The sequence below is a fragment of the Protopterus annectens genome, chromosome 10.part0, assembly GCF_019279795.1.
Source record: "Protopterus annectens isolate FY-2018-M chromosome 10.part0, PAN1.0, whole genome shotgun sequence".
NCBI lineage: Eukaryota > Metazoa > Chordata > Ceratodontiformes > Protopteridae > Protopterus > Protopterus annectens.
Window position 1 is genome coordinate 53189417 of NC_056744.1, and position 288358 is coordinate 53477774.

The window sequence follows — 288358 nt, forward strand, 5'->3', positions numbered from 1 at the left end:
ATGGGGAAGGAATTGATAATTCAAAACATATTTTGGTGAATGTAATGAGTTGGCAAATTTTAGAAATTCCATACAGAGTACTCTGTCAGAAATGTTGAGGGAAGCAAATGTCTGTAAATAAGGAAATTATTTTTTTGAGCTATGACACAAAATCTGAGCTGCCTAAGCATCACTCTTGTCCATGTGTTCAGCACATGGAGCAACGAGCACCCCTAGAAGCACTCTTTACATAGTAGTTTTGAGGTTTTATGGTGTTAGGCTGCTAGCTCTGCAACCATCCCTCCTCAGGGGGTTTACCACACACTCACACCTAGGGCCAATTTAGAGTGTCCAATCCTCCTACTGCATGTTTTTGGAATGTGGGAGGAAACCAGAGCATCCATAGAAAATCCATGCCAATGCAGGGAGAACATGCAGACTCTGTACAGAAGGTATACCAGCAGATAATTGAACTGGAGAATCTCTTGCTGTGAGGCGACAATGCTAACCACTGCACAACTGCACCACCCTTGCCTAAATGTAGTAAGGCCTTATTAAGCTTAATTCTGTTGGCTGCCAAAAGAAGCAATTATTATTAAATGGAAATCAAATACTAAACCAACTATATTTGAAGTTCTGACTATTCCAAAAGGGTAAGTGAACTGGAAGAGGATTCTTCAGAAATGGAAGGAGCAAGTTAGAAATTAATGGAATCAGTGGGAACAATACATGCAGAATATTGCTCAAGGAGGAGGAGTGCAGTTTACAGCAAGTCAGGAACTGAACGATGTATGTAAGGTACTGACAAGTTGTCATAAAGAGAGAAAACATGTAATGTATAATGTGTGTAAATGGAAAAAAATTTAATGTGGTTGGTTTTCTTTTGTATTAATGTATGTGCGCAACATTCCATCTCTTAAATGAGGAGCACTGCCTCTCACGATGTGGAACAAATGGGTAAAATGTGGAACACCTTCTGACAGCTTACTAACAACTTCAACTAGGAAGGTCGCAGGATGGTTAAAATGTGCTACTTTATACATATAAAAAGTTATTTTGTTGCATTAATATGATTCAATACTACTTATTATGGATATTGTGTGACAGACCCTTTCAACGTGGAACTTTAAGGAACATGGACTTTTTAAAACCTAAAATTAGGAATGCTCCTCGTAATGAGGTACACTTGAGCAGTGTGGATTGCACACCTTCACCTTAGGCAATAATTGCAAAAATGGGAAAAGGGTTTGAGGATGGATGAAAAAAATGTGAACCTCTTAGAGTAAGAAATCTGGACAAAGTCATGAAATAAAGTGGTACAAATAGGGACAATTTTTAAATATTGCTCTTACAATCTTAGAAAGTTGATAGAATAACAGGTTTTGCATTAGCATGAATTTTCTGAAGGGCATGGTCTAAAACTCAAATGTCTGTCATTATTTTCTAACTTTAATGATTTGCCACTAATTTGCCAGAAAGCAACAATTCGGACCAAATATGTAAGGCAAAAATCTGGACATTCTGCGAAAATCTGTACAGTTGAGAGGTATGATAAGGGACGCAAAGGATCAGACTGGAGGACAGTTTTTAAAGTGTTGCTCTATAATTTAGAAAATCCAACATTTTGCCAGGCACAGGACAAAATATAAAGCTAAACCAGGGACGCTCTGCAAAATAGGGAACAGTTAAGAAGTATTTGTAACTACGTGACGCTGCCAGCTACACGCCCTGCCCACGACTGCAAACTTTGTTCCAATTTGTACTGGCGTCACGTGGACGTCTTGAGGCGTCTTTCCTCCAGCCTTTTCCCTCCTAAGTCTGCTGTATGTCCGCATGTAAAAAAAAGGAAGCGCGAGACACCCGGAACTTGCCTCGTCTCTCATTCACAGCGTGACAGCGCGCCATAAGACGCGCATCTGTAACTGCGGGAGTAGAAGCTGTAACTGTTTTTATGGTGGTAGAAGTCTTGTAAACGGTCTATCTTTTTGAGGTAGGCAAGCAGATGTTCTTGCCAAGTTAGACTCTTTCTTTGTGTCGGAGAGGTATTCCCTAAAAGTAATTTTGACCGAAGGGTGCTGGGGGTCTTTAAACTGCCCACAGCTAATCGTCGGGCGGTGTCACTTCCCTTTTCTGGTGCCCAAGATTTCACGGTCCTATATAAACGCATACAGTTACAGGTGGGTATAAGGTAAGCTGAAAATGCTGTGTGCTCATTGACTGCTTTCTGTTGTTTGGCGCTATCTGTTGGGTTAGCTCGTGCGCACATTGGAATCGCAGTTGTCCCTATACTGAAGCTAAGAGCTCGTCTTTATGACAATGAATCATTGCTCTTTTGAGATGAATGTTAAACTGAATGGCGTTTGCTTTGAGTAACATGGTCCATGTGTACCGTGGAGGTGGGAATTGCAACATAGTATTGCAAACTCAGATTTTGCATTAGTCTTTTTAAAGCAGGATCATTGTTTTACGGTTTTTAACAGTGTTATAATGGCTGTTTTCTTCACTGATGCAATTGCCCTTACTGAAGCAAACACAAGCCTGCAGATATACACATTAAGACAGCGATGCCTGCAACGGCATTACTGTACCACCCTGGTACTCCATCAGGGTAGCTTTACACACCCACCCTGTGCGCATACCCAAGTAACTGCTGTGGTCAGGATTGATTTAGCATAGTGACTGTGGGCTGGAGTTAATGAGGACAGTTTTCCTAACCTTAAAACAATATATGTGAATGGTGAAAGTATATGTTGTGGTCTGTGTGTAGTTTTGCAAGGGGTAGTGAGTTTTCTCTTATAAGGAGCTGTCTGAAAGGGCAGCAGCCATTAAAGTCATCAGTTAATTCACAGCTGAGGAAGAATTATGTGCACTAGGTATTTGTCTACTTTCCTGTTACAATTTATTATTTGTATTCACGGATGAGGGGCCTGATAGGTATAGAGTTGCTACCTTTTCAAACGCCCAGAGTGGGACATTTTTTGTAATAACGTGAGATTTTGCAGGACAAAACATACATAGGGCCAGTGCAAGTACAGGACTTCACTTTTTAGCCCAAATAAAAGTTTACTATGGTAGCATCTGAGTTGTGTATGCTATTTCATATAACGTTTAGGAGTTTCAGTTACATATTATCTGTTTTATGCAACTACTAAAGAAGACTTGCGAAATACTTTTTGACCTAAAATCTCAGGACATTTGCCATTTTTTTTGTTTTTCTTCACAGGATACGATCTGTCCAAAGAATAGGTATTGAAAGACTACTGATTTATTTTTGTTCATATATTCTAGTTTTTCCATAGGTACATTCTATTTTACTTAGTGTCTACTCTACTATGATACTAAGGACTGTTACAGAACTTAATGGTGTAAACTGTTCTAAAATAAAATGAAAAACAGTTCCCTACATTTCTTATTTGTAAGTAGCGGTAGAAAATACATTTGTAAATCAGGCAGTAATGGGTGGGTAGATCCTTGCACACTTTTTTGCAAATTGGCAGGCGGTCTTTTCCAAGTCATGGGACCAGCAGATTGGTTTGGCAGGATCCCTTCAGGTGAGGGGACTGCTTACAGTTCATGAATTAGTTTGTTAGTTTTTTTGGCCCACCTGGTTGGTACTCCTTCCAAGCCTGGCCTTTCCACCCATCTGTTTGTTCATTCCTTTGGTGTTCTCATTGACAAGCCTCCAGTACAAATGTGTGATGTTTTTATTGGATAAGAAAGTGTTTATTCTCATCCTATTGGAATAGAAGAAAATTATGCTGTATAATTGTTCATATTGGCATATACAAAATAGCTCAGTGTCAGCAAAAAGAAATGCTTCCTACTATATTGGTTGACTGTCACAAAAAGTGCCTTCAGTAATCCCTTCTGATATCTTTTTCAAAATTTAACTAAAGGCAGGTGATATATAATGTGTATGTGTCTCTCCCATACCAGCTTCTTCCTCTCATTAATGAGCCTCACTGCATTCCCCTACTCCACAAATTCCTTAGGCCTCAATAAACACTGTTCAAACACTGGGTAATTGTGAACAGTGAGTGTTTTCCCCACTGGTCCATAACTGCAGTTGGACCTGATGAAAAACTTACTAAGTGATTTTTCTTTCAACGTCTTCAGCCATCTTAATGCAGTGGGTGGGGTCACCTGCCAATGTTTCTCTTAAAAAAGCTTCTGATTGGTGAAAGGGATGTGCAGGTAACTCACTATCAGATCTGCTAGTAGAATATGAAACAAAAGTCTTATTTTTAAAACTCTTGACAAATTGTGAATAAGCTGTCCTGTGTTAAAACAACACTGTGCCAACGAGGTAAACCACGACCATATAAAACACAAATACCTCTTAAAGAATTGCCCAGGAAACAACCTGTAGTAGGACAAGTTTAATGGTACTCCAACAGGTTCTGATGAAGGCCTGAATTTGTATGGACGAAAGCGTTTGACTGAAGATTTTAACTGTGAAGTACCATTAAACTTGTCCTACTACAGGCTGTTTTCTGGGCAATTCTTTAAGAGGTATTTGTGTTTTATAACCTGTCCTGTGTTGATAAACCCTCTCGGGCACCTTTTTTTTAGCTTCCTCTTACTGAGTCCACTGGTATTAAAAGGTGAAAGTACTAAAATACTACCACTGGTGATGTCTTTTTTCTGCATCTGTCCTTTAGTTGTGTTTTTCAAGTAAATTAAGAATTAAGTAGCCAGTGTGAGCACATATCACAGATGTTAAACTATGAAGATGCTACCCATAACATATAATCTTTTTCCAGCTGTTACAAAGTATTACTCACAAGCCTGTGTGTTATCTTCTTAACAAACAGTAACAACTGTTCTAGGTTATAAGTAGGCAAATGTTCTGAGACACGCTTAGCTGCATTTAAAATATGCTTCCATTATTCCATTTTGAAGTAGTCAAGAATTAAGAAAATGCTGGCAACCTGCCAATAGTAAGCATAGCATATTGCTACATTACAAGGTTTTATCTCCTGAGGATTTGCATATTTTTGCTATGAACAGTGAGTGCATGCATAACATTATGGGACTACGTCTCGGCAGCATATCCATTGGGCATTTAATGACCACAAAAGCTTACAACAACACACACACTTTTGTATGCATGATGAAGCTGTATCGTGGTTATTATAGCAATAACCCACGCCTGGGTGTGGGTAATGCTGGATTTACCCCCAAACAAAGCCAACCGTGGGTAAATACAGCATTACCCACACCCAGAAGTGGGTTATTGCTATTATACCATGACATTATTTAAGAAAAGAAACTATTACTTTTCTTAAATAGTGGCATAGTATAATGCCTGTTTACTGCCCTTCCGCAGATGTCTGGCGTCCGCGGCAGTTCTGATGTACTCAGAGCTGTGGGCAAAAGCAACGGAGAAAGCAAGATCTCCGTTGCTTTTTTTTTTTACTGTTTCGCTATGTTAAATGGGTTTAACATCACGAGACAGCTTTAAAATAAGCAACGGAGATGTCCGTTGCTTATTTTAAAACTGTCTCGCTATGTTAAACCCATTTAACATAGCGAGCTAAAAGCAACGGAGATCTTGCTTTCTCCGTTGCTTTTTAAACCTGTCTCGCTATGTTAAATGGGTTTAGCATAGCGAGACAGCTTTAAAATAAGCAACGGAGATCTCCGTTGCTTATTTTAAAGCTGTCTCGCTATGTTAAACCCATTTAACATAGCGAGACAGTGTTTTAAAAGTAGAGTTATACTAATGGAAAAAAATCCGGGCGACCGGACCTTTTGCCATTAGTATAACTCGATTTACAATGTGCACGCTGGCCAATCAGCGTGCAGGTTTTGGGGTGGGTCATGGTATAATTTACTTGTTTATTGATTAGCCGGTGTGAAAGTTTTTCTTCTGTTAATAGCAGTGTCTGCTAGAATGACAAATCGTTAAAAGTGCTTTATGTGACAGTAATCATTATGTTCCCGTTTTCTTGTTTGAAACTGGCATACTTCCTTGAAATGTTATTTATACATGAAATAGAAACTGAATAGTCTACAATTTTAAAATAAAATTTCCTTATGATAGTACATTTCTTAATATGATACAGTTATTTAAATTCTGTTTACATGGTAGATGAAAATGAAATATCCAGTCTGCAGTTTTAAAACAAAATTTCTATTAATGGTAATTTAAAAATGTTCATACGGTATTTTGTGTGTGTGCGTGTGTGTGTTGGGAAGGGGTGCATATATTCGTTGTGAATAATTTAATTGTAACTTTCTTTTTCTGAAAAATTTCCTTTATTGTTTAGGCACGTTATGAAAAGCAGGTGTTTACCTAGAATGGTAATTAAGAACGTTTGTCAAGATAAGCTTCACTGACTAATGCTTCAATGAACCTTGTGAAAGCTGTCTTTTTGATGGAAGACTTCCTCCACTAAGTGCATTTGAAAATTGGAGAAAAACATTTTTTTTGTCTGGGTGAATGTTTTAGTGCAAGTGTATATCTTAATATGTGTGTGTTTCTCAGTACTCTGAGACCACCCCAGTGGGACAAATGTCCCTTGACCTTTCAACATGGAGTGACCTTAAAGATGATTATACTGATTGGATGATGTCGCCACACATTAAATAAGTTTGATGCAATTATAGTGAGTATATACTTTTAGTGTAAGGGTCCAAGGATGCACACCTTCCAGCATGGGAGAGTTTAGAGGGGTCTCTGCCTCCCACCATACCTATCAACTCTCACCTACAGAGTTAAGGATAAAGCAGAAAAGAACTGTGATAAAGGTCACAAATTAGGCACAAATTTTAAATGCTGGTCCTGTTAACTTAGATTTTCCAAAATTAATTTTAGCAGGGGTGGGACAAGTGTTGCAAAAGTAATTAATGGTGACCCTCCAAAATCTATACAGTTGAGAGGTATGACGCCACCATAAGAATACTTTTGGCAGGTCAGTTTTGCCAGTGTGTGTTAGTTAATATTAATACTACTTTGGTGAAATTACCTACATGAAACCGGAGTATGATGTGTTGTAATTTGAATTTGTTTTCAAGTCATTACAGCACTATTGCGAGCACTTCTTTCTCTGACATCATGAGCAGAGACTATTTCTGGACAACGATGCAGTTGGTAAGGTAATATAAAGGTGAGCATGAGGGTAGAGACAGTTCTCTTTTCTCCCTTGTGGAAGTATTTTCCCGTACGTAGTGGCTGATATTAGATACCGTTCCACTTGGGCAAAAAATTGATGAAACAACAAAAATCATTTTGAAAGTCAGCGCTAATTTTCAGCACTTCATAAACATTTAACATTTTAATGACTCTCTGAGTTTAGAATGTGATGGTGAGCACAGAGGGAAGGGCACCATTAGTCAGTATAATTTTTAGAAGCATTAAGAGGCTGTTCATATTTTAACGTGACACACATGGAAGTTGCAACAGTCAGTGCAAGTTTAACCTCAGACAGGTTACATTATTTCCAGGCAATATAAAACTCCTAGCATGTGATATCTGCATTATGTACAGATTACTGCTCTTAAAATGTGGGTGACAGAAGAGAAAATTATAAGATATCTACAGTATGTACAGATGGATCTACTTCGTAGTATCGAAATTCCAAAACTCCAAGACAAGACTCACTAAAGTTAAAATGCCGAACTGAGTAATTATTCCCAGGGCAAGTAAACACTTGTCTAACACCACATTAAAACACACTGCAGTAAAATCCACCTAGGTGGGGGGCTGTGCACCCCACCCCCCAACTATATATACTGTGCCAACTCCAGGACTGCACTACAGTGGGGAAGAGGGAATGATTCCCCATGTTGGGCAAGTGTTTACTTGCCCTGGGAATACTTCGCAGTTTGTCATTTTAACTTTTGCGATTCTCGTCTCAGTGATTTGGAATTTCGCTATTCCAAAGTAGACCCGTACAGAGTACTGCTCTTAACATGTGGGTCACACAGGCAAGGTCCGCACTCTTATGCTGATTTCAGACGGTATAAAATAGTAAATGTAGTAGGAGAGAGGAGGGTAAGGGGCATAAATAGGAGGGTAAGGGGGTATAGATAGACCAGGTAGTTCATTACAACCTAGGGACATTCCATTTACAAGAGGCAAGGAAGGTGCAGCAGAGGCATGAGCCGAAGTACATCGGTGTAGAGATTTGCTTGGAAACATGGCGCTAGGTAATGTGGTTATTGTAGAAGCATTTGTATTTGGATTCTTTAAGTTGGTATCATTTGAAGTGTTGTCTGAATCACTGGTAGGGTCATATTTTTGAAACTCGTTGAAAGTAACACCATTGTATGGTTAAGGAGTGCAGAATACTTTTCAACAATCGGCATGGTATAAAAGGTGACTGTGCCATCCAGCCTGCTCCTAACTTCATCCAGATTGCAGCATGGATGGTACAATGTCACACAGTGAGACTTTTATACGTCTGGTGCCAGTGTGGTTTTTAATGACATGGAGATACTAATGCTTATTGCAATTAAGCAGAAATTACATGAAAAAATTAATTTGGGACACAAGATGAAAAGGAGCATGAATTTGTATTCCTTACCTGTGATTCAGCTTATCAGTATCTCAAATAATTTTCATGTATCCAACATTCAGGTTCCTTCAGGTAATAGGAAGCCTCAAATTTGCTTGCAGAATTTATTTATTCATTTTTTGTTTAGATCTAGTCCTTTGCCTATATTCTGAGTTCAGGTAGGTGGTTCAGAGATGTCATTTTCATGTATCCGTCATTTCAGGTGAAGCCCCATATTTGCTTGCAATATTTAATTTATTTTTATTTAAATCTATGTCTCTGCAGCCTGAGCTCAGGTAGGTGGTTCAGAGATGTCATGTAAGTAGTCAATTTATGTATTTCCTCCTCTTGGTGATCCACTGCCGACTCATAAGTATAAGGAATGCGCAGTGGTTTACCAAAAAATGTAATATTTCTATTACTGAAAACAAATTGTGTATTTCCTGCTAAACATGCCTTATTTTGTATTCTGTTCAGACCATCTATCCACTGACTAAGTTAGTTCTCAGGCTATGATCCCTAGTTTCAGTGTAATCCTATCCATAGCACTGATGTCACTTGTTGTTATTTGTTAGTTGTGCTTACGGTGGTGTACTTATTTCTTTATTTTTTTTTTAAATCAGGTTAAGTGGACTGATTATGCAAGGCACCAGGTAGAAGTGTAGCATGCATTTGCACGTGGGAGAAAGATTTAATACCCAAGAATACTGCTGTGGTGGTGGGGAAACATGCTGGCTCCACAGAAACACTGAGTGGAAAACTGGATTAAATCCCTGGCCTTGGGGCTGTGAAGCAGCAATACTAACTGTACAGCTGTGCTGTCCACTTCCTTTATTTTAAAATTTCATTTTTTACACATACGTTCATGCAAATCCATAGTTTTGTTACACATTTGTTACATATACCAAACAGATATAAGATCAGGTGGCATTATTAAGATCAGAGTTAGACTAGCTGTGCTTGTTTGTAGTGCATTTCATTGCACTGAGTGTTAAGGTGAATTTTAGAGGGTTACATGCCAAATAGGCTAAGTTTTTGCAAACTAGTTTACCTTTCATTCAAACTGGCTGGAGTGCATAAAATAAAATTAAAAAAATGTTTACTTCTCTGCTTAATTTTGTTTCTGTAGTATGCGTTGCTGTAATTCCACCATTGTAGTACTGTTGCAAACATCTGTATCATGTAGTGGAAATTAATATTTTGTAAGGAACATTGTCAGTTGTGGTAAACTGATTACATTGTTGAGAAGCAGAGTTGTACATTACAGTATTATAGCCAAGTATGTCAGGTGCTGAAAAATTGCTGTGATCTCTGTTTGGCTAATCAACTCAAAGTTTAGTAATTGATAACCTATAATCACCACTCACTGAACTGTTTGTTTGTATTTTACGGAAATAACATTTTAGTTAATTCTGTCCTTTCATGACTTCTACTTTCTTAATTTGAAATAACTGCATAAACAAGCAGAAAAAAACTTTGTTTACCTCTATTATAGAACTATTTTCCTGAATTTTTTTCTACACATTTTATTGCTATGCATTGGAAACACTCCCAAAAACAAAGGAATATGTTTTGGTTAGGAACATGGGAAACATCAGAACACTGTACTTTACAAATGTTTGCTAAGGCCTTTAATACTCAAACTATTTATTTAGAGCTCATTGCAGAAATAGTGTATTTAAATCTCCTCTGAACTGTACACAAAATGTATATTGACTTGTTTATAAACAGACGCGTATTTTTAATGTTGAATATGCTATAGGTATAAAGAATCTGTTTTTTAAGGAAACTAGAATAGAATGTAGTACACACACACACACACTCTCTCACTCTCTTTCACACACACACACACTAAAGTGGTATGAATATTTATGTGTTAAACTTTTTCTAAACTGCAGTCAACACTAATAAAATAACAGGTGCCTGTGCCTCAGTATAAGAAAAATTATTGTTGTAGCCTACCCAGAATTTAGTAATGCACGCAAAACTTGAAATCTGAAGTAGGAGATTCATTTGTCTGCAACCTGTGGGTTATGGATCCGATATCTGATCCGAACCGGCATGGTTTTCCAGCTATGGATCCGAGCTCTCAGCTCCTCCCCTCACCCATAATGCCCTGCTCTCACTACATGACCTTAGATCTAGTTTGCCGCGCTGGTGACCAGATTGGTTTTCTTGAGCTCTACAGCTAAGTGGTTTTATTAAGACTTTCTAGTGCTAAAATTTAACTTTTTTTGACAGTTTTGTGTGAAAGTTTAGGTTCCCCTTTTTGTAGTTAAAGTTGTTAGTTTTATTAATCGTTATATATTTAGTTTCCCTCCCCTCGCTGGTAGCGTAGTGTGTGTTTGGGCCTGTGTTGTGTGACTAGTTTACTTTTACTATTTTTAGATTAGTTTAAGTAAAAGCTAGGCTCTTAGGATGTCTGAACAACCTAAGGCTATTTTTTCGAAGTGCTCCGAGTGTGGCCATAAGCTTTCCCCTGCTGATGGCCACACTCGGTGCGTTCGATGCCTTGGGGTTGAACACCTCACTTCTGGATGTTCCATTTGTGCAGGGTTCAACACCAGGGCATTGAAGGAGCGGAGGTCTAAGCTGGTCCTGGCGGGACTTTTGCCCCCGGACTCGGCTCCGGCTTCCGCTCTTTCGGGGGGTACCGTGTCTACGGTTCCCTCCTCCTCCTGGGACTCAACCTCCCTGTAGTGGTTTGGAGGAGAGGGAAGCTAGAAAGAAGGACCGGAGGGAGAAGCACCATAAGCGGCGGGCCGAGACCTCTGTTTCGGCCCCGCCTGCCAAGCGGGCTTCTCCACCGGCCTCCTTGTCTGCTGGTTCTCCCCCTCCTCGGCTCCGGTCACTCGTGTGCTTTTCACCGGGACCTGAGGAGGAGGAGACCCGATCTCCGTCGAGGCTATCCAGGAGGCACTCAAGGCCTACCTCGGTAGCCTCGTCGAGATCGACTTATAGTTTATCGGACGCTGATCTGGACCGGATGATGAGAAGGTTCATCCAGGCCCAGATGCAGATGGGAGTGCTCTTGCCTCCCCACCCTCTGGGGGGAGCTCGACCCCTTTCTTTAAACCTATAGCTCCTTCTCCGACCCGCTACCCGGGTTCGGAGCAGTTGGAGCCGAGCAGCTTCGGAGCCGGGGGTGGGTCGGCGCCGATAGTACTCGGTACTTCGGATCCGACCCTGCCCTCGAGTGCTTCGGATCCGACCTCTCGGAGCCTGGATCCGAGCTTCGGATCCGGGGGATCAGTGCTCCTTCGGCGCCGTCTGTGTCGGAGCGCACTGTCCCCTCGGATCCGAGCGCTTCGGCGCCGGCTCCGATCCACTCCTCGGATCCCAGGGGGAGCCGATTGTCAGATCCTTTGGTCGAGGTCGGCTCCCCCTCGGCTTTTGATGTAGTGGAGAGGGCCCTGTTGAGGGTTTCCGGACCCCCGGCACTTGCTTCGGCTCCGTCCCGCGCTCCATCTGCACTGGGCCAGGCTTCCACCATCCGGCCATTGGGACAGCCCGCTCCTTTGCCCCAAGTTGTTCCTTTGGAACAGGTCACTGTTTGCGAGGAGTCCTCTGACAGCCCCCCGGAGGATGCCCCCCGCAAGCATACGTGCAAAAGGAGGCACATAGACTCCCCCGAGTCTCTCACCGAAGACACGGACTTGGAGGAAGGGGAAGGCTCCCCAAGATCACCCCCTGAGGATGTCTCATTTGGAGACATCATGGAAATGCTCCGCATAAGGGGGGGAGTCTGCCCCCAAGTCTTCCTCGGACGAGTCCGTGTTCTTGGAGGCATTTGAAGCGGGCCCGTCTACCTCTTGGGTGTCCCCTCCTGCCGACCCCCTGGTGGACCTCATTACCACCAGGGCGTGGAAGGAACCGGACACCGTGGAGCCAATCCCAAAAAGGCCCGACCGTATACTCAGTCCCCTGGCTGACCGTGCCCATTGGAGTAAGGGGCCTCCGGTAGATGCCATGTTGACGGCGGCTGCCACCAAGAGGGAACTTGCTCAGGAGAGTCCCTCAGTCCATCCCCCGAGCAAGGAGTCTCGGATGATGGACCGCTTGGGGAAGCGGATGTTTAGTTCAGCGACCTTCTCAGTAAGGGTGCTGAACTACCTGGCACATGTGATTAGGATGCAGCGCGATCTTATCAAAGAATACGCTGCATCCCCCAGGAAGTCCATGTCGGAGGAGGACAAAGTGTTGCACTCCACCCGTATGGCCACTCTCAGGTCCGTCACTAATACCTCTGTGCGGTTACTGTCCCATGCTACGGAAGGTGCCGCTAGAGCCGCAGGGGCAGGCCTAGTTACCAGACGTCAGGCCTGGCTCTGTCATTGCGATTTCACGGAGCCCTTCAAGGCGTCATTTGCGAATGCCCCCTTCGATAGTTCTGCCCTCTTTGGCAAAACTGTTCGTGATACCTTGACCCAGAGCGAAAAGGACGGGAAGACGCTGTCTGCCTTCGGAATCCGCTTCTCTGTGCCCCAGAGGCCCTATTCTAGGAACCAAAAGGGCCAGAAGAAGATGTGGTTCCGGAAGTCGCAGCAATCCCAACCCGCTCCGGACAACCAGTCCTTCCGTGGCAGAGGAGGACAGGGAGGACGCCGCCCCAGGGGCAGATGGGCTCCCAGGAACTTCGGGTCCAGAGAACCCTTCTCTGAACGGCCCGAGCAGCAGCCCTGAAGGGTTGCCCGGCTGCTCCACTCTGGAGGCAGTCGGGGACGTTCCGAGCACCTAGCGGCATGGGAGTCCATAACATCAGACCGCTGGGTCCTCCAAATCATATCCAGAGGATACCGTATCCCATTTCGTCACATGCCAAAATTGAAGTCCCTCCCCGACGTTCCACCCGGTCAGTGGGAGGCCGCTTTGGCAGAAATTGGCCATCTGCTAAAGAAAAGAGCCATCCAGCCCGTCCCCTCAGACCAGATCGGATCAGGGTTCTACTCCAGGTTCTTTTTAGTGCCAAAAAGACGGGGGATCTAAGACCAATTTTAGACCTTTCACTCTTGAACCTGGCAGTTCCCAAGGAGAAATTCCGAATGGTTACGTTGCAGTCTATTCTCCCCCTTCTGGGAGAAAATCACTGGATGTGCTCCATAGACCTCAAGGATGCGTACTACCATATACTAATGGACAGGCGCTCCAGGAGGTTTCTCCGCTTCCGGCTGGGAGCCAGTCACTACCAATTCCGGGTCCTTCCCTTTGGTCTCACCACAGCCCCCAGGGTGTTCACCAAAGTATTAGCAGTGGTAGCGGCCCACCTGAGGCTTCAGGGGGTGCAGGTCTTTCCTTTCCTGGACGACTGGCTTCTCACCGCCCCAACAAGGCATCTACTATTATTGGTGCGAGACTCCTTTCTCCATCTTGCTCCCCGTCTGGGCATCACAATAAATACAGAAAAATCCAACCTAGCACCCATGCAGTTCATAAATTTTATAGGTGCCAGGTTAGACACGAGACGATTAAGAGCCTTCCTCACTGCGGACAGAATTCAGAATCTGCAGCTCCAGGTGCGGGCCATTCTCCACTCCAGCTCAGTTCCGGCGGAGTTGGTCCTGAGGGCTCTAGGGTCCATGGCGGCAGCGATAGCGCTTCTTCCTCTCGCCAGGTTCAATATGCGCATCCTTCAATGGACACTCCTAGTTCAGTGGTCGTATCTTGCTCTTCCTATGCATCATCCCATTGCGATCAGCAAGGCTTGCAAGCGGTCCCTCCTGTGGTGGCTACACTCTCCAGATCTCCACGGAGGCCGCCCCTTTTGTGCTTCTCCCCCTCTCGCCACGGTGACCACGGACGCCTCCCGCCTCGGGTGGGGGCATTTTGCAGGCCGGACGGTCCAAGGCACGTGGAACGATTCAGAGACCTTACTGCATATCAACGTTCTAGAGATGAGAGCAGTGCTCTTAGTGTTGCTAGCACTTCAGGCCTTTCTTCCCTTGGGAACAACTGCGATTCAGTCGGACAACATGTCTGTCGTCTGGTATATCAACAAGCAAGGAGGAACCAGGTCTTACCCTCTTTGTCGAGAAGCCATGAGAAAATCTCCACCAACCGCTTTCTCATAGCAACGCATATTCCGGGTCGGTCCAACATCCTTGCGGACAAACTCAGTCGCACCATTCTCACCCCTTACGAGTGGTCTCTCAATACTCAGGTAGCGGAACGCATTTTCGCATGGTGGGGAACTCCTTGTTGCGATCTTTTTGCGTCTCCCTCAAACACCAAGTGCGACAGTTTTTTCGCTCTAATACCTCCTCCCGGAGGTACCCCAAGAGACGCTCTGGTGCATGCTTGGCCACCCGGTCTTCTTTATGCTTACCCCCCCCTTGCCTCTGATGCTCCAAGTTCTTCAGAAAGCCTCTCGGTTGGGGTGCAGAATGATTCTCATTGCCCCATTTTGGCCTCGACAGATCTGGTTCCCTTTCCTAAGGTCTCACTCAGTGAATCCTCCTTGGATTCTAGATCCCATTCCGGATCTGATATCTCATCCATCCCGCTTATCAACCCTGAATCTGGACAACCTGAAGCTGACTGCTTGGCTGCTCCAGTTCCACTCCTGATCAGGACTCCCGGTATTTCGTCCCCAGTTAAGGCCATCCTGGTGGCGGCTCATAAACCATCCACCAGGAAAGTTTACCGCAGCAAGTGGAAACGGTTCTCCTTGTGGGCGGAGCGGCAAGGTCTAAACCCCTTCACAGTTCCCCTTCCTCTGGTGCTTGACTTCTTAACCACTCTTTTTAATGATGGTGCCAGCAGTTCCATGGTCAAAGTACAACTTGCGGCAATTTCTCATTATCATATTGGGCACGACTCCAGTCCACTGATGTCTGCCAAATTGTGTAAGATTTTCCTAAAAGGTACTTTTCTTCTCAGGCCCCCTGTAAAGCAAGTGGTTCCTCCTTGGGACCTTTCTTTGGTCCTTCAGGCCTTGACCGCTCCCCCCTTCGAACCGGCGGCGACAGTAGATCTGAAATTTTTATCTTTCAAGACGGCCTTTTTAGTAGCCATTACCTCGGCCAAGAGAGTTTCAGAACTTCAAGCCTTATCAGCCAAGCCTCCTTACTTGGTCTTTCATCCGGACCGTGTATACCTCAGGACCAACCCGTCCTTTCTTCCTAAGATAGCTTCTGAAGCAAATATTAATCAATCCATTAACCTCCCTGTTTTCTTTCCTAAATATCAAAACAAGGGTGAATACAAGCGTCATTCCTTAGATGTTCACAGGCAACTTAGATTTTATCTAAACAGGACAGCTGGTCATAGGCAATCCGACCAGTTGTTTATTTCCTTTGCTAAATTTAATTTGGGCAAGCCAATTTCTAAAGTCTCATTATCACGCTGGATTTCACAGTGCATCTTATTGGCTTATCAAGCTTCTGGAAGGCCCGCACCGGAGGGAGTACATGCCCATTCAACCCGGTCAGTCTCTACCTCGGCGGCCTTTAAGGCTAGGATTCCTCTGGATGATATTTGTTCAGCAGCCACTTGGGCTTCATCTCATACCTTTATTTCCCACTACAAGTTGGATATTACATCTAGGGGTAGAGCATCCTTTGGCTCCGCGGTGCTCCGGAATATCCTTCCATGATGGCCGCCCAAGATTCAGGTAGCTGGGGACTCTGTCCCACAGGTTGCAGACAAATGAATCTCCTACTTCAGATTTAGAGGTTATGTACTCACCATAACGTTCCATCTGAGTAGGTGTATTCATTTGTCTGCAACCATCCCGCCCTCCTATCCCCCTGGCCTTTTCAGTTTCCTGCATATTATGTCTTACCCTTTTCAGGGTGTTCATGCTGTTGGCAAACTCGATCTGAGGTCATGTAGGGAGAGCAGGGCATTATGGGTGAGGGGAGGAGCTGAGAGCTCGGATCCATAGCTGGAAAACCATGCCGGTTCGGATCCGATATCTGATCCATAACCCACAGGTTGCAGACAAATGAATACACCTACTCAGATGGAACGTTATGGTGAGTACATAACTTCTAATTAATGCCTTGCATTTGATTTGTTTATTGGATTAGTGAAAGTCCACATTTGTATTGAGGTGTATTTTAAATGATGCAGAGAATTTCTACATAGCATGTGAATATGGCAAACTGGTGTCAGTTATGTTACACAGACTGACACTGCAGTCAGTTTTAGCAAATGTTGATAAGATGGTTATAGTATGTGTTTTTTTATTAAAACCGATTGCAGCATCAGTCTGTGAACTATGCCTGGCATCTGTTTGCCTTATACAATATAGTTTCTAGTTATGTGGCTTTTTCTAAATGTTTTACATTCATTTGGTTTCTTTTTTTATTAGTTACACAGTGCATTCCCGAGATGGCATACATGAAAGTTGAAAACCATTCTGGGTCAGTCCTTCATCTGAAAAGGTCTCCAGGTATGAGATCCTGGGCATTACTAGTTGGTAAGTTATTTCAGCTTTATTTCTCTTCCTTTAATAAATTAAACAATAAAAAATGTTCTTTTTTTTAAGTATTGTCTTCATTTCTTCACTTGACTTGGACATGATATGCAAAACCTTTTATTTCACAGAGTACACTAACAATAATAAGTAAAATGATAATAACAAACAACATTTCCTGGGATCCTAAAGCATTTTCCTTTTTTGTACTAAGAGCTGTGTGATCCTCATGTATATTAATTTCTTGTTGTGTTAAGAGGATTTTTTTTAAACCAGCCTTCTGATTTTATGCTGCTCAGTGATTGCTAATCCCTGGCCCTTGAGAATTTCTTTACTGGAAGGGTTACTGTTCCTTCCCCTGTTATTACATTAGCTTCAGTTTGAGATAGTGATGCATGTGGAAACGTCAATACATTTAGTATATTAATATATAGAGTCCACATGTAACAGAAGAATTGTTATATAAAGAACATTTTTTGCCCAGTGCTTGCATTGTTGTTTTAATTGTGTGGGCTGTTTGGTACGAAAGTGGCTTGAGTGATTGCTAATTATAGCACGGAGCCTGTGGTGGAAGTTAACTTTTTATGACTGCTTATCACTAGTGTTGCAGACGGATATATATTATTTTTTTCTGTGTATCTCTCAGATGTTTATGGCCCACCAAACAAAAAACAGTAATATAAAATAGTGTGCTTGATGTAGATCTGTATACAGTATACGTAGAGAAAGGAATACTATAAAATTTACTTTTATTGTTGCAGAAGGGAGTAGCTGAAAATTAAGTATAAATTTCTTAAGTCTGTAGGTACTGTAGATCAGAGGTGTGTTGTACCTTTAAGAGCCATTCCAGTCCGTGGGCACGTGGATATAAGTACTGAGCACTTGCAAGCAAGAGTGCCATTTTGAGTGAGCAGCCAGAGTGAAAGCATGTACGTGTATAGCAATCAGTTAGTCAGTTAACTAATTCATTTAAGTTTTATGTTCCAGTCATCCATCCTGATGTGTTTGTGTGTAAAAAAACTACTTAAATGAACACCCAAGCCTCATCGTCTTATTTGAATACACAAGACGAGCAACAGGTGGCAACATCTGAAGATATTAATTTAAGGGACCCCTTTTTTAAACTTTTGCAGTCTACTGTACAGTATCATTTGTAAAGACAAATGAATGTATCTAAACGAGGGGACTTGCACGTCAGCAACATAGTGTTCATCAAACGTGTATACTGCTTTCTGTATAACAAAATAACAAAAAACTCAAATATTTGCAAGACATCATTTGGGGGCAGCTCACAAGAACTGAAAAACATATATATATATATATATATATATATATATATGTAAACAGTAATACCACCCCCTTTACATTCTTAAGCTGGCATTAGCTAATTATATTCTTGTTGCTTTTATTTAATTAGCTGTTTTGGTAAAGTTTGTGTGTTTTATAGATTTTAAAATATATTTGCATTTATGTAGTGTTTTAATTTTCTTTATCATATTTTTCACCTTTACATCTTGCTTGGTGCTTTTATTTAATTGGGTTTCTGTGTTTTGTTTTACTTGTGCTGTATGTATGCAGTGTTATACTTTTGTGTACTGTTTGTTCAGGTTTACCACTTAGATAAAACAATGTCTTGCAGAGGCTTTCATTTGCATTTTTATGAATGTGCCATTGAGTGTGTGAGTGTGTATGCTTGCTTGCACTACTGTGTACACATGCACTCACTAATTGGGTGCATGTGTATAATTTGACTCCTAGATAAGAATGGCTGACTTTTTTTTTCTCTTGCAGTTGGGACATGGCAGTGGGTTTTTTATGTTGTTTCCTGTCCCTTCTTACATGACTTTGTTTCTTGTTTTTGGGCTTATGCTTTCAATTTCTTCAGGAGGTAGCATTTTTGTACTGTTCTCGATTCTTTTACGACTTCTCCGCATCACTAAGTTACTTTTCCTTGAATGTCATGTGTCTGAGAGACACAAGATACCAGAGAACAGAACACTGATCGTGATCACATATATTTAACATCAACGAGTAAGTACTTATGCTCAAAAGCTGTTATATACACTTGTTAAGGATAATTGCCCTGCTCTAATTACGTTCATCTTCAGCTCTAAAATAATAATGGTGTCCTCATCTTGTAGACTTTCAGCCACTTCCTGATCAGGGGTTAAAGAAAAATAAAAAGGGCAAAAGTGGATATTTTTAAATTTTGAGAAGCCCAAGTCTAGATTAACCCAAAAGATACAATTATTTCGGCCTAATAACATTTAGTGAGTTTCATACCTCTCAAACTCTAAGGGAAAGCAGTCTGGAGAAAGCCAAAATTAGGGACAGATTTTAAATATTGCTGTTATGATCTTAGAAAGTTGCTAGAATGATAGGTTTTGTTCCAGCAGGCATCTTCTTAAGTATATGAAGTCTTCTTCAAATAATGTCATTATTTAGTGACTTCATTCCTCATTGATTTTCTAGAAAAACACAGATTTAATGAGGAGCAGGCCAAAATATGAGACACAAATCTGGACAGGTGAGAGCTATGGTGAGTTAACAGGTTCTAAAATGGAAGCAAGATTTACATATTACTATTTTTTCTTGCCGATTCAGGCTACAGATATCAATTCACCAGGCACTAAATGAGTGTGCTGCCACCTTCAATCTATCTTTTTCAATATCCATCTTAACTATTTAAGAGTCACAGGAAGCCAGAGCCTTTCCCAGGAGACAATGGGCTTAAAGCAGGAACCAGCCCTTAATGGGATTCGGTCTGTCACAGGATGCATGCAGATTTGCACAACACACACATCTAGAGGCAGTTTGTGGCACTCCTAATTCACATGATCATTTCTTTGGGATGTGGCGGGGGAACCAGAGATTCCACTAAAAATCCATGCAGACATTCCTGGAGTTCATAAACTCAAATGCCATGGAACAACTAGTCACCATCTCCACAAGAGGTGAAAACATACTTGACCTCATCATCACGAACATGGGATCACAATGTTCAACACCAGAAGTATTACCCCTCACTGGTGAGATCAGATCATAAACTAATCTCACTGGAGGTCCTCATCCCGCCCCCACCTGAGATAAAAAAGACCACAGTGAAGAACTTCTCAAAAGCTGACTTCACACTTCTAAAGACTAGTGTGGTCTCCTTTAAGGCCCCCGAGCCGGCGGTAAACATTACCCAAGCCGCTGAATCACTTACAAACGCCTTCTACCAGCACCTACAGGACTGCATGGATCAGGCAATCCCAAACAAAACAAAGACTCTTTGTACCAAAGGCAAGCGTCCAGTCTGGTGGACCCCAGCCATAAACAAGCTCTACAACAAAAGGAGGAAGCTACTACAAAATAGAGCAAAATCCTTAAAAGGTAAGACACCTTTGATCACTATAAGTAAAAAACTAAGAGCTCTCATAAAATCATCCAAGGCAAATTTTGAGAGAAAAATCGCTAAGGACTCAAAAGACAATCATAAGGCCTTCTTTAGCTATGTTAGAAACCTGGGAGGAAACTCCCAGATATGCTCAGAATTAGTTCAAAATGATGTGAAAATTACTGAACCTACAGACATTGCCAATATACTGGCTGACAGGTTCAGTGCAAACTCTCCCCCCCCCCCCCCTAAAAGGAGAGATAGCTATACCAGAGGATTGTAGCCCCCCAAACATCTCTAACGCCCAGGTGAGAACTGCTCTCTCTAAGGCGAAAAACACAGCATCCATGGGACCGGATGGTGTCCCCGGCTGTGTGCTCCACGAACTCAACGAGGAATTAAACCCGCAGTTAGAACAGTTGTTTAATCTTAGCCTCACCTCAGGATACACTCAAGGAGTGGCGACGGCAACTGTGGTCCCACTTCACAAAGGCAGTGCCTCCACCGACCCTGGAAATTACCGTCCCATCAGCTTGACAAGCCTGATCTGCAAAGCCATGGAGAGGATCATAATGGAACTCATAAATAAAGACATAGGGAACTTGCAGACTTTGGATCCAACCCAGTTTGGCTTTGTCAAAGGCAGATCATGCCTTTTAAACTTGGTCGACTTTTTCGAAACAATCACCAAGGCCATTGATGAGGGAAAGGCAGTCCATACAGCCTACCTCGACCTGGCAAAGGCTTTCGACACAATACCCCACTCAGGTATCGTCGAAAAACTCATCAGCTTAAATGTAAACCCATACATCACAAGATGGGTTGCAAACTGGCTAAGTGACAGAACCCACAGGGTCAGAGTTGCTGGCGCCATGTCAGACTCAAAGCCTGTCACAAGTGGGGTCCCACAGGGCTCAGTCCTGGGCCCACTCTTGTTCGGCATCTACTTTTCTGGAGTACAAGCAAACACAGGAGGGCTATGGCTGACAAAGTTTGCAGATGACTGCAAACTGGGCGCCATAGTCGAAAACACATCTGACACAGATATCCTTCAGAAGGGTCTCACAGAAACGGATAACTGGTGCCAGAGCCATGGCCTAAAGTTAAATGCCAAGAAATGCATAGTCATACCCTTCGGGAAAAACAAGGTTACCCCTAGCTGCCATATAGGTGGCAATCCACTGAGCACAGAAGAAGTTATCAGAGATCTGGGGACTCAGGTTGACAGTAACCTATCGTTTGACACTCACGTTGCTAAAGTAGTTAGGAAGACCTTCTACATTGCCCACCTGATTATGAAGGGATTCACATCTAGATCAAGGGAGGTCATCGTCCCCCCTGTACTCATCACTCATCAGACCAATGATTGAGTACAATGCTCCATTCGGAATGTATCTGACCCGACACCTGCAGCAGCTGGAAAGGCCCCAAAAGTTCCTCACCAAAAGGATAAAGGGTCTCAAAAATATGTCTTATGCTGCCCGACTGAAAGAACTTCAGCTCTATTCAGTCGCTTACCGCCTGCTCAGAGGTGACCTGTGCCTGACATACAAGGCCATGTCAAACCCAGATTTGATGAACGTGCTTCACCTCAAAAAATCTAGATCCCTCAGAACTACAAGGGCGGGAGACTTAAACCTTGACACGGTCATTAATAGGACATGCTGGAGGGACAGATTCATCACCCAAAGACTCCCTATGCTGTGGAACAAAATCCCGGTACATGTGAGGCAGAGCACGTCGCTGGCCATGTTCAAGAGAAATCTTGACCAATGGATGGGAGATCGCAGATATACCCCAAGGATTACCTCAGTGTCTCTGCTTGACAGAGGCACAGCAAAACAATGGGCATAGTTTTCTTCAAACTAAAGGGGTGGCGAAAGCCACAAAAACTCTGGGCTAGGCTTATAAATGCCCTTGGGCAGATAGCCTAGTACGAACCTATGAACCTATGACAAAAGGAGGACATGCGAACTCATGTTTTTAATGAATGTTGTTTCCTTACTCCTTGTACAGTTCTTCTGAGCATATCTAATTTTCTTTACGATCATTTCTGCATTGACAAAATATTTTTGTAACAAAATTACCTATTAACTTTTTTAACAGATTATCCTTTTAAAATGCAGTATATTACATTTGTGCACATAAACAATTTTTACTCTGTTGTTGGCTACTTACAGTTTGCCATCAGCTGCATGCAATCTATTGGGTCTACTGGACCTGCCTTTGCCCCTGCCAGCCTAAACCTGACTCATGTCAGGAACCAGTGAGGACCCTGAGACAGTGTTGGACTGCTTTTGGGGGAGTGTTTTTCTCCTATAAGGCAGGTGCAATAGGTGTCAGTGCTGAACCTCTCCTCACTTCTGTACAGGACTGAAGTCAGCAGGATGCCTCAACAGCCTTCAGGTAGCACGTCATGGTTGCTTTCCCCAGTCTCCATCAGGGAAACTGAAATGAGACAGCATACCCCGAGTGTGACTGATACATGCAAGTGTTTCTTTGTGTGTTTATATATACATACATACACACATACATACATACACATGCTCAAAAAGCTATACCGATTGTTTGAAAATGTAAGTAAATTAAAAAAAAATAACTTACATTTTTTAAATTACATGTAAAGCTTGTCAGATAAATTTCCAAATGAATGTGTTTTCTCTGCTAAGACGTACAGTTAAAAAAAAAAAAATGTATGTGCAGCAATGAGACAAACTGAAACATATACAATGAATAATTCTGGTTAAAGAAACTCGAGTAATGGAATGGATAATGCTTTACTGTACTGTCATTGTATACTATTTGCCTAAGTAAACTTGAAAGTATTGCTTTGTGCCTGACCAATCAATTAATTCACACTGGTAAATTGTTTTAGCTACTGGTTTGCATAATGTTGAATTTCTAGTTGCCTGCTGACGTAGCTCCTGGTTAACTGCCAAGCTTTTAAGTACAACATATGCCTGACATATTTTTGGAAATTATTTTAAACTTAATTTGTATACTTTGAAGGTCCCTCGTTTATAATCATGCCAATGATTTTGCTGTAAGGCATTTAGTGCCGGTGTCCTTTGGAATAAGCTTCAAAATTATGCAGTCTGGTTGCAACTGAGTTTTACATCTAGAATCTCTTTTCCTGCTGCTGTTAGTGAGGGTGGAGCTTGCACATTTTAACAGCTAGCATCTGTTTCCTGGACTTGTTCATTTATCTTTTTTTTTTTTTTTTGGGGTTAAGTAGTATTGCTTCTGTAATTCACACACCATTTTTCCTTTAGATTCCTGTACCATTTAGCCATTTGCTAATATGCAGCTCAAACATAACTTAATGGAGAAATGTGTATGTGCTAAAGAACTTAAAATGTGCATTTAACGTCTTTAAGGAATGACAACTTATTTGTGCGTTGCATTATTTATGATGCTAGTTATATGAACTGCATTGTGGTCAGCCACTGTGCGAGTAAACTATCCTCAGGCCTTTTTTACTGTAATGATTTTTGGCATTTATATTTTGAAAATAACATGCATAAAAGTAATATAGTAAAGCAGCAGCAGTTCTAATGGAATAAATTTGAGCATTCAGATTCAGAGTGCACAGAAGCTGCTTGCTGTAAACCTTAAATAGCTTCAGCCAGTACTGTTGGGCTCTTTTCTCTGTTGTAGTAACATTAAGCAGTACTGCACTGAATTCCAATGTGATCAGTGGCTGTTATCTTGAAGTCCATCTGCATGGATGGATGTCCTGTTTTACAGAATTAAATTAATTTCACCCTTGTGCTGTTTCAGACATTTTCATTGTTATGTTTTTTCTTGTTTCTGCCCCCTATCAAACTGTGATCAGTCTTCATGGCATGTTTTATGTTGTGCTGGTGTAGTGGTTACAAATAATCTATTTACAAGAGTCCTAGAGGAAGCATTCAAATGAAGTATAATTTTCAGTACTTTTCACAGGTAAGTGATTATGAAAATGGAGTAGTACAGAAATGGCAGAACCTACTAAGGAAGTGTTTTTGAGGTTATGAACAACTTGTCTTAATTTGTCATAATAAGTAACAAATAAATGTTTACATATTAGTAGGGGAACATTAAAAGGTCCCAAGCTGTCCCCTAGCAGTTGATAGTCTTGACCTGTTAATGACATTTAGGGTGTCTGAGTTATTATTGTACTCTTTCAACTTAAGCTGTCAGATTAGTGATTTCATTGCACTTCTTTTTTCATTGCAGGGATATCATTCATAGGCTTGGCTGCTGCTTACTACAGTTCAGGTAATTTACACCTAACTTTTCCATACCTAGCTTGGCTACAGATGCTTTTATTCACATTATGATTCATTTTCTCTCTCTCTCTCTCTCTCTTATTTTTGTCTCCGTGGCTGTAAGCTATTAGATGCATCAGAGTCCCTCCTCATTCCCCCATTGTGGACTCTCCCTAACACCCATCTGTCTGACTTCCTCAGCCCCCATTGGAGCCAATGGAGAAGAGATTCACAGTGTAAGCAACTGGAGGAAGGAGGGCAGAGTGGAAATTAAGACATCTTGGTATGGGACCACTTGGCAGTCATATGGGGACTTGTGTATGCTAATTAGGGGAAAGGTAACCCTTACTGGGTGGAACTTTCTGACAATACATGCATAGCTGCATATAGTGTCAGATACCTTCAGCACCCCTTCCCCATGCTCATTTCACTGGTGTTCACAGCACTGCCCTCTGACCATTAGCTAGTACTTCTCAGTCTCTTACAGAAACCCCTGCCCTCCTTACTGGAATGGACAGACTGACAGTTGCTACTGATTATCATCCCCCACCTGGACCCTCCAGCCCATGAGCTGCTAAACAAATCACCTGGATCACAGTCGGTGCTTAATTTTTGTAAGCCACAGAATCGGACATCTATTTGGTTTTCCTAACTTTATTTTTTTCTCTTTTATGATACTTTTCATATTTTGGAGAAGAATCTTGCCCTCAGACTTGCAGACTTGACTTGTAGCAGTTTATAGGATCACAGGAAGTTACTAGGCTATTGGTCCTGAGACCCTTACAAGCCTAGGCAAGAATTTAGCCCATGTTCCAACAAGTCAGCACCCTATGCCACTGTCCAGCAGGGACACAGGTAGAATCCCAGGGGTGTGTTTTTTGTTCCACATTCAGTTATCCAGGTTGCACTTAAAAAGGGTTTGTTAAATCATTAATTACACAGTTATCTAATTCTGATATTTCTTATTTTGAACATGTTGATCACTACCAGAAACTGAAGACTTTTTATCTGAATCTAAGCTTTGGTAATGATTCCCCAGAATTTTTCTTGACAAATTATGTGTTATTTTTGTTAAGCTCCTGTTTCTGTGATTTTCATACCTATGGAAACTAGTGAGATAGTTTCCAGAAATGATAACTATTCTACAAGACAACTCTTGAACAGGGGCAGTATCCTGAGTTTTATTTATTTAAATTTGTTATCCAGGCTAGAGCACTGATCACAGATGACATTTTTCAGTCTCAGACCTGGGGAAATTACAGCAATAAAATGTAAGTATACAATACAGACAATGTGGATGGAATACAGTGTGTGTGTACAGTGCTAGCTTAATGGAACAATGAGTCAAGTACAGTTAAGCATTTAGTATAAAAATTCTTTGCATTATACAACTGATTAAAGTAGAAATAAGCTTATGTACTATGGAGAAGATACGTGTATACTGTGTACAAAATCGTCAAATCTTAAGTTAAGCAAATGTCAAGCAGAGTACCTTTCTAGCCCTCTTTAAGAGGAACCTGGACGACTGGATGGGAAACAGAAAATACACCCCTGGGATCCCACCTGTGTCCCTGCTGGACAGGGGAAACATGCTGACTTTGTGGGAACATGGGCAAAATTCTTGGCTAGGCTTACTAGGCTATTGGCCTCGAGGCCCTTGTATCATGTTATGAACCTAAAAGTATCATATACAGTTAGAGGGACGTAGAGATTAAGGAAAGTATTAGACATTTACAGAATGTGGCACCCTTGGGTAATGTGCCCAGGGACACACCTCTGCAATTTAGAGCCAGTTTTAGAAGATGGGTTTTAAGTTTTGTCCGGAAGACTGGGTGTGGTGATATTTCTGTGAGACTGAAAGGAACAGTATCTCAGAGTTTTGAGCCAAGAGCAGAAAAGTAGTGATTTCTGCAGTGAAGGTGAGTTTCCATATTAGTTTAGCTGCTAAGTGGGAGAATGTTTGGTTGTATACAAGTCTGAATGGTTAGGAGCCAAATAGGAAGTCAGTTCTTTGCTCGACTGGGAATCACTTTGTTTTTTCTAGGGTTTTTCAATGGTGTTCATCCTTGGAGGGGAGGTACTGCTGAACCTGCAGATTTTATTGATGACTCGTGGTATGCGTGCATGTGGCATTTGTCTTTGAAGCATATGCTACCAGGATGAGGCTGTAGAGGAGGTTAGCTTTTTACCATGGCAGATTTGGATGCTTTGGATGGACATGGAGACAGTTTGTTAACACAGAGTAACAACAAGTTGGCCTTTATCCTAGTTTTGTTGAGATGGAAAAGGAAGCTGAGAGACTGGTATAACTGTAGATCCAGGTATTAGAAAGTGCTAGTATAATTTTAATCCATTGTATGATGAACAGGAAGTCAGCTTTACATTCTTTTTGGAGCAATCTGAGGAAGTGATTTATCCAAAATAGAATTAATTATGTCATCTGCATAAAGTAGCAAAGGAAGATAAGGGAGGTTGAAGGGACATTTTTTGACAAAAATGGAGAATACTCTGAGAGGGGACAAGGATAAAGACTTGTGGAACACTTTTTTTAAGATTAGCTGAAAGAGAGAATGTGGACTGGACTGTGGCAGTAAAGCATCAGGCAGATATTCCATATACATTTCCATGGTTCCAAAAGTAATTTCTAAGTAGGTGGTTTAAGATAATATTGTAATCCAGTAAATTGTATGCTTTGGAGAGGTAAATAAAATGGTGCCTATCCGTTGGCCTTTGTTCATAGTTAAAAAGATATTTTCTGTGATAGTCAAAGCACTGGCACTGCACTACATCTTCAGCAAAAGCCATGGTTATGTGAAATAATGTTGTATTTGCTGATAGCTAACAACTACAGGAGCCTTCGCAAATGTATCCAACAAGTTTTGGTGCCCTTTAGGTTATTTTAAGGGGTATATGTAAGCTAGAGCATGGGTGGTCAAGTATGTACAGGCTGCCTTTGTCCATTAGAGACATAGGTGCCGGACAAAAGGAGAATTTCCGATTTTTTTTTTTTTTTTTTTTTTTTTTATCCACTGGTTCAGGTTACGCTTGAATAGGCTGATTCACATGGATGAGATGCCTGTACCAGAAAAAGGGTAGCCTATTTAATGTATTCTGTTAGCTGTGTGTACATGAGTTTCTCTTAGATTTTTCCTAGGGTTGGGAGAATGGAAATTGGATGGTAATGTGATGGCTGGGTGGAAATGGTTTGTTTTGGAAAGGGTTAATGGTGGTAGTTTCCAACTTAAGGGTATAGTTTGCCCTTTAGCCTTTCCTTTATCCAGTAATGTCTGTTGTCGTACTTAACTGAGGCAGCTCCCTCCCTTGTTACCGACTGTCATCACGTCAGAATATACACTGTAGTGTAGCTATCTGTTGGGGTCTGTGATCAACATACAGCTGTGTGTAGTTTGGACGATTTGGTATTTGTTTTTAAACAGGATCACATTCTGTTGATCTTCGGTGTGGGGGGGGGGACTTCTGAGAGAGGATTTACAGAGCTGAAGGCTATAGCAGTGTTTTCATAGGCCGGTATCGAGTATAACAAACTAGCACATGGACAAGGAAAGGAACAAGTAAATGAATGTTAAACAGAATGGTGCTGTGCTTTTCAGAAAAAAATTCTGTCAAGGCATGCAAATAAACAGCAGAAAAATGGGATTATGTGTTTTTAAAAGTGGAGATAATAAAACGGTATACAAAGGGCAGAAACAAAATAGAAAACAAAAGGAACATGATTTTATACGTAAGTTAGTGAGTGTAATGTCAATGTGTAAGGCTTAAAGTGACAGAACTGGATTTAGTGCAGATAAGGGGCTGATGATGAAAGAACAAAAGATAGGAAAACAAGGTGGAGAGACTAAAGCTAGCAGCCTTTAACCACACATTCTTTATGGAAATGTTTGAAGTCTAGTAAACAAAACATTACTGTGTCATGTCTGCTGTATATCAAAATAACAGGAGTTTGATGTTAGGTGTCAAAATACAAAACAGACCTAAAAGAACAGATCAGCAAGCTAAACAATCCCTACTTCAGAATGCAGAGAATCGGATTGTTGACTTTGAATTTAGTATGTCACATTTTTTCTCCCCTTAGAGAATCTTGCCCAAGTTATTAAACAGTTGACAGTTAATTTTCTTAACTTTGCAGAAAACTCTGCATCTCTCCTAAGGAAACTGGCTTAAACATAGAGTTTTAGTTAATTTCCTTGTGTTACTTTCAGCTTGTACTGAAACAATGATTTATTTGTGTTGTGTGCAGGGCACCTCTACCTGGCAGTTGGTATTCTGGGGAACGTTGAATGTCCTTTTTTACTAAAATGCATTTTTTGACACATCATTGTTTCACAGAATTATTTTCCTTCTCTCTTACTGTTTCAAACGTCACTTTGAAACAGAGCAAACAATCCCAACATTGCCTGATTAGTTATTGATTATGTCCGGTCTGACAAGTTTGACTTGAATATCTCTAGAATTTCGACAGTTCAAGAAAGGTCTCGTATATGGCTTCTAGAGAAACATTGTTTTAGCCAAGGACAGCTAAAAAGAGATCCCCCTCAATAAACACTTGGTCATTCTAAGGAAACTATTTCAACAGGGTGAAAACATCAAAATAAAGGACTGTATATTGTTGGCTTACAAGTCAAAAGGAAGAGAATTATTACAGTGTACAGAAATCTGCAGACAGTAAATTGATTTATTTACAGCTGTGTTGAGAGGCATTTTCAAAGACCAAATGTTTCTTTTCAAAAGTTCAGTGTTGTAGAATTAGCACTGTGCATTATAGTCTATGGAATGAGGTCAGCCCAATCAACATTAAACCACCTATAGAGTTGCACCAGTCAGAGTTGTAACCATGTAAATAATCTACTGTAACGTTCACTAGAAGCTACAGAGCATTTTTACTTCCTAGTTATAGCTACCAGTGGCAGGTGTACCTGTCACCTTTGAAGAAGTCCACTTTCAGCAGTTAAGAGGCAGACTTTTTCCGAAAGGTATGACAAGTCCTCCTTTGAAGCTCTGAGCAGCTGACAATGGGACTTAGAGCAACATTTCGGTCTGTTTGGTCATCTGAACTTTGTTCATGGTATGGCAGTTCATGGAGAGTCAGGAGTATTTGCTAACAAGTTAACATTTCACTTTTTACTTCTTATTTTAATACTTTCCAGACAATCTGACATCTTTTTTCACCCAGTGCAGTTCACAGTTCCTCTTACTTTAATTACCACAACAATGAATTTTAAGTTGAATCATTTGTATTTTCCAGAATTACTTTAATATGGTGTAACTACTTTCAGTACATTTAAGTGACACTTTCTACTTAGAATGATATTTTGTACAAATTATATTTTTTAAAGTTTTCATTTCATATGATGATGAATTATTTCAAAGCATGTAATTCAGAAGCCAATCTAGTCTTTAAATGTGATAGCCTTTTATTAACTCTGTGGACACATCAACATTCTTGGTGATTATCACATTGTATTTCAGAACTCAAAATCTCATGGTTCATAACTGTGAAGACTCTCTTAAAAATGAGCAGTGTCCGGTTACCTGTGATCATTTTTATCAGCATTAACTACAGGACATTTTACTTTCATAATACAGTACGGTTTAGTAGAAGAGCAAAGAATACCTCTTTGTGAATCTTAACATTTTCAAAAGTATACCAAAACAAATAAACAAGAGTGGAATTCCAGTACTGAAAGAAACAGACTAAGAACAGCAAAACAACCAGCAAGTCGGCCACAAGCCTGAATGCATGTCACAGGATGTGTTTAATGTCAAAAATAAAATTAAAAACATCCATAGTTGAGCTCTTTTGTCTTTACTACAGAGACATCATCATCTGATGTGCATTGAGACTCATGGCTGACTTACTGGTTGTTTTGCTGTTCATTTTCAAAAGTATATTTGAATCCAGCACAGATGCAGATGATCGCTGGTGTTATGTTATTTGTACAACTACCTCATGTACACAGAAGACCCTCTCCTCCTACCACTAAACACTAATACATGTGAGAGATGCAGTTATACAGCCAAACTGGGGGCTAAGCTCTCTCAACCCAAGACTGGACCAGACAGTCAAGAGGAGAAGGGAACTACTTACATCAGACCACCAGTCTCACATAGACCTATGAAACCAGCACCGGCAAAAAACACACAAATACATGAAAACGTACTTGGAGGCTCTAAATAAAAATCTGCAAAAGCAACAGAGACCTCCAAAGCAGACACCCAAGCAACCTCCACCTCCCAACACAAACCATGAAACACATACTTCACAAAACCAGTGTGCCACGCACTCACAGCCCTTAAGGCAAAATAACATACCCAACACTCTAGTAATAGGTGACGCTATAGTCAGGCACACTGATGTCCCACTCACTAGGCTGAACAAGGAGAAGGTTAACACAAGCACTCAGGTCACTCCAGAACAAGTACAAATACGACTGTCATTGTCCATGTTGGTGTGAATGACCTGAGCCATACCTCTCTGGACTACATGAAAAGAGACATGGAAGAGCTCTCTGATCACGTAGCCCAGGCCGTTATAACCTTGACCTTGAGTAGCATCCTGCCCTCACCAAGAATGATACCACGGTATAAAGAAAGAATTATCAATTTCAACAGTTGGCTAAACTTCTGATGTCATTCAAAGGGGATCCAGTGTCTGTCAGCCTGGGATGACATGCTTGACAAGCCATGCTGCTTCGCTAGAGACGGCTTGCACCTGTCACCCTTAGGCTTTCGAATACTGGCCAAGGCTCTTGCCACCCCCATAGTGCCTTTTTTAGGCAAGGCTCAAAAGACAAACCCACCACCGTAAATAGCACAAGTAACAAAACTGAAGGTAATGCTGCTCAATGCCAGAAGTCTAAACCTCAAAATGCTCGCACTCGAGGCACTCCTCAGTATGGAGAAAATCAGTATATGTGCAGTAACAGAAACCTGGTTTAAGGCTCCAGAGAGCACCCCAGCACTACCAGGCTACAACTCATGCCATACATTTCGGCCACAAAACCCGGATCGAAATACAAAAGACGGGGGGGTATCCATATTCATCAAGGATACCCACACCTCCAAGTTAGTGGCACAGCACGATGCTTCAGAGATCATCCACGTGCAACCAACAGGCAGAACTGCAATTCAAACTGCAGCTTGCTACAGATCACCCACCATTTCCCAGGACCTCCATTCCACATTTCTGGAAACATAAAGGTCCTACCAAACACCCTGATTTTGGGTGATTTCAGTTACCAAAACATTAACTGGGAGAACTACTCAAGTACTAACTGCCTTCCCCAACATTTCCTAGAATTTATAAACTCAAATGCCCTGGATCAACTGGTCAACACCCCCACCAGAGGTGACAACATATTGGACCTCGTCATCACCAACTTGGGCGACCGGTGTTCCGCACCGGAGGTCAACCCCTCACTGGTTAGATCTGACCATAAACTAATCACTTTGGATATCCACATTCTGCCCCCACCCCCGGTCAAAGAAACCACAGTGAAAAACATTTCATAAGCAAACTTCATGTTACTTAAGACCAAGGTGGAAAGTTTCAAAGCCCCCAGCTAAAAGGATAACGCTGCCCAAGCTGCAAAATCCTTTACTGATGCACTCTACGGGCACCTACAAGAATGCATGGATTGTGCTATCCCAAGCAAAACCAAGACTCCCTCCTCCAAGAAAAGGAAACCAGTCTGATGGACCCCTGCCATAAACATTCTATACAATAGAAGGAGGAAACGAGTACAGAAAAGAGTAAAATTCCAAGAAGTTAAGACATCCCTGATCAGTATCAGCAAAAAACTAGGATCCCTCATAAAATCATCCAAGGCTAGCTTCGAAAGAAAAATTGCCAAGGACTCCAAAGATAACCATAAGGCATTCTTTAGGTATGTCAAGAATCTAAGTGGCAATTCTCAGATCTGCTCGTAGTTACTGTAGAATGGCACAAAATACACTGAACCGACTGATATTGCCAACATCCTGGCAGACAGGTTCAGTGCAAACTTCACCCCCCTCTCACCCCCAAAAGGGCCTATAACCATACCAGAAGAATTTAGTGCCCCTGAAATCACAGACACTCTGGTTAAAACAGCCCTCTCCAAAGCCAAAAACACAGGATCAATGGGACTGGACGGTGTCCCAGGCTACGTCCTACATGAGCTCAAAGATGAACTAACCCCTTACCTAAACACACTGTTCAAACTCAGCCTCTCCACAGGCTACATGCCCATAAAGTGGAGCACAGCAACGGTTATTCTGCTCCACAAAGGAGGAGCCACAACAGACCCCGGGAACTATCGCCCTATAAGCCTGACTAGCTTGGTCTGTAAGTCTATGGCGCGCATCATCATGGGTCTCATTAACAGAGACATTGGGAACCTCCAAATACTGGACCCTACCCAGTTCGGCTTTGTTAAGGGCAGATCATGCGTCCTAAACCTGGTGGACTTCTTTGAGACAGTTACCAAGACTACAGACAAAGGAAGGGTGGTCCACACAGCCTACCTAGACCTCACAAAGGCCTTCGACTCCATTCCCCATTCTGGTATTGTAGACAAGCTCACCAGCCTGAACATAAACCCCTGCATCACGAGATAGGTTGCCAACAGGCTCATGGACAGAACCCACATGGTAAGAGTTGCAGGAGCTAGGTCTGACTCTAAACCGGTTACAAGTGGCATTCCCCAGGGCTCAGTCCTAGGACCCCTTCTGTTCGGTATGTACTTCTCAAAGGTACAGGCAAGCACAGGAGGTCTACAGCTGACCAAGTTCACAGACAACTGCAAACTAGGGGCTATAATTGAGTCTCCGGCTGACACAGACATCCTCCAAAATGGTCTCAATGAGACAGACACCTGGTGTCAAAACCATGGCCTCAAGCTAAATGCCAAAAAGTGCATAGTCATCCCCTTTGGAAAAAACAAAGTACCCACAAACTACCACATAGGTGGTAGCCCCCTAAATACAGAAAATGTAATAAGGGATCTGGGGACCCAAGTAGATAGTAATCTCTCCTTTGATAATCACATTGCCAAAGTGGTTAGAAAATCCTTCCACGTGGCCCACCTAATTACAAAAGGGTTTGCATCCAGATCAGTAGAGGTCATTGTGTCCCTCTACGCATCACTCATCAGACCCATCATAGAGTACAAGACACCTGCAACAGCTGGAAAGACCACAGAAGTACCTCACCAAGAGGATCACTGGCCTCAAACAGATGCCCTATGCAGCTCGACTGAAGAAACTCCAGCTGTACTTGGTTGCATACTGCCTACTCAGAGGTGATCTATGCCTGACATACAAGGCCATGTCCAAACCAGAACTGATGGACATGCTCCACTTAAAGAAAACCATATCCCCTCGAGCCACACGCTGTATGGATCTAAACCTCACCACAACAATAAATAGGATGTGCTGGAGGGATAGATTCCTGTCCCAGAGACTTCCCATGCTCTGGAACAAGATTCCAATCTACATTAGGCAGATCTCCTCGCTAACACTCTTCAAGAGGAACCTTGACGAGTGGATGGAAAACAGAAAGTTTACCCCTTGGATCACTTCAATGGCTCTGCTGGACAGAGGCACAGGGGACTAATGTAAGGGGGCGGTGAAAGCCAACACAATTCCTGCTAGGCTTATAAATGCCTTCGGGCAGATAGCCTAGTACCTACCTACGAACCTCTGAACCTATAAAAGAAAAAAACATTAATCAGAAAAAAGCGGCTAAGGCACAACCATTAAGGAGCCACAAGCAGGGAATAGAAAGACAGACTTTATTACAGTTGAATAAGCACTTTTGTCCTGCAACAGTTCAGGATTTCTTCAGAATGAAATAATTAAAACGGTCATAGGTCTGTTTAAATACTCTCTCTCTCCTTAAAAAGGCGCCAAAATATTTTAAAGACATATGTTACCCAAATCCTAAAATACATATCACTTAAAGATCAAGGTATAAATCTACTTATAAAAACGCTAATAAAAAGTAACGCACAGCATGTCTATTAATAGTGTTACAAAACAAAGTGCTTTAAAAAACAGATATATAAATGTAAAAAGTAAATGTAAAAAAAAATACACATTACTTTTAAACCCATTTCATAGCAATAACACAGTTCCTTGTCTTGTAAAATGATTAGCCAATAAACTCCATGCAGCCTTGTATGAATAATGTTGAATATCTTAAAGTTGCTATATGCCTATTTTTTAGTAATATATATATTGGGCCGGATTCACGAAGGCTTGCACGGAGTCTAAGAGTAGTGTAAGACTCCATGCAGCCTTCGCGATCCAGGAACAGCCCAAAGTCCGTGTAAGAGTCAAGCTAAAACGGCTCTTACACGGAGTGGGCGTGGATAAGCTAATCACCTCACTTGCAGCCGAATAGCATGCAAATGAGGCTGATTAGCGATCCAGGAAGCCCAGAACAGCCCGTGTAAGAGCCGTTTTAGCTGCAGAAATGTACTCAGTTGACAACTGAGTACATTTCTGCAACACGCAATGGAGCCATGTCAGCTCCAAATAAAGGGTGCATATGTGACAGGCAGCATGCCAATGGCCAAATATGTGGCCATTGGCAAGGTAACCCCATGCAAATATATTAAAAATATAATTTTTTTTTTCGGCGATTGCCGATGTTTAAACCCAGCGCAGCCCTCAAGCAAACGGGCTGCGCTGCATAGAACATAAAAACGAAGGTTTTAAACCTACAAATGTAGGTTTTATGCAATACATGGAATGTCAATGCAGGGGCCAGCAGAGCAAAACCAACATGGCCACCGTGTAGTGGTTGCTAAGGGGGGAAGCTGAGTCTAAGAGATGTAACTAAGCATTAGTAGGCAATCTGATGCAAATGAGTGTAAGGATACTGAATTCCACTGTCACATAGCAAATGAGCACATTCTGAGTAGTGTAAGAGTTACATAAGGGGGAGGAACAGAGTAGGAGATAGGTGACATCACAGGGGGGAATGGTAGAAAGAGATTCAGTTCATTGGAGGTTAGAGTTACATGACAGATGTCAAGACAGATATCAAGGAAAGAGGTGTGCCACTAAGTAAACATGAGAAAGTCAAGAAATGGAAGGTGTACACTGTTGCCTACACCAAAGTTTCTTGCTGGATGTGTATGCGCGCACGCACGCAGCATGAGTAAGGCAGTGTGCGCGCGTGTAAGGCAGACTGAGCATGTGGGAGCGTGTTGGCAGATGTTTAACACCGTTTGCGCGGGCGTGCACGCGTTTAAAACCGAATAAGCAGATTCTGAACTGTGTAAGTATGTGTGTGCGCGTGTAAGCCACTGTGAGCGTGTTTCTGCTGGTTTGCACACGGCTCCACCCTGAGGAAACAGAAAGGAAAAAGGAAGCAACAGGTGTAGTAGGAAGTTAGCAGGGAATACTGCTGGAGCTAGCAGGTGAAAACAATTAGATGCAGGCAATTACACAGGCAGAATACTGGCCCAGCCCAGCACTTAAAACTCTGCAAACAGCAGTGCAGAATGTTTCTCTCAAGAGACACTGCAAGACAGGAGTTAAGTTATCAGAAGTGAAAACTGAAAAAGCTGAATGCAGAGCAGAAATGCTAGGGGCTGCCATAGCTGTCATAATGAGACATAGGCGACTTGCTGAGGGTGGTCACAATGCAGATTGTGCCAGACAACCCGCAGTGAGGAGACGGAGAAGAGTGTACAGGCCCAGGGTCACCTACCACGGGTTACATGAGCTGGAGATAGTAGAGCGCTATAGAGTGGACAGAGACCTCCTGCAGCAAATAGTGGAGCTGTGCAGGCCACGCCTCACACACAGAACCAACAGAGGGGAACCCATCCCAGTGGAAACCAAGGTATGTGTTGGCCTAAGAATACTAGCAACAGGTACCTTCCAGAGACCAACTGGCGATTATGATGGGGATATCACAGGCATCAGCTTCCAGGGTAGTGCACCAGTTCCTGGATGCCATGTCAGCACATGTCGGTGATCATGTATATTTCCCCAATGCCCGTCAGGTATTGGCCAGCAATATGCGTCTCTTCCAGCAAATAGCGGAATACCCTGAGGTAGTGGGTGCAATAGACTGCACGCACATACGCATCAAAGCACCAGCCGGTGAGCGGGGTAGGGCATACATCAACCGCAAGGGCTTCCCCTCCATCAACTGCCAGGTCGTGTGTGATGCTCAGGGCATAATAATGAATGTGTGTGCTGGCTGTCCTGGGAGCTACCACGATTCCCACATCTGGCATTTGACGCAGCTGTACCAGACATTTGCCAATGGGGACATCCCGCACGGACACCTAGTGGGGGATGCAGGTTATGCACTGGAGCCGTGGCTGATGACACCCATCAGAAACGCACACACACCTGAACAGGAACGCCATAATGAGGCACACGCACAAACACGTAATGTAATAGAGCGTGTGTTTGGGCTGCTCAAGTCACGGTTCCAGTGTCTGGACACATCTGGTGGAGCCTTGCAGTACACACCAACTACATGTACGCAAATTGTCATGGTATGTGCTATGCTACATAATATGATCTTGCGAAAACAGCTGCAGCAGGACCAGCATAGGGCTGGGCCAAACAGCCCCCCACCATTGCCAAGGCCATCACAGGCACAGCGTGACTCGGAGGAGGAACAACCTGAGCCTGCCCCAGTAGGCAGAAGGAGGCGTGCCCAGTATGCCCTGGCCTTGGCAAAGAGGCAACGCATAGCACATACATTGGCTCAGTAGGAACCTTGGGAATGATACCCCTCTCTGACTCACTCATATAGTAACAGGGATGCCTAACGTGACACAACCTGCATCAAACATGTACAGGGAAGTGTAATATGCGCATCCGACAGAGGCAGCCCTGCAGCACCACCTGAGGCATGAATGCTATGTGTTAAGTAATGTAACACCAAGGACTACATGCACACCTGAGGACCCTGACTAACATCCTACCCTCACCAAGCAGCATGCCACAACATGACAACGAGATGATCAAGTGCAACAATTGACTGAAGTATCGCAGTTAGTCAAAGGGGACCCAGTGTGTGCCAGTCTGGGATGACATGCTGAGCATGACATGATGCACCACCTGCTAGGACTGGCGTGCACCTATCAGTGCAGGCCATATGGATACTGGCAAAGGCTGTTGTCACGCACAGTGTGCCCTGAATAGGTAAGGCTCAAAACACAAACCTATCTCCATAGGTACCAGAAGGGATAAGAATAAGATAAGGGATAAGTTGAAACAGCAAGATGCATGCAGTCTAAACTCACCCAGTATGGAGAATGTTGATAACTGTGCTGTAACAGAAAACTGAGGCAAGGCTCACAACAGCACCCTAACACTACCAGGTTACACCTCATACTGTGCTGTACAGCGTCAAAACTTGGAACAAGCTACAAAAGGAGGGTGACTAGCAAGAATCGTCAAGGATAACCACACCCCCATGTTGGTACCACCACAAAAAGCAGCATGGACTAGCCATGCTCAAGTAACAGTGGCTAAAACTGCCCCCCAGTTTATAGCCTGCTACAGACTACTGCCCCAACACCAGGAACTGCATCCGGCCTATGCTGGAATACATGAATATATCAAGTCCTCCAAACCACATTATATTGGGCGACTGCAAATACCCAGACATAGACTGGGAGCATTATACCAGCTCCAACAGTGTAAGACAAAAGTTCATAGAATCCACAAACCAAAAGGCCGAGGAACAACGTACCACTCCCACAAGAGGGTTAAGCATACTGGATGTGATAATCAGCAACATGGGTACGGGATGTCAAGATGAGAAGTGTATTGCTCACTGGTAAAACCAGACCATAGAGTAATCACACTGGATATACAAATCCTGACCACAGTCCCTGGCCGGAAAACCACAGTGGAAAACATGTGCTAAGCAATATTTGCACTCCTTCAAACTGATGTGGAATCCATTAAAGGTCCCGTGCAGGTGCAAAATATGGGCCACACCTCAGAACCTGTAATACAGCCATTCCATGAACACTGCCAGGAATGCTTGGATTATGCAGTCCTAAATTAAAACAAGACACAGTGCCGAAATCTGGCATGGTGGACACCAGCCATAACCAAAACATGCAAGAGAATGAGGAAGCTACTACATGATAGAGCAAACATGAACTATGAAGTAATTACTGATCAGTAGTATGGCAATAAAATCTGTCCACACATGCAATCCACTAAGGCCAGCCACAACAAGTGGAATCTGTGAATCCTGAGGCAATGTTACACCTGCCCCAAGTACACAGACAACCCCAACTCCACCCAAGAAATACAAATATATGTGAGAGATGCAACCATCCATCCAAACTGGAGGCTGAGCTCCCTCAACTCAGTACTCCCAAAACAAGTCAGTAGGAGAAGGTAACCACACACACCACAAACACATTCCCACATAGACCTATCACAACTGCAAACCAAACACATAAACACAGAAAAACATTCCCGGAGGCAGAAATCACAAACACAGCACACCAACAGAGGCCTCTAAAGCAGACACCCAATCAAACAGCCTCCAAACATAGCACATGCAACACATAGCACACAAAGCTGGTGTGCCAAACAGTCACAGGCCAGAAGGAGAAACAACATGCCTGATACAGTTGTAATAGGTGACTCCATAGTCAGACACACTGCTGTCCCGCACACCAGACTGAACAAGGGAAAGGGTACAGTAAGCTGCCTGTAGGCTGCCACAATATGCCACATAACAGAAATATGTAGGTCACTCCAAAGCAAGTAGAAATATGATGCAGTCATAGTCCATGCTGGTGTGAATGACCTGAGATGTACCGCCCTAGACTACATGTAAAGAGACACAGATGAGCTATCTGATTATGTAGTCCAGGCCGGTATGACACTCACCGTTCGCAGCATCCTACCCTTACCAAGAATAATGCCACAGTACAAACACGGAATGATCAGTCATAGCAAGTGGCACACTTACTGGTGTCATTCCAAGGGGATCCATTGTCTGTCTGCTTGGGATGTCATGCATGACAAGCCACGCAGCTGTCCTTGGGATGGCCTGCACCTGTTACCCCTGGGCGTCTGAATATTGGATAAGGCCTTTGCCACCTCCATAGAGCCTTTGTAGGCAAGGCTGAAAAGACTGACCCACCACCCTAGAAAACATAAGTGGGAAGAAACATAAGGGAAATGCTGACCAATGCCAGATGTGTACACCCCAATATGCATGCTCCCGAGGCCATCCCCAGAATGGAGAACATCGATGTCTGTGCAGTGACAGAAACCTGCTGCAAGCCTCCTGACAGCACACCAGCACTACCAGGTTATACCACGTATCATGTGTCATGGCCCCAAAACCTGGAACAAAACATAAAAGGAGGGTGAGTATCCATAGGCAGCACAGACACCCATACGTCCAGGTAACTGACAATGCACAAGGCAGTGGAGTTCACCCATGTGCAACTAACTGTAGGCAAGACTGCTGTGCAGTCTGTAGCATGCTACAGACCGCACTCTCACACACAATAACCCCACCCAACCGTCCTGAAGACACTGGACAGTATGAATGTCCCACCAAATACCAAACAAGGTACCACAAATTACCACATAGGTGGTAAACCGTTATGTATGGAAGGAGTAACCAGGGACCTAGGGACACAAGTGGACAGTAACCTGTTATGTGACACCCACATTGCCAATGTGGCTAGGAAGACTGTCTACATTTGACACCGTATCAGGAAAGGAGTCACATCTATGGCAACAGAGGTCACTGTGCCCCTATACTTTCTCTAATCACACCCATAATCTAGTACAATGCCTCATATGGGATGTACCTTACCTGACACCTGCAGCAGTTAGAAAGACCTCAAAGGTACCTCACCAAGAGGATAAAGTGTCTCAAATATATGTCATATGCTGCCTGGCTGTAGACACCCCAGCTGAATCCAGTCACATACTGCCCACACAGAGGCATTGCATGCCTGTTGTAGGAGGCCATGCCCAACACAGGAGTAATGGACATGCTCCACCCCAGAAAACACATATCCATTGGAGCTGTGAGAGTGAGAGATGTCAACCTCAACAAATAATGAAATAGGATGTGCCGGTGGGACAGATACATAATCCAGAGGCTCCCTACACCCTGGACCAGAATCCCACTCCATGTTAGGCAGAGCCCCTCACTGACACTGTTCAACAGGAATCTTGCCAAGTGGATAGATGATTGTAGAGTTACACTGGGGGTCTTCACTGTGTCATGTCCAGACAGAGGCACAGCAAAGCAAATCATAAATGGCCATAATATTCACATAGCAAGGGGTGTCAAAAGCCACACACACTCTGGCTAGGCTAACAAATGCCCAGGGTGGATAGCCTAGTATGAACCTATGTAGATACAAATTGTACAGGACACTAAGGATAATCCCAAGGCTTACACAACTGATGGTAGGAACCATGTTGGGAATTCACAGATATGCCCTGAATCACACAAATATCACAAACACACACACATATTGCCAACATACATCCTGACAGGTGCAGTGCAAACCCCGAATGCAGAATATCTATCCCAGCAGACTGCTGGCCCCCTGACATTGCAGATGCTGAGGTAACAGCCAACATCTACAAAGCAAAACACACAGCAGCAATGGTATGAGATGGTGTCCTGGGCTTAGTGCAACATGGACTCCAAGAAGAATGGAATGCCAAACCACACTACTGCTCAATGTCAGCCTTACCACAGAATATGTACCCAAAGAGCAGTGTACAACAACAGTGGTCCTTCTCAACAAAGGTGTTGCCTGAATGGATACTGAAAAGTACTACCCCAGAATCCTGAGAAGCTCGGTTTGCACAGCTATGGAAAGGATCAGCATGTACCACAGACATAAAGATGTTGGGGACCTACTGACACGGGACCCAACCCAGTGTGGCCTTCTCAAGTGCAGATCCTGCCCCTAACCATGTTTGACTCAATTGAAACAGTCATTAAGGTCATTGATGAGGGCAATGTGCTCCACACAGTGTATCTGCACCTTGCAAAGGCTTCTATACAATACCCTACATGTTCAGTATAGATAGGCTCACCAGCTTAAATATAAACCCACATGTCAGTAGAGGGGTTGCAAACCAGACCAAGGACAGAACAGACATGGTCAGACATGCTGCAGCCATGTCAGACTACAAACCAGATATAACTGGCATCCCACAAGGCTTTGTCCTGGGATCTCCCTCGTCTGGTATATATGTCCCATAGGTACAGGCAAACATGGAGGGACTGTGTCCGAACATGTTTGCAGAGGACTAAAAACTGCTCACCACATATGATGCACCAGCTGACACAAGCATCCCACAAAAGGGCCACATAGAAACAGACAACTGGTGCCATAGCCATGTCAGCAAGCTAAGTGCAGAAACGTGTATAGTCAACCCCCGTGGATATACAGTAAGTGCCCACCAATTACCACATAGGTGTTAACCCATTATGTAGTTAACATGTAATGAAAGACCTTGGGACACAGGGTGATAGATATCCTGCATTGGACAAACATGTGCTGTAGTGTTTACAGAAACATAGCATATACCCACCTAATCATGAAGGCTGTCAGATCTAGATAAGGGGAGGTCATTGTGGCTCTGCAGTCATCGTTCATCAGCGGTACAATCGACTACAATAGCCCCTGTGGGATGTACCTCAGCAGACACCTCCATCAACCGTAAAGTCCCCAACAGTACCTCATCAGGAGTATCAAACAGCCTGCACAGATGCCATGTGTTGCCTGTGTTGCTGGCATCAATAAACATGCTGCACCTTGTACAATCTGAATGGCAGTGAGCTATGCACATGAGAGACCTGAACCCCAGCACTGACTTACATAGGACAAGCTGTACTGCGTGATCCATAACACAGAAGCCACTCCCACCCATGAGTGAACCCCAGCACAGGCTACCCATAGAGTCACTTATCAATCTTCCTCAATAGGAATCCTGATGGGTGGACGGAGATGGTAGATTTATCCTGGGTATCACTGTCATGTCACAGGTAGACAGAGGCACAGTATACTAACCATGACATATGTCATGGCAAACTCCTCTTACAATGTGTGTTGAAGGACAAACACACTCTCCAACTAGCATTAGACATGGACTAGGGCACATCGCTAGTGTTTGCAATTGTACACCTATGTTGTGGAATACACTACCAATGTTGGACAAGCCTGGTTTAAGTAGTTCATGTCTGAACAGAATGCAACATGGTCAGATGTACACAACTGGCCCCTAACCAGGCTGTTGTGCCCACTATCGAAATGTAAAGCAGTGATAGCAGTAAAGCCCAGGATACTGTCCACCACAGTCAAAGTACTACCAGTACACTATACAGTACTACAGTGTTAGGTCAGTGTGAAAGGATGTTGACAACTGTATGCAAAGTATCCCATGCAAACGCTGCAGGCACAGTATAATCCTGTTGTGTTCACACACAAAGCAGTTGTACAGTAACTACACAACATGACACACAACACACAACCATAAACGGGTGATAGTTGTTGAAGTTCACACTCATCCACAAATGTGGTGGGCTGCAGAGTCCAACATATGGAATGCTCACACTGGGCATGCTCACACACTGACAACATGCCATGGGAAGGCTGAACTGGGCATGCTCACACACTTAGGCCAAATCTCGGTTTAGCAGTTGGACACACATATCTGGTATTGTTATGTGTTATGCCAGGAACCAACCACATTACAGCAGTCTGCCCAGTGCACACAGTTAAATGACTACAGAGACATACGTGATATAGTGGATCCCTCCCATATGCAAACATCTTCCACAGATGCACAAGTTGTTCATACAAACAGGGAATGCTATGGCAATAAAGATATGCAAACAGTCTATCAGCAACAAATAATGTGCATTTGACAATTAAACATATGGGTGTAGAGGTCAACACTAGGCTGTTTGCCCTAGGGAATGACAGCTTAGCCATAGTGTGCTTGGTGTCTGCCTCCCCACAGGATGCACATTCCCCTTTCTAAACACAAATGATGTCAGCACCCTATAAGTACATCAGGAGAAAAGAAACTTCCCAGTAATTCGAATAGCGCGCTCTGCTAATGCGTCCGTCTCAAGTGTCATAACATAGTTAGGTAGGGGTTTCAAATCCTGCAAATTCTCAGTGTGTGTGTGTGTGTGTGTGTGAGTGGGGTTGGTGTGTGTGTAAGTCTGTGTGAGGGAAATGTCCCTTTTGGCAAATAGGAAAAGACACTACAGGATGCACATTCCCTTTCTAAACACCGATGATGTCAGCACCCTATAAGTACAGCAGGAGAAAAGTAACCTCTCAGTAATGCGAATAGCGCGCTCTGCTAATGCGTCCGTCTCAAGTGTCATAACATAGTTAGGTAGGGGTTTGAATCCTGCGAATGGCAAGTGTGTTTGTCTGAGGGGGGTTTGTGTGTGTGAGGGAAATGTCCCTTTTGGCAAATAGGAAAAGACACTACAGGATGCACATTCCCTTTCTAAACACAGATGATGTCAGCACCCTATAAGTACAGCAGGAGAAAAGAAACCTCCCAGTAATGCGAATAGCGCGCTCTGCTAATGCGTCCGTCTCAAGTGTCATAACATAGTTAGGTAGGGGTTTGAATCCTGCGAATGGCAAGTGTGTGTGTTTGTCTGAGGTGGGTTTGTGTGTGTGAGGGAAATGTCCCTTTTGGCAAATAGGAAAAGACACTACAGGATGCACATTCCCTTTCTAAACACCGATGATGTCAGCACCCTATAAGTATAGCAGGAGAAAAGAAACCTCCCAGTAATGCGAATAGCGCGCTCTGCTAATGCGTCCGTCTCAAGTGTCATAACATAGTTAGTTAGGGGTTTGAATCCTGCGAATGGCAAGTGTGTGTGCTTGTCTGAGGGGGGTTTGTGTGTGTGAGGGAAATGTCCCTTTTGGCAAATAGGAAAAGACACTACAGGATGCACATTCCCTTTCTAAACACCGATGATGTCAGCACCCTATAAGTACAGCAGGAGAAAAGAAACCTCCCAGTAATGCGAATAGCACGTTCTGCTAATGCGTCCGTCGCAAGTGTCATAACATAGTTAGGTAGGGGTTTGAATCCTGCGAATGGCAAGTGTGTGTGTTTGTCTGAGGGGGGTTTGTGTGAGTGAGGGAAATGTCCTTTTGGCAAATAGGAAAAGACACTACAGGATGCACATTCCCTTTCTAAACACCGATGATGTCAGCACCCTATAAGTACAGCAGGAGAAAAGAAATCTCCCAGTAATGCGAATAGCGCGCTCTGCTAATGCGTCCGTCTCAAGTGTCATAACATAGTTAGGTAGGGGTTTGAATCCTGCGAATGGCAAGTGTGTGTGTTTGTCTGAAGGGGGTTTGTGTGTGTGAGGGAAATGTCCCTTTTGGCAAATAGGAAAAGACACTACAGGATGCACATTCCCTTTCTAAACACCGATGATGTCAGCACCCTATAAGTAAAGCAGGAGAAAAGAAACCTCCCAGTAATGCGAATAGCACGTTCTGCTAATGCGTCCGTCTCAAGTGTCATAACATAGTTAGGTAGGGGTTTGCATCCTGTGAATGACAAGTGTGTGTGACTGTCTGAGGGGGGTTAGTGTGTGTGAAGGTTATGTCCATTTTGGCAACTAGGTGAACAGACTACAGGATGCCCATTCCCTTTTCTAAACACTGATGATGTCAGCACTCTATAAGTATAGCAGGGGAAAGGAAAACTCCCAGTAATGCAAATAGCGTGCTCTGCTAATGCGTCCGTCTCAAGTGTCATAACATAGTTAGGTAGGGGTTTGGATCCTGTGAATGACAAGTGTGTGTGACTGTCTGAGGGGGGTTAGTGTGTGTGAAGGTTATGTCCATTTTGGCAACTGGGTGAACAGACTACAGGATGCACATTCCCCTTCTAAACACTGTTCAGCAGACGGCCATGGCTCTGGCACAAGTTGTCTGTTGCTATGATGCCCCTTTGGAAGATGCTTGTGTCAGCTGGAGAGTCGATTATGGTGGCCAATTTGCAGTCATCTGCATATTTGGACAGCCACAGTCCATCCGTGTTGGCCTGTACCTCCAATAAATATATACCAAACAAGAGGGTCCCAGGACTGAGCCTTGTGGGACACAACCCTTAACTGTTATGGGGTCTGGCATGGCTCCAGCAATGCTAACCATGTGGGTTCTGTCCTTGAGCCACTGTGCAATCCATCTAGTGACATAGGGGCTTATATTTAAGCTGGTGAGCTTCCCTAGAATGCCCAAGTGTGGTATTGTTGCGAAGGCTTTTGCAAGGTCCAGGTAGGCTGTGTGAACCACCTTCCCCTCGGCAATGGCCTTGGTGACTGTTTCAAAGAAATCAACCGGGTTACGCCCGGTAGTGCTGGTGTGCTCTCAGTAGCCCTGAACCAGGCATCTGTTACTGCACAGATATCGATGTTTTCCATGCCAAGGAGTGTTTTGGGTGCATGCATCTGGAGGTTTAGACATCTGGCGTTGGGTAGCATTGCTCTTAGTGTCTTATCCCTTGTGATACCTATGAAGGTGGGTTTGTCATTTGAGCCCTGCCTAACATAGGCACTATGGGGGTAGCAAGAGCCTTTGCCAATATCTGAAAGGCCAGGGGTGACAGGTGCAGGCCGTCCCTAGCAAAGCAGGTAGTTCAACAGAAGATGAATGTGTGAAGGTGTAGTGCCTGTGATTAGTTAGCAGTAGCATATATGACTGCTCACGTGGACACATGCCAGGCAGGTCATATGCACTGTGTCACAGGCAATGTACATGTGAACAGGACAAACAGTGACAACCTGTCAAGTGGGACATGGACATACATATAGTAGGCTATGCAGATGGCACTAGGAGTCCACAGAAGCTCTATAACTATGCATTGCAGGTGTGATCAGTATTCCAGGGTAATTGCAAGCAAACATGCATGCAAACAAAGATACAGTAAACAGGGCTGCATGTAGTCCATTGTACAACAAACAAGATGTACCAGTTCCAGTAGGTAACACTGCAAATATGCAGGCACTATGCACATGTACATGGAAATACACGGGTCAGATGGCTAGGGTCCAGTCTCAGTGCACACAAGTGTACAGACCATGCATGTACTGTCAGGATGTACAATAACTGGATAGAAACCCATGTGCTCATACCTGCAGTAATACACATGTCAAATAACAGACACTGAGCCTTCACTCAGTGATTCCATACTTAGTAGGATGTATGCTCCCTGGCCTGCCACCACAGTATCCCTGACATATATGGGGACTCTCCCTCCTGTGACAGTTAGTTATGTGTGTTGGGGCTGTCTAGCATGGTATGGGATGTGAGCATGCAGTGCTAGGGTGCTCCTGTGTGTCCTGTACCAGTCGTGTAGTACTGCGCACATATCAACATCCTCAAACATCCGCAACGCAGAGTCTAGTGTGGGCAACATGCCACTTGCAATTTACATGTCCATCATTGTGTATTACTACATTCATTACCCTATCCCCTGTGCTACCTATGTATGTAGCCTTCTGTTGACATCATTACCACCAGTATGCCAATATGTGCAGATGATACACTATGGTACTTACCATGGGTGTAGACAACAGGACATGACAATCACACACTTACTGCATCAGGCATGCTGTGATATACCCACAATTATTTCAGCACACAGTACTGTTAACAACATGATACTATTACTACACATCTATGTGGTCACCCTGTGCATCAGCAACATGTTAACCTGTACCTGCACAGTTACAGATTGCAGGAGGTGGCACAGTTTCATCATATGCACAGGGTGTGAACCTGGTATGCCTGAGTCAGCCACCCATACCACCAATTGACATATATGTGTATGCGTGTTGGTGAGGGACAGCAGTAGAAGGTGGGGCAATGTTGATGCAGTGTGTGCATGTATGCGGTAGCCCTAGGTGTTGTCAATTTGCATGTGTGTATGGATGCACACAGTTCCACCTCATGGCTGCCATATACTGGTGTTTGTGGACAGCCACAGACTGTACCTGCCAGGTCATACAGATCAGTGTCTCTGGCCACGGACACGGTACCTGTGCCTTGCAGGGGTGCTACGGACCGTATCCAGTACCAACCCAGACTGGGTACTGTCATCAGAAGCAGGTGTTCGTTGACTGGACACAGATCCCTGTCGGGCCTGGCCAGAGCCACGTGCACGTGGTCTCCTGGGGCGGTCTGATGACAGCACAGACCCAGCATTGCTGGGGCTGCTGCTGGCACTACGGGCGGCCGGCCCTGTTGTCGTCCGCGACGACTGCCAGCTGCTGCTGTTACTGGCATACAGCCACGTCGACGCCTCAACCGCCCACCATCGCCCTGGCTCATGGACATGTAGTTGTGGAACCGGTCTAATATGTCCCCACAACGTCTGTCTATGACATCGGTGAAATCACGGATGGCAGCCGCAATGTCACGCATACTGTCAGTCATGGCTGTGCGACATGCTGCCAGCTCCCTCAGACCCTGTCTGGTGTACCGTTCCATACGTGACTGTGCCTGCATGACAGTCCGAAACATAGCTGAGGTTGTAAGACCTCTGTGGGCACGCCTGACAGGGGCAGTACGCCCATGGATGCTCCCACGAGAACCCCTGGACATCTGTCTGTGTGGTACCATCTCTGGGCCATGCCCATGGCTGCTGTGTGGGGAGGCATGTGCCACAGATACCACATTACCCTGGTCAATGCCCACTGTATGCTGTCCATCACCTAGGGACAGTGGTGACAAGGGGTGTATTGGCAGGATAACTGTGCGCATTGATGGGGTCGACAGCTGTGTACTGTCAGTCGGCTGACCAATGGCGGACCCTGGCATACCTTCCTGTGCCATTACACCGATGTCATCATTATCAGTACCCACGGCACTTGACTCAGGTTCCCTGCTACATGACACCAGAGCAGCAACAGAACCTGTGGGAAGGAAACAGGAAACACAGTTTACAATGTCTACACATTACCAGCGATGCACACATGCACAGGTGCACACATGCACACATGCACAGGTGCACACATGCACAACGTGCACACGTGCACACATGCACAGGTGCACACATGCACAGGTGCAGACATGCACAGGTGCACAGGTGCACACATGCACACAGTTTCATACAATTGTACAGTACTCAGTATGCGTGATATCAACACACAGACACACCTACATGCATACAAAGAGCACTACTAAGTGAGCCAAATGGTACTATTACTATCAACACTATTACAGGAATTGTTAATACACACTCACCAGCATGGATAGGCTGCATTGCTGTTATACCAGAGGGTCCTGCAGACGTGAAGAAACTAATGTCAGTGGGCACAACTGTGCCATTGTTACTGAGTATGATACAGGTCAGGAGTACAACAGTCGCCTTTCACAGGTCAGCAGCTAATATTGAGGATATCACACTTGCACATTAAATACTATGGTGACAGCTACAAACCAAGGACACACCTCACACATGCATTAACTACCAGTGTACACAACAGTCAACTATACATATGACATATTACCTGCACGTTCACTGTCTTGCTGCTGTGTGGCTCCAGCCTCCATCATGATGCATGTCTGCTGCTGTTGTTGTTGCTGGTGGACTGGAGCCACTACACTCAGGAGTAGTCCCTCCAGTCTGGTGAGTGGGGGATGTGTAGCCACCCCACCACCTGTGGCGACCTGTTGCCTGTGGATATCTGACGCACGCTGACGGACATGTCTGATTAAATCACTGCAGTGATGTCGTACCTGCTCATATGTCCTATTATGCGTGCCTATGTCATTTACCCGACGGACAAGGTCTTGCCACAGTGCAGCCCTCTCTTGCTGATTCTGGCTGGTGCGGGAAAAGAGTATTGCATAGTCCCGCACCAGGCTCTGGTGTATCTCCTCATCCTCAGCTGTGGAGTAGGTGGGGTTCCGGGTGGGCCATGTACCTGAGAAAGAAAATAACCTGGTATCAGCAATATATGTCAGCAGAATTTGGCACACATACTACACATGCTACCCGACTGTTATGATACAACATATCTCACATATGTAGCATCTGTCTGTCTATTGGTGGATACACATGTAGATGGCCAGGTATCAGTGCTCGGCCAGCAACTGTGCAACAGTACCTGGCAGACTCCATACGACATACTACCAAACCCCAGCAGTCAGAACACTGATTCAGGTCAGAAGCACCTCCTCACTCTGGGGGTTTGTATCTAGGTACTGTATGGCCTACATCGGCAACTACTGTGAGCTGACCACACACTGATTGCCCTGGATAAACATATCCCACCTCCACCACCAGCACAAACGACTATAGTGCATAACATTGCAGATACAAACTTTACACTTTGTTACAGTGATATGGTATCCTTACAGCCCACTGGGCCAGTGGCAGATACAACCCACAATGCTGACCCCTACACAATTGCTTTCTACAGACATCTCCGAGAATGCATGGATCATGCAATCCCATATATGACCAAGACACTCTCCACAAAGGGACAGCATCCTGTCTGGTGGACCCCAGCCATAGACAGATTGTATTACAGAAGATGGAAGCTACTGCAAGACAGAGCATCATTCACTAAAGGGAGGGCATGTCTGAGCAGCACTGGTAAGGATCTATTTCCCATCATACAAACTACATGGGCAACGTTGAGAGGGAAATCAAGAGTGACACTACAGATGACCAGGAGGCCTTCTTCAGTTATGTTAGCAACCTGGTCAGGAGCCATCCTCTATGCCCATAGGTAGTACACAACAAATATTTCACTGACACCACAGATATCGACAACATTGTGGCAGACAGGTTCAGTGCAGGTGTCACCCCGCCGTCTCCCCTGAAATAAGGCATAGTTATCCCAGCTGACTGTAACCTCCCCGTCATCACAGATGTCCAGGTGAGGGACACCCGCAGGACAGCAGAATACACAACATGGATGGGACCTGATGGTATCCCCAGTTTCATGCTACATAACCTCTGACAGGAGCTAAACACACATATAGAAGTGCTATGTAACACTAGCCTGACTACAGGATATGTACCTGTACACTGGCGCACAGCAGCAGTGGTTCCACTCCATGAAGGAGGCACCTCACCATACCAATACAATACAACACAATACATTACATTACAATACAATACTATACAATATGCTATTGCCCCTGTGTCTACAGCAGCGTACTGTTCTGCTACCCTGACCATTGTGACACATGTGGTGTGATGGTACCTGCTGCTGTCACACAGTTACACAGGGTGACTCATATGGCATATTACCTATCTGACTAACATTCAGCAGGGGTATGTGTGACATGTACTCATGGGGAGTCTTGCTTCTTAACACTGTGTGGTTTATTGCAGGGTATGTCTTATCTGTGGGTAGGGACTCTTACCTCCACATGTGCACACTATTGCAGTGGCACGGACGACACACAGCAGACATTTAGGTTGTGGATGGTGGGAGGTGTTACTATGGTTGTTGGACATCTGTCATGGGTGTGGGAGTGGTAACCTCTATGTGGGTAGCATATGTGTACTCTGTGGTGTTGTCAGTCACTGTGCATTGGTAATGTGTTTGAGTGCGTTGTCACAGTGTTGTACATGTCACTGTGTCCTTCTCCATATCTGTAGCTGTCATGTGAGGTCCATACCATGGCATCCATTATGTGGTGTGGAGGGGTACACCGACCTACATGTCCATACCTGACTCACCATGTCCGCGGACACATACCATGTGCAGGTATTCCAGGGATAGTGTGCCACTGTGACTATCATTGGGGCAACTATTGTACACATTTCTGACCCTGCTCACCCCTGACACATGCAGTGGTGGGCGGCCAATCACATATCTGGTGGTTACTGGTGTAGGTGATCTGGAATGTGGTATGGTACTCCGGATTTGACACTGGTGTTCACTCCATGCCTTTGTCACCAGGCACCTGTTGCAATACATCTGTACACATGTGCCTCACTCAGACTTTATATACATCTCTCTCTCTCTCTCTATATATATATATATATATATATATATATATATATGTATGTATATATGTATATAGATATATATATATATATATATATATATATATATATATATACATATACACATATATATATTGATGTACATATATTGCTACAGATGTGGGGGGGGGCACAGAGGGGGTGTGAGTGACAGAGGGGGTGGGACAGGCTGTGTTGCAGGTCGTCATATACAATCATACCTGTAGGTAGTCAGATCAGTCTGTCTATGTATATGTATCTACATATATCTATATCTGCATGTGTGCATTACATAGATATGTTGGTACAATATTCTATCTACATCTGTTTATGTATTCCTACATCTCTCTATGTATGTATACATATATGCATATCATATATATATATATATATATATATATATATATATATATATATATATATATATATATACATATGTTGACATACATACATATCCATATGTTAGACAGGTATATCAACATATTTGTCTACCATACTGTATACACACACTAACATACTGCTAAACATACATAACTGTGTAACCTAATTTGTACATGGCACTACAACCTACAATCAAACAACATTGATATGTGCACATAGATGCTCTCACATACAAATGTATGTACAGCCTTCACTGATAGTTGCTGTATGTCTCCTGCCCTTTACACATCTTCATATACATATGGATACAGACCAATGACACATATGGAGGGTTCACAGTATGTAGACCTTTATAGTATTACTTTACATTACCTGTGTTTGTCACAGCTGCTTGTGCTGCTGTCTGGTTCTCTGTCCTGCTGCTCCAATTCCCAGTTGTCAGCTTTCAGGTAGCTGTTGCTGAACAATTTGTTTCTGTCTGCTTAAATGCAGTTTTCTCTGTCTCTCTCTCTCTCTCTGTCTCTGTGTGTCTCTCACGTCCTTCTCAGGGTGCAATGAAAGTATTGCATGCGTGGACATGGAGTACAGCATACTTTTGTAGGTATCTGCATATGCCCATGTGATGGCCTCTGCACCAATTGTTAGCCAGCATTTGCTAATTGCATGCAGCCAGTTGTGTACTGATTGCAGTTCTCACTGTGATTTCAGAACAGTGCTATAAAAAGGTGTGTGAGAGGCGTAGCCCTTTCAGATGTTAAGGGCAGGGACCATGCTGTTATGCTGTGGACAATGTTCTGTGAGTGTAAAGGTTGGTATCTCTCTCATATTTCCAGGTGTGTTGTAGATTAACATTCCTCCATTCATTTCTCCAGTTTCCTGTACTAACTGTGTATGTACACTGACAACTACAACTACTACTATTGTTAATGTGTGTGTGTGTGTGTGTGTGTGTGTGTGTGTGTGTGTGTGTGTGTGTGTGTGTGTGTGTGTGTGTGCTTTCCTTTCACTTTTGCTTGCACTCTGTTGCTAAGGCTTCAATAGTTGCCCTTTACAGTCACTACTTGTATGCCTGCTAGGTGTCTTGACTGTAGTGTGCTGCTGTAGCTTTCCTATTTTCCATGTACATTCACACCTTGGAATGCTTGCTATATCTGCTAGGGTGTTACAGCATGCAGTGTGGTCTGGCCATGGTGTGGGCCTTGACATCTATTAGGGTATTTGAGTATGTGCTGAGCAGGCCCCAGAGACTTTCAGGTTCATCAGTTATGTGCCTCATGGAATGGTACATATCAGTGGGGTACACCCATTAAAATGTCTGGTATGCTGCAGTTGTGACTGTGGGTTAGCATGAGCATATGTATTACTACACTTTTTCTGCCATGCAAGTGGTGAATACTTTCCGGACTCCATAGTTACCATTGCATGTGTTACACCTTTCTGCGTACTGTTTGTACATTTCACATGGGGTCGGTGGGGCATCCCTGTAAGTCATTCACTGTTGCTATGTCTAGGCTCTTAACTATTCAAATATGGTGGTGTTGAACCCGTCATGTGTACAGATATTTGCAGGCTGTCCACATTTCTGCCTCATAATTTGGTCAATATCTCATGCACACCTTTATCTGGCAAGTCACTCTGGGCTCAATTCAGAATATGTTGACAAACATTCAAGTTCCAGACTGCATACCCTTCCAAACATCCCACAAAGTGTAGACCCTGTTACTTTCTGAACTGTCTGCGTTTGTTGTAACTTTATTTGTAATGTGTCCCTGGTTTTGGGCCTTTGCTCCACATATTTTATTACTTGGTCCGGATGTGTTCCTGTAAGAGGTTGTGGGGTATGGGCAGTGCTTATCCTGCTGTGAGTATGTGTGTGTCTTGCAAGGTGCTATGGTGACATTATTACCTACTAGCTTCCAACTAGCATGGCTGTTTGTGTTCACACACTACTATTATGGAAATCCACCAGTTTTGTTTGTAATTCTAAATGTCATGCTTTGTGTACTACACATCTATATTCCCTTTACATTCATTCCTACTGTTACATGATATATTTACTTTAGCACAATGTTCTTATATATGAGTCATGGCTTAGTGGTAAGTCATGCAGACTACAGTTGCCAAGGTCCTGGGTTCGGGACTCACAGTGGGATTTTATTTTTCTTTTGAACTGAGTACAGGACCTGTCAATCAAAGTGACTAAGGCACTTTTAAGCAGTTGTAACCGGGCTAGCGCTGGTTTGCGCAGAGCTCACGCATGCGCACTGGCGGTTAGCTCCGCACACACAAGCGCACACCTGATTACAACCACTTAAACGTGCTTACTCTTGCGCACAACCGCGCTATTTTCCTTGAAAGAAAAGAAAAATGGGGAGACAGGAAAGTGGTGAAAAAGGGGTCACAAAGAGAGTAAGACAGTAGGGAAACAAGCTTGGGATGTGCAGGAGGGATGTAGGTAAGGCCCATAGCTGCCCATTTCTTCATCAGCAACAGCTGTGCATATATATGTAATTTGGTGTGACATTTGAAACCTTCCACCCCTGAGAGAGGTGTCAGGACAATAATAATACTTGTTGTACAGCCAATTGGAATTGATAGGTTCCATGTCCAGTAGACATGTGTGCGGAATGGGCAGCTATGTATGGGGCGTAATTTTTTTGTGGGTACAGAGTGCCCTTTTTTGTTTTTTTTTGAGGTGAGAGTGGTATGTCAGGTGAAGGTAGTCGGTACAGCTGGGGAGGTAGGTTGGGTAGGTTAACAGACAAGACAAACAAGACGCATACAGGGGCGGTGTATGACATGTGTGGGGGGGTTACACAATTGACGGGACGGAGGTTTGGATATCCAGAGCCCATGAGCCCACAGATGGCAACAGTGGAACTGATATCCCCACCCATAGGCAGTTGCCACTGTTCCTTCACTGCCCAGGATGGGGCTGTGCTGGGTGCTGTGTAGGCGGGGCAACGGGCATGCCCGTTAGTTGCGCCACCCGTGCCTCGAGCTGGCGTAGGGGCTCAAGGACAGAGTCCCGAATCTCCCTACGCACCACAGTCCGGACGCTACGGAGGGTGAGTGGTGGATCTCCTCCGGCCACACTTGCAGAGGGGGGGGCGAGCCCCATCCCCTGCAGCGCTTCCACCCGCAGGTGGCACGGTCCGGACTCGGCACTAGTGCCAGGTGCACTCGCCAGCTGAGGTGGGAGAGGTGGGTCCGCTGGAACCCGCCTTCCCTGTCGTTCTATGTTTTGCATTATGTCATGACAGTTTGGGTTAGTGACATATAATACCATTCACAATTAGTTGTAACAGCATACATTAGTATTCCCATTAACCAAACACCCAGATATTCACACCATTGAACAGCGTGCATAACACATGCATAATTTGAACAGAAATACACAGTCCAACAACATGCAGGGTTAATTGATGGCAACAGGCCATCAGGTGTGGATGTATGAACAGGGCAGATGCATCAACAGACATGCAAATATATATGACCCAACAGGACAAACGTCCAGGGGTGTTAATTGTGATTGCACATACCATTTTCACGTGGAATGGGTTATATGTAGTTATAGGTTGGGGTGAAGAAAGTAATATTAACACCTTGAATAACAATACATATGCTGTACATTTCTAATAGCTACAGTTATATACACACTACTGTTCTAACTACAGTTTCCTATATGTTAACTATTTCAACTTGGTGATAGGACTGTTAATGCAACATCAATATACATTCTATGGTTCTTCATACACATTCATATCTAGCTTTGTTCAGCTACATCTAGGGTACATTTGCTTTATATGGCTGTAGACAAGTGTGGATGTATGGTATATCAGACAAACATCCTATCTGCATATTGCAGACTGAGAGCAACATATCCTGATTTTGGGATACACATTCCAGATGCAGCAACACTTTGAACAGATTTAGCTGTTTGGTTTTGAATCTCACATGCATTTCATTCTGTCTTGACTGCAGTATACTTTATTCAGGGTTATTACTACTGTATTGCTGGATTCATGGCACTTTCTCACACTCTCTCACTTGCTTTCATTTTACTATTCAGGATGGTACATCTAGGCTTTATTGACATGTTTTAACAGTAGTTATCACAATCCTTTCCAGCAGTCTCACTTCTGTCATGTTTCAGTATTTCCACAGGGATATATTTCACACATGTGATTTATCATCTTCTGCAGCTATACTTTTCAGCCTGCTGCAGGTTGTGTACTATTTTCTTACAGGCAGGGCATTTTTATTTCAGGATATATGTCAGCACAGTTTCATGTTTAGCTTACACTTACAGGCTGCAAACTATTGTGATCAAGCAATACTTGCATACACTTTCACACTGTTACTTGCAGATTTTATTCCTTACTGACTACACTGCACTCTTATGCTGACTGTCATACTTTGATATTTCTTTACAGTTACTGGTAGTGGATTACTGACCTGCCTGGTGGCAACCGCACCAGCCTATCGCCATAGGCTCTGCGGTTCGCAGAACGGACACCTGCAGCTGTAATATAAATGAAGTAATATTGGAATACACATCTCCATAATATCAGCTAGTTTAACTTTTTACATACATAATTAAATGTTACTTACTCAGTGGTGGGCGTTGGGTGTTTGCCGGGCCTCCTGGATCCAAAGGTTCAGTTGGTCCTGCTTGCGTCTCTTCAGGTCCGCATGGTGGTGACGGACCTGCTCACCTGTCCTTGGAATCCCTGTGGCACTGGTGAGTTCATGAGCCAACCGGTCCCACGCCTCAGCCCTGTACGCTCCCCAGAGGACCTGGCCCTGCATGAGTTGGGCCTCATGATTGTGGACTAGGAGCCAGGCCATGTACCTGGACTCCTCAACACCCCACCTCTGCGCCTGAAAGCGACTACCCTCTCCTACTCCTGACATTCTGCCTGCAGGTCTGTTCTACAATCGTTTATGCTGTGTATTCCCACCTATGGGGCTTATATAGTCCGTTTTTCCCGCACATATCTGTGATTGGCCATTTTGGAATTGTATCAACTTCAGTAAACCTGCATTGTCATGCTCTAGTTTGTATTCATTCCTATATATGAGCTATTATTGCATTTCTAGGTACTGATGTCATGGCTTAGTGGTTCTGTACCTTGACTATGGTGTATAGTATCCTGGGTTCGAACCTGGCCACTGCTTTTCATTTTTCATGACTGTCTTGACATGCTGAGGGGTGTGTCTGTGTAAAGGCAGTTTTGATACGGCTTGCTCAACGTTGCCCGTCGGTTAGCTTGTTTGCGCGGTGCGCAGCTCCGCGCAAACTGGGTACGCTGGTTTAAGCCTCATTTGGCTATCGGCACGCATATTACGCTCAGCTCAGTTAAGGGCACGTAGATTTAGCGTGTTAAACCACTGCTCAGCTACGGGCACTCATTTTGCACCAGTTAAACCACTGCTTATCTACGGGCACATGCACTCACCCTGTTAAACTGTAGCTCAGCTATGGGCACATCTGGCATTTTTTATTCTTTTGTTACCTCACATTTCTTCAATATAAATGGGCTATTTCATTACATTTTACATATATTGGGGTTTTATGTGTACATATTTGTCAGGGACTCGTTTCCTGCTTATTTTGAAAAAAAAAATTGGTGTTGTGGGGCTCGAACCATGAATGCCTGCTCTTCAGCCAACATCTCTACCGCTACGCTATTGCTTCCTGGCTTATTTTGCATATTTAGTTCTTATATGCTTTCCCACTGACTGCTAACTGTAGCTGCGCTACGGCACGCATAAACGAGCGCACTCACGGTTAAACATCTTTACAATTTTAAAAAAAATGACATGTTCATTTATATTTCTTTTATGTTTATAGTCTGTAGGGGCATGTGTTGTTTTGTGTTTATTCACATTTCCGTGGACTCTGTTGTGGGTGTCTACTTTGGGCACTTTTACACTTCTGGGGGCGTGTCCGCTTGCAGGGCTCAGCCTACGGACACGCCCCCTACTGTCTTACACGGACCGTGTTAGACTTAGGTGTGATTCAGCATGCTCTCATGAATATGCAGAGCATGCTGACATCACTCCGTTTAACTGCAGCCTCCGTGTAAGAGTTATAACTCTTACACGGAGGCTTTGTGAATCCTGGGGATTATTTATATTTATTTATTATTTATATATGTATACGCATTTATTGAAAGGTAAAACTATTCATCCTAAATATTGTCATATTAAAGTTATAATAATGAACCAATAAAGCAGTAAAGGTAAGAAAGGTGAACAAGGCAGAGTAAAAATCAAGTGGAATGAAACAAATAAATAGATAGATATTCAAAGCTTTAAAGCTCTGCATTTTAAAATGGGTTTAATACAGACATAGGACTTTTTTTTCCTGGTCTAAATGATCATTATAAGTGGGGGTTCTTTTGTCCTTAAGGGACATGATGTAATGGGAAGTAGAATTAATTAATTAAATTTATATAAATGTCTGTGGTATCTGTCACTATGGTTTGTTCACAGAAGAAGGCAGGAATGCCGAAACCAGTATGATGGTGGAGCCACTATTTTAAAATAATAAATGATTGTGTGCTTCAAACACTTTGGTGCTGGCTGTTTTGTTGGATTTCATGATTTACCTTTTTGGCCGTTTGCACCTGCCATACCTGCGAGTGCTTTTTGGTGATTTCAGTTGTTGAGCTTGCTGTTGGCTCAGTGTTTTCACCGAGTTTATCAGTGGCTGAAGCTTCCTTCTCTTTGTTTCCTTTTGGAGTGTTTTTTTTTTTTTTAACCAGAGCTGTTTTGGACTGGAGCTATTGTTGGAGTGCTGCCTTCCCTGGGATGGGTATTATTCTTCAGGATTTTGGTGGATGTTAGTCAGAACTTTTTGGGGCTGTGCCTTCATACATTTTTAAAGTATCTCTTGGGGAGTTTTTCATCGCTCTGGGACTTGATTGCCAGGTAATGTAGCATATTGGAACTTTATTATAACATCGGAGTGGACTGGTGGACTTTTGTCTGTTTTTGTGCTGGAACCATTTTTGGATTTGTCCTACTGTGACGTGGCTAGTTGTGGGCCTACATGGAAGGTCCGTTTGGTTACATCTGTTTTGGCACACGAGATGAAGGCATTTTGTACTGGCCATCAATGAAGGTCTGTATATTCCCTATTAACGTGTTTAGTGTTCCTGATTATAATACATTTTTGGGGCAAGATTTTTGATCTACTTGCAGAATTCATTACTGATACGTATTCTAAAGGAATTGGAAGTATTGGAATTTTGTACGGATATTTTTATTATTGTGGGCCTATGGGGAAAATGTGCTTTTTGGCAAAGTTTTCGACACACATTTGAAGAGATTGAGACTGGGACTTTTACAGTGGATGGTGCGTTTTCATTAATGTGATTGGTGTTTCTGATTGAACAACATTGCCTTGGGGCAGGACTAAGGATTTTATATCTATCAGCACTATCGTATGTTAACTAATACAAGGGGCTCGGAAGTGCCATCTATACCGTGCATCGGATATTTCGACAAATTTAACTGTGAACTAAGGATTACATATTGATCTATTAGTACCATCTTATTTAACCAATACAATGGGGCTGGGAAGCGCTGTTTATACCGTGCATATTTTAATAAAATTAGTTGTGTTGTGTCATTGTATTGGTTTCTTGAGTACAGTCCTGGAATTATTTTTTTCAGAACATTGAAATTTCCCTTTTTTGTGTGTGATTTGGAACAGAGTGGGGTGTATTAACATCTTAACGTCTGTTCATGCTTGAATTTACAACAACATTATTGGTTAGAAAAAAAGCACTTGGCTAGTTTGATTGTATGTCAGCAGGGATATAATTTTTAATTATTCTTATGATATTGAGTTATTTCATGGGTGTTGAGTGAACAGAGCTCACAACAGTGTTTTCAATGACCTACGTGGGCGGATTGTTTCATTGGTGTAATGAGAGTTCAGTTTTGGATGGTGGGTTGATCTTCATGCAACTAGCTGGTGGGATTGTTCCTGGATGGGAGCATTGTTTTGTGGCTAGACTTTATTTGATTTGACTTGGGACCTTTGAATGGGTTGGGATGCCTTTTGGTCTTTGGTGGTTTTCTGTTCCATATTATGGCCAAATTGAACATATTATTGTAGTGTGATCTCTTGTGTTACTTTAGTTTTTTTGCTGTGAATTGTGTGGAATGCAGTGAAGATTGTGAGCTTATTGTCATGGATCTGAATACGATTTTGCAAGGCCTTTGTGCTGATAAGAATGATATACAAGTCTTTGGTTTGGCAACACCGGAAGATGGGGTAACCAACAGGAACAATATGGATCCGGTTGACAGCTGCAATCAATTGTTTAACAAACCTGGGAAAAATATGAGAACACTACATACGAATGTATGGCATCTCAAGCTATTTAAAGCGTATCAAAATAATAACATAGCCCCTAGAGGTTTGAGGGTGAAAATACAACCACTGGTTGGAAAGATGGATGATATATTAATGAATGAATGGGGTTTAGTACAACAGACTGCTTCCATGGCATTTGTTAATATCCTAACCTCTTATTATGAACGAATGATTGATCATAATATTGGAGGGGGGGGGTTAAAATGGTATGTAAAGAACTGAAGGACAACCCCACTATGCTACTTGTTTGAGGAAGCTCGCTATTGATTGGGATTTGAGAACCAAACCCGCTAAGGACTTATTGGGATTTGAGAACCAAACTAAAGATAAAAAAACTACGCAAATTTAATAGGGATTTGGGGGATTAGGAGAGGGGTAAAACATTTGAATAGCAGAAAAATGTTAAATTTTTGGAACCTGATAGATTAGTGGCAATATCCATGAGGAAAATGCCCCATTCTATTTTTAAAAAAACAGGCATTGGGTATAACTGCACATCAGGGGATAAATCTTCAGCCAGGGATACAGAGGGTCCCAGCTCACAGGAATTCCCCCACCCCCAAGAAGCAGCGTAGCTCTGACCACCCTTTAGATCTGGCAGGCATACGGGTGGGAGAAAACACAAGAACAAACACAGTGGAACAGTTATTACAAACACTGATATGCTAGTGCAGTATTATAATATTCATAACATTTGTTCCGTTGTATTAACGGATGGGCAGAAACTACTGCTTAATAAAGGACTGAACTATGTTCCTGGTTTCTTTAGTGTTGAAGATGACATTGTTAAGAATGTTCTGGCTTTTTTTTGTAGACTTAAACCTCAGGTTGTTTTTTGGTTCTAGGGAACACTCTGAAAGATCTACTGATTTCAGATTTTTGAAACCTGATTTCATGCCACCGATGAACAAACATGTATCTATCTTTCAACAAGCGGTGCTCAAAGATCTACATTTTAAAATGTGTCAATCTAAAATGTTTGGTCATAACTTAACGGAGTCTGAACAACAAGCCTTGAGGGAATTAAGAAATAATACTAATATTGTTATCTTACTGGTGGATAAGGTTTGGGGCAGTGGTGATAATTGATTCAGATTACTATCTGGCTGAGGGAAATAGACAGTTGTCCAACTCTCAGCATTATATGCATATGCCTAATGACCCCACCAGTAATTTTTAGAAAGATATTTATCTGTTTCTTAAATTGGCGGTTGAGGAGGGGATCATTAAGGAGTCCGTTATGCAACATCTAATGGTCAGTGATTCCCAGGAAACAGTATCTTTATTTACTGTCCAAGATACACAAAAGTTTGGATAAACCCCCTGGTAGGCTGATAGTTTCAGGAATAGGTTCCTTGACGGAACCTTTGTCCGTGTTTTTGACACTATTTGAAACCCTTGTTGAATTTGATAAGAGCTGGATTACAAGACACTACACAATTTTTAAAAATCATATCTGATACAATTGGAACCAACTTGGCTTCTTTGTACTTTGGATGTAAAGGCACTTTACACCAACATTCCTCATTGGGAGGGTCTACAGGCACTTGAATATTGGTTGGAGAAGGCCAACTTGTACCCGTCGGCCTTCAACACTTTATTAGTCTGCATGGCCAAACACGTCCTAACCAATAATGTATTTTATTTTCAAGGGAGCGTTACTGGCAGACACAGGGTACGGCAATGGGTGCATCATTTGCCCCTATTTTTGCGGACATATTCATGGGGTATTTGGAGGAACATCTAATTTGTAATGATTCCCATAACATCTATTTGAATGAGATTGATATTTGGAGGAGGTTTTGGGATGACTGTTGGTTGGTGTGTTGGGGGGAGAGACAGTACCTATTGGAATTTAATCAGTACCTGAATGATAAGTGGGGGATTGAGTTCACACTTAATTGTGATATTCAACAAATAAATTTGTTAGATGTTATCACAAGGAATCCAGATGACACTTTGAGAATGCATGTCTTCAGGAAGTACCCCCAGTATAATAATTTACTGTATGCCTCCAGCTTACACCCATACCACATAATCAAAAATATATCCAAATCCCAATTTCTTCATATTAAAAGAATATGTTCCACACAGGAAGATTTTGATTACTATCAGCAGGACCTGACTCATAGATTCTTAGTCAGGGGTTACAAACAGAGTGATGATGTGTCTGCCAGTAATTGGGCCTCTAAGCAGGATAGGCAGCTGTTGTTGGGGTATAAAGATAAATCACTTCATGATCGAGATATTATTAGGTTTGTTACGACTTATGGGTGTAATATAAATTTGGTTAGAGATTTGGTGGCCAAGAATTGGAACATACTTTTGGCCAATGAGGAATTGAACTGAGTTCATAATTCCAGGTGCCAATTCTTCTTTCGAAGGGGGAGGACTTTGGGTTCATATTTTTCATATTTTAAACATGACAGCATCAGGGGTCCCTCTGGTCATCAATTAACAATCAAAAGGGACAAATTATTGGGTTCTTTTCCTTGTGGCCACTGTTCATTTTGCAGGTTTATGTTGAAGTCGAAACAATTCTCCAGTAAAAATACGAGCCAGGTTTATGACATAAGATTCTTTGCCAATTGTGGAACGGACTGGGCTATTTATTTGGCTTGCTATAACTGTTTGGCCTTTTACATAGGTCAAACATCCCGCCCCTTACATATACGCATAACTGAACATTTTAGTGATATACGGAATAAGCAATTGACTAATGCTCTTTATAGAAACTGTACTGTTCACAATTCTGGTAAGTTTAATTTCATGGCCATTGACAAAATTCGGGGGGACAGACGTAATAAGCTTGGGTGGCATTCTTATTTAAATTATAAAGAAAAGAAGTGGATAATTAGGTTAGGGGTACTTTTTTCCTCCTGGTCTAAATGATCAGTTATAGGAAGTAGAATTAATTAATTAATTAATTAATTAATTAATTAATTAATTAATTAATTAATTAATTCATATAAATGTCTGTGGTATCTGTCAATATAGTTTGTTCACTGAAGAAGGCAGGAATGCCAAAACCGGCATGATGGTGGAGCCACTATTTTAAAATAATAAATGATTTTGTGCTTCAGACACTTTGGTGCTGGCTGTTTTGTTGGATTACATAATCATTTAACCCTGGACTAGTGAAAGCATTTAATTTAAACTGCCAACATGTCTCTCTATAACAAAGCCAGTTTTCTCAATCACCCCCCCCCCCCCCCCCAGGATCCATAGTAACCTGTTCTAAAATACCAAAAGAGCATTCTATATGTGTGGGTTGTGTTAAGGAATGTTTAAACAGGGCATTGTTGGGATTTTTCGTCCTAATACTGTACATGTGTTCATAGTTACATTTATCTAAAGATCTCCCAGTCTTTCCCACATTTTTGCTCTCCTTTTATTCACCTTTCTTACTGGTTAATCATTTTACAAGACAAGGAATTGTGTTATTGCTATGAAAAGGGTTTAAAAGTAATAAGCATTTTTTTTACATTTACTTTTTAAATTTACATATCTGTGTTTTAGAGCACTGTGTTGTGTAACACTATTAATGGACTTGCTGTTCATTATTTTTTTATTTTTATAAGTAGATTTATACCATGATCTTTAAGTGATATGTATTTTAGGATTTGGGTAGCATATGTCTTTAAAATATTTTGGCACCTTTTTAAGGAGAGAGTGTATTTAAACAGATCTATGAGTGTTTTAATTATTTCATTCTGAAGAAGTCCTGAACTGTTGCAGGACGAAAGCGCTTATTCAACTGTAAAGTGTGTTTTTCTGTTCCCTGCTTGTGGCTCCGTAACGGTTGTTTGCCTTAGCCGCTTTTTTCTGATTACTGGTGTTGTTTCAGTGGTTTACACAAAAGAAAAAACATTGGTCAGACCAGTATTATTGTCAAACATTTATTCTCCTTGTTCTTCCCAAACAAATGTTGCTATTCAGTTACATAAAATATTTAAAGAAATTAAAAACTACTGCTTAGTAAATCTCATTTCCTCTCACATACAGCAAAGGAATCCTCCTTGCAGACCTTGAGTATGGTCTCCCCTTGTGTGCATTGACTTCTGTCAGAAACACTACCACCCTTCAGACCTTCTCCAGTAAAATGTCAGCTCATAGCTAACTCACTATAAAAATGAACAGTACATGCTAGATCAAATCTTCCTTGTTTCTTACTCTTCAAAACACTAAAAACTTGATATGCCCTCCCCTCTCTCTCTCTCAAACTTTTTACTGCCACTCAAACCTATAATCTAAGACACTAAGCTAGATTTGCTCCCTCCCTACAACCCCCTTTTGTCAAACTGTATTCTACTAACCAATGTGTCTCTGTACTGGCCCCAAAATTATGTCAGTCACTTCCTGCTGATTTATCTGATCACACAAAGTGCTACCTGTTCAGGCCATAATTCAAACAATATTTACTAAAATGGTTCGAATGGAACTGTCCATTTAAGAGCATTTCGTATAAACTGATATCTCAAGCTGCTTAGTACATTTACCTTCCATATATTTGATCCACCGAACCAAATAATTGGAGAAACAAACCCCGCAGAAAAAACTAATTAACAGGCTGTTAATGTCACAGGTTAGGATCACTCTACAACACAGTGTAATACAAAAAAAAAAAAATCCAGTGAGACTTCAAACCGGACAAATTAAAAAGTGCTTAATGTTAAGCACTTTTGTCCAAAAGGCGCAAAAGGAACTTCCATCAGAACATATAAATATGTTCTAACCAGCCATTTAAATAGAAGTAAAAAAGTCATGTGACCAATTTACAATGATGACTAGAGATGATTAAAAGAACCACCCATTAAGTGCATTTTATAATCTTAAGATAATTCTAAAATCTTCAAATATTCGGACCATTCATTAATATCATAAATGTCATGTATATTCATGTAACAAAAAGATTAAATATAATCAGAGCTTAGATGCATAAAGTTTCAAAACACTACTTAAAGACACAGCATCACTGAAACCAGGCTGTGCACATGGCATTTAGACCCAGTTGCCACAACATTTCCCAATACTCAAGTCTAAGCTGCCAGGGACCACCCCTTGGATTAATTAAAACCTTTTCAAGCACGACAAAATAATGTACTAGACTAATGGACCTGGGGCCTTTACAAGCCTAGCCCATAGGATTACCCTGGCATCGTGCCACCCAACCTTAGTTCCCAGTGCCTCTGTCAAGTACAGCCACTGGAGTGATCCCTGGGGTGAATTTTCTATTTCCCATCCACTCATCAAGATTTCTCTTGAAGAGGGCCAGTAAGGTGCTCTGCTTGACATGCATGGGAAGTCTATTCCATAGTATGGGCAGTCTCTGGGTTATGAACCTGTCCCTCCAGCATGTTCTGTTGATTGTGGTAATGAGGTTGAGCGTGTGGTGCAGAGGGATTGGGATTTCTGTAGATGTAGCATTTCTAACAGAGCTGGGTCAGACATGACTTTGTAAGTCAAGCAGAGATTGCCTCTAAGTAGGTGATATGAGATGGAGAATAGTTAGTTTTTTGAGTCTGTCTATATAGGACAAGTGTTTAAGGCCTAGTATTCTCTTTGTGAGGTACTTTTGTGGCCTTACCAGTTGTTGCAGGTGTCTAGTGAGGTACATAACAAATGGGGCATTGTACGTGATGATTGGCCTAATGAGGGAAGAGTAGAGGGAGACTATGACCTCTTTCTTCCTGGATGCAAAACCCTTAGTAATGAGATGTGCCACTTTCTGACCACAGTGGCAATGTGGTTGTCAAAAGAGAGGTTGCTGTCAACCTGTGTTCCCAGATGTCTTATAACGCCATCTGTGTTTAGTGGACTACTATCAATGTGGTAATTCAAGGGAACCAGGTTTTTCCCAAGTGGAATGACAACACATTTTTTGGCATTGAGCTTAAGGCCATGGTTCTGACACCAGTCGTTGGTCTCATTGAGGCCTTTCTGTAGGGTGATAACGTCACTTGGGGAGTTAATAATAACTGCCAACTTGCAATCGTCTGGGAACTTTGTCAGCCAGAGTCCCTTCTTGTTGGCCTGGACTTCAGAGAAGTAGATACCAAACAGGAGATGATCCAGGACCGAACCCTGTGGGACACCACTTGTGACTGGTCGGCAGTCTGACTTGGAGTCAGCTACTTTCACACTGTGGGTTCTATCTGTGAGCCAGTTTGTAACCCACCTAGTGATAGAGGGGTTGATGCCTAGCTTAGTGAGTTTTTCTATGATTCCTGAGTGGGGAATGGTATCAAAGGCCTTGGCCAGATCAAGGTAGGCTGTATGAACCACCTTGCCTTCATCCACAGCTCTGGTGACTGACTCAAAGAAGTTGAGCATTCATGATCTACCCTTCACAAAACCAAACTGTGTAGGATCCAGAGTTTGGAGATTCCCTATATCCTTGTTTATTAGGTCCATGACGATGCGTTCCATAGCTTTGCATATCAGACTTATCAGGCTAATTGGGTGATAATTCCCGGGTTCTGTAGTCACTCCTCCTTTGTGGAGAGGGATGACTGTAGCAGTGCACCATTATGTAGGGACAAAGCTTGAGGTGAGGTTCTAATATTGTAATGTCATAGATCCTATTTTTAATGTATGTTCTGTTTTCCCATCATAGTATGAGTGGCGGTGGTCACAAAAAGCTGTCTTGCAGCCACAATTCATTCATTTTCAATTTTAACTCAATAGCTTGTGTTTTTAAGCTTAAGACTTTGATCCTCAAAAATGTACTTACAATAGCTACATGCTCCACACTTCCTCATTCCCATATTTGTCTTACTATTATTGTTATAACCTTGTTCAAGTTTTTTGCTTAATATTCATATGTCTCTTGTATATATATAAATCAAGGCTGATCCCCTAATATTTAACTGCATGTCTTGTCATGTTCTATATATTTCCATTTGTCTTTCAAATTGCATTTCATTTGGTTACTTTCTGTCCCATATTTAATGACCGTAGTATGGCCATAATTTACATTATTGTTATTATGCTCACTGTTTTTTTTAGTAAGGAACAATATGTCTCCCAACAGGGGCCAGTGTATGTTCTGCTTCCTTTTCTCAATAACCTCCATCTTAATTTGATTTAATTCACTCATCCTAAACTGTGATTCGGCTTACCACAACAATACTGCTAGCAATCCACTACACATAATCTAATACCCTCTTTTATCTTACTGGTGTCTCATGGCCTTCTACCTAGCGTCTACTGCCATATCACTATTAATCCTACTTCTACTTTGACTTCTGTTTTAAATCTTTCCCTTTTTTATTCAAGTTATGTAACTGTACATATGTTTGGCTTGTTAGATTTTTTTGTGTGTGATATATATATATATATATATATATATATATATATATATATATATATATATATATATATATATATATATACACACACACATATACATATTTGCATGAATTTGATCCCGCTGTTCCTATACTGAATTTGATCCAGCTGCCCCTATACTGTTAGCTAACAGTTCTAACAGATTTACTTTCTTCTCTCTAGGCCATTAAATATGGTGTTGAATTGTTTTCTTCTTGTTATAAAATACAATTCCGGGGACCAAAGTTAATTTCAGTATGCATCCCTGCTTTTTTCTATGATCATTTAAAGATATCTGTAACTCTTTGATGGGATACTGTGTGGTTTAGGAAAACATTTAGTAATAACTAATCCATCAGTAATAATTGGTCCCTTAATCCTAATGTACCTTACCTGATGATGAAGTGGAAAAAGAAATGGAATCCCTACTAAATCATTTTTATGATAACGTACATAAAACCAGTAGGCAGCCAGATATGCAATGGGAAGCTCTAACCACCTGGGTAAGGGGCCAATTAATAAATAAAGCTTCTTATTTATAAAATTACATAAACAGAAACTAACTTAAAAAAAAATCACTGTACCGGATGGAAAACATCTTAATAAATAAATGCAAATAAAAAACTCAATAAGGCAAATACTCCAGAAGGAACTGAACCTTTTATACATGAAATACTATCATGATATGAAACTTTATGAGATTTTAACACAATGTTTTGAATGTGTCCAGTTGCCTTTCATGAAGGTACCACAACACCCATGTGCTCCCTCCCCAGAATTTCCTGTACATGCTGTGCAACTCAAAACTTGTCTAGTCCAGGTACAGATTTGCTATATCCAGGACTCTTTGTAAGCTTCTGAGCCCCCCAAGATTTTCTGTTTTGGAGGGAAGCCTTCTAGCTTATCAGTGGGAATGGTAAGCATTAGGTAACTTATCTACCACAAGAGGAGTGGTTCCTGGCCCAGAAATTGTAGCTATTGGCCATTTGGGCAGTTTTTTCCATCTCTTTCAACTTTCTGGTTTAAAAGCTGCACTTGCGCTTGTTTCCCACCTTTCCTGTAACCAGCCTAGTCCAGATACAGAGTTGCTGTATCCAGGACTGGACTGTTGGTAAGCTTCTGAGGCCTGCAAGCAGTTCTGTGTTGGAGATAAGCCTTCTAGCTTATCAGTGGGAGTGGTAAGCACTAGGTAGCCTGCCTACCACGGGAGGAGTGGTTCTTGGCCCAGAAATTGTAGTTTATTGACCATTTGGACAGTTTGTCCGTCTCTTTCAACTTTCTGATTTAAAAGACCACATCTGTGCTTGTTTCCCATCTTTCCTGTAACTAACCTACTGGGTAAAACTAGAAAGCCTTAAACTGATAGAAGCCTTCTAGCTTAGAAGAGAGACTTTGGAGTGATTAAGTATTAGTTTTCTGTACTTTATTGCTGTACTTAACTGTTTTCCGCCTAAACACAGATTTTCCAACGTTTATTGTGATTTAAAAGCTTGTTTTTTTCACATATTGTACTTATTCGACTGCCTGCACTTTTAAAAAGTTGTTTTTGTTTAAATAATTTAACTGTTGTAGGCTACACACTAAAGTGCAATAGCGTTTTCTGATAGTTTGTAGTCATTTAAAGCTGTTTTAAGTGTATTTTTTTTTTCTGTTTTTGCCTTATCTTTTGTTTCCCGCCTTTCTAAGCTAGTATAGTCCAGTTTTCAGGCTAGTGCTGAATTCAGGGCTGTGATACTAGTTTCTGAGTTGCCCATACCTTACTTGGATAGAAGGAAGTTTCTCTGTTCACCTGTGAGAGAGGGGAGCTTTGAGCAGCCTGTCTGTCCCTGGAGGAGTGGTTCCAGCCCAGAAGTTAGTAGTTTATTGGCCATAATTTCTATCTTTCATTCCCCTACTATAAAAAACAAGTTTGCATGGTTTTGCGTGCCGGTTAGCTATGGTTAAATTATTCCCGGCTCCACTAAGTCTCCTCTTCAGTTTTTCCCTTGAAACTAGTCTCTCAACATAAACACTCAAAAAGCATCCTACAGCCCAGCACTTGCTCAGACCTAATAGCAAGCACTAATATACCCTGACACTTGATTGCCAGCAGGGCAAGGCTCTTTATTCACCCCTCACCAACCAAGCGACTAAGCAGCTCACCCTACTATTCAGGCATGACCAAAAGGCAACTTCAGGTGTACTCTCCATTCCAGCTGTTGAATCTGGGTATCCTGAGGCAATGTTACAACTGCCTCATGTACACAGACAACCCTCTGCTCCTACCACAAAACATTAACATATGCGAGAGATGCAACTATACAGCCAAACTGGAGGCTAAGCTGTCTTCACCCAAGACTGGAACAGACAGTCAAGAGGAGAAGGCCAACACTTGCACCACACCTCCAGCCACACATAGACCTACCAAAACAGCACTGGCAAAAAATACACATAAATACACAAAATCATAGTCAGAGGCTCTAAATAAAAACCTGCAAAAGCATCAGAGACCACCAAAGCAGACACCCAAACAACCTGCACCTCACGTCACAAACCAAACAACACATAAAACAAAATCAGTGTGTTGTACAATCACAGCCCTTAAGGCAAAATAACATACCTAACACACTAGTAATAGGTGACTCTATAGTCAGGCACACTGACGTCCCACTCACTAGGATGGACAAGCAGAAGGTTACTGTTAGTTGCCTGTTGGGAGCCAGAATCCACCACATAACACAAGCACTCGGGTCACTCCGGAACAAGTACAAGTATGACTCTGTCATTGTTCATTTTGGTGTGAATGACCTAAGATGTACCTCCCTGGACTACATGAAAAGAGACATGGAAGAGTTCTCTGATCATGTAGTTCAGGCTGGTATGACCCTGACCCTGAGTAGCATCCTGCCTTCACCAAGAATGATACCTCAGTATAAAGAAAAAATGATCAGTATAACAACTGGCTAAGCTTCTGGTGTCATTCAAAGGGGATCCAGTGTCTGTCAGCCTGGGATGACATACTCGACAAACCGCGCCGTTTCGCAAGAGACGGCTTGCACGCATCACCCCTAGGCTTTCGAATACTGGGCAAGGTTGTTGCTGCCCCCATAGTGCCTTTTTTAGGCAAGGCTCAAAAGTCAAACTCACCTCCATAAACAGCCCAATTAACAAAAAACTGAGGGTTATGCTACTCAATGCCTTGAGTTTAAATCTCAAAATGCACGCGCTCAAAGCACTCCTCAGTATGGAGAACATCGACATCTGTGCAGTAACTGAAACCTCCAGCACTACTGGACTACAGCTCATACCACACGTTTCGGCCACAGAACACAGACCGAAACACAAAAGGAGGGGGTGTATCCATATTCATCAAGGATACCTACACCTCCAGGTTAGTGGCGCAACATGATACCTCTGAGATCATCCATGTGCAACTAACATCAGGCAAATCTGCAATGCAAATTGTGGCCTGCTACAGATCACCCTCCATGAGCCAGGACCACCACTCCACCTTTCTGGAGACACTGGAAAACATGAAGGTCCTAACGAACACTCTGATATTGGGCGATTTCAATTACCCTACCATTAACTGGGAAAACTACTCGAGTACAAACTCCCAGGCCCAGCGCTTCCTGGAATTCATCAACTTAAATGCCCTGGATCAGCTGGTAAACTCCCCTACCAGAGGTGAAAACATAATGGACCTGGTCATCACCAACATGGGCGACAGGTGTTCCACACCAGAGGTCAACCCGTCACTGGTTAGATCAGACCATAAACTAATCACTCTGGATGTCCATACCCCACCACCACCCCCAACTAAGGAAACCACAGTAAAAACGTTTCTAAAGCAAACTTCATCTTACATAAGACAGAGGTGGTAAGTTTCACAGTCCCCACGCTAAAGGATAATGCTGCCTAAGATGCAGAAACCTTTACAAATGCACTCTATGAGCACCTACAAGGATGCATGGATCATGCCATCCCTAGCAATACCAAGACTCACTCCTCTAAGAGAGGGAAACCAGTTTGGTGGACCCCTTCCATAATCAGGCTGTACAATAGAAGGAGGAAACTAGTTAAGAAAAAAGCAAATCCCGAGAAGGAAAGACATCCCTGATCAGCATCAGTAAGAAACTAAGGTCCCTCATAAAATCATCCAAGGCTACCTTCAAAAGAAAAATAGCCAGGGATTCAAAAGATAACCACAAAGCCTTCTCTAACTATGTTAAGAATCTAAGTGGCAACTCGCAGATATGCACTAAACTAGTGCAAAATAGCACAAAATATACTGAACCTACTGATATTGCCAACATCCTGGCAGATAAATTCAGTGCAAACTTGACCCCCCTCTCACCCCAAAAAGGGCCCACAACAATACCGGAAAAGTGTAGTGTCCTGGAAATTACAGACGCACAGGTGAAAACAGCCCTTTCAAAAGCCAAAAACACAGCGTCATTGGGGCCAGATGGTGTCCCAGGCTGCGTCTTGCATGAACTACAGAACGAACTAACCCCCCACCTAAACACGCTGTTCAACCTCAGCCTCTCCGCAGGCTACATGCCCATAGAATGGTGCATAGCAACGGTTATTCCTCTCCACAAAGGAGGGGCCACAACTGACCCTGGTAACTATCGCCCCATAAGCCTGACTAGCCTGGTCTGCAAGGCTATGGAGTGCATCATCATGGAACTCATTAACAAAGACATTGGGAATGTCCAAACACTTGACCTGACCCAGTTCGGCTTTGTTAAGGGCAAATCATGCCTACTAAACTGGTTGACTTCTTCGAGACAGTCACTAAGGCCATAGACAAGGGAAAGGTGGTTCACAGAGCCTACCTTGACCTCGCCAAGGCTTTTGACACCATTCCCCACTTGGGTATTACAGAAAAACTCACCAGCCTGAAAATAAACCCCTACGTCATGAGATGGGTTGCCAACTGGCTTACAGACAGAACTCACACGGTAAGAATAGCGGGCTCCAGGTCCGACTCTAAACCAGTCACAAGTGGTGTCCCGCAAGGCTCGGTCCTGGGAACCCTACTGTTCGGCATATACTTCTCAGAAGTACAGGCAAACACAGGAGGACTATGGCTAACCAGGTTCGCCGATAACTGCAAACTGGGAGCCATAATTGACTCTCCGGCTGACACGGACATCCTCCAAAAGGGCCTTACTGAGACGGACACCGGGTGTCAAAGTAATGGCCTCAAGCTAAATGCCAAAAAATGCATAGTCATCCCGTTTAGGAAAAACAAAACACCCACGAATTACCACATAGGTGGCAGCCCCCTTAATACAGAAGAGGTAGTAAGAGATCTGGGGACCCAGGTAGATAGTAATCTCTCCTTTGACAATCATATTGCCAAAGTAGTTAAGAAATCCTTCACATCTAGAAATAAAGAGGTTATAGTGCCCCTCTACTCATCACTCATCAGACCCATCACAGAGTACAATGCCCCATTTGGGATGTACCTCACAAGACACTTCCAACAGCTGGAAAGACCACAAAAGTACCTCACCAAGAGGATTAATGGCCTCAAACATATGTCCTAAGCAGCCCGACTGAAAAAACTCTGGCTGTACTCAGTGGCATATCGCTTACTCAGAGGTGATCTCTGCCTGACTTACAAAGCCATGTCCAACTCAGAATTGATGGACATGCTCCACCTAAAGAAATCCAAGTCACTGCGAGCCATGCGTTCTAGTGAGCCATACATGCTGGATGGATACACATCACAGTCACTTCACTCCCATGCTGGGGAAAAAAATTCCAAACTACATTAGGAGCCACTCTAGACTACTCTTCAAGAGAAACCTTGACCTTGGTGGATGGGATAACAGAAAATACACCCTTCATCACTCACTGACTCTGCTTGACAGAGGATCAATCAATTTCAAATCAAATGTGTGAAAGCCCACACACTCTATAATAGCCCTCGGTAAATGCCCCTAGTAGAGATAGCCCTCACCTATGACAGGACATTCATAGCCAGTCATCATCAATGACAAGCCCCACAAAGTTGAGGTATGAAACATGGCCAAAAGGCATTGACTTCAGGATGGAGATGAGGGATGGGGAACCACCATGGTGGGGACAGATCAGGGTCAGGGACGTGTGTTTTGTGTAGTTGTGTATGTGCAGAACAGTCACTGGGGAGGAGAAGCCAGTGTCTACATGAGCAGCACTGCTACCTTGAGGTCCAGGTCAGCAATGATCAGAACATCGCAGTAGTAACAGAGATTCAGAGACATGCAAATTAGACAATAATGATGTCTTACCTCATTGCGGCTTATGTGTCTCTGAACTGCATAACACAGCTTTATGGGAGCAGAGCCTTTCTAGTGCGAGCCATTCAGCATGTGCTAGGCCCTTTAATGAATCCTGAGGATGATCTTAAATGAGATCTTGGATATCTATTTAAACAGATGCAAACCTATTTTAATTCTTAAACCTAATCAACACGCCCTAGATCTTACTTTTTTAACTTCTTCTTTTGTCTTTTTCCCGGTTAGGGGTCGCCACAGTGGATCAGCTGTCCACTCATGATTGCCAGTGGAGTTTTTATGGTGTCAAGTTGCCAGCCCGACGCCCAACCTTCCACAGGAGGCACACACATGCACGCACTCACGCCTATGGCCAATTTAGAGTGTTCAATCCAGCTACAGCATGTCTTTGGGATGTGGGAGAAAACCGAAGCAACCGGAAGAAATCCACGCGACCACAGGGTGGACATGCAGACTCCGCACAGAAGGCACCCCAGGCGAGGATTGAACCGGAGAACCTCTTGCTCTGAGGCAGCAACGGTAACCACTGCACCACCACGGCCACCCTATATAAACTTATTTCTTTAACTATGATATAAAAATTTAAAGCTCACTCCTGGCTAACAGCAAAAAAAAAGCCATTCCTGTCTTATTTCCCTCTTTCAAATGGGATTCATAAAATCAAGAGAGATTAATTATCAAACCCCTAATACTGAAAACCCTCAAAGCTAAATTCTGAAGGAAATAAAATGTATTAGCTTTGGATGCTTCTGTGTCATTTGATAGAATCAATATCTTATTTTTAATTGTTGATTAGATTTGGGGTTCCAGCATCATTTCTTTTTAGCATCAGTTTGACAGCCCCTCAACTCAAGTAAAGGCCTGTCAAAGCAGATCATAAGACAAGGGGTACATCACAGTTGTCTATTTTCACCCTATTTTATCTCTTTCTCTTTTCTATTTTATATATATATATATATATATATATATATATATATATATATATATATATATATATATATATAGATATATATATAGATATATATATATAGATATATATATAGATATAGATGTATAAATATATATGTAGATATATATATATAAATATATCTATATATGTAGATATATGTATATATATAAATATATCTATATATGTAGATATGTGCATATATATTTATATATATGAAATATATAGCTATATATGTATACACGCATACATGTACACACATATCAATTTATATATATATATATATATATATATATATATAAATAAAATATATAGATATATATGTATACACACACACACACACATATATATATATATATATATATATATAGATATATATATATACACACACATACATATACAGGTCGCCTACAGATGATCGAATTTCCAAAAGGCCGACTTTCATATGGTTGGGACTATATGATCGACTTTTGGAAGTTCGAATGTTCTGAACGGACAACTCCCTATAGCACGGAAAGGGTGAAAATTTCCATTTTCCGCAGTGTAGTGCAATCTCAGAGTTGGTATATTTAAATTGCAGTGTGTGTGTGTGTGGAGGGGGGGCTGCAACGTGTAGGTAGTTTTTGTTTTTTTTTTGACATGTTTGAAATTTCAAAAGTCGAACATGTGGTCTCTGCCATATGGGTTTTGGTTATTTGAAATTTCGATCATGTATAGTAGACCCACATGTATATATATATATATATATATATATATATATATATATATATATATATATGTGTGTATAATATATGTGTATATATATATATATATATATATATATATATATATCTGTATGTATGTGTATGTGTGTGTGTGTGTGTGTATGTATATATATATATATATATATATATATATATATATATATATATCTATATATATATCTGTCCCTGAAGGAGTGACCTCAGCACAAGAGCTATAGTAATTGGTTGTTTTGGACCATTTCTAGCTCTTTTGAAGTTCCCTGTTTAAAATCCGCCTCAGAGCGTTTTTTTCTGGCTATACTACTCAGAGACAGCTCCACGTGGTCCTGCAGAGTGGTCCTAGCTACAGAGAACTGAGAAAAGCGACTACTTTCCAGATTTAAGTATTTTTTTCTGTTTTTTACTTGGAATACCTTCTCTTGCTTATTTTAAACAAGCTTATACTGTTTTTTTAACTGTTCGCTGCATTTTATAGTATCTGCACTTAAAAGTTTACCTGGTCGAAAATTAATCGAAAATCTGTTTGTTTAATTTAACTATTGAGGCTGCCCACTAAAGTGTGCTAGCCTGTGTAACTGATTTATTGCTGCCTTCTGTATTTCTGGGTGTTTTCTATCTAAAAACAAAAAAAACAAAAAAATAATTCTTGTTTTCCCGCCTCTCCTCGACTAGTTTAGACCAGTTTACAGGCTTTGCTGTATTCTGGGCTGTGGTGTAGTTCCTCTGTTGTCCATTACCTTACTTGGATAAGAAGGAAGTTTCTTTGCTCACCAGTGGGAGTGGGGAGCCTTGAGCAGCCTATCTGTCCCTGAAGGAGTGACCTCAGCGCAAGAGCTGTAGTAATTGGTTGATTTGGACCATTTCTAGCTCCCTGTTTAAAATCCGCATTAGCGCGGCTTTGCGCGATTGTGCGCATAGCGCAGTGCCGGTTAAACAGGGTTAAACTTTTGATGGCTCCGCCAAGTCTGCTCTTCAAATTTTCCCTTAGAAAGCTGTACTCTTAGAATAACCAGTCTACTCGTTATATTATAAGCATAGCACTTGTTCTCAAAGCTTCTCTTCTAAGCAAGCACTCTCAAACTCAAGTAGCACTACATCCACCTACCACTCCAACCACTTCCCTTAAAGGCACAGCACTCTCTTATAATATTCTAGCATGTCGAGTGGTAGATTGCTAGCATCTTCACCTGCTCATCTGGTTAATCTGGGAATCTTGAGACAATGCTATAATTGTCTCATGTACACAGACAACCCTCTCCTCCTCCCAACAAACACAAATACATGTGAGAGATGCTATATAGCCAAACTGGAGGCTGAACTCTCTCAACTCAGGACTGGCAAGACCAGACAGGAGGAGAAGGTAACCACACACACAACAAACCCAGTCACACATAGACCTACCCCAACTGCAAATCAAGCACATAATAACACAAAAACATACTCGCAGGCTCTATTAAAAAACTTACCAAAACAACAGAGGTTCCCAAAGCAGACACCCAAAAATCCACCACCTCAAAACATAACACATGCAACACATACTTCAATAAATCGGAGTGTCAATAAATGACAGCCCTTAAGGCCAAACACTATTCCTGGTACACTAGTGATAGGTGACTCTATAGTCAGACACACTGACGTCCCACTTACCAGGCTGAGCAAGGAGAGGGTAACGGTAAGCTGCCTATCGGGGGTTAGGATCTGCCATATAACACACGTACCCGGGTCACTCAAAAGCACATACAAATATGACTTTGTCATTGTCCATGCCCACGTACCTCCTTGGACTACATGAAAAGAGACATAGAGGAGCTCTCTAATTATGTAGCCCAGGCTGGTATGACCCTGACTCTGAGCAGCATCCTGCCCTCACCAAGAATGATGCCACAATACAAAGACAAGATGATCAGCTTTAATAATTGGCTCAATTACTGGTGTCATTCTAGGGGGATCCAATGCTTGTCTGCTTGGGATGACATGCTGGACAAGCCACGCTGCTTCGCAAGTGACGGCTTGCACCTGTCACTACTGGGCGTCCGGATATTGGCTAAGGCTCTTGCCACCCCCATAGTGCCTTTTTTAGGCAAGACTCAAAAGACGAACCCACCTCCTTAGAAAACAAAAATGGAAAAAAATTAAGGGTAATGCTACTCAACGCCAGAAGTCTAAATCTCAAGATGCAGGCTCTCGAAGCACTCCTCAGTGTGGAGAACATTGATGTCTGCGCTGTAACCAAGACCTGGTTCAAGGCTCCTGAGAGCACCCCAGCGCTACCAGGCTTTACCTCGTATCATGCTTTTCGTCCCCAAAACCCTGGCCGAACCACAAAGGGAGGGGGAGTGTCCATATTCATCAAGGATACCCACACCTCTAGGTTAGTGGCAACTCATGAAGCATCAGAGACCCTCCAGGTGCAGCTAACCGTAGGCAAAACTGCTATACAACTGGTTGCATGTTACAGGCCACCCTCCCAATCTCAAGAACCCCACTCAGCCTTCCTGAAGACATTGGAAGATATGAATGTCTCACCAAATACCATCATATTTGGAAACTTCAACTACCCTAACCTAGACTGGGTGCACTATTCTAGCCCTAACACCCTAGCCCAAAGGTTCCTGGAATTCATAAACTCAAATGCAATGGAACAGCTAGTCACCTCTCCCACAAGGGGGGATAATATACTAGACCTGATCATCACAAACATGGGGACAAAATGCTCCACACCCGAAGTATTGCCCTCACTGGTGAGATCTGACCACAGACTAATCACCCTGGATATACATTTACCACCTCCACCCCCAGCACAAAAGACTACAGTGAGAAACTTCTCAAAAGCCGACTTTACACTTCTCAAGACTGCGATTGTATCATTTAGGCCCACAGGGCCAATGGAAACCACATCCCACAATGCTGAATCCTACACAAATGCTTTCTACGGACATCTCCAAGAATGCATGGATCGTGCAATCCCAAATAAAACCAAGACCCTCTCCACCAAAGGAAAGCGTCCTGTCTGTTGGACCCCAGCCATAAACAAATTGTATAACAAAAGAAGGAAGCTACTGCAAGACGGGGCAAAATCCCATAAAGGGAAGGCATCTCTGATCAGCACTAGTAGAAAGCTACGTTCTCTCATAAAAATATCCAAGGCCAACTTTGAGAGAAAAATCGCCAAGGACACTAAATATAACCACAAGGCATTCTTCAGTTATGTTAGAAACCTGGGCGGAAACACTCAGATATGCTCAGAGTTAGTACACAACGACAAAAAATTTACCAAACCCACAGATATTGCCAACATTCTGGCAGACAGGTTCAGTGCAAATTTCTCCCCTCCCTCACCTCCAAAAGAAGAAATACTGATCCCAGCTGAATGTAACCTCCCTGTCATCTCTGATGTCCAGGTGAGAACCGCCCACAGCAAAGCAAAAAACACAGCATCTATGGGACCTGATGGTATCCCCGGCTGCGTGATACGTAAACTCCAAGAGGAGCTAAACCCACATATAAAAATGTTATTTAACCTTAGCCTTACTACAGGATATGTACCTGAACACTGGCATACAGCAACAGTGGTCCCACTCCACAAGGGAGGCTCCACTACAGACCCTGGGAACTACCGCCCCATAAGCTTGACCAGCCTGGTTTGCAAAGCTATGGAAAGAATTGTTATGGAACTCATAAACAACGACATTGGGGACCTACAGACACTTGATCCCACCCAGTTCAGCTTTGTAAAGGGCAGATCCTGCTTTTTGAACCTGGTTGACTTTTTAGAAACAGTCACTAGAGCCATTGATGAGGGCAAGGCAGTCCATACAGCCTACCTGGACTTGGCTAAAGCCTTCGACACAATACCCCACTCGGGGATCATAGATAAGCTAAACAGCTTAAATGTAAATCCATATGTCACAAGATGGGTTGCAAACTGGCTAAAGAACAGAACCCATAAAGTCAAGATTGCGGGAGCCATGTCAGACTCAAAGCCAGTCACAAGTGGTGTCCCACAGGGCTCTGTCCTGGGACCCCTCTTGTTCGGCATTTACTTCTCAGATGTGAAAGCAAACATGGGAGGGTTGTGGCTGACAAAGTTCACAGATGACTGCAAACTAAGCGCCATAGTTGATACACCAGCTGACACATACATCCTACAGAAAGGCCTCACCGAAACGGACAACTGGTGCCGGAATCACGGCCTTAAACTGAATGCCAAGAAATGTATAGTCATCCCCTTTGGGAAAAACAAAATACCCACAAATTATCACATAGACAGTAACCCACTGAGTACCAAAAAAATAATCAGAGACCTGGGGACCCAAGTTGATAGTGACCTCTCATTTGACACCCACGTTGCCAAAGTGGTTAGAAAGACTTTCTACCTTGCCCACCTTATCATGAAGGGGTTCACATCCAGATCAAAGGAGGTCATCATGCCCCTGTACTCCTCCCTTATCAGGCCCATGACTGAGTACAGTGCCCCATTTGGTATGTACCTCACCCGGCACTTACAACAGCTGGAGAGACCCCAGAAGTACCTCACCAAGAGGATCAAGGGTCTCAAACATATGTCATATGCTGCCAGGCTAAAGAAACTCCAGCTCTATAAAGTAGCATACCGCCTGCTCAGAGGTGATCTGTGCTTGACGTACAAGGACATGTCCAACCAGGAATTGATGGACATGCTCCACCTCAAAAAATCAAAATCCATAAGAACCACGAGAGCCAAAGATTTAAACCTCAGTACAAACATGAATAGAACATGCTGGAGGGACAGATTCATAACTCAGAGGCTTCCCATACTCTGGAACAAAATCCCAGTCCATGTTAGGCAGAGCCCCTCACTGACTCTCTTCAAGAGAAATCTTGACGAGTGGATGGGAGATCGTAGGTTTACCCCGGGGGTCACCCCAGTGTCGCTACTTAACAGAGGCACAGTAAACTAATTTTAATAAGTAAGGGGGGTCTTCAATGTGTCACTACTAGACAAAGGCACAGTATTCTAAATTTATCCTATACACCTTAGTACCACTACATGGGGTGGCAAAAGCCACATCTCTAGGGCTAGGCTTGCAAATGCCCCAGGGCAGATAGCCTAGTACTAAACTATAGGTGTGTGTGTGTGTGTGTGTGTGTGTGTGTGTGTGTGTGTGTGTGTGTGTGTATGTATATATATATATATATATATATATATATATATATACACACACACACACACATATATATATATATATATATATATATATATACACACACACACACACATATATATATATATATATATATATATATATATACACACACACACATATGTATATGTATATATATATATATATATATATATATATATATATATATATATAATATATATATATATATATATATATATATATATATATATATATATATATATATATATATATATATATGCACACACGTGCTCGCACGCACACATATTTAAGTGTTCATGTTTTACTTTGTGGAGTGCTGTCTCTGAATGAACCAGTGTGCTGTAATTCAGTGGGCTTTCTGTGCTGTATTCTTGTATATGTTGTGTAAGTGTGTGTGTGTGTGTGTGTATAATATATACATATATGTATGTATACACACACATATATACATTTGTGTATACTTACATACACTCGTGTATATACACATACGTATATACATACATATATATATAATGTGTGTGTGTGTGTGTATATCTGTGCACTATATATACGTACATATATATGTATGCATATACATACACATATGTATATACATATATATCATCATCTTTCGGCTTTTCCCTTTAGGGGTCGCCACAGCGGATCATCTCTTTCCATTTCTTCCTATCCTCTGCATCTTGCTGTGTCACACCAACCGCCTGCATGCCCTCTCTCACCACATCCATAAACCTTATCTTAGGCCTTCCTCTCTTCCTCTTACCTGGCAGCACCATCCTCAGCATCTTTTTCCCAATATACCCATCATCCCTCCTCAGCACATGTCCAAATCAACGCAATCGCGTCTCTCTTGCTTTGTCTCCAAACTGTCCAACATGAGCTGACCCTCTAATATACTGATTCCTAATCCTATCCATCCTAGTCACACCAAGTGCAAATCTTAACATCTTTAACTCTGCCACATCCAGCTCTGACTCCTGCCTTTTTGTCAGTGCCACTGTCTCCAACCCATATAACATAGCTGGTCTCACTACCCTCTTGTAGACCTTCCCTTTCACTCTTACTGGTACCCGTCTGTCACAAATCACTCCTGACACTCTTCTCCACCCATTCCACCCTGCCTGTACTCTCTTCCACATTCACCATTACTCTGAACTGTTGATCCCAAGTACTTAAACTCGTCCACCTTTACCAACTCTACTCCCTGCATCCTCACCATTCCTCTACCCGCCCTCTCATTTACACACATATATTCTGTCTTAGCCCTGCTGACCTTCATTCCTCTGCTCTCTAGAGCATATCTCCACCTCTCCATAGTCTCCTCAACTTGATTCCTTCTCTCACTACAGATCACAATGTCATCTGCAAACAACATAGTCCACGGGGCCTCCTGTCTGATCTCATCTGTCAACCTGTCCATCACCACTGCAAATAAGAAAGGACTCAGAGCTGATCCTTGATGTAATTCCACCTCCACCTTAAATGGATCTGTCACTCCCACTGCAGTCCTCACCACTGTCACACTACCCTCGTACATATCATGTACCACTCTTACTTACTTCTCTGCCACTCCCAACTTCCTCATACAATAATGCACAAGCCAGTGCATTTCTTTGTGCCGGTCCCAAGCCCGGATAAATGGGGAGGGTTGCGTCAGGAAGGGCATCCGACGTAAAAATTCTGCCACATCATTTATGGCGCAAAAATTTCATATTTTATATATATATATATATATATATATATATATATATATATATATATATTTATAGATATGTATAGATATGTGTGTGTATGTGTGTAAATATATATATATATATATATATATATATATGTATATATATATATATATATATATAGATCTTCGAAATGCCGAAATTCCAGAATGCCGATAGCCATATGACCGACATTCAGAATCTCGACATTTCAAGTACATCCATGGTAAGGAAAATAAAATTTCTTTTAAACTGCTAGCAGGGGGGGGGCTATGCCCCCCACACCCCCCGTAACTTTAATATACCAACTCCGGGGTCGCACTACAGTGCAGGGATGGAAATCTTTCCATTCCGCACTGTAGTGAGATGCCGTTTTCACATTGTCGGTATTCCGAATGTAGGCCATTTGGCTGTTGGCATTCTGGAATTTCGGCATTGTGAATGGGACCTATATATATATATATATATATATATATATATATATATATATATATATATACACACACACACACACACATATATATATATATATATATATATATATATATATATATAAAAATGTGTGTGTGTCTATACATAAACATATACTTATATAAAACTAAAGAACAAATCCGAAAAAAGATGATAAACTAAATGCAATAAAAAACTTCTTATGCCAGACAAAATAAGTAAAGCAGAACCTGTGTTGAGAGCTTTTGTTCTTTATTCGTACCAAGAACTTCTTCAGAAAAACAGCAGTGTAGGTCTCAATAAGTATAGTTTTAGAACAAAAAAGCAATAAAAAATAGAAAAAAAACTGTTGCAACAAAAGAAAATAACACATTGCTACCTATGAGCTAAGTTTATCTAAGGTAGTAAAACATCAAGCAAATCAAGAGGTAGTTAAAACAAATTGAAAATAACACACACAAACTCTAAAATGTGGAGATCAAAGGTAGAAATGCGACTCAGAGGTTACCTGAGCCAGAGTAGGGCACATTTAATGTTAACTGTTTCATTAAGTCCCTGGAAAGACTCTGCATTTAAAAGTAACTGCCATTTCAGTTCTCTTACTTCATTAAGAGCATCAGTATCCCCGTAAAAAACCTCCACCTGCTCTAACACTCGAAACCTAAACTGGAGAAACCCTGTGCAATACAAACTGTGTTTCCCTAGTGCATTCTTCATGTCCTTTTTTTTTTGCATAGCCACACAATGGTCCTTAATTTTACTCGAAAGTTGCCGAGAAGTTTCTCCTGTGTAAAAACCATTACAAGTGTCACAAACCCCTGCATATACACTACATTAGTAGTATTGCAATCAAAATATCTGGGGACAACTTTAGCGTCGTAGTGGTGAAAAATAAATTCTGAGTCTGTGTAGATGTAATGGCATGCTATACATGACCCACAGGGAAATATGCTTGGTGTTATGTCATCATTGATAACTTGCTGCAGTAGGAACGGAACATCAGAGTGTTCAAATGAAAGTCATATGGACCTAGTGCTTTTATGTGAAAAAGCCAGTGCATCCCCCAAAATGGAAACAATGTCCTTGTTACTCCTCAGAATTTCCCAGTTCCTGGTAATAATGTTATGTATAGGTTTGAGAGCCAAACAGATCAGGAGAGGAAAACTAAGGGTCTGGTCCAGTCTGCTGTCTGGAATGTTGGTAAGTGGGGGGGGGGTTTGGTTCAAACAAGATCTCTGATTAGGTGAGTGAGGGATTTGGTCTAATGTAGTGTCTTGGTTGGACCTCTGCTGAAATCCATGTTTAAGTATTGGCTGGAATTCAGAATTGCTTCCTTCACAAACTTCACTGAAAATTTCATCAGTCAGACACTTGGGGTAGTCTGTTTATGAATAAGGTCCTCAAAGCAGCATTCCCTAAGAAATTTATCGTAATTGCTGATAACACGGGAATACCTAATGAATTGTCCACAAGCAATATTCTTCATGAAAAAAGAATGCTGACGACAGAAGTCCAAGTAATTATTCCTGTAAGTAGGCTTATGAGAAATAGTGGAATCCCAACAAGCAGTGTCAAGAGTAATTTCCTTATCCTGAAATTGTACTGTAGAGGTAAAACCTGTGACCTTAAAATTAAGAAATGGAATGCTGTTAGAAAGTGTGTGTATAAGAGTCGAGGTCCTGCTGTGAACTCTGCCACACAAAAAATATTGTCAATAAAATGTCTGTATAATCTGGTATATTGGCAGGTTGAAGTTTTATACAGTTGTTTCTAGTCATATCCATTTCATCCTATGTCACATCTTACAAAACATTTTGTTTTACTGAAAGCCCTCCAAAAAAAAACACCCCCAATACTTCCCTAAAGCCTGTTAACTTAATACTAAAAAACAAAACTATGTACATCTTCAAATATTGAAGTTTTACCCTCCTGATAGGAACAAAAGTCCCAAACTGACATTCACAGACTTGAGTTAACCTAAAAGAAAGGTCACACATGCTAAAACACATTGTGCAGCCTGCGCTTCTGCTATGCGATAATTGGTGTTGTCTTAGCTTTATAGCTCTCCCAGCTGGGAAAACCCCTGAATGCTTTCAGAGAACATTATGTCCTAGTTAATTTCTCCTTTCTTTTTTCTTTTCTCCACCAATGAGTCTCCACCAGACTGTAGCCACTTTCTCTTTATCATATTGTCTCCATGGAGACACGAGAATCAGAAAGACAGTTTCTCTTTATTTGATTGTTTCCATGGAAACCTGAAGACCAGCTGCAGAATTGCAACTAAGCAAAAGTGTATTTGTTAGAAAAAAAGCCTCATAATATATACAGTATTCTTTTTCATTTGCTTGCTTTCTCTTAAATCTTGCTACCAAATCAGTCTGATGTCCTTAATCCAGTCATTCCCCTATGCAAGAATGAGAAAAAGCACATTATTTTTTTCTCTTGTCACGCTTTTTTAACCAGGCTTTTTTTTTTTACATTGTAGTGCCTACATTTCTTAAAACTGAAGAAGATGAAAGAGAGAAGGGAGATACATTTCTTAAAGCTGAACAAGAAGAAAGAGAGAAGGGAGAACGAAAAGAAAAACCCCATCTGTTTACAATCCTTATTACACTTAAAAAACTGAGAACACTTTATAGCATGTAAAGAAGACCACATACCAAAAATAGTACTATTTTTAAGAAAAAAAATCTTTATAGTTAACTTTCTCCCTCCTCTTCCCTTCCTAAAGTACTTTTCTGAATATTAATGACATAAAGTAGGGCATATGCTTTAGAATCTCCCAGAAGTTCAACAAATTCTGAAAAAGCCCAATACTTCCAGATTTTCTTCTGTCATATTTCACAAATATAATTGTTGAATTGTAAACCCACATTAAGTTACTGGTTTTATTCATGTTCACCTCCATCCCCCAAAACCTGTCTCTGCTTCATTTCCAACTTATTCTGGATTCTTCTAGTCAGCTCTTGTGCTCCCTTCATTCTCTCCAAAATTTTCCATTGAAACACTGGATAAGTTTTCACAGGTACAGTCTCTCTGTTGTTTTTATTACCAGAAGAACAAGAATATAGGAGAGTATTGCAGTGGCTTTGCTATGGTGGGGTCTAAAGACATGTTGGGTAGGAGTAAGGAGATTGTTGCTAAGAAGGTGTTTGATTAACTGAGCATGGATGCACTTTTCTAAAATTTTAGAAAGGGGGACAGGAAAGCAGTGGGCCTAAAGTTAGAGGGATCAGTAGAGTTGCCGCCTTTGTGAAAAGGGATTGTAGAACAGGATTTCCAGATATCTGGGACAAGGGCCTCAGAGATGGAATGATTAATAAGTATAGTGGGTAGGTGATGGATTGTGCAGCTGTTTTTAGGAAGTGGGAGGGTAGTTGGTCAGCAGAGGGAGAGCAAGGCTTAAATTTATTTAGAAGAGATTTAATAGTGGTAATTGGGACTGGTTGGAAAGAAAAGAGGTGATAGAGGGGTTGGGTGAGATATACTATTGTGTGAGCTTTTGGATAGTTTCTATAAAGTAGCTGTTGAGGAGAGTGGCAGTTTCAGTGTCAGTGTTGTGCAGAAAGGGGTTGGGAGTAGTGAGTTTACCTGGGTGGAGCAGGTTGCTGGTGGAGATGCATAATTTTTTGGGGATTTTGTGAGGGCTGCGTTTGGTTAGAGGAAAAATAAGCAGTCTTATCTTTGATTAGTTTTTTTGGGCTGGTTTCTGAGCTCTTTGTATGTCTGAAGCGAGGGAGGGGATTTATTTTTAACCCCGGATTTCCAGGTACTATCTCTTTTGTGCATGATCAATCTGGTTTGTTTTGTTAGCCAGGATGCATAGTTGGATTTAATTCTGATTTTTCTAGAAGGGGCAATAAAATTAAGAGTGCCAAGGAAAATCTTAATGAAAGATATTACAGCCTCATTAAGAGGTAGGTGGTATAGGAAGACCCAACAGATGCCAGATAGTTTAGAGTTAAAAGTATCTGCATCAAAGTGGGTGAGGTTCTGGCATATTCTGTAAGTTTGGTCTTTAGGAAAATTTAAATATACTATGTTAAGTCACATCATATGCGATTTGTAATCTCTTTCACAATTTTTTCTTTGTAATATTCTTCTTTACCTTCTGTGCATGCTTCCATTTTTTTTTATTGTGTATAAAGTTACACTTGGGCTTAACCTGAAAATGATCCATGTGAATCAGGGTTCTACCCTGGTTAACAAATGCATAAGTAAATTAACAGCTTTAAACTAATTCTTTGCAGGAGATTGTCATTTTGTGGGGCGGGCCTGAATTCCCTTAAGAAAAACCTCTGAAATGCTTCCAAGATATAAGCTTGTTTTGAGCTGTTCTTAAAACATTGCTTAGTGTATGTGTAAATCTTTTTTCAAGTACTTGGATCAATGACCACAAAGGTGTCACCTTCCTATGTTCAGAAACCTGCTTGTTCTAGTATTTGAGTGCAAAACTGAATTAGATTTTTCCAAGACAGGAATACTCATGTTGGTTTATGGAAGCAATTGGTTCAGCAACTGGATATCTGCTGTAGACTTCACATTTCACTTGTAAATTTTCCTTTTTTTGGGAAAAAGACAATAAAAGTCTTCACTAAGCCCTGTCTTTACGTGGGCTGGTAAATATAACATTTTAACAAGGAATGAAGCTTTGTTTTGCATGTTAACTTAACACACTAGGCAGCTGTGAAACATAGCCTGTATGCAGTTGTTAATGTCTGGAAATCCATATTTTTGTTCGTACTAAGTCCTTTGACTTTCCTTTTTTCTATAGCTCACATGTAGATTGCAGAGTTCGTTTGTAATTTATATTGTTATTAATTGTTTTGTCCGTTTTAGAATTAATTTGCCTTTTATATACCTTCTTAATATGGCAGCACTTGGCATTTTATCAGTGATTTTATAAAATGTATTTTGTGACATAACTATTTTCTTTATAACAATATTTTTGGCTTGAATTTCTTCTGATGTCATTGCTGTTGGAACTGTTTTTTGTGCACTAAAGTTAGTGTACTTTTTGCTACCTTTGATTATCTGTTCTCTGTCATTTGCTTGTTCACAGCTGACTTAGTAAAGGCACATTAATCCGGCTATATTTCAGTTTCTGAACTCGTAAATAAGAACAAAAAAGGCTGTAATCTTGAGCTATGTCTTTCTAATTATAGAGTTGTTTTATCCAGAAAACTCAGAGTGGCGTGTGATTTATTATGAGGGCAAATTGTTTTCCAGAAAAAGAGACATAAAATGTCTACGCCACCATACTATTGCCAGTGCCTCTTTTTTGGATTGTGAGTGATGTTTCCCTGGGCTCCCTTTCAGAAGTGTAAGATCTGTTACTGAGAGTTCTGGCACTTCAAAAATCAAAATAAGATTAATACAAAAAAATAGTGTATTTTGAACCTGCCTGTTACACTTTTTTAAGGATTTTTTGCAAGGTTGGAAGAGGTGTCCCTTGCACTACACCAGATGGACTATGGCCTCATACCCTTTCTACTTAAGTGTATATCAGCTCCAAGACTGTTCTACTTCAGATTAGGGGGAATACTCCAAGATATATTCACTAATTCTGAAACTAGTATTCATTTTATTTGTACTTACTGTTCCAAGGATGACAGTTATGATCCCTGGATGTCAAATGGACACCCTTTTCTCTGCATTGCTAAAGTTTTACATGCATGTGTTATGTAATTATTTTGTAATGAGCTATGTGTTTCTTTGGCTCCCAATTTTTTTCTGGAGTAAACCATCAACTTTGAGTTCTGTTTTTCTTTGCTTGGATCCAAGCAGACTATAATTTGGTCTGATACCAAACAGTTTTTTATGTTTATTTAAGCCTGTATCACATATTTTTATCCATGTCAGATTTCTAAGTGGCTCAGTAATGGTTCAGACATTCTCTGTATCCTGCATGATGTAGTCTTTTGGTGGACACAGTGGTCTTCTAATTGGAGTAGGGTCTTTGTATGATTGTGCACTTTTAATCATTTCATTCTTATTTGGATCTGGAGAGATTGTTTTGTGAAAAAAAATATTTCTTTGCATTTGTTTACTGGGAAAGACCTTTTTACTATATTCATGGGGAGTAAACTCAGTAGAATTACATATTTATCTATGAGGATCTGTGGAAGTCTAGCCATACATTTCCCTGAAGGTTCAGCCTTTATGTTTTATATATCACTAACCCAGAGTTGAGCAGAACATTTACATGTTGTGTCTCTTCATGAGAGATAAGGATGAATTTGTGGTTACCCATCCATTCAAACATATATTGCTTAAACAGTGTAAGAGAAGTGCTTTGCTTTATGAGGAGAGGAAGACAATGCCAAAGAAGTGGTAATCTGTGTGATATGTAGCCATATATCCAACATATGTTGTATTTATGTTGCAAAAAACAGGTGTTTATGCCCTCATTGGACTTGCAGATGTGCAGTAGGTCTGACAGGCTAGCATTCTCCCAAGTAGTATACATGGTGACACTGAGAAGAGGGATAAGGCTTTGAGATGGTTTGCACTTTATGATTTAGGCCCTTAATTTTCTTAGTAAGATAGCCTCATTGCCACTCAGGTTGTGTCAGATGTTTTGTCAGCTATATGCTGAATGGGACATTATACATTATGGGATTGAAGAATACAGTGGAAATGTCACATATCTAGACTTGGGCACCATACTATTACTAATAAGCTGTGCAGTGAAAAATGCACTTTCTTACAACAGTGAATACATGGTGATCTACCTACATTCTCAGGTCCCTAATTATTGGATGAATTTTCTGGAGTGTGTTGCTTGCAAAGGATACTGTCAAGCTCCCAAGCTGCTAATCAAACTCGGGTCATTTGATTTGTAATCAGGAATTTATCCCTTTATTCCACTGGAGCTGAATAAAATTGTTGGTTAAAAAAGACATACTTATTATGCTTGTTGGTGCAAAGGTAGTACAGAAAATGCACATTCACTTCTAAGTTCCAGTCCACAATTAAATTCCAAGTAAAGATTTTTTTTTTATTTCTGTAGCAAAATTTCATATCCTTAGAGATATGAATTTCAGGGGCAGAGAAGTACTCATTTTAGTTCTTATGTTATTAAATGTATTTATTTATGCATGTTTGTCATGAACTGACTGACTTTGAGGGCATTTGATCTCTGAATGTGAAATTATAACAAAAAAGTTAACTACTTGAAAGCCAAAACATTGGGTCATGTCTTTGCTGCAACAATTCTATTACAACTGTTTTCAAACACAGGTAGTGATTGTGAAGAAGTCACAAATGTAAATGCAAAAGTAATGTACTTCTTCTTGGTGCTCACAGAGACATACAGTGACCCCCCCCCCAAAAAGCCATATCAGTGTTATTTAACAGTGGTCATCTAACTATCTTTTGGTGTCACACAGTTTGTTTCCCCACCCCCCACCCCCACAAAAAAGATATATCCTGTATGCTTTTGATGTCTTAAGAAAGTAAAAAAATGTAATGGCCACATAAACATTTTATCTTGTTGCTGTCAGACTCATACACAGCCCCAAACCATGTATGTGGTAATTTAACAGAGACATGTAATTGACCTCTGCTGTCAGACATGTCTTCTCAAAACATAGTCACCATCTGTGTATACCTATGAGGCCTGATAGTGAGGAAAGTGAAATAAGTTACCACAATAATTTATTTCATCTGGCTGCTCATAGACACATGTACTAACCCCCAGTAAGCCATATTATATATTTAATCATTTAACAGTGGTCATGAAATAGCCTGTTTTTTTCACATGCAGACTGCCTTCCTTCTCCCAAAAGGATTGTTACCTCATGAGAGACCAGAGATGGTGGGAAGTTTTTATAATGGTTAAAGTATTTGCCTTACAGATACAAGGTATTTGGTTTGATTCACACATGGGGGAATTTGCTAGGCTTATAATGGACCACAAAGACAGTTAGCCTAGTACTGATCTATGAACTTATAATCTGTGTATACTCCTCTGACTTTAGATTGTTAGAAGAATGGAAAAAAATAGTCACAGTAATGTATTTCATCTTGTTGTTGTAACACAATGAGTACTTGTAACTAACTTTTGCTTTCACTGCAGAATGCCTCTCAGACAGCTACTTATGATGATCACGTTCTGTGACTTACTGCCAAGAAGTGGCACAAATAAGGGCTCTATTAGTAGATTTCAACTTGCTGCTGCAATCACTACCACTACCATGATCACCCAAATAAACTTTAAAACAAGATATGAATGCAAAGCTGTTGTGTGCAATGCATACTGTTTGTTACCTCTGTCTACAGATAACGTCTGCTTGTCTATTGGGAATTAAAAAAAAAAACTTAGCAGTGAAAGACTTCTGTTGCAACCAGTACACAATCTTCCTTTACTTTACAGGCCCCTTTGCTAGAACCTAAACTTGCTAGAGTTTCATCTCACTACTTGAATACAACCCAACAAGCTGCTAGAGTAATGTATGTGTTTTTTGCCTTGGTACCAGGAATCTTTAGCTGCAAGAAAACAACATGAAAGTTATTCTACCAGCTTGAAAAACTCAGCAGGCCACAGAGAAGCCTGTCATGGGCCAGATTGTGGGCTGCAAGTTGGACAAGTTTGGCATAGGTTTATCACTGTCTCAACTGGTTCTCAAAAAAAAAAAAAAAAAACTACTAGTGAGAAAGGGACTGAAGTCTAAATTATGTTCTACTTATTTTGGCTACAATTGGAAAGTCTTGGCAATGAGCTAGGTTCATTAAAGAAAATCAAAGGAGAAGAAAGTTGTACTATGAAAGAAACTAAAAGATGTTAACTGGCTTTAAAATAAGGAATCAAATTCTGATGAGCACCCATGTTTTGGTGTGCAGGAGGGTGAGATGTAAGCTGCAATAATTTCAGAAGGCACTTGATCTAAGACTTATCATGAAGGAGGCTTATAGGACGCTCAAATCTATCTCAGAGATAATACACATAATTTGAAGATAGCTTAGTACAACAGTAATTTTTGAAGAAGAATGGCTCCCTTTTCCCGCACCTAACCAGCTCATTCATTCTTTTTGCAGGGTGAGATACAGGCCCATTCATCTCCTATCAGAAAAAGAGAGATCATGTTTTCCCTTTGAAGTGAGAATAGTGTTATGGAGTGGGCCATCCTTCCATTAATATGGATGCCCCTCCCTTTAAGGCCTAACCCCTCCTTAGGCTGATGTGACACCATTATTGATACTGCCTGAGAGAACATATGCAAGCTAGCACATGCAACAAGACTTCCCAGCTTAACTGCAACATGCCATTATCTTAACTAGAGAAATGCTGCCTGCTTGAGTTAGCATGTCAGGAGGTTGAGCCACCCACATCACCCTGGAATGGGCAAGCCAGCAATGGCCACTTGTTCTACTACCCAGCCTGTCTTTTTCAACATTGGTATAGTTAGGGCTCTGCCTCTAAGCCACAGAACTAGGCAACCTAGGCCTTATTGTATGAGAGATAGATGTCCTCAAGTTTACAGAACGAATCATTGACATCTTCAATTTTCAAAATTAGTAAAGATCAGTATATAGCAGTGTAAGTGACACAACAGGTAGCACACTCACGTTTGGTGCCAATGGCTGTGGGTTTTATTCCCATAGTAGGTAGATATGTTACTGACACTAGTGCATCATGGGGGGGGGTGCTGCGCTCCTGAGTGTGTCATCCTTTGTATGAGACGTTAAACTGAAGCCCTTTCTGCTTGATTTGGTAGTAGCTCCGGTGGATGTAAAAGATCCCATGTCATCGATTGAAAAGAGTAGGGGAAGTTTCCATATGCCCTGGCCAAATTTCCCCCTAATAATATGAATACCACCTCAGGTTTTCCCCATCAACAAAGGATAAAATATTCTAAAAACTCAGTACCTCAAGAAGTTGTACAGAAGGAAAGGGAAAGCTTTAAGCAGTTTTATATACCACCACCTTATCAGAGAAAGATATAATTTAATCTCTTTCTTGATGTGCAGTACAAAGAAGTGCAGAACCAGGAAAATTCAGCTTGTCTTCCCTGATTCTGTGTCATAGAGGGATGGAAATCTGACTGCGTCCCAGGTGACTTGGGTTTGATTAACATCTCTGGCACTGGAGACTGCAGACAGGGGAAGGGTTAGAGTGAATGGGAATGGCTTGCTTGCTTCTCTTGGAGGATGGGAAGGGCTTGTGTGCACTTGGGAACACAATGGACAGTGTGATTTCCATGATGGAGCAAGGGAAAATCACTGCTGTAGCCATGTAGGGAGGGGAAGGGTTGCACAAAGTGAGAGAACATCCTCAGATAGCCCCCTACATGTCCCTCCCCATCACCTTGCCATGTGTTTGTGGTAGGGCTAGGAGAAAAGTCTTCATACCACCTCTGATAGCTGTTTGAATGATGGCTCCTCCCAGTCATTCCTTGCCCGTATATGTGTGTGTGTGTATGTGTGTGTGTGTGTGTGTGTGTATATATATATATATATATATATATATATATATATATATATATATATATGCAACACAGAGAGCATTACTTAGAGGCTGTTGACCTAAATAGATGCAAACTGTGTGTTCATCAGTATTCTATATCCTTTAGAAAAATGGTTGATGTGAGCAAATCCTGTGCATCTGCCTCTTCAATGTGGCCATTCTTGACTATACTTCACAAGAAGTGAATCAAATAAGACTGCTGTTGCTGCTGTCGCTGCATCAGGAGGGAGTCCAGTGGGTGTGGAGGACTGACTTTGATTCTCCAGCTACCCGTTTAGTACAGACACACAAATGCTCGCATATATGTGCAGTATCTGTCATTGAAAATTGCCTCTTTCTCTAACAGTGCAACAGAAACACCTCAGCTGCACCCGTGTGTGCCAGATGTTTTCCTCACCTCCAGCACAACACACACGTCAGCTGAAGAATTACCCTGTTGTGCTAACAGTATGCAGCCAGAAACATCATCACCACCCCATGGGCACCAGAGGACTGACATGTCAGTAATTTAGGCAATGTGAGATGCAGAATTTGTCATGATACAATAATCTTTTCTGTCCAGTCACAAGAGTATGAAGCCCACAAGAAACTCTTAGTAGTACTATACAGGAACAGATAGTAAGCTTCAAGCTGTCTCCCTGAATTGCATTGCTCATGCCTGCATAATAATGTTAGCTACAGTGGTCTAGACTGCGCAAAGACCTACTCTGCATGAAGCACTGTAGCACTGACCTTCACAGAAGCTTATGAGCATACACACACAACAGTGCTGTCTGATGTGTAGTGCAGCCCTGTTGTATACACTGAGCATACCCTTAGAGCACATAATGCAGTACTTGGAGATGAGGGTTTACATTGTGGCCTTACTGCAAACCTTTTGCGTACTGTCAGGGCACATTGTGCCATAGTCATAGATCAGTGTGCACACTGTACCTTTACTGCCCTCGGGCGACATCCTTTCACAGCACATTATGCTATAGTCATAAATGAATGTGTAGGTTGTTGTACAGCTTCCACCCACAATATATTCTTGGAACACATTATGTCATATTTCTAGATAAATGTGCATGTTTTTGCCGTGTTATGCACTCTCAGTATACCCTTAGTACATGCTGTGCTGTATTCATAGATGAATGTGCACATTGTCGTCCTGCTGTGCATCCTCAGTATACTCTTAAGGCACATTATGCTATGCTTATAGATAAGTGGGTGCACTGCTGCCCTCCAGTACACCGTCAGTGAACCCTCGGAGCACATTATGTTTTAGTCATAGATGATTGCACATATTATTGCCCTACTGTGTAACCTATGTATACTTTCAGGCACATAATGCCCCTTTTTGTAGATGACGTTGCACATTTTTTCCCCTGCTGTGCACCCATGGCATGCAGTCTGAGCACATTATGCTGTGTTCACAGATGAGGGTCCATATTGTTACCCTGCTGTGCACTCCTTGCATACCCTCAGAGCACATTATGCTTCACTTATAGATGAGTGTGCACACTGCTGCCCTACTATGACCTCTCAGCATACCCAGAGAGAATATTATTCCATATTACTACGAGTTTCCATGTTGTTGCTGTGTCGTGAACCCTAACGATATGCTCAGAGCACATTATGCCGTATGCACAGATTAGCCTGTTTGTTGTTGCCCTACCCTGCACCCTCAGAATGCTGCCAGAGGACATTATACCATATTCACAGATGAGTGTGAACCCTCAGCACATGAAGTTTGCGGAAATATCATTTTGTAGGAACTTGGTAAGCCATTATGCACAGGTGTGTGTTTCAGGAGAAAAGTATGAGCACTTCCACCAGCCCAGATACTGCACCATTGTCATGTGATATGTAATCATGTTAGCCCAGGAATACAGGAGGCTAGTCTTGAGCAACTCTTGTCTGTAGCCTTCTGGGTGAACTGCCTGACAGCTGTTCCTCCTACCAAACACATCCAGAGCCACATGCAGGCATAGCTAGACAGCTTGCACCATGTGTGGCCTTTGAGGTTTCATATCCCCTCCCTAGATCCTCCTGCACCCTGTAGCCCTGTAATTTTACAGCTGTATGGCTGTGGTTCCTGAAGAATAACATCCCATTTGACGCCTTCAGTGCCATTTGGAGGTAAAACAGTCTTCCATCCCTAGGTGCCACCTACAGTCTCTGCATATTGGATTCACAGACGTCAGTGCTTTACAGCCCAAGGTATAAACCCCTGTAACCTGTTATGGAAGATTCATGCAGAGCCTAAAACTATGGGCTAAGTATTTACTTAACCTCGTGCAAAACATCCCCTACATTCTAGAGTACATAATACCAATTTACTTTACACCTTACCCACCAGACATATAACTCCCAAAACTCAAAACCCCTGTGCTATATTCTGAATGCACCATTGAAGTGTTGGGTTTACTGAGTAACTCATTATGCAGTAAATTTCATATTACTACACAGTGGTTCCTAACGCAAGTACTCTGCATGTTAATCATTATATTTTTCCATGCTATAAACACCTAAACCAGTCAATATATGTCTTAGGTAGGCCATTTCTGTAGCCAGACCCTAAAACAGCCATCATTTTTATTTCTTTTAGTTATAAATTTATCTGTTTTCTAACAGTTAATGAAAAGCTTCCTTATGCATTCTCAGATAGTAGCTGAGTGATACCCTAGTAAGCAGAAAGCCTGAATACATTTTTTCAGCCAGCAGTGTACAACTATGTGATTACTGAAGGAGTAAAACTGTACAGGGAAATGGGAGGGGACTGAGGTGCCGACGTATGAGTGGTAGAATGTGTGGGATTAGTAAGCGGGTAAGTGTATAAGTCTGTACTGGGGAGGATGTGTTGGGCACTACACTGCCAGAGTGTTACTGTTCTCATTGTTTCCCTTTAAAGTAATAGTGCTTCTTCATCTCCCTTTCTAGATCCCGACCTGACCTCAGTAACTGCCATCTGTTCTTTTCATATGCTGTTAAAAATGTCCGGCAATGTGCTGCACTGGTGGCACAGAGAGCTGAAGCCCTGAATATGAACCAGGCAACCTAGGTTCAATTAGCAGCTTGGGTTGTTAAAGGTTAGCAAGGGAGGATGGGTGTGCCAGTCCTGGGGGAAGGGTGTGTAGTTGTGGTCTTACACTGCTCCTCCTGGATATGATCGATGATGGGGATGGAGTCATTCAGTGGTGGCTGGTACAGGGCAGGTGTTGAGGTGGCCACCAAAGCCAGTGACGGTAGCCCATGATGGCTGCATGTGGGGATTTTTTTAAATGGATATTCACAGTCCCTATGGTGATGTAGATGCCCACATCACCTCCCATGTGGCATAGTTAGGGCCATTCATACAAAAATGTTCTCATAGCTAGGATGACGGTAAGAGCACAAACTCCCCAAAGGTTGGCTGGAGATTGGCCCCTCTGGATGGCTCTAATTCTAAGGGATCTGAGGAAAATGCTCCCTATCCCTAGGGAACAAATAGGCTCTTGTCAGATTGGGGGGGGGGAGGTTCAACGGTTAGCAGGAAGGAGGTGGTGAACCCATAGAAAAAAATTCTTGGCAATATAAGTACTCCCATTTGGGCTTGCATTGTAAGAACATTTATACATTATAGTGTTCCGAGTTTGGATTTTTTTTCTGTTATGACCCAATGAAAAGTTTAATGGGCACCAGAAAATATCAGTAAGCCAAAAGGTGTTCAGAATTAAATATCACTGATTTCACACTTAATACACATAAGACCAGGCCTGTCGGTGACCACACTTTAACATGGCATATGTATTTTGGTGAGATTGGGTGCATGGCAAATACTGTTCCACCATCACCTTTCTTATGTGGGCTGCTGCTTTACTACTGCCAGGGTTGTAGCTGGACTATATACAAGAGTTGTCTGCCTTTTCTGTTTAAATATTATAGATTTTAGAGTTGACAGACCTTTGCATTAGTACTGTATGTTAGGTAATGACATGTTGATTTATGTCTTTCAGACAGCTGGGGATGGAGACTGTTTTATGTGGCAGGGTGCCTGTTCGTTGCAGTACAGAATATTGAAGATTGGGAGGTAAGTAGATCAGAACCATAAAGATGGCAGGATTCTCACACATGGAGATGATCTGATGCATTATTAAAGTTAGCAAACCAACTAATTATGTCGTATAGTAAATGCGAATGGTCCAGTGAATGGACCTTTGTAAATCTACTTACCAAGAATTCCTTCAGGATCTTAAAAATACAGCCCTTTGAAGTCTAAACTGTGTACTGACAGTAAGATAAAAAGTGTCTTGTAATAACTAGTAGCAGGCATGTCTTGCTTTATCCATACCGTGAGCTAACCAGGGATTGACAAGGGAACCTGGGAGCCAATATTTATTTATTTCCATTTGTTTACCAGGAAAGTCTGACCGGGTCACAAATAACCCCTTTTTTAGTGAAGGCCCAAGGAGAAAAGCTGCATCAGTTTACATATATCAAGTGGCACTGTTATACACTGATTTGCATTTTATACATTTAACAAAACATTGGACAGTATTAATAAATTGGACAGCAGTAATAGCAGAAAATAGAAAGCCATAGACACTAATTTGGTTACAGAAATAGTTGAGATTATGCAGAAAAATGGGGACAATAAACAAATGTAAATATCTTAGGAATCTTGTTGAAAAAAGGAGTACAGAGAGAAAGTGAAGAGTGGTAAGAGGAAATGATGAGTTAGATGCAGTGGAAAATGTATGCTTCTGGTGATAAGGTTATGAGAGTAAAATGTTTGTGTAGTGTTTATAAACGGTGAGAATGAAGTCTTACTTTGTAAGTTTGTTTCCATTTAGTATCCATGTTGCAGGACCATCAATTCTGCCATAGCCAGAAGGAAAAATGTTAATGTTTAGCTTGTAAAATCTGATCTTTTGTTCATTAAGTGCTGTGAGTGATACAGCTGATGTCTGGACTACAGAAAAAGTCAAAATAGATAAGCCTTGCACAAGAACACTCTCATTCTTTCATTTATTGAGCTACCTAGATCTGGGAGCATCATTGGAAATATTGCTTGCTTTGACGCAGATCCTGCTTGTAATAAAGTCTACATTTTGAGAAACTGTGGGTTACTAGTGTGTTCATGACATGTTAAAATATGTTCCCAGGTTGCATGTGCAAAAGATCAGATCATTGCCAGTGTGTAGACCTTGTAACCAAAACAAGGAAATAAAATTATGTTGGGATGCTGCCTGTATTGGAGTCTGTGTTGTAGCACCTTATGACTGATTTCTTGCACACTAATAAATAAGACCCAGACTGAAGGTAGAGCAGCCATTTACTTATGCTAGCACGCAGCAAAAGTGCACCCGCAGGAATGTGAGTGCTTTCTTACTCCTCAGTTCTTCCTGTTTTAGAATACAGTTAGGGAGATGTATTGCATAGTACAAGAAACAGAAATGTATGAATTTGTTGCAGTATCAAACTTAAATCTGCTTGCAATATTCCCAATGACAGACCCAGTCTTATAATGGCATCTTGGAAGTCATTATGTGAATGTACATGTTGTACGTTTGACTGCCATTCAGTCAAATCCAGACAAATGAAAGGTAAATAACAAATCTGCATAACACTGATGAAGCAAGTACCACTATAACAGTAATTTATACAAAAAACAAGACATGATGTTAAGACTGGTGGTTTTTGTTTTTGCAAATTTACCTCTGTACACCTGAAAAAATCAAATCTGTAGCTAGATTAATTGGTGCCCTGGGCAGTCCCCAGACAAGCACGCCCCACCAACTCAAAGTTAAGGATAAAAAAGCACACCCCACAAACTCAAAGTTAAGGGTAAAAAAAAAAAAAAAAAAAAAAAAAAGGTCATATAAGCTGTAGTAAACACAGCTTATATGAGATCTTTGCATTAATTACTAAGACACTGACACTAAAAGTCATTTAGGCAATCACACGACACCATCTGTGGCTGGGTAAATGGCCGCCAGTACAGTATTCACAACCGATAGGCAAGTCAGTTGTTGTGCTGATCCTGCCCAAGCTAATGTCCTGCTAAAACTGTGTTCCTGAACTGCTGACTGTGTTCTTTCCTGTAAACAGCTGCTTCATGATGTGCAGGCAGGATTGTAGGCTGCAGTGTAGCAGTGGATTGGCAGTTGTCTAGTCTGTGTTTTGAAATGGAAAAAGTACATTTTCTCTCTTGTGTTAGTGACACATTACTTGTACTTACATCTTTCAACAAGTTACTTGAGTGGTTAAACAAATATGTCTGGTGACTCATTGGCACCGGAATGGTGGGGAACAAATGTGAACTACTTAATGCTGTTTTTGTCTTATGAAAGGATTGTACTTTATCAAAGTAAAATGTGAGTGGTTATTACTATGTATTTGCTGGGGCAGGATATGTACAAAACAATGTATCTATCTGCCAGTTTGCATTTGCATTGTTAACTGAGAAACTCAGCCTTGATCATTACCGTCCACATCAACAGAGTGGACTTATGTGCCCTTTGTAAAGCAAACAAGTGCTGTATGAGACACTAGCTGAATGTTTAGACCCGGATTCTAACCATTCTGTGTCAGTTCTGAATTTATGTGGAAACTATGGTTTTCCCATATGTAGGTAATGGTCCATGATCATGCATGTTCTGTCTGCACAAATTCAGCTCTCTGAATTTACTTTTCCCCATAGGTCGTATTATTGACTGCACATCCCTGTACAGTTGCTGTCTGTATAAGACCAGTGTAGGCTGTGCTGGGGAGTTGCTGTGTTCTGTACTGTTGTGTGACCGTAGCTGGAGTTGGGGGTTGCCTTCCACTCAAACAGAGGGTGCATGGGGCTTGCTCCCCTGCAGAAGTGTGCATTTTGATCAAGGTGGGTGTTTTATATTAGTCATGTTCAAGCAGTCAGGTTTTGGGTGATCATACATTGAGTGTCACTAGGGAAGCAGTATGGCTCACAGTAGGTGTAATCCACAGTCTGTAAGGATTTGGGTTAACTGTGATTATGTGCAGTATGTACAAAGGGTGGGAGTACATAAGTAAAAATACAGTAAAGAGTTGGAGGATGTGAAGCTAGTGGACTAAAACCTGACAGGAGGTAAAGCAGGATGGGCTGTAGTTCAGTAGTACAAGGTAATTAAAGTTAAGAGCAGAGACAAGTGGAAAGTATGTAGGAATGCAAGTTGTGTGTGTGTGTGTGGGGGGGGTTAAGTTAGTGAGACAGGAAGAAAAGGGATAAGTATTAGTTTGGTTGGGAGATGAGTGAATTCAAATCTGACAATGTTTTACTGAGCTATCCCTGGAACAGTGTATGCAACAGTTAATTCGAATTTCCCTTTTAAATGTTATATTATATATATTTTTAGTGGTTAATTGATTTAATTGTTTGATTAATTATGATATATAATGGAGTGGGTGTGTGTTTGTAATTATGCTCATTGAAGGCTACTATGCCCTAGGGCCTAAGCTGCAATAATCCCCTGCTATTTCTTCCCACACTATTTACTTCCCCGACCCCTGTCTAGCAGGGCAACTGAAGTGATCCCCTGGTGAGTTTCATTCCCATCCAATCATCAAGGTTCCTTCCTTGAAAGAGGCGAGAGAGGCGCTTGCTTGACATGTATAGGGCAATCTATCCCAGAGTCTGGGAGTCTCTGGGTCAACCTATCCTCCAGCATGTTTTGTTTATTGTGATGACAAGGTTTAGATTCCTGTTGGAGCGTGGTGGCTCTGAGGGATTTTTGAACTGGCGTTGTTTTTTAGGCTGTTGCCTATACTTTTTTCGTTGTTTTTGTAATACTCAATAGCTTGTTTAAAGATGAGATGGTGGAAATTTTCCTAATTTAGCAGGTAACTCATTCCAGACCATGACAAAAGCTACATGGAAGTTGAATTTACCAAAGTGATTTGACATCTCAGGCAACTGGGCAATGTTTGAGGTAACCAAATTAAATGTTTGCATAAGGGAGTAGGATTCCAGAACTATGCACTTTAGTGCCACACAGTGGTGGGTCTTGGATGGAAAGCAAAGCTGGCAGTTTTACTGTGGATCTGTTTAACCTTGTGAATTAGAGCAGAATGAAAATGTGTGAAGATGCTAGAGTAATGTAGAAGGCAAAGCATGATAAATGTCTTTAGAGATTTGCTTAGGTGACCTTTGGCCATTTAGGTGTGAGTCGCCTACAGTCAGAAATACCAAATCCTTGTCCCTGCATAATCAACATACGTGTACTGACATAGGTTTGATGAGTATTCCCGGGAGCATAAGGGCACATTTGATGGTGCATTTTGAACCACAAGACATTTACAGTTTCTCAATATGAATTTACTATGTGAAACTAATAGCAAGGGGCTTAATTTTCATATTTTTCAAGTGTTGTTCCTATACTTTTTAAAGTTTAGGTGCCTAATTTGGGAGTAAGTATCAGTTGTGAATCACATGGTGGAGTTCCTAGGTATACAGATGATTGATGTTCTCTGGGCGTAGCTCTCAACCTCTAGGTACAAAAATCTGGACAAAGCCAATAATGATGGGGGACAAAGCCCCAAAAATAGGGGCAAATTTTAAATATTGCTCCTATAAACTTAAAAGGTGTGGGTGTAAATGGAGACAGCAATGAATCTTTATCTCTGAACCGTCTGTTTATAGCAGACTCCTTCATTTTTGACAGCACAAGGTTGTTTCATATTTCTGTCTGGATAAGGGCATTCATGACTGGCAACTGGTCTACTGCTGTGGTGTAGTGCATATCTTATAGGTCAGTGGTTCTTAGGTCTTCCATCTTTTGATATGGTAAGTGTAACATTCTTAGCATTATCTACTTTGTCTGATTTGTTCTATTGAACTCCGTATTGTAAAAATGTGAGAAAAGTGACCAGTGCTGCAAATACATATTCTGCAGTCATAAAAGAGATATGCTCTTGGGTTGAAGATTGGCACTAATGGCTGGTGATCATTATCAGTGTGAGTCTTTGTAAAGAGTTTCTTTGATTTAGGCATTCCTGGTTCTGTCTGGGCCATCAAAGAATTTGTGAAGAGCCATAATCCTTTCTAGAAGGCAGTGTGATAGGCAGTGGAGACTCAAAAGTACATGAGCAATTCTTCCAATGTTATCAGACTCTTGGGTTTCCAGAAATGGCTAATTCACAGCCATCTGACCATTTTTAGATAGAACAATTTTGCAGCAGGGCATTCAGTGTTACCCTCAAGAGCTTAGCAAAAACTTGTGGCAATAAATTAACACTCCTCAAAGTATGATTTGCAACATATTCTGTAGTTGCAGTGCCATCGACAGACTCCAGTTTGTGTTTTACATTTTTGTGTCTATATATATATATGTATATATATATATATATATATATATATATATATATATATATATATATATATGTGTACATATTAAAAGGTTTTTATTAGTCATACATCCACAATAAGAGATTTTCTCCTTGAAAAACTCATGTGATGTAGTTAGCTGAAAGCCCATACTCTCCTAGCCTGTCAAGGACCTTATAGTTTTATGGTCCTTTTCCAAGGTTATCACAGACTTGACAGAACATTTTGTGTACTCCTGAGGTACTTGATCCAGTCTTCTGCCAGATGACTGGTGCTGATGTATTTCTGAAAATTACAGTTGTATGGGAGTAGCCATATTTATTAATTATCACTGACTGTTTCAAGACTTGTTTCATTGCTGTCTGCAGGTAATCTTGTGTTAACTCAGTCTTCATAAAATACTCCCAACCCTCCATTAGGAATGTAGAATTGTCCTCAAAGCATGATAAGATATACTGTGGTGTACGTAATACCAGATTACTGGTGAATGTTTAGAGCTCTAGAAATAGATTTCCCATCTTTCCTCTGTTAATGACACACAACACTGTTTGTAGCTTGCTCATTCCATTCCAGTTTGGACAATATTTGTCTCCCTCCATTCTACTTTGGACAATATTTGTCTCCCTGGTATTCTGTCATAACAGTGAGTCCTGGATTTATGAAAAAAGTACAAAACAAGAGAACAGTGAATGCCAGACACTGAAGGATGGCCCCCTATACTCTACAATGCTGGGGACTAGTCTTCCCCATATGTCAAACTATTAAGATACAACCAAACACCCTAATACTGGGTGATTTCAACTACCCTGCCATTAGCTGGGAAAACAACTAGAGTAACAACAACTTTTCCCAACGATTCTTGGAATTCATAAATTCCAGTGCCCTGGATCAGCTAATCCATTGTCCCACCAGGGGCTCCAATATCCTAGACCTGGTCATATCAAACTTGGGAGATAGATGCTCCACACCAGTGTTCACCCCCACATTGGTCAGGTCTGACCATAAGTTAATCACCCTTGACATCCACATCCCACCCCACCCCCCAGTAAGGAAACCTTTGTAAAAAAACTTTTCCAAAGCCAACTTCATGCTACTCAAGTCAGAAGTGACAAACTTCATGACACTCATGCAGATGGGAGCTGAAAGTCTGACTGCTGAATCCTACACTAAGGCACTGTACGAGCACATCCACTCGTGCATGAATCGTGTCATCCCAAATAGAACCAAGACGCTCTCCTCCAAAAAAAGAAAGCCAATCTGGTGGTCCCCTGCCATAAACAAACTATACAACAGAAGGAAGAAACTGTTGCAGAAAAGAGGAAAATCCCAGGATGCAAAAAAGCTCCCTTACCAGTATCAATAAGAAGCTGAGATCCCTCATAAAATCCTCCAAAGCAAGTTACGAAAATAAAATTGCTAAAGATTCCAAAGACAACCACAAGACATTCTATAGTTATGTCAAGAATCTAAATGGCAATGCTCAGATCTGCTCTGAGCTACAGCAGAATGGCATTAAATATACTGATCCCAAGGATATTGCCAGTATCCTGGCAGAACGATTTAGTGCCAACTTCACCCCCTCAAGGGCCCATCTCAATACCAAGAGTGCCAAATTCCAGAAATCACAGCCACACAGGTAGAAACCGCACTCTCCAATGCTAAGAAAACAGCATCCATGGGACCAGATGACATCCTGGGCTGTGTACTACATGAACTACAAAATGAACTGGCACCTAAGTGTCATGTTTAATCATAGCCTCACCTCAGGCTTCGTGCCCAATGGATGGCGCACAGCCACAGTTATCCCACTTCACAAAGGGGGACCCGCCTTGGATCCCGGGAACTACCGTCCCATCAGTCTGATGAGCCTGATCTGGAAGGGCATGGAACGCATTGTCATGGAACTTATAAAAAAAAAAACATTGGCAACCTTCAAACACTGGTCCCCACCCAGTTTGGGTTCAAGAAGGGCCAATCTTGTCTCCTGAACCTGATTAACTTCTTTGAATCAGTCTCCAGAGATGTGGATGAAGGTAAGGCGGTCCACACAGCCTATCTGGACCTCGCCAAGGCCTTTGACACCATCCCCCACTCTAGAATCATAGATAAACTTACTAAGCTGGGCATAAATCCCTATGTCACTGGATAGGTTGCCAACTGGCTGACTGACAGAACCCAGACTGTAAAAGTAGCCAACTCCAAATCCAGCTCCAGACAGGTGACAAGTGGAGTACCTCAGGGTTCAGTCCTGTGACCGCTGTTGTTTAGCATCAACAGGCCAACACTAAGGGACTCCGGCTAACAAAGTTCGCAGATGACTGCAAACTGGGAGCCATTATTGAATCCACAAATGATGTGGATATTCTACAAAAGGGCCTCACAGAAACAGATGCTTGGTGCCAGAGCCATGGGCTCAAGCTTAATGCCAAGAAATGTATAGTTATCCCCTTTGGGAAAAAAACATGTACCCATGAATTACCATATAGGTGGCAGTACACTAAACACCAAAAGTGTGATGAGAGACTTAGGGACACAGGTGGACAGTGGTCTCACCTTCAATAACCACATCGCTACAACAGTCAGGAAATCCTTCTGTGTGGCACACCTAATCACTAAGGGCTTTTCATCCAGAAAAAAGGAGGTCATTGTCCCACTGTACTCATCCCTCATTAGACCCATTATAGAGTACAGCGCCCCATTTGGTATGTACCTCACAAGACATCTGCAACAGCTGGAAAGGCCACAGAAATACCTCACTAAAAGAATCACAGGCCTAAAGCAGATGCCCTATGTTGACTGTCTAAAAAAACTCCAGCTATACTCTGGCATATCGTCTACTCAGCTATACTCTGGCATATCGTCTACTCAGATATGATCTCTGCTTAACATACAAGGCCATGTCAAACCCTGAGCTGTTGGACATGCTCCACTTAAAGAAATCCCAATCCCTCAGAGCCACACACTCCAGGGATCTAAACCTTGTCATCACAATGAACAAAACATGCTGGAGTGATAGGTTCCTGACCCAGAGACTCCCCATACTCTGGAATAGACTGCCAATACATGTCAAGCAGAGCACCTCCTTGCCCTTTTTAAAAGGAACCTTGACGATTGGATGGGAGATAGGAAATTCACCTCTGGGATCACGTCAGTCGCTCTGCTAGACAGGGGTCCAGGGTAGTAAATATTGTGGGAAGAAATATCCAGGGAATTGTTATGGCTAGGCTTGTATAGGCCCTAGGGCCGATAGCCTAGTACCAACCTATGAAGTGTACCAAATCCATCTCCATATCTCGGAGAAAAAGAAATATTCAGAGAAAGAAACCTCTTAGACTTGGTCTGCACAAGCCATCATTTTTGATCATTCAGTCTTAGTATTCTGAGGCTTGCAGTTACGAGTCTCAGAATATCAAACAGTTGCTTAGTATATCAGTACACTCCAGCATCTGTAATTCTAGCTCCCCTTGGGCTGGAGTGCATGTGGGACAGGATAAGAAGTATGAAATTTTGGGCTAGCACTGTTACCTAGTTTAATTTGTGCCATTATTCCTGTCAAAGTAACATATTCATAGGCAAAGGCTTAGTGTAACTTTGCCAGTAGCGGAAAGAGCTTTTCAGTACTTGAGCTATCATTACAGTTTTGCCATAGTACTTGTAGCGCCATAATGGAATGCGAGTCCATTGGAATTTCATAGTCATTCTCAACCAAAGAGTAGCGTATTCTTTTATCAGTGCATATATGTCTAATGTTGGTGTAATACCTTTACCTTTGCCATACATCTCTGGCTTGAGTATTTTGCCTTTGGTTAATCCTTTTCACCTGTTTATTTCTTGAACAACACTTTATTCCCCTGTGGTGACTGATTAAAACAACCACTTATAATCAGCGCTGGTCCTGTATTTATTTTAATTTCCATCTTCACTCTTGCAACCTCAGAGATAATCCATATAACAAATCATCTTTTCCGAATAATTGTATCACCTCCTGTTTTTCCTTAATCCGCATCATTATGTGTCTTCAGTATGTCATACACAACAGCAGCCCTTATTTTTTTGTGTCATTTATTTATTTGACTTTTGTTTAGCGGAATAGTCTGACTGGGTTACATAACCCATTTTCAGCGGAGGCCCAGGAAGAAAAGCTCCACATTTAAGTCTTTGTTACACATATACGCAGCTCCACATTTTTGACTTTGTTACACATCTTGTACAATAGATTACATATGTAGGACTACAGTAATGTATGCATTATGAGCATAGATTACATATATAGGACTACAGTAATGTATGCATTATGAGCAGTCTCTTAGGGTTGCTTTTGTAGTAATAGAATATTTACAGTTTACATTCATACACAAACTGAAATAAGCTTCTTGGATAGATAGTATTTGCTTAGAGTGTGTTTGAGTATCATGACACAGACTGGAGTGATGCTTTCCATTTACTGTTGGCATGCCTTTTATTACCTCAGCAAACTTGTTCAACATGCCCTAATTTATGACATTTTCTAGTCTTCCCCTTTAACTCAGCAGTCCTTCTCATTATGCATCATCTTGCCAGAACAAAAGCAAGTATAATTCTTTGTGTATTTTATGAACCATTGATAGCACTGCTTTCAGCTTACATCAGCTTTTTTATAACTCGTATATATCCCCTGCAGCAGGCTTCATCAATACTGCAGTACCAAAGGGATAATTTAATATTAAAACTTTTTCTGACAGTCTCTCTCTCTCTCTCTCTCTGGATAAATGGTCTTAATGCTGGCCTTCTGGTGACGCATTGCTGCTTCATAAATCGAGCTGCTGTTCTTAATCACAGTCTTAGTAGCAACACTGTTTGTTAGTGTGATGTACTTTGCAGGTACTTTGCAGATGCAGTTCGACAAGTGATCAGCACACTGGCAGACGTGCAAATCATGCAGGCCTGTCATAAAGGATAAATATTGTTATTCTGAGCTGCAGTAATGGTAAACAGGTTGTGTTATGTGTAGGGGGTACATAAGGCAGAAAGCCCTCATCACAAGGGATGTGGGGACTTTACCTTCCACAAAAACATGGATTTCTAGTGGCTTAACAAAAATTGTCTTGCATTCAACAAGGTTGCTTTTATACAGTATGGGTTAGCAATTTTTTTTTTCATTCACCACTACTGGTCCAGTAAATTCGTCTGTGACAAAGTTCGTTTCACGATAACTAGATGGTTCCAGTCTTTCTGTTGATAGTAAACTGCACAACAGGTTATACATTTTGGTGCTCATTACACAAAGCAGCACTACTATCCTCCGTTTTTCATCTCCATTAATAACTGTACAAAACATTCAGTTTTTGATTACAGGCTATAATTTTTCCATAGTAGCATCAAAACCACCAATATTTCCAGTATGGTCTAAATTTTGTTCTGTTTTGTTGTCAAGCATTTGGATTCATATAGATAATCACTGACTGTCCCACATTATTATAAAACTGCTTTCCTTTATAAAGTCACTGGCTAGCTTGTTATGTAAAACTCACACTGTATTACTTTTATTCCCTGTTTGTGGATTACTTACTTTGGGTACCCATCTTAACTCTTAAGTTATTTGTGATTGCCAGTCTAATGTACAATTACAAATGGGTGACTGGCATGATTTTTGGATAAATATTGAGATTATGTTACTGAGTGCATTTACTGGTCTCAGACATGCAGCAAAACTGGAGTTAGTATATTTAAGGGTCCGGTATGAGGGGTTGGGGGAACACCCCCTATATTGGGGGGTGCAGGTGCAGAAAGAAAAAGTGTGTTTCAGTAGTCACTGTTTCACTGACCGTTCATTAGTTAGTAATTGCACTTCTGAGTGTCCGCATTACTTTATAGAACGTTAGGCAAGTAACCGCCCGGTTTGCAATCTGCTGGATCTGTCTTCTTCCCAATATTACATTTTCTTATCTTTCCTACCTTACCAGGATCTTTAAATTTTTATTGTAACCTTCCTCTGGTTTTGCAGCTGAAGCCTTAGGAATATTTTTGGAATACACTGGTATGATTTTTTTTTTTTAAATGCATTTTTGTCCCCTTTGCCCTTACAAATAGTTTGTTTGTGTCTGGTATCAACCCGTGTACTTAATACATCTCTAGTACCCCCTGGGTGGAGCTGTTCAGAAGTGGGTGTTTCCTGCATGACTGACAACTGAACTGTGTGTGATATAATATGCAGGTGAGGCATGACTGACATACTTGCAGGTTTGCTAGTGACATCATGCATACATTAGTAGTCCAGCACATTATGCTAATGAGTGGCAGAGTTTGTACTCCCACAAATAATAAAATATTTACTCACAACACCACTCAAGAAATGTATGATTTTATACATTTATCCATACCTCACGACCTCTTAGCACAAGAGTTTTGGACAAAATCAAAAATAAAAGGTCCAAAACTAGGGGTATTCAATATTGCTGTTTCGTAAACTTAGAAACTTGCTCCAGAAAAAGGTTTTCCATTAGCATGCATTTTGTGAATGAAAGCCTGAAACTCAAATGTCTGCCATTTGTTTAGTGACTTAAATCTTCTCATTGCAATAAATATTACAATATTGTAACAACTAAAACAAATTATACATCAAAGAGTTCCTTTTCTCTCAGAATGCTATAGTTTGTTTTAACCTTAACGGTTTTTGCTATTTTTCACAACTTCACTACTTTTATGGTGTAGTGATGTTGTAAATCATGTATATCTTTTAGCAGGTTTACTAACTTAGAACTAATAAAATTTTATGCAGCCACATTTCTGTAGATTTTCCTTCCTTTTACATATTTGTAGTCTTAATGGATGAGCACTGTATTATTTACTCTCCAAAAAAATTAAGTGTGTATCAAATGCATCGTCTGCCATCCCATCAGCCATTGCATGGGCCAGAGCCTGTTATCATCTACCGCCATGTATTTTTTCCAGAAAATGAATGTGCAATGTCATACGCATTCTGCAAATATGTTGCCATGGGTACTCCCAGTGACGTGCACCTTACCCGTGCATTGGTGATAATCTGTCTTTCAGTTCCAGAACTCTGCTGGTTCATCAGTCAACCTCCTCCCTGTGCCCTCCTAGTGACCAGACCAGATTCCAGAACCCTTGCTGTCAAGATCATGGATGCACATTTTGCCAAAACACCAGTAAGATAACTCTTCAGTGCATTTTCAGAAATATGTAAAAATGTCTCCTCACTCTACAGCGTGATACATAACATTTATCTATTTCCTTGTATAGCCACTACATGTCTGTCTGGACTTTTCCCCTGAGTTTATTTCCACAAGTCCCTATACATCTGCAGTACACTAATCAGGAAAAAATAAGAAAAGAGAAGGAAAAAATACGTTATGCACAAAAGTCAGAGTTTGTAATCAGGAGTTGCTTAACAAAAGTCTTAGCTGATTGAGTGCAAATCAACTGGTGGTTCTAGAATAATTATGTAGCAACTTATACTGTGCAGGTTGGACTTTTTGTAGCAAGAAAAGTATACATTCAGGTTTCTTGCTTGCTGGATTGCAGTAAAACTAGTAAGACAAAGGACATCACATTTAACATGCTTTCTATTCCACCAACTGTGCAAATGCATTATTAATATTCATTAGAGACATGGCCAGCATGTGATGAATATTAATAATGCATTTATGATATCTGTAGTAGCTGGTGACCCTGACATGATTCTACTGTGTATCCGGGTGGGGGCATGTGAGAGCTGCATCCAGCCCTTGTTCTTTCCGACTCAATACTGGAAGATGCCAGGAGGGAGAAGTGACAGTGGGCGAGATGTCAAGTAGCAGCTGACAGCTCTCTACTCTCAGTTTGCAGGCACAGTGAAATGCCCAGCTTTGCTTTACCTCTGTAAGTCTGCACTTCTGTACACTCATACTGCTCGGCTGATGTATATTTACTTCTTGAACAAGCTTGTCTTCCTGTACATGGGAAAGCAAAACTGCCCTTATCCCCTGACATCACTGCTGTGCCAGTACATCAGCTGACTCCCTCAGCCACCCCCGTCTCTACTGTGCTATTATGTCAACTGACTCCTTCAGCCACCTCCATCACTGCTGTGCCAGTACATCAGCTGACTGCCTCAGCCACCTCCATCTCTGCTGTGTTACTTTATAAGCTGACTCCTTCAGCCACCTCCATCACTGCTGTGCCAGTACATCAGCAGACTCCCTCAGCCACCTCCATCTCTGCCGACCAGTACATCAGCTGTCTCCCTTAGCCACCTCCATCACTGCCGTGCCAGTACATCACCTGACTCCTTCAGCCATCTCCATCACTGCCATGCCAGTACATCAGCTGACTGCCTCAGCCACCTCCATCTCTGCTGTTTTACTTTATAAGCTAACTCCTTCAGCCACCTCCATCACTGCTGTGCCAGTACATCAGCAGACTCCCTCAGCCACCTCCATCTCTGCCGACCAGTACATCAGCTGTCTCCCTTAGCCACCTCCATCACTGCCATGCCAGTACATCACCTGACTCCCTCAGCCACCTCCATTAATGTCGTGCCAGTACATCAGCTGTCTCCCTCAGCCACCTTCATCACTGCTGTGACAGTACATCAGCTGTCTCCCTCAGCCACCGCCAGTACATCAGCTGTCTCCTTCAGCCACCTCCATCACTGCGGTGCCAGTACATCACATGACTCCCTCAGCCGCCTCCATTAATGTCTTGCCAGTACATCAGCTGTCTCCCTCAGCCACCTCCATCACTGCTGTGACAGTACATCAGCTGTCTCCATCAGCCACTGCCAGTACATCACCTGACTCCCTCAGTCACCTCCATCAGTGTCATGCCAGTACATCAGCTGACTCCCTCCACCACCTCCATCTCTGTTGTTACTGCATCAGCCGACTCCCTCAGCCATCTCCATCACTGCTGTGCCAGTACTTCAGCTGATTCCTGCAGTCACCTCCATCAATGCATGGGCCATTAGTGGAACTCTAGTCTTCTGCACCATTAAGCCAGTGTGTAAATATGAACTTTTAACAAAATTGGTATGTTTCTATCAAATTATGATTTATATATATATATATATATATATATATATATGTATATGCATGTGCACAATGATATGTCCATGTTTTGCATTGGCTGTCTAATATACTTTCCTATTTACTGCTCTCTTAGCAACATTATGTATACAGTGGATATTTTGTATATGCAGTGGATGTCTGAATAGAAATGTGCAATGCCTAAACCATCTTTACTTAAGTTATATTCTCTTGTTGCACAGAAGTTAAAAAAATTATGTATTTGTTACAATTAAAGGAAGCAATGTTTGACAAGAAAAGGGGGAAAGTTATTTTGAAGACATTCAGCCTTTACAAGAAAATATTAACACTGCAAGGAGGTGACCAAGAGCAAGGTAAGAATCCAAAAAAAAACCTGTTGTTGATATGACTTGTGTGTGTGTGTGTGTGTGTGTGTGTGTGTGTGTGTGTGTGTGTGTGTGTGTGTGTGTGCATATGCATTTCACACTTTTTTTTGGAGGGGTGGCATGTTTTGTTTAGTCTAATGTAATTATTCTGATTTCAGATTAAATTCTACTTGACACACAGAGTGAGTTTGAATAACAGCACAGTATTCAGACTATAGTGGGCACTAAAAATTTGTACAATGACTAAGATAAGGGGGTGAAACAAAAGTCCAAGTATAGTACAATATTTAGCACCTTAATGGGGCACAAGAAAAACAAAGCACGCAGCTGCATACTCTGTAGCTGTGTATTTGTTTTATTTCCAGTAGAGAAATATCCCGCTTTGCGACTAATCTTCACTAAATACATTATTTTACAAGCCAAAAGCAGTACTCTTGCATTTTAAAACTATGATTCATTTAAGGCTACAAGGGGTATGTACAGGTTCAAACTGTTCAATTAGCTAAGCATCAAGTCTTTCAGCTTGTACTGGATATATAAATAAAAGGATCCACTTCATTTAAGTGACTGCAGTCTAACTGAGCACACACACCTTTGAACCCTAAATGTCAGCATCCCTTTTCATTGACAAACTGTGCATGTTGAATCCTCAACATATCAAACATTAAAAAAAAACATATATCACTTCTTATGATCCCCAGCTACTTGTGTATAATGACATGAAGAAAGAGAATTAATTTTTCCTTTAAGACACCTAGCATTTATTTTGTGTTGCATTGCTTACCACCGTAGATAAACGCCAAAATACAGCCAAGTTGTCAATGGATTTTTCCAGGAACTTCTAGTAAACTTTGGGCTTGGTACATTTCATTCAAGATCATTCCACCTTGCCAAGTACTGGTTTGAGTGACATTTTTTTCATGTACCACGCATCAGTTGCTGATCAAACTACCTCCCTCTTGAGTGGGACACTGGACTGTATCAACAGAATATTTAACTGCGCAGTTTTTTTTAGTGCCACATAACTACAGAAGAGGGGAGTAAAAAGTACAAGGTGGTCTCTAATGTTCACTTTATCCTACACTTTTAGTCACCATATTACCTAGCTAATTAGTGCCATGTGGCACTTTTCATTTTTTTTTAATTTCTGCTTGTTTTCTTGCCACATATCACAAACTCATTGTCAGTGGCACAACAGGTAGCACACTCATCTTTGATGCAGAAGGTGCTGTGGGTTTTATTCCCACACCATGCAGACTGATTGCTGACACAGCAGTACAGCATCAGGGTTGCTGCTGTCCAAAGTGTGCCATGCTTCAGATGAGAGGTTAAATGAGGTCCCATCTGCTTGAGCTGGTGGTACCTCAGATGTATGTAAAAGATGCCATGGCACCTGTCAAAAAGAGTAGGGGGTCCTTTATTTATATCTTATTTACAAATTTACATTTTTACTTAGAATCATGCATATTTATAAATTATACAGTTACTTATATAATTACATCCTTATACATTATTATTTTTTTATCTTTATGCATTTTTATTCAAACTAGACCCCCACTCTTTTTTTTTTTTATAACCATCTGATTTTTCTTAATGTTGTTGTCTTTCGGCTTTTCCCGGTTAGGGGTCACCACAGCGAAACTCCGGTCCGCTAATGATTGGCAGATTTTGACGAACGCCGAGGTGCCAGCTCAACGTTTAACCTTCAATGAAGGCACGCCCATTTACGCATGTCTTTCGAACGCCCACCCAACCGTGGGGAAGACATGCAGACTCCATGCAGAAGGCACTCCCCGCACTCCAGCCGAGAATCGAACGGGAGAACCACCGCGGATCTGATTTTTCTTAATGTTATTGATAATATCCACCTGCCATTAAACATAATTTCATTTACTCTCTCATTCCAAATCATCCATACTACATAAAACAACTTTTGTCCATTCTTATTTTACATTTTTTATTTCTGTTCTTATAATGTACATACTCGGGTAAATCCGTATTTACATTTTTACGTCTTTTAACTCTCCAAAATTTGTTTTTCTCACATAATTTTCCCATAATTTTTCCACCCTTTTACATTTCAAAAAACCATGCTTTGTGGTTTCTTCTTCAGCACAATACACAAATATTCTATCACATTTGTTTTTATAAGGCATATTTGCGTTCATTTGTAATTTCTTTATTCCCAGTTTCCATTAAAAATCCTGACATTCTACTTTATTACTGTACCACTTATTTCTTTCTTTTATAGCTTTAATCTTTTTTTCCTGGTATATTTTTCCATGGGTTAACGCAGTAATATCGTACCATTATATTTTTATACCATGTTTTCTGATCTTATCTCTCATCAATCTGTATCTTCCACATTTTTATTTTTTTCATGATAATTTTCTATTTCTTCATTACAGCATTCTTCTCCCAAAACTGTTCATACTTTAGTTAAACAGTCTTACTACAAATTTCTTGTTTTTATTTATTTATTTCAGGACTTTATACAAATTTAATGAAGCTGCAAATGTCACTGGTTCAAGGCCTCAGAGAGTACCCCGTCATTGAAAGGCTACAATGCCTTTCACACCTTCAGACTGCAAAACGAACATGTGAGAACCAAAGGAGGCAGTGTTTCTGTCTATATTAGAGATAAATTCACCTCCCGACTAGTTAGACTGGACAACTCCATTGAGTTACTCCAAGTTCAGATTACTGTGGGTAAGACTCCCATTGAAGTCATAGTTATAGATCCCCCTGTATGGATCATGATACACACAAGGCTTACTTGACCAAACTGGAGTCAATCCAAATATTGCCAAACAGTCTGGTCATGTGGTATTTCAGTTATTCTACAATCAACTGAGAAACCTACTGTAGCTGTAACTCACTAGTGTAAAAGTTCTTTGACTTTGTTAACTCAAATTCCCTGGAATAAATTGTTCAAACCCCAAACAAGAGAAACAAATATACTAGATCTGATCCTCACTAACATGACAAACAGATGCACCACTGCACTTGTCAGACCCCCATTAGATAAATCTGACCACAAATCAGTCGCCTTCAAACTGGTACTAACACCAGACCTCACAAAGGGCAAATTCAGACTAAACAACTTCACCAAAGCAAACTATACCCTGTTAGGGGAATGTATAAATGCATTCCAAGCCCCACCCCCAGTTGGAAGTGGTAACTAAAGCCTTGTATAAGTGTATAGACTCAGCTCTTCCAAACAGAATCAAAGCCAGAGCCCCAAGTAAAAAAAAAAAAGCCACCCTGATGGACATCCAGCATCAACAAACTTTACAATAAATGCGAAAAGTTGCTATTTAGGAAAACTAAGGCAAGGCCTCAACAATGGAAAAGCAACCCTTCACAGCCTCAACAGGCAAATAAGAGAACATGTCAAATCCTGTAATGGTAACTTTGAGAAAAACTTTAGTAATTACAGCCAGGGATAACGATAAGGCATTTTACAGCTACGTACATAGCCTAAAAGGTAGGACCCAATCATGTGCCGAACCAGTGACTAACAGTATCACACACACTGATCCCGCAGAGGTAGCAAACCTGCTAGCGGACAGATTTGGTGAAACTTTCACTCCCTTATCCCCTCCAAACTAATCACAGACCTTGCCCTCAACTCCCCTCCACCCAACATATCCAAAGAGCAGGTCATTAAAGCCTTGTCTGAGGCAAAAACACAGCCTCTATGGGACCAGATAGCATCTCAGGCTGTCTTCTAAAACTAAAACATGAACTAGCATCACCATTAAGTACCTTATTCAGTCACAGCCTAACCACTGACTTTGTTCCTGCAGAATGGACAACAGAAACAGTTATTCCCCTCCACAAAGGTGGCTTAGCAACAGACCCAAGGAATTATGCACCCATAAGTCTGACCAGCCTCATCTGTAAAGCCATGGAACGTATCATCATGGGCCTTGTATATAAAGACGTAGGCGAACTGCAAACTCTGGATCCAACCCAATTTGGCTTTGTCAAGGACAGATCCTGCTGGTTAAACCTGATGGATTTCTTCAAAAATGTGACCAGGACCTTGGCAAAGCATTTGATACACTTCCACACTCGGGCATTACAGATAAACTCATCCCTCATTAGACCCAATATAGAGTACAACGCTCCATTTGGTAAGTACCTCACAAGACATCTGCAACAACTGGAATGGCCACAGAAATACCTCACTAAAAGAATCACAAGTCTAAAGCAGAAGCCCTATGTTGACCGTCTAAAAAAACTCTAGCTATCCTCTGTCGCATATCGCCTGCTCAGAGGCGATCTCTGCTTAACATACAAGGCCAAGTCAAACCCAGAGCTGTTGGACATGCTACACTTAAATAAATCCCAATCCCTCAAAGCCACATGCTCCAGGGATCTAAACCTGGTCATCATAATGAACAAAACATGCTGGAGGGATAGGTTCCTGACCCAGAGACTCCCCATACTCTGGAATAGACTGCCCATACATGCCAAGCTGAGCGGCTCTTTGGCCCTCTTCAAAAAGAACCTTGACAATTGAATGGGAGATTCACCCCAGGATCATGTCAATCGCCCAGTTAGACAGGGGACCAGGGAAGTAATAGCCAGGGAATTGTTATGGCTAGGCTTATATGAGCCCTAGGGCCAACAGCCTAGTACCAACCTATGAATGCCTGGGACTGTACATACAATATGTTTGACCTTTGGCTAGAAGGAACTGCTGACTGGACAAAGTTTGTGGCCAAGCCCTTATAAATGCCACAGTGTATCTTGCTAATGCTACATTACAAAGTACATTGTTTTTAATACTGTAAATTACAATATTATAAAATACAATCAATACTGGGACTAAGCACTAAAAATAAACAAAAGGAACACCGATCCATTCACAACTTTTCACTTTACAGTCTATACTGAATCCCGAATGCTACACATAATGCACGTCTGCCTTGCAGCAGAAATGTCACCTAATTTCTGTGCCCCTGTGTTTTTACCTCCTTTAAAGGCTGGGAAGTAATTCAGTCCTATTTTGGGGTGTTTGTGTCAGATTCTACTTATTCTGTTGTATTTTCACTTTAGTTATCATAATGAAAAATTGTAGGCTGCCTAAAGACAAATGCAGTATAGTTATCTACCAATTATTTAGCCTGTGTTCCTCTTTTGAATGGTTATCATTCATCATTCTTTAAAAGGAAGTATGAATCTATCTAAAATATTGTACTGACCTGAAACAAAGAGGATTAAAATAATGTGTAAATACTTTAATGCAATGGGAGCTTGTCTATCAAAAACTACAGATGCTATGTCTGTTCTGGAGAACAGTTTCCATAAGCAGTATTTAATTAACAAATATTAATTAGGGAACTAAATGACTGTCTTCTTCAAATACTAAAGGAAAGCGAACAGAATAACATGACTGTATACTATGCAGACAAACTAATACTTAAAGGAAAATTGTACCTTAAAAATTGAATATATGTGTGTGTATGTATATATAATATATGTATGTATATATATATATATATATGTATATATATATATATATATACATATATATACACATATATATATATATATATATATATATATATATATATATATATATATAATACATATAAACACACACATATATGGGTTTGGTGAGCATAATCAACAGTCCCTAATGTCGGCAAGCTTTGGGTAATATGTCCTTTCCCTGGGGATTGTGTGATCTCAGAGTTAGACTAAATAATTTCCAGGGAGTATATACAGGGCTTTCATAATTTAAGTTTAGATAGTCCGAAAAATAACTTCGGACCACATGTATAAGAGTGTCAACATTACTAACATTAACATTTTGTTGAATCAATGACTTTAACTCATATATAATATATATATATATATATATATATATATATATATATATATATATATATATATATATATATATATATATATATATATATACATACACACACACACACACACACACGCACGTATATGTATGTATACATAATATACATAAATATATATGGGTCTACTTTATTACTGCGGCGGTGGTGGTGCTGCGGTAGCGTTGTCACCTCACAGTTAGATGTTGCCCGTTCGATTCTCAGTTAGAGCATCTTCTGTGTGTCGACATGCGTGAATGGGCGTTCCTTCATTGAAGGCTGTGTGTTAGGCCCGGCAAGCCAGCACGTAAAAATCTACTGCCAATCATTAGCGGACCGGAGTTCCGCTGTGGCGACCCCTAACCGGGAAAAGCTGAAAGACGCAAACAATATATGGGTCTACTTTGTTTTGTTGAATCTCATTTCACTGAATTTCATTTCACCCCGACCACTTCGCTGAATACTCATTTCATTAAACTGCAGTTAGTATATATGGCACTGTGTAGAGTACTGTAAGGCAAGTAAAAGGTATATGCCCTTTTCCCCACTGTAGTGCGATCCTGGAGTTAGTATATATAGTTGCGGGGCTGTGTGGGGGGGTATAGCCCCCCCCCCGCCTAGTTTGGTTTTATATTGTCTGATTTCTGTTAAGAGGGTACGTAATTAGTTTTAAATTCTGGAAAGAGTTAGTCATTGGTGTTGTAAGTGTGCATGTCTATGATTTACAAGTTAGTATTCTGAAATGCAGCATTTGGCCCTAGGTGGGAGTGCATGCATATGTGTGCCTTCCCTGGAAGGATGGACGCCGGGCTGGCAACTCGACACCGTAAATCTCCACTACCAGTCATGAGTGGACAAGGTGATCCGCTTTGGCGACCCCTAATTGGGAAAAGCCGAAAGAGAGAGAGCATTATAAGGTTTCAGTATTATGAGTTTCAGTCAAGTGAGTTTTCAGTATTTAGCCTCCCACTTAGTTTGAGTACATATTGTCTTCTGGAGAGAGTTAGTCATTGGTGTTGCAACTATGCATGTCTATTGTTTAGGTCTATGTTATATAGCCGAAGTTTCAAAACTTTGAACCTCATATGAGCGAAGTTCGAAACATCGACTATATAATAAAATAAAAAAAAAAACTTAGCTTACCGTTCTGCCACGTGGGGGCTGTGCCCCCCCCCCACCCCCCTACTTAAATATACCAACTCCGAGAATGCACTTCAGTGCAGAAATGGAAAATTTCCCATTCTGCGCGTGAAAAGTCATTCACTTTCACCTTCGACCTTCCCGACGTTCAAGTCATATGATGTCGACCATCTAAGATTCAAACACCGGAATGGTCACTCATCTAATATAGACCCTATTGTTTAAAATGTATTATTTTGAAGTTTTTGGTAAAATACAATATAAAACAAACAAGGTGGGGGGCTGTGCCCCCCCCCACAACCTCCTTATCTATATATACTAACTCCAAGATCGCACTACAGTGGGGAAAATGGCATATACCTTTTATATGCCTTATAGTACTCTACACAGGGCCATATATACCAAGTTCAGTTCAGTGAAATGTGTTTTCAGCTATGTGGTCGGGGTGAAATGAAATTCAGTGAAATAAGATTCAATGAAACAAAGTAGACCCTATATATATATATATATATATATATATATATATATATATATATATATATATATACATACACACACATAAAGCTATGTCAAACCCAGAGCTGTTGGATATGTTCCACTTAAAGAAATCCCAATCCCTCCAAGCTACATGCTCTAGGAACCTAAACCTTGTCACCACAATAAAAACAACATGCTGGAGGGATAGATTCCTGTCCCAGAGACTTCCCATACTCTGGAACAAACTACCTATCTATATCAAACAAAGCTCCTCATTAGCACTCTTCAAGAAAAATCTTGATGATTGGATTGGAGATAGGAAATTCACCCCGGGGATCACTTCTGTGGCTCTGCTTGACAGCGGCACAGGAAAATAATTTTCTTGGGTGCCAAAAGCCAGGGTACCGTTTGGCTAGGCTAATATAGGCCCTAGGGCCAATAGCCTAGTACCTACCTATGAACATGTATGTATGTATGTGTGTATAAATGTATATATATATATATATATATATATATATATATATATATATACACACACACACATATTTAAACTCACACACATGCACATATATATGTATGTGTGTGTGTGTGTGTGTGTGTATATATATATATTTTTTTTTTTAAATGAATGCACAGAGAAAACAGGTGCATGGTCAAAACAAATCAGCTCAAAAGATAAAACCAGCACCAAATATTTAAATAACATATTTAGCTTAAAGAAATAAAGATAGCTATTTAAATATTTGGTGCTGGTTTCACGTTTGAGCTTATATACATGTGTTCTAGAAATTAATACATCAGGATCATTCTGAGTATTCATCATCACATTTAATTTCTTATACCCCAAAACAGCCATCACAAGAATTGCCACACTGATATTTTCTTTTTTACTCTTTGTCCTCCTCCCACAACACAGTATAGTACAGTATAATATTACATGGCCTCGACATCATAAATGTTTTTTTCTGCATTAATTACAGTAACAGTGCTTCGAGTCATTGGGATTTTAGATCATCTTTGAAGGTACTTACTTTTAACTGAATTACTCTGATTTGTGGTTACTTCAAATGGGGCAAAGCTTTCTTGGTCCAACTACATTTTCTTTAATCAAAAGAGATGAAAGGCAGAGGTTTGTTAGGTTTGCAAAGCTACACTCATTAAAAATAAAAATCCAGACCTCCCTCACCCCATATTTGTACAAGGTGTAAAATATGTTATTTCTGCCAATGTATTGGTGAGTGAGAGTTGCCACTTCAAAGTTAGTACATTAAATTAAACCAGCCTGCAGATTTCGATGCTGAGCTTAATTTTGTAGTTACGTAGATAAAAGCAATACTTTGCTGAATAACATGGTAGACTTTACCGGTCTGCTTATGTAGTACCCTCATGTCTCATCTTCACAGAAAGATTTATCTAGTAACCAACTCTTGATATTAATTTTACTTCAGCTGTATATTGTAATTCACTGACCTCAGTAAGACACAGTCAGTGGATTTAAAACAGTTGGGAAGTGACATAATCTCCACTGTCTAGTCTGAGTAATGCAGAATAAGAAAAACTCCTATCAAACAGTGTGATATTTTAAGACAAACTAATGAGACCTTCATTATTTATTTTTATTTATCCTTTGTTGGCCAGTTTAGTCCTGCTAGGCTAATAGCCTCCTTTCAGGGGAGACCCAAAGTGGTATTTAGATTGCTAGGGGAAATTTTTTCAGGGCATCAGGGAACTTTCCCAATGATCCATTTTGATCTGTATTTGTGGAAGTGCTAGCCATGAATACATGTGCAGGTCCTGTTCCTAGTGCAGCAGCAGCTGAGAGGATGGTGAGCGGCATGGAGAGTGTATGATGGAAGGAGTGGAGGCAAGTGACAGCTCACAGGAAGGTGTATGCAGAGAGACAGAGAATTCAAAAGTCATTTTTCCAAAGAATTTGTTTGCCAAATCGGGGAAGATGGCAAGAAAAGAATGTGTTGTTCCAACCCTCCGGTCGGGAGGGTTGCAGGATGATATATTACAGGACATGTTAAATCACAGTGAACCGGAAAATGAAGGAGATGTTTCATAAGGACATACAGTAAGAAAAATACAGGAGGAAGAGTCAGAGATTATCCTAAAAGGGGACATTACACAGAAGAAAAAACATACACAAAGGCAGTCAGAAGCAACTATGAGCAGAAATAAAAAAGAGATGACAGTATGAAAGAAATCTGTAGTGAAAATACAGAGTAAAAAGAATAACAAACTGAATAAATAAAAGATATGGGACACTATAATACTACCTTTGGGTGTCAAAGTCCAAGAGGTAAGAGCTTTTATTTTGATAAATAACGAGGCATTTTGTGACATTATTTTTGAGACTGTTCACTGAACAGAAAAATTCTGCGAGTATGAGAAAAGACAAAATATTAATCCTTGGAACAGTTTTGAAAACTTAGAAAAAAATGAGAGAAATTTTTAAAGAAGTAATCAAAAGAAATTATAAAAAGATTAAGAATTTCGTACATAAAGATTACAAGGAAAAGGAAGAAGTGTCAGCATGCTTAAGTAAGATTATGAAAGAAGACAGCATAATGAGAGAAATGAAAAATAAGAAAGGAGAGAAAGAAAGAAAATAAACACAGATTACGGAAACTGCAGTTCATTACGTGAATGAAATATTTAAAGAAGAAAGAATGTATTAAAATATGGAAAGTAAAAACATTTTCAGATCAAGTAAATAAGAAAACTAAAAAATAGATTACTATGTTTGAGTTGGACAAAGTGCTTAGACAAGTAAGTATGCACTTGGTAACAGGCCCAGATGGGACAGGATATGAAATGTATAAAAATTTTTTGGAATGGCAAAAAGAATATTTGTTACATGTTTTGATTGAATGGATAAATGAAGATTTTCACTATAAGGAACTGTGTGGTGGAATATTAAAATTCAAATGGAAAAAGGGTGAAAAAGAAGTACAGAAAGCTGGAGTACAACATAATTAAATACAAATTATAAGATATGTATGAAGAAAATTCAAAAATGATTGGAAAATAAGATGAAAAATATAATGGAAGAAACTGTATATGGTGTGAAAGGAAAGGGATGTCAAGAATTGCTAATAAAAGTAAGAGAAATTGTGGATGATATCTTAAATAGAAGAGAGGATGAAAAACGTATGGGAGGTGATATTAACAAAGCTTTTGATTCAATAGAGCGCAAGACATTATGGGAAATAATGGAGGAAAATAATTTTAGTAATAAAATAAAGAACGTTTTATGACAGGGTATAGTAATAATAAAATAAGAATTCTAGTAAATTGCTGTTTAATTAAAGAAATAGGGATGAGTAATGGGATATGACAACATTGTCCTCTGAGTGGTATACTATTTGATTTACTTATAAATATGATAGTAAGTAAGATGAACTTTAAAATGGAAAATGCAAAGTATGTAATGCAAATAGATGTATGTAGGCATTCTAGTTTTGATGACATATGCAGATGATATTATTAAAATAACTAAAAATAGTCTGTGGATGAAAGAAGCCATATTTTGTGTAGTAGAGTATTTAAAAATGGATATTACATTAAATAAGGATAAAAGTAAAGGTTTGGGATATAGTATTCCTCCTACATTTATCCTATTTAGAATGAAAAAAATTTCAGTCCTGGGAATAAATTTTGGTGATAAAGCAGCAAGTAAAAAACACCATGGGAAAAATTTTTAAAGGAATTAAAAGAAATTTGTTTTTATGGAACACATACAGATATCTTATTAAAGAAACTAATTTGATAAATTCAATATTAATTGGAAAGAACATGTCTATCAAGTGTGTTTATGACTCCAAGAATATATAAAAAACAATTATTCAAGTGACTTTTACATTTATATGTGGTTCTAGATTAAATCCAGTAAAGAGAGAAGTATACAAGAATAAAGATGAAGGGGGACTGGGATAATTAAACAGGATCATAGCAGGTTACTAGAGTATCGACCCAGAGGTCATTTCAAGCCTAGCCATTTCATCCCAGTGTAATACCACAGATACTTTAGTCAGTACCCAGGACAGTATTTAGTAATGACTGCCCATGTCCAGGAGGGGTGTGGGTACTATCCCAGGTAAGAATTTACGGTGCCCCATCCACTCATTCAGGTTCCTTTTGAACAGTATCATAGAGCTGCTCTGCTTCACATGAGTTGACAGCTTATTCCAAAGATACTGGGAGACTCTAGCCAAGCTAGAACTTCCACTGAGTGACCTCCCAAACCTGCTGTGACAGAGGCACATGGGATATATGCAAATGACCCCCTATGAACATCAGGTGTTTCAGCTATATGGCGATTCTGATTGCCCATGACTTTTATGTTTGAAGTCGTTTTAATGGACAATTTCAGGCCAATAAAGCCAAATCCCACTAGCTATGGATATGCATATTTCGGCCTTGTTATGACCTCGTCAGCATAGCACAAGCAGAGTGTTTGACTAAAAACGACTTGAAACGTAAACGTCATGGGCCATATAGCTGAAACACCTGATGTTCATATGGGTCATTTGCATATATCCCATGTGCCTCTGTCACAGGAGGTTTGGGCGGTCACTCATTGGAAATTCTAGCTTGGCTAGTGTTTTTACGGATTGGTTTTTCAGTGTAAACTTCTCACTCTTTGTTTTAATTTGTTAGTTGGGATATTTTGCAGTCACCCTAATGATAATGGACATCAGCTGGGTTTAACAACCCTGTGTTTCTTAAGCTTAGTCAATTAAGGTCGCAGTTTACTTGTGATCCCAGATCTCTTACCACTTTTTAGGTATATAGAGTAATGTTGTTAATTTGACACTGTGAAGGGACATTGCTTTTACCGAAGGGAATGATGATGCATTTCTTTACCTGCAGTTTGAGACCATGTCTAAGACCGTTGTTGATCTGCTAAAACCCTCCTAAAGTATACTGACATCATTTTGGCGATTCAATAAATGCACCCAGTTTGCAGTCGTCCGCAAACTTGGGCAGCCACAGCCTCTTAGGTTTGGCCTGAACTTCTCAGAAGTATATACCAAACAGTAGGGGGCCCAGCAATGACCCTTGTGTCACCTCGCTGGTGACAGGTCTGCTGGTTGATGTGGAGTCACCCACTTTGATAGACTGTGACAGGTTTATGAGCCAGTTGGCAACCCATTTTACAGCAAAGGGGTTTACATTCAGTTTGCTAAGTTTGTCAGTAATGCCAGAGTGTGGGATTGTATTAAAGGCCTTTCCCAAGTCAAGGTATTCTGTGTGTATAGATTTGCTCTTGTCAATGGCCCTGATCACATTTTTGAAGAAATCCACAAAGTTTAACAGGCAGAATCTGCCCTTGACAAAGCCAGATTGGGTCGGATCCAGAGTTTGGATGTCACCTATGTCTTTATGAGGTCCAAAATGATATGTTCCATGACTTTACAGATGAGGCTGGTCAGACTTATTTGGTTTATAATTCCCTGGGTCTGTTGCTAAGCCATCTTTGTGGAGAGGAATAACTGTTGCTGTTCTCCATTCCACAGGAACAAAGCCAGTGGATAGGCTGTGATTGAATAGAGTACTTAATGGTGATGCTAGTTCATGATCTGAAGTAGTTAACTTCATTTGCTCAGCAACCTGTGGGTATCCGATCCGATTCGGATCCGAGCCGGCAGCTTTCCAAGCTAAAAGATCTGAGCTCCAAGCTCCTCCCCATATCCATAATGCCCTGCCATCTCCCTCTAACCCTCAAATCTCATTTGCCGCGGCTTCTGTAAGCTTATTAGAACGACCTCCAATAGTGGTATAGTGAGTTTAGGCTTTTTTTATATATATTTCCTGTCAAAACTTTCTATACCTTTGTGTGACTGGATCCCTTACAACTCTTTTAGTAAATTTAGCTAATTTTAACAAAACTCTCTTCTCCTTTTTAGCCTTTTTCCCTCCCCTGCCTGCGTGTAAAGGAGTGTGAGTGTGGGCCTTTTTTTCCTTTTCTAGAATGTCTGAAGGCCCCAAAGCTGTGTTCTCCAAATGCTCTGAGTGCGGCCATAAGCTGTCTCCAGCGGATGGCTACACTCTGTGCGTTATTTGCCTGGGGGTTGATCACCTCTCTTCGGGCTGCACTATTTGTGCAGCCTTCAACTCCAGGGCTTTGAGGGATAGGAGGACGAAGTTAATCCTCGTGGGCCTTTTGCCCCCAGATTCCACTTCGACCTCCTCCTCCTCCTCTGTGGCGCCAGCCACGGCTGCCCCACTTACCACTTCCGATCCCCTGGCCGGGACTCAACCTCACTCTTTGGCCCAGGAGGAAAGGGACGGTAGAGAGAGAGACAAGAGGGAGAGAAAGAGGGAAAAAGATAGGCACCGCAGCCACAAGAGGCGGTCTGAATCTGTCCCTTCAGGCCCACCGTCCAAGCAGCTTGCCTCTCCCCTCAAGGTTTCCAGGTCTTCCCCCTCCCGGCTTCGTTCACCACATTTCTCCCCGGAACCGGAGGAGGAAACCCGGTCACCTTCGAGTTCGTCTAGGCGGCCTTCCCGGCTGGCCTCGGCAGCTTCGTCCAGTTCTACAAGAAGTTTATCTGACGCTGACATGGACCGGATGATGCGTCGATTCCTGCAGGCCCAGATGCAGATGGGAGTGCTCTTGCCTCCACCCCCTCCGGGGGGGGGAGCTCGACCCCCTTTTTTGCCCCCATTGCTCCTTCTCCGACCCGCCTTCGGCTTTTGGAGCCATCGGATCTGTCTAACTTCGGAGCTGGGGTGATGGCGCCGACAGTGGTTTCTACTTCGGCGCCGACTATACCCTCAAGTCTGTCGGATCCTTTTTCGGATCCAAGCTCTCGGGGCCGTGAGTTGAGCGTCGGATCGGGAGGAGTTAGTGGGCCTTCAGCTCCATTAAGGTCGAAGAGCACTGCTCTTTCGGATCCGATCGGATCATCCCCGGCGCCGATCCACTCGCCGGATCCGAGGACACTGCTTTCGGATCCAAGAGAAAGCGGTTCTCCCTCGGCGTTAGACGTCGAGGGATTCGAGGCCCCAGGCTCTTGCTACGGATCCACCCTCCATTCATTCTCAGACGGGCCTGTCCTCCATCATCCGGTCCCAGGGACGGCCTGCGCCTACGTCCCAGATAGTTCCCCTGGAGGAACAGGACATTGTTGGTGAGGCTTCCTCAGACATCCCCCCCCCCCCGCAGAGGTCCCTCACAAACGGAAGTGCAAGAGGAGGCACTTGGACTCACTCGAGTCCCTCATGGAGGACACAGACTTAGGGGAAGGTTCCCCAAGGTCACCCCCCCCCCGAAGAAGTAAATGTTACGCATTGGGGGGGGGGGCCCAAAACCTTCCTCGGATAAGTCTGTATTTCTGGAGGCGTTTGACGCAGGCCCATCTACCTCTTGGGTGTCCCCTCCTGCCGACCCCCTGGTAGACCTTATAACTACCAGGGCATGGAAGGAGTCGGACACTGTCCAGCCAATACCTAAGAGACCGGACAGGATCCTCAGCCCTCCCACAGACGGGACAGTTTGGAGCAAGGGTGCCCCAGTGGATGCCATGGTGGTTCCGGCTGCCACTAAAAAGGAATTAGCACAGGAGTGTTCCTCGGTGCATCCTCCAGACAAGGAGTCTCAGATGAAGGACCGTTTGGGAAAGCGGATGTTCTCTTCAGCGACCTTCTCCGTAAGGTCACTGAATTATGTGGCACACTTGATTCGGCTCCAGCGGGACCTGATTAAGGAGTATGCTGGGTCACCCCCAGAGTCCATGTCGGCCGAGGACAAGCGGACCTTCTCGGCTCGAATGGCCACTCTTAAGTCTATCACCAACACATCTATGCAGCTTCTCTCCCATGCTACGGAGGGAGCGGCTAGAGCTAGCGGAACGGGCGTCGTCTTACGTAGACAGGCCTGGCTCCGTCTCTGCGATTTTGCAGAACCCTTCAAGGCGTCCTTCGCGAACACCCCTTTTGACGGTTCTACGCTCTTTGGCAAAACCGTCCGCGATACACTCCTCCAGAACGAGAAAGACAGGAAGACGTCTGCTGTCAGGATCCGCTTCTCGGCTCCTCAGAGGTCCTACTCCAGGAACCAAAGAGGACAAAAAAAATGTGGTTCCGGAAAGCTCAACAATCTCGTTTCGCTCCAGATCCCTCGTCCTTCAGAGGCAGAGGAGGACAGGGTGGGCGCCGGCCCAGGGGCAGAGGGGGTCCGAAGAACTTTGGGTCGAGAGAATCTTTTTCGGTTCAACCTGCGCAGCAGCCCTGAGGGGCTGCCTGGCTGCTCCTCTCTGGAGGCAGTCGAGGGGTGCTTCTCAGAATACCTAGCGAAATGGGAGTCCATTACAACAGATCGCTGGGTGCTACGAATCATATCCAGAGGCTATTCAATTCCTTTCCTATCCCACCCTCCACGATCAACAAAACTCCCCGATGTTCCACCTGATCAGAGGGAGGCAGCAGCATCAGAAATTCAAGGGCTGTTAAGAAAAAGAGCTATCCAGCACGTCCCCCCAGAACAATCTGGATCAGGCTTTTACTCCAGGTTCTTTTTAGTGCCAAAAAAGACGGGGGACACGACCCATTCTCGACCTGTCAACACTGAACCTGTCAGTCGCCAAAGAAAAATTCCAGATGGTCACTATTCAATCCATTCTCCCTCTTTTGCAGGAGAGCTGGATGTGCTCGATAGACCTCAAGGATGCGTACTACCACATTCTGATGGACAGACAATCCAGAAGGTTCCTCTGCCTTCGGCTGGGAGCCAGCCATTATCAGTTCAGGGTCCTACCCTTCGGTCTCAGCACAGCCCCCAGGGTGTTCACCAAGGTCATGGCTTCAGGGAATACAGATCTTCCCGTACCTGGACGACTGGCTCCTAACCGCCCCCACCAGGCATCAACTCTGCTCAGGCAGGGACTACTTTTTACACCTAGCCCATCACCTAGGGATAACAATAAACCACCAGAAATCCCCTCTTCAACCTACTCAAATTTTGGACTTCATAGGGGCCAGGATAGACGCTACTCAATCCAGAGTCTTTCTAACAGTGGACAGACTTCGCAGTCTAAGCCTTCACATTCTAGACCTCTTACAATCATCAGCTCTTCCAGCGGAACTAGTCCTGAGGGCCCTGGGATCCATGGCAGCGGCCAATCTGTCACCCTTCGCTCGCCTGAAGATGAGAATCCTTCAATGGACATTACAAGTTCAATGGTCCATTCTCTTTCACCCCCTGTCTACTCCTATTCCCCTCAGCAGGATTTGCAGGGAGTTGCTTCTTTGGTGGCTCCGCTCCAGAGATCTTCGAGAAGGCCGCCCCTTTGCTATACCCCCTCCCCAAGTCACGGTGACCACGGACGCAGCTCTCCTCGGGTGGGGGGGGCACTGCATGGGCAGATCCGTCCAAGGCACGTGAACTTTCTCAGAGACCTCACTGCATATCAATGTCCTGGAGATGAGGGCGGTGCTTCTAGCATTGCAGGCTCTCCATCCCCTTCTCCCTCCAGGAACTATTGCACTTCAGACAACATGTCGGTAGTCTGGTACATAAACAGGGGGGAACCAGATCCTATCCACTTTGCAGGGAGGCAATGAGAGTATGGGAATGGGAGATATCCACCAACCGCTTTCTCATAGTAATGCACATCCCGGGTCGGTCAAACATCCTGGCAGACAGGTTGAGTCGGACAATCCTCTCACCTTACGAGTGGTCTCTGGATCCAGCAGTAGCGGAACAAATCTTCCTCCAATGGGGTCAACCTTGCTGCGATCTCTTCGCCTCGCCTTCGAACACAAAGTGCAGTGGGTTCTTCGCTCTGATTCCCCCACCAGGGGAAGCCCCCAGAGATGCTCTAGTTCATGCTTGGCCATCCGGTCTTCTGTATAGGTTCATAGGTTCATACTAGGCTATCTGCCCTGGGGAAATTATAAGCCTAGCCCAATTCTGTATGGCTTACGCCACCCCTTGATTTGAGTATAATGTGCCCTTTTTAAGGTTTAGTTTACTGTGCCTCTGTCTAATAGTGACACGGGAGTAATCCCTGGGACAAACCTACGATCCCCCATCCACTTATCGAGATTCTTCTTGAAGAGATTCAGTGAGGTGCTCTGCCTCACATGAACTGGAATTCTATTCCAGAGTGAGGGGAGCCTCTGGGTTATGAACCTGTCCCTCCAGCAAGTTCTATTTATTTCTGTGCTGAGGTTCAAGTCCCTCGAGCGTGTGGCTCTAAGGGATTTAGATTTACTGAGGTGGAGCATGTCCATTAATTCTGGATTTGACATAGCTTTGTATGTCAGGCATAGATCTCCTCGAAGTAGGCGGTATGCAACTGAGTAGAGCTGGAGTTTTTTTAACCGAGCAGCATATGGCGTCTGTTTGAGACCCTTGATCCTCTTGGTGAGATACTTTTGGGGTCTTTCTAATTGCTGCAGGTGTCGGGTAAGGTACATCCCAAAAGGGGCATTGTATTCTATGATGGGCCTGATGAGGGATGAATAAAGGGACACGATTACCTCTCTTGATCTAGATGTGAAACCCTTCGTGATGAGGTGGGCTATGTAGAAGGTCTTTCTAACCACTTTGGCAATGTGGTTTTCAAAGGAGAGATTGCTATCAACTTGGGTCCCCAGGTCCCTAATAACTTTCTCTGTACTTAATGGGTTTCCACCTATGTGGTAATTTGTGGGCACATTGTTTTTGCCAAAGGGTATGACTATACAATTTTTGGCATTTAGCTTTAAACCATGGCGCTGGCACCAGTTATCTGTCTCTGTGAGACCTTTTTGAAGGATGTTTGTGTCAGCTGGAGAGTTGATTATGGCCCAGTTTGCAGTCGCTCGAACTTGGTGAGCCATAGTCCTCCCACGTTTGCCTGTACCTCGGAAAAGTATATACCGAACAAGAGTGGTCCCAGGACAGAACCCTGTGGGACGCCACTTGTGACCGGTTTCGAGTCTGACATGGCTCCAGCAACTCTCACTCTGTGGGTTCTGTCTTTGAGCCAGTTTGCGACCCATCTTGTGACATAGGGGTTTATATTTACGCTGGATAGCTTATCTATGATGCCCGAGTGGGGTATTGTGTCAAATGCCTTTGCAAGGTCCAGACAGGCTGTGTGGACTACCCTCCCTTCATCTATGGCTTTGGTGACTGTTTCAAAGAAGTCAACCAGGTTCAAAAGGCAGGATCTGCCCTTGACAAAGCCGAACTGGGTAGGATCTAGTGTCTGTAGGTCCCCAATGTCTTTGTTTATGAGCTCCATGATGATCCTCTCCATAGCCTTGCAGCCTAAGCTAGTCAGGCTTATGGGGCGATAGTTTCCAGGGTCCGTAGAGGCTCCACCTTTGTGGAGTGGGACCACTGTTGCTGTACGCCATTCTGTGGGCACATATCCTGTAGTGAGGCTGAGATTGTATAGCTGTTTTATTTGAGGGATTAGTTCCTCTTGTAGTTCATGTAGGACGCAACCTGGGACGCCATCTGGTCCCATGGAAGCAGTGTTTTTTGCTTTGGAGAGGGCAGCCTTCACCTGAGCATCTGAGATGTTTGGGAGGCAGCCCTCTGCCGGGATAGATACTTGCTCTTTTGGGGGGGGAGGGGGTGGAGAAGTTTGCATTGAACCTGTCTGCCAGGATATTGGCGATGTCTGTGGGTTCAGTGTATTTTTTGTCGTTTAGAATCAACTCAGAACAAGTTTGGGAGTTGCATCCCAGGTTTCTAACATAACTGAAAAAAGCCTTATGATTGTCTTTGGTGTCCTGTGCAATTTTTCTCTCGAAGCTGGCCTTGGAGGATTTTATGAGGGATCGTAATTTTTTGCTAGTATGCTTATCCTCCTCTTCCATTGATGACAAAATTCTTGCAGAAAGCTCGTCGGTTGGGGAGCAGAGTTATCCTCATAGCCCCATTCTGGCCTAGTCAAACCTGGTTCCCTTACCTGTGGTCTCACCTAGTACATCCTCCCTGGATCTTAGATCCCAATCCGGATCTGATCTCTCATCCTTTAGGATTGAAGACCCCCGAGCTGGACTACCTCAAGCTCTCAGCTTGCTCGATCCAGTTCCCCTAATGGTTAGGACTCCCGGTATATCTTCCTCGGTTAAGGCCATCCTGGTGGCCGCCCATAAACCCTCTACCAGGAAAATCTACAAGAGTAAATGGAAACGTTTCTCTGTCTGGGCAGAGCATAGGAACTTGGACCCCTTCACAGCTCCTGTTCCAGCAGTTCTAGACTTTCTCTCTCACACCTTCGATCAAGGAGCTAGTACTTCTACTATTAAACTTCAGCTAGCAGCTATTTCCCACTACCACGTTGGAAACAGTTCAGGGCCCCTAGCATCCTCCAAGATTTGCAAAACATTCATGAAAGGAACCTTTTTGTTAAGACCCCCTATTAAAGATGCAGTGCCTCCATGGGATCTTACCCTAGTTCTCCAAGCAATGACTGGGCCTCCTTTTGAGCCCGCAGCTTCAGTCGACTTAAAATATGTATCTTGGAAGACGGCCTTCCTGATTGCCATTACTTCTACTTCTGCTAGAAGAATATCGGAGCTTCACGCTCTTTGCAGCAAGCCTCCATACATCATCTTTCATAAAGACAGGGTCTCCCCTCAGGACTAATTCCTCTTTTCTGCCCAAAGTGGCTTCAGAAGCCAACATCAACAAGTCCATCAATCTACCTGTCTTCTTTCCAAATTTCCAAAACAAAGGAGAATACAGACTTCATTGTCTGGATGTTCACAGACAGTTACGTTTTTACTTAAACAGAACAGCAGATCTTCGAAAATCTGATCGTTTTGTTTCCTTTGCAAAATCCTGTCTGGGGAAACCAGTCACTAAAGTAACCTTAGCCAGATGGATTTCCCAGTGCATTCTCCTAGCATACAAAAGTTCTGGTCGTCCTGAGCCCCTGAGAGTGCGAGTCCATTCTACCCGATTTATGGTTACTTCTGCTGCTTTCTGGTCAAGGGTTTCTTTGGACGACATTTGTTCAGCAGCTACTTGGGCTTCCTCTCATACTTTTATTACACACTATAAACTGGATTTAATATCCAGAGGACGTGCATCGTTTGGCTCCGCAGTGCTTTGGAATATCCTTCCATAAGGGCCTCCGCAGTGCTCCGGAATATCCTTCCATAAGGGCCTCCCAAGTTGCTGGTAGCTGGGGACTCTGTCCCACAGGTTGCTGAGCAAATGAAGTTAACTACTTCAGATAAAGACGTTATGTACTCACCATAACGTTCCATCTGAGTAGGTAACTTCATTTGTCTGCAACCGACCCTCCCTCCATCCCCCGGACCCTTAGTTCATTATCAACGGATAAGGATATGTTCTTGTTCACTTGACATCACTGGAACATATTGTCATCCTTTCCTAGGTTGTAGAATTTCTATTTCCTTTTTTTCTGGCAAACTCGATCTGAGGGTTAGAGGGAGATGGCAGGGAATTATGGGTAGGGGGAGGAGCTTGGAGCTCAGATCTTTTAGCTTGGAAAGCAGCCGGCTCGGATCCGATACCCACAGGTTGCAGACAAATGAAGTTACCTACTCAGATGGAACGTTATGGTGAGTACATAACTTCTTTTTTTAGTTTGTTTAGAAGACAGCATGGGATGCTGTCTGGTCCCATAGAGGTTGTGTTTTTTGCCTTAGACAAGGCTTTATACAACTGCTCTTTGGATATGTAGGGTGGGGGGGGGGGGAGTTGGGGGCAAGGTTTGTGAAAAGTTTAGTTTGGCGGGGATAAGGGAGTGAAATTTTCACCAGATCTGTCTGCTAGCAGGTTTGCTATCTATGCGGGATCAGTGTGTGTGAAACCGTTAGTCACTAGTTCGGCACATGCTTGGGTCCTACCTTTTAAGCCATTTGCATAGCTGTAAAAGGCTGTGATTACTACGTTTTTCTCACAGTTACCTTTAGAGAATTTGACATGTCCTATTTGCCTGTTGAGGCTGAGGAGGTTGCTTTTCCATTGTTGGGACCTTGCCTTAGTTTTCTTAGACAGCAACTTTTTGTGTTTGTTATAAAATTTGTTGATGCTGGATGTCCACCAGGGCTGCTTTTTTTTTTTTTTTTAACTTGGGGCTCTGGTTTTGATTCTGTCTGGAACAGCTGAGTCTATACACTTGTACAAGTGATTGTACAGGGCTTTAGTGTAAGCTTTGGTGTAGTTACCACTTCCGGCTGGGGGTGGGGCTTGGAATGCATTTATACCTTCCTGTAGGAGGGTATAGTTTGCTTTAGTGAAGTTTTTAAAGGAACCTTTGCACTAGTGATTTAGGGATAGAGTAAGTTTCCCAGTTGATGATGGGACAATTGAAATCCCCCATGACCAGAGTGTTTGGCAACATTTGGATTGACTCTAGTTTGGTCAAGTAGGGCTCGTGTGAATCATGATCCATGGAGGGGGATCTATAACTTGCTATGACTTGAATGGAGGTCTTAACTCACAGTAATCTGAACTTGAAGCAACTCCATGGAGTTGGGAGGTGAATCTATCTCTAGTATAGATAGAAATACTGCCTTTTTTGGTTCTCACACATTCGGTTTATGGTCTGAAGGTGTGGAAAGTATTGTAGCCTTGCAAGGCCGGGGTATTCTCTGAGGCCTTGAACCAGGTTTCTGTGACTGCAATACTCTGTTCCATCACATAAAAGGACTCTGTGTCTATTTATCTGTCTGTCTGTCTGTATATCTTTTGACTGGGGTGGAGTAGTATCCTTCTTTACCAGTTTCAGGCTCAGCCCTGGCATACAATAATTTACAAAAAGACCAGAAAATAATGTCAATACAATTGCAATATAGACAGGTGTGGGAAAGGGTAGAAGAAGTGGGATGAGATTTGAATGAGGGGGGGATGGAGGAAATGGGAGATGAGAGGGGGATGAATGATGTCTGTTTCGGTAGGAGAGAGGCTGAGAGACAGGAGGAGGAAAAGTAGACCTACAGATGTTATCCTTAGGGGGAGTCTGGATGGCTTTATAGGAGTCCCTTGTTGCATAAACATTTGTATTTATCTTGTTTGAATAAGGACTGTAGATCTGAGAGTAATTTAGGAAAGGGGTAGTAGATTTTGTAAGAGGGGGGATGGTATCCCAGATTTCTGGGGCAAGCTTGGAAAATGCATGCTCAGTAGAGTGCAGTTTTGAATGAGGCACCTATAGGATGGAGTAGTGTGCTGATAGCTGAAGTTTTCAGGGATAGTGTTGTCATGTAGTCTGTTAGCCACGAAACAGAATAAGTTAAGGTTTGTGAGTTTGGAAAGTAGGCCTTATAATAGTAGAGTGGTTCTGAGATCCATTTGACTTTAGTGTGGATGGAAAACAGTGTTCTCTTTTAGGGTCTAGGGTGATAAATCTACAGATAGTGTTACTGGTGGTTTATAGAGCCTTGGAGTTTGATTCAGTGGCTGCCATAGAAAGATCATATCCTATACTGGAAAGGAGGGCTCATTTAACAATGGCAGTTCTTCCTTCAGGGTAAAGGAAGAGATGTATTTTGTTGGACCAGAAGAGCAGTGTGTTTATTTTGGCATTCGTATTTTATCCATGCTTTTCTAAGTTTAGAGTTGGATCTAGCTAAACACTGAGGTATTTATAATGCTGAACTATTTCTATCGCCTCCTAATTGGTGTAAGTAATAGCACTCATTTGCTGGATATCTGGGGCAGCCTTTAGTGGTTTCTAGAAAGAATGGTTTTGGTTTTCTTTGTGCTTGTGTTCAGAATCAATATTTGGATAAGTAGCCGATTAGACAGGATGTATAGGTTGATTTTCTGTGTTTTTTTTTTTTTTTGTATGTGAATGAGATTAGAACTGTGTATTCTGTTTAACTGAATATCAACAAACGCCTTACAAAACTGTCTCTCCTAAAGACTTCAGACCATGGTTTAATGCCAGACTAAAACAGTAGATATTTTCAAAAGACTTTGGAGCCATTACAAATTAGATGAATCACTAAGACGTAGTAATCTCATTGTGAAACTAGACACTAGTGCAAAAATACATCATTAATGAAGCAGAGTGCAGTTACATTAAAAACAAATAGCTTAGCCCAGACAGTAAACCACAGACGTAATACTGAATTCTATAAAAACAATACCAACCAAACACCCCCCCCCTTCAAAAAAGAAGGAAAAATCAGCAAATTCTCTTTTCCTCTTGTATTAATTGTTCTGATGAAGTCAACTGGATTGATGAAAGCGCTTAACTATTTGTGTGAATAAAACTGTGTGGAGTCCTGAAACCCTGGTGGTGCGTTTTTTTGGTTTATTAGTTCTCCTTTTTGCACCATTTAACCACTTTTTAGGTTAAGGAAAAATCACCAACTTGCCAGAAACCCATTATGCAATTCAAGGAGCTAAGTACTTGTCCTCAGGAGAGGCTCCATCAGCTTTTACCAGTTAGCAGTGTGATCCCCAAGTACTTGTACTTCAGTATAATTACTCCTCAAATGGTAAGTAAATGCTTCAGAAGATCTACTCATACAGTCAGGTTTGGTTGGTGTATACTCCAGTTTATTTCAAACTTGGGTCAAATCACGCAGCTTTTGACTACTGCAACACGCAGAATGCTTGCATCCATGTTTCTCTGCTTTACATCATCTCCTGCTGGAACTTATATGGCAAGTGTTGACAATTGTAGATGTCTGTGAATTTGAACAGACTATATATTAAAAAAATAGTATACAATTCCAGTCGTTCATGCTTATAGTGTTCTTTTTTGCTGCAGGGCCAGCAACCAGTGACTCCAAATTACTGCTAAGAGCTACTTAAACCCTGCTGTTTTGTGATTGCCTTTTCCAAGCACATGTTCCACTGCTGACTCCTTAAAAAAACATGCATCATTCTCGCATACCCTCATAACAGGTTGACAGTAGCTATAGTTGTCTGTAAGTTATCTCAAGTGAACTACTGCCCTGATCTTGATAAATTACTTAGCCAAAGTTCCATGAACAAGCCTTTAGATCACCAGTAATTACCCAGTTCACCCTATATTTATCTGTGAATGTTGTCTAAAACATTTCGGTAGGTTTTTTGCATCTTAGCCAGAAATGTGTGAACTTTCTATCCTATGTAATATACCAATCCATCCAAAGAAAATTTAGAAGAGCTCTACAAATTAATTTATTCAGTTAGTCAGTATGTGCATGTAACACCCATGATGTAATGTCCTACAATCTCCTTCACACAGAATTGCATCCTAGATTTCAAAAATAACTATAGGCTGTCAGTGCAAACTGTAAACTAACATCGCAGAAATCCTGAACGCATGATGCTTTCTGTTTCAAATATCTCTTTGAAAGAAACCCAGTTTAAAACTAATGCATCACATACCATTTGAACTACTTCTGCTTATACAATCAAGTTACCTGCCTTTAAATGCACATTGCATGGTAAAGTGTGCACTGTCATACATTAATTTTCAGAACGAAAGAGAACATCCTCCCTAAACTGAGTAATGTAACAAGAAGATAACTAAAGCTTGGATGTGTTGCCGCAAAAATAAAAACACTATCATCCTTACTGAATATAAAACATTACGAAATAAAGTCAAAAACTCACTACCTCAGACCGCAAAGCCTATTTCTCTATTCTCCAAGTCAATCACAATACCAATCCAAAACTATTTTGGAAAGGAATCTCATCTCTCCCTAACCCTGGGAAAACAGAAAACCCTTGCCCTAGCCCAGATGCATCTGACATGGACTTAGCCATCCAATTTAACTCTTTCTTCATAGAGTTCATACACAAGCTAACATCATCCTTCACCAACAATCCAGTCACCTCTCCTCAGCCTACACCCACCCTTTCTTCCCCTAGCATCCCTTGCCCCCAACCTCCACCCTTCTTCATCAATTCCATCTCTATATCCACTATAAAAAAACCTTCTCCTAAAACTAAAACCTGGTTCCAATGCCCCTGATAAAATCCCTTCCTACTTCCTAAAAGTAGCTGCAGAAGCCAGTGCCTTCCCTGTTAGCATACTAATTAATTGGTCCATCTCAGAATGCCAGGTCCCCCAGGTCTGGAAGAAAGCCTTTGTTATTCCTCTCCATAAAGGAGGCAATAATAATGACATTCCAAACTTCCGCCCTATTGCTATCCTATCACCAATCTCCAAGCTGCTTGAAAAATGTGTCCACCAACAACTCTTACCCTTACCCTATCTCATTAACAACCAGCTCCTTACCCCCGCACAGCATGGCTTTAGACCCGGTCATAGCACCTCTGCTCCCCTCCTCTCCTTCCTAGAAACAATTAACAAAGCCCGTGTTTTTGGCCACTTCATGTCCACCCTTCTCCTTGACCTCTCTAAGGTATTTGACATCATTTCCCACAACCTGCTTCTTAATAAACTCTCCAAACTACACCTATCCCCTTCCTCCACCAAGTGGTTCTCCAGTTACCTTACAAATGGGCAGCAAGCAGTTAAATGGAAAAAAGCCATCTCACCCTTCCTTAATACATCCACAGGTGTCCCCCAAGGTTCCATGTTAGGGCTACTGCTATTCAACATATTCATAAACGATTTCTACCAAGCCATTCCATACTCCGGCCTCCTACAATATGCTGACAATTCTACTGTTATACTCTCCTCCCATTCTATCCCCACCCTAAACAATCTAACACAAAGCGCCTTCTCCTCCACTGAGCAGTGGATGCTCGACAACCACCTGGCCCTTAATGCAACCAAAACCAAACATGTGTTATTCACCACCTCCAAAACCACTTCCGTAGATAAACAATCATTCATAATCACCAGCAAAAATAATACTCCTCTAGAAATAGTCTCTGACACTAAATTATTAGGAATACTCACTGATAATCAGCTAAAATTCGACAAACCTCTACAAGTAAATATAAAAAAACCCCATAAAAAACTTGGTATGCTTTACCACCACAATCGTTACATCTCTCCACCAGCCTTACACTAGCCAACACATATCTCATCCCATCCCTCCTATATGGTGCATCTATCCTCACCAACCTGCAATCTTCCCTCAAGACAAAACTCTCATCTTGTTACAAGATATCAAAATGTGCTGCAGGTCACAGAGCCTCTTCTCATCATTGTAATTCCCTTCACCAACTAAGTTGGCTAGAACTACCCAACTTCCTCACTTATACCCAACTCATCTAAGTGCATATAGTCATTCACAACCCCTCTCCCTGCCCCTCCCTAGTCAATACCTTTGAAATTCATGAACCACAATGGCTCTTGAGATCCAGTTCCCAAAATCTAATTAAATTGTACAAACCTATACGTCCAGCTGGGAATCATCTAATGTCCTTCTCTCTAGCACCCCTCTGGAATTCTCTACCACCTCCCATCCCACCCATCCGCACCACTAGCAGTCTCTCCTTGTTTAAAGCCTTGCTGCACTCACACCTTACTTCACAATGAAAGTGCTCCTGTTCCCATCCTACCTAATTCTTCCTACACTTCTTCCTAGTCTCCTAAAACTTACTTGTTACATTCATTGCTTCCTGTAGTTCCACATCCCTAGTGAGGTATTTGACTAACTACTAAAACAGTTACCTACGCTGTTATTTCTTCCAAAAAGTGCATTTTATTACTGTAGTTACTGAATTAATCTGATGTATTTTATAAATGTTAATCTTTTACTCTTACCATATTTACTCTGTATTCCTATGATGTAATCTGAAATGTTTGTGAAATGTGTACTATGTATTTGTATTTTTCTGGAGCTTTTCTCCCTAGGACTCCATTGAAAAAGGGCTCCTTTGTATCCCAGATGGACCATCCTAGGAAACAAACTGCAAATAAATAATAAAATAAATAACAGTCTTCTCTTTTGTAGATTTGACATGACTGTTAGAATAGTAAAGTGCATTTAGATTTCTTACCTGTAACCAAGCTGTTGGTAAAATGGACAGCTATGGCCAAGACCACAAAACTTAGAATAAAGTAAAATAAACCCAGTAGGATCACCAGCTGTAAGTTCTTTATTTCTAGGGTTGATTCAGGAGCATGGTCTAGTTAAGTGACTTTCTTAGAGCTACAAAATATGCAGATGGAAACTGAAGGAACAGAACTCTGGACTGCCAGACAAAATTCATGATTAGTTAAATAATTTAACCCTGTCAGCTGTACTGGCATCCACAAACAAGTTTTTTGTCTTGCTTTGGGTAATTTTGGTCACATTTTGTTCCTGGTATTTTGATGCATTCCTTTGTTATAGTGTTGCAACAATGTCATTTCAGGCTTGCTTTTTCTGTCTGTTGCCTTTCTATTCCTGTGAACTTTGAGGTCCGGGAGTATGGTGAAACTTCCATATTTATTGTTTATAAGAAGTGGAGTAAACATGTAGAATGGGTTGTTGGATATTTCAACCATAACTCGGCCACCAGAGGACTGCAGGTTACTATATTAATTGGTTGAAAAATGTGAGACCATAGTGTCATTGATTATTAGACTGTAGACAATGGGTCATGCAATAAATATAATTCTTCCCATTTTAATTGTGAACAGACAGAACCTGAAAGTTATTGGAGGCAATATTCATAAACTGAAGAGTTTTTCATCAGTTGTAGACAGTGCTTTTATTGTTCATGCAGTTGGTGATAGGACTTTAGTCCATTTATCGTGTTATGTTTTTACACATTAAATATGTTTTATACATGTAACATCCTGCTGAGGCTGTAGTTGTACTGCGTAGTGTTACATAGTCGGAAGTGTTTTGTTTTGTCCCCCCCCCCCCCCCCTGTTTGCTGTATTACACTGTTATTTTTGAAAATGCTCTTAGGATTAAGCACTTGAATAAAATAAGATATAGTGAGAGGATAAGATTGAACACATCAGCAGAGCAGCCAGCAGCCACACAATTGGTCTCTTGATTATTAAATCCTTTATGCTTTTATCCATTTCTTTAGTGAACATTGAAATCCTCTTCTCTACCGGACAGCTCTGTGATGCAGGTTTCTATGGTCTAACATGCATCTTGTTGTGATTAGAGTTATGGATACTCCTTTTTCCTGTCATGAAATGCTTTCCATTTTATAAATGGTGAACTGGTAGGTGATAGATCCACTAGCTTTCTCTTCTGCAAGGAAAGAAATACATCACAGTCCTCCTGGTTTGTGATCTTGCAGGATGCAGTGTTTGTCCACTGCATAGTGAATCTTAATAGAAACTGATTCACTGATATCCACCCCCATGGAAAAGTACTATGTTATTTGCTAGCCTTCCTCATATTCACATACAAGGTCCCATCTAAGACTTTACAGTGCCAATGCCTATTTGATTAAGTAAAAAGGGCAAAGTAATGTGTAACAGACTTGTTCAAAGAATGTCCGGGTGTGAGTAGCCCATACTTACTGGATGCATGGGGAGAAAAGCTCCAAACAAAGGAGACTGTGTAGCAACAGTGACTCCAAATAAATGAGACTGTGTAGCAACAGTGACTCCAAATAAACGAGACTGTGTAGCAACAGTGACTCCAAATAAATGAGACTGTGTAGCAACAGTGACTCCAAATAAATGAGACTGTGTAGCAACAGTGACTCCAAATAAACGAGACTGTGTAGCAACAGTGACTCCAAATAAATGAGACTGTGTAGCAACAGTGACTCAAAATAAACGAGACTGTGTAGCAACAGTGACTCCAAATAAACGAGACTGTGTAGCAACAGTGACTCCAAATAAACGAGACTGTGTAGCAACAGTGACTCCAAATAAACGAGACTGTGTAGCAACAGTGACTCCAAATAAAGGAGACTGTGTAGCAACAGTGACTCAGCACAGCTCCTTGTGGTATCCAGCAGAGTTCCTAGAGCAGCAGAGACCAGAAAAGACAAACTTTCCAGATTCTAAGTATTTTTTTCTGCATTTTCGACTTTTTAAGCCTTTCGACAACTATTTATCTGAAAAAAAAAAACTTGAAAAAAATTAAAAAAATACTCTTGTTTTCCATACTTTCCTAATAGTTTGTTCCAGTGATCAGATTTTGCTGATCCCTGGGCTTTGTGGTTCCTGTGTTTCTCCATTTTCCTTGTTTGGTCAGGGGGAAGTTTCTTTACTCACCAGTGAGAGTGGGGAGTACTGAGCTGCCTGATTGTCCTCAGAGGAGTGGTTTAAGGCAGTAACTTGTAGTTTATTGGCCATTTTGGGTCATTTCCTGTCTTTTCCAGCCCCCTGCTATAAAGCACGCTTTAGCGCGGAGTTTCCACAGGAGCACACAAGAGCAGCGGCGGTTAATCAAGGTTAAACTATTCGGGCTACCTAAAGTCCACTCTTCAAATTTTCCCTTAAAACAGCCTTCCCTGAACTGTACTGCTGATCAAACCAGCGTATTCTAAAGTTCAGCTCTACTTGATTCTTAAGTAGACTATTCTCTATCTGTAAAGCCTAGCACTTGCTCCTAAAGTATTTTTTTACTTTAATATAGCACTTCTATTATACATAGTACCCCACCAGCCAAAAACCCCTTTTCGATCACCTACATCCCCCGGAGTCTTTTTAAAGTCCTTGTCTATTCCTTCTAGCATGTCGAGGGATCAGTTGCTAGTGTCCTCTCCTGCTCAGCTGGTGAATCTGGGAATATTGAGGCAATGTTACAATTGTCTCATGTACACGGACAACCCTCTCCTTCTCCCACAAAACACAAATACATGCGAGAGATGCAACTATATAGCCAAACTGGAGGCTGAGCTCTCTCAACATAGGACTGGCAAGACCAGACAGGAGGAGAAGGTAACCACACACACCACAAACCCAGTCTCACATAGTACTATCACAACTTCAGATCATACACATAAATACACAAAGACATACTCGGAGGCTCTGATCAAAAATCTACCAAAACAGCAGAGGCCACCAAAGCAGACACTCAAACAACTGCCACCTCAGGACACAACACATGCAACACATAGACCACATAGTCAGTGTGCCAAACAGTCACAGCCCTTAAGGCCAAACACAATGCCAGACACACTCGTCATTGGTGACTCCATAGTCAGACACACTGACGTCCCGCTCACCAGATTGAGTAAGGAGAAGGTCACAGTAAGCTGCCTGTTGGGCGCTAGAATCCGCCACATAACGCAAGCACTCAGGTCTCTCAACAGCAGGTACAAGTACGACTGTCATTGTCCACGCTGGTGTGAACGACTTGAGACGTACCTCCCTGGACTACATGAAAAGAGACATAGAGGAGCTCTCTGATTATGTAGCCCAGGCAGGTATGACCCTGACCTTGAGCAGTATCCTACCTTCACCAAGAATGATGCCACAATACAGAGACAAGATGATCAGCTTTAATAATTGGCTTAAACTCTGGTGTCATTCAAAGGGGATCCAATGTCTGTCTGCCTGGGATGACATGCTGGACAAGCCACGCTGCTTCTCAAGGGACGGCTTGCACCTGTCACCCCTGGGCTTCCGGATATTGGCAAAGGCTCTTGCCACCCCCATAGTGCCTTTTTTAGGCAAGGCTCAAATTCTAAACCTACCACCCTAGAACACCAAAAAGGAAAAAAACTAAGGGTAATGCTGCTCAATGCCAGAAGTCTCAACCTCAAGATGCACGCACTCGAGGCCCTTCTCAGTATGGAGAACATCGATGTCTGTGCTGTGACAGAAACCTGGTTCAAGGCTCCTGAGAGCACCCCAGCACTAATAGGTTTCACCTCATATCATGCGTTCCGGCCCCAAAATCCAGACAACACCAAGAAAGGAGGGGGGGTGTCTATATTCATCAAGGACACCCACACCTCAAGGTTGGTGGCAACGCACGATGCATCGGAGACCATCCAGGTGCAATTAACCATAGGCAAGACTGCTCTGCAATTTGTAGCATGTTACAGGCCACCCTCTCAGTCTCAGGAACCTCACATAGCTTTCCTGAAAACACTGGAGGGGATAAATGTATCTCCAAACACCATCATACTAGGTGACTTCAACTACCCGAATATAGACTGGGATCACTACTCAAGCCCCAACACTCTAGCCCAAAGGTTCCTAGAGTTCATAAACTCAAATGCCATGGAACAACTAGTCACCATCCCCACAAGAGGAGAAAACATACTAGATCTCATCATCACGAACATGGGGTCACAATGTTCAACACCGGAAGTATACCCCTCACTGGTGAGATCAGACCATAAACTAATCTCACTGGAAGTCCACATCCCGCCCCCCCCCGAGATAAAAAAGACCACAGTGAAGAACTTCTCAAAAGCCGACTTCACACTTCTAAAGACTGGTGTGGTCTCTTTTAAGGCCCCCGAGCCTGTGGAAACCATTACTCAAGCCGCCGAATCACTTACAAATGCCTTCTACCAGCACCTACAGGACTGCATGGATCAGGCAATCCCAAACAAAACAAAGACTCTTTGTACCAAAGGCAAGCGTCCAGTCTGGTGGACCCCAGCCATAAACAAGCTATACAACAAAAGGAGGAAGCTACTACAAGATAGAGCAAAATCCTTAAAAGGGAAGACACCTTTGATTATTATAAGTAAAAAACTAAGATCTCTCATAAAATCATCCAAGGCAAATTTTGAGAGAAAAGTCGCTAAGGACTCAAAAGACAATCATAAGGCCTTTAGCTATGTTAGAAACCTGGGAGGAAACTCTCAGATATGCTCAGAATTAGTTCAAAATGATGTAAAAATTACTGAACCTACAGACATTGCCAACATACTGGCTGACAGGTTCAGTGCAAACTCCCCCCCCACCAAAAGGTGAGATATCTATACCAGAGGATTGTAGCCCCCCAAACATCTCTAACGCTCAGGTGAGAACTGCTCTCTCCAAGGCAAAAAACACAGCATCCATGGGACCAGATGGTGTCCCCGGTTGTGTGCTCCACGAACTCAATGAGGAATTAAACCCGCAGTTAGGGCAGCTGTTTAATCTTAGCCTCACCTCAGGATACGTGCCCAAGGAGTGGCGTTCGGCAACTGTGGTCCCACTTCACAAAGGCGGTGCCTCCACCGACCCTGGAAATTACCGTCCCATCAGCTTGACAAGCCTGATCTGCAAAGCTATGGAGAGGATCATAATGGAACTCATAAATAAAGACATAGGGGACTTGCAGACTTTGGATCCAACCCAGTTCGGCTTTGTCAAAGGCAGATCATGCCTTTTAAACTTGGTTGACTTTTTCGAAACAGTCACCAAGGCCATTGATGAGGGAAAGGCAGTCCACACAGCCTACCTTGACTTGGCAAAGGCTTTCAACACAATACCCCACTCAGGTATCATTGAAAAACTCATCAGCTTAAACGTAAACCCATACGTCACAAGATGGGTTGCAAACTGGCTAAGTGACAGAACCCACAGGGTCAGAGTTGCTGGCGCCATGTCAGACTCAAAGCCTGTCACAAGTGGTGTCCCACAGGGCTCAGTCCTGGGCCCACTCCTGTTCGGCATCTACTTTTCAGAAGTACAAGCAGACACAGGAGGGGATTATGGCTGACAAAATTTGCAGATGACTGCAAACTAGGCGCCATAGTTGAGAACACATCTGACACAGATATCCTTCAGAAGGGTCTTATAGAAACGGATAACTGGTGCCAGAGCCATGGCCTAAAGTTAAACGCCAAAAAATGCATAGTCATACCCTTCGGGAAAAACAAGGTTACCCCTAGCTACCATATAGGCGGCAACCCACTAAGCACAGAAGAGGTTATCAGGGATCTGGGGACCCAGGTTGACAGTAACCTTTCGTTTGACACTCACGTTGCCAAAGTAGTTAGGAAGACCTTCTACATTGCCCACCTGATCACGAAGGGATTCACATCTAGATCAAGGGAGGTCATCGTCCCCCTGTACTCATCACTCATCAGACCAATGATTGAGTACAATGCCCCATTCAGAATGTATCTGACACGACACCTGCAGCAACTGGAAAGGCCCCAAAAGTTCCTCACCAAAAGGATAAAGGGTCTCAAAAATATGTCCTATGCTGCCCGACTGAAGGAACTCCAGCTCTATTCAGTCGCTTACCGTCTGCTCAGAGGTGACCTGTGCCTGACATACAAGGCCATGTCCAACCCAGAATTGATGAACATGCTTCACCTCAAAAAATCTAGATCCCTCAGAACTACAAGGGCGGGAGACTTAAACCTTGACACGGTTATTAATAGGACGTGCTGGAGGGACAGATTCATCACCCAGAGACTCCCTATGCTGTGGAACAAAATCCTGGTACATGTGAGGCAGAGCACCTCACTGGCTTTGTTCAAGAGAAATCTTGACCAGTGGATGGGAGATCGCAGATATACCCCAGGGATTATCTCAGTGTCACTGCTTGACAGAGGCACAGCAAAATAATGGGCATAGTATCCTCCAAACTAAAGGGGTGGCGAAAGCCACAAAACTCTGGGCTAGGCTTATAAATGCCCTTGGGCAGATAGCCTACTATGAACCTATGAACCTAAATAAAGGAGACTGTGTAGCAACACTGACTCCAAATAAAGGAGAATGTCTAGTAACAGCAAATACACTTCAAAGTAGATTGAGCAGTGAAGAGTATGTGATAACAAATGAAAGTTGCATTATTAGAAAAGTGCTTCATCAGGAAGAGTTAGCACACCAGAAATAACCAGTTACGTAGAATTTAGATTTGTGGAAGCAACAAAAGAAGTTGAACTCTGGTGTATTTAAAAATACAGCCACTCCTTGTTTTTAGCATTTTGCATTTAAAAAAAAAAATCTGAGTTCCTGTTTCCACAAATAGCCCTTGCCACTCAGTCAGTTCCGTTTACAATAAGAAGGGCTGTTGGACAAGACTTCACTTGCCTTCAGACTGTAGTGGAAGGTCTTTTTGTTTTGTCATATTCACACGCGTTATGGATGTATATCATATCTTGGAAATCATGTAAAAAATGTCTTGTCAGCACTGTCCCTTTTACAGCTGCTTGCTGCAATCCCCCCATTTCTTCCTCCACACCATCACCACCACCATAGTTTTCTACAGACGGCCTGCTGAACAGTACAGTAATCCTGACCCTCTCCAAGAAAGAGAGAGAGAGAGAATCTGGCTAATATCTTCTCAGTTCTACCACTGTGACACTGGCAGAACGACACCCAGGGCTCTCCTGTTACTCAGGTCACCAAAAATGCAAGCAAAAATGCTAACTTGTACTGGCAGAATGCCCAGCAACTTATTATGTTTTACTGTGAAACTACACTAACCATGAACTAAGAAAAATTAAGACAAGGATAGGTAATAGGCCTCATTTCTTTTTATAGAAAGTTTGCTGTATTAATAAAGTTTGGCACTGCAAGTTAGGTACAAAGTTGTGTAATTTTTCAGGTGCCTCTTCATTGCAGGAAAATGAATTTATTAATAAAAAACCAAACTGCTATTGTTCTCACCTTCCCATAGATCTACCCCTCTTAACTTTACTCTTACTTCCATTGACAACACCATTATTTTCCCAGAAACGACTACCAAACTACTAGGAATAACCATTGACATCAACCTCAGCTTTGATACGCATATTAACAATACTATCAAATTAGTTAATAAGAAAATAGGTTCCCTTTACAGAATCAAAGCCTTCCTTTCACCAGAAGCAAAGACTATCTTAGCCAGATCCCATCTAACCTCTTCTCTACTATATGCATCTGCCTTATTCACTAACCTCTCCAAAAACAATATCAATAAACTAGCACAGTCTTACCATAATATTGCTCGATTTGCAACAGGAACCCCATTTAAAACTCATCACTGCCTGAACCTAAGAGAACTAGGTTGGCTTGAACTCCCTAACCAACTCCTATTTCAACAATTCCAAATAGCTCATACAATCCTATACCAACCAACTAAAACACCCATACTCACTAACCTCATTTCACCTTACAATAACCTGAAGCATCTACGTTCTTCCAACAAGTTACTGATAAATATTACCAAACCTAAAAATTCTGCTGGAGATTGCCTCTTTTCCAACTCTGTTGGAAAAATGTGGAATAAATTACCCTCTGACATCACATCTTTGTGCTCTCTCTCACTTTTTAAAAAACAAGTAAAAAATCATCTCAACAAACACTGGCTATGCTCCTGCACCAACCCAGGTTAACTCACTCCTTCCTCTTCTATCCTCTCTATCCTTACAGTAACTTTATATTTTTACATGATATTTTGTTTGCAATTTTTAAATTAATGTTCCCTACTTACTGCTTTTTTTTGTAAAATTGTACTTAACAATGTCTATGTTCTGCTTCCTATATGTTTTTTTATATCTGTAATTTACCCTTGGAGCCTTTCTCCCCGGGCCTCTACTGAAAATGGACATATATCCAGCTAGACTAGCCCGGTCAACAAATGTAAAATAAAATAAAATAAATAAATACTTGCTTTTTGTTTAATGTACAATGTCTGTGAGGGAGCTTAGATTCTTATTCAGGGCTCGAATAACGAACAGAGAACATCTTTCATCCTTTGATAATAGACTTATTTATTTATTCAGTCATTCATTTATTAATTTATTTTAAGAAATGTAGCCAAATGAGGAAACTGTTACAGTGCTTTGCTCTGGGTATTTTCTGTTGTTCATTCATTCATTCACTGACTGATTACCTGTTTAATTCAGTACAGGCTTGCAGGATGTGTGTGTGTCTGTACGCATACACACACACAACTCACCTGCAGTACAAATACCTACAAGCATTTTGTAGAGTTGCCAGTTCATGTACAACATAAACTTAGGATATGGTTTAAAAACTGGAGCATGTGTTGAAAAAATCATGGATGCAGGAAGGGCATATAAACACTGTTGTGAACATACTGCAGCTAAGAACAAAAAATGGAGGTCTGACAGCACAGAGGATTAAGGCTTTGAGCTTTTCAGTGAACTGTATAGTATAAAACAGGGTTTAATTCTATCAGCCTCCATTCGCCTACTGTAAATCTGAAACACACAGTCACTGTAGCCCAAAGGTCTTCTCCAGAAATAAATGAAGTCAAAGTGAGGATACAAACTGGAAGTCGACCACCACAATAAATGGATAAAAAGTATTTATTGTGAACAGATAAGCGCTTTCACGTGTACCAAGACACGCTTCTTCAGATCCTTACAACAAACATCTTCTAAAACCAAGTATATATACACATTTCTAAAGTGATCAATTAGCTTAATTAATCTAAACCTAACCATGTGATTAAAATCATTTAATTAAACAAACCAAGCACTGGCAAATACTGTTGCTCATGTTGCAGAGTGGATGGAATAAATAAATAAATAAATAAATGCAGAACCAACAAAGCTCAAACAGTTCAAACAGTTAAACGATGAACAAAACTTCTTAGTTGAAACAAAGGTAATTAATCATAAAACTGTGTGTCCTAAAAACTCTCTTTCAACCAGTCCTAATGACTGGAATAAATATATGTTTTAAAACTCTATGTCCTATATATCCTACGAGTATATGATGAATGTGCAAAGCCGCTGAGGTAGAATACAATAGAAAAATAAAAATAAAAATAAAGACTGAAATATCTAATATTGTCAGGCAATGGCATAAAATTACTGCCCTTCCTTTTAAAAACTCTGTTGCATGAATTATCAGTAAAAATGAAAACCTAGCTTGTATATAAGTCTAAAATTGTGTATATAAAAAATATATAAAAATATATATACAGTGTAAATACAACAATATGAAATTTTTCTATGTATATATGTATGAGTAAATAAACATAAACAGTGTGAAAAAAGTATATGAAAATATAAATGTATGCATATAGGTGAAGCCATGTGTATGGCTCACTTAGTGATGCAGCAGTAGCAAATAAACACATAAACACATTGAACTGGAAAAGGAACAAATATGATCAAACATCTGGAATAAATTAATTACTTGTGTTGAATGGAACTCATAAACAGACACAAGTTACAAGAGATAAACAATATGTGAACAACATGGAACGAAAAAAACTTGGTATGAAGCCTAGTATCTATAAAAATCTATAAAAACCTATAAAAATCTATACAAATGCATGGTCATGTACTATCCAAATGTGTATATAAAACTGTCAATCTAATGAAAGCGTAGCAGGCTGAAACCTCCTGATAGGGTGTACAAATTACATTATACTTCCTTATATTGACATTATGAGTATGTCAAGGAGAAACTGCTGATCCAAGTCTGTATATAGAATAAGAAATGTAATAATAAACAAGTGCAATCAAATAAATATGTCTGTATACACTGTCACTAAAATCAGACATGGTTCAAAGGAAATCAGACATAGTTGAGAGAATTACTTTGCACTGCGTCCTTTCAACGGAGCCCTTACACTAACATATTGATTAAGTCCTGGCTCATAATGTGCTTTGAGTTTGAAAATCCAAGAGAGTTCCACTAGCTCTAAATCATTGAAATTGTCTCCTTCTCTAGAATTAGGTGGGACTGTCTGTAGGATTCTAAATACAAATGAATGTGTTGAATTATTAGCAATGTGTTTAGCCAAAGCACTTTTGGTATCACACTTCCTGATATCTAAAGCATGTTCCAGTATCCTCTCCCTCAAGGTCCTAGTAGTCATTCCTACATAGAATACTGTACAACTCTGACATGTGGCTAAATATATAAGGTTCTTGCTTGCACATGTACCTTTGTGATGGGGTTCAAACCTGTAGTTCAACACTGGATGTTCAAACTCCTGGACTGTAGTAATCAATGTACATGCACTGCACTTGTTACAAGGAAAAGTACCTGACTTCACATCCTTGTTAATGCTTATATTCTTATTAACATTATTGGACTCTATACATAGGAGTCTGCTGAGATTCTTACTGTTACGAAATGTGTATGAAGGTGTGGAGCCTACTATCATTGCTAACTGTTGATCAGTCAAGAGGATATGCCAATTGCTTAGAATAATATCTTTAATGTGATGGATGTCACTGGTATATCTGAGATTGATTCTGACTCTGGAATTGTCAAAGACTTCTTGCCATGGAAGCCAAACGTTCTTATGTGATTGCCAACTACAGCAGTCTCTTCATTGAATAGAACCTGATTCTTGACCTTCCTAATCTTTTCTTTGTCATAGCCTCTGTCCAAAAACATTGTTCTAAAAACTGCTCTGTTTATTGAGTTCAACACTGTTGTGACATAGCCTCTTTATCCTGGTGAATTGGCTCTTCATTATGCTATCAAATACATATCTGGGATGCATACTACTAAACTGGAGTAGGGTGTTCCTCCAACATTCCTTTCTGAAAATAGTTGTCTCAATCTTATGATTCATGTTCTTATATAATCTCACATCTAGAAAATCTATACTCTGTAGGTCATGACATATCGTGAAACTCAGAAAGTCAGAGGTAGATTCTAACTGTTCTATAAAGACTAGAAGCTCAGATATGCTCCCATGCCAAAAAAAAAGAACATCATCAACAAAGCGTTTATAGAGGCTAATTTTCTTGAAACTATCATGTGTGAACAAATGTTTCTGCTCCCAATACAGCATGACTATATTCGCGTAAGTGTTGGCGCAGGGGGTGCCCATGGCTACCCCCCACTGTTGCAAATACAGTTGGTCTCTAAACTTAAAAACATTGTTGGTTAAAACAAGTTCCATGATAGCACATAATAATCCCTCTTCACCAGAGTTGAACTTTTGACTCTTATTTATCATGTCCCTCAGAGCTTCTAAGCCAAAACTATTGGGTATTGCAGTGAACAGATTCTTTACATCCAGGGTCACAAAGAGTAACCCCTCCATGTTTGTGTGGTGATATTCTCTTAAACAATCTAGCAACTCATAAGTATCTTTTAAGATTGATGTAGTCTCACTGACTAGCGGTCTCAGTTTCTTCTCTATAAAGACGGATAATGTCTCAGTAACCCAACCTTGTCCCACAACTATGGGTCTCATAGGTGGTGGGTGTATGCCTTTGTGTATTTTCGGCAAGCCTTTAATGTATGGTATCCGAGGTTTCTCTATAAAAATTCGCCTACTGTGTGATGCTCAGCAATTGATTCACTTAACCAGACATTGCTGTAAGGCATTTGGGAAACTGGGGTTGGCTCCTTATTGGTCTGCAGTGCTGAATGCCTAGTGACCGCCTATGAAACAACCACTGTAACACAGCAACCTCCACTGCTGGTTGTTGTGCAGTCTAATGCATTATATTCAAATGGATGCACGAGCAAAATATTTGACTACAGAAAGTGGTGTTTAAATGAGTTTATGCATGGTCTCCAAATGAATGAATGAAATCCTAAATGTTAATTTTAGAAGTGTTACTGTTATTTCATATATTTTCCCGTTTTCCTTTTCTCATCGATGTCCTACCAGCAAGTAGCAGAGGAGAATTTGCATTTGTGTATTATAAATACAGTTATACAGTTGTGACATGTATTGCTTTCGTTAAGATTTATTTAGACAAGCTTAGTGTCTGTTTGAAGTCAGTAGAAGGACAAATGCCTAACCACCTTCCTGAAATGTGCTTTCATCTGAATAAGTACAAATCTGAGTTTAGTGTTATATAACATTATATAGTATAAATTACAACAACATGATCTTTGCCAGTCAACCACTGTAACTCTGCGTTATAGGTTTATACCATCACACCATACAACAATGTATCTGAACTCTAATTCAAAACAGGAGCCCCCTTTCCAGCTGCAAGCCTGTTAACATTGTGTAGCTTACAGTCCCACACCCAGACATATTATAATTTGTCCGTCTTAGCAGACTTTCAGTGGATGTTAATTTAGAATGGCAGGTCATACAATCTAAAAATCCAATTAACAATATAAATCTGTACAAGTTCAGTTCACTTGTATTGACACTAACTAGATATAGCAAAGCCATAGTCAGGCAATCAGTTCTCAGTTGGATCCTGACATTCTCTCCAGATAAAATGTTATCCCATGGAACTCTGTCAGACAGACCTAATGATCACTTACCGATGTACACCATAAGGTACTCGTGCAGTAGCCCCAAAACACACCATTACAGCCTGGTAAGAAAAAATACTACATTACATGAATACAACTTTATTAATACGCTACATCTCCTTAACTTGGAGTCACTACCAGACTCTCCCCATAGACTATGCTGTCTGCGAGTTCAGCAAAATCTTCCTAGGTCTTCTAAACACACTGCCTCCCCCCCAGAGTAAAAAGAGGCAAAGCCAACCATACCCCATGGCTATCCTTAGCAACTAAACAATTCATGAAACAAGGCAACAAAGCCTGGATGATGTAGACAACAGTTAAAATGGCTCTTACTTTACTGGTATATAGACAATTAAACAACTTAGAAATCTAACAATACAACTTATCACCAAAGATAAGAAAACCTAATAATTAATTAACAAAAACTGTTCTGGGCCTCAGTCAGTAAACTGTTACATCCAGGACAAGCTACAAATTCAAAATCAAACACACAGAAACAAAAGAATACCATAGCCAACCAATTCAATACTCACTTTATGCAAACAGTACAGTCATTAATCAACCAGCTGAGTCGTCAAGCTCTTGAGGTTCCTACTCAGTCATATAACCTCTTTCAGCATTTCTCCTTCCACCCATTCATTACGGAATTTCAAAATCTCAAGTTTCAAAATATCAAGTTCAGAATCTCGAGATCGTGGAATCTCAAAATTGCGCCCCCCCCCCCCAAAACACCACCCAATACACTAAAACGTGTAAGTAGGGGGGCAGCCCCCTTGCACCCTCATGTGGGGGGCTGCGACCCCCGCAACTTAAATATACCAACTCCGAGATTGCACTATAGCGAGGACAATGGAAATCTCCCGGTCCGTGCTGTATGCCGTTCTCCATTCAGGATTCTGAAGTTTTGAAACTTCGAACATATGATCTTCAATCATATGAAATTCAAAGTTTTGAGCTTTGAAAGTCTGAACGGAACCCTCAAAAAATACCTCAAACAATTACATATCCCCTTTCAATTCTGATAAACTGATTCATATCTGAAAATAGTTACCTCATTATGGAAAAAAATTATTTGTCTCTTCACACAAGGGTTTAATCAGTACAGATCTTTCAAACTGTAGGCCATTGCCATTTTATCTCTACTGTCAAAAATGTTAGAAAAATCTATCCATAAGCAGCTTATCAAATATCTAATAGCCAGCTTCCATCTTCAACTCAGCATGGCTTTTATCCTTATCACAGCACAACTACTGCTTTGTTGAATTTTGTCAGTGCTGTCAACACCCAAAGAAATATGAAGTGAAAGGAACTGCAGTAAACTGTGACCAATACTAATAGCCAATAAAATAAAAATCGAACAGCAGAAACGTTTCACTAGTTTAATATAAAACAACAACAACAAAGCTTTCGGGTTACCCCTTCATCAGTGTATAAAACTGCATTCAATTCCAATTGTTTAAATGTAAAACACATGACACAGCCAACCAATCACAATTAAAAAACAATGAAGGCAATTAGTTAATTAATGTAACATCATTTGTTTCCTTTGTAGAACCGTCAGTAAGCATAAAGTCGGTTGTTGTTTTATATTAAACTAGTGAAAAGATTCTGCTGTTCATTTTTTAACACCCAAAGAAATAACAGAAGCCTAGTCTCCAACATTTTCTCAGACTTATCAAAAGTTTTAGACTTATCAAAAGCTTTTGACACTGATTGTCTCCAGTAACTATTACATAAACTCTCATCCATAAGGCCTGCCAATTCTTCATTGCAGTGGTTCCACAGCCACCTTGCAGAGTACAAGCAGTGAAATGGGAAAAGTGATTTCTCCACCTTTTTGCCAGTAACAATGCTAGTCCTAATGCTTTCCAGCATATTCATCATTGACCTCTACACTGCTACAAAACATACTACCATAGTTAAAGATACTGATGATGGCCCTAATCTGCTCTGCAAAATCTCTCTCTAAATTCCAAGACCTTACACAGCAATCCTTCTTATTGACTGAAACATGGCTAAATAATTCACAACTACTTTCAAACAATGAAAAAAAAAATGACTGCTCTTCTTCCCAAAACACATCTCCACAAAACTATTTGCTGTTGTCTCTGCCAACACCACCATGATATAACGAGTAAACAACATAAAATTACTGGGTGGCATTAGAGATGACCAGATAGAATTCAACCATCATATATCACACATATGGTTAAAAAAAAAGTCATCAAAAACTAGGTACAGTATACAGAGTAAACATTTACCTCATCAAGGTAGCCTCTGCTTACTTGTGCTGTCTCTCCTCTATGCTGCCCCACTATTCTCTAAACTTCATCTTTCACAAGTGTCCAAACTTGAGCAGTGCTACAATAAAACAGTGAAGTTTGCAGCAAATTCTAATAGAACATACCACTCCCCAAGCCTTAGAGAACTAAACTGGTTAAAACTACCACATCACCTGGTTCTTTCTCAGCTAACTACATTGCACATGTCCCTATAAGCCAGAAAATTGTCCAGACCTTTACAACTTAATACACTATCCCCAGAAGAATTTTATGCTCTAGACAATAATCGCTTATCACTATAACAAATCATTTGATGTTCTTCTCTTCTCATGTTGCAGTATTCTCACGTGGGATCCTCTGCCTCAGGTGACCTGAATGTCTGACTCATTTACCAAAACTTAAGCCTGGTTGCTGTCTGGTATGTGGGATGTCACACGCGGGGCCATAAACTGTGGGCTATAAATGTGACATCCGCATGCACAGACCTCAGAACTTCTCTGCTGCAGTCGAATGTCAGCGTCCTCATTCTGTACCATGTTACGGAAGATGTTAAAGATAAGTACCCCATTGGAGACTCTTCTTTGTTTTTGATGGAGCTTAGACTGCTGTTTGTCTTTTAATAGCCGATGTCATCTAAGAAGGGAAAATGTAAGTGCGGTTGGCAAATTCCACACAAAGATACACATGAACTCTGCTTAGTCTATTAGGCCCATCCCACACCATACAACATATAAAATCTGAGAGTCATTTGTCCCTAACACCTTGCTCAGCTGTCTGGCAGCCCTTAAATTGTTTGAGAACCATTGACTAAAACGCTTGGCCATAGGTATGGATCCTGAACCGGCCATCGTGGTGGAGCCACCTAAAAAGAAGGCCAAGGTTTCAAGGCCTGCCACTGCTGTTCCTCTGATGTCCTGCCAGCTACTGGACTAGGGGCTGATGGATGTCCGGAAGAACTAGTGACTTTTACAGGTACAAAGTCAGAAGCCTCCGTAGCATTTCCAGTTGGCACATCTACAGAGGTTTCTGCAAGGTTGGCCTCCATCAATGTTGAGGGGGAACCAGGCTTGCCTGGATGGCTGTCTTCAGTTTCCCAACAGGGCACCTCCGTCCCAGGCCTGACTCCTGACACTAGGCCTTCGGCCTCTCAAACTATTCCTAGGACTCCTTCTCTCAAGAAAAATAAAACAGGCATTTGTTTGCCCCAGTGGAAGACCAGCCAAACTGGCAAACGTTTTCCCAGTCCCTTGTTTAGGGCTTTATGGCCCTCAGTCCCACAGCCTCACATACTCCTGCTCTGCCTACCCTTAGTTGTAGGCCTACGTCTGCCAGTTCCATCCCTCTCCCTTAGACTCAGGAGGAAGACTCTTCCTCCTCTTCCTCTTAGACTCAGGAGGAAGACTCTTCCTCCTCTTCCTCTTATGAGTCTCTCACTTATACCTCTCAGCTGCCCCCCCCCCCCCCGGAATACTGTTCTCCAGATGAAGACTCCTTGGAAGGAGACTCCCCACCAGAAGATATCACCTTTGTGGAAGCTGTCTCCAGAATGAGAGAATACTTCAAGTGGGACTCCACCCAAATGACTGAGGTAGAAAAAAGATACTTTGAGCTTCTCCAGATGGAGTCTCCCTACTCCTCCTGTGATTACAGATTACCTGGATGCCTTTGCTTCTGCCTCAAAGACCCCTGAATCCCAACCTCCGGCCCAAAAAAGACCATATAGGTTCTATAAAGTCCCTGATGATCACAAGTACCTCATCAAGCCACCCATGGCAGACCCTGCTGTCATTGCAGTGGCACCAGACAAGCAATCCAGGCAGATTCCTTCCTGTTCCCTGCTGCCATCAGATAAAGACAGTAAGGTGAGGGACAGACTTGGGGAAAAAAGATCCACAGTTCCTCCACCCTGGCCTTTAGGGCCATTAATTACCAGACTCGCATGGTAAAGTATGCTCTAGATCTAGTCTTCCAGACATCTACATTGCTCTCTTCCATGCCTGATTCCCTACAAAGCCTCAAGTTGCCTCTAAGCCTTTCTTAGCAGCACAGGTAGCCAGGCATTCTATAAAATGCAGCTACAATGCTGCTGAAGCCTCAACCAGATCAGCTGCATCTATTTCTGTATTACACAGGTACTCATGGCACAAACTTCACCCCCTCCCTGATGACTTCAAGAACAAGATCCTGATTGCTCACCTGCACAATAAGTTCCTCTTTGGCAAGCAATCTGCTGAACTATTCAAAATTTTGCAGGAAAAAAGCAAGGAACTGCAGGACCTGAAGCATCTACTGGTATCCCCAGTTTCAAAATTCTACAGGAAGTACCCTGCAAAACCTACCTTCATTAGGAGGGCACCTGCCCCTTCCACTTCTTCCTCAAAGCATAGGAAATGGGTTAGGAAACCCTAGTCCCCTAGGACTATTTCCTCCCATTCTACCAGCAGGCAGCCCTTTCCAGACAGACCAAATAGTGCATGACTGCTTAAACCCCTTCACCATCACCCCCTGAACATCTACCTCTCTCATTGTTTCCCCCTATGGCAACACATTACATCAGACCACTGAGTCTTATCAGTAGTGAAAAAAGGGTAATTTATGACCTGGCAGGAAAAGCCATTACCAAAGGTATACCCCTACCTCCAAAAAAAACAAATTCATCTGCAATCCCAGGTCATCCAGGATTTATTGTCACAGGCACCATAGAGAGGGTTCCAGCAGGACAAGAGGGTCAGGGGTTTTACTCCAGACTGTTCCTGGTCCCAAAAAAGGAGGGCCCATGGAGGCCTATATTGCACCTATCCCTGTTAAACCCTTTCTTGCATGTACCCTCCTTCTGCATGCTATTCCTACAAACCCTTCTTCCACTTTTGACACCTGGCACCTTCATGGCCACTTTGGACCTGAAGGAGGCTTATCTCCATATCCCCATTCATCCAGACTTCAGGAGATTTCTACATTTTGCTGTGCCATCCATGGACTATCAATTTACTAGCTTTGCCCTTTGGTTTGTCTACAGCACCAAGAATTTTCACAAAGTGCCTAGCACCAGCAGTAGCCTTCTGCAGAACAAAAGGAATTCGGATCTACCATTGCCTAGATTACCTACTTATCAGAGTAGAAGAGGCAAGCACTCTTCATGCACCTAAACCCCTTCTAGGTGGACTAGTTCTAGCCTATTTGTGTGAGCTCATAAATCAGAACTTTCATGTTGTTAGGTGAAAGTCCATTTGTCAGCCATTTCAGCCTGCTTTACCTATGGATCCATCCCTATTATCAAGATTGGAGGTGAAACTGTTTATCAAAGGGGTTTTCCACATCAGACCACCAAGGAAACCTATCCCTTCTCCTTGGAATCTGAACTTTGTGCTAGAGAAACTTACCACTGCCCCCTTTAAGCCTGCAGCTTCTGCCACTTTAAAGATACGCACTTGGAAGGCTGTCTTACTAGTAGCCCTTACTTCAGCTAGAAGAGTTTCTGAGCTGCAAGCACTCATGGCGACTCCACCAAACACTCTTTTCTACAGAGATAGGGTTTTTCTTCATAGTAACCCCTCCCCTTTATGCCCATAGTGGTCAACAAAATATCACTTAACCAGTCTATCCATTTACCCACCTTCTCTTTGCCACAGAATGGCAGTGAGAGAGTGCTTCATTCTCTGGATGTTTACAGGCAACTGAGTTTTTATCTGGATAAGACTAAGGACATTAGAAAGTCCAAACAACACTTTGTGTCATTTCAAAATAATACATAACTCAAAAATTAAGTAAAACAGAGAAAAACAACCAGAAAACCAGTGACCCAATAAAAACCAAGTAAATTTATTCACTCTCTTCACTCTCTGACGTCTCGGCTGGAATGCCTTCAAAGGAGAAGGCATTCCAGCCGAGATGTGAGAGAGTGAATAAATTTACTTGTTTTATTGGGTCACTGGTTGTTTTACTTTGTATCATTTCACCCAGGGCCCTGGGGGAAGCTGTATCCAAACAGACTGTATCTTCCTGGATCTGTAAAACTATATCCTTCTGTTACTTATTCCATGGTAAAGAGCTAACGTACACAGTCAAAGCTCATTCCACTAGAGCAGTGGCATCTTCAGGGGTGTTTCTCAAAGGCATGAATACAGCCACTATCCTAGAGGCAACTACATGGTCCTCTGTGCACACCTTCACCAAGCACTATAAATTGGATAACATCTTTTGAGCCAGGGCAGGATTTGCAAGAGCCATCCTCCATGGATTCCTGGAGACTGCTAACTCTTCCTCCACCCCTTTCTCTACATGACCTGTGGTGCTGTCCCACATGTGAGAATACTGCAACATGAGAATTAACCATAGATGTCCTTCTCTTCCATGTTGCAGTATTCCTTCCCTCCCTCCTATCCTCCTAGCGGGCCTTCTCCCTGTCTAGATGGCATCCTTCCTTTATCTTTACAGTTGTCTGACGGGGCAGTCAGTTCTGAGGTCTGTGCATGCATAAGTCACATTTATGGCCCCGCGTGTGACATCCCATGCACCAGACAGCAGCCAGGCTTAAGCTTTGGTACATGAGATGGACATTAGGGTTGTCTGAGGTGGAGGATCCCACATGTGAGAGTGCTGCACCATGGAACAGAAGGACATCTATGGTTATGGTAAGATTTTACACAACTAATCTTTACTGCAGGTGACTCTCTGTATTCAAATAGTGTAGCTAAACTACGGAACCACATCCCACTACTACTGAAATCCATTCAGAATGCAAACTCATTTAAAACACAACTAAAATTTTTACCTGTTGAATCAATAAGTCTGTTCCTACAAATCTCCAGGATAAATGCCACTGTTATTTTGTTTTCCATATCATCAAACTGTTTATCTTCATTCAGAATCCAATACCCCACAACCAGTGTTCACGAATACCTGAATTGTTTTACTAGCATCTCCCAGCTATATGCATTACTTTGTGATGCTGCTCGCTCCCGCCTTTATATTTCTAATATAAACCTTATGATAGCTGCATATATAATTGTCTCTAAATTTGCTTTACATCCCAGCTCTTATCTACAATGTTAATATTTTCTTCCCTACCTAGTTTCCTTCCCTCTCCTCCATTTCTTTGAATTTCTAAGTACTGGTCATATGATGTACTGTTTGCCTCACAAACCCACTAATATATCTCTTCAAATGCTCAATGTTCAACTTCTACTAAAGTAGAAGCATCTTTTTTACTGCAAAATTTACCTTTGTGTTCATATGTATGTGAAGTAATAAGCAAATATATGTGCAATTGTTAATGTATATTACTGAATGCCTGTTTAAAAATATTTGCAATATGTTGGAACTTTCCTCCCTGGCCTCCACTGAAAAGTTTTTTTTTTTTACTAAATCCAGTCAGACAAACCTGGTAAACAAAAGCAGTATAAAAATTAAGTATAACTTCCTTGAGTAGATCATAGTTCAAAGCCAACAGGCCTACCTCTCTGGTAGTAATTAGTGCATCTTGCTCCCTCATTTTTACCCTGTCTGCATATGGTGCATTTGATTCCTCATTTCTGTGGCTTGCAACCCAGTGAACCTAACCCATAACTCAGTACCCATGCTGGTAGCGATTAGTGTACATTTTCCTTCCCTCCAGCATTCCACATCATAGTCTTATACACAGGTCATTGGAATACCTTTTCAGCCCTACCACCACACACACACACACTTCCCAATTTTCTTGGCAGAGTAGGCTGTACTCTTTGCTGTGCCAAGTTATTTATGCAGTAAGCTGGCAGTGTAGTATGTAAAAGCAGACAGAGTAGGCGGTAAGAGATGAGAAAATGCACAAGGAAAAATGGTGACTTTAAGATCTGATTTCATAGAGCTCCATCTACAAAACAGTTAAAACTTACACCGCAGGCAGTAAGACCTCAAAGCGTACCACACTTTCTCAGAATGATGTATTTGGTTCTCTAACTCCTATAATGCACTGCCAAGTACAGCAGTTCATTTTTTTTCTTGAAGCAAAAGTGTTTGGTTGTATTATAAACTGATCTAGGCTGCTTCAGACATAATTCCTGTTTTCTGAATTACAAATAATAATCTTCTCTTTTATGTTTGTTTTGATATGTATCATACCCATTATTATGCTTTTCCTGGTCTGGCTATGCAGTATTCTGTATTTATCTCAGCAATAACCCCTTCCAGGAAGGCTTCTTTCCACCCTTCTTACACCAACACCCCATGTTCTTTCTTTTGAGGTTTCCAGCCCACGGAAAGTGGATCAACGTCCCCTTCCTATGCCTGTCATACAAGTCAACCTCTTAGTGCTAGAGTCTGAGGCTAAGGCAAAAATAATATGGGTACAAAGGCCCAAAATTAGGGACAGATTTTAAATATTGCTCTTATCAATTTAGAAAGTTGTCACAGTAACAGGTTTTGCATTTGTATGCCTATTACGAAGGATATGATGAAGTCCTATGAATTCTGAGACTAAAATGTCTGTTATTATTTAATGGCTGCTTTCCCCAAGGATTTGCAAGAAACCCCCCCACAAATTTTACATGGAGCATACCAACAAAATTAGGCAAAAGTGTGGACATTCTGCAAAATTCTGGACATTTGACAGTTATTTGTTCCTGCAGATTAACCTACCACATCCGAGGATACTGCACTTTCTCCCCTTTCTAATTTCTCCAAATGTTTATGGTTTCTAATACTGTAACAATACCAGGTCAAGAATGGACCCCATTCCTAAGTCAGGGTACTAAGACACTCCAAAAAAGAAAGAGCCTGTAAAATTCCAAACATTTAGAAACATTACAGGATTACAGTTGGATATTAGAAGGTACTGATGATGTTGAAGAAGCTCCTTCACATGCCCCGTAATGTGCAGGATGGAACAGCTCAGTTATGGGCACTACTGTCTCAGCTGCTGCACTGAATTCTCCTCATTCTTTAACTGTCATTCCCCCACACAGAATGTCTAAGGTTCTGGGTACAATGAAAAAATAAATCTTGGCATCCTCCACACATCTTTGTGAGTGTTAAATATATGGAACAAGCACTGTACTTGTAGACTACTTGTTGGATGAGGTACATCACTCCATAGAGGAAATACCTAACAAAAACCTTAGAGAGAGAGACTGAAGGTGTAGGCATCCATAGTATCATACCATTTGCAATTTAATGGTTCGTGTGTCATAGGATACAGTGAAGTGGTTAACCAATGTGTCAGGATTCAGCATAATAATTTCGCCTTCATTTCTAAAAGTGCTGTGCTCCATTTGCATTCAAGCAATCCCTTTTTAGACTCACCGTGTAAGAGTTCCACACTGTTTTTTTCCAGAAATTGATAAATTAAGAACCATGAAAGATAAATTAAGACCCATGAAAGAAAAGGGTCAAATTCTTACCATTACAGTGAGGAAATTCACCTCCCCCTCACACATACAATTCTCCTTCACAAGTACATAGAAAAGTCAGCAGAGGTTTGTCTCCATCAGAACCTACAACCTTAGGTGTTAGTATTTCAAAGGATTTGGAAATATTCTTCAGCTGACTCCAAGCTAAGTAGTTGGCTCAGAGTTGAGGTCCTGTGTAATTTTTGGGAGACACTGGGCATCCCCAGGACTGCTACCAGTAGTCCTGACTCCTACCTAACTCCAATCGATCTCCTGAATTTCATAGATGTTCCTTAAATATTAACGTGTCGAGCATTACTGCAACTAGGTAGAATTTTTGACATCCTGTCCTTGATTATTTTCATGTCCAGAAAGGCTGTTCTTGCCTGCCTTTGCCTTCGGGCTTTCAGGCAGCCACAACTGTGATTGGTACCCCATGGTTATAATGTGAGGAATCAAAATCCTGATTCCACATCATAGTTTCAAGGAGACCAAAGGCTAGTGTGTTGCTAACATTTAACGACCTGATTATGTGATATTATTCTGCACTATGCAACTTTCGTTGACACTCAGTATTACTCTGCACTGATATGTTCCTAGGCTCAGCAACTTTCATCAATATTCAGATTTAATCTGCAATGATGTTACTAACCCAGAGGTCTGCACTAATGCCCAGGTTCTGCATTGAAGTGCTTACTGGCTAATGAAGTCACAACTGTGTTGCATATTTTAATTCATATGCTGGCATTGTGTATTAAATATTTCTCCCATTGGATGGCATAAGCTTTGTTTGCCTCTCAAAGAAGCACCACGGTGCGATTGAAGACAGGAAGGTAGATATTCTTATTCTTTGCTTTCAGAAGTTTTTGGCCTTTATGAAATTAATTTCTCAGGTCTTGATGAATGTTTCTGCCATTGATGTCATAGCAAGCATTTATTTTGTTCCTTTTATCTCTGTCATGCTCTCTTTTTCTTCTCTCTGTTTCTTTGGCTTGTTGTCTTCCTAATGGATAAAACTGAGATGAGCACAGTCCACTCCTTGCTTGTCATTCCTACTTTCTCCATCACACCATCAATGGTAACAATTCAATATCTGTTATCACTAGACACTGCTGCTGTCATCACTGCCTCTCAGAATAGCAAGTTAGAGCTTTATCCTCCCTGTTAAACTTAGAATTTTCCCCAAGCTATTTTAAATAAAACAAGAAGAGTTGAAATGTAATAAAAGTAAGTAACTTGCTCAAGGTTAATAAGTGAACAAGTAGCCTTGGCTGGTGTGAGTTCTAGTTTATAGCTTTACTTAATGTACCTGTCATCATTGAGAGATTTGGAGTGAATTGTAACAGTGTATTTTTTCATCTTAATGCAGTTGTAGCCCAGATTGACGATATCCGTGATGTCACTGTGGAGGAAGAGAAGGTCCGTTACTTTGGTAAAGGATACCTGGTGGTGCTGCGGTTTGGAACAGGCTTTTCACACCCCCTTACCCAAAGTGCAACATTAAGTGGCAGAAGGTATTATATTAGCCTTTCTTGTTTGTAGGTCTTTGTTTAAGTTAGAATAGCTTACACTCTGCCAAATTACGGGAAAATGGAGTTTCATTGGTCACTTATCTTGTAAATTTCTCATATTTTGTTATGCTTTTAGTAGCATAGAGCTTTTATTATTGCAGGATGAAGTGCGGGTATTCTGTAAACAGAAGTGGGGACTGGCAAAACACAGGAGATTTTGAACAACTAAGTTGTGCGATCTCAGACCTGTAATTGTAATGCAGTTGAATGTTTTCTGGGTGAACCATGAAAACCAGGTAAATGTCTATTCAGCAAAGCTCAGCAACTCTAGTGATGCCACTGCTGAGCTTTGATTCAGCTATAGGGGACCATAAGCTGAGCAAGGAAGTACCACCACATTTTATGATTTTAATTCTCACTATAGGCAGAATAAAGTGCGAAAGTACAGAGTAGCAATGGTCCCAAAACAGAGCTTTGTGGGATTCCACTGAGGATGTTGCCTTGGAACAAAGAAATGCTCACTGACTTGCATTTTGAGTTTCTTTCCAGACAGTCTGCTGAATAACATGCTTAGTAAAAGTCTGCAGAACCTGTATGTACATGGTCATGGAGTCAAATACTTTAGTTAGGTCAACAATAGAAGCTGTTCCAATGATACTGCATTATTAACCTAAGAACTTTATAGTTTCATTCATACACTTTTGTTATTTCATGTGGATTGTTGCAAGTTCACTTACTCTGTGCTTCCTGACTGTAACTTCCTATGGCTCCAGCAAATGTAGGAATCCTGTGTTTAGGCTACTAATCCTATACCTCAGCATTCTGGTGTTACATCTGTACTGCAGAGTTTCAGTCAAGTCAACGGTCATCGACAGAGTTTTGGGAGTAACTCACCAGGCTTTGCGTGACTTGGGACACAGATCTTCATTTACATTTGACTGGTGAGGGACTGGTAGTGGTTTTACCTAAGAGACTGGAAACTTTTGGAAGGTTATCCCTCTATGCCACCAATGCAGGCTGTTTTAATAAAGTTTTAGTTACTTCATCAATGCCCCCTTCTGGAAAGAAACGGTTATATTACTAATTCATAAGGAAGGTAAAAATCCACAATACCCTGGTTCATACAGACCGATAACTGTTTTTAATCAAGACTACAAATTATTTGTCTCTTCTGGCTTCCAGGCTGGTCCTGTGGTTGCTGGAGCCAATTCATTGTGATCACTGTGATTTTGCCTACGCTGATGACATACAGGGATAAATCTCTGATTATGGCCCTGAAGACTTCAGTTAGATTAGCATTGTGGCACTTGACAGGGTAGTTAGGGAAGATGGGCAAGCCCTTCCGGGGAATGGGGCACACTTTCAGATGCACCATTGTGTTCAGTCCCTGGTGGATTGTTGTACTGTAAAGGAGCAGAGTTCATTGCTGAGTACATTTGAGGTTTGATCAAAGCGCCACAGTGCCCACTACATGCCAAATCCTGGGGATGGTACAAAAGGGTGAAAGGGGTAGGGAATTGGGTCAAAACATTGTGTGATATTGTCCCAGGTTTCTCCATTGTATCACTGGGCCCGGGCATGGTTTGAGATTAGTCCATAGGAGGCTAAAGTGCGTCTGGAAGACCCTGAGGAGAAGTTATGGGAGCAATTGATGGTCAATTGTGGAGAATCAGAATGAGTTGGGGAAAACCCTCTGATCATTATGGTTTTGTAGTTGGAAGGCAAATGTATGACAATATAATTAAGACTTTATTTTGATGTAGTAGACTGTTTGCAGTCTGCTGTTGGTGGTCAGCCTGGATACCAAGAAGGTATTTGACAGGGTGGATTGAGAGTATCTATGTGTACTTAGTCTTATGCTTGGGTTCATGGAGAGAGAGTCTACTAAGGTATACATATTCAAAAGCTCCAACTGTAATGCTGGGTAGCATGTCGACAAGAGTGTCTGCTCCCCCCCCCCTTATTGCGGACCTCTTGCAGAGACACTAAAACGTCTGACATGTAGGTTTCAGGTGGGTGAGGTGCAGGTGAAATACTTATTGTATGTAGATGACTCTTCTGTTTAACTGAGCTAGAAAATCACCTGAATGATCTGTGTGTCTTACTGGGTGACTTTAAGAAATTGTTGGGTTACAAAATTACGTTTGTAAAACTCAAAACAGTTGTGATTAATTTTCGGCCTTCATTAGAGTTGTGGAACAGATATCCCCTGATCTGGGATGATGACGTTAAGTATTTGGCTAGCTCTGTTAAAATGTCATATGCTCTGTTTTTGGATAAAGTTTTCATAGAAAGTTGTTGGACCTTGACCAGAGGGTAATGGCAATAGAAATGTTTTTGTTACCTTTGGCTCTCTTCATTCTTGGCTCATTCCCACTTTCACTACGAAGGTGGATTTTTACTGCTGTGAAGAGTAAGGCACTTTCTTTTTTGGGGGGTGACTAACATACCAGGGGTATCACAGGTGAAACCTACTCTGTCAGAATAATAGTGTGGTTTTGTTTATTTTGCTGAGCAGACCAGATGAAACTTTTTGCTTAATGGGATGCACACACTCCAAATTCTCAGTGGGAGAAGTGACTTGGGCAGAGATGGAAAAGAGGTATTTTTGCAGGTGTAGGAGGAGCATGGAGAGTTTTTTTGTTATGTAATTTTATAGTAGAAGCTCTTGAGTGGGCTTCCAAAGTATAGGATGCATGTCCCTAGATGGATGAGAACACTGTTAAAGAGACGTCATTGCTCATTTTCCGAGTTGGTTGGTAAGACATCCCTGTGTACATTTGGCAGGATAGATTTAGTTTTAAGTCTTGGCAGAGTTTTCAGCAGGAATATGATTTTGAGGGTGCTGCCTGCTTCCAAAGTATAGGATGCATGTCCCTAGATGGATGAGAACACTGTTAAAGAGAAGTCATTGCTCATTTTCCGAGTTGGTTGGTAAGACATCCCTGTGTACATTTGGCAGGATAGATCTAGTTTTAAGTCTTGGCAGAGTTTTCAGCAGGAATATGATTTTGAGGGTGCTGCCTATTTAACCTGTAAGGGATTTAGCGCTATCCTGTTAGAAATAAAAGGTAATTGTCTGAGGGATTGGCCCTTCCTAATGTGTATTGCTTTTTGCAAGAATCAAAGATCCTAGAATGGCAAACTTACAGAATTGGGGAGCCATCTTTATAAACAGGTTTTGAAAGTTCATGAGAGGACTTGAAAAACATTTTGAACATAACTGAGTTTGGTTATTTGATGTGGAACTGCCCACTAATCAGTGGAGTATAGTCTACTTAGCTCTACAGTATGCTACACTGCCCAGGAAATACAGTATATTTGGTTGGAAGTGCTTACATGAATATTCTACACTCCATGCTGATTACAGTGTGTGTGTATGCAAGCACTGGAGGTCTGCTGAATATAGGAGGGTTGTGTGGTTTGTGGGTGCATGTATACTGGGACTGTGTGAAACTGAAAGTGTACATGATATAACCACAGAGCTTACTTACATTCTTTTTTTTTTTTCTCAAAATTTTTTATTTTTCAAATACATTTGAATGAATTCCATAGTATTTATACATAACATCTTAAATAACTATGTACACTGTTTACATTAGCCTGACACTATAACAGATATTAATGTATACAGTTACTTTATAAGTATGTCCAATCCATTATCAGAGTGTCTGATCATTTTTTCTGTAGTGTCAATCAACGATGACTTTTCCCCAAGGGTTGTTGATAATTGGCTTTGGATAAATTATTAGTTCTTTAATTTTAATTTCCAATAATGCTGTGGTCTTCAGTAGGCTGTATAAGTCTTCCAAAGTTGGTATTGTGTTTGTAGTCCATCTTTTTGTAATACACTTCCTTGAAATTGCAAGTATAGTCCATACTAGATACACGTTTGACCTATTCAAATGAGGACCTTCGTTCATATTTAATAATACAAAAGCTTTAGTTAAATAAAATGATTCATATGTTCATAGGTAGGTACTAGGCTATCTGCTCGAAGGCATTTATAAGTCCAGCCGGAATGTGTTGGCTTTTGCCACCCCCTTAGATTAGTTCCCTGTACCTCTGTCCAGCAGAGCCGTTGAAGTGATCCCTGGGGTAAACTTTGTTTCCCATCCACTCAATTCTCTTGAAGAGGGTTAGCGAGGAGCTCTGCCTAATGTAGATTGGAATCTTGTTCCAGAGCATGGGAAGTCTCTGGGACAGGAATCTGTCCCTCCAGCACATCCTATTTATTGTTGTGGTGAGGTTTAGATCCCTGGAGCGTGTGGCTCGAGGGGATATGGTTTTCCTTAGGTGGAGCATGTCCATCAATTCTGGGTTGGACATGGCCTTGTACGTCAGGCAGAGATCACTTCTGAGTAGGCGGTATGCAACCGAGTACAGCTGGAGTTTCTTCAGTCGAGCTGCATAGGGCATCTGCTTGAGGCCAGTGATCCTCTTGGTAAGGTACTTCTGTGGTCTTTCCAGTTGTTGCAGGTGTCTTGTAAGGTACATCCCAAATGGGGCATTGTACTCTATGATGGGTCTGATGAGTGATGTGTAGAGGGGCCCACTGACCTCTTTCGATCTGGATGCAAACCCTTTTGTGATTAGGTGGGCCACATAGAAGGATTTTCCAACCACTTTGGCAATGTGATTATCAAAGGAGAGGTTACTATCTACTTGGGTCCCCAGATCCGTTATTACGTCTTCTGTATTTAGGGGGCTACCACCTATGTGGTAGTTTGTGAGTACTTTGTTTTTTCTAAAGGGGATGACTATGCACTTTTTGGCATTTAGCTTGAGGCCATGGTTTTGACACCAGGTATCTGTCTCAGTGAGAACCTTTTTGGAGGATGTTTGTGTCAGCCATAGAGTCAATTATAGCCCCTAGTTTGCAGTCGTCTATGAACTTGGTCAGCCATAGTCCTCCTGTGCTAGCCTGTACCTCTGAGAAGTATATGCCAAACATGAGGGGACCTAGGACTGAGCCCTGGGGAACACCACTTGTAAGCGGTTTAGAGGCAGACCTAGCTCTTGCAACTCTTACCATGTGGGTTCTGTCCGTGAGTGAATTGGCACCCCATCTCTTGACGTAGGGGTTTATGTTCAGACTGGTGAGCTTGTCTGTAATACCTGAGTGGGGACTGGTGTCGAAGGCCTTTGCAAGGTCTAGGCAGGCTGTGTGGACCAACTTTCCCTCGTCTATAGCCTTGGTAACTGTCTCAAAGAAGTCCACCAGATTTAAGAGGCATGATCTGCCCTTAACGAAGCCGAACTGGGTAGGGTCCAGTATTTGGAGGTTTCCTATGTCTTCGTTAATGAGATCCATGATGATGCACTCCATAGCTTTGCAGACCAAACTAGTCAGGCTTATAGGGCGATAGTTCCCGGGGTCCTTTGTGGTTCCACCTTTGTGGATCAGAATAACCGTTGCTGTGTGCCACTCTGTGGGCACATAGCCTGTGGAGAGGCTGATTTTAAACAGTGTGTTTAGGTGAGGGGTTAGTTCATCTTTGAGCTCGTGTAGGACGCAGCCTGGGACATCCAGCCAGTCTCATTGATGCTGTGCTTTTGGCTTTGAAGAGTGCTCTTTTAACCTGAGTGTCTGTGATTTCAATGGCACCACATTCTTCTAGTATAGTTATGGGCCCTTTTTGGGGTGAGAGGGGGGTGAAGTTTGCACTGAACCTGTCTGCCAGGATGTTGGCTATATCGGTCGGTTCAGTGTATTTTGTGCCATTCTGCACTAACTCTGAGCAGATCTGAGAATTGCCACCTAGATTCTTGACATAGCTAAAGAATGCCTTGTGGTTATCTTTGGAGTCCATGGCAATTTTTCTTTCGACGCTAGCCATGGATGTTTTTATGAGGGCATGTAGTTTCTTGCTGATACTGATCTGGGATGTCTTCCCTTCTTGGGATTTTACTCTTTTCTGTACTAGTTTCCTCCTTCTATTGTATAGCTTTGTTTATGGCAGGGGTTCACCAGACTGGTTTCCTTTTCTTGGAGGAGTGAGTCTTGGTTTTGTTTGGGATAGCACGATCCATGCTTTCTTGTAAGTGCTAGTAGAGTGCATTAGTAAAGGATTTTGCAGCTTGGACAGCATTGTCCTTTAGCATGGGGGCTTTGAAACTTCCCACCTCTGTCTTAAGTAATGTGAAGTTTGCTTTTGAAAAGCTTTTCACGGTGGTTTCTTTGACCGGGGGTGGTGGTGGAACGTGAATATCCAGAGTGATTATGGTCGGATCTAACCAGCGAGGGGTTGACCTCTGGTGTGGAACACCAGTCGCCCATGTTGGTGATGACCAGGTCCAATATGTTGTCACCCCTGGTGGGGGTGTTGACCAGTTGATCCAGAGCATTTGAGTTTATAAATTCTAGGAAATGTTGGGCAAGGGAGTTTGTACTTGAGTAGTTCTTCCAGTTAATATTTGGTAGGACCTTTGTTTCTCAGTGTTTCCAGGAATGCGGAGTGGGGGTCCTGGGACATGGTGGATGATCTGTAGCAAGCTATAATTTGAATAGCAGTTTTGCCTGTTAGTTGCACGTGGATGATCTCTGAAGCATCGTGCTGTGCCACTAACCTGGAGGTGTGGGTATCCTAGATGAATATGGATACTCCCCCACCTTTTGTATTTCGGTCCAGGTTTTGTGGCCGAAATGTATGGTATAAGTTGTAGCCTGGTAGTGCTGGGGTGCTCTCTGGAGCCTTAAACCAGGTTTCTGTTACTGCACATATATCGATTTTCTCCATACCAAGGAGTGCCTCGAGTGCGTGCATTTTGAGGTTTAGACTTCTGGCGTTGAGTAGCATTACCCTCAGTTTTTTGTTACTTGTGCTATTTACGGTGGTGGGTTTGTCTTTTGAGCCTTGCCTAAAAAAGGCACAATGGGGGTGGCAAGAGCCTTGACCAGTATTCAAAAGTCTAAGGGTGACAGGTGCAAGCCGTCTCTAACGAAGCAGCGTGACTTGTCGAGCATGTCATCCCAGGCTGACAGACACTGGATCCCCTTTGAATGACACCAGAAGCTTAGCCAGTTGTTGAAATTGATAATTTTTTCTCTATACTGTGGTATAATTCTTGGTGAGGGCAGGATGCTACTCTGAGTCAGGGTCATACCGGCCTGGGCTATGTGATCAGAGAGCTCCTCCACGTCTCTTTTCATGTAGTCCAGGGAGGTACGGCTCAGGTCATTCACACCAACATGGACAATGACAGAGTCATATTTGTACTTATTCTGGAGTGACCTGAGTGCTTGTGTTATGTGGCGGATCCTAGCACCCGACAGGCAGCTAACAGTAACCTTCTCCTTGTTCAGCCTAGTGAGTGGGATGTCAGTGTGCCTGACTATAGAGTCACCTATTACTAGTGTGTTGGGTATGTTATTTTGCCTTAAGGGCTGTGATTGTGTGGCACACTGGTTTTGTGAAGTATGTGTTTCATGGTTTGTGTTGGGGGGTGGAGGTTGCTTGGATGTCTGCTTTGGAGGTCTCTGTTGCTTTTGCAAATTTTTATTTAGAGCCTCTGAGTATGTTTTCGTGTATTTGTGTGTTTTTTGCTGGTGCTGGTTTCATAGGTCTATGTGAGACTGGTGGTGTGATGCAAGTAATTCCCTTCTCCTCTTGACTGCCTGGTCCAGTCTTGGGTTGAGAGAGCTTAGCCTCCAGTTTGGCTGTATAATTGCATCTCTCACATGTATTAGTGTTTGGGGGAAGGAGGAGAGGGTTGCCTTTGTACATGAGAGTCAATTGTAGCATTGCTTCAAAATGCCCAGATTCACCAGTTGGACCGGAGAGTACACCTGAAACTGCCCTTTGGACATGCCTAGATAGCTACAGTGAACTGTTTTACTGATTGGCTGGTAAGGTCGAATAGAGAGCCTTGTCCTTCTCTACAGTATAGGGGCTCTAGTGCTAAGGTTTATTGTTATTTATTAAATAAAGCTTGTAGAAAGTTATTAATACCATTCCAGAATGGCTTGATTTCAACACAATCAAAGAAAATGTGGTTCCAGTCTGCATTGTGTACTTGCTCACATCTCCAACATATTCCTTTTATGGAGGAACTCATTTTACTGATTCTGTCTGGGGTTAAGAATGCTCTGTGCAAGCATTTCCAATTAAAAACGTTTCAGTATTGTGTAAAGGATGTATATTTTATCGATTAATATATTTGTTTTAATATCTTCAGTTAACTGTATTGAGTGTCCTTTTGTTATATATTTCCATTATGAGGTTTTGGGTGTTTTATAGTTTATCAATATTTTGTAAAATTTTGAAGTACTGTTTCCCATGTCAGTCATTATATAAGACTTCATATACGTATTTCGGAAATTTAGGTATTTCTTTAAATGAAGAATTGTTAATTATTCTACTTAGATCTTGCAAATATGACAGAATACTCTGTAAAGTTAGCTAGTCCTGTTTTGGAATTTTGTATGTTGTTTTTATTTCTTGCATGTCTAAAACTTTTAGTTCTTTGATACACTGGAGTCGACAAACAAATCCTGTTCTCAGGAATTAATACATTTTCTATATGTTTTATGTGGAAAGTTCTTTGCAATTTTTTTTGCAAATCATATTCATTTATTGATATTACAGTTAGTAATTCTTTCCAATTTGCAGAGTAATTTGGACTTATTCTATCTGAGATTGTTTTAGATATTTATAGGTTCATAGGTTCATACTAGGCTATCTGCCCAAGGGCATTTATAAGCCTAGCCCATAGTTATGTGGCTTTCGCCACCCCTTTAGTTTGAATAAAAACTATGCCTATCATTTTGCTGTGCCTCTGTCAAGCAGTGACGCTGAAGTAATCCCTGGGGTATATCTGCAATCTCCCATCCATTGGTCAAGATTCCTCTTGAACAAGACCAGAGAGGTGCTCTGCCTCACATGTACCGGGATTTTGTTCCACAGCATAGGGAGTCTCTGGGTGATGAATCTGTCCCTCCAGCACGTTCTATTTATAACCGTGTCAAGGTTTAAGTCTACAGCCCTTGTGGTTCTGAGGGATCTAGATTTTTTGAGGTGAAGCATATTCATCAAATCTGGGTTTGACATGGCCTTATATGTCAGGCACAGGTCACCTCTGAGCAAGCGGTATGAGACTGAATAGAGCTGGAGTTCTTTCAGTCGGGCAGCATAAGACATATTTTTGAGACCCTTTATCCTTTTGGTGAGGAACTTTGGGGCCTTTCAAGCTGCAGCAGGTGTCTGGTCAGATACATTCGAACGGGCATTGTACTCAATCATAGGTCTAATAAGTGATGAGTACAGGGGACGATGACCTCCCTTGATCTAGATGTGAATCCCTTCATGATCAGGTGGGTGATATAGAAGGTTTTCCTAACTACTTTAGCAACATGAGTGTCAAACGAAGGCTACTGTCAACCTGGGTCCCCAGATCTCTGATGACTTTTTCTGTGCTCAGTGGATTGCCACCTATATGGTAGCTAGGGGTAGCCTTGTTTTTCCCAAAGGGTATGACTATGCATTTTTTGGCGTTTAACTTCAGGCCATGGCTCTGGCACCAGTTATCCATTTCTGTGAGGCCCTTCTGGAGGATATCTGTGTCAGATGTGTTTTCGACTATGGCCCAGTTTGCAGTCATCTGCAAACTTTGTCAGCCATAACCCTCCTGTATTTGCTTGTACTTCAGAAAAGTAGATGCCGAACAAGAGTGGACCCAGGACTGAGCCCTGTGGGACACCACTTGTGACAGGCTTTGAGTCTGACATGGCTCCAGCAACTCTGACCCTGTGGGTTCTGTCACTTAGCCAGTTTGCAACCCATCTTGTGATGTATGGGTTTACATTCAAGCTGATGAGTTTTTCGATGATACCTGAGTGGGGTATTGTGTCAAGGCCTTTGCCAGGTCGAGGTAGGCTGTATGGACTGCCTTTCCTCATCAATGGCCTTGGTGACTGTCTCGAAAAAGTCAACCAAGTTTAAGAGGCAGGATCTGCCTTTGACAAAGCCAAACTGAGTTGGATCCAAAGTCTGCAAGTTCCCTATGTCTTTATTTATGAGTTCCATTATGATCCTCTCCATGGCTTTGCAGATAAGGCTTGTCAAGCTAATGGGCGGTAATTTCCAGGGTCTGTGGAGGCACCGCCTTATGAAGTGGGACCACAGTCGCCGTGCGCCACTCCTTGGGTACGTATCCTGAGGTGAGGCTAAGATTAAACAGCTGTCCTAACTGTGGGTTTAATTCCTCATTGAGTTCATGAAGCACACAGCCGGGGACACCATCCGGTCCCATGGATGCTGTGTTTATTGCCTTAGTGAGGGCAGTTCTCACCTGGGCGTTGGAGATGTTTGGGGGGCTACAATCCTCTGGAATAGATATCTCTCCTTTTGGGGAGGGGAGAAGTTTGCACTGAACCTGTCAGCCAGTATGTTGGCAATGTGTGTAGGTTCAGTAATTTTCACATCATTCTGAACTAATTCTGAGCATATCTGGGAGTTTCCTCCTAGGTTTCTAACATAGCTAAAGAAGGCCTTATGATTCTCTTTAGAGTCCTTGGCGATTTTTCTCTCAAAATTTGCCTTGGATGATTTTATGAGAGCTCTTAGTTTTTACTTATAATGATCAAAGGTGTCTTACCTTTCAAGGATTTTGCTCTATCTTGTAGTAGCTTCCTCCTTTTGTTGTAGAGCTTGTTTATGGCTGGGGTCCACCAGACTGGACGCTTGCCTTTGGTACAGAGAGTCTTAGTTTTGTTTGGGATTGCCTGATCCATGCAGTCCTGTAGGTGCTGGTAGAAGGCATTTGTAAGTGATTCAGCGGTTTGAGTAATGTTTACCACTGGCTCAGGGGCCTTAAAGGAGACCACACTAGTTTTTAGAAGTGTGAAATTGGCTTTTGAGAAGTTTTTCACTGTGGTCTTTTTTGTTTCAGGTGGGGCGCGGATGAGGACCTCCAGCGAGATTAGTTTATGATCTGATCTCACCAGTGAGGGGTATACTTCGGTGTTGAACATTTTGATCCCATGTTCGTGATGATGAGATCAAGTATGTTTTCTCCTCTTGTGGGATGGTGACTAGTTGTTCCATGGCATTTGAGTTTATGAACTCCAGGAATCTTTGGGTTAGAGTGTTCGGGCTTGAGTAGTGTTCCCAGTCTATATTAGGGTAGTTAAAGTCACCTAGTATGATGGTGTTTGGAGATACATTTATCCCTCCAATGTTTTCAGGAAGGCCATGTGAGGTTCCTGAGTTTGAGAGGGTGGCCTGTAACATGCTACAAATTGCAGAGCAGTCTTGCCTATGGTTAATTGCACCTGGATGGTCTCCGATGCATCATGCGTTGCCACCAACCTTGAGGTGTGGGTGTCCTTTATGAATATGGACACCCCTCCTTTCTTGGTGTTGTCCGGATTTTGGGGCGGAACGCATGATATGAGGTGAAACCTGTTAGTGCTGGGGTGCTCTCAGGAGCCTTGAACCAGGTTTCTGTCACAGCACAGACATCGATGTTCTCCATATTGAGAAGGGCCTCGAGTGCGTGCATCTTGAGATTGAGACTTCTGGCATTGAGCAGCATTACCCTTAGTTTTTTCCTTTTGGTGTTCTAGGGTGGTAGGTTTAGAATTTGAGCCTTGCCTAAAAAGGCACTATGGGGTGGCAAGAGCCTTTGCCAATATCCGAAGCCCAGGGTGACAGGTGCAAGCCGTCCCTCATGAAGCAGCGTGACTTGTCCAGCATGTCATCCCAGGCAGACAGACATTGGATCCCCTTTGAATGACACCAGAATTTAAGCCAATTATTAAAGCTGATCATCTTATCACTGTATTGTGGCATCATTCTAGGTGAAGGTAGGATACTGCTCAAGGTCAGGGTCATACCTGCCTGGGCTACATAATCAGAGAGCTCCTCGATGTCCCTTTTCATGTAGTCCAAGGAGGTACGTCTCAGGTCGTTGACACCAGCGTGGACAATGACTGAGTCGTACTTGTACCTGCTGTTGAGAGACCTGAGTGCTTGCTGCTTTTATATACGTTTCTATATCAAGAATGTTTAATCCTCCATGTTTCCATGGTCTGATATGAAGTATTAAAGCTATTGTATTTCTTTTGGGAAACCATAAAAATTTTATTAGGCCTGAATTTATTTTTATTAACTGTAGACTGTCTTCAGATGTTAATATTATTTTGTTCCATTTTTTCCACAGAGATTTTAACTGTATTGGTATAATTATTGTAGTTTTTTTAGACTAATTCATTATTGTCCTTGTATAACTCAATTTCCAGATATTTTAAGGTAGATTCTATTTCATATGATGTGATCCCTTTAGTCTGCAGTTCTTTTTTTATTTAAAGATAAAAATTTTGATTTTGATTTATTGAAATGGAGTCCTGAAGTCATGTGAAATTTGTCAATTAATATATCTACTTCTTCTAATGTCTCTTTTGTATTAGATAATGTTAGTAATATGTCATCAGCAAATAGCATTACTTTAGAATTGCATTGTTCATAAACATCTTTTCCTTTGATTTTTATATTGTTACGAATTGAATCTGCCAATATTTCAATAGCCAGAGCAAATAGAATCGGTGACGTGGGACATCTTTGTTTATTGCCTTTTGTTATATGTATAGATTCAGAGGTAAAAGGACCTAACTTGACATACACTAAATTATCTGTGTGTGTGTGTGTGTGTGTATATATATATATATATATATATATATATATATATATATATATATTTTATTTTATTTTATTTTTTTTTTTTTTAGGAGATGAACAAAGGATGCAGGAAATTCAAATAGCATTAGGATTTTGAATAAATACCCCCAATTTAGGGACTCAAATGCTTTCTCTATATCTAAGCCAATTATGCGTGTTTCTTTATTAACATAATCTATGAGAGAAATTATCCTTTTAATATTGTCGTTGTGTGTCTATGATATATAAAATCCAGTTTGATCATTATTTATTGTTTTGGATACTTACATTCTTGACAAGAAAGGTTATTCTAAAGGAACTGGTACTGTTTTGAGTTTGGCAGGCACAGATTCATGGGTTAACCGGAATGATCGAGGTTGCTGTTAGTTTTCCTGTTTCTTTAAAATTTATAGCCCAGAGACAAAGATCAGTTTTTGATTAGAGATGTATAACTCATAAATTAATTAGTGAAATTGATTAAGATAACAGAAAAGACAAGTCAGGATTATAACAGAAGTGGGTTTCCTTGCTTAATGTGGAGGGACACAATGCCGAGGTCTGGGTGATGGCATTAAATGAGTGAATAAAAATGAACCATTTTATTTTTCTGGTCATTAGTTTGTGTGGTAATTTAGATAACCAGCTACTTGTATTGGATTTCGAGACTATCTAATGCTTCCCTCCTGCACTGGTTAAACAGTATATTTAGCACCTTGGTCATTGAGGTAATAAATATCTGTCAGCCTGAGATGATATGGTAGACAGACCTCGCCGCATTGCCACAGATGGTCTACATCTGTCACCACTAGGCTTACGGATACTGGCAAAGGCCCATGCCTCCACATAGTGTCATTTTTAGGCAATGTCAAAACAACAAATTTTCCAATGTAACAAAATTTAATCGAGACAAACTCAGGGTCGTGCTGCTTAATGCTAGGTGTTTAAACACGAAAATCAAATGCACTTCGAGACTGGTCAAACAGCATGACTCTCAAATTACTCCATGTCCAGTTAACTACTGGAAAAGTAATGTACCACATCATTGCTAAGTATAGGTCTCCCACCATGAAGCAGGATAAGCACAACACATACCTTGATTTACTGGAATCCCTTGCCATACAGCCCAACACCTTAGTCATGGGAGATTTCAACTATCCCTCCATAGACTGGGGGGGACACCTGAGCAAAGACACTTGCTTAGAGGTTCCTGGACTTTGTTAACACAAATGCTCTGGAACAGATAGTCTGCACCCCCACTAGGGGCTCTAATATTCAAGACACAGTACTCACCAACATGGGGGTTCACTGTACTTCCCCATGTGTGTTGCCCTCCCTGGTTAGCTCAGACCACAAATCAGTCATTTGAAGCAACTACTGGAACTGGCACTCTCACAGGAACAAAAATTATAAAAACTTTACTAAAGCTAATTATAGCTACTAAACAATGGTATAAAAAGCTTCATACCACCCACAGCCACAGACATCAGTGATCACTATGCAGAAGTGTACACAAATGCCCTGTACAAACACTTAAACAACTGCATAAACTCTGCTGTACCTGGCCAGATCAAAACCAGATCTGATCTCTCACCCGTCCGAACACCAGTTCCCCAATCTAAGATCACTGAGACTGACCACTTTGTTTTTCCACTTCCAATAATTTTAAGAAAGTTCAGGCTAGCATCCCCCATCCGAGACATCATTCTTGCTTCTCAAAAACCTTTTACTAAAAAGGTTTACAATAGCAAGTGAAAAGATTTTCAATGGGGGCATGAAATCAGAACATTGACCCTTTCTCAGCTCCCATTTCAGATGTTCTGCTTTTCCTGAGTTCTCTTTTTCAGGAGTGAGCCAGTTTTTCTACGATTAAATTTCATTTGGCAGTGATAGTTAAATTTCACGTTGCGGATAATTCACATTCACTAGCTTCCATCTCAACATCTAGGTTATGCAAGGCATTCATGAAAGGAATATTTCTTCTTAGTTCACGTATTAAAGATCCTTCTCTTTGGGATTTGAATTTGATCCTACAAGGTCACACTCAGACACCCTTTGAACCATCTGATTCCTGTGACTTAAAATTTTTAACTTGGAAAGCCGTTTTTCATTTGGCCATCATTTCAGCCAAGAGGGTATCAGAACTACAGGCTTTACCATTTAAACCGACAAATATTTCCTTTTTCAAAGACAGAGATTTTCTGAGGATGAATCCTTCTTTTATGCCCAAAGTGGCCACTGAGGCGAATGTAAACCAGTCCATTCACCCTCTAGTTTTCTTTCCTAACTGTTTCAACAAGGAAGGGTATATGCTTCAATCCTTGATGTTCACAGATAGTTGCATTTCTACTTGCACAGGACAAGGGAAACCTGAACAACTGATTTGATATTGTTAATCCTCATTCATTCCTTATGTATGGTATCGGTTCCGTCCTCGGAACCGAGCCGGCCATCTTCCAAGCTCGCGTCAGCTACAAGCTCTCGAGCCTAAAACTCTTACCCAGAATTCCCCTCTCCCTGTTACCTCAGATTTCATTTGCCATGTCGCCATTCGGTCGTGTCAAGCTACTTCTCTTGAGCTAAGTATAATATTTTGTTGTCATACTAGTCTAAAACAAGTTTTTCTCTCAGAAAAGTTTCTAAATTGTTTTCTCTTACCTTATCGCATTTAGCGACTATCCTTCTTGAAATATTTCAGTCTTTTTTACTGTGAGGTATTTTCTTCTGTACCATCACTGGTAGACCCCTTTTCTTCATTTCCTTTGGGTATTTCTTGTACCATTGCTGGTATTCTTTCTGATTTCCTTCTTTCCTATCATGGCAGATAAAAAAGGTAGTCCAGGATTTAAGAGATGTTCAGATTGTGGCCATAAATTACCTACTTCAGATGCACGTTCTCTGTGTGTCTATTGCTTGGGTGTGCCTCATTTATCAATTGATCCGCCTTGTGGAATTTGTAAGAACTTCTCTAACAGGACGTTGATTGAGAGGAAAAATAAATGGTTACTGAAGGGGCTACTCAAATCTCCTTTTTCAGAGGCTATTTCTGGGTCGGAGGCTTCAACCCCTCCAAGATCCCATAAGAAAAAGACTGATGATCTTTCAAAGGCCAAATCTCTTCCTTCGTTCCCGGCTGGGGACTCCCACCAACCGAGACCCAAGAAGGCTAAGCTTTCTACTTCGGATCTGTGATTTCGGCACCGACTAGCGTGCCCTTTACCGTATCGGTACCGAGAGGCTCCTCTGTTCAGACCTCTCTACTGGCACCAACTATCCAGTCGGCGCAGACTGTAACCTCATCAGCTCCGACACCTTACCCGGAACCGACAACTCAGTTAATGACACTGATTTTTTCGGTCCCAGCCTCGGCACAGACAACCACTTCGGCACCGACCTTATTGTCGGTGCAGACCAAGACTTCGGCACCAATTTCCTCTGTGCAGACACCTGTAGTTCAGTCTCTTATGGCCCCGTTGTTTTCAGTTATGACTGGTGAGGTGGGCACCGAGCTTGTCCCATCTGTGGATAGACCTGACTCTCCCTCAGCCGTGTCCGTGAAATCCACTAGAAGCCTCTCTGAACTGAATTCTAAGGATAAAGCAACAACTGTTCTCAATCCTTTCAAGGGAGAAATCCACAGCTCATTCTGTCCTACAGCTGTTGGGTTCCATGGCAGCCTCCATCACCATTGTCCCCCTGGCCAGGTTTCACATGAGGCTTTTACAATGGCTACTGCTCACCCAATGGTATCCTTTTCAGTATCCTCTTTCAGCCAAGATTCGAATAAGTCACAGGTGCAAACAGGATTTAAATTGGTGGATGACCCAGAACCCGTCCCAATGGTCTTGCCCCTTCTCCCCCCAGCAGCCCAAGGCTACAGTAACCACAGACCTCCTTGATGGGGTGGGGGTGCTATGTGAGGGACAGACAGTCCAAGGTACTTGGTCCGTATTGGAGGCCCAACTGCATATAAATGTTCTAGAGCTGAGGGCGGTGCTTCTGGCGTTGCAAGCATTCCATCCCCTACTGCCGTCTGGGACTATTGTGATACAATCAGACAACATGGCGGTGGTCTGGTACATCAACAAACAGGGCGGAACCAAATCTTACCCCCTTTGTTGAGAGGCCATGAGGATATGGCAATGGGCGATGGCTACCAACCATTTTCTTCTAGCAACGCACATTCCCGGGAGTTCCTACGTGATAGCAGACAGACTCAGCAAGTGCATTCTACAACGAGTGCTCCCTGAATCCCTTGATAGCGGCAGCGATCTTCCACCTCTGGGGCCGTCCTTACTGCGACCTCTTTGCATCCCCAACCAACTACAAATGCAGCAACTACTTCGCCCTGATTCCCCCACCGGGACAGTCACCCAGGGACGCTCTAGTCCACGATTGGCCCACGGGTCTTCTTTATGCATTTCCACCTCTTCCTCTCATTCCCCAATTTCTGAAGAAAGCCCGTCGGTTGAAGAGCAAGGTGATCCTCCTAGCACCATATTGGCCTCATCAGATTTGGTTCCCCTTCCTTTGGCCTCACCTGCACGATCAACCATGGATTCTCTATCCAACCCCAAGTTGATCTCCCATCCGCAGAATTTGATTCATCCCAACTTGGACAGCCTGGCTCCTCCAATTCCCTTGATTGCCAGGCAGAATGATCTCTCTTTGCCAGTATGGGACATTCTTATTACATCTCATAAGTCTTCCACTAGAATTACTTATCTAAGCAAGTGGAAAAGATTTACCTGTTGGCTGAAAGAAAAGCAAGTAGATCCTTTTTCGGCACCAGTATTGATAGTATTAAAGTATCTAACCGACCTATTCCAATCGGGTCTATCGGCCTCTACCATTAGAGTTCATTTGGCTGCAATATCTAATTTCCGTGAGGGTGTCCAAGACTCCTCATGTCACACAAATTATGCAAGACCTTCATAAAAGGTGTGAATTATCTGAAGCCCACAAGACCTTCATAAAAGGTGTGAATCATCTGAAGCCCCCTTTTAGAGAACCCATTCAACCATGGGACCTGTCATTAGTTCTACAAGCTCTAACAATGCCACCTTTCGAACCAGCTTCTTCATGCGACTTCAAATATTTGTCATGGAAAACCTTGTTTTTGGTCGCCATTACTTCTGCTAGACGTATCTCTTAGCTTCAAGTCTTACTTGATTTTTCATAGAGATAGAGTGTCTTTGAGAACTAATCCTTCTTTTCTGCCAAAAGTGATCTCTGAAATGTCCAATAATCAAACCATTGAATTGCCAGTTTTCTTCCCCAATCATTCAAACAAAGGAGAGTATTGCCTACATACCCTAGATATTCACAGGCAAATTTGCTTCTACTTGAACAGGACTAAGGCCTCTCGTAAATCAGACCAGTTATTTTTGGCATATTCTCGACCTAGATTAGGATGTGCTGTTGCTAAGGTCAGATTGGCTAGATGGTTGAAAGACCTTGTGACCTTCATTTATACACAACGTAATATTCCATTACCGACTACTATGAAGGCCCATTCGACAAGGTCAGTGGCAACTTCTGCTGCCTTCCATGCCAGAGCTTCTTTACGTGACATCTGTGCAGCTGCAACTTGGGCTATGCCTCATACCTTCATCAATCATTACAAATTGGATTTGGCCTCCAAATGGTGCTCGGGAATATCCTTCCATGACAGCCTCCCAGGAATAGAGGTAGCTGGGGACTCTGTCCCATACGTAAGGAATGAACAAGGATTAACAATATCAGATAAAGAAGTTATGTCTTACCATAACGTTCCATCTGTATTGTTGATCCTCGTTCAGTCATTACGACCCTATCTCCTTCCCCCTCCTGTGGCTTCTAGTGGATCTCACCATCCAGTTCTATTAGGTCATTTGACCAGAGGTAGCCTCTACCTTCTTTTGACTTGCAAACTCAGTCTGAGGTAACAGGGAGAGGGGAATTCTGGGTAAGAGTTTTAGCACAAGAGTTTGTAGCTGACGGGAGCTTGGAAGATGGCCAGCTCGGTTCCGAGGTCTGAAACGATACCCATACGTAATGACTGAACGAGGATCAACAATACAGATGGAACGTTATGGTAAGACATAACTTCTTTTTTGTCTCCTTTTCTCCTAATCGGTTAGGCCAAGCAGTGTCAAAAGTAACTCTAGCTAAATGGATCACTAATTGCATTTCAACCATTTACTCCTTGAAAGGGCTGCAATTGCCCCATCCACTGAAGGCCCACTCTACTAGGTCAGTGTCTACTTCTTCGGCCTTTGTGGCTAGGATCTCTATTGATGACATCTGTGGTACAGCAACCTGGTCCAAGATGCATACCTTTGTTTCGCTTTATAAATTGGATATACTTTCCAGAAATGGAGTATCTTTCGGCTCCATGGTGATCCAGCATATCCTTCCATAGGGGCCACCCAGGGAAACTATGTAGCTGGTGATTCTGACCCAGTGGTGAGAGAATGAAATAGACATCAAATTTAGGAATTATGTACCTACCATAACTTGGAAGCTGTGTTGTCCTATTTTATTCTTCCTCACATCCCACCCAACCTTCTCCCTTCCAGCAAGTCTAGAGATATCCAGAAGAGTTTGATCTCTGTCTTGAGCTTCAGTTGTGGGTTGCTGTTGTTCATATTTGTTATTGTAATAATTTTCTTTCACCTTTTTCTGAGGCAGTAAACTTCTCTGAGGAGTTAGAGGAGATGCAGGGCATTATGGGAGTGGGAGAGCTTGAGATGTGTAGCATCTGTCTTTTTTTGAATGCCGTTTTGGATCCTATATCGGGTCCAAGGACCCAGTGGTGAGGAATAATGAAATAGGACAACACAGATGCCAAGTTATGGTAAGTACATAACTTCTAATTATTCCCTTTGGAAAAATGGAATTCCCTACAAATTGCAATATTGACTGCACCCCCCCCCCCCCCTGAGCTGCAACCCAGTGGTGCAAGATTTGGGAACACAGGTTGATAGCGATCTGATCTTTGACCACCAAGTTTCCAGAGTGGTAAAGCATCCAGGTCAAGGGAGGTTATAACTCCACTGTACTCGACCCTCATCAGACCACTAATAGAGTATATTGCACCCTTTTGCATGTACCTCACCAGATACCTGCAGCAGCTGGAGAGGCCTCAGACGTTTCTCACTAAGAAAGTACAGGGACTCCAAAAAATGACTACATGGACAGGCTGAAAGCCCTGTCACTTTACTCTGTATCTTACAAGCTGCTTAGTGGCGATTTGTGCCTGGCCATGGGGCAATCTCCAACCTTGCTCTAATGGAAATGCTGCACAACCGCAAGTCAAATGGCTCAAGAGTCACTCTCTCTAGGGATCTCATCAGCCTAGCTTGTGACATTAACAGATCATGCTGTAGAAACAGATATGTCAACCAGAGACTAACGCTTCTCTGGAACAGACTCCTTATTCATGTAACACAGAGCTACTCACTGACCCTATTCAAATGCAACCCAGATAATTGGATGGGAGACTACAAATTTGCCCTTGGGGTGGAGTCCATGTCCCTCATAAATAGGGGTAGCCGGTGTTCATCACAGACCCACTCTGTTCATAAATTAATTCTGTGAACTACAAATGAGGATACTTGGGATTAACATGGCTAGGCTTGTAAAGGAGCTAGGACCACTAGCCTAATAACCTCCCATGAACCTATATAGTAGCTATACTTTGTCTGTGCATAATGTTATAGACTGAATGTATTGAAAGGTAGTATAATAAGTAAATGTGTGGAGTGAAAAAATATTTATCTTTAGGATAAAAATATGTGTGTGTGTTGAGGTATATGGGTTTACTATCAAAATGTGGAAAATCAAACCATTTTTCCACATTTTGATCGACGTCTTTATCCGAGTTTGGTAATACCGAATTACCAAAATGTCAGAATTTGTAACCACAGAATTGATATCCGAACACCAGAAGTTCCAATGTCGAAAATCTGTGTTACCTGTAAAGTTTTTGCAGGGGGGCAAATTCCCACTTCACCCCCTGCATATTATATATACCAACTCTGAGAATGAACTAAAATGAGGAAAAGGAAACATTTCACGATCTGTACTGTACCGCGATCTCAGTTCAACACACTGACTGCCTAGTAGCGAATGTGTACTCACTTTCGCTAATATGCAGTCATATATTTTCAGTTCAACATTACAGGCGTTGGTAGAACACATGTTCTACCAACCCATTTTTGTTGAACTGCATTTCCGCATTTTGATTTTAAACCATACTGCGTTGGTGGTGCTGCGGTAGCGTTGTCGCCTCATAGCAAGATGTTGTCCCTTTCGATTCTCAGCTAGAGCATCTTCTGTGTGGAGGCATACGTGAATGGGGCGTGCCTTCGTTGAAGGTTGTGCGTCAGGGCTAGTAACCCGGTACATAAAAATCCACTACCAATCATTAGCGGACTGGAGTTCCGCTGTGGCGACCCCTAACCAGGAAAAGCTGAAAGACACAAACAAATATATGTATGTATTTATGTGTATATATTGTGTGTGCAAGAGACCAGATGGAAGGGGAGTAAGGCTAGGTGTATCGGAGGTGGGTTCATATTGTTTTATCATGGTGTGGATGGGGAGGAGAAATGGCGTAGGATTTATCCTGAAGGAGCAGTATGCTAAGAGTGTTTTGGAGGTGAAAAGAATGTCGGATAGAGTGATGTTTATGAAGCTGGAAATTGATGGTGTAATGATGAATGTTGTTAGTGCATATGCTCCACAAGTTGGGTGTGTGATGGGTGAGAAAGAAAATTTTTGGAGTGATTTGGATGAAGTGGTGATGACTGTACCCAAGGGTGAGAGAGTGGTGATTGGGGCAGATTTCAATGGGCATGCTGGTGAAGGGAACAGAGGGGATGAGGAAGTGATGGGTAGGTATGGTGTTAAACAAAGGAATGCAGAAGGTCAGATGGTAGTGGATTTTGCAAAAAAGATGGACATGGCTGTGGTGAATACGAATTTTAACAAGAGGGAGGAGCATAGGGTGACATACAAGAGTGGAGGAAGATGCATACAGGTGGATTATACCTTATGTAGGAGGGCCAGTTTGAAGGAGATTGGAGACTGTAAAGTGGTGACCGGGGAAAGTGTAGTTAGGCAGCATAGGATGGTGGTTTGTAGGATGACGTTGGTGATCAAGAAGAAGAGGGGGGTGAGGGCAGCACCAAGGATCAAATGGTGGAAATTGAAAAAGGGTAGTTGTGAGGTGGAGTTCAGGGATGAGTTAAGACAGGCACTGGGTGGCAGTGAAGAGTTACCAAATAGCTGGGTAACTACAACAGAGCTAGTTAGGGAGACGGCTAGAAAGGTGCTAGGTATGACATCTGGACAGAGGAAAGACGACAAGGAGACATGGTGGTGGAATGAGGAAGTACAGGAGAGTATACAGAGAAAGAGGTTGGCAAAGAAGTGGGATTGTCTGAGAGATGAAGAAAGTAGACAGGAGTATATGGAGATGAGGTGCATGGCAAAGAGAGAGGTGGTGAAGGCTAAGGATAAGGCATATGAAGATTTTTATGAAAGATTGGACACTAAGGCGGGAGAAAAGGACCTGTACCAATTGGCTAGACAGAGGGACCGAGCTAGGAAAGATGTGCAGCAGGTAAAGGTGCTAAAGGAGAATGAGGGAAACATACACATAAGCGAGGAGAGTGTGTTGAGCAGATGGAAAGAGTACTTTGAGGGGTTGATGAATGAAGAGAATGAGAGGGAGAGAAGGTTGGATGATGTGGGGATAGTGAATCATGAAGTGTAATGGATTAGCAAGGAGGAAGTAAGGATAGCGATGAAGAGGATGAAGAATGGAAAGGCTGTTGGTCCAGATTACATACCTGTGGAAGCATGGAGGTGTTTAGGTGAAATGGCAGTGGAGTTTTTAACCAGATTGTTTAATGAAATCTTGGAAAGTGAGAGGATGCCTGAGGAATGGAGGAAGTGTTTTGGTATCGATTTTTAAGAATAAGGGTGGTGTGCAGAGCTGTAGTAACTACAGAGGGATTAAATTGATCAGTTACAGCATGAAGTTATGGGAAAGAGTAGTGGAAGTTAGGTTAAGAAGGGATGTGATGATTAGTGATCAGCAGTATGGTTTCATGCCGGGAAGGAGCACTACAGATGCAATGTTTGCTCTGAGAGAAGGTCAGAAGGAGTTGCATTGTGTTTTTGTAGACTTAGAGAAAGCATATGACAGGGTGCCTAGAGAGGAGTTGGGGTATTGTATGAGGAAGTCAGGAGTGTTAGAGGTATGCAAGAGTGGTACAGGATATGTACGAGGGTAGTGTGACAGAGGTGAGGTCTGTAGAGGGAGTGACAGATGCGTTTAAGTTGGAGGTGGGACTGCATCAAGGACCACCTCTGAGCCCTTTTTTATTTGCGGTGGTGAATGGACAGGTTGACAGACGAGATCAGACAGGAGTCCCTGTGGACTATGATGTTTGCAGATGACATTGTGATCTGTAGTGAGAGTAGGGAACAGGTGGAGGAGACCCTAGAGAGATGGCAATATGCACTAGAGAGAAGAGGAATGAAGGTCAGCAGGACTAAGACAGAATATATATGTGTGAATGAGAGGGAGGATAGAGGAATGGTGAGGATGCAAGGAGTAGAGGTGGCAAAGGTGGATGAGTTTAAATACTTGGGATCAATAGTTCAGAGTAATGGCGAGTGTGGAAGAGAGGTGAAGAAGAGAGTACAGGCAGGATGGAGTGGGTGGAGAAGAGTGTCAGGAGTGATTTGTCACAGACGAGTACCAGCAAGAGTGAAAGGGAAGGTCTACAAGAGGGTAGTGAGACCAGCTATGTTATATGGGTTGGAGACAGTGGCATTGACAAAAAGGCAGGAGTTAGAGCTGGATGTGGCAGAGTTAAAGATGTTAAGATTGCACTGGGTGCGACTAGGGTGGACAGGATCAGGAATAAGTATATTAGAGGGCCACCCCAGGTTGGAAGGTTTGGAGACAAAGCCAGAGAGGCAAGATTACGTTGGTTTGGACATGTGCTGAGGAGGGATGCTGAGTATATTGGGATAAGATGCTAAGGATGAAGCTACCAGGTAACAGGAAAAGAGGAAGACCTAAGATAAGGTTTATGGATGTGGTGAGAGAGGACATGCAGATGATTGGTGTGACAGAGCAGGATGCAGAGGACAGGAAGAAATAGAAACAGATTATCCTCTGTGGCAACCCCTAACGGGAACAGCCGAAAGAAGTGTGTGTGTGCGTGTGCGTTTTACAAAAAGCTTCTCTTTTTTCCACCCTGGTCTCAGATGTTTATAGGGAAAGCTGAAGAGAGTCAACAGGGAGATGGATACTTTGGCTTAAAGTAAATTTTGATTCCACTTTAGGCATGAAAAAAGGATTACTTATCAAAGAAATCCTCTACATGTGGAAAATAAGGTAGGGTTGACTCATCATAAGAGCTTGCAACTCGTATACCTTTCTTCCAGAGGTCAGAGCAATCAGTAAAGCTATTTTCCATGTTAAAGAAGTCAGCAGGTTCAAATGGAATAAGTGTTAGCTTATGCAAAACTCCTTCCAAAAATATTTTGACATGAGAATCCATTGAAGGAGGAGGAACCATGGGCAGACACATTAGCCTTGATAGAAGAATAATAAAAAATATAGGATAGGTAACTTACACAAATGTTGTAAAACTAGAAAACAACATGCCCTGAATTGGGTGCTGGTTATGTTGCTGGCACCAACTAGAATACCTTTTCCATTTGCTAATGTATGATTTTCCAGTAACAGGCTTTCTTGCCAACATTAGTACCTGCTGCACATTCTTAGTAAACAAGTGCCTAAAAGGAATTAAGACCTTATCATCCAGGCAGTCAGTTGACGTTTGGTGTCAGGTTGTGTCAAACACCTCTGTTCTTACATGAGTAGATCCAGTGTGTTAGGAGGCTTGTGGTAATTTCCCCTAGCCATTTCCAAAAGAAAGGAGAACCAAGGTTACCCGGACCAGAAGGAAGTCACCACAGTGATCTTGGGATATTCCTTCTGAATCTTCAGAAGTACCCTGGATATTAGTGGAAAGGGTGGAAAAGCATACAACTTTTCTGTCCAAGGAAAAGAAAATGCATCTGTCTTCCAGGCCTTCTTACATGCAGTCCTGGAGCAGAGTCTTGCCAGCTGATTGCTTGGGGGGATGGTCTACTTGTACTCCCCCACATGGATTAAACCTTGGACGACCCCCAATCTAGTTTCCATTTCTGACAATCTGCTCTTGTCCTGCTCAGCTTGTCTATCACACAATTTTGCTCTGACGGAATGTAGAATGCCTGTAGAGTGAGATTGTGCTGTAAAGCTATATCCCAAGCTAACCTAGCTAGCCTACAGAGTGGGTATGACATGGTTCCTCCTAGCTCTTTGATGTACCACTTGACTGTGGTATTGACTTTAACAACTTGAAGAGTTCCCAGGGATCAAAGATAACTCAGAGTTGAGTGCCTTGATCAGGGCAAGCATCCCTTTTATATTTATGTGCTTCCATCTGTTCTTGGTATCCCACACACCTTGAAATGTTATCCCTGCTCCCCAAGCAGAGTCCAAGGTATCTGTGATGACAGACTGCTTTGGAACAGGGAGAGAGAAGAGAAGACCTGGACCCCCAGCACAGGGATCTAAAGAGACAAGGGGTGTTAGTGCATGGACCAAAGATACTTCAGATACCAGTCATAGAAGTTATGAGACACAAAATCCTAGGTATTCCCTCACAGAGACCGAAATCTTGAGTGGAAAACCCTAGAAATATATCTAGGTCTAGTTTTTGCTGTGGAAGAAAAGCTCTTTGAACAGTATTTTTGTGTTTTTCTAGTTGTCATCCAAGAAAAAGAATCCTGTGAGGAGTCAAGAAATACTTCTGAATGTTCTCTTGGAATACCAGCTTGGGTAAGAGCTGTCTTACTCAAGAGAGAGAGATTCATAGCACTTTGACAAAGATTCTGCAATGATGAGCAAGTCATCTAAATATGGATACCCTGTACCCTGCAGTGAGATATAACTGGAGCTAAGCACTTGATGAACACACTTGGTGCAGTGGACAGTCCAAAGGGTAAGGCAAGGAACTGATAATGCGTTTCAGACAAACAAAACCTTAAGAAACGTCTGAAGTCTGGATAAATAGGAATGTGATGAACGTCTTTTAAATCTAGTGTTAGTGGGAAACTTGAATGAGAAAAAGAAGAAACAGGTTGTGAAGTGACATCATTTTGAATTTGGACCCTATCACAAACGGGTTTAGGAAAGAAAGATCCAGAACTGGTCTCCAAGCATTTTCTTTCTTTGGCACTAAAAACATTCCTTTAATAAAAATTCTTTCCCACCTGGGAAAGGGGAACTGGTTTTATCTCCCTGGAACAGCATGTGATGAAAGACAGGTGGAAGCAGAAGAGTTTATTCTGGAGGATGAAGAAGTACTATCTGGAAAGGAGGAATTTCCTCCCACTGCAGTCTTTAAGTTTGGTGAATGATCTTCATAATCCATTTGTCTGAAACTATCAGTTGCCAAAGAGAAAAGTGGAGATTTAGACTTTCAGGAAGAAAAACGGGGCTGCCTGGGTGGGAAGGGGGAACACAGTTTCTTAACAGTCATTCTGACTTGTTGGATTGTCCTTGGTTTGGGGAGTTTCAAGAATTCTTCTTGGAACCCCCTTGCCATTTCTTCTTAATTGTCTGTTTTCCTATATTTTGTTGTAACTATTTTGTTTCTCACCAAAATTGGATGGGGAGTTAGATAATCCCTTGGAAAATTTGAAAAAGGAGGGTTGAAAAATTGTAAAGACTTCCCAAATCAGATTACCCATTTCATCACACCTTTTAATCACCTTTGCAGCAGAAGGGCCAAAAACTAAATCTCTGTCCAAAGGAGAATTTAAAATCTCATATTTGTAACATGTTCTGAGAATGTAGCCATGCAAACCTCCTCAAAATGGTACCAGTGGCCATAGCCACTGAATAAGTATCAAGAGAGTCATACACACACTGTATACAATGAGTAGTGACTTGAACAACAGAAGAAATTAAATTATTTAATGCAGATATTTCCTCAGAAGAAGGTTCAGACATAACATTCCACAATTAGTCAGGGCACACCTTAACATAATGAGCCTGACAAGTCAAAATTCTGAAAATCAAAGTTGCTGAGCATACAGTTTTACCCATATTTATCAAAATATCTTCCCATCCTGACCAGAAATAGTAACATTGGAATTAAAAGTGTTTAGCAGCAGAAGGATTAAAGCTATAGCTGCTAGATCAGGTTTGGGAAGAGTTTATAAAAATGTAAACAGCTGAGTAACTTTATACATCCGATCTATCTTTTTGGAGGCACATAGCTGACTAATAGAAAATATGCAGGCATTAACACACATTCTCAAAATCTGACGGAACTGGAAGAATGTATATAGGATCTTGTGATGATAGAGGCACAGCTAGCAGGAAGTTTGTAAATAATGATCATTGTCTTGTTGTTTTATTGTTTAATTGGGGCTGATCTTTGTAGAGATAATTTAAATTTTGAGAGTACTTGTATATTTATGTGGTGACACTGTGTGGGCCACTCCTAATAGCCTTGGTCTTTGTCAAACTACCATTTGTATTAATATTAATTTCAAATTGGACACCCTTTGTTAAGGGCCTTAAAGTAGCTGGCTAGGGGTTCTGAGGGCAGTGATAACTACCTTATAGTCTAGGGAAGAAGGGGCATAGTTAGTAAACCTGTGCCAGCCTTTACCAGGTAGGTGTGTGTGTGTGTGTGTAATTCAAACCTCAAAGAGTGTGTGTGTCAGCTACTTGGGCAGGAACATGAAGAACTGGTTGGACAAGAGTGTTAGAGAACGTTGATTGGAACCCTGGCTAAGGACTCAACTCTATAGCTGTGTTAGTGGGGAGTCTTATTGCGGATCTGGAGAAAGAGAGAGGAACCAGCCCCAGACTGACAGTGTTCTCTATGTGCTGTTAAGGGAAATGGTGCTTGATTGTACTTAATGCCAAGAGCTGCATCTGGAAATACTGGGTGTGTACCTGCTATACTCTGAGTGAACATTCCCCACAAAGAGCCAGTGGTGATGATTGAGGCTCCTTGATTACTGGCCCAGAGGTGGAGGGTCACCACACTTCTGGAAATTCCTTCTGTAATAGCTCACAATATTTTCTTACAGAATGGGAAACTTCAGTAACATTTTCAGTTACGTCAGCTGTTGGAAGAGAGCCTGCTACTGTGGCAGGGACTTGGAGTATATAGGGTAGTTCCAAACAACTTTCTTTTGTTTCTTTGAAAAGTAATGATGACTTTTCTGTTGCTTAATTGGCTGTAGGAAGTGTCAATGCCATCTACACTGAAATCACTGGGACATTCTATAAACAGTGTCAAGAGAAAGAGAACCCCCCCCCCCCACACACACACACACACACACCAACAGAGAGCCTCAGAAACTGAGCTCTCATCTGAAGAGAAAATCCTGTATCTCTCCCTTTATTCTCCTGTCTGAATTAAGAATCTAGAATTTGTTCAGGAAAGGATGTAACCCTCTTTTACCAGAAACTACTTTACAGGTAGGACCAGTAGCCTGAATTAAACCTTGAGCCAGACCAAGTAAACTACTCCTGTCTAAGGAAATTTGAGGAAGAGTAGATACCTGTTTAGTTTTGTTTCTTTTTGACAGGAAAAATGAGACCAACAGTATTATTAACAGCAACAGCAGCTTCCCCAAGGATGGGCATAACATTCTGACAAACCAGGGAAGCCTTCCCTGTTCCCTTTCCCAGGAACAACAACAGTGGTTCTCCCTTGCCCACCGAGGGACTGTCAACAGCCACAGAGGATGTGGCTGACCAAATTGTAATTATGGCTGTACAGCTACACTAGAGGGATCCAGGGTAAAAAGTGAGAGATCTGAGGTGCAACTAATTGCCACAAGCACAGCCACCCACCCGTAGCTGAGGCAAATTGCTAGCCTGCTGTGATAACAAAGGCTGCTTGCTTAACTGTTCTATTGGGACCAACAGATTGTTCCATGGTCAAGCTGAAAATGGTGCCTCTTCCAGGGAAAACAAGCAGCAAATGACAGTAAAAACAAAAAGTTTTTAAAAGTCACTTTTTCACAGACAAACTGAGTAGAAAGCACTTTAAAACACTTTGCCAGCCACATAAAGTAAAATAAACATATTTTCAACAGATAAAATGGTTTTAAGTTACTTTAAATAATCTTTAAACTGATAGGATTAAAGACCACTCCCATTTAAAAGTACAGTGCAGTTTCATGACAGTTCGTTAAAACATAAACTCCTAGCTTTAAAATAACATTCCTGAAGAGGAATGTATCAGTAATAAACAAAATTAAGTGGAAGTTTTTTTTCCCCCAAAGGGAACTTATCTGCCCAGTAAAGGAGAAGCACAAGCTGACTCTTAATCCTTGAAGGCCCCAGAGGAGCTTACTCTTTGGTGGCAGTAAAACGCTGAAGGGCTTGGTTCCCAAACTCTTTTGTCGGCTCATTTCAAGCTGCCAGACAGTTTGGGTGGATGGAAGGTATCCTGAAGCTTTGGAGGTTGGCTGTTTGTTAAATTCCTGTCAGGATATAACCCATATAGCTAAGGCTATGCAGCAGTGATTGGTTTGATGAATATTGAGTTTCTGTGAACGTGAACAAGTGTGAGGGGACTTGTTTGTGGATGAATCAGTGTGTGTGTGCATTTGTGAGGGGGTGCCTTTGCTAACCCAATGCATGAGCTGTTGGGAAGAACACTAGCATGTTCAAATCTGACAGTGCAGTCTTTGAATCAGACACATTATAATTAGCTACTAGTGAGAATTTTCTGTACAGCTTTACCATGTCTTTGAATCAGAATTTCTTTCTATTGTGCTACTTGACTAACCTGTTTTGCAATTAATATAGACAGAGTGGAGGTCTCTTAATCCTACCCAGTGAGTGTTTTGTAGTGGGGCAGTGAGTAATTTGTAGACTAAGGAACTGTATAAGAGGTTAGATTAGAGGTCAGTTTTAAGCATGCAATATTTTTGAAGTGAACGATAGTGGCAGTCTAGTTTAATATGAATATACCTGCCTTATATTTTTACTTGCCTAGAACTTGGTGGTATTTGAGAAAAATGTTAGTATTTGACTTGGAATAAGAATATTGAGATACAGCAGCAACTGCAGAGCATAGCTCATGGAGTAAAATAAGTACCAACATGTAGTGAGAAGTATAGGTTATCATCTAGCAGTACCTCTAAATATGCTCTGGAAGTAACATTTTCAGTTACGTCAGCTGTTGGAAGAGAGCCTGCTACTGTGGCAGGGACTTGGAGTATATAGGGTAGTTCCAAACAACTTTCTTTTGTTTCTTTGAAAAGTAATGATGACTTTTCTGTTGCTTAATTGGCTGTAGGAAGTGTCAATGCCATCTACAGGGCGACATTTTAGTGGAAGCTGATTCTGCCCTAGGTGTTGCCAGATCATCTGCATGAAGGATATATCTGCAGTCAGTGTCATTGGATTTTATGGTCTTGACGAGTCTGGAAAAGACAGAAGAAAGACCATGACTGAACCACAGATAACACTTTTAGAAACCTGGAAAAGGTCTGATAGTTTGTCTTCCAGAAGAGCTCTGATTACTTTTTTGCTAGTAGTTGGGAGACCAAAGAGACAAGTCCTTTCCCAGGGGACTATACTCTACTCTACTAAAGCCATATTAGGAGTACAGAATCAAGTAGCGTGCGACTGATCAGCAGCATAATTTCAGCTGTCCTAGTACAAAGAAAGAAATTGAGAAACAGGTTGGTAATTCTGCCAGCTTTAGTAAAATGCATTTACTGCTAGTAAGTACATTGCCTGTATGCCAGCAAATAGGAAACTTACAGAGAGCCTGAATCCTGCAGCTGATCATCAAAAAGCAGTTCAAGCTCCAGCTTTGGTACAAGAGATGGTTTCCAGTAATTTAGAGGAAACAATAAATCAAATGTATTTAGAGCTGATTAAAATAAATTAAATATTGAAGGAGTATATCAACTTAAATAAAAGGCTGGAAAAAATGGAAGAAGCTTTAAGTAGCTAGTCTGATGAACTGACAGAACTACAAAAACCAGAGGTCGAAATGAAGAAAAAGCTGGTTGAGTGTGAGACTTCTCAAGAGCTGTTTCAAAAAATGATAGCGACAGAGGACAAAGCATGTCGAGGAAAGCTGAGATTTTCTCCTCCATCATAGAAACTGGAACGAACAGCATGTATTAATTTTATAAAAGTACAAATAAGCAATTTGACTGATATTACACAGCAGGATTTGTTACCTGAAAGGGCACATCAAGTGAAAACAACCAAGATCTGTATTAGTAAAGATGTAGTCATACCAGCAGCAAGAGCTGATCCTGACAAAATGATGGCAGAAGGGCAAATTGTTAAATTGGAGACAGAATGTGGAAAATGATTATTCACTGTATAGCATGCAGAAGGAAAGCACATTTATCTCAGCAATCAAGGAATATTGAGAAGCAGGTGTGAGATTCAGGAAGCCTTCAAAATATTTTTTCCAAGAAGATCAAAGACATTTTTGAGAAAAATACAAGTTAGCCAAGAAAAAGTGAGCCATTAAAAAGAAAGGGACTTTGCTTCTCATTCTTCTAACAATAAAGCTCATAGAAAGATTTGCCAGTTGAAACTTTTCTAATGTTCCATAGGAAAATGCTTGAGAGGCAGAAAAAAAAATCACTAGAAGAGTCCGGAGTACTTTGCACTTGAACCAGAGTCTGGTGTTGGGAGATGTAGGTGAACAAGAAGACCAGCAACACTTATATTAGTCAATAAATGTGAGACTATAAATCATGAATCACATTTCTGAAATATGGCTTTACAAGAAAAACTGGCTGAGAAAGATTGGACTTTGTTGACTTTATTTAACTTATGGGTGGACTGAAAAGCATATACCTCACTTCATGTCATGATCAGAAGGACACTAAAAAGAAAAAAAGTAACCAAGTAAAACAATTTTTATTAACAATATCTGTACAAAACATTTCATGATATAAATTTGCATGTTGTATAGTAAAGCAGATTTTTGCAGTATGTAGTCGGGGGTGAAAGATAATAAAATAAACAAGTACCTTTTTACCTTTAAGAAATGTAGGCATTACAGTGACTGGGGGGGGGAATACTAAAATAAGTAAGTACCTTTTTAGTTGTAAGAAATGTAGGCAGTACAATGGCTGGACAAAAGCATGTTTAAGTTAATGTGCTTTAACCTTGTACTGTTGGGGTTGCGAATGGGGGTATACAAGTGCACTGATTTTAATATGTGTAGAGTCGATGTTTTCTCTTACTTTTGCATAGGCAAATGTCTAGATTATTGACCTTAGTTTAATTTTAAATATGGTGAATGTAATGAGAAGGGCTGTGTCTTGCATATGCACTTTTATGTTTTACTTTAGCAAGTAAATGTTCAGTATGAGTTCAGAAGTCTGCAGCTGAGGCCAGTTGTACATTCTGTTCTTATGTTTCTATGGAAGCAAGCTGACTACAGTTGCAGGCAATTAATATTGAGAGCTCTGAGCTTTGTTTGCTGAGGGAAGTGTAAAATTAAAAAGTACACCTGATGTCAAGCCTCCATTATGCCTCTCCCATATATACAAACTTAACCAAAAGCAATTTAAATAAACTGGCTACTTCTTACAACAACATAGCCAGATTTGCCACAGGTACCCCATTCAGAACCCACCACTGTCAAAATCTGAAACTACTAGGATGGCTGGAAATACAAAATCAACTACTCTACCAGCAACTCACCTTTATCCACAAAATCTTACACCATCCCACTAATACCCCTATACTCAGTAACTTCCTCAATCCTTATCAAAATCTTCCAACACTTCGTTCCACTAATAGATTACAAGTAGCCATCTTAAAATCTAAAAACACATCAGGAGACTGTCTGTTTTCTAACTCTGTTGGTAAAACATGGAACAAACTCCCAAATGAACTAACTTCAGTCACATCCACCTACCTTTTCAGGACCCAATTAAAAATGTTCTTAAAATCCAAATGGCCTTGCCCATGCACCAAGCCTGACTGATACTATCTTCCCTTCCTTTTAGCTTTTTCGACACCAATTCTTCTACTTCTACTACCTTTCTATGGCTCTCTCTTCTAAAATTCTAAATACTTTGCTCTCTTCATACCCTTCATTACTGTGTCAATTTTCTTACACAACATAATAACTAACTAATGCTTATACTTATCTATGATAAATGCTGCACCAAAAGACTGAAACAATAATCCTCAGAATGTTACCCTATCCTGCTTATTGCTGCTGAAATAAGTTGTACATGAATGTATAGTTATCAAATTGGTTTTGAATGTATAGTTATCTAACATCATAGTGTTACCCTATTTTGCTTACTGCTGCTTAAAATCAATTGTACATGATTGTATAATTATCTAATAGTATTGTGATTGTTTAGGTATCTTTCTGCATTTTGTATTAACTGTTTCTTTCTCTGAGCTGTTCTCCTCTGGCCTCTATTGAAAACGGACATATATTCAATTAGACTAGCCCGGTCAACAAATGTAAAATAAATAAAAAAATAAATAAATAAAAAATACACAAGGGCAAGCAACTCAGTAAAACTACATTTGAAATTATTGGAAGTGAATAAGAAATAGTTTTCCTAGTAACTTAAATACTTGATTGTGTTTATTAGAACAGTGTATATATTTTTTTAAATAGACGGGCAACGCTAGATAAGGCTAAACATTAGTGTTTACTGAAAGTTTACAAGCTGTTTTTCACACATGGGAGGGGAACAGAGATAAGAAAAGAACATACAGCAGTCAATGTGATAGCATCAGCTTTAACGTGCACTTTAGCATAGATAAGCTTAATTTTAGGTTATTTAATGCCTGTGGGAGCAGCTGTTAATTTGGCGCATTGTTGTTGTCAGGATGGTTAAATGTCATTATTTGAAGATGGGGATGTTCTGGGGGAGTGATTTTATTTTTATTTGAGGGTTTTCATTAAAACAAAGTCTTGAAAATATGGCAGAGGTTGAAATGGAAATGACAAACGATATAAAAGATCAACCTGCCAAACAGTGTGCGCATATAACGCAAAAGTTGGAACTAGACATAAAAAAACTGTCAAATATAATAGCTGGGAATAATAACTTATCATAATAGCTACACTCTGCATATTATTTTGGAACACAAATGGCTTCAAGAATACTGAATTAAGATAAGCAGAGTGTAAATAACAATGCTGCAGGAGACATATTTGGAAAGAAATGAGCATGTGAATTTGATAAAGAAATTCAGGATGGACATTCAGCAGAATATCAGAGATAAAGGAAAATGAGAGTAATTATACTAATTGCTGGAGGAGCTCCAATAGTAATAGAGGAGGGAAAAAGATAATAATGGCAGATTTGTGGCAGTAAGGGGCTACTGGCAAAGGGAGGTAGGTTATGCTGGCATGTATTCATTATTCCACCTAAAACTGCTGTTGTGGAGCTTAAGAAAATTTTGGGAAAAATAAACGTTCATTTCTTATAAATGGGGACTGGAACCTGATTTGCAACAATGAGGATCTAGAAGGGAAAATATAACAAAAGATGGAGATTCTGAAGAAATTTATGAAAATATTTGGTATGGAAGCTGTGAATAGGAACATGTGCATTTAATTGAAAGCTTCAACAAACATCCAATAACTATTTCAGATTGTGTGTCAATAAAAAACTAAGATATAATATAAATGCAGGGTAGTAAAGCAAAAATGAAACAATGGTGTTTTCCCACCTAGCTGTTCAGAAGAAAGGAATTTGAGGAATGGGTAGTGGAAATTATTTGAGTTATTAGGGAAGACAGAAATTTCTTCAGAAGGTATATCTTGTGAGTGGGATAAAATGAAAGTGAAGTTTAAAATAGGGTAGAAATAAAAGAAAAAGAGATATGGTTAAGAAGTAACAAACTGTTTAGAGTGGATGAGTATTGCAGAATAAGGGGAATTTCACAGAACAAAAAGAGGCACAACTGTAGAGTGCTAAAGAGAAATTAAAGGAGTATATGGATAATATGCATGAGTTTAGACAGATGGTGTTAAGCAGCTGTTTTTTTATCTCCAGAGCACAAATTTACACCACAGAAAGTAGAAAGGGTTGTTGCCAAACTTAGGGAGCCTATAGCAAGAAGAATAACCAGAGACCTTGTAGAGGTATTAGAGATATTTCAGAAATGTTATGAACCTTTTTATAAAGCAAAGAAATATGGAATTCAGGAGTACAAATGGAAATATTAATGGAAGACCCAAGTATGCCAATGCTAGAAGTAGATGAGGTGCAACAATTAATAGTCAAGATAGGTGGAACAGAGATAAAAAAAAACAGTGACATAAAATCAATCCGCAGGAAAAGATGGTCTTTCTGTGGACGTGTGGAAGCTATGAGGGAAGAAAGTGATAAAGATCTGGAATGTTTTGTTTAAACAGTATTTTAAAAGGTTGGGAAGCACCAGCATCCTGGAAGAAAGCTGTGGTGGTTGTAACACCTAAAGACAGTAAAGACCCATCAGACTCAGACTTGTATACCAATTTCAATTTTAAATCATGATTATAAAGTGTTTGTGTACAATAGCTAAAAGAATCAAAGATGTTGCCAAAATTGATTGATATGTGGAGAGGATGCAAAGGTTAGACAAAAATAAAAGAACAATGATGATCCAGAGGGAAGCAGAATATAAGAAGATATTGCTGTTGTTGGTGGGTCTTGATGAAAAGAAAGAGTTCAACAGAGTAATCAGGGATTTTGAGTAGGGCAATGAAAGTGATTGAATTCCCTGATACAATAATAATAAGGTTACTTAGGAGCATGTATGAAGGATTGGTGGCAAGAATTAAAGTGGGAGGGTTCCTCTCTCAAGTTGTGTCGGAACAGAGGAACCAAGCAAGGTTGTCCTCTTTCCCCTTTGTTACTTGCTTTATATTTAGAGCCATTATCAAAAAAAAGTAAGGGACTCAGAAATTCAAGGAGATAATTGGTATGGTAATCAAGAAAAACTGGCTTTATTTGCAGATGATATTGTTTTGTACCTGAAAAAACAAGATATAACATTAAAATTGGCCTTATTTGCAGATATTGTTTTGTACCTGATAAAACAAGATATAACATTCATGAAGATGAAACAACGGCTATAGCTGTAAATTATATACCAGCCATAATTTGGTTTAGTAGCACCCATACTTATGGAGACACAATAAAATGAAGTATTTATGAGAATGGATTGTTATGGCAGATAAGGATAGGTGGGAAAAGACTAAACAAAAGATAATACAAAAACTGGGAAACCGGAGAGTCTTGTTTATAAATACGGATAGCAAGATACAAGCAGTGAAAATGTTTATAGTCCCTTTAGTTTTATTTACAGGTCAAACATATTTTTATAAACCAGAGAAGTAGTTTTGGTCAATAAGTAATAAGGAGTTGAAGGAATTTATCTGGAACAGAAAAAGAGCAAGGGTTAAGCTGATCTTTCCAATATAACAGTGTGGTTTAGGATTACCTGATTATAAAGGGATATTTTAGAGCTACACAAATAAGGTTCGTATACATAACACAAGCAGAAAACTATAACTCAAAATGGAAATGGATGATGATGAAACAGTAGAAACTCAAGAAATAAGGAGAAAGTAGGAGTTTGGATGCAGATCCTAAAGGAAAATAGCAACAGCCATATGGAATATTATATTCATAAAGTAGCAGAAAGTATTCTAAGAACTAAGGCAACATGAGACTGGTGAAAGGACATTTTGCTGATAGAGATGACTGTTAAGGTTACAGGGAAACCCGAACTTACTGGAGAAAACTGGCAAAAGAACCACAGTATTGGCAACAAATAACTATAGTGGGAAAGGTAATAGATTGGGAAGAGGCCAAGAAGACATATGGACTGCAGGCTCAAGAACACCTTCCCTGTCGACTGATAGAGTATAGGCAAAGAGAAAGGGATAGGGGAATACATGGTGAAAAAGACCTGCTCTGGTAGAGTTTTGATTTTAATCTAGAACAGAATCTACTGCTAAAAAGGGGGGATATAAAATATTGCACAATAACTATAGGAGTCAGTCAGAGGAGGTTAGAAAAGATTGGGAAGAGAGACTGGATAAGTAATTTACAAGGGGATAATGGGAGGACACACACACACATTATATATATATATATATATATATATATATATATATATATATATATATATATATGGCTCCCAAGATCCACAGGCAGACTCCAAAGAAAGCTTCCTCAGGTAGATGGCAAATGTTGCAGGTGTGATGGGGAACAAAGTAGTAACTGGGAATATATATCTTGGGAATGTAATGAGCTGGCAAACTTTAAAAATTCCCCTACAAAGTACTGCATCAGAAATATTGGATTAGATGAGTGTAACTAAGGAAATGATTGTTTTGAGCTGAGACAAATGATTTGAATTGCCTAGATATAGAAAGGCCTGGTTAAATTTAATTATTGTGCCAAAAAGCAATTACTAGAAAATAGAAATCAAAGTTTAAACGAAATGTATTTGAAGTATTGAATATTGTAACAGAGATAAAAGAACTGGAAGTGGGACCTTTAGAAAAGGGTAGGAACAGATTACACAGAAATTGGAAACAATAAATGCAGACTAAGGAGTGAAGTTTACGGGAAGGCAGGAATTGAGCAGTTTATGTAGTGTTGGACTGGTAGATGTACAAAAAATATATGTGATGTATAATGTATGCAACTAGGAACAAGTTAATATTTTTTTATTTTATATAATTGTATGCTTCCCTATGTTGTGATAATTTAATAAACATGTTAAAAATAAAACTCATGTAGTCTCTGAATTTGCCGTTCTGAAAATGTTTAAGCACTTTATTACAGAAAGAGCTCATGCCAGTTGTTCCCCTAAACAGCTACCCACTTCTAAAAAATTTTATCTATGTTGAAGGTCATCAGATCTGTTAAGATGCATGAAAAGAAAACCAGGCATATATTTGTAGTCTGAAAATAAAAACAACAAACATAAATTATATTAAAAAGCTGTCTGGAGTATTTGCCTAAGCAGCTACCCATTCTGAGAAAGTTTACTACTTTTAAAAAGGCAGTTGACTTTGGCTAGGAATAAGGTAATTTTCCAGATGCAAAATGTAGGCAACCATTTTGTTTACTCTTTAAGTTGTTAGAACCTATTTTACAGAAAGCCCACCCCCCAATAATTTAACAGCTGCTCCCCCTTTTGAAAAATGTTGATTTACTGTGAAAAATAGACCATCAAATATTGCAAGGAATAAGGCTGTACTTCCTGAAGTACAGAGATAGCCCCTCCGTTTACAGATTTAAAAGTAAATTATTCAGTTACAGAATAGTACCCACATTAATCATTAGAGTGCCATTTTTGAGTCAGTCTGCTGCCCTTACAAAGCCAACTATAAGTGGCAAGGAATAAAGGAGAATTGTCAGAAGCACAATACTAGACAAATGTTTTACAAATGTAAAAATTCAAAAGATAAGAGTGTGTGTTCATTTTAGTTATATCAGAAGTGATGCATACAACAGTAAACTTTATCATTCAAACCGCACACAAAAAAATGCACAGCTGAACAAAATTTTGTTTCTGCAAGCTCACATACAAATAAACAAGCACATATACAACATAAATACACAGGAAAGCAACAACATCATAGTCCAAGCCAACTGAAGGTACAGAAAGCTTCATCAGTCATGCATGGCTCATTCACGGTCACAGTGACTGCATCCATCCGCTCCCTCCACAATGCTACTAGCTCCATTTCAACACCCACAACATCCAAAAGTCCCAGTTAGGCTCCTTCCAACCAACCAAGTCTCAACTCCAGATTTAAACAGTCTGACATAGTCAGGTCTTCCACTACCTGCATCCATCACCACTGTCACCACCAGAAGTCCCAAATGGCCTCAACCAGTTCAGTGATCTCCCCACGGTCTCCCATAATCTCCTCCATTCATGCTGCCATTGCCTCATCTCCAACACCAGCAACATTTTCAAGAACAAGTCCAGTCCCACCGACTAACAATCTCCGATCCGATTCGCTCAGCAGACAAAAGCCATGTGTAATGGAACATAAAAAATACTGTAAACACAAGCTCCCTGGACCAGACTGTCAATCCATTAACCAGGGGTGCAACCATATCTGGTCCTCACTAATATGGGGAAGTGCTGCACACCCCTAATGTAATGTCTTCCCTGGTGAAGTCAGACCACAAATTGGTATTCTTTGAAGTAAAAATGAAACCTGGACCCCCACCTAATCCTGGAATATTCAGGAATTACTCTAAGGCTAACTTCCTGCTATTAATTGATTTCCAGCCCCCTAAACCTTGAGAACATTACTTCTATGCAGAACTGTTCGCAGAAGTCCTATACAATTATGTTAATAGTCCCATAGAAGCAGCTGTACCCACCGGGGAGAAGTACAAAACTTACTCAAAAGAGTAGCCACCCTGGCGGAATCACAAAATCAGCAGGTTATATAATAGAAGGAAGAAAATCATCGCAAAAATCAGGAAGTGCAGCATCCAGCAGGATAAAAACACTCTCATCAGACTAAACAAAAAAGTCTGATGACAAAGTCTACCAAAGCCAAATTTGAGGTAAATTTGGCCTCCCAGGCAAAGGGCAACCACAAGACATTCTTTAGCTATGTCCGCAAACTGAAAAGCAACACAAAATTCAGCTCCAACTTTACCCCTCTCTCCCCCTCAACCTTACCTCAAGAAATACCATCAAATATAGCTCCCCTTGGTATCGCTAGGGAACAGATCCTTAATGCTGTCTGTAAGGCCAAGAACACTGCATCAATGGGCCCATACAGTATCCCAGGATGCTTTCTAAATAGCATGAAACATGACTTATCAGGCCCTCTGGAATTGCTATTTAACTGCAGCTTCCAAAAAGGCTTTGTGCGTCATTAATGGAGAACAGCAACAGTCATCCCTCTGCACAGAGGTGGGCCATCTACAGACCCAGAAGTCTCAGTACTCTTGTATGCAAAGCCATGGAAAGAATTATCATGGAGATGATCAGTAAAGATATAGTAAACCCCCATACACTGGACCCAGCCCAGTTTGGTTTCATCAAAGGCTGGTCACTGAAGCACTGGATGAGGGCAAAATGATTCACACTGCCTACCTTGATCTGGCCAAAGAATTTGACACAATACCCCACTTGAGGACTGTTGATAAATTCAAGAGGTTAGGTACAAATCTGTATGTCACCTGGTGGATATTGGGGGAGACCCCCCCCCCCACAAAGAGGCCAGTCACAAGTGGAGTCCCACTGGGGTTGGTTCTTGGACTGCTCCTTTTTGGCATATACTTCTGTAAAGTCAAGGCCAATGTCACTGGTCTCTGGCTGACTAAATTTGCAGATGATTGCAAATTAGGAGATGTCAGTGAATCCCACACCAACACAAATGTTCTCCAGGAAGGGCTGACACAAACAACTGATGTCAGAGCCATGGACTAAAACTGAATGATAAGAAATGCATAATAGTATCCTTTGGGAAGTCATCCACCCCTGGTAACTATCCTATTGACAGCACACCCCTTAGAGCTGACGGAGTAGTCAGGGACACTTGGGGATACACATATACAGTAATCTAGCCTTTGGCCATCATGTATCTAAAGTAGTGAGGAAAACGTTCTATGTTGCGCAACTTCTAAACAAAGGTATGTCCAAGGAAGTCACTGTTCCACTGTATTCGGCATTCATCAGATCTGTCATTGACTATAATGTCCCCTTTGGTATGTACTTAACCAGGCATATCCAACTATTGGAACATCCACAGAGGTTACTCATTAAAAGGATACAGGGCATAAGTAAAATGTCCTATGCAGACCGCCTCAAGGCCCTATCCCTGTATTCTGTCTCCTATAGGCTGTTGAGGGGAGATCTATGCCTTGCATACATGGCATTGTCAGACCCCACTCTGATGGAACTTGTGCATATCCACAAAACAAACACCACCAGAATTACCCATTACTTAAACCTTGCCTGTGATATTAATTGGACCTGCTCTGGAGAGACAGGTGTATATCTCAGAAACTACCCCATCTCTGGAATAGGCTCCCCGTCCATGTGAAGCAGAGTTCCTCCCTAACCCAATTCCAGTATAGCCTGGACAAATGGCTGGAGAACAGGAAATTCATCCCTGTCTTGGCACCTATGTCTCTAATAGATATAAGCAACCTGTAAATGGTCCATCTTCCAGGCCCCTCTTTGCTTGTAAATGTTTCATCTCCCAAGCCCCTGCTTACACTTATCAGGGGTACCAGAACATGTCAAAGATGCGGGATGCATAGATAGGCCCTTGTGGTCATTAGCCTAGTAAACACCTATGAACCTATTGTTAGTAAATAGTGTTTATTTTCACACTGAGAATTTCCCCTTAATGCAGTTGTACAATACTTTAACGTATTGTTGCACTTTCTGTAGCAAATGTAAATAAATAGTTAAACATGGGAGTAAGCTCCTTACCATACATAATGTCAAATGCTCCAGTGTTAAACTGTTAACTATAAAATTAATTTTGTTGATTAGGCCGAACCCTTGAAAATCTTGAAGATGAAAACTCTTGACATGACATCACAAAAGGCTAAACTCATAATGTCTCAGTAGCTACATTAGTGTATACGCTGTTAATTTTCCATGCTAAGTACAGCAAAAGGGGAAGTCTTATCTCCTAGTGAGAGTTGTTGTCGGCTATGTCTCACAAGTGGAGCACCCTACATTGAAAATTAACACATATAATGATTACTAAGTAAACAGTTATTCCTTTAAAGTAGTATGCTGCTTGTGCTTGCTCAAAATGATTTGCCGGTGTATGTAAATAATTGCCTGTATTCAAATTGGCATCATTTTGTGGGTGTGATCTCACACACACACACACACACACACAAAAAAAAACAAGTTGGCCATGAAACTAAAACATCAAAAATAATTAAGCAATAATCAATGAGTGGGTGTGGGTGTGTGAGGATTTCCCCACAGTTGGTGTGGTTTAATCACAAGTCGGTTATTGCAATTATACAATGACATTATTACATCCGAGTGACGCCTCCACGTGCATCTGCATTTAACTCATGTTGATGCCTCTAGGTGTCAAATGTTGCTTGTTCATATTTGCATCAATAATTCCAAAACCATGTACATATAAGGTTTTAAAAAATTTCAGCTTTTGTATAAATATTTGACCTCTGTCTGGTGCAGGTAAAGAGATATTAACTGTTGTTTTTATGATATTAATTTATATAGATATAATTTTCACATTTTTCTGAATATCTCAATGACCAAGTAACACAGACAGAAGTCTTTAGCCTCTTATGAAAGCTCTCAGCTAGATGAATAAAATGGTGCTGACAGTGTGTCTAACTTGCTGAGATATTGTAAGTTGTTTATAAAGTATGACATACGTAATAGTTAATGTGTTTACTGTGACTTAAATTCAGTTTAAGACCTAGAACATAAAGAATAGTACCATTATAAAAACAGTTTGTGCTGAAAAGTTTGACATATATGATTCCAGAGATATGAATATTTGAAATAATTTGATTCTGTCAAAAGGCTTAGGCTCTGCTCATTGGATGTTACAGTGCAAACTTCCTGAGCTCCACTGGAGTGAATGAGTTAAAGAAATTGCTTACCTTTTTTAAATATTGTCTTTGTAGAACGGCGCTGTAGTGTTACTCCATGTTGTTTCTTGTTCTTCAGATTTGTAGATGTACTACCCGCATAGCTCTCAACCTTCCATCCTCAAAATGAGGAACACCAGCCCTCATAATGTGGAGCAAATGGGCAAAATGTGAAACATACTAACAGCTTACTAAGAAAGTCAAATAAGAAGGTCATAGGATGGTTAAAATATGCTGTTTTTACTTATAAAAAAAGATCTTTTAATGAATTAACATGATTTGTTTCTGTTTACCATGGATACCAGTTAAAACATTCTTAACACAGAATGTGTGTCAGACCCTTTCAGTGTGGAACTTCGAGGAACATGAACTTTTTAAGACCCCAAATGAGGTACATTCCTTGTAATGAGGTACACTTGAGAAGTATGACTGCCCGTGTATGGGAGTTGCATTCCCTCTCTCTTGCACAGTACATCAGTGCTGTTCAGTAAAGCAACAGAGAAATGAGAATCTCTGTTAACTTTTTTTTAACTATAAAAATAGATAAGCTTAGAGGTATAAGAGACTGCCAAGATAGAAGAGAAATACAAGGAAAATCAGGAATGTTTCTTTAGTTTTGCAGAACATACCTGATTTGCCTTGTATTTGGTCTGCCCTCCATATATAGCTCACAACCTCTTAGTTCAAGAAATGTGAGAAAGTCTTAAATAATGGGGGGGGAGACAAAGGCCTTAAAATAGGGACAGATTGTAAATGTTGCTCGTATAAACTTAAAAAGCTGCTAGAATAACAGGATTTGTGTTGGCATGCATTGTCTGAAGGATATAAAGTCTGAAACTCAAATGTGTCATTATTTAGGGACTTCACTCCTCAGTGATTTATCAGAGAACCACAAATTTTATACGAAACAGACCAAAAAATACTGAGGCAAAAATCTGGACTTTTTTCTATTAGCATATGCTGAATTTACAACGGGCATGCTGGTTGGGCTGTCCACTGAGCACGCTTGTCTTTGAATAAAAATGACCCATTACTGCATAATCTTTGTTTCATTTTCAAACCAATTACAGCGTCAATATCAGGAGTATACCCAGCAATTAAATTGACTGTAAAACACAGAAATATGATAAGTGTGACAATATACTTTAAATTAGTAGAAATGAGCTGACTTGTTAATGGATGTTCAGGGTGAGCAGCAGCACTGTCAGCGACCCAGATACAAATATTGGTTCGGCTATTGTCAGCTGGCTGAGGGGGGGGGGAGGAGAGATTTTAACCAGTGGCCTGCATGCCTTCCCCCAGGGAGTGGACTTTATCTCATAAGGAAGCCCAGAGATACTGTGAAGAGATGGCCTTGTTAAGAAGTGGTCATTACAGTGGATATAAAAAGTGTACACACCCCCTGTTAAAATGCCAGGTTTTTATGATATAAAAAAATGAGGCCACAGTAAATCATTTCAAATCTTTAATGTGTTAGGGGAAGAATACAAACAAAAGTACAATCAGCGGGTTGCATAAGTGTGCACACCCTTAAACTAATACTTTGTTGAAGCACCTTTGGATTTAATTACAGCATTCAGTTTTCTTGGGTAGGAGTCTATCAGCATGGCACATCCTGACTTGGCAATATTTGCCCACTCTTCCTTGCAAAAGCGCTCCAAATCAGTCAGTTTGTGAGGGCATCTGTTGTGCACAGCCCTCTTCAGGTCACCTCGTAGATAGGTCTGGGTTCTGGCTGAGCCATTCCAAAACTTTTTCTTGTAGTGAAGCCATTCTTTTGTTGATTTGGATGTATGCTTGGGGTCATTGTCATGTTGAAAGGTGAAATTCCTCATCTTCAGCTTTCTAGCAGACGCCTGAAGGTTTTGGGCCAGAAGTGACTGGTAGTTGGGAACTGTTCATAATTCCCTAAACCTTGACTGAAGCCCCAGTTCCAGCTGAAGAAAAGCAACCCCAAAGCATGATATTGCCAAAAACATGCTTCACCGTGGGGATGCTGTTCTTTTGGTGATGCAAAGTGGTGTTTTTGCGCCAAACGTACCTTTTGGAATTGTGGCCAAAAAGTTCAACCTTGGTCTCTCTCGTCAGATCATAACACATCCTCCCACATGCTTTTGGGAGACATGATGTATTGTTTTGTAAATTTTAGCCAGGCCTGGATGTTTTTCTGTGTAAGAAAAGGCTTCTGGTCTTGCAACCCTACCCCATAGCCCAGACATATGGAGAATACAGGAGATTGTTGTCACATGTAGTACACAACCAGTATTTGCCAGAAATTACTGCAGCTCCTTCAGTGTTGCTGTAGGTCTCTTGGCAGCCTCCCTGACCAGCTTTCGTCTTGTCTTTTCATCAATTTTGGAGGGATGTCCAGTTCTTTGCAACGTCACTGTTGCCCCATGTTTTCTACACTTTTTGATTGTCCACTGTGTTCCATGGTATCCATGGTATATCCAATGCTGTGGAAATTTTTTTGTACCCTTCCCCTGGCTGATACCTTTCAACAATGAAATCCCATTGATGCTTTGTAAGCTCTCTGCGAACCATGGCTTCTGCTGTAGCAGGCAACTCAGTAAATGTCAGGGAAATCCTACTAGGACAGCTGAACTTTATTTGGGGTTAATCAGAGTCTCTAATTGATGGCAGGTGTGTACCGAAGACTGAATGCTGTAATTAAATCAAAAGGTGCTTCAACAAAGTATTAGTTTAAGGTGTGTACACTTAACGTTTTTTATATTTTTCCCCTAACAGATTTGCTTGTTTTTAATTGAACTGTACAGGTTATAGGGTCACATTAAAGGTGGGAAAAGTTTTGAAATTATCTATTGTGGTCTCATTTTTTATATCACAAAAACCTGGCATTTTAACAGGGGTCTGTAATTTTTTTATATCCACTGTATGTAGTGTAAGTATGTGGAAGCAGGCACATCTAGGCACTACATGCCAAATATACTTGTACCTGCAGGGGAGCAGGATCAGTCTGATGGAAAAATGCCCTTCAGGTGCATAATGACACAGCCCATTTCTAACTCTTAAACATTCAAATATCTAGTAGAGGAGAAAAGCAGGTAGCCAGCTGTCTGTTAATGACAGGGGTGCAAAATACAGAAATGAGAGCATGCATCATCTGCAGCATAATTCTGCATAGGAAGTAAGACATAGTAGAGACTAAGCATATTCCTTAAATGGAACAGGTGTACATAAGTGTTACTTGGTTACTTTCATGCCACTGATGTTATGTTTTTATGCCAGTGACTGCATTACTCTGTTATTTTGTATCATGTTGGGGGTTTGATGAAATGCATGCTTATGACAGGCAGACTAATTCTTGGGTTCTTTTTAAAAATATGAAACCGGGTTAAAACAGGAACAGATGGCAACAAACTGTAGACTTTATAAAATAAGATGTTCCTATGCTAAAATGACCTGGGTTCCATTTTGACACTCCTCAGACTAAAGCTAATTATTAAGCTGTCTTCAAAAGTAATTTTATGCTTGTACTAATGTAAAAACTTGTTAGACAAATTACATCTCTTTGGAAAACCTGCTTTTCAGTCCTTTCTCTTTTTCTATTATAACTGAATTGTTTTCTTTTTCTTTCTAGTGAAGTTGACTGCATTGCAATGCTGATTATAAAGTTTCTAGACCTTGATCTTATCAAGAGCTCAAGAGAATTCTCACGGGACAGTGACACGGATAACAGTGAAACAGCAGTAAATCAGGAAAAGAAATCACAGTGATTTTGCTGATTTGGAATTTGCCTTATGATTATTTTGAAGAAAAACAGTATTTCCAGCAACAGCAAGAGTTTCCCAGGATCAAACATACAAACATGTTTGCATGAAAAAATTGTTACTTCTTCTGAGGTTACTTATAATGTAAGTTAGGAAATCTCTCTCTTCCTCCCTTTGCTGCATATTAGGATCACACATTGTTTATGCATTTTAGTTTGTATTTTTACAGCAGTTGCTCTGTAGAGAAACTGGTGTAATCAAATGTAGGTGGTTATTATTTATATGTCAGGTTTTAATGTTTTTACAGCAGCAGCTTTGCAAAAAAATTGGTGTAATTAAATATAGGTAGTTTTCCGCAAAGGGACTGTGACAACCCAAGCTTGTTGCAACAGATACCAGCTGCTTGGCTACTGATCTGATTACATTAGGCATTATAATGAAAGCATTGAATAGGCTAGCTGTCACTATCTTGGTTGGGTAAGCTGAGTCATGAAACAAAGCCAGTTGTCTTCATACATACCATTAGAACAAGAAAAGCTGCCTATGGTGCCAAATGTATTAATGCTGTTAAGTGACACATATGAAGTCTGACATTTTTCCCAAACATTTTCATAGCCATTGGTTATGACCGAGTTGGAAACCATAATTGCAAAACAACCACTGTCAAATTAAAATTAAATAAATAGTTAACCAGATAAATAAAGGATGGATGTCAGAGTCTTCTGTCAATAAAAGTTGCAAGGCAGAATAAGACAAATGTACCATAACATTATGAATTTTGAAAAGCACCTTGAATTTTGGGGTGGCATTAGATTGCATGAAAGTTCTAGTAGCACACTACACCCTGAAACAATACTGGCTCTTGTTCCAAAATCCAGAGGTCTCATAATAAGAATTATGCTACTGGTAGGTGAAGACCCATATGAGATACTTAAAAACACTATGGGTGGTGTCAGACAATACAGGTTCTTGCTGTTGTAAACAGAACAAGAAGGGAGTTTTTTTTAATTATTTGTGTATTTTTTTATTTGAACTTGTGTGGACTGTCTAACTACAGTGATGGCTCAGTAGTTGCAGTGGGTACTTTAGTTTCACACCATGGCCAGTACAGTGTTTATGTTGTGTGTGAACTTGCTGCACTATGAAATCACTGTGCACGATCACTTTGACACCACAACTGTAGTACATTAACTAGTATAAGATTCAATTCCTACCTGTGTATGAGACATGGTTTATATCCATTGCAGACATAGTTAAAAAAAAAAAACACTATTTGGCCACAGCTTCTAATTCTTACAGTGCCACCACCTTTTTTGGGTGTATTATAAACCTTACTGGTTGTCAGCAGCTGGTAATGCATTATCCTTTTTTTGTATTTTTTTAATGATTGAAAAAAATAGGTGTAGTAGCCTGACTAGTCATTTTGCTTTTTCAGAGCTGAAGTTGTTTTGCTAATTAAAACATTTAAAACAATCTAAACTGTACATAGTAATTAATTTAAAGATATCAGAGTAATGTATTATTATGGTACTCTTTTTATATTTTGTGTGCTGCAGTTATTTGGATTGTTAGTCCTTTTAGTGTGATAAATATGCTTTCCTTCTTTTTGTATGCATAACTGCATTCATTCATGACTAACCTTGTACTTTTCCCATAACTGCTAAATTAGAATGGTGTGACTGAGTTTAATGCTTGCACTGGATGTAATACTGTAACAGCTGTGTGGGTTTATGGGCATACCTGCAGTGGTAATATCGCACTGCATTTACGCCCATCTCTGTTGGAGTAGGACATTTTTATCACATGAGTTGGTGGGCAGTACTACAGAGCACAGTAAGTAAACTGATGAAAGGAAGTAATCATACAGTCATCTTCTAAGTCTGGGCATCATATGTCTGTTATATATTTCTTTTTTAATAGTGCATTTTTGTAGTTACTTTTTTCAAGAAAAAATAAATAAACTTACTCTTTAATTTCATAACTCTTAAGTGCCTCCTTTATCATCTAATATTCAAAGTACTGTTTGTTTAAATCTTTGTGACCAAGTTTAAGTGATGGAAAACAAATGTCAGGCTTCTTCACATAGTAGTGGATACACCGTCATCTGTCTGCTTTATACTGATGTACAGACATTTCCCTTTGTTATTACCTCATTGTTTAATGTATGTTTAATTTCCATCATTAATTAGTGACTTAAGCAGTCAGTGGTTTGCCAGAAAACATACAAATCCAAAAAAGAGAATAAACTGAACACCAGGACTGTAATTCAGTTTATTCTCTTTTTGGATTTATGTTTAGTGTGGAGTGGTCTGACTGTTTATTGTGGTGCATATATTTCTTGAACAGTTTGCCAGAAAACCACAAATTATGTGATGAAAATCTGGACAGTTGAGAGGTATGAGCTTTTGAGACTATAAGTACCATTCAAGTACTATACTTGTTTGATGTTATCTTTAGTTGTATGTGAAATTCAGCAAACATTACTATCAATCTAAAAAAATCAGTTAAGTATGTCGTTTCATCTTCAGCAAGCACACTGATCCCACTATTTCATAAGGCATGGGACAGGTTACCAAAGTGTTCTTAGGTGAATGAAGCACAGTCAGATTGTAAGGCAACGTATTTGACTTGTTTACTACTGCTAAGTCCAGATTAGTGAGAGAAATACAGTAAATAAAACTGAGGCACACAACAAAGGGAATGGATGCATACTTTATTTTCAGAAGCACATAAATAATGGGTCAGATGCTTTGGTATTTTTAAAATTGTGCTTTCATTTTGGTAAAATAACTAAAGAATGAATGAATAAATAAATAAAGGGGAACTACATAACAAAAGAAACGGAGAGTGAAATGATGATTTTGAGAAGCATCTAGCCAAGAAAGCAAGGAGGGAATTGCTGAAGTATATTTTTGTTGTCCATAAGGCTGCTTTTGACTCTCTGGTGGCAAGAGGGATTACATCCGGGAGAAGTTATAAAGTTCACAACAGAAAGAGTGAGAGCTGAAAGGCAGAAATTAGTGTAGGTCTTTGATACAGGATTAAAAGTAGTTCTAGATAAAGCTTTTTGTTAGCTTGACTTGAACAACTCCAGCAAATGTTGAATTGTTGTCACAGTGCCTTTGGAACATAACAATGAGATCCATAGTGGCCACAAAATGTGGAACTTCATTCACTCCAACTTTTTACTATATTAAAAGAAAACTATTACACAACCTTTTTTTTTCTTTTAATTAATCAAATGTCTGCCTGTAGCAGTACACATCTGAATCCCAAGATCCATGTCATATAACAGACAATTTGATTGTTCATGCTAAACCTAAGAAAAAATGAAATTTGCATGTGCCTGACCTTGGTTCATTGTTCTTTTACTTTCTTTGCTGTATAAATCTGGCCTTTTACTGGAAATGTCTGCATTGCTTAATGGTGCTGCAAATCACCTTAGAAGAATCAGTGTATGTTCAGGCAGTGTTTAACAGCTGGATTTGATGTTGCCATTTTCATTCATTCCTCGATTGATGGATCCTGGATCTGATTCAGACGCTTTTACCAGACTCTCGAAAGCAGCTCTTGAGCTCCTCCCTTTATCCATAATTCCTCATGCTCCTGATACACTTCAAATCTCGTTTGCCTCCACATCTTTTGGATGTGGATTTCTGTTGAGCATATGGAGGATTACAGATAGATTTGTATCCTTTTTTGTGTTTTTCCACAGCTGGTTCAAATTCTCCTCCATTTACTCGTACATAGTATTTATTTGCCTTTCTGTCCATTTACTTTACTTTTTCTCTTTTTTTGTTTTCTGTTCCCTGTTAGGCATGTCTACCTGTTTGGGGTATTCTCTTTGTACCATTGTTCGTGCCTTTCATTTTACTTACCCACTTTTAGGGTATCCCTCGCATACCATTGTTAGTATTTTCCCTTTTTTCTGGAAAAAAAAACATAAAACAGAAGTTGCCTTTTCTTCTTTTTTGCTCATACACATTGTTTCTCTGCTGGTTATGGCTGACAGACCTACATGATTTAAAAAGTGCACAGCCCGTGGGCATAAAATCCCCAACTTGGAAACCCACAAGGAGTGTGTATACTGTGTGGGCACTGCCCATCTAGATGTGGATTTCTCAGTTTGTTCAGGTTCAATTTCTAGGCCTTAAGTGACAGAAGGAATAAGCTTGTACTAAAAGATTTGCTTCCTTCTTTTGCTGTTTTTCTCTCAACTGGGGCTCAATCCCCCTTTGGTAAAACAGACAAAGGAAAGCCTGACTTGGTACCTAAAGAAAAGGAGACCGGGAAACGGACCCCTGATTGTTTCCCCATTAGGTTCAAACCTCTGAGCCACAGGCTAAAGTGACAAAAACCTCAGATCTGAGATCTTCTTTGCATCCAACTATGTCAAGACCCAAGTCTCCTCAGAGCCTATGCCCTGTTTTCCCTGGATCTGATATCTTCTTGCCTCCATTCCCCCTTCCTGCAGGAGACACCTAAAAGGTCTTCTAGTTTCCATCTACTTCATCCCTTAGGTCTTCTAGGAGCTTGTCTGAAACGGGGTGGATATGATGAAGTTTCTCAGGGCTCAGATTTAGATGGGTGTCATTCTGTCTCTATCTCTCATTGGACCTGTGCGCCTGCCTTCATCTCAGCATCACATCGCTTCTCCTTCTCCGATCCAACTGGTGAATTCAGAGCCCTCAGATCCGATATCTTCCAAAGTTTGCAAGGAATATCTTCTTTCATGGATTCATTCAGAAGTTTGTCAAGGTTGTCCCTTCATTCTCTCTCGACCAGTAGCCACAATCAAAAGAGACACCTCCCAAATGGGGGGGGGGGCATTTCTTGGGAAGGACACTCCAAGGTGCATGGTCCCCAGAAGAGGCTAATTTCATGTGGAGTTTTGCAAAGGGCAACATGAGAATCATGGAAGCCATGAATCCTAGAAGTCTCAGGAATTCTCTGGCTGAGACAGAAGGAAGAGTGAGAAGGATCTCTATGAAACCAGAGAGAGATTGAGCCTTGTCTGTTTGTAGAAAGACCATCAAGTCTGCTCTGAACCTGCACCCCAAGAAAATGTGATTCTGAGATGTTGTCAAGCTGGATTTTTTGAAATTGATTGTAAAGCCTTAGCTTTGATGTAGATGCATAGCTTTCCCTAGACTTAGAGAAAAATGATCTGAGCCGTTTGCTAAGAAAAGGTTGTCTAGGTGGGGATAAACCTGAACATCCGGGACCCTCAGGAAAGCAATGGCAGGAGCCAGGCACTTTAGGAACACCCTTGGGGCAGTGGAAAGACCAAAAGGCAAGGCAGAAAACTGAAAGTGCAAAGAACCTACCAGGAAACGTGAGTATTTTCTGTATAGAGGATAGATGGGGATGTGCAGGTAAGCATCTTTGAGATCCAGGGAAGCCATGAAGGCCTAAGGTGAAATGAGAGGAAAGAGAGTCTGCAGGGTTGTCATCTGAAAGGAGGGAACCAGCAGGTAACTGTTTAAGTGGGAGAGATCTAGAATTGGCCTCCAAAGACCATCCTTTCTTGGGAGCAGAAACATTCCTGAGTAAAAAACCCTGCCCCTCTGGTCCCAAGGAACTGTCTGTATGGTGCCCTGAGACAACAGTTGAGAAAGGAGGTCTGGAAAAAGTTGTATCTGACTCGCAGCGTAACCCTATCTTTATGAAAGGTGAAGTAGGGAGGTTTTGAAGACAAGGCTTGAATTTCTGAAATTCTTCTAGCTGAGGTAATGGCTACTACAAAGACAGTTTCCAAGTAAGAAACTTAAGTTCAGATTTAGCTGCTGGTTCAAAGGAGGAATGTATTAATGCCTGCAGGACCAAGTTCAGATCCCATGGTGAAGTAGTGTCTTTAAATGGTGGTCTCAGAAGAAGAGTGCCTCTCATGAATGCTTTGAACAGTTTAGCAGAGGCTACTGAAGAACCTTCCAATCCAATATGAAAATTAGATATTGCTGCTAATTAAACCTTAATGGTAGAGGAGCTCGCCCCTTCTTTAAAGAGCAAAGCTAAAAATTGAAGGATGTTATGTATGAGAGCTGAGAAAGGCTCAATATGATTTTGTTTCACCCAGTAAACAAATCTTTTCCATCTACTTGAATAGAGTTATCGTGTTGAGGGTTTATGGGAAGACAAAAGGATATGGCAGACAGGAGAAGAGAGCATTTGTTGGCTGGCTATTAACGGAATTGGAGAAACTAGGCTGTAAGCTTGAGGTTTGAGATGTCTGGGTGAATCATACATGCTGAGTGAGACAGGAGGTCTGGAGTCAGATCCAGAATCCAACCAGGCAGCTTTTTGCAGACATTTCATAATTAATGGAATTGGTGGGTAGCATAAAACAGACTGGGAGGCAAATTGTGAAATAGAGCATCCCTCCGTGATTTCCTCTGTAGGGGGATTAGGGCAAAGTAGCTGCTACGTTTGTTGTTTAAGGGAGACACAAAGATCTCAGCAAGGCTGGCCCCATAGATTAAAAATTGTTTGTGTCACTTTCTTGTTGACAGACCACTCATGAGGTAGAAGAATGTAACTGCTCAATTTGTTTGCTATCACACTGGGCTTCCCCAGAATGTGCATTGCTATGAGAAAGCAGTTGGAAGAGTTCACCCATTGCCACACTCTTGTTTCTTGACATTAGGGGTATGATTTGATCCCTCTTTATTTGTTGATGTACCACACTACTGACATATTTTCTGTTTGAATAGCAGATGTCCCTGAAGGGAGAGCATTCTGGAAAGCTTATACCTCCAAGAGCACTGCTCTCATCTCTAGCACATTTACATGCAAGTTGGCCGCTTCAGGGGACTGAGTGTCTTGGACTGTTTTCCCCAGAAAGTGCCCCCACAACCCAACTGGGAAGCGTCTGTGGATACTATGGCCTTGGGCTCAGGGAAAATGAATGGACGGCCTTGCAGAACCTGATCTGATTGAATCCAGCACATGAGATCTCTTTTGCATGCCTGAGTGATTCTTATTTGTGCTGACATGCGTCAGTAAAGAATAGACCACTGTATTGCTAACATCTATTGAAGAATCCTTATGTGGAATCTGGCTATTAGTACTAAGGTTACTGCCGCTGACACTGATCCTACAGCCTGAAGGATGAAACAGACTGAGATCTTGGTATTGCAAATTATTTTTCTGACCTGTAATCTGATAGTCTGTACTCTTGAGAGAGGAAGAGAAGCTATCACTGACTTTGTGCTGAAAACTGCTCTTATGAATTCTGAATTTCGAGTTGGTTGTAGGAGAGACGTGCCAAAATTTATGGTTATCCCCAGATGAGAGCTAATCTGGAGTACCCAATTTCTTGCCCTTATTAACAGATGCATGGTCAGGGCAGTAATGAACCTTTTTTTAGCAACCTTTATATTTGAATTGATGCTTCTTTCCTCTGACTGGGTGGAACACACATTGTGAATTTTTGTAGAGTTGGAGATGGAAGGGAAAAGTTTATTATATAACCTCTGGAAATAATTCTTTGCACCCAATTATCTTTTGTTATGCATAGTCAGGCTCTCTGGTGCAGGGACAGTTGACCCCCCCAACTGCCTCCAGAGGTGGACAACTGGGTCTCCTTTCAGGAGCGCTGGTAGGGTCTATTAGAGAAAGAATCTCTAGCCCTTGGTATTGCAGGCCTCCTCGGCTGTGGGGACGTCACAGTTCATTAGAGTTTCTCACTCTGCCCCTAGGGGAATTTTCTTCACGTGTCTTGGAAAGGAGCCTGGGACCTCCTGAATCACATCTTCTGACTAGCTTCTTGATTCCTCAAAAAGGATCTCTGAAGGGTTAAAAAAACATATGCCCACTGCAGATTGGGTCTTTCCATCCTTTTCACACCTGGATAATGTCCTTCACTTTGTGGCCAAAAGAGGAAGTGCCGTCAAAGGAAGCATTGATGAACAAGGGCTTGAAGGGCTCTACAAAATCACATAATGCATCCAGGCATGCCTCCTGATAGAAATGCCTGAACCTGCTGCCCTTAAGGTGCCTTCAGCTGCATGCAAAATAAGCCTCATAGATGAGTTTGAGATAGATTGAAAGGGAGCCAGCTGAGAAGCCACAAATGATTAGGCCTCTTTAGAAATGGTACCTGATAGAGAAGTTGAGAGTTCTTTGCTCAAATCTTTTGGCAACATACTATAATGTACCAAATAGTTCAGCGACCTGACGGCAAAGGTTAGAGGGATGAACAGACCTCTGTTCGGCAAGTTTCTTCTTTGCAGCAGCCGCCGCCTCAACCACAGCATCCATGGTCACTCCTTTAGCCCAAAATTCCTTTTCTGTAGGTGGAGCTAGAATCCTATCTGGCCTTCTCGGTATCAGTTAACTATGTCAGCCTTATTCCACACCTGCCGAGAGACTAAATCAATGAGCTCGTTGGCAGGCGAAGTAACCCAGGAGGTAGATGGGCCAGCTCTGAACACCTACAGAAATAATGACTCCTCAGTTGAAGGGTTGCTGGGAGTCCAACCAACTCTCTATTTCAGGATCTCAAAGATGTCTCGAATGAGACATCTTCTGGAGGTGATCGTGGGGACCCTTAACCTTCATCAAAGTCTGTATCCTCAATGACCGATTCTTGCAGAGTCTAAATTACACCTCATTTTCCTAGGGACCTCCTTGGTGGGGTGTTCCAGGGAGGTGTCAGAAGAAACTGTAATACCCTGCTGGGTAGTCTGGAGATCTCGGACTGGATTGCCCCTGTGGCATAGAATGATGATTCTCTAAGCGCAGAGGCATCTGGGAAATGGATTGGAAATCTGTGGGGGCTGGATCTGTGAGTCATGTCAAAGCAAAGAAAATCTTCACAACCTCAAAGGCCAACCATTCCGGGCAGAGAGAAGACTCTGGAGCTGAGAAGGCAAGCTTCTGGACCATTGTCTCCTCATACTCCAAAAGCACTCTCCACCAGATCTGAAAAAGTCAGAGTTGGGGAATTCACAGTCAGCTTCAGATCTGATGATAAAGTCATCCTCGGATCAGAGCCTGATGTACCCGGAAGACCTGGATCCACGGACTCTGAAGCAATCAAGAGAATCAGAGAAGGAGTGTGAGATGGAGTAGTCGATGGACGGGCTTCCTGACCCAAAACAATAGAAGCCAATAACACACTCATCTGGATCTGTGCTGGAAGAAACTTTCTCATCATCCAATCCACATCTTCTTTGGTCAAACTCCTAAAAGAATGAGATGATGCCAGGGAAGGAAATTTTGTATGGCACCTCTCTAGAAAAGGAGAAGCAGCTTAGAATTTACAGGATCAACCGATGGTGATTATCGGGTCTTAGGCAAAGATATAGGATCCTGAGCAGTCAAATCCAACAGTTTCTTAGTCGGATCTGAGGATGTAGAATCTGATGATCTCTTTCTCTTTGGATTTAAGAGGGAAGAGATGTGAGACCTCCTCAAATCTGACTTGGTTCTCTTCCTGGAAGGCTCAGAAAATGGAGTAGAGGAAGGAGGAGCAGGAGATTTCAACTCCTTGGACTTCAGTCTAGAGGAATGAGCCCCTGCAATAGCTTCTCCGAAGGAAGAAGGCAACATACCTTTTAAGATTAATTTATTTTTTCTATCCACTAATGCATGTGGATCAAAGTTACGGCAGATGGTACAGTCTTCATGAGGGTGTTGTGGACCAAGGCAATAGACACAGAGACTGAGGGAGTCTGAAATGGGAAACTTGTGCACACACTTTAAACAATTTTTAAAACTAGAAGGGCAGTTCTCAGCCATTCCTATGACAAAAAACAGATGTAGTTTTTTTTTTTTTTTTTTGGCAAAAAATAGAAAAGAAAAGGAGATAGCAATTACCAACAATGGTACTGAAGGTAGACTATCGTGTACAGGAAAAAAGGGCAAAAAATATACCAGCTATGGCAGTATAACAGAAATACTAATGGTACAAGGGTAAGTGAACAATAGAAAAAGGCAGAGTATAAGGAGAAAATTCTTCACTGGAGAATTCAAAGATGAAGCTCAAGAGCTAAGGCAACCATGCCTTTCGAGAAAAGCAGCAAAACAGATCTGAGGTACATTAGGGTTTAGGGCATTATAGGTAAGGGAGAAGCCCGATAGCTTTTTGGTTACCACAAACTTTAGTAATGGCCGAGTCAGATCCAAGGATCGGATCTGAACCCAACAGTTGAGGACAGAATGAAAATTGACAACATGCGATACATGAATTGCTCAGCTGAGCTGATAAAACTACTCAGAGTTAGTCCTGCTCTCCTACTCAAGCAAGTGGCTGAACACATAGGCACACCCCCTGCCCACAGTCAAACAGACATGCACATGTATATATACAAACACACAAATGTTCACATATGTCTAAATAAATTAATTAAAAAAACTGCTGTTGACAGAATGTGTATCCTAGACAATGGCATGCAAGGAGTTGTTTAGAAAGCTTTACAAAAGCTCATATTTACAGCGCTTACTATAACTTATCCAGTTCAAGACTTAGAACTCCTAAGTGCGTTTTCCTTTGGATGAGATGCCTAGTAGCTATGACCCTGTTTTTGCTAGCCATTCCCTATTACATGTCACCAGCACACCATTTTTTTTTTTTAAGGTAACATAGGCAATTTATTCTTCAAAGGCAGCATGCACTGCATTTGTAGATGAAACTCTGAGATGCAAAGCTGCAGCAACCTCTGCATCATACCTCTCAACCTGCTAGCACAAGAAATCAGGACAAAGCCATACATAATGGAGGGGCAAAGGCGCAAAAATACAATTTTTAAATATTGTTCTCATAAACTTAAAGTTGTTAGAGTACCAGATTTTGCATTAGCATGAATTTTCTTAAGGGTATTAAGTTTGAAACTCAAATGTTGATCATTATTTTATGACTTCAATCCTAAACAATTTGCAGAAAAACACAAGGAAAAGGCCAAAAATATAAAGCAAAAATCAGGTCATTCTGCCAAAATCTGGAGAGGTGACAGCTATGCTCTGCATTAAGTACTAGTTCTGCAGAGATTGTGCATATTGACCGATATTGTTGGATTATAATGGCAGCAGTCTGAGTGGCCTTTTACTGTTGAAATGTTCTGAAATGGGTAGTTTTGCCATTACTGGTTTGGATCCTTATTATTTTAGCGAACGCAATGAATTGCAAACACTGTTTAGCCAAACATCATTACACGAAATGGCAAAATACCGAAAGCACGGAACAGTGATTTTTTTCCTAGGGGAAAAGATCACTGGGCCGTTTTCGGGACTTTGCCATTTCCTCCACTGTTGGTATACTTAAGTAGGGGGGGTGTGGAGGGCGAAGCCCCCCCTCACTTTATTTTGTATTTTGATTTTTTTTTTTTTTTTTTTTTTTACAGATCAGCGATTTTTTTCCCTGGGAAAAAAATCGCTGATCCGTGTGTTCGACATTTTGGGTTTTCGGGGCTTGTGGGTCAGTTATATAGCATTCGCAATTCAGTGTGTTTGCTTATATAATATAGACCCATTGGTTCATACATCTTGTTTTACTGCTTACTGGAAAAAATGTTTAAAACTACTAACAAGTGTTACAGTATTAAACAAGGAATACAATACAAGCAGGAAGGTGAATCAAAGAACATGTTTATTGCATGGTCCTAAAATGTGTACAGGGGGCTTTGAAAGCCCAAAGATACATTTAATCTGTGACTGACCAGTTGCATTTTCAACAAAAGTGGATTTCAATGCAGTTTCAAGAAGGATCTACTTGTCTTGACAGTGGACAGAAATGTAAAACCCCTTTCAAAAACTGTTTCACTTGAGGTACAGCAGAAAAGGGGTATCCAGAGGCAGACATGCTAGAGACAGCTGAGAGGTGAATCTTGACAGAAGAGTAAGAAAGGCCAGAGGACAATAACTCACACAAATACTATAGAACCAGAGGTGCCTTGGTCTTAAAAAGATCCTAGTTCTTACTTTGTCACCAACAAGAAAAACATTTTAATTAGTAAAATATTATTTCCTTGTAGTAGGTTCCTTAGTCTCATTTAATACCTGCTGCATGTCCTCAGAAAATAGGAGCCTAAAAGTATTAAAATTTTACCATCTAGGCATTAACTTGAAGAAACTGAAGGCTCGGGTGCTTCAAGCAAACCCTTGTCCTGTGGAAGTAAATCTATCCTGTGAGGAAGTATGTGATAATTGCCCACAGCCATTTTGAGAATTAGGGAGAAAGTACACGTCTAAGTAACATAAATATTGATATTCAAGTGTCTTCACTGTTGCAGTAATAACTCCTTGGGGCTTCCTGCTGTGGAAGCCCTTAGCCAGCCCGAACAGCAGAGACTGCTCCCTCCCTCTTCCAAGCCCAGTGTAAACCCTCTTCTCTTATGTCAGGACATCAGGGTATAAGGGTCATTGGCAGGTGCCATTTTCTAATGTTTTTTCTTGTTCCTCCAAGGATTGGTGCCCCACTCTCCAAACCCAAGACCAGGAGCACAAGGCACCTATACTGCCACAAGTAGGGCCAGTCTAAGGAAGACCTGAAAGACTAGCTAGATGGGAAGTGGACCTAAAGGACAGGGAATACACACCCTATCCCAATCCATAGCTGAAACAGAGGGGAAGGAGGGAGGGGAGACTACTGTAACAGTGAAGACACTGATGTATCTTAATTTATGGTAAGCAAATACAATTGTACTATGTTTGTGGTGCTTCACTTTTGCAGTAATAACTCCTTGGGAGGATTCCCAAAGCTACAGCATGGGATACTGGAGAAGATACTAGGGGAAAGCTAGGAATCCCTGCAAGACTACAGTGGCAAACCCAGCTCTAGTTCTAGAGAAAGACAACAGGTTGTGATGCTTTTTAAAGGTAGGAATAGAGGATCAGGTTGCTGCCTCCAAGATTTCTTTGGTGGACAATCCCCTGATGAAAGCAGCCGTAGTGGCAGTGATTTTAATGTAGTAAGTTCTAACTTGCAGTGACACCTTCTTTCCATGCTGTCTGTAGCAAAATTTGATATAGTTACAGATCCATTTGGAAACAGTCTTTTTGCTGACTGGTGCGCCTAATTTATTAGATGCAAATGCCACAAACGGTCTGATTTCCTTCTTGTCCAAGTAATACCAGAGCTGCCAATGCATGTCCAAAGTGTGAAGGGTTCTCTTTCCCTTGTCTTGTGGGTTTGGGAAAAAACATTGAGGTTTATTAGTTGATTCAGAGAGATTTTAGTGACCACCTTAGGCATAAAGGATGGGTTGGTTCTTAGAGATAGCGTGTCCAAGTGGAATCAGGGAAAAAGTTCTTTACACATCAGAGCTTGTAACTCTGAAATTCTCCTAGCTGAGGTGATCACTACTGATAATGCAGTTTTTCAGGTTACAAACTTTATATCTGCAGTTCCTGCTCGTTCAGAGGGCGACTGTAAGCTTCTCCAAAACAAAGTTGAGGTTCTATGAGGGATCAGGTGCTCTCCTTATTGGCCTGAGGTAGATGATGCTCTTAAGGAACCATTTCATCATAAGGCTAGAAAATATAGGAGCAGCATGTGTAGTCAGGCCAATATGGCTGAAGCATGAATTTCAACACAGGAATAAAAAAGATCTTTTGTGAAAAGGTCACCCAGGTAAGATAGTACCAGGGGTAGTTTTGCTAACAAAGGTTGATGACCCTTGTAATGGCACCACACAGTAAATCTCTTTCAGTCTGAGAGATGTAACTTCCTTATACTGGGCTTTCTAGCCTCTTTCAGAATGGCTAGGACAGACTGTCTAGAAACTGTCCCTGAAAGATAAGGGTCAAATCATCCATGCTGTTAGCCTCTGGGAGTTCAAGCTGGGGTGTATGGTGGCTTCTGTATTCTGTGTCAACAGGTCCACCTTCTGTAGGACAGTCACGGTTCCTGTCTGCTCATGTTGTATAGCAAAGGAAACCAATGTTGCCTTGGCCAAAACGGTGCAATTATGATCATTGGATTATTAGTAACCTGGAAATGAGTGGTATAAGAGGGAATTATCAATCATTGTCAACCCCCTTTTTCCCATCTTCTTCATGGGGTCGGGGTGCTGTGTCAACTGTCGCCATCTCTCTCTATTCAATGCCACTCTCATAACCTTCTCAACACTCATGCCTTACTGATACAGGTAATCTCTCACAAAGATAATACAAGCTGCAATACCGCTGTCAAAACTATAACTGCTCTGTTCTAACTTCCCATATGGTGATTACTACACTTCTCTTTATCTCCTACTGCAAACATTAATTGATTTTATTTCTTAACTAAATATGCCTACTTATTCTTCTTTCATCCTCACTGTACCTCTTTTTCAATCCAAATGTAAATCTTTGTTTTCCTTTTGTTTTGTCTGTACTTCTGTCCACTACAGCCTTATGCAAACGCAAAGGCTTTATCTTCATTTTTTTTTAATAGTCACAAATTGCATGATGCAAGCTTTAGCATTAATTATCTGTTACAACTAATTATGTATGCAAAAATATATATATAAAACCAAGATGAAATATTACATACAATATGGAAAATTAATATGTCTACCTCCCAAATTAGCTATGGTAATCTATCTATACAGCTAAAGCTACTGCGGCAGTGATCAATATGAAGAACATAGTAGAGACGTGCAAGGTGAACTTACCATGACAGTAGATGTTTGAATGATCACTGTTGCAGTAGCTGCTCCATTCCTTCATCCTCTCTATTTTTTGTGAATTTTTTATGGCAGCATTGTCTTTTCAGGGCTCAGCATCCCTGCCTCTACTGGCTGGAAAGCTCTGAAGGGCTTCTTACCCAAACTTGTCTTGTAGTCGGCTCAGCTTCAGCTGCTTGCCATTGTGGGGGCATGGAAGCTGCTCTCGGGCTTTAGAAGCTGGCTGGCCAGCCATGATATCCTTGGCAGGATATAACCCCTACAACTAAGGCTACTAGGGCATTGATCATTTGAACATCTGCTGTTAGGGTAAGTTCAGTTTACATGACTGTACTATTTAGACTTTGGACCCATTGAAGCGTGACCTAGTGAGCAACTACTGTTAAATGAGTTTGATGTATATAGCCTGGAATTTATGAAAAAAATATGCAGTTAGTGTTGTAAAGGTCTGCCTTATCTGTAGTGCTTATGTACTGATGGACTATTGGGAGAGGATATTTGGAGTCTGGCAGTGTTGAAGGATGCGGTTAACATACTTCACTGTCTTAGCCATGTAATGTTGTGATGCTGAGGTACAATTTCAGACATAAGAAATGCACCTGAATAGCATCAACATAGAACAGTGGTGTAGAGCAGCTTGTTTAAACCCTATGCAGAGTTCAAGTGGATGGATAGTGTCGTATGTGGGTCAGGACAAATAAAGGGCTGCACCGTCCAAGTCACTGGACATGCTGTTTGGAGAGTTGTAAATGGTCTCTGCCTTATCACTTGAGTAGACAACATTATTGCTTTGCCTCTCCTTGAGTGGGGATGGGGTGTGGATGTAGAGTGCAGTTGCTGGTATGCATGTGAAGGATAAGTATCATCTAATGTGATGGGTAGCATCAAGAAAGAAGCCAACAATTGTCAGGATAAGTGTGTTGTAATAGGGATCCAGTCACTGCTAAGCTGGTCAGAGATGGACTAATGACTAACTCTGATGTGTTTGAGACTCGAGTATGTTTCAGTCACACAGACAATGTAATGGTAGGTCAAAGGCTCTGATTGCTTGCATCATAGCTGAGGTAGGCAGAAGTTTTCACTCACTGATGTACTTGTCAGAATGTAGACAGAGAAATATGACAGTACCCTAACAGGTTGGTTATGAAACAAGTCTGATCTCTGCCTGGATGTTGAGTGGGTAGACACAGGACTGAGAGTGCATGTTGAATTATTGAATGGAGTTGACAAATGCTGATCACCGCTAGGGTGATGAGAGGCTGTCAGGGGCTTTGATCAATGCCAGGCTGAGGAGGGGCACATTGCTGTTGGCAAAATGTCTACATGCCACATTTTCTTGGATTCAGTATCAGTGTCAGCATAGATACCAGCAACAGCAATCGGGGTTTAAGAGCTGAAACTTCTGCTGCTTTGTATGTTACTGAGACTTTTGATATCCTTAGTGGAGACTTTACATTTCCTTATCATAGTGGCTGCAGTAGAAATCCCTATTACAACTTTTGGGATCAAAACACCTAGCCCAGAAGTATCAGAAAATAAACTGCAGTTCCACTTGCAAAACAGCAAATTCCAAAAGACACTGCGACACAGCTGAACTGTTTTTGCAGGTGATGTTTATCCTTTTCTTTTGAAACCCCTTTCATTCACATCCCACTGCTAGCTATTCATACTAATACTGAGGCTGCTATAATGTGGAATAGGCAGAAATTGAATATTCTGATTTAGCATAACTTTGAACTTAATGTATATATCCAGGTTACTTTCACAGTTTTGATTATGAGAAGACCACAGTTATGGGCCATAAGAAATTCACCCCGGGGATCACTTCTGTGCTCTGCCTGACAGGGGATCACTTCTGTGGCTCTGCTTGACAGGGGTACAAGAAAATAATTTTCTTGGGTGGTAAAAGCCAGCGTACTGTTGGGCTAGGCTTATATAGGCCCTAGGGCCAATAGCCTAGTACCTACCTATGAACCTATATACATACATATTTATTTATATATCTATATCTCTCTCTCTCTCTCTCTCTCTATATATATATATATATATATATATATATATATATACATTTTTTTTATTTAACATTTGTTTACTGGGAAAGTCCGACCTGGAGCAAAGCCATTATTCAGCTATATAATATATATATATATATATATATATATATATATATATATATATATATATGGATCTCTATTAGATCAGCGAATTTACGTTTCACCAAAATGTAAATTCGCGAGCTGATTTACCTGAATGTGCGTTTAATGGAAAATGCACTTTCGTATAAATCCAGCAAAAAAAAAAAAAAAAAAACTTTAAACACACTTATGAAGGGGGGCAAGCCCCCCCCCACTTTAATATTCTCACTCCGAGACTGTACTACAGTGGGGAAAATGGAATATTCCCTCATCCCTACTGTACCACGAGCTCAACAATAATTTCCTTACTTGTACATCAACACTAAACATTGATGTACAAGTAAGGATACATGCAAACTGCATGTTTTCACCTCTTTTCTTTCTTTTATTCTTTTTTCACAGCTGTATTTATATAAAAGTGCATTTTCAGCAAAATGCACTTTTGCATAAATTAGCTCGCGAACTTACGTTTCGGTAATACGTTTGCGAAATTCAAGTAGATCCATATATATATATATATATATATATATATATATATATATATATATAAATATATATATGCGGCCTGGGGAGAAATGCTCCAGACGCATGTCTGTCACTTAGGAGGAAACCGAAGCACCTGGAGGTGTGCACAAATGCAGGGAGGACAGCAGACTCCACCCAGCCAAGAATCGAACTGGAGAACCTCTTGCTATGAGGCAACAATGCTACCACTGCACGACTGTGCTGTCCTAGATATATATATATATATATATATATATATATATATATATATATACTGTCTATGTATGTGAATATGGAGCTTTTCTCCCCGCCCACTACTGAAAAAGGGTATCTATCATATTCAAACTTTCCCAGTCAGCAAAGATAACTAAATAAATAAATAAATCTGCATCTTTACTGGACTCACTCATTTCCTCTAGTAGTCTGTCTTAAATCATCTTCATCAGATTGTCTTCTGCTCTTCTACATGTACACAGACCACTGTAATCTGTTCTCTGACCTTTTCTGCAATTGCAACTACTTTGGCTTCTACTCTGATGTCCTCATTTCTGTCTGGCCCACAGTCTGCATCCTACCACCCATCTGAGGCACTTCATGTCCATCATCTCTAGCATCCTCACCTGATGTGCCTTCCCTGCCCAGGATTCTGTACCATAAAGTAGCACTGGTTGCACCACTATATTATACACCTAACCTTTCAGCTTCTTTGTCATTCTTCTGTCATAGACTACCCCTGATGTTCTTCTGTGCTGGTTAGCTGCAGCCCTTCTGACTCTAGCTTTGACTTCCTCATTTAGGCTTCCTTTCTCCTCAAACACCCCACCCAGACACCTGAAGCTGTTAACCAGCCCCACTATTTTCCATTCTGTCTCAGTTTTCAGCTTCTTCTGAGTTTCCCATTTGCTGCCATCACAAATGTTTTATCTATACTTAGTTTCATCCCACTTCATTTTTGCATTCCATTCCACTTTCCTTCTTCTCAGAGTCTGTCTGTAAAGCCATATCATCCTCATACAGCAGCTCTGTTGATTTGTCCTCTCCAACCTGTTTGCTAATGTAGTCCATCACCAGTATGAACACCAGAAGGCTCAGAGATGAACAATGAATGTGTAACCCATCTATGAGACCAAACACTGTTTGTACTTTGTGTAATTGGGTCCTTCTACATAGCCTGCACTAATTCTACCAATGCTTCTGGCACTTCAAACCATCTCATGACTGCCCAAATCATCTTTCTTGGCAAGTTGTCATATGTTTTCCTCAACTCCAGGAATTTCCAGTTGGACTCCTTCCTCATCTATAGCTTCTTCTCAACTATCTGTCTCACTGCAAATATTGGGTCAGTTATGCCGCATTTTGATCTTAATCTGAACTGCTCATCTCCCATCTTTCTTTCTACTACTATGTGTATTCATTTATCAACCACCCTCTCCAGAACTTTCATGCAGCGTGACAGGAGTTTGATACCTCTGTACTGCCCACAGTTGTGAATGTCCCCTTTGTCCTTGAACACTTGCATGTGTACGCTTATTCTCCAGACATCTGGGATATGCTTTTCTCTCTCTACACTGCTACGAGTACCCCCAGTAATTATTTCTCCCCATCTCACCCAACATCTTGATCATATCTGCTGTGTCCTCATCTGAGCCTGCTGCTTTATCTGACTTCATTTTCCTTAGTGCTGTTCTTATTTCTTCTAGGGTGGCTCCTCTTCTTTTTGCATCGTTGGCTGTGTCTTGGGCAGTACCGTGTCTGTGTTTTTTTTTAATCAGAAGCTGCTGGAAGTACTTTTATTTGCCTATTTTCTTTGGAGACAAAATGGTCTATTACTGGCAACACCTCCATCTTTCTGCAAGTCTTGAGAAAATATCCTTGTGCAGCATCTGCTTGTGAGGGTCTGATACTGGCCTGATCAGGGAATCTGCCAGACTGTTTATTTGTCCTGGCAGGCAGTGTGGTATAATGCACAGTCCAATTTCCTGCACTACTCCCCCCCCCCCCCCAAAAGCTACATGGCTACATGCCAGAGTGTGTACCTCCTTGTTTGTTCATGTGCCACATAAAAGAGGTGTCTGTTTTTATCACACGAGACCTTGCTTTCCACAGAATTTTGAAGCCAGTCTGCCCCTGCACACTAATATTTCTTTCTAATTGATGTAGCTCTGGAAAATTGTTGTCTCCTACTGGCCTTGCACTTGATACAATTTGAACAGACACTCCACGCTAGGTCTGTGGCATCTTAGAGATCATCTCTTGATTTTCTGGCCAGTATCGAAAGGTAACCACATTGTTTTCTTGTTTTGAAGACAGACTTCTATCTAATTTCCTTTTTCAGGCAGGGAAAAAGTTTTATCCTACAGTTCAAAGGATGCTGGTGCTGGCACCATACATTTTGCAAGTACCATTGGATTTTAGTGATGTGCAGCCTGGCAAGGGGGGACAGAGCCCTAAGGATCTCTTTGGTTGTCAAAGATACATTATAAATCAGGGACTGGAAGTAGAGTCAGGAAGTCTATTTTCTCCTGTGAGAGGACAACCATCTGCTTTGTTTGTGTCTAGAAGGACTCTTAAGAAAATTAACTTGCAAGAGTGGGAATGATTTGACTTCTTTATATTGAGGAAGAGTCCCTGACCTGAGAGTCAGTCCCTGGTTAGGCAAAGGCTGTTTCCTGATCATTCACAGAATTGTGCCTGAATTACCAAATCATCTAGACATGTATAAGTTTGGATGTCCTTTGTCCTGCACTAGGGAAAGATTGGAGCAAGACATTTTGGAAAGACTCTAAGAGCAGTAGACAAGCCAAAGGGCACTGGACAGAACTAACATTGACTCCCATCGGAAGTGAAGCAGCGGTACTTCCTGTGATGTTTTGCTACACGAATATGCAGGAAGGTTTTTGGAGAGAAAGCACTGGCAGGAGTTTTTGAAGGATTAACATTTTAAATGTTGGTACCTGCATGAACCTGTTTAGCCTTGATAAATCTAGTACTGGTCTCCAAGTTCCTTCTTTTCTTGCTACTAGAAAAAAACTTGAATTCTTCCCTGTGTGTCTTTCTTTTCCAGGAATTAGTTCTTTGGAGACCTGGTATAGTAATATGTTGATCTGAACCTGAACTTTTCTGAGTTGGGCATTTGGAACTGACGGGTTACCTGACGGCCTTGTGATAGAGGCTAACTATATTTTGTAGCCTAACTTTATGATTTCAATGACCCATTTCTCCTGAGTAATGTTTGACAATCTGTCTAGAAATAGGCAAATTCTGCCTCCTAGTTTTGAAGGTATGGCTTACAGGGGGGGGGGGGGCTGAGTCATGGCTGCTTCCTGTTGGGACCCGGGAGTTGGGATTCGGTAGGCCTGGTTCCTTGATCATCCTCCTTACTGTCCCTGTTGTTTATCTGTCCTGGTCCTATGTCATCTTTTCAACTGGGAGGTAGGACTGGACCAGGACATGGTAGGGTAATTCCAACTAAACATCACAACCTGCAAAAAAATCCTTTACAGCCTGCAGGGTCTTAGCAATGTCCTCCAGTTTTTTAAACATAGGTTGGGTCTTGGGTCCAGATGGAAAATACCTTGAAAAGGAGGAAGAGAATCCAGATGTAGCATTTTTGAATGGTTCTCAGAACCCAAGTTTTTGAAGTCATCTGGTGTCAGAGAGGGAAAAGTAAAGACCTAGACTTTGGGCAAGTTTTACTGGAATGCCAGGGTGGGGAGGAGTGAAAATAAAGGTGTATATAGTCACTCTGTTTTTTTTTTTTTTTTTTAAAGATTTTCTTGGTTTTCTGAGGACCTTCCCTTCCTTTTTGAACCCCCCTGCTACTGCTTTCTGAGATTATGTTTTCCTGTGCCCTGCTGGGATTGTTTGCTTTCTCTACAAGGAACCCAGATTTGAAGCAACGTTTCTACTCCATTTTGGTATGGAGGAATGAAAAATTTGGGCAAACCCCTGAATTAACTTTCCTCTTTCATCAAATCTTTTAAGGACGTCCACAGATGAAGGGTCATCTAATACCTCCTTATCTAATGAAGCTTCAGGAGATCAATTTTGGTGTCCTCTGGTAAATTCTGATAATGTAGAAAGGCAAATCTCATCACTGATCCAGTGGCAGTTGCTCTAGGAACAGCATTAGCAGTGTCATAAGAACAATTCATAGAGTTTTGTTACTCAAGACGTAGACGACTTTAAAGAATTCAGAGATGTCAATCTCTGAAGAAAGCAGGTTGGCAAAAAACTTCCCATATTGTCAAAGGAATCCAGCAGAAATTTATAGAGACAAGACAGATATGTCACTATTCCGAAGGCTAAACTGTAAGAAATATAAACTTTACTCCCACGTGTCACAGGCTTTCCCATCTTTGTCATAAGGAAAAGGTTACCTGCTATAAAGTGTTTGGCAAAAGGTGGTTTTGTCACATAAATTACTGCAGGGCTTTATCTAGAGTTTTATATATAAAAAAACAATCACCATTCTGATCGAGTGCACAACCCAATTACCTGTATCTACTGCTCAACCTACTTGGCCACCACCCTCCTAAGACACCTGCAGACTACTGTCTGTAGCACAGTGGGACCTAAACTATGGCTAGCAAACAAAAAAAAGAAGGGAAAACAAGTTTACCTATCTACTGCTCAACCTACTTGGCCCCCACCCTCCTAAGACCTGCAGACTACTGCCTGTAGTGCCTGTAGCACAGTGGGACCTAAACTATGGCTAGCAAATAAAAAAAGAAGGGAAAACAAGTATATGTGCTTTTACTATCTTAAAGTGTTACTTAAAAGGGTTGTGCAGACTTGATCGGGCCAGCGCTAGGTTTCACCTCAATCTCCCACTTTTAAATTCCCTCCTGCCCCTCTCACCAGAAATTGTGAAAATAAAAACACAGCTAAATCCTAAACCTAACTTGTATTCAGCTAATTTATCCTAGAAAAAAGAATAAAAAACTAAACTAACATCACTATAAAGCTTATTTACTTACCTTAGTATCCTTTGCTTGGGGATTTAAGTCAATGTTAGTTCTGTGCATTGCCCTTTGGCTTGTCTACTGATCTTAGAGTCTTTCCAAAATGTCTTGCTCCAGTCTTTCCCTACTGCAGGACAAAGGGCATCCAAACCTATACAAAAAAAAAACACCTGAGGACTAATAAAAATTAGGGACAAAGCATGGGAACACTGGTGCCAACAAAAAAAAAACCTCTGCTGGGCAATCCTTTCTTGAATTGCATAACAATGTTAAAAAGCAAATAAAAACAGATAAAGCCCTTTACTATCAGTCCACACTAAACTCCTCCTATCACAATCCTAAACAATTCTGGTCCACAATAAACTCCATACTCCACCCAGGTAAACTAGGTGCCCCCCCCCACCTACCATCCCCTCCTCCTCCGGCAGTAGTATAGCTGACTCTTTAAACAAACACTTCACTGAAACCATTCTATCACTGGCCAAACAACAACACTCCTCTTCCACTAACCCCTCACACCCCAACCCCCTCCTTCACTTTCTCCGCAGTACCCACCTCCTACATAAAACAACCTCTGACAAAACTTAACCCCACAAAACTCACAGTTGACACCCTTCCCTCAGAATACCTAAAAATAGTAACTGGCACCCTAGCCTATCCAATTTCCATATTAATTCACCACTCCATATCAGAACGCTATGTGTCTACCCTATGGAAATTTTCAGACATCATTCCCCTACACAAAGGTGGCTCCCCCACCGACCTTTCCAACTACCGCACCACTGCCATCCTTTCCCCACTCTCCAAGATTCTGGAGAAATGTATTAACTCTCAGACAATAAATTATCTTCTAGCTAATAATCTTCTCTCCAAAACCCAACATGGCTTCAGGCCATATCACAGCACCACCACCGTCTTGCTCTCCTTCACCGACACAATCCTACAGCATAAAAACAATGGCCTATTCTCCTATGCTATATTTATGGACCTATTAAAGGCTTTTGATAGGGTATCACACAATATACTTCTCTCTGTCCTCACTAATCTCTCCCTTTCCCACTCTGCCACCAACTGGTTCCATAGTTATCTCTCTGGCCAACAGCAATCAGTGGTTTGGCAAGATCAGCTATCCCCTCATCTCCTTGTCTCTCTTGGGGTCCCCCAAGGTCCCATCCTTGGCCGCCTACTATTCTCCCTTGTCACCAACAACCTTCATAACTCCACCAAACATATCACTCTCATACAATATGCCGATGACTCCACCCTCATCTGCTCTGCCCCCACTTTACCAAAACTCCAAAAGATCACACAAGACTCATTCACATCTGTAGAAAGCGGGCTTTCCATTGTCCAACTTCTACTCAATTCAAGCAAAACCAAACTCCTTATCTTTCAATCCTCCAAATCTAACCAATCTTCCAACCCCTTCAACATTCATGCCAAAAACAACACCATCATCTCCCCATCAGCTTACCAAACTTCTAGGTGTGGAGATAGACAACAATCTCAAATTCAAACTCCACATATCTCATCATAAAAAAAGTTCACAAAAAACTCTAGGCATTATATAGAAACAAACAATACCTAACCAAGACAGCCAGAACCGCTATTGCCAACTCCCAGCTAATCACCACCTTACTCTATGCCTCTCCCATACTCACCAACCTTAGACAGACTGAACTAAACAAACCTGAAACCTGCTACAATAAAATTGCAAAATTTGCAATAGGAGCATCTTATCATAGCAACCACTGTAACTCACTTAGGGAACTTGAATGGCTTGAACACCCTCAACGTCTTCATCTGAATCGCGTCTCATTTGCCCACAAACTAGTAAACCACCCCCATAAGATTCCATTTCTTCCAGCCCTACTCCTCTTCTAGACCCCTTCGATACAACAGCAAAAACCTACTTCTTACCACCAAACCTAAAAACTCAGGAGAAGTCCTATTCTCCTGTGCCATTTCTAAACTATGGAACAACCCCCCCCCCCCCAATAACCAAATTACCATCCAGCAGTCTATTCAAAACCACTCTCAAGTCTCACCTAAAAATGCATTGGCTCTGCCCTTGCTCCAACTCTGACTGACAAAACCCCCTAGCCACTTAGTGCAGTGTTATTTCCTTATGTAGTGCATTATCAGCATAATTATTGGGTATCGTCTATATGTCACCTCAATTTGTAAAAACAATCTTGTACTCAAAACCCATTGTATGTTTTGTTTCTTACTACTGATCTATGTACTCTGCATGTCATGCTGTTTACTGCAAAATAATTTACTATTTAAACTTTACTATTGTAAGATTTACTTTTTGTACTTGTGGAGCTTTTCTCCCCGGGCCTCTGCTGAAAAAGAACTTGTGTCCAGTCAGACTTTCCCAGTAAACAAATGTAAATACATACATACATACATACATACATAAATAAATAAAACAGAAATCTTTGAGCCTGGGGAACCTTTTAGAAGTTAGCAGACTTCCTGGGTGCAGACGGCTGACTGTCAAGCGAAATACTAGCTGCCAGGAAGGCATCCTCTAAGGCTGTCAAACAGGAGGAACAGCAATAGGCTGATGAAACTCCACCAAATGCAAATCATGTATTTGCTGGGATTCTTGAATTTCTTTTCACTCCCACTGAAATAACTCTTCATTCTGGCAAAAGTATCAGAAAAAGACAACTATCCAGGTGGGGAATCTGAAGAAAAACTTTCATCACAGTCAGGTTCTTCATTCTGAGGAGTAGAAACATTATGTCTAATCCTATCCCTCAGACTGAGACTCAGAATATGAGAAAGAAAAAAATCTTTTCCTTTTTAAATGAAAGGATGTAAAGACTGAAAGGCTTTAAATAAGCCTTTTACAACACCCAGCCAGTCCTTCTTCTCTGCCCTGGGTGGCAGGGACACAGGTGATGAAAAATGTCCATTTTCATGTTTCCTTTTCCTAGGATATCCTACAGAAAAAAAGCTGCATGAAGAACAGTTCATTCCGCAAGAATCAAGCTGTTCAGAGTAGCTTTGCAAAGGAACAACATCTGCTCCCTCTTCTGATGCAGGAGTGGTTCTCCCTTCCCTGAAGAGGACAGCCAAACACCTGCAGAATATGTGTCTCTCTCTCTCTGGAAGGTTTCACATGTCATTCCCCTTCATAAAGGAGGGAATTCTTTAGCCCTCTCAAACATCCGACCAATAGCCATACTATCACCACTGGCCAAAATTATGGAAAAGTGTATCCACAACCAATTAATGCACTAACTCACCCAAAATAAACTATTAGCCAACTCTCAGCATGGTTTTAGGCCACACCACAGCACCACATCAGCCCTCCTATCCTTCTCTAACACTATCAACATCAACCAAAACAATAACAAACTTACCTCAGCTCTCCTCCTAGATCTCTCTAAGGCTTTTGATATGGTCAGTCACCAACTCTTTCTCCATACCCTGGAGGAACTGTCACTTAACAGTAGCTCTATTAAATGGTTCCAATCATACCTGTCCGACAGACAACAAACAATTTTATGGCAGAATACTCTATCCACACATCTACCAGTTAATCCAGGAGTCCCCCAAGGCTCCATACTAGGAGCATCACTCTTCTCAGTCTTTATCAATGACCTACCCACCATCACTCCCAAGGCCACCTGCATCCAATACGTGGATGACTCTACTGTAATATGTACCGCCTCCACCTCAACTGAGCTTATGACCCTAATCCAGAATACTTTCAATGATGTAGAAAAATGGTTTGCAAACTGTCAGTTTCTATTAAACCCCAACAAAAGTAAACTGCTCATCTTTTCCCCCACCTGCAAATCCTCCTTGCTATTCTTTACTATAAGTTCCAACAATGGCACAATTATATCCCCAGATACTCACACACAACTCCTGGTCGTCATAGTCGATAACGCCCTAAAATATGATATCCATGTCAATCAAACCATCAAGTCTGTCAACAAAAAACTGGGCTCCCTATACAGGATCAAACCCTACCTCACTTTTTTTCCAGAACCACTATCACTCAGGTCCCACCTACTATCTACCCTCCTCTATGCCTCCTCCCTTTTCACTAACCTGAACCAAGCCACCCTTACCAAACATGCTACCTGTTACAACCATATTGCTAGATTTGCTACAGGTGCTACTTCTAGGACCCACCATTGTATCAACCTAACCCAACTAGGATGGCTGGAGTGGCCCAGTCCTCGCTGATACAACCAACTTATAATAACCCACAAAATACTATAGCAACCCGAAAAAACACCAGCACTAAATAAGATCATCAAACAATACAGCAACCTGAGGTCACTACGCTCTGCTGATAAACTGCTGGTACAAACAACTAAGAGCATAAATGTGGCTGGGGACTCTCTATTCACCAACTCAGTAGGCAAAACTTGGAATATGCTACCTGCCGAACTTACTCACCAATCTTCCTTAACCCAGTTCAAAAAAAGCCTCAAACTACACTTCCAACAGCATTGGCAATGTCCATACATAAACCCCGGCTAATCAACACCCATTGATCCTGCAAACTCTCTCCCTAAGCATCTCAATCATGCACTCGAATAGGTGCATGAATTCTTGAAGGGACGCAGCCCATAACTGCATGTATTAGTGTCTGAAACTGAAGCCGCATGATTCTGATGTTGTCTACTATGTTTTATCTATGTTTTGTATTATTGTCTGAAACTGAAGCCGCATTATTCTGATGCTGTCTACTATGTTTTATCTATGTTTGTAACCCTACTGATGACTGCATATTATACTTCTCTAAATGTTTCTATTGTTCCTAATGTATCTGTACTCTGCTTACTAAAGCTTTTCTCCCTGGGCCTCTGCTGAAAATGGACCTATATCCAGTCAGACTTTCCCGGTAAACAAATGTAAAATAAATAAATAAAAATAATAAATAAATGTGCCTGCCTCCTTATCCTAAGCAGCTTCCCAGTGAGAAGCACCAGAGGGACAGAGAGAAACTGATGAGCTGTGAAGGGAACCTGATATGGCCACAGGAGAGTTACTCGTCTTTAGCAGCTGAGATGAACAGGAAGGTGAGTCAAGGCAGAAGTCTCCCATACAACTTTTCTGTTCTTGTGGATTGTGGAGGGAATGACCGAGAAGCCATGATCCAGGACCATGTATCTACAGAAAAGACTCTGCTAAGCTGGTAGCGAAGCCTTGAGATATTGCTCTTCCCTCCTGACTAAAAAGTCAAGGTCTAAGGTAATTTTTTTTTATTTTTTAGTGAGAACCATTAAAACTACTAGTCCTAACTCCCAGCAACAATCTTTGACATAAAAGTTACACTTTTCCTTACGAATAACTGTGAAAATGGAAGTATTTCCCCAATGGAGTACTGTCCTACTCTGAAGTGCTTGCTGACTGTTGATGCCCACAAAAGAGAGAGCTAATAGGTTGGTGCCCTAACCACTAATCTTATACCACTCTCCTTGAGCTGGACAGTGGTTAGCGTGTGTGGAACATGCACTAAAGGTTTGGAAGCTGATTGGTTGCCCAATCCTTGTCAGGATACGTCCCATATACCTTAGGTTACTGCAACAGTGATCTAATGATGATCATAAAGAATAAGCCTAACACAGGTGGTAAATGGGTGCTGCTGCTAGACAGAAAGTGGATATCATTTTTTGTCAAGATGAAAATTAAAGTCTGTCGGCTTAACTCTGATGTGCAAATCTAATAACTATTATACCAAACTGCCCTAAATAAGAACTAATCAGCAGAGCATAAAACTTAATCAATGGAAATGCAGGAATTTTTTTTTTTTTTTTTTTTGCTGTTAATGTATATTACATATTACGCATTACAAACTTTTTACAGTGATATAATTAGTTGTTTGATGTCACAGCCCACATAACAACCAAATAAAAAAAAAATCTTGTTGCTGTTAGTCTTATTTCCAGTTAAATCATACCCTTGTATGTGATTTTTTTTTTTTTTTTTTTAACTCTAAAGAAACATCATCACTGGTCAACATTTTGTAGGTATAACACACAATTCATCATGAATGCCTTTCTTAAGTGCTCAGGTTACAAAAAAAAAAAAAAAAAAGACATGATGATAATGGAGAGCCAAGAAAAAATATTTCCAATATTCAGTGCTGAAATGACATCCCAACCCCAAGTACAAAATGAGAAAAAGGGAGTTGATGCAGATACTTTTTGTATGGAGGATACAGCTGAGTTACCAAATGCTGTTTTAGCAAAGGTAAAAAAAACAAAAAAAAACATTTTCTCCACTGATGAGAGATCTCGGTGTTGGTATATGTAAGTTCAGGGGGGTGCCCCTATACAAAAAATGCTGGGTCTATATTAAAATCTCAAAGTTATGGAACATCGAATACAATATGGTTGACAACATATTGTCGAAGTTCAGTAACTTCGAAATAAAAAAAAAAATAATAAATTTAAACTCAAAATACTTACCTGAATAGGTTTAAGCAGGGGGGCAAGCCACCCTGCACCCCACACCCCCGCTACTTAAATATACCAACTCCGAGGTCGCACTTCAACGTAGAATGGTGCGGAAAAGGGAAGACTTCCCTTTCCTGCACTGTAGCGCGATCTCGGAGTTAGTATATTTAAGTAGCGGGGGTGTGGGGGGTGTAGGGGGGCTTGCCCCCTGCGTAAATGCTTTAGTTTTTTTTTTTAAATATTTTTTTTAATAGATTTCGATGGTTTAATACTTCGATGCATAAAGTTCGATCTTTATGCATTCTGAGTATTAAACCTTTGAGGTTTTAATATAGACCCAAAAATGCTTAGGGGGTTCAGTGAAAGTAGCAAAGTAGCTTTGGAAATGTGTTTCAAATTTTTTTTTTTTTTTATGTTCGCCAAAATAGTATTTGGTGACACGAAATGCTTCCATTTGTATGCTTTCACTTTCAGGTGTAGTAATAGCTTCAGTATAAAAATATGGTACTTTTTGCATTTTGTGAACAGGTATTTATACCAATAAGTAAAGATAAAATATTACATCTTATAAAATATATATACATACATGCAAATTATAAAGTTGAATCAGGCTTGTATTAGCACAATAAGTGTTTCTGTTTTGGTAATGGCAGAATAATTGGTAGCAGAATAGTAAGACACTTAGCTGTTTGATATGTTAGGGTGGTGTGGAGGTTTGTCAGAAGCCGTTAGTGACGTAGAGCAAACAACTCTGGGTGGTGTGTATGGGGTTTGGTTAGAGAGGGCAGAGAGTTGGAGTAGGTGTAATGGGTGTAGACAGAATAGCCCGAGTTTATGTGACCTGTATGGGTGGGTAAGCAAATGAAGTTGGAGTTGTTACAAAGGAAGGATGCTGCAATGGAAAGGATGTGGGAGGTTTTGGCAGTTAGAAAACACTGGACATCGTGTGTAAGTGCGAGTCCAGAATAGCAAGCAACATGGTTGTGTGAACTCTGTAACCACATAAGCATTTCCTTCTAGAAGTATGGTAATGCATTATTTTACAGACAGGTAGATTGGACAAATAGCTGGAAAGTTAAACAGGCAATCAGATAGTTAGACTGAAAGGTAAACTACACACTAGACAGAATGATACACAGACAAGCACATAGAGAGTTAAATGCAGCACATTCCATTCTTTGCTTTCTATCTGAACACGATTAACAGATGTGACCATTATATATATATATGTATATGTGTGTGCGTGTGTGTGTGTGTGTGTGTGATTGAATGGAACGGACAAAAATCAGCTCTTGTCTATCTTATTACCTGCCATCCAGTAAACTTTGCCACACAATGGAATTCAGGATTTACACTGGAGAAAGAAAAACACATCTATCAGTAGCTCTTACTAAATTTATTACATAGTCTCCTGGATCATAGTTAAAAGTCTACTTGCATTTTTTTATCCACTGCACTTTACTGAAAATCTGAGATCCACATTTTATGTAGGTTAAAACCAATATAAAGATATCTCACTTTTAGAAAACCTCAAAACAACTATCTGCTCTTTCAGTTCCACTTTCTTCTACTCAGCACCTTCTTCATCTTTTCAATAAGCATCTGTTTGTAAAACCAGCTAATGAAAGTCTGAGAAACAGAAAAAAATAGAAAAAAAATAGTTAAATTATTTTTTGCCCTTTTTGAATTCATCTGATTAATCTTTCTATCAAACTGTCCAATTTGTTATTTAAATTTCCTTATTTGCTGTTTTGTCTTCTTTTTGGGTTTCTAATTCAAAGTCAGTGAATCTTTTTGCACCAGGTGTGGACAATTGCTGAAAGTTATTGCAATCCCGCCTCCTGCCTTCGACACAGGCAGTGCCTGTGTGTGCATTACCCGCAGCAGCTCCTCTCCTTTTCTGGAATCCTTCACGAGTCCCCATAACTCTAGAGATTCTGCAATAGCCTGTAGGCTACACAAATCATTACAACCTTGTGTGTGAGATTTTCACTTATGGTGTGCAGGCAGCACATTTTTTATTTCTTTCATTACTTTCCTTACTTGCAGTTGTATGATGTACAAGACATGAAAGAAGACCAAACAGTAACTAACATAAAACTGCATCTGTAGCCAGTATCAATGCATATCTGAAAGGATGGGACAGAGTCCCTAGCTACCTGAATTCCTAGGTGGACTCTAAGGAAGGATATTCCTGAGTATAGTTGAGCCAAAGATAGTTTGTAATGAGTTATAAAGGTATCAGGATTTGACGAAGTTGAAGCCGCACATATGTCGCCCACGGATGCTCTAGTCTGGAATGCAATGTAAGTAGCCATAGATCTGGTTGAATGAGCCTTTAATGGTTTTGGTAAGAAGAGATTCAATTTGTTGTAGACAAATGAAATTCAATCCGTCAACCATCTGGCTAGAGTTACCTTTTTAACTGATTCACCCAAAGTTATGTGCAAAGGAAACAAACAGTTTGTCTGTCTTTCTAACTTCTTTTGTTCTGTGTAGGTAGAAACATAACTGTCTATGGGGATCCCGCAAGCGCAGCATATGTTCTTCTCCTTTATTCATAAAGTTTGGAAAGAATACAGGCAGGTTAATGTTGGATTCTGACACAACCTTTAGGTAGAAAGGAAGCATTGGTACATAACGTGACCCCTATCCTTGTAGAAAATCAAGTATGGGGGCTTGGAAGATAATGCTAGAAGTTATGAAATTCCTCTAGCAGATGTAACTGTAACTAAAAAGACAGTTTTCCAGGTCAAAAACTTTAAATCACATTTAGCTGCCGGTTCAATGGGAGAATGTGTTAAAGCCTGCAATACTTCATTTAAATCCCATGGTGATACAGGATCTTTATATAAGGAGCCCTAAGTAGAAGGGTGCCTTTCAAAAAGGCTTTGCACAGTTTAGAGAAAACCAGGGATGAATTCTGAAACCCCACTTGAAAGTTAGAAATGGCAACGAGTTTAACTTAAATACTCGATGAACTAGCAACCCTATTAAATAACCTTGCTATAAATTCAAGAACAGAATGAATCGGGGCTGAGAAGGGCTCTCCCTTATTCTGTTCTGCCCAATAAACAAATCTTCTCCATTTACGTCTGTAAAGTTTCCTCGTAGAGGGTTTGTGGGAAGATAACAATATAGTACGGACAAGTGACGAGAGCATAGGTTGCCTGGCTATTAATGGAATTGGAGAAATCATGCAGTTAGTATGAGATTTGAGATGCCTGGGTTAACCATACCTGTCTGGTGAGACAGAAGGTCTGGAGTTGGATCCAGAATCCAAGGTGGGTACAGAAGATGTGGTCAAAGGAAGGGGAAACAAATCTGTTGAGGCCAGTAAGGTACAATGAGGATGACTTTGCTCTTCAACCTGGATGCTTTCTGAAGGAATTTGGGAATTAAAGGAGTCACGGGATAAGCATATAGAAGACTGGGGGGCCAATCGTGGAGTAGAGCATCCCTCTATGACTACCCCAGTGGGGGGGGGATTAGGGTAAAGAAGCTGTTGCACTTGTTGCTTAGATGAGATGCAAAGAGATTGTCACTTTGTTGGTGAGAGACCAATATATAAACAAAAAACACTTGAACCACACTGAAATTGGACCTGCTCAGTTTGTCTGTTATCATGTTGGACTTCCTCAGAACGTGGATTGCAATTAGAAAGTGGTTGGAGGAAATCACCCATTGCCACACCCTCAGGGCTTCTCGACACGGGGTAAGATTTGGTCCCCCCTTGTTTGTTGATGTACCAAACCACTGACATGTTGTCCGTTTGGATCGCAATTGTTCTGAAAGGAAGACAGTTTTGGAATGCTTGGAACACCAAAACCACTGCTCTCTCTTTGGGGGGCAAAGTGCCTTTGACCGTCTTCCCCAGGAAGTGCCCCCCCCATCTGTGGTCTCTACCCTTGGGCTGAGGGCGAATGAAAGGAAGACCTTGCAACAGTTGTGACTGCATCCACCAGGAAAGATACTGTCTGCATACTTAAGTTATTCATATCTTTGTCAACGTGGGTTGAGAGAGAACTGACCACTGTGTTTGTAGCATCCATTGCAGAATTCTCATGTGATATGTGCTAAAGGAACTAAGATTATTGCCATTGACATTGAACCCAGGGCTTGCAGAATCAACAAGGCTGAAATTCTGGTACTGCAAATTATTTTCTTCACCTGATTTCTTATTGTTTGTACTCTCGAAAGGGAAAGAGATGCTACTACAGATGCTGTGCTGAGCATTGTTCCTATGAATTCCAATGTCTGAGTTGGTTGTAATTCTGACTTGTTGTAATTGATGGCTATTCCAAGATTTGAAGAAGTCTGCAACACTTGGTCTCGTACTTGTACAAGACGATGTATGGTCGGAGCAGTAATGAGCCAGTCGTTTAAATATGGAAACACTTGGAATCCCTGCAGTCTCAAGTGAGCTGCTACTACTGCCATGCACTTGGTAAACACCCTGGGGGCTATAGTGAGGCCACAGGGCAGTGCTCTGAACTGGTAATGACTGGCTGCCAGTCTGAAGTGCAAGTACCTTCTAGACTGTCTGTTCATTTTTATGTGATACTATGCATCCTGAAGGTCTATCCAGCACATCCAGTCTTCCCTGCTCAGAAATGGCAGAATGGACTGAAAAGTGATCATCTGGAACTTGGTGTGTTGAACTGATTTGTTCAACACAATAAAATCTAAAATTGGTCTCCAGTCCTCTGTTTCCCTTAGCATTTAAAAGAATCTTGAGTAAGTTCCAGATGCTATTTGTTCTGGAGGGACCTCTTGCATGACTCTTTTCTTTTAGCAGCTTTTGTATTTCCAGTGCTACTACTTCCCTCTGATTGGGTGGAACATCAGGGATTTTCCTGGGTAATTGGGATGGAAGGAAAAAGGGAATAATATAATCTCTGGAAATGATTCTCTGTACCCAAGTATCCTTTGTTATGTTTAGCCAGGCTTCCTGGTGCACAGATAAGTGACCTCTGACTGCCTCCAGAGGAAGGCAATTGGGCCTCCCTTCAGAAGTGCTGAAAGGGTCTGTCGGAAAATGTATCTCTAGACCCTCAGTTTTGCTGGCCTCCTCTGCCATGGGGGCATCTTCTATCATTATCCCTCCCCCTCTGCCTCTGGGGGAACTACCTCCACGTGTGTACTGGAAACGACCCTGAGACTTCCTGAACCACTTCTTTATACCTCCCCATAGATTACTGGAAAAGGTCTGTTGATGGGTCGAAAAACATACGCCCACTGCGGACAGTGTATTTCCATCCTTCTCACACCTGCAGAGTGTGTCTTTTACTGTGGGGCCAAACAAAGAGTAACTGTCACAGGCAGCACTGACGAAAGACGACTTGAAGGGCTCTGCAAAATCACACAGGCACATCCAGGCATGCCTACTGATGGAATGCCGGAACCCGCAGCCCTTGAGGCACCTTCTGCAGCATGCGAGTAACAGACTGAAGGGTAGTCAACTGCCAGGCCACAGAAGTTTGAGCCTCTGCAGTAGTGGCCCCTGAAAGGGAGTTTGAAATTTCCTTATTCAAGTCCCTTTGCAATATCTTGAAGTGGGGCAAGTAGTTCAGTGACTGAAGAGCAAATGTTACAGAAGCACACATTCACTTCTCAAATCTGTCCAGTGTCCTAGATTCTCTATTAGGGGATTGGACATTGGAAGTCTGTTCCTTGAGTTGCTTCTTTGCAGCTGCTGCAATGTCCACTGCATCAACTGGTACTCCTTACTCCAATGTTCTCTTCCTACTGGTAGAGCCAGAATCCTGTCTGGTTTCTTGGGTATCAGCTCAATCATATCATAATCTTCCATGCCTGCTTAGAAACCAGATCAATCACTTCACTGGTGGGTGCCCAGGAGTTCTGAAAGCTTCAAGAAATACTGACTGTTCAGGAGATGGGCTTTGGGCAGACCATCCACTCTTCTGTTTAAAGATCTCAAAGATGTCTCCAAATGAGACGTCATCAGGTGGTGATTTAGGAGAATATGCCCCTCACCGAAGTCAGTATTCTCAGTGACAGTCTCCTGGGGGGAGTCCAAGTGCCTCCTCTTGCACGCACTCTTCCTACGGACTTCTTCAGTGGGATGATCCGGAGAACTATCGGAAGAGATGACAATACCATGCTGGGTGCTCTGGAAGCTCTGGGCTGGCTGTCCCAGTGGAGCAGAATGCTGAGGATCATGGTGCAAAGTCAGCTGAGATGTTAAGGTTAGATCTGAAGGGGAAGGAACCTCCTGACCTGCTGAAGCAGAGAAAACCCTCTTCACAATCTCAAAGCAGATTGCCCTGGACAGAAGGAAACCAACTGAGCCAAGAAAATTAATTTCTGGCCCACCAACTCCCTCTGCTTCAAGAGACGCCCACCTGAGGTGGAAGCAAATATCCAAAGTGGAAGCTCTGAGAGGAAGAGATGGCTCTAAAACCTTGAAGTTGGTCAAATCCCCTCAGCTCCAACCTGGAAGTTTGTCTCTGAGAGCCATCTGGATCTGAAGATGTCAGGGCTGGTGCACTCAGAACTCTTTGGATCCAACACAGAAGGTTTCAGAACACTCAGATCCAAGGATTCTAACACCACAGGTTGGGTCAGAGGAGGAGTTATTACTGGTGGAGTAGTAAACGAATGGTGTTCCTGAGGCGGTAGGAACCATGAAGACTCCCTTCTGAAATTGCTCCATGAAGAATCTTCTCCTCATCCTTTCCACATATGCCTCTATGAGGCTTCTGGAGGAGTGAGAGGGCACCACCAAAAGAGACTTACAGTGCCACTCCAAAAAAGGGTAGGGCACCCTGGATGGTACCAGATCCACACTTGGCGAGTATACTGTACGTGGCAATGGTTTAGGATCCACAGACTTCAGATTGTTCAGTACGTTTTGTCAGACTGGAGGTAGGACTAGCCAGATATTTTATCAGATCTGCAGATGGTTGGATCCTAAGACACGTCGGATCCGATCTTGACTTCTTATTTCTTGGCTCCGATGAAGTGGATAGAGTTGAGTCAGAAGATCTGGACCGATCCCTGGTTTTAGTTTTTGGAGAATGAATTCCAGTAATGGCTTGCAAGAAAGTAGCTGGTAATACCCCCTTTAAGATTAATTAATTTATTCTTTCTGTTAAAGCGCTGGGGTTAAACCCAGCACAAACATCACATTCTTGGTCCAAATTTTCAGACCCTAGACAATAGGCACAAAGAATGAGCACCTGAAAAGGGCATTTTGTGCCCACATTTTTCACATTTCTTGACTCCTTTATTAGACATCTCTACAAGTGATATATCAAAAATCAAAAGGGTCTCAAGTATCCAGACAGCAAACAACTGGATACTAGTACAAAAGAAAGGAAACCTGTGAAGAAAAAGGCTGGAAAAAAATATTTTTTTTAAGAAAAATTATTAAGAAATGAAACAGGGTAGGAAAAGCCTACCAGCAATGGTAGCAAAGACTACACTAACAAGACTAAAAAGAAGGAGAAAGGTGAACAAAACTGAAAGACTAGTGGGGAAACAAAGTAAACCTTCTTGTAACAGAAGAATCTATTACAAAATAACTGTTTTATAATGTTAATGCTGAAAATTTCATTTATCTTTATCAAAAAGCTCAAGAGCAAAGGCAAGTGTATCTAGATGTGAAAGCAGCAAACAAGATCTGAGGGATGTTAGGCTTAGTGCATTATGGGTAGCCATGAGCTAGTGTAACGGCCAAGCTGGAGCCGAGTGTCGGATCCGAACCCATCCATTGAGGAATGAATGAAAAAAATTGACATCACCAGATCAAATTTATTCCAGTAATCACGGCATGTAAAGAGGCAGGTGTGAGATTCAAGCTGTTGTATCCAGCTGTCTTCAGAATATTTTTTTCCTGGAGGATCAAACTAATTTTTTGATGCAAGACAGGCTACGGGGGAAATGCAAAAGTTTGTCCAACAAAAACGGAGCCATCAAGCAGAAGGGGAATTATTATTCTTATGATAATAAAGCACACAGAGAGATTTTACCAGTGAAACCTTTTCCTCTGTTTCAAAGGAAAATGCTTGAGAAACAGAAAAGCAAAGCAGCTGACTAAAAGAATCAGGAGTATCCTGGAATTGAACTGAAATCTGCAGCTGGGAGATGGAGATGAAAAGGAAGACCAGCAACATGAAAGTTAGTGAACAAATGTGAGACTGCAAAGCATCAATTGCATTTGTGAAATATAGCTGTATTAGAATAAGTGGACTTGTGTTGACTTTGTTTAACTTGTGAAGAACTGAAAAGCACTTGCCTCATTTCATGCCATTAATGTTTGGAAGGACATTGATGGGAGGGTGAGAGGAAGGAAAAAGCTAACTTCTAAGTAAAACAATTTCTGTTCTTAACAGTATTCCTATGAAAGTTTTCCAACATAAATTGCATGTTTTAGAGTAAAGTATTTTTAGATGTTCTTCTATGTGATAAAGTTGGTAATGAAAACAGATGCTCTTTTTATTCTTCTTTTCTCTCCTTTTCCACTAAGACATATAGGCACTGTGGTGCAAAAAGTGAAGAAAAGCTAGACAAAAGCCTGTTTAATTTAATACGCTGTAATCTTGGGTTGTTTAGGTGGGGGATGGGGTGCAAAAGTACTTAGATCATAATGTATGTAATGGTGATAAGTTTTCTTTTTCTTTTGCACAACTAAATGTCTGGATTAAGACCCTTGGCTTAATCTAATAACAGGTTTTAAGTGGAAACAAGTAGATATGTGCACAATATGAAAAGTTTTCCTCTAGCAATAAATGTTTCAGCTAATTTTTTAGGCTATAGCAGACGACTACATTTTTTTCCTCTTACATTTTCTTGGAGACAATCTGATGACAGGGCAATAAAAGGCCAGATCAATGGTTCCTTCAAAGTTTAAGTTTTCTGAAAGCATGCAAGTTGTTTTCACATCTGAAGAAGGGGGAATAAAGATAAAATAAAAGTACAGACAGCTATTAATGTAAGTAGAAGCACAGGCAATAACATGTCTTGGCATGGACAACCTCAATTCAGATTAATTAGGGCCTGTGTTAGCTGTCTATATGGCATACATGTTCCTATTAGAAGGGTTAAACTTCATTATGTGAAGATGTGCATAGTCATGTGTGTTGATATTAAGTTGATTGGTTATGGGGTGTTCTGGAGGGTGTTTTTTTTTTTTGATTTTTTTTTTAATACAAAAAAATCTTATAAAATGTGACATGGGTTCCAATGTTGATGATAAGAAAAACTGTATAAGGGATTAACCTACCAACCATTAATGGGTGCATGTATCACAAAAGCTGGAAATACACATTTAAAAAAGCTGCCATATATAACAGGTAGGAATAATGATTTCTTATGGAATGTCAATGGTCTCCACTGGTATAGGCAAAATGGAAAATACTTAATTACATTAACAAATGCAGAGTGCAAACAGCAATGTTGCAGGAAACACAGTTGGAAAGAAGCGAGCATGTGAATTTGATAAAGGATTTCAGGATGAACATTCTGCAGAATATCAGGGGACATAGGAGAAGAAGAGGACTTATATTAACTGGTAGAGGAGCTCCAGCAGTCATAGAAGAGGAAAAAAAGATAATAATGGAAGATTTGTAGCTACTGGCAATGGATGAAGATTACATTTGCATGTATTTATATACCACCTAAAACTGCTATTTTGGAGCTTGAAAAAACCTTGGGAGAAATAATTAGCTTTTAGTAGGGAATATTACCTATAGGTAGAGACTAGAATTTGATTTCCAATAATGACAATGTATCTGGAGCCTACAAAGGAAAATAACAAAAATGGGTAGATTTCTGAAGAAATTTATGAAAATATTTGGTATAAACTATTTGAATTCAGTAGTAGGAACACAGAGAATTTACACATTAATCCCCAAGGTACAATAACTGGGCTAGACTAGAGAGAAATTATATTTCACAGGAACACGTCTATTTAATGGAGAACATTGATACGCATCAATAACTATTTCAGGTCATACAACAGTAATTACCAAGATAAAAATGCAGGCTAATGAGTTAAAGATGAGGCACTAGTGCTTCCCCACCTACCTGTTAAAAAGGAAGGAATTTAAGGAGAGGGTAGTAGACATTTTCCGGAATTTATTAGAGAAGACAGGAAGTACTCTAAAAGTTATAGCTAGCGATAACATGAAAGTGGAGTTAAAAACTGGGTAGAAATAAAAGAAAAGAGATCTGTTTAAGAAGTAATAAGACTTATTTAGAGGGCTGACAAAGGTTAAAGTGTTACAAAATAAAGGGAATCTCACAGAACAAGAGGAGAAGCAATTGCAGAGTGCTAGAAAGAAAATAAGGGAGCACCTGGATAACATGTATGAGTTTAGAAAGACTGCTGTTAAGCAACTGTTTTTTGATAACTCCAAAGCACAAAAACAGAAAGTAGATTTTTTTTTGCCAAATGCAGGGGCTTCTATAACAAGAAAAATAACCAGAGATCCTGTAGAGGAATTAAGAGATATTTGGAAATTTTATGAAAAAACTGTATAAAGAAGAGAAGTGGGGAAATAACGAAAAAGCACAAATGGAAATATTTATGGAAGATTTACATATATCAAGGTTAGAGGTAGATGAGGCTCATCAACTAACATTTAAGACAGGAGAAGATGAGATAAAATGGTGATGTACAACCAATCAACAGGAAAGTCTCCAGGAACAGACGGTATGCCACAGAACTTTGTATGGAAAAAAGTAATAAAGATATGTAAAGTTTTGTTTAACAGTATTTTAAAAGAAAGGGGGGCACCAACATCCTGAGAAAAGCTGTGGTGGCTGTAATACCTAAACATGGTAAAGAGAAATCTGAAAGTAAAATGTTACTACAACAACTAAAACCACAAGAAAAGAGTAATGCCAGCAGCCTATGATGAAATTCAGGATCCCAAAGATAATCTCCAAGTAAATCCCTTATTGATACCAGAAATATGTTAAGCATTTTCTTCCTATCTAACCCAGGACTTCATCAGAATGAATATTAAAATCAATTCTTTCATTATATAATGCCCTTAATTAAACATGGTATAGAGGAAGAAGTATGTATGAAAATAATGCTGTTATTGCAGAGAAAGCATTCAACAGATTAAGGTGGGATTTTTTGAGTACAGCAGTAGGAGTATTTGCATTTCCTGCCCCAAATAGAACCAAAATGCTCTCATCCAAAAAAAGGAAGCCAATCTGGTGGTCCCCTGCCATAAACAAACTTTACAACAAAAGGAAGAAACTTTTGCAGAAAAGAGGAAAATCCCAGGATGCAGAAAACTCCCTTACTAGCCTCAGTAAGAAACTGAGATGCCTCATAACATCCTCCAAAGCTAGTTACAAAAATAAAATTGCCAAAGATTCCAAAGACAACCACAAGGCATTCTATAACTATGTCAAGAATCTAAATGGCAATGCTCAGATCTGCTCTGTGCTAAAACAGAATGGCATTAAATATACTGATCCGAAGGATATTGCCAATATCCTGGCAGATCAATTCAGTGCCAACTTCACCCCCCCTCTCACCCCCTAAATGGCCCATCTCAAAACCGGAAGATTGCCAAATTCCAGTAATAACGGCCACACAGGTACAAAACGCACTCTCTAAAGCCAAGAATACAGCATCCATGGGACCAGATGACATCCCGGGCTGTGTACTACATGAACTACAATATGAACTGGCACCTCACCTAAGTGTCATGTTTAATCATAGCCTCACCTCAGGTTTCGTGCCCACTGAGTGGCGCAGAGCTACAGTTATCCCAATCCACAAGGGGGGATCCACCTTGGAGCCCGGAAACTACAGTCCCATCAGTCTGACAAGTCTTATCTGCAAGGCCATGGAGCGTATTATCATGGAACTTATAAACAAAGACATTGGCAACCTTCAAACACTGGACCCCACCCAGTTTGGGTTTGTGAAGGGCCGATCTTGTCTCCTGAACCTGATTGATTTCTTTGAATCAGTCTCCAGAGCCATGGACAAGGGTAAGGTGGTCCACACAGCCTATCTAGACCTTGCCAAGGCCTTTGACACCATCCCCCACTCTGGAATCATAGATAAACTTACTAAGTTGGGCATTAATCCCTATGTCACCCAATGGGTTGCTAAATGGCTTACTGATAGAACCCACACTGTAAAAGTAGCCGACTCCAAATCCAGCTCCAGACAAGTGGAGTACCTCAGGGTTCAGTCCTGGGGCCGCTCTTGTTTGGCATCTACTTCTCTGAAGTACAGGTCAACACTAAGGGACTCTGGCTAACAAAGTTTGCAGATGACTGCAAACTGGGAGCCATTATTGAATCCCCAAATGATGTGGATACTCTACAAAAGGGCCTTACAGAAACAGATGCTTGGTGCCAGAGCCATGGGCTCAAGCTCAATGCCAAGAAATGTATTGTTATCCCCTTTGGGAAAAAACATGTATCCATGAATTACCATATAGGCAGCAGTACACTAAACACAGAAAGTGTGATAAGAGACTTAGGGACACAGGTGGACAGTGGTCTCACCTTCGATAACCACATCGCCACAACAGTCAGGAAATCCTTCTATGTGGCACACCTCATCACGAAGGGCTTTTCATCCAGAAAAAGGAGGTCATTGTCCCACTGTACTCATCCCTCATTAGACCCATTATAGAATACAACGCCCCATTTGGTATGTACCTCTCAAGACATCTGCAACAACTGGAAAGGCCTCAGAAATACCTCACTAAAAGAATCACAGGCCTAAAGCAGATGCCCTACGCTGACCGCCTTAAAAAACTCCAGCTATACTCTGTCACATATCGTCTACTCAGAGGCGATCTCTGCTTAACATACAAGGCCATGTCAACCCCAGAGCTGTTGGACATGCTACACTTAAAGAAATCCCAATCCCTCAGAGCTACACTCTCCAGGGATCTAAACCTTGTCATCACAATAAACAAAACATGCTGGAGGGATAGGTTCCTGACCCAGAGACTCCCCAGACTCTGGAATAGATTGCCCATACATGTCAAGCAGAGTTCCTCTTTGGACCTCTTTAAGAGGAACCTTGACGATTGGATGGGAGAAAGGAAATTCACCCCAGGGATCACGTCAGTCGCCCTGCTAGACAGGGGTCCAGGAAAGTAAATAATGTGTGAAGAAATAGCCAGGGAATTGTTATGGCTAGGCTTGTATAGGCCCTAGGGCTGACAGCCTAGTACCAACCTATGAACCTATGAATTAGAATGATATATGAGGAATCAGCGGCAAAAATCCAAATGGAAGGGTTCATCTCTGATAAGTTGTGCCTGAAAAGAGGAACCAGGAAGGGGTTCCTCTTTCCCTTTGTTATATTTAAAATCACTGGCAAAGAAAATAAGGGACTCAGAAATTGAAGGATATAATTGGGATGGTGTTCAAGAAAAGTTGGCTTTATTTGTAGATGCTATTATTTTGCACCTGATGAAACCAGAAACGGACATCTCAGTGTTGTGGAATATTCTAAGACAGGTTGAGCTTTTAAGGGATAATAAAATTAATGATGATAAAACAAAAGCTATAGCTATAAACTATGTAATCACACATGCATTGGTTCAGCAATACCCATATTTATGGGAAAATGATAAAATGAAGTACTCAGGAGTATGGATTAAGAAGTATTTAGTTGTGGTAGCTATAGATATGTGGGAGGAGACTAGACAAAAAACGAGAAACTGGAAGCTCTTCCCTATGGATATGGCTAGCAAGATAAAAGCAGTACAAATGTTTTAGTCCCTTTATTTTTATACATAAGTCAGGTATATTTTTATCAAGTAGAGAAGTTGGTGGCTGAAATTAATAACGAGTTGAAGGATTTTGTTTGGGAGAGGATGAAGGCAAGAGTCAAGTGGGAGTTGCTAAACACAGACAAAGAGAAAGGGATAGGGGAAGCCTAAATTAAAAACCTGCACTAGCTGAGTTTTTAACTGAATCTAGAAAATAAGCTGCTGTTAAAAAAAGATAAGTAAAAATACAAAATATTGCACACTAAATATAAGAGGTCAGAAAAGATTGGGAAGATATATTAGACAAGCAATTCACAAGAAAACAATGGGAGACATGTTTGGCTCCCAAATATGCAACAAAATCTAGAAGATTTAGGATTTTTCCTAGAAGTGTTTGCACAGATACTTATATACCCCAAGCAGCCTCCAAAGAATTTTCCCTCCAGTAGATGACAAATGCTGGAGGTATAACGGGGAAGAAGGAGGTACCCGGGAGCATATGTTCTCAGAATGTACTGAGTCGGCAGACTTTAACAATTCCCTACAGAGTATTCTATCAGGAATACTGGCCAAACAAATAAGTGTAACTAAGGAATTGACTTTTGATCTGGAATACAGGATCCTAAATTGCCTAGATATAGCAAGGCTTTGTTAAGTCTAATTCTGGTGGCTGCCGAAAAAGCAATTACTAGAAAATGGAAAGTCTAAACAAATTTTACTTGAGATATGGGAATAGTACATGCAGAAAATGTTTTGGAGGAAGAATAAGGTTTAAGAGAAGGTAGAAACTGAACAATTTATGTAATGTTGCTTTGATTATGTGGTATAGAAAGTACAGTTTTGTACCTACCATAAATGTAGATGTTCGAGGATCCACATTGCTGCAGTCCTAACTATTGGGGTAGTCCGCTGTCCCAGTCGGCCCGAATACCAAAGTATATGGCTGACGTCGGCCAAGGCGCATTAGACTGACGTCAGTACGTCAGGGTACTAATGCGCATGACCGACGTCATATCCTCAGTCTTTTCTTGCCCCAGATGTCAGAAGACCCTAAAAAGACAAAGCCAAAACCAAAAACTCCAAACATTCCTGCACCCAAAATATGTACAATATATACAAAATTACCAGAGTATAACCTCACCTACACAACCACCCCTAAACACAGAGGGGAAGGAGGGAGGGTAAATTGGACTGCAGCAATGTGGATCCTCGAACATCTACATTTATGGTAGGTACAAAACTGTACTATGTTCTTCATTCCACATTGCTGCAGTCCTAACTATTGGGTAGAATCCCAAAGCAGAGGTAAGGGAGGCTGGCAAATCATAAGGAAGCAGGAGCTGACAACATGCCTTGCAAAATAGCTGTGGCAAAACCAGCCCTAGATTTAGAGTAGAGAGGAAGGTGATAATGCTTAGAGAAAGTATGCACTGAACTCCAAGTAGCTGCCTCCAAAATATCCTTAGTTGCCACCCCCCTTAGAAATGCTGTTGAAGTGGCAGTAGCCCTAGTGGAATGAGGCCTAATCCCAGCTGGAATCTCCTTGCCATGATGGGAATAACAAAATGCAATGCAAAACCCAATCCACTTAGAAATAGTTTGTTTTGACACAGGCTTGCCCTGAGAACTCAAAGCAAAAGAAACAAACAACTGCTGAGACTGCCTAAAATCCTTAGTCCTGCTTAAATAGTAACGCAATTGCCTGTGTACATCTAAAGTGTGCAAAATCTTTTCCCCTTTATTTTGGGGATCTGCATAAAAAGTAGGCAAATGAATAGTTTGGTTTAAAGCCACACTAGAAACCACCTTAGGCATAAAGGAAGGATTAGTACGTAATGATACCCTATCCTTATGAAAAATCAAAAGGCTCTACCGCCATAAGGGCCTGCAATTCAGAAACCCTTCTTGCAGAAGTAATGGCCAACAAAAAAGCAGTCTTCCATGACAAGTATTTCAATTCAGCAGCAGCCGCAGGCTCAAAAGGTTGTAGAGTAAGTTTCTCCAACACAAAATTGAGATCCCAAGCGGAGTAGGAGCTCTACGTGGGGTCTTATATTCTTTGCCCTCTAAGAAATTGCTTGAACAAAGGATGCGAAAACAATGGTGGGTCACAATCATAGTGAGCTGAAATTGCTGCAGCATGAATCTTAATGGAAGAGAAAGACAAACCTTTGTCCAATAACTCAGTAAGATATTGAAGAGCCACACTCAAATTAGGCTCAGAAATCTCCAAATTGTTTGCTGCACTCCAAAATAAAAATCTCTTCCATTTTTCTGCGTACACTTTCCTTGTACTAGGTCTTCTGGCTTCCATAATCACATTTAAAACTTGTTGAGGAAGTTGAGACCTGCTGTGTTTCAAAACAGAATATGCCAGGCTGTTAGATGAAGAGAGTGAAGTTTGACATTGAGCAGGTGACCGTCCCTCTGAGACAACAGGTGTGGAATCAAAGGTAAAGGCCATGGAGGCTTCCTTACCAGACTCCTCAGTAATGGGTACCAGTGTTGCCGAGGCCAATCTGGAGCTATTAAAATCATCCTTGGCTTGTCTTGTCTGACCTTTAGGAGCACCTTTGGGAGAAGAGGCAGAGGTGGAAAGGCATACACATGAAGATTTTTCCAACTGAAAGAAAGAGCATCCACTTTCCAAGCTGTGTGATGAAACCTCTTTGTGCAAAACTTTGGCAGCTGGTGGTTTAGTGGAGAAGCGAACAGATCTATGTCTGGAGTTCCCCATGACACTGTCAATTTTCGAAATACATGAAGATCCAGTTTCCACTCGTGGGGATCCATGATTTGTCTGCTTAACACATCTGCTAAGGAGTTCTGTGCTCCCGGCAGAAACCTTGCCTGAAGAGTTAGTTGCAAGCTGAGCGCAGTCTCCCATAAAATCATTGCTTGCCTGCACAACGGGTAAGAATGAGTTCCCCCTTGTTTGTTGATGTACCACATGACAGTTGTGTTGTCTGTTAGAATCAACACCTGCCCTGGAAGAAGTAACTCCTTGAAAGCCATTAATGCAAACTGGACTGCTAACATCTCCTTCATGTTGATATGTAGATGCTGTAGTCTGGCAGGCCACTTGTCTTGTATCCACTTTCCATTTAGATGAGCTCCCCAAGCAATGTCTGAGGCATCTGTCGTTAGAATCTGACTCGCCTCTGGCCGGTTCACAGAGAGTCCCTTGTTTAGGTGACATTCCTGAGCCCACCACAAAAATTCCTTTTGAATGCAAGGTATTATTTGAATGACAGTGTCCAAATCCTGGCAGTGCTGTGTCCATACATTTTGAGATACCATTGCAGCTTCCTCATATGCAGTTTGGCATTGGGAAGCACCAGAATACAAGATGCCATGAACCCTAAGGCTTGAAGGACTGTCCTTGCAGTCAGCCCGGACTGAAGAGATAGTTGATGGAAATAACTGGAAAGATTCTTTTGTTTGTCCGGGGTTAAAAAGGCCATCTGGGCTGCTGTATTCAGTCTCACACCCAGAAAGCACATGTCTTGAGAGGGTACTAGACTGGACTTTATTTCGTTCACAGAATACCCTAGGCATCTTAGCACTGCTATCACATATTCCAAATGCTGTAAAAGGTCTTCATTTTCTTGAGCCAGAATCAGGCAGTCGTCCAAGTAAGGATAGATTTGGATTCCTTTTAGCCTGAAGTAAGCTATCACTGGAGCCAGAACCTTTGTGAATACTCTGGGCGCAGTAGATAAGCCAAAGGGCAATGCAGAGAACTGATAATGAGAATCTCCAGCTCGAAAACGCAGATACTTCCTGCAACTTAGTCTGATAGGCACATGAAGGTAAGCTTCCTTGAGATCTAAAGTTACCATCCAGTGATCTTTGCCCAGCAGAGGTAAAAGCTGTTGTAACGTCAACATTTTGAACTTGGGAATGTCCAGATAAGTGTTGAGGATAGATAAATCCAAAATTGGTCTCTAAGTGTTCCCCTTCTTCGGTACTAGGAACAGGCGAGAATAAAATCCTAGGCCCCTTTCTGGCACAGGAACTGGCTGAATGGCCCCTATTTGGAGCAACAGAGAAATTTGCTTGTGAGCCTCTTTTCTTTGTAGAGGAGGAATGTCTGGCATGCCTTTGAAAGGAGGCAAGGTATGGAAATAAAACCTGTAACCGTGGTGAATGATATCCAAAACCCATCTGTCCTGGGTAATCAAATCCCAATTTTCTTTGAAAAGAGCCAGCCTTCCTCCCAAAGGTGCTGCCAGGCGAGAATGTACTGGCAGCTGAAAAAGTAGGTCATTGGGTCTGTTTACGAAAGGACTGACCCCTGCCCTCACCAGAAGTCTGAGCAGGTGAACTTCCTGTTCTGGGCCTAAAAGAACCTTGAGCTCTGCCCCTACCACATCTAGACCTACCCCTAGACTGGGAATCATAAGCAGGATATGTCCATCCCTTAGTAGGCCAATTTCTACTAAACTTCGGAGGCTGCACCTGCAAAAAATCCTTAACAGTTTGCATAGACTTAGCCTTGTCCTCCATTTTCTTTAAAACTGCTTCCACAGGCGAACCAAACAACACATCAGACTGTAAAGGAGCATCCAAAATCCTTGTCTTAACATGCTCAGCTAAATTCTGATCCCTCAACCAGGCGTGCCTCTGAAGAACAGAACCAGTGGCAGCCACCCTCGAGGAGGCCTGCACAGCATCAAAACCACACTGCAAGGAATGCTTACCCACCTGTTCAGACACATGAACTAAATCCTGCAACTCTTTACACTCAATACCTTCTGCCAGAGCATCCACCTTAGACTTCAATTGTGAAAGGAGATAATTCTGATATTTTAACATGTGAAACTGACAATTCAACGCCCTCATGGCTAAAGTGGAAGAAGTATACACTTTCTTTCCCCATCTATCCAAAGCCCTTGCCTCTTTATCAGGAGGAACAGGATTTTTAACAACAGAAGCCTTCACACCTTTAGGCCCCTGAGAGACAGTTTCCGGGTCTGCCCTAGGACTCTTAAAAGATACTTATGAGCTTCAGGCACCCTATAGTACCTATCCGGTTTAACTGGGGCGGGAGGCAAAGAATCAGGATTCAGGGAAGCCTCTGCAAAACATCTTCCACCACATTCAGAACAGGAGGTATAGCTAAAGGCCTATGCTGGGGTAAAACAAGAATTCCCTAAGCCTCTTCCTGGAATCAGAGAAATCTTGACCTTCCCATTTAAAATGCTCCCTCATGGAATGCAGAGTCTCTGAAAATGAAAAATCCTCAGGAGGAGAAGCTGAAGGAGTAGAATCATCCACATCAGAATCAGAATAAGGAGGATACTCCTGCAAGTCTTCAGCCGAAGACTCAGAAGCCTCCGAACACTGCTCAAAACTCTCAAACTCAGGTTCCACCCTAGGCCTCTTATCAGGAGGGGGCATAGAACCTCTAATCATAGTAATCAAATCCTCTGCCATTTTAAGCATATGTTTCTTAGGCAAAGACCCTGAAGCACTAGGAGAAACCCCCACTGAAGATAAACTTGGCCTGCCTCTCAAAGAAGCTTTGGAAACAGAAGGGGAGGCTCTAACCACCTTAGGAAGAGAGGGAAGAACAGCCACCTGAGAAGCCCCCTCAGCCTGGCCTACTTCCTGAGAGGACACATCCTGTAACAGTAAAGTCTCTCCCTGAGACTCCAAAGAAACTCCTGGCAGAACCTCCGGCTCCACTGAGCCTTCTAAAGAACCGACGTCCGGGACTGTCGGTTCTTCCACTCTAGGCTTTGCTACTTTGTCCTTGCGCTTTTTGGCCGAAGCGGGCGTCGGAGCATCCGACGGCATTTTATAATTACAACGCTTCCCAAAAACTAACCTGACACAGTCTAACCTTCTCTTAATAGTGCGTTTGTTAAATCTAGCACAAGAGCGGCATCCAACAACGTCGTGCTCAGGCCCTAAACAAGGTATACACAAAGTATGGTAATCCCTATGAGGTATCTGTTTCCCACAAGAAATACAGTTATTCACTTTTTCTGACATCCGGTTAAATACTGAGGCAAGAAAAAAACCAAAATATTCCCCAACGGGTACTTAGCCAACTTTGATTCGGTCTGAAACTCTGACTTCAGAAACTTTCAGAACGCCAACCTGCACTCGCAAAACTGCTTCTGCATCGGACCATGCGGCAAAAAAGACTGAGGATATGACGTCGGTCATGCGCATTAGTACCCTGACGTACTGACGTCAGTCTAATGCGCCTTGGCCGACGTCAGCCATATACTTTGGTATTCGGGCCGACTGGGACAGCGGACTACCCCAATAGTTAGGACTGCAGCAATGTGGAATGAAGAACATCAATATATGTGATATGTAAGCTTTGTAAGTGAGAACTTGTTAATATGGTTTGATTACTTTTAAATAAATGCAAGTTTGCCTGTGTCATAAGTGATGATTCAACAGAGGTGTTATAAAAGCCTACCCTTCAAGATTGCAGTAAATAATACTAACAAAGCCCCCAGTGACAGCTCTACGCTCTCCTTTAACTTTTCTATGGCAGACATGACACAATGAAAGCTATGTGATTGTTTATATAAGTATATGCAATGCATATGCATCGTTTTTTTATTTTAACTTCTGCAATATCACTTGATTCTACCTGTTGTAATATAGCTGAACTATAAAATATAACCTAAAATTTCTCTGGACTTGCATAGTCAGAATCATAGAGAAGATGACATCACTGAAAGTCAGGGAGCTGCAAATTTACGGCATCTAAATGGTTACATGGATCAGCTATCATGTAGAGGTTTGGATAAAACTGTTAACAAAATTTCATAAGGCAAGTATCAAAAAACTCTCTTTTATAAAGATGCGGGTGGTTATGACTGAAAATTGGGAAATGCAGGGTAATGCTAAAAATACAATGTGTCATCATTTCTTGGACTAGTAATGACGTTTGCTGCCTCAAGCTCTTGTTTTTGGAACCATCACAGGAACTCCATTTTCGCTTTATTTTTGAAATCAAGACATTTTCAGCTTTAATTAATATTAATTAATACTGAGTGCAGTAAAACACAGCACAATTTATTTTGTGATCTTAATACACACCATGATAAATACGTTTCTCCTTTTAAAAATCAAAATTTGTTTAGGTGCCAGGTCAGCATAATCCTTGCTTTAAGTGACTTCGGAAGATTAGATTATCATCACAGGCATTTACTTAATTTATGGTTTGCAGTATTATGAATTGTAAGAGGTTTCTTCTGTTTTAGCATGGCAGGTAAAAAAAAGTCTGAAGAAATATCTCATTAATATACCACATTGCTTCACAGAGTAAAACCGCTGTAAATCACTGTGTGCAATGCATTTTATGGGGCTTCAAAATATTTTTGAACCATGCCTCAAGTAAGAGCAGTCATAAGTAACAAAAATATAAGTACAGAAAGCAGCAATGATGAATCCTAGGACTAAGTGTTTGAAACATGGTCCAAGTCAAACACTAGCTGCTGTAGTTTGGTAAGGAATGGATTGAAGTACTCATCAAACCACTCTTCCATGGTGTTTGGGTAATAGATATTTTCCATAGCACTTCTGAGCTGTTCTGCATGTTGCTCCCACTTTGACAGCAGGCTGAGAGAGACAGGAAAAAACAGAGAATGTCAAAACTTTGTTGAAACAGCTAGCTAATACAATTTTAAGACACTGACATCTATACATTATATGCACTTTTTCAGAAAGTGAAGAAAATCCACAGGATATGCACAAAATGCAAATACATTGGCCTTTACTAAAATGTGAAACTACACATTAAAAGAACATTGCTGTAAATTTTGCATATCATTTGTCTATGCAAATTATCAGGGATACTTATGATATATTCAGGAATATTCAGGATCGAGAATATTCATGATATAATATCTTAAGGGATCAATGAGAAACTGTTCGCATAAACCTAAATGCAGGTGTGCCACAAACTGCATCTTATTTGTATGTGCAGCATGACAGGGGTATTCATGATACAGTACCTAGGTGTATCAGGAGTACAAATGAATATAATACATTAGTAGATTAAATAAGAGCCATCTGACAGATTTAAATACAGGATGAATTTTACTAAACAATTAATGCTTAATGAATTCTTACTGATACTGTCTAGGTCATTCAGTCATTCAAAGACTCATTCAATCATTCGATGGTTACCCATTTAATCCAGTTATGGGGTCATGGGGGAGCTGGAACTTAACCTGGATGTTTGCCGGCACAAGGAAGACAAATTAGTCCTGGATAGGAAAACAGTCTATCAGAGGACATGTACAAAAAAATACAGGGTATACACTCCCACTGGAAGTTTGCAGCACTGCTAGGCATATTTCTGGGAGGCGAAAAGATAATGAAGCACACAGCAAAATCTCATGCTGACACAGGAAGGGCATGCAGACTCTAAATAGACTGCACAAAGCTAAGAACTGAACACAACAAAATAAATAAATAAATAAAAAGAACTGACCAGGGCAGCCAAGTGCTATCGAGCAGCAACACTAACTACTGTACACTGCTGTGCTATCCTACCGGCCAAATTTAGCAATACGTGGGACTCAGGATACGAACTTCATTACATCATTTGCTACACTTGCAAAATCTGGGCATACATTCTAATCCGGAAATTTAAGACCAGAAAGGACTTAGACATATGCTAGTCATGGTATACATGCAATTCAACATAAAACAGTTCCCTACGAAATAAACTTTTTTCATTGACGTTTGAGCTATTATTTGTATATCTGTTTCATTACCTTATCAACAGACTGACAACATAAAATAAGTATCTATCTCATCTAGTTCACCTGTTTTCAAGCCGATAGGATAAACTGCAGATTCTACCTAATCTGGTATATTTTTCTTGCCCCTCAACAATTACCTTATGCTTACTCTTTGCAATCAAATACAGTACTCCCCACAGATTCTGACAATTCTTTTGATGCACTTATCAGGTTCAGTATTGCCCCCCTTTGGATTCAGTAATACACATTCTAAACTATTTAAATCCATGCTTATATGACTTCTGATGCACACTGTGGATTATTTTGTTGTCCTCCACACTAAATGTTTACAAATGTTTCAGGGGAACTGCTAAGATTAATTGATGTAGGGTCTCATCAACTATGGAAAAATGGAAAATCATTTTCCTATTTTTTTCTGTGCAGCATGCCTCTGTATCCATGCCAGCACCTCCATCAGCTTTGCTGCTGCTACCTCATGCGGTCTGCTTACTTTTACATTACCATCTAGATCTTTTTCCACATTTAGTGCTGCTTCTGCTTCTACATCTGTATACTCTCTTATCTGCTTTTCTTTTCCCAGTCACATAATGGCACAATTATTACTTTATTATTACTTATTTGTTACTTGTAACCAGGAAGCTCCAAATAGCTATAATACATTTTCAACAAAGGCCAGGAAAATGCCCCACTGTTACACAGACAGTTCATCATATACAATCAAACTGTTATTTGATTGTGAATATCAAATAGCAGTACAAAATCTTATAACATCAAACAATAAGATATTTGCAGGCAAACCCATGCAGATATTCAACAAGAGATGGATACGAACATTCGGCTAGCAAATCAAAAATAATAACAGTAAATTTGTGACTTGATTTTATATAATTATATAAGAAAATTTTCCCTTTGAGAATGGACTTCCAATTATTGTTCCAGCCTTAAAAGAGAATATAAATTTACTACAAGTCATCTCAAATAACATATGAAGATTCATAACCTTCTCACAGGTTTATAGGTGTTTACTAGGCTAAAGACCACAAGGGGGTTTTTAGGCCTATCATGCATTCCAGAACTCTGACAAGTTCTGGTACCCTTGATAAGTGTAAGCAGGGGCTTGGGAGATGAAACATTTATAAGCAGGGCCTGGAAGATGAACCATTTACAGGTTGCCTATGTCCATTAGAGACGTAGGTTCCAAACTGGGGATGAATTTCCTGTCCCCATCCAAGTTACACTTCAACTGGGTTAGACAGGAACTCTGCTTCACATGGACTGGGAGCCTGTTCCAGAGAAGGGTAGTCTCTGGGATACATACCTATCTCTCCAGCAGGTCCTATTTACACCACAGGCAAGGTTTAAGTCTTTAGAATGTGTAATTCCGGTGCTGTTTGATTTGTGGATATGCAGGAGGTCCACCAGATCATCAGTGGGGTCTGACAATGCCCTGTACGCCAGGCATAGTTCTCCTCTCAACAGCCTGTAGGAGACAAAATACAGGGATAGGGCCTTGCGACAGTCTGCATAGCACATGTTACTTATGCCCTGTATTTTTTTTAGTAAGGAGAATCTGTGGATGTTCCAATTGTTGGATATGCCTGGTTAGGTACATACCAAAGGGGGCATTGTACTCAATGATAAGTCTGATGAATGCCGAATACAGTAGAAAAATGACTTCCTTGGACCTAGATGTCACACCTTTGTTTGTAAGTTGCTCTTAGAAGAAACTGTTGCTCTGTACTTTCAAAAGCCAAATGGCTCTCAGTCAACCACAGAACCACCCTTCTAATCGCAGACTTTAGTGCATAAACTAATTAACCAAAATTACTTTCCATTCTTTACAAGCAAACTTCTGGAGTCAGCCAGCCATTACAACCTTAAATCTCTCCTTTATTCTTATGTCATTCTGCTAATTCTCCTTAACAAACTGCACTCAGTTAATCAGTATTTCTCTGTACTAGCACCAAACCAACCTATCCACAGTTTTATTTAGAATTAAAAATCTTCCTATTCAAAGATTCATAATTGTGAATGCTTCCAAAACAGAGGCATCACCTAAAACTCCATAAATCCCTGCACACAGCCTTTTGTCAAACTTCTCATATGTAGTAAATGATTCTCTCCTCTTGTGAGCTTACTAGATTTAATACTGCTGGCTGTCAAAAAAAAAAAAAAAAAAAAACATTTACAAAAAATGGAAATCAAAATCTAAACCAATTGTAACTGAAGTACTGAATACTGTAAAGGTGATAAAAGAACTGGAGTTGGGAATCTTTAGAAAAAAGGGAAGAATCAAATTAAATAGAAATAAATGAAATTTGTGGGGACAGTTCATGCAGAATAATGTTCAAAAACAGGAGGCTGAGTTAGGTTTAAGGGAAGGCAGGAATGTCATGTTAGAGTGAATGAAAAATTGTTAAAAATAAAACACATAAGATACTGCATGGCAATAACAATGGAAAATGTTCCTATGTTTTGTTTTCTCATTATGTATCTGCATTCATGTCATTATTTAAAATGTGATTAATTAATAAAGATGTTTAAGAAATCACCTTAGCCTTCAAACTGGTAAAGAAGCTTCAATATTATTTCTGTTAAAATATGAAACAAGATGGAAAGACCAGGACCCAAATCACAAGTAACCTATACTGAGGAAAATGGGACAATGTCAACCTAGAGAAAAACAATATAATGAATGCCATAACACTGAATGTAAAATGTTGAACTCTCAAAAAAGTGAAATATTAAAATGTTGAAATCAAAATACTTACACACCTACGTGTGCACAGCTAGACTACCCCCAACTGACACATGTTAGCACTTATCTTTTGGAGTTTCACTAACAGGGGACAGATATTCTTTGTTGACTGGCTGTGTACTGGTACTGTACACATATGTATTACGTGTATACTATTAATAGGTATCTTGAGTTTGATGTTGTAAAGTTTCAACATTTTGACATTTCAGAACTTGCATTCAGTTTTACGATTTTCGGTATACTAATATTCTAGAAGTTGTCATTCATCCCAAGAGGACACACAGGATCATAACAGTTTACTAGGCTATCGACCCAGAGGTCATTTCAAGCCTAGCTGATTCATCCCAAAGTAATACCACAGATATGCTAATCAATACCCAGGATTGTATTTAGTAATGACTGCCCATGTCCAGGAGAGTTGTGGGCACTATCCCCGGTAAGAATTTATGGTGCCCCATCCAGTCGTCCACATTCCTCTTGAACAGTGTCACAGAGGTGCTCTGCTTTACATGAACTGGCAACCTATTCCAAAGATGGGGCAGTCGCTGGGAGAGAAATCTGTCCCTCCAGCATGTCCTATTTAAGTCGCAGGCCATATTTAGGTCCCTGGAATGTTTAGCTCTAGTCCTGTTTGATTTGTGGATATGCAGCAAGTTCATTAGGTTTTGGTCTGAGATTGCTATGTAAGCCAGGCATAAGTCTCCCCTATGAAGTCTGTACAATACAGAGTATAGTGCAGGGACATTAGTCAGTCTGGTATGGCACATGCTGGAGTCCCTTGATCTTCTTTGTTAGAAATCTCTGAGGTTGCTCCAATTGTTGCAGGTGCTTTGCATGGTACATGCTGAACAGGGAGTTGTACTCAACTATGGGCCAGATTAGTGCCGAGCATAGAGGGGTTATAACCTCCTTTGGTCTTGAGGCGATGCCTTTATTAATCAAGTGTGCTACGTAGAAAGCCTTCCTTACTACAGTAGATACATGGTGGTCGAAGTTAAGGTCACAGTCTACTTGTGATCCCAGATCCCTTGCCAATTTGTGGGTACTTAGGTTATTGTTATTGATTTGATAGTGTGATGAGACATTGTTTTGTGCCAAAGGTAATGGCAATGCATTTCTTTGCACCCAAGTTTGAGACACTGACTAAGACACCAGTTGGTGGTCTGCATGAGGCTCTCCTGGAGTATACTGATATCAACCGGGGATTCAATAATTGCGCCCAGTTTGCAGTCGTCCGCAAAGTTGGTCAGCCACAACCCCTTAGTTTTGGCCTGAACTTCTGAGAAGTATATACCACACAGTAGGGGGCCCAGCACTTAATCCTGTGGCACCCCGGTGGTGACAGGTCTGCTAGTTGACATAGGTCACCCACTTTGATAGTGTGTGTCCTGTTTGTGAGCCAATTGGCAACCCATCTTACATCAAAGGGGTTTAAATTCAGTGTGCTAAGTTTATCGGTAATGCCTGAATGTGGGATTGTGTTGAAAGCCTTTGCCAAATCGAGGTATGCTATATGCACAGATTTGCCCTTGTCAATGGCCCTGGTCACATTTTCAAAGAAATCCACTAGATTTAACAGGCACGATCTGCCCTTGATGAAGCAGAATTGGGTTGGATCCAGGGTTTGGCGGTCACATATATCCTTATCTATGAGGTCCATAATGACACATTCCATGGCTTTACAAATGAAGCTCGTCAAGCTTATGGGTCTATAATTCCTCTGGTCTGTTAGGCCACCTTTGCGGAGGGTAATAACTGTTGCTGTTCTCCATTCTGCAGGAACAAAGCCTGTGGTTAGGTTATGATTGAAAAAGGTACTTAATGGTGATGCTAGTTCATGCTTTAATGTGTTTAGAAGATAGCCTGGGATGCCATCTGGTCCCACACAGGCTGTGTTTTTTGCCTTGGACAAGGTTTTAATGACCTATTCTTCACATATGTGTGTGTGTGTGTGTGTGTGTGTGGGGGGGGGGGGCAGTTTGGGGGAAGGTTTGTGATAAGTTTGGAGGGGATAAGGGAGTGAAATTTTCACCAAAACTAATTGCTACCAGGTTTGCTATCTCTGTGGGGTCAGCGTGTGTGATACTGTTAGTCACTAGTTGGGCCCTACCTTTTAGGCTATGTACGTAGCTGTAAAAGGCCTCATGGTTATCCTTGGCTGTGCTTGCTAGGTTTTTCTCAAAAGAGCCCTTTGAGGATTTGACATGTTGTCTTATTTGCCTGTTGAGGCTGAGGAGGGTGCTTTTCCATTGCTGGGGCCTCGCCTTTGTTTTCTTGGACAGCAACGTTTTGCATTTATTCTAAAGTTTGTTGATGCTGGATGTCCACCATGGCAGCTTGTTTTTACTTGGGGCTCTGGCTTTGATTCTTTCTGGTACAGCTGAGTCTTTATACTTATGGAAGTGACTGTACAGGGTTTTAGTGTAAGCTTCGGTGTAGTTACCACTACCAGTTGCTGGTGGGGCTTAGAATGCATTTATACCTTCACCTAGGAGGGTACAGTTTGTCTTGGTGAAATTTTTTAGTCTGACTTCACCCTTTGTGAGTTCTGGTGTTAGTGCCAGCTTGAAGGTGACTGATTTGTGGTCAGATTCAACTAATGAGGGTCCGACAGTTGCAGCAGTGCATCTATTTGACATACTAGTGAGGACCATATCTAGTATGTTTGTTCCTCTTGTCGGGGTATGAACAATTTGTTCCAGGGCATTTGAATTAACAAAATCAAGGAACCTTTGCAATATCGAGTTAGGGCTACCATAGGTTTCCCAGTTAATGGTGGGATAACTGAAATCCCTCATAACCAGAGTGTTCAGGAATATTTGGATTGACTCCAGTTTGATCAAGTAGGCTTTGCGCACGTCATGACCCATGGAGGGGGGGGGGTCTATAACTGGCTATGACTTGAATTGGGGTCTTACCCACAGTAACCTGTACTTGGAGTAACTCCATGGAGTTTTCCAATCTAACTAGACGGGAGGTGAATTTATCTCTAATATAGATATAAACATTGCCTGCCTCACTGGTTCTCACACATTCGTTTTGTGGTCTGAAGATGTAGAAGGCACTGTATCCTTGCAAGGCTGGGGATCTCTCTTGAGGCCTTGAGCCTGGTTTCTGTGACTGCACAGACATCTACATCTTCCAGTGATAGAAGTGACTCCAGGGTGTGGAGTTCTTAGTTTAAGCTCCTAGAGTTTAGCAGCATGACCCCTTATTTTGTTATGATTGGCAAATTTCACGTCAGTAAGTTTGTTTGCGAGACCTTGCCTAAAAAAGGCACTATGGGGGAGGTAAGAGACTTTGCCAGCAGCCAAAAGCCTAGTGGTCCCAGGTGCAAACCATCTCTGGTAAAGCAGGGAGGTTCATCAACCATTGGTTCCCAGGCTGACAGAGACTGGATCCCCTTTGAATGACACCACAAACTAAGCCAATTATTGAAATCAATGATTTTTTGTTCATACTGTGGCTTCATTCTAGGTGACGGTAGTATGCTGCTCAAGGATAGGGACATACCTGCCTGGGACACATTCAGAGAGCTCAATCATGTCTCTCTTCATATAGTCCTTTGAGGTGCATCTCTGGTCATTCACTTCAACACGAACTATGACAGAGTCATAATGGTACTTGTTGCTGAGAGACCTGAGTACATGCGTAAGCTGAAAAATTCTGGCACCGGACTGGCAGCTGACCATGACTTTCTCCTTGTCCAACCTGGTGAGTTGGCATCCATGTGTCTCACTATGGAGTCTCCAATGACAAGAAAATCTGTTTTTTGAGTGTTACGCCTTATGGGCTTGGTTGGTGAGATACTGGTGTTACTATGTGTCATGGGTGCTGCGGGAACTGTGTTAGTTGTATCAGTCTTGTGTTCTGGAGGACTCTGGTGTTTCGGTAAGTTTTTTGAGAGAACCTCCACGTAAGTAGATTTTTGTGTTTGATGCGTACTATGTGCATAAGTAGTGGTACTATGTGCATGAGTACTGGTGAGTGGGTTGACAACCTCTTCAGTGTTACTGTTTCATGTGCAAGAGAGCATGGATTCAAGATTCTTGGTGTAAATGCATCTCTTGCACTCTGTACTAGAGTGAATTATTAGTTGCGGGTTGTCAGTGTACATGAGGCAATTGCTACACTGCCTCAAGAGACCCAAGTCAACAAGGTTGGCAGGAGAAACAACTGTAGTTCAGCTGTCCATAATGCTATGATGAAAACTGTTATCACAAATGGGGGTGCTTTTCAAGACCAATCAAGGAGGAGCTCAGTGGATGGATATTTCTGCCGGGGGGTTTTTGCTGGTGTTTTAATGCATTACAGCTCACTAGCAGTATTTCTTTGACTGGAAAAGTACTAAGGATGAGGGCTACACTAATGTGTTACAGATGTAACTAAGGGGAAAATTGTTGAATTTATCTGTCGGGCTATGGTACACAACTGCGGGGCTGCACAATGCATAAACATGCGGAACCCTGCTCAAATGCAGAGCTTTAATACCAGAAGTTAAAAACTTGAAAACATTTTTTAAAAGGTTCAGAAGGACCAATGAGGATGCTTACTCCAAGTCCTAGACCAACCACCCTTCCCCAGACAGGTTCCCATCAGCAAACTTGTCTCACTACAGTGCAAAAGGGACATTTCCAATCAAAGATGGCCAGGAAAATGTGCTCAGAACAAACAGCCACTACAAACAGACCCAGATGCAGCAAACCTGTATCTAGACTATGCTACAGATACTAGCTACTCTAATTTTGGTGGAAAACACTAGAGAAAGTTTAACATGGCAGAAAAACAGCAGTGAAACACCAAAAAAGTTTTAAACAGAAGAAAAACAGCAAGGAGACTATAAAGAATGTTTAAAACAGCTAACAAATCAGTTATTTTAACACTGCTTGGTGAGAAAACCAAAACAAGCTGAACAGATTGCTTTGCAACAGTAAAAAGTGCCAGCAAATACTTAAACAGTGAAAATAGCAAAAAGAGCTTTCTAAACAGTGAAATCAGCAATAAAATATGATTTAGCAGGCACAGTAATACAGACAATTGCATTACAACAGTGCAGTTTTGTACACAGTATATAAATACAGTATTAATGTAGGCATCTAGCAATAAAAAGCGCAGCAAATAGTATAAATAAACAAAAGCAAAAAAAAAAAAAAACAGGCAACTTATGGTTTTTGGGAATTTCAGAAGCCTCTAGTTGTCTGGTATCTCAGCTCAGAGTTGTGACTGGTAGTCCAACTTGAGTTCAGTTTGGTACAAACAAGCCCAGAAGGGGCCTGCTTTGCAGCTGGCAACCAAATACTGAAGCTCTTCTACTTGCCTGATTATGTTTTCTATGTAGACGGGCTTTAAGAATACATAAGGGAACAGGACTGCAGTTTCAGAAAGGGAAGCAGAGTTGGTGATCATAGTAACTGGAGCAGTCAAGAGGGTTCTATCAGAATGATTTGTACCTCTTCACCAAAAGATGCAGAATGAAGGAATCAGTGGAATAAAGGAACCAACAGAAAGGCACACAGACCACTGCAGGATTGACTATTCTTGGGGGAAACAGATTGTTGGCCAGAGATGAAAAAATGTCATAGGAAGGCTGACTTAAACAGAGTAAACCACTTTCAAACTGCAGGACCAATTACTGGGAGCACAAAGGTTCTGGCAGGACTTATCCATTATATAATGCATAAAAATAACTTAGCTTGTCCATTATGGAAATCTACTCGCAGAAAATGAATGACCCCTTGAAAAGCTCTGCTGCAATGGCTCACTTCCATTTGTACCACATCTTCCTGCAAAAATGATCCCCTCTGTTGATATGTAGGGCCACCACCATTTTGTTGGACTGGACAGAGACACAATCCCTAGGACACCAACAAATGCAAGTCTTTTCTCATCCTTGAGATACTAATAAGCAAACTGTACTCCTTAGCTGACAAAACACTGAAGACAGTGTGGTCACACTGAAATGCACCTACTACTCCAGAGAGGACCTGGCCACTGATTCTATTGGCTTCACAGACAGGCTCTGAAATGCCTTTCTCCAAAGGAGGTTACTTGACAGGATCCATGTCATCACCTTGACTCTGCAGGTGTTAGTTTGATCTGATAAATGGACAAATCTCTTTCCTGATGACAGTGGACCCCAAGTACCTACTGAAGACTTGTCTTGTACAGTACTGCAAACAGAATCTGAATGGCTGCATTCAGACTTAGTGCTCAGATAAAGGTGCGGCTTAAGCTTGTTTGACTCAAAGCAGCTGAGGCATCGTACCAAACATACTCCTTTACAAAGAGGGGTTTAGCACTAAAGACGTCAGTGTCAATACTGCACCCTGTAAAATTCATCAGCTAGGTTGGAAGTGGCTATGACTTTTATCTTGTTGATCATAATTCCCACAGGACAGGAACAGGGTTAGGACAGAATCCCTAACCACAATGAGATTGGTTCTGGAGGCTAGTAGACAGGGCAATCACCCAGACAGTGGATAACACTAATGTCTATGGTATAAAGTGCACTCACCACTGCAGCCATGCATATCATGAACACTGTGGAAGATGAAGACAGAACAAAAAGCAGAGTTCTTTCTTTTTTGATGAATTGTATTTATTGCATTTAATAACAGGTATCAAAGCAAATCACATCAACATAATACGGATTTACAAAAAAATATATCAAGCAACAAAAGAACAAACAAAATGACTACACTTTTTTTAAAGAAAAATTGCAGCATGAAGAAAAATTAAACAATCATAAAAAGATTAATATCAAATGCATTCAATGGTAAAGATATAAACAAGAAGAGACTGCTGACACAATGATCCAAGTTAAGTCTACACAACAGTTTTTCAAGCAAACTCACTTTTTAAGGAACTGAATGGCTCTGATGCAGAAGGAAGGGAACCCCTTACAAATCTCATATGATCTTGATGTCCAGGTAGGCATCCTGGAGATGCAAAAATCACATCTAGTTTCTGGTGGATATAAGAGGAAGGATGGACTGAATAATGGCCATGTAGAACCTCATACATGAAATGAAATTCTGATGTTGCAGAAATCAAAAAAGGGTCCGAAGTCTCCTGTCTTTCTTAGGTTCATAGGTCCATAGGTTAGTACTAGGCTAACTGCCCTTGTGAGCCATTGTAAGCCTAGATAATTATCCCTTGTGAGACTCGAACCCTGCACCTTGTGTTTGTAAGGCAAACACCTTAACCATTAGGCCACCCTCCAACCCTTTTTACCACAAGAAATATTTATAAACCCTCTGATCATAATGGTCCTCAAGGACATTTTGAACAGCTAATGGGAGTGCTTGACATAGTGTTCCTCACCCAAGAGGAGTGTTGGCATAGATCCTGGATTGCGATTTGTCAGCTTGAGAGACGCATAGAAGGTCCCAGCCTTTTAGGAATCCAACTCATGAACTGTTCTATGATGAATATTATGGCTTAGTGTGAGTAGCAGAAGAGCTCTGAGTACTGTTAGGGCTGGTTGTGCTTTCTTATCCCAGTGTGTGACACAACACAACAATCTGGCAGAAGGTGATCAGACTCCTAAGTTCAAGAAAGATAGAGAAAAATATTTTTACCTCCATCACTGACACACAGTCTTTTCTGCTTTTCCTCAGATGACTCTGGATGGAGCCAGAGAAAGGGATAACATAAAGGCAAGAGGGAAGGCAGCTTGGAAAGAGGAGAACTGCTCTTGCATAGGACGACAAAACATGCAATGACACTGTGCATGTAACTGTTTAAATCTGCTCTGTGCTCCTTTTCTGCTAATGTTAAGCACCAAGCACCGGCATGAGGCTCCAACCTTCTGTGCAGTGAAGTGAGACAGGGAGAAAATATTGATAATTCGGCTACTGCAAAAAGATAAAATTCCAAAAGCCACTAGAGAAGACTTCTGAAGTTAGATCAGTCCTGTCTTTTGGAGTACACCAGCTTTGCAGACAGTACAATAATTACTGCTGCCTGTGGAACAAATATTATCTGGTCCAGGGATTGAGTCTACAACAGGAAGCACTGAGGTGGCAATGGCTAGACTGATTGTTGCTGGGAAGGAATATGCCTACAAGAGGAAATCAAGGGCACATAAGCTATAGTCTGGAAAACAATGCACATTTACAAATATCTACCAAGCCTTGTAACTGCGGAATACAGTGACATCAGGGAAGCTGGAATACTAGGACATGGACATGCCATGGATATATATACCCTGACAAGTCCTTCAGTCTTGCTGTTATCTCATACTGAATGAGATGGTTTATGCTTTTTGCAATAACTGACCCCAAATTATTAATTTTCTGGGTTTTCAAGGCTGATTCTCCAAAACGTATCACATACTCTTTGGTTACCATTCCACAGATGCACTGCCATGCGCACATGGAAGGGAAGAAGTAGAGCCACCACCTCTCAGAACATGACTGCAGCCTCTTCAGGCTACTTACTTGGCTTGCTGTCCTAAAAAGTTCTACTCCCCCAGCCTTGATGTCAATTGCAAACACACTGCCCTGTGTGTTCTACTGCACACGCAGTGATTTTTTTAACAGAAAACATCACCGTGGGTCCTGTATTTAAGCAAGTTAAGTTCTCTGCTTTTATATAACATTATATCGTACTGCTTAACGGCATGGGGGAGACAGTAGCACCAGCTAGTCTGCCCTTTTAAGTGTTTTTAACATCCTACTCCCCCCCCCCCTCTCTCCCTGCCCTTTTTACCCTTTGTAACCTACTCCATGTCGACCCAAATGGCTGTGTTGATTTTGTGTCCAGCACCCATTCTTGTAGACCATTATATGTGTCCAGTATCCTGAATACGAAAAAGTAGCTTTGGAGATCCAGGAAGTAGATTGCCCCTACAACCTAGTGCCTGCACATTCTCCTTCTCCCTAATTCTTTTGTATTAACAATGATCCCTTTGCACCTTCATGATAAGATCTTGTGCAGCAGTATCTTGACACCCCCTATCTCTCCTGGTCTTAACAACAACTCCAGCATCTCTAGCTTCTGCCCCCCCCAATTCAAGTCTTCTGGCAGCTTTCCCCTAAAATGCTTTCAACAGCCTAATGTCGTTTTACTTACATGGCTTCCAGAACTGCATGCATTACTCAAGGCTGAGCAGAATGGAAGCAGTACCTCTTTGGTCTTAGAACCTGTCCCATTGAGGATACACTCCAGCATTCTGATTTTGCTGCTGCCACTGCCTTCTTACTCTGTCTGCACATGGTGGTCCAGTTCAGGTCTATACAACCTTCCCTCACTGTTTTCCTACTGCTGCTATCAGATCCACTCTCTACAATGAATTCTCCCCCCCAGGGCTGCTGTGGACTAAGTGAAGTAGTCTGTATTTATTTGCAGTGAACCTCAACTACCACCTTTGTGTCCCCTGTTTAATCTTTACAAATCCTTCATCAGACTCTTCCTTCACAGCGTTCACTGATGCTGCTATCCCTGACTGCTTCCTTCTGTTTTGATGTTATTTTGGTCTGTCTAGTTTCCCTGTATTTCCTTACATTACATGAACATGGTAATTTTTCTCAAGCCTTCTTTGTTATATCTTTTGAGAAAGTACAGTTGGGTAAAATCTCATAACAGTAGATGTCCTTCTCTTCACTGTTGCAGTATTCATAACCTAAGTGATCTCCTGCCAAGGATAGCCCAACATTTGGCCAGTATACCAAAGCCTTTAGTACTCACAGGTGTTGTACATTACATGTATGTTACACCTGTGCAAGGCATAGGGCATAAAAGTGAAGTACGGACGCACACACTCAAGAACTGGAAAAGCCCCAGAGGAACAAAATGTCCCTAGTGACAAGAGAAAACGTGAGAAAAATGCAGAACAGCTCCTTGGCCAGAAGGGCAAGAAAGAACAAGGCTACAGCAGAGGGCACACTCAAGAACTGGAAAAGCCCCAGAGGAACAAAATGTCCCTAGTGACAAGAGAAAACGTGAGAAAAATGCAGAACAGCTCCTTGGCCAGAAGGGCAAGAAAGAACAAGGCTACAGCAGAGGGGTCAGGAAGGAGGGAGTGAATACTGCAACTGTGAAGAGAAGGACATCTACTGTTATGGTAACATCTTACACAACTGTACTATGCCTTTCTATATCACTGTTGCAGTACTCATAACCGAAGGGAGAGTACAAGAGCTCAAGAGGAAGCCGGGGAGGATAGCCCTGGCAAAGCCATCTCTGGCCCTGGAAATAACATCCAACTTATAATGCTTAGTGAAAGTATGACCAGAGGACCGAGTAAGCAGGTTCAAGGATGGAATTCATATCCAGCCCCTTGAAAAAGCAATACAGCCATAGTAGAATGAGCCTTTACTGATGATGAAAGACATTTTCCATGAAAAGAATAACAAAAAGAAATCGTCTTAGAAATCCAGGAACAGATGGTTTGCTTAGAGACAGCCAAACCGAAAGACATGGAATGACAGGAAACAAAAAGCTGCTCAGATTTGTGAATAACTTTAGCTTTGTCCACATAATGTCCATGCAAATCCAATGTGTGAGGTACCTTCTCATTGGCAGACTCTGCAGAAGGGAAAAAAGAGGGAAGATGAATAAACTGATTACAGGAAATCTCATTAACCACCTATGGCATACAATAAGAATTAGTACAAAGAGACACACTGTCTCTGTGGAAAACTAGGAAAGAAGCAATGCCCATGACAGCCTTAAATTCAGAGATGCTCTTGAAGTAAGAGCAAAAGGATAACAGTCTTCCAAGTACAATGTTGTACAGAAGCTGAAGAAGCAGGCTCAAAAGGAACCGGAATCAATTTTTCAAGAATTAATCTGTGGTCCCAAGAAGGTGGAATAGGCTTCCTGGGAGCCATGATATGAAGGATGCCTTAAGAAACTGCTTGACCTCAAATCAAGAGGACAAAGGAGGATGTAATGGCAGACAAACTACAGTTTTGTACCTACCATAAATGTAGATGTTCGAGTGTAGACACTGCTGCAGTCATTACACTTGGGTTATCCTGCCATCAGGTGGTTCCGCAGTCGGCCTGAGTTCCAAAGTCTTGGTCCAGCGTCGGTTGCTGTCGCTTCTTCCCTGACGTCAGTGCGCCAGGGGGATATAAGATGCAGCCGATGCCATTTTCTTCAGTTTTTCTTGCCCCAGATGTCAGGTTCCCCCAAATAGGTAGGCCTTTCAAATTGCTAGTAAAAAATATATAATAGAAAAGCAAACAACCATTTTTAATTACCAGCAAATACTCCCTTTAGGCAATAAGGGTAGAAGACCTTGGTATGTACCAGAATGTAAGAGGGGAAGGAGGGAGGGTAACCTGGACTGCAGCAGTGTCTACACTCGAACATCTACATTTATAGTAGGTACAAAACTGTACTATGTTCATCGTGTTACACTGCTGCAGTCATTACACTTGGGTAGAATCCCAAAGCTGAGGTAGGGTGGATGGATCTATAAGGCATTAGGGGTGGCTATAAGGCCCTGCAGCACAGCAGTGGCAAAGCCTGCTCTGGATTTGGAATATAAAGGCAAATGGTAATGCTTGGTGAAGGTATGTACAGAACTCCATGTTGCTGCTTCTAAAATATCCTTGGTAGGCACTCCCCTGAGGTAGGCAGTTGAAGTGGCAGTTGCCCTGGTAGAGTGAGATCTAATGCTGGTAGGTACAAGATTCCCATGGTGTGTATAGCAAAGATGTATACAGTGAGCTATCCACTTTGAAATAGTCTGCTTTGAAATGGCATTTCCCTGTGCTCCTGCAGAGTATGATACCAATAATTGCTCAGATTTTCTGAAAGCTTTGGTTTTGTCCAAGTAGAAGCGTAACTGTCTGTGAATGTCCAAGGAATATAGTAGTCTCTCCCCTTTGTTCTGTGGGTTTGGATAAAAGGTTGGCAAGTGAATAGTTTGGTTTAGAGCCACACTTGATACTACCTTTGGCATAAACGTAGGGTTAGTTCTTAAGGATACCCTGTCCTGGTGGAAGATGAGGAAAGGTTCCACTGCCATTAGTGCCTGTAATTCTGAAACTCTTCTTGCTGATGTTATTGCCAGTAGCAGAGCAGTCTTCCAAGAGATTTATTTTAATTCTTCCAAGAGATTTATTTTAATTCTGCTGTGTTAGCTGGCTCAAAAGGAGGTAAAGTTAATTTTTCCAAAACAAAGTTGAGGTCCCAAGTTGGTGTAGGTGCTCTACGGGGTGGTCTCATGTTTTTAGCCCCTCTGAGGTACTGTTTGAGCAAAGGATTAGAAAAAATTGGTGGATCCGTGTTGTAATGAGCAGAAATGGCTGAGGCATGAATCTTGATGGATGAGAAAGAGAGGCCCTTGTCCAGCATCTCAGTTAAGTATTGAAGTATCTGAGGAATGTTTGGGACAAGAGGATCAAGGCTGTCTGCTTGGTTCCAGGCACAGAATCTCTTCCATTTATCCGAGTAGGCTTTCCTGGTGCTAGGCCTTCTGGCCTCCAGAATGACATCCATAACAGCTTTGGAGACAGGCAATGCTTGCTTGGTTAAGGAATTTTCCATGCAGCTAGATTTAAGGTCTTTAGCTGGCTGTGAAGTATGATTGTTGTGTTGTGTCAGCAGCTGTGGGATTTGAGGCAAAATCCAGGGTGGTTCTTGTGCTAAGTTCTTTAAGATTGGATACCAGTGCTGGCGTGGACAGTCTGGTGCAATGAGGATCATCTTTGGCTCTTCCTGCCTGGCTTTTATGAGTACCTTTGGAAGGAGAGGTAAAGGAGGGAAAGCGTATACTTGTAGTTTTTTCCAGCTAAATGAGAGGGCATCCACTTTCCATGCTTGTGGATGGTAGCTCCTTGTGCAGAATTTCTATAGTTGGCAGTTCATTGGGGATGCAAACAGATCTATGTCTGGTTTCCCCCATTTTTGTGCTATCATTCTGAAAATTTGTGGACTCAATTGCCATTCGTGAGGATCCATGATGTTTCTGCTTAGGTCGTCTGCCAGTGTGTTTTTCTCTCCTGGCAGGAATTGTGCCTGCAGATGAACTTGGTAGTTTAAAGCTGTGTTCCACAAGGTCATGGCTTGTCTGCAGAGGGGGTAGGAGTGTGTTCCCCCTTGCTTGTTTATGTACCACATAACTGTGGTGTTGTCTGTCTTTAGCAGTAGTTGTCCTGGATGTAGCAGGTCCTTGAAAGTTATAATTGCATTTTGTACAGCTAGCATCTCTTTTTGATTGATGTGGAGATGTCTTTGTTCTGCGGGCCACTCGCCCTGAATGCATTTTCCTGCCATGTGTGTTCCCAAGGCGTAATCCGACGCATCTGTTGTCAGTGTCTGCCTGGCTGTGGGTTGAGTAAAAGGCTTTCCCTTGTTGAGGTGACAAGCTTGGGCCCACCATTGAAACTCCTGTTGAAGGCAAGGAATTAGTGGTATAACTGTTTCCAGATCTTGACAGTGTTGAGACCATACACTCTTTAGGTGCCATTGTAGTTTCCTCATATGCAATCTGGCATATGGAATTAGTAGTATGCAAGATGCCATGTAGCCCAAGGCCTACAGAATTTTTCTTGCAGGGAGTTGGGTCTTTGTTGCCATTAAATGAAAACATTGAGTCAATTGTCCTTGCTTGTCTGGCGTGAGATAAGCCATCTGGGCCGTTGTGTTTAAGCTGGCACCCAGGAATATTATCTGTTGTGAGGGCACTAGTTTTGATTTGTTTTCATTTACTGCTAACCCCAGGCAACTTAATAACTTTTTTACGTACGCCAGATGCTTTAGAAGAATGTCCTTGCTCTCTGCTTGGATTAGGCAGTCGTCCAGGTATGGGTAAATTTGAATTCCTTTTTGCCTGCAAAATGCAATTACTGGTGCCAGGCACTTTGTGAAGACACTGGGCGCAGTAGATAAGCCAAAGGGCAGTGCTGACAATTGATAGTGCATTGAACCTGCTAGAAATCTGAGGTATCTTCTGCAGTTTTGTCTGATAGGGACCTGCAGGTATGCCTCTTTGAGGTCCAAAGTCAAGAGCCAAGCTTTCTTGCCCAGCATGGGAAGAAGCTGCTGTAGTGTCAACATTTTGAATTTCGGAACATCCAGGTAAGTGTTCAGAGAAGAAAGGTCCAGAATGGGTCTCCACGCTTTGTCCATTCTGGGAACCAGAAAGAGTCTTGAGTAAAATCCTTGGCCTTGCTCTTGTGGTGGTACCTTTTGAATAGCTCTCACGTCCATGAGTGCTGTAATTTGTTTTTGAGCTTTTGCCCATTGATTTGGTGGCAGATTTGGCATTCCTTTTAACCTTGGAAGAGTGTGGTAGTGAAACCTGTAACCTTGAGATATGATGTTGAGAACCCATTTGTCTTTGGTGATGCAATGCCAACTGTGGTAGAAAAGAGCCAGCTTTCCTCCTAAGGGAGCTGCCAAGAGAGAGATGTTTGGCAGCTGTAGTGGGAAAGTCATTGAGACTGTTTTTTATAAGGTTGAGGCCTGTCCTCCCCTTCTTTCTGGCCTGGTGTACCCCATTGTCGAGGTCTGTAAGGGCCTTGTGTCTGACCTCTACCTCTTGGACGTCTATATCTGCCCCTTTGAGGTCTGTCTGTGACTGGAAAGGACCAATTTTTTGTTGGCCAATTTCTGCTAAAACGAGGAGGTTGAACCTGTAAGAAATCTTTGACCGTTTGCATAGATTTTGCCTTATCCTCCATCTTTTTTAATACTTCCTCTGCCTTAACTCCAAACAACACATCCCACTGCAAAGGTGCATCCAGTAATTTGGCTTTAACATGATCTGGTAGCGAATGTTCTTTTAACCAAGCATGCCTTCTAATGACAGAGCCTGTAACTGCTGCTCTACAGGAGGCCTCTAAGGAATCAAAACCACATTGCAAAGTATGTTTTCCCACTTGTTCAGCTGCATGCAATAAATCCTGCATTTCTTTCAAATTAGGGGGATCTGAATCTGGAAGCATCATTTGTTTCAACTGAGACATTAAAAATTGCTGATATTTTAGCATGTGAAACTGGCAATTCAAGGCTCAAGTTGCAGATGTATAAACTTTCTTGCCCCATCTGTCTAATGCTCTGGAATCTCTAACTGAGGGGACTGGGTTTTTAGCTGATGAGGCCTTAATCCCTTTGAGTCCCTGAGAAATAGTTTCATGGTCTGCAACAGGGCTTTTGTATAAAAATTTGTGAGAGTCAGGGACTCTGTAATATCTATCTGGCTTAACTGGGGCTGGTGGTAAGGAGTCAGGGTTTAAGCTGGATTCAGTGTATACATCATCCACAATATCTAACACAGGCGGAATAGCAAGGGGTCTGTGTTGAGGCAATAAGAGGAAGTCTCTGAGCCTTTTCTTGGATTCTGAATAATCCTGGCCTTCCCAGTGGAAATGCTCCCTCATGGTATGTAAGGTCTCCCCAAAGGAGTGGTCCTCAGGCGGAGAGGCTGATGGAATTGATTCCTCAGCATCTGAATCCTCATAAGGGGGTAAGGAATACCGTAGGTCTGAGGATGAGTCAGAGGAAATGGACACCTGGTCTGAAGATTCATAGTCTGCATCTTGTCTGGGCCTTTTATCTGGAGGGGGTTGGGACCCTCTGATCAGGGTGATAAGGTCTTCGGCCATTTTTAGCATTTGTTTCTTAGGCATGGAAGCCTGCCCTGGAGATTGCTGTGTCTGTTTCTTTGCTTTTAAGGAAGGCTTAGATTTAACAGAGGGTTTAATAGTTAATTGGGTAGGTCTGAAAACACCCTCTGAAGCTGTGGATTGTTCAGCTACTTCGGTTCCCTCTGTAGGATTAAGTTCGGTTATCTGCATAGCAAGAGCGTCTGAAGGCCCAGCCAGCTCCACGTGGGAGTCGGAGGCGGTCTGTGATTCTGTAGAAGCGGCTGTCAGGGGCTGTGTAGGCGCTTCGCTGAAAACCGGAGAACCAGCGACCAGCCTAGTAGAGGCCTCGTCGTCAGTCTTGGGCCTCAGATGCCTGTCCTTGTCCTTGCGCTTTTTATGAATTCCAGTCATCGGAAATTCCATCGCATGGTGTAATTAAATTTTCTGCCAAAATAATGTTGGGCAAAATCAAGCCGACATTTAATAGTGCGCTTGTTAAACCTAGCACAAAACCGACAACCAGTGACGTTGTGGTCTGGGCCTAGGCATGGGATACAGTAGGAGTGGAAATCCTTATGAGGTATTTGCTTCCCACAAGAAATACAATTATTAACTTTTACTGACATCGGTCTGAGGCAAGAAAAAGTTTCCCCAACGGGGTACTTAGCTTTTTAGAAGACTTCGGTTCTGGATTCGGAATGAAAAACTCAGGAGTCGGCCGACTGGCACTGGCGAACTGCTTCTGCTTCGGGCACTGCACGGAAAGAAAGACTGAAGAAAATGGCATCAGCTGCATCTTATATCCCCCTGGCGCACTGACGTCAGGGAAGAAGCGACAGCAACTGACACCGGACCAAGACTTTGAAACTCAGGCCGACTGGGGAACTGCCTGACGGCAAGATAACCCAAGTGTAATGACTGCAGCAATGTCACACGATGAACATCCTGAAATTGCTGACAACTGAAGACTATGCTAACCCATCATGGAGCAGACAACACAAATAAGAGAGAAACTGCAGTTGTGTAAAATCTTACTATAACAGTAGATGTCCTTCTCTTCACTGTTGCAGTATTCTTCCCAGTGGGGATTTCTTGCTAAGGATAGCCCAGTGACCGATCAGTATACCAAAGCCTTTAGATCTTGTATGCACTATACGTCGCATGTATGCTCCCTGTACAGGATGTATGGCATAATGGTGACATACGGATACAGTTACCCAAAACTAAATTGACCCAGAAGAGAGTAGTTTTCATACCACAAAAAAAAAAAAAAGACCATGCATATCCAGAAGGAGAAAATGCAGACAAAGAAAGGTGACCCTTGGCTCGGAGGAGAATCAAAGGGAAAAAGGGGATTGGATAGATGGAGCAAATACTGCAACAATGAAGAGAAGGACATCTACTGTCATGCCAAGATTTTACACAACTGTACTATGTCCTTCCATATCTCTGTTGCAGTATTCTTCACAGCTGGGAGAGTACAAAAGCTCAAGAAAAAGATTGGGAGATGGAAGGCTGGGAACAGCCCTCAACAATCCCATGTAGAATGGCTTGAGCAAAACCTGCTCCATCCCTAGAAACCATATCCAATTTATAATGGTTAGAAACGGTATGCACTGAAGACCAAGTAGCAGCTTCAAGATTGGAACTGGTGTCCAAATTCTTGACAAAAGCACCAGAAGATGCTACAGCCCTAGTGAAGTGAGCTCTAACAGAAGTAGACAGGTATTTGTCATAAAAAGAATAACATAAAGAAATTGCCTTAGAAATTCAGGAGGAGATGGTTTGGTTAGAAACAGCTAAATCCAATGTCATGGGATGAAAAGAAACAAAAAGCTGGGCAGATTTGTGAATGGCCTTTGTTTTATCCAAATAATACCCAAGTTGTCTGTGTAAATCTAACGTATGTAAGACTCACTAGCAGATTGAGTGGAAGGAAAAAAAGGAATGGAGTTGACCTGCCTGATTCAGGGACAACTCATTGACCACCTTGGACATAAAAGAAGGATTACCACAAAGGGACACTATGTCCCTATAAAAAACTAAAAAAAGGAGGGATGGCCATAAGGGTTTGAAGCTCAGAAACCCTCCGAGCAGAATTAACAGCAAATAATAAGACAATCTTTCATGTAAAATGCTGCATAGAAGCTGAACCTGCAGGCTTAAAAGGAGCCTAGGCCAATTTTTCTAAAACAAAATTAAGGTCCCAAGGAGGAGGAAGAACAGGCTTCCTTTGGGGCCTAAGATGCAGGAAGCCTTTAAGAAACTGTTTGACCTCAAAGCGAGAAGCCAAAGGAGGATTCAAGGACAGACAAGCAGAAATAGCTGACAAATGGGCCTTTGTAGAAGAATAGGCCAAACCACACTGGAGCAACTCAAACAAATTGGAGAAAATCAGAGGGACCCTTGCTGAAAAAGGATCCTGGTTGCGACCATGGCACCAGACAGAACATCTTTTCCATTTGGACATACAAGACTTTCTGGTTGCAGATTTTCTTGCCTCCTGTAAAACCTTAACCATGTCCTCAGTAAAAGGGTAATCAAAAGGAATCAAAACTGTATCAACCAAAGTGTCAGCTGATGATTGGGCAAGTGAGAATGGATGAGTGACTCTTTGTCCTGTGTGAAGACGTCCAACCGGTGAGGTAACTTGTAATGATTGCCCCTGACCAGATGCATTAGGAGGGGTAACCAGTGCCTTCTTGGCCAAAAGGGAGTCATTTACAAGACTACTGGGGAGTCCAGCTGAATTGCAGGTCTCTCTGAAGTACTGGAAGGAGAGGGAATGCATAAACATCTTCTTCCAAGAAAAAGAAAGGGAGTCATCTTCCATGCCAAATGGCATGGCACTCTGGAACAGAAAAGAGGGAGTTGCCTGTTCACAGGGAGGCAAAAAGGTCTACCTGTGGAATACTCCACTGATGGACAATGTCCAGAAATATGTCTCCTAAAAGCATCCATTTGTGAACCTGTGTTTTGGACCTACTGAATGTGTCAGCCACTAAATATTTTTCCAAGGGAATATACACTGCCTAAAGAGATAACTGATAACGGACAGCCAGATATCAGGCCTCAATGTCAATCTGCAGAGAAGGTATGTTTTTGTGCCCCCCCCCCCCCCCAACGTCTGCTGACATAACAAAACACTGTGGTGGTGTTCGTGTAAACCTTAAGAGGGCCTGGAGACAGCATTGGGTGAAAAACCTGAAAGGCCAGAATCAGAGCTCTCATCTATTTGATGTTGATATGGTCTGACTTCTGATGGGGGAGCCAAAGACCTTGGACTTTCAGATGACCACAGGAAGCCCACCAACCAGTCTGAAGTGTCTGTGAAAAGTTATTGAGAAGGATCTGAAGGCTGACAGGGCAGGCCTGGGTTGAGGGAAACTTGCCTAATCCACCAGTTAAATTCACGCTTTAGAGATGGAAGGAGAGGCAAACTAAAAAGGCAAAAGAAGTCAAAGAGAAGCAGACTTGTCTGATAAAGGAGGTTTCTGAGGCACAGAAGCCTGGGAAGACTTAGCATGAGGAGCTTGCCCACCACCCTTCCTGCCTTTGCTGGCCTGACGAGGCTGCCTGATAACAAAAGCAGACCTAATAGGATAGTTCCTCTGGAACTTAGGGATAGGAGAAACAAAGATATGTTTAAGATCCTGCAAGGCTTTACCTTTTTCCTGAATGGATTTAAACATCAGCAGCAGCAGTCCCAAAGAGATTTTTCCTGTCCAAAGGAGGATTCAGCAACTTGGCCTTAATGTCTTCAGGTAATAACTGCAGGCGAAGGTAAGAATAACATCTCATGACATACCCAAAGGCAGCAGCTGTGGAAGATGCATTACCAGCATCACTGCTACACCTGAGAGAGTGATATGTCACCTGGGAGGTAGAACCTAAAACATACAGAGCAGAAGATTTTGCTTCAGAATCAGGGAGATCAGAACTAACAGGCTGGACAATCAAGATCAGAGGATATCCAGCCATGTGGGTCTGATAATTGATGGCCTGAAAGGCCAAAGTACAAGCAGTATAAACCTTCTTACCATTTCTCTCCATTGCCCTACTATGTTTGTTTGAAGGCAAAATCTTAGAAGAGGGCAAAGGTATAGAAGGCTTGTTAGAAGAGACTAACCACAGCAGGGTCAGCAGAAAGACATTTAAATAAGAATGAACAATCCTCAGGAACCTTATAGAACCTGTCATGTTTCTTAGGAGCAGGAAGCTGAGAATCTGGAGACTTAGAGGCAGCAATAAAGGTGTCCAAGAAGGCAGCCAATACAAGAAGTACTGCAGAGAAGTTTTAAGAGTATCCACTTGAAGCAGCGCATAATACCTTTTCTGCTATCAGACACTTTAGAAGAATCCCATTTAAAGTATTTTATCATTGTAGCTACAGTGTCTCCAAAAGGCAATTCCTAAGAAGGAGACAGGACGTGCAGGGTCTTCTTCATCAGAACCACAGGCCAAAGGTGAAGGCATCTGGGAAGAGTAGGACAGGGACTCGTCATCAGACTATGAATTTTCATCTGGGGAATTGGGCTCTGTAGCTCGCTTGGGAGGAGTAGAAGTCCAAGGGGTAGGGACAGAAACTCCTTGAGGAGGCCTCAGGGCCATGAATGCATTGAACAGGTCCTGAGTAAACTCCTGCTACTCTCTTTGAAGATCCTTAGGATGAACAGAACTATGCTTAGTCTTCTGCTTTTTACTAGCAGGGACGTCAGCTCTGACAAACAATCAAGGTTCCAAGCCTTGACAAGATTCAATAAGAGTATCCAGAACCTCTTCTCTGACCACAATTTGTGGAATCCCTCTAGGGCCCTCCGAGATGATCAAATATAGTTCCCCCTTGATGTCTTGAGAAGAAGCCTGCAAAGCCTCAGAGGACATCCAGAATGAAGGATCAATCCCGGCCTCCAATGGGGTTGCTGCAGAGGAATCCACTGTAGACACTGGATGGCCTACAGAACTTTTCATCACTTCATGAGGGATGTCCAGTAGAGCCTGGGCAGCCAAAGAATCCATCAGTGGCTTCTTGGCCGCCTTCTTGTTTAACGAGATCTCAAGGTTAGGAGATTCCGAAATGCTACATTAGGCTAATAATTTAAGCCTCTAGTTCTCAAGACAGATGGTCATGGAAGATAAGCAAAGTACAGTTGTACACTTACCATAAATGTAGATGTTCGAGTGTATTCACTGTTGCAGTCATTACATTTAGGGTTATCTGCTTGCAGTAGCCCTCAGTCGACCTGATTAACAAAGTCTTGGGCCCTGCATCGGTTGCTGTCCCTTGTTCCATGATGTTAGGTGGTCAGGGGGTATAAAACATGCAGCCGACGCCATTCCATCAGTTTTTCTTGCCCCAGATATCAGGTGACCCCTAATGGGAAGCAATGAAATCTATAATACAAAGATATACCTCCAACTAAAAAGCAAATACACCAAAAATCTTTTTGAGCATAGTAAGTGAGAGTAGAGGTATAGCCAAAAGAAGAAAGGGGGCTGGAGGGAGGATAACCAGGACTGCAACAGTGAATACACTCGAACATCTACATTTATGGTAAGTGTACAACACTGTACTATGTTCTTCATGTTTCACTGTTGCAGTCATTACATTTGGGTAGATTCCCAAAGCTAAGGTTGGGAGGAGGAATTTAAATAAAATTAGGACCAGCTATAAGGCCCTGCAAGACTGCAGTGGCAAAAAAAGCTCTGGATTTAGAGAAAATTGGCAAATGATAATGCTTGGTGAAAGTATGTACAGAACTCCAGGTAGCAGCTTCTAGGATGCCCCTTGTAGGGACGCCCCTGAGAAAGGCTGTACAGGTAGATGCAGCCATGGTTTAATGGGGTCTGATGCCATGTGGGATAGGTTTTACATGGTGCTTATAGCAGAAATGAATGCAGTGGCCTATCCATTTTGAAATGGTTTGCTTTGAAATAGCTTTCCCCTCTGTCCCTGCAGCAAGTGCCACCAGCAGTTGTTCAGATTTCCTTTGAGGTTTAGTCCTGTCCAAGTAGAATCCAAGTTGTCTGTGCACATCTAAGAAGTGTAGTATCCGTTCCCCTTTGTTCTGTGGGTTAGGAAAGAAGGCAGGCAAATGAATGGACTGATTAAGAGCCACAATCGATACCACCTTGGGCATGAAGGAGGGACTGGTTCTGAAGGACACCCTGTCCGCATGAAAGATGATGAAAGGCTCCACTGCCATAAGGGCCTGTAACTCGGATACCCTTCTTGCAGAAGTGCTTGCTAAAAGGAAAGCTGTTTTGCAGGAAAGCCAAGGTGTCACCAATAAGTGCACAAGAAGCCTCCTCAGTAGTGTAAAAATGGAGAATTTATTCAATAAGCTCAAAATAGAGATATAAAGTTAAACGCTTTCACCCACTACCATTGTGGGCTTCTTCAGACCACCACTGAGATCTCTACGGCTTAAATTCAAAAGTTGCCGCCAAAACAAGCTTTCTCATTTAAAGCCGTATTCCATCAACCTGTAAGTATATTCACTTGTATAATATGATATGATACCACTTTTTACTCATTTTATATCTAAGGTATTCTCTGAATACAGTATTCCTAAGAAATTCATATGAAAACTCCCTATATATATATATATATATATACGTAATTGTCGTTTAAAAATAATTGTCATTTAAAAATATAAAAAAATATATTGACATTCCTCCACATACATAGGAATGTCTCAAACATTTTGTTTAAAATATACTAAATGCGTTGTATATCAACATCATTTTCTTAATAAATCAGAACGTGCAGGGTCACTCTACCTCCATTTATACATGTCATCAAATGAAATCCTGTAACTTCTTTATTACATATACTATTCTTCATCATGTGTGGTCCCAAAATTTGAAAAAAATATATGTAAAAAAAACTTTTTTTTTTTTTTATTTTATTAGTAATAATGTTAGTTCAACGTATTATTGATGTGCACTTTGCCAAATATATGAGCATTTTTGTATTACAATTACCATATTTGAATCTCACAGTTGTATGGCACCCATTCTCTATTTTTATTTTATCTTTTTCTAATATGTACGTACATTGATTACAAGTCCCACATTTTATAGTGTGTTTCCTATTGTCTTTAGAAGTCATACGTGCAGCATGTATACATTGCCCTTTGAAAATATTATATTTAACCTTCTCTGGATGACAACTCCCATATTCAAGGTAGTCATTAGAAAATGTATTCTTTCGGTGGATACGAGACTTAAAACCTCCTTCCTGACTACAGATGTAAGTGTCAAGGTATGCTACACCCTGATAGCTGTGAGAATGTGTAAATTTAAGGAATTCACTGCTGTTATTGAGAAATTTGATGAAACTGTCAAATTTCTCAATACTGTCATCCCATAAAATGTAAATGTCGTCCAAAAATCTTGAGTAGTGCTTGACACTTTTGAAGTGAACACTGGGGAACAATATGGTATCTTCCCAATTAAGCATTACAAGGTTTGCAAAAATGGGAGCACAGGCAGCACCCATTGCAACTTGCAACGTGCTGCACGTATGACTTCTCACTACTGTGAAATGGTTGAAGAAATTACATTCATAACCAGCTTGTTTCAAGAGAGAGGTTATCCGTTAGACGTGATGCACAATGTAGGACAATACATTATACAGGAATGGGGGAATAAATTTAAACCTTTATTGGGATCAGGAAAAGTCAATAGATTTGTACAAGATACAGTGAAAAACAAGAACCTTGACAACGTTCGATATCAGAGATCTTGCATACTTATGTTTAATCCGGAAGTAGGACAAGTAATTAATATATTAACTAAATATTGGTATTTGATGTTGGGGGATTCAACACTGACAGACATCTTAGGAGCAAAACCGAAATTTGTGTATAAGATGGGACGTAATGTTAAAAATTATTTGGAACAATTCCATCAATCAACACGAGTTATGGGAGCTTATAAAGACAATAGGAAACGCACTATAAAATGTGGGACTAGTAATCAATGTACGTACATATTAGAAAAAGATAAAATAAAAATAGAGAATGGGTGCCATACAACTGTGAGATTCAAATATGGTAACTGTAATATGAAAATGCTCATATATTTGGTAAAGTGCACTAAATGTGCGAGTTACTATATACGAAAAACTGAGAGAGGTTTTAGAAAACGTATATATGACCATATTTATAGTATTAGGAGAAAGGATACCACTAGTGCCTTGAATAGACACATTGAGAAGGTGGGAGAGACACATGAATTCAAATTTGCCATATTGGATATCATTAAAGTGGACCCCAGTGGGGAGATCACAAAACTCAGTTGGGGATCGAGGAAGTTTGGTGGCAATTGCATTTAGATGCAACCACATCATCGGGACTCAATGACCATATTTCCTGTAAACCCATTTTGGACATGGGATAGGTTAATATTGAGGGGTGTTGATTAGAACAATATTCAGGATTATAGATAGCGACATTTCCCACATCAATAATACGTTGAACTAACATTACTACTAATAAAATAAAAAAATAAAAAAAGATTTTTTTACATATATTTTTTTCAATTTATGGGGCCACACACGCGGTGAAGAATAATTATGTAATAAAGAAGTTACAAGATTTCATTTGATGACATGTATAAATGGAGGTAGAGTGACCCTGCACATTCTGATTTATTAAAAAAATGATGTTGATATACAACACATTTAGTATATTTTAAACAATGCTTGATGGTTATATAACAATGTCTGAGACATTCCTATGTATGTGGAGGAATGTCAATATATTTTTTTATATTTTTAAATGACAATTATTTTTAAACGATAATTATGTATATATATTTTTTAGGGAGTTTTCATATGAATTTCTTAGGAATACTGTATTCAGAGAATACCTTAGATATAAAATGAGTATAACGTGGTATCATATCATATTATACAAGTGAATATACTTACAGGTTGATGGAATACGGCTTTAAATGAGAAAGCTTGTTTTAGCACCAACCTTTGAATTTAAGCCATAGAGATCTCATCAGTGGTGTTCTGAAGAAGCCCACAATGGTAGTGGGTGAAACCGCTTAACTTTATATCTCTATTTTGTGTTTATTGAATAAATTCTCCGTTTTTACACTACCGAGGAGACTTCTCGTGCACTTATTGGTGACACCTTGGCATTACAGACATCCGTCGGATTTCCATTTTGTTTGCTTTCCAGGAAAGGAATTTTAAATCTGCAGTAGCAGCTGGCACGAAAGGAGGAAGAGTGAGTTTCTC

General features: G+C 41.3%; 2 protein-coding genes across 3 annotated transcripts in view; one reads left to right on the forward strand and one right to left on the reverse strand.

Annotated features, from left to right (window-relative positions):
- Nucleotides 1-1816: 1816 nt before the first annotated feature.
- Nucleotides 1817-211660, forward strand: LOC122812941 (cytochrome b-245 chaperone 1). Of its 2 annotated transcripts, none has more exons than XM_044085014.1 (7): nt 1817-2167; nt 16792-16899; nt 24494-24535; nt 97394-97467; nt 112006-112102; nt 163469-163613; nt 209553-211660. In XM_044085014.1, exons 2-7 carry the CDS (start codon nt 16812-16814, stop codon nt 209686-209688), a joined length of 582 nt encoding a protein of 193 aa, XP_043940949.1. In that variant the 5' UTR covers nt 1817-2167; nt 16792-16811; the 3' UTR covers nt 209689-211660. The 2 variants fall into 2 exon arrangements, with proteins under 2 accessions (XP_043940949.1, XP_043940948.1); XM_044085013.1 differs by having other exon boundaries at nt 1818-2156.
- Nucleotides 211661-259078: 47418 nt separating this feature from the next.
- Nucleotides 259079-288358, reverse strand: part of HEXD (hexosaminidase D) — a 651835-nt gene continuing 622555 nt past the window's right edge. The window contains exon 14 of the mRNA XM_044085015.1: nt 259079-259645. Coding sequence (XP_043940950.1) covers nt 259483-259645 — 163 coding nt within the window. The 3' untranslated portion in view covers nt 259079-259482. The remainder of the gene's footprint in view (nt 259646-288358) is intronic.

What these genes read in the sequence shown, in the direction of transcription:
- LOC122812941 (XM_044085014.1), top strand. Translation starts at nt 16,812, where the DNA reads ATGGCATACATGAAAGTTGAAAACCATTCTGGGTCAGTCCTTCATCTG. An exon ending in AGGAGGTGACCAAGAGCAAG is followed by an intron (nt 112,103 to 163,468) that starts GTAAGAATCCAA and finishes ATCTTAATGCAG; the next exon opens with TTGTAGCCCAGATTGACGAT. An exon ending in GCAACATTAAGTGGCAGAAG is followed by an intron (nt 163,614 to 209,552) that starts GTATTATATTAG and finishes TTTTCTTTCTAG; the next exon opens with TGAAGTTGACTGCATTGCAA.